At 40.5% G+C, this 262,225-nt stretch overlaps 58 protein-coding genes across 58 annotated transcripts; 27 read left to right on the top strand and 31 right to left on the bottom strand.

The window, feature by feature from the left end:
- Positions 1-27,634: 27,634 nt before the first annotated feature.
- On the top strand, positions 27,635-29,039 carry KVR01_001123 (uncharacterized protein; the record flags this gene model as incomplete). Its single annotated transcript, XM_044781263.1, has 4 exons — positions 27,635-27,747; positions 27,812-28,382; positions 28,472-28,844; positions 28,982-29,039. Exons 1-4 carry the CDS (start codon positions 27,721-27,723, stop codon positions 29,037-29,039), a joined length of 1,029 nt encoding a protein of 342 aa, XP_044649078.1. The 5' UTR covers positions 27,635-27,720.
- A 540-nt stretch (positions 29,040-29,579) lies between these two features.
- KVR01_001807 (uncharacterized protein) lies at positions 29,580-33,704 on the bottom strand (the record flags this gene model as incomplete). The annotated part of the gene is made up of 2 exons (XM_044793917.1): positions 29,580-32,431; positions 33,620-33,704. The coding sequence occupies 2 exons, from the start codon at positions 33,702-33,704 to the stop codon at positions 29,580-29,582; spliced, it is 2,937 nt and encodes a 978-aa protein (XP_044649762.1).
- A 1,214-nt stretch (positions 33,705-34,918) lies between these two features.
- Positions 34,919-36,772, top strand: KVR01_001130 (uncharacterized protein). Its single transcript, XM_044790170.1, has 2 exons — positions 34,919-35,221; positions 35,293-36,772. The coding sequence occupies exons 1-2, from the start codon at positions 34,991-34,993 to the stop codon at positions 36,622-36,624; spliced, it is 1,563 nt and encodes a 520-aa protein (XP_044649085.1). The 5' UTR covers positions 34,919-34,990; the 3' UTR covers positions 36,625-36,772.
- A 21,071-nt stretch (positions 36,773-57,843) lies between these two features.
- On the top strand, positions 57,844-59,217 carry KVR01_001320 (uncharacterized protein; the record flags this gene model as incomplete). The annotated part of the gene is made up of 2 exons (XM_044790853.1): positions 57,844-58,318; positions 58,427-59,217. The coding sequence occupies 2 exons, from the start codon at positions 57,844-57,846 to the stop codon at positions 59,215-59,217; spliced, it is 1,266 nt and encodes a 421-aa protein (XP_044649275.1).
- A 3,652-nt stretch (positions 59,218-62,869) lies between these two features.
- KVR01_001742 (uncharacterized protein) lies at positions 62,870-63,757 on the top strand (the record flags this gene model as incomplete). Its single annotated transcript, XM_044783936.1, has 2 exons — positions 62,870-63,345; positions 63,404-63,757. Exons 1-2 carry the CDS (start codon positions 62,917-62,919, stop codon positions 63,755-63,757), a joined length of 783 nt encoding a protein of 260 aa, XP_044649697.1. The 5' UTR covers positions 62,870-62,916.
- A 449-nt stretch (positions 63,758-64,206) lies between these two features.
- Positions 64,207-65,150, bottom strand: KVR01_001237 (uncharacterized protein; the record flags this gene model as incomplete). Its single annotated transcript, XM_044793376.1, has 4 exons — positions 64,207-64,445; positions 64,519-64,590; positions 64,659-64,933; positions 64,990-65,150. The coding sequence occupies 4 exons, from the start codon at positions 65,148-65,150 to the stop codon at positions 64,207-64,209; spliced, it is 747 nt and encodes a 248-aa protein (XP_044649192.1).
- A 3,100-nt stretch (positions 65,151-68,250) lies between these two features.
- On the top strand, positions 68,251-70,137 carry KVR01_001388 (uncharacterized protein; the record flags this gene model as incomplete). Its single annotated transcript, XM_044788911.1, has 6 exons — positions 68,251-68,325; positions 68,394-68,634; positions 68,827-68,893; positions 68,959-69,338; positions 69,446-69,590; positions 69,693-70,137. 6 exons carry the CDS (start codon positions 68,251-68,253, stop codon positions 70,135-70,137), a joined length of 1,353 nt encoding a protein of 450 aa, XP_044649343.1.
- A 91-nt stretch (positions 70,138-70,228) lies between these two features.
- Positions 70,229-71,944, bottom strand: KVR01_001294 (uncharacterized protein; the record flags this gene model as incomplete). The annotated part of the gene is made up of 4 exons (XM_044786869.1): positions 71,113-71,944; positions 70,874-71,055; positions 70,680-70,790; positions 70,229-70,615 (listed from the first exon to the last, which is right to left on the bottom strand). Exons 1-4 carry the CDS (start codon positions 71,876-71,878, stop codon positions 70,229-70,231), a joined length of 1,446 nt encoding a protein of 481 aa, XP_044649249.1. The 5' UTR covers positions 71,879-71,944.
- Positions 71,945-73,043: 1,099 nt separating this feature from the next.
- Positions 73,044-74,246, top strand: KVR01_001397 (uncharacterized protein). Its single transcript, XM_044785598.1, has 3 exons — positions 73,044-73,327; positions 73,392-73,628; positions 73,701-74,246. Exons 1-3 carry the CDS (start codon positions 73,156-73,158, stop codon positions 74,204-74,206), a joined length of 915 nt encoding a protein of 304 aa, XP_044649352.1. The 5' UTR covers positions 73,044-73,155; the 3' UTR covers positions 74,207-74,246.
- A 1,481-nt stretch (positions 74,247-75,727) lies between these two features.
- Positions 75,728-76,954, top strand: KVR01_001971 (uncharacterized protein; the record flags this gene model as incomplete). Its single annotated transcript, XM_044791070.1, has 3 exons — positions 75,728-76,048; positions 76,099-76,431; positions 76,511-76,954. The coding sequence occupies 3 exons, from the start codon at positions 75,728-75,730 to the stop codon at positions 76,952-76,954; spliced, it is 1,098 nt and encodes a 365-aa protein (XP_044649926.1).
- Positions 76,955-77,358: 404 nt separating this feature from the next.
- On the bottom strand, positions 77,359-78,984 carry KVR01_001364 (uncharacterized protein). Its single transcript, XM_044792114.1, has 2 exons — positions 78,389-78,984; positions 77,359-78,292 (listed from the first exon to the last, which is right to left on the bottom strand). The coding sequence occupies exons 1-2, from the start codon at positions 78,587-78,589 to the stop codon at positions 77,621-77,623; spliced, it is 873 nt and encodes a 290-aa protein (XP_044649319.1). The 5' UTR covers positions 78,590-78,984; the 3' UTR covers positions 77,359-77,620.
- A 1,586-nt stretch (positions 78,985-80,570) lies between these two features.
- Positions 80,571-82,896, bottom strand: KVR01_001882 (uncharacterized protein). The gene has a single exon (XM_044793598.1). The coding sequence runs from the start codon at positions 82,512-82,514 to the stop codon at positions 80,793-80,795; it is 1,722 nt and encodes a 573-aa protein (XP_044649837.1). The 5' UTR covers positions 82,515-82,896; the 3' UTR covers positions 80,571-80,792.
- Positions 82,897-83,362: 466 nt separating this feature from the next.
- On the bottom strand, positions 83,363-84,563 carry KVR01_001865 (uncharacterized protein; the record flags this gene model as incomplete). The annotated part of the gene is made up of 2 exons (XM_044784424.1): positions 83,363-84,231; positions 84,317-84,563. 2 exons carry the CDS (start codon positions 84,561-84,563, stop codon positions 83,363-83,365), a joined length of 1,116 nt encoding a protein of 371 aa, XP_044649820.1.
- Positions 84,564-86,384: 1,821 nt separating this feature from the next.
- Positions 86,385-87,534, bottom strand: KVR01_001225 (uncharacterized protein; the record flags this gene model as incomplete). Its single annotated transcript, XM_044786838.1, has 4 exons — positions 86,385-86,444; positions 86,566-86,589; positions 86,691-87,340; positions 87,426-87,534. The coding sequence occupies 4 exons, from the start codon at positions 87,532-87,534 to the stop codon at positions 86,385-86,387; spliced, it is 843 nt and encodes a 280-aa protein (XP_044649180.1).
- A 1,876-nt stretch (positions 87,535-89,410) lies between these two features.
- Positions 89,411-93,316, bottom strand: KVR01_001640 (uncharacterized protein). Its single transcript, XM_044791610.1, has 4 exons — positions 92,959-93,316; positions 90,504-92,895; positions 90,097-90,447; positions 89,411-90,022 (listed from the first exon to the last, which is right to left on the bottom strand). The coding sequence occupies exons 1-4, from the start codon at positions 93,076-93,078 to the stop codon at positions 89,733-89,735; spliced, it is 3,153 nt and encodes a 1,050-aa protein (XP_044649595.1). The 5' UTR covers positions 93,079-93,316; the 3' UTR covers positions 89,411-89,732.
- Positions 93,317-93,857: 541 nt separating this feature from the next.
- KVR01_001652 (uncharacterized protein) lies at positions 93,858-97,635 on the bottom strand. Its single transcript, XM_044787729.1, has 3 exons — positions 97,178-97,635; positions 95,896-96,177; positions 93,858-95,837 (listed from the first exon to the last, which is right to left on the bottom strand). The coding sequence occupies exons 2-3, from the start codon at positions 96,160-96,162 to the stop codon at positions 95,436-95,438; spliced, it is 669 nt and encodes a 222-aa protein (XP_044649607.1). The 5' UTR covers positions 96,163-96,177; positions 97,178-97,635; the 3' UTR covers positions 93,858-95,435.
- Positions 97,636-99,408: 1,773 nt separating this feature from the next.
- On the bottom strand, positions 99,409-103,518 carry KVR01_001735 (uncharacterized protein). The gene is made up of 3 exons (XM_044789115.1): positions 100,987-103,518; positions 100,585-100,895; positions 99,409-100,503 (listed from the first exon to the last, which is right to left on the bottom strand). The coding sequence occupies exons 1-3, from the start codon at positions 102,062-102,064 to the stop codon at positions 100,177-100,179; spliced, it is 1,716 nt and encodes a 571-aa protein (XP_044649690.1). The 5' UTR covers positions 102,065-103,518; the 3' UTR covers positions 99,409-100,176.
- Positions 103,519-103,876: 358 nt separating this feature from the next.
- KVR01_001651 (uncharacterized protein) lies at positions 103,877-106,819 on the bottom strand. Its single transcript, XM_044793715.1, has 3 exons — positions 106,550-106,819; positions 106,361-106,487; positions 103,877-106,306 (listed from the first exon to the last, which is right to left on the bottom strand). The coding sequence occupies exons 1-3, from the start codon at positions 106,673-106,675 to the stop codon at positions 105,501-105,503; spliced, it is 1,059 nt and encodes a 352-aa protein (XP_044649606.1). The 5' UTR covers positions 106,676-106,819; the 3' UTR covers positions 103,877-105,500.
- Positions 106,820-111,024: 4,205 nt separating this feature from the next.
- Positions 111,025-115,997, top strand: KVR01_001840 (uncharacterized protein; the record flags this gene model as incomplete). Its single annotated transcript, XM_044794608.1, has 6 exons — positions 111,025-113,678; positions 113,742-113,923; positions 113,991-114,231; positions 114,337-115,425; positions 115,490-115,771; positions 115,845-115,997. Exons 1-6 carry the CDS (start codon positions 113,148-113,150, stop codon positions 115,995-115,997), a joined length of 2,478 nt encoding a protein of 825 aa, XP_044649795.1. The 5' UTR covers positions 111,025-113,147.
- A 3,222-nt stretch (positions 115,998-119,219) lies between these two features.
- On the bottom strand, positions 119,220-126,805 carry KVR01_001917 (uncharacterized protein). The gene is made up of 3 exons (XM_044789194.1): positions 125,370-126,805; positions 121,274-125,320; positions 119,220-121,217 (listed from the first exon to the last, which is right to left on the bottom strand). Exons 1-3 carry the CDS (start codon positions 126,668-126,670, stop codon positions 119,966-119,968), a joined length of 6,600 nt encoding a protein of 2,199 aa, XP_044649872.1. The 5' UTR covers positions 126,671-126,805; the 3' UTR covers positions 119,220-119,965.
- Positions 126,806-128,654: 1,849 nt separating this feature from the next.
- KVR01_001668 (uncharacterized protein) lies at positions 128,655-130,684 on the top strand. The gene is made up of 2 exons (XM_044781432.1): positions 128,655-129,133; positions 129,187-130,684. The coding sequence occupies exon 2, from the start codon at positions 129,245-129,247 to the stop codon at positions 130,568-130,570; it is 1,326 nt and encodes a 441-aa protein (XP_044649623.1). The 5' UTR covers positions 128,655-129,133; positions 129,187-129,244; the 3' UTR covers positions 130,571-130,684.
- Positions 130,661-132,677, bottom strand: KVR01_001425 (uncharacterized protein). Its single transcript, XM_044784917.1, has 3 exons — positions 132,371-132,677; positions 131,300-132,285; positions 130,661-131,243 (listed from the first exon to the last, which is right to left on the bottom strand). Exons 1-3 carry the CDS (start codon positions 132,590-132,592, stop codon positions 130,778-130,780), a joined length of 1,674 nt encoding a protein of 557 aa, XP_044649380.1. The 5' UTR covers positions 132,593-132,677; the 3' UTR covers positions 130,661-130,777.
- Positions 132,678-133,189: 512 nt separating this feature from the next.
- On the bottom strand, positions 133,190-134,273 carry KVR01_001681 (uncharacterized protein; the record flags this gene model as incomplete). The annotated part of the gene is made up of 2 exons (XM_044782189.1): positions 134,050-134,273; positions 133,190-133,986 (listed from the first exon to the last, which is right to left on the bottom strand). The coding sequence occupies exons 1-2, from the start codon at positions 134,222-134,224 to the stop codon at positions 133,190-133,192; spliced, it is 972 nt and encodes a 323-aa protein (XP_044649636.1). The 5' UTR covers positions 134,225-134,273.
- A 1,654-nt stretch (positions 134,274-135,927) lies between these two features.
- Positions 135,928-136,782, bottom strand: KVR01_001540 (uncharacterized protein; the record flags this gene model as incomplete). Its single annotated transcript, XM_044791948.1, has 2 exons — positions 135,928-136,151; positions 136,173-136,782. The coding sequence occupies 2 exons, from the start codon at positions 136,780-136,782 to the stop codon at positions 135,928-135,930; spliced, it is 834 nt and encodes a 277-aa protein (XP_044649495.1).
- Positions 136,783-140,576: 3,794 nt separating this feature from the next.
- Positions 140,577-141,648, top strand: KVR01_001152 (uncharacterized protein; the record flags this gene model as incomplete). The annotated part of the gene is made up of 2 exons (XM_044793868.1): positions 140,577-140,995; positions 141,057-141,648. The coding sequence occupies 2 exons, from the start codon at positions 140,577-140,579 to the stop codon at positions 141,646-141,648; spliced, it is 1,011 nt and encodes a 336-aa protein (XP_044649107.1).
- Positions 141,649-148,566: 6,918 nt separating this feature from the next.
- KVR01_001822 (uncharacterized protein) lies at positions 148,567-149,799 on the bottom strand. The gene is made up of 2 exons (XM_044787701.1): positions 149,489-149,799; positions 148,567-149,435 (listed from the first exon to the last, which is right to left on the bottom strand). The coding sequence occupies exons 1-2, from the start codon at positions 149,541-149,543 to the stop codon at positions 148,744-148,746; spliced, it is 747 nt and encodes a 248-aa protein (XP_044649777.1). The 5' UTR covers positions 149,544-149,799; the 3' UTR covers positions 148,567-148,743.
- A 14-nt stretch (positions 149,800-149,813) lies between these two features.
- Positions 149,814-151,913, top strand: KVR01_001274 (uncharacterized protein; the record flags this gene model as incomplete). Its single annotated transcript, XM_044782800.1, has 3 exons — positions 149,814-149,996; positions 150,056-150,098; positions 150,190-151,913. 3 exons carry the CDS (start codon positions 149,814-149,816, stop codon positions 151,911-151,913), a joined length of 1,950 nt encoding a protein of 649 aa, XP_044649229.1.
- A 242-nt stretch (positions 151,914-152,155) lies between these two features.
- Positions 152,156-152,811, bottom strand: KVR01_001881 (uncharacterized protein; the record flags this gene model as incomplete). Its single annotated transcript, XM_044789998.1, has 5 exons — positions 152,156-152,317; positions 152,413-152,522; positions 152,609-152,642; positions 152,699-152,737; positions 152,809-152,811. 5 exons carry the CDS (start codon positions 152,809-152,811, stop codon positions 152,156-152,158), a joined length of 348 nt encoding a protein of 115 aa, XP_044649836.1.
- Positions 152,812-153,269: 458 nt separating this feature from the next.
- KVR01_001143 (uncharacterized protein) lies at positions 153,270-153,628 on the top strand (the record flags this gene model as incomplete). The annotated part of the gene is made up of 2 exons (XM_044786243.1): positions 153,270-153,368; positions 153,461-153,628. The coding sequence occupies 2 exons, from the start codon at positions 153,270-153,272 to the stop codon at positions 153,626-153,628; spliced, it is 267 nt and encodes an 88-aa protein (XP_044649098.1).
- A 960-nt stretch (positions 153,629-154,588) lies between these two features.
- KVR01_001079 (DNA-directed RNA polymerase II subunit RPB2) lies at positions 154,589-158,534 on the bottom strand (the record flags this gene model as incomplete). Its single annotated transcript, XM_044791300.1, has 3 exons — positions 154,589-154,751; positions 154,809-156,037; positions 156,090-158,534. 3 exons carry the CDS (start codon positions 158,532-158,534, stop codon positions 154,589-154,591), a joined length of 3,837 nt encoding a protein of 1,278 aa, XP_044649034.1.
- An 858-nt stretch (positions 158,535-159,392) lies between these two features.
- KVR01_001724 (uncharacterized protein) lies at positions 159,393-161,908 on the top strand (the record flags this gene model as incomplete). The annotated part of the gene is made up of 13 exons (XM_044792337.1): positions 159,393-159,471; positions 159,562-159,587; positions 159,646-159,718; positions 159,825-160,150; positions 160,244-160,398; positions 160,456-160,496; positions 160,798-160,838; positions 160,913-160,976; positions 161,030-161,094; positions 161,150-161,237; positions 161,293-161,333; positions 161,393-161,495; positions 161,562-161,908. The coding sequence occupies 13 exons, from the start codon at positions 159,393-159,395 to the stop codon at positions 161,906-161,908; spliced, it is 1,449 nt and encodes a 482-aa protein (XP_044649679.1).
- An 830-nt stretch (positions 161,909-162,738) lies between these two features.
- On the top strand, positions 162,739-163,844 carry KVR01_001176 (uncharacterized protein; the record flags this gene model as incomplete). The annotated part of the gene is made up of 3 exons (XM_044794042.1): positions 162,739-162,824; positions 162,890-163,598; positions 163,764-163,844. The coding sequence occupies 3 exons, from the start codon at positions 162,739-162,741 to the stop codon at positions 163,842-163,844; spliced, it is 876 nt and encodes a 291-aa protein (XP_044649131.1).
- A 1,321-nt stretch (positions 163,845-165,165) lies between these two features.
- Positions 165,166-166,612, bottom strand: KVR01_001727 (uncharacterized protein). The gene is made up of 5 exons (XM_044790394.1): positions 166,255-166,612; positions 166,079-166,183; positions 165,797-166,024; positions 165,598-165,740; positions 165,166-165,538 (listed from the first exon to the last, which is right to left on the bottom strand). The coding sequence occupies exons 1-5, from the start codon at positions 166,426-166,428 to the stop codon at positions 165,205-165,207; spliced, it is 984 nt and encodes a 327-aa protein (XP_044649682.1). The 5' UTR covers positions 166,429-166,612; the 3' UTR covers positions 165,166-165,204.
- Positions 166,613-167,599: 987 nt separating this feature from the next.
- KVR01_001785 (uncharacterized protein) lies at positions 167,600-169,463 on the top strand. The gene is made up of 3 exons (XM_044789643.1): positions 167,600-167,896; positions 168,121-168,528; positions 168,646-169,463. The coding sequence occupies exons 1-3, from the start codon at positions 167,809-167,811 to the stop codon at positions 169,101-169,103; spliced, it is 954 nt and encodes a 317-aa protein (XP_044649740.1). The 5' UTR covers positions 167,600-167,808; the 3' UTR covers positions 169,104-169,463.
- A 7-nt stretch (positions 169,464-169,470) lies between these two features.
- On the top strand, positions 169,471-171,921 carry KVR01_001963 (uncharacterized protein). Its single transcript, XM_044790824.1, has 4 exons — positions 169,471-170,124; positions 170,192-170,215; positions 170,269-170,848; positions 170,907-171,921. Exons 1-4 carry the CDS (start codon positions 169,925-169,927, stop codon positions 171,717-171,719), a joined length of 1,617 nt encoding a protein of 538 aa, XP_044649918.1. The 5' UTR covers positions 169,471-169,924; the 3' UTR covers positions 171,720-171,921.
- An 84-nt stretch (positions 171,922-172,005) lies between these two features.
- KVR01_001698 (uncharacterized protein) lies at positions 172,006-174,117 on the bottom strand (the record flags this gene model as incomplete). The annotated part of the gene is made up of 3 exons (XM_044784877.1): positions 172,006-172,614; positions 172,752-173,475; positions 173,564-174,117. The coding sequence occupies 3 exons, from the start codon at positions 174,115-174,117 to the stop codon at positions 172,006-172,008; spliced, it is 1,887 nt and encodes a 628-aa protein (XP_044649653.1).
- A 1,789-nt stretch (positions 174,118-175,906) lies between these two features.
- Positions 175,907-176,721, top strand: KVR01_001125 (uncharacterized protein; the record flags this gene model as incomplete). Its single annotated transcript, XM_044792040.1, has 2 exons — positions 175,907-176,082; positions 176,157-176,721. 2 exons carry the CDS (start codon positions 175,907-175,909, stop codon positions 176,719-176,721), a joined length of 741 nt encoding a protein of 246 aa, XP_044649080.1.
- Positions 176,722-176,982: 261 nt separating this feature from the next.
- KVR01_001202 (uncharacterized protein) lies at positions 176,983-178,317 on the top strand. Its single transcript, XM_044792936.1, has 2 exons — positions 176,983-177,197; positions 177,277-178,317. The coding sequence occupies exons 1-2, from the start codon at positions 177,019-177,021 to the stop codon at positions 178,121-178,123; spliced, it is 1,026 nt and encodes a 341-aa protein (XP_044649157.1). The 5' UTR covers positions 176,983-177,018; the 3' UTR covers positions 178,124-178,317.
- A 590-nt stretch (positions 178,318-178,907) lies between these two features.
- Positions 178,908-179,255, top strand: KVR01_001595 (uncharacterized protein; the record flags this gene model as incomplete). Its single annotated transcript, XM_044794580.1, has 1 exon — positions 178,908-179,255. One exon carries the CDS (start codon positions 178,908-178,910, stop codon positions 179,253-179,255), a length of 348 nt encoding a protein of 115 aa, XP_044649550.1.
- A 534-nt stretch (positions 179,256-179,789) lies between these two features.
- KVR01_001180 (uncharacterized protein) lies at positions 179,790-181,835 on the bottom strand (the record flags this gene model as incomplete). Its single annotated transcript, XM_044786603.1, has 2 exons — positions 179,790-179,978; positions 180,087-181,835. The coding sequence occupies 2 exons, from the start codon at positions 181,833-181,835 to the stop codon at positions 179,790-179,792; spliced, it is 1,938 nt and encodes a 645-aa protein (XP_044649135.1).
- A 1,505-nt stretch (positions 181,836-183,340) lies between these two features.
- Positions 183,341-184,784, top strand: KVR01_001206 (uncharacterized protein; the record flags this gene model as incomplete). Its single annotated transcript, XM_044789206.1, has 3 exons — positions 183,341-183,527; positions 183,581-184,034; positions 184,133-184,784. The coding sequence occupies 3 exons, from the start codon at positions 183,341-183,343 to the stop codon at positions 184,782-184,784; spliced, it is 1,293 nt and encodes a 430-aa protein (XP_044649161.1).
- A 570-nt stretch (positions 184,785-185,354) lies between these two features.
- KVR01_001802 (uncharacterized protein) lies at positions 185,355-186,838 on the bottom strand (the record flags this gene model as incomplete). Its single annotated transcript, XM_044783122.1, has 2 exons — positions 185,355-186,247; positions 186,322-186,838. 2 exons carry the CDS (start codon positions 186,836-186,838, stop codon positions 185,355-185,357), a joined length of 1,410 nt encoding a protein of 469 aa, XP_044649757.1.
- A 1,229-nt stretch (positions 186,839-188,067) lies between these two features.
- On the bottom strand, positions 188,068-190,809 carry KVR01_001317 (uncharacterized protein). Its single transcript, XM_044788034.1, has one exon. It carries the CDS (start codon positions 189,753-189,755, stop codon positions 188,202-188,204), a length of 1,554 nt encoding a protein of 517 aa, XP_044649272.1. The 5' UTR covers positions 189,756-190,809; the 3' UTR covers positions 188,068-188,201.
- A 269-nt stretch (positions 190,810-191,078) lies between these two features.
- KVR01_001740 (ubiquitin-binding ESCRT-I subunit protein STP22) lies at positions 191,079-193,953 on the top strand. Its single transcript, XM_044786732.1, has 4 exons — positions 191,079-191,247; positions 191,336-191,423; positions 191,493-191,731; positions 191,806-193,953. Exons 1-4 carry the CDS (start codon positions 191,197-191,199, stop codon positions 193,051-193,053), a joined length of 1,626 nt encoding a protein of 541 aa, XP_044649695.1. The 5' UTR covers positions 191,079-191,196; the 3' UTR covers positions 193,054-193,953.
- Positions 193,954-195,238: 1,285 nt separating this feature from the next.
- KVR01_001373 (uncharacterized protein) lies at positions 195,239-197,993 on the top strand (the record flags this gene model as incomplete). The annotated part of the gene is made up of 4 exons (XM_044793293.1): positions 195,239-195,678; positions 195,767-196,557; positions 196,649-197,485; positions 197,590-197,993. The coding sequence occupies 4 exons, from the start codon at positions 195,239-195,241 to the stop codon at positions 197,991-197,993; spliced, it is 2,472 nt and encodes an 823-aa protein (XP_044649328.1).
- A 568-nt stretch (positions 197,994-198,561) lies between these two features.
- KVR01_001650 (uncharacterized protein) lies at positions 198,562-199,053 on the top strand (the record flags this gene model as incomplete). Its single annotated transcript, XM_044782767.1, has 1 exon — positions 198,562-199,053. One exon carries the CDS (start codon positions 198,562-198,564, stop codon positions 199,051-199,053), a length of 492 nt encoding a protein of 163 aa, XP_044649605.1.
- A 1,065-nt stretch (positions 199,054-200,118) lies between these two features.
- KVR01_001268 (uncharacterized protein) lies at positions 200,119-201,744 on the bottom strand (the record flags this gene model as incomplete). Its single annotated transcript, XM_044792060.1, has 1 exon — positions 200,119-201,744. One exon carries the CDS (start codon positions 201,742-201,744, stop codon positions 200,119-200,121), a length of 1,626 nt encoding a protein of 541 aa, XP_044649223.1.
- Positions 201,745-202,987: 1,243 nt separating this feature from the next.
- On the bottom strand, positions 202,988-203,565 carry KVR01_001308 (uncharacterized protein; the record flags this gene model as incomplete). Its single annotated transcript, XM_044787916.1, has 2 exons — positions 202,988-203,135; positions 203,210-203,565. 2 exons carry the CDS (start codon positions 203,563-203,565, stop codon positions 202,988-202,990), a joined length of 504 nt encoding a protein of 167 aa, XP_044649263.1.
- Positions 203,566-218,876: 15,311 nt separating this feature from the next.
- KVR01_001684 (uncharacterized protein) lies at positions 218,877-219,516 on the bottom strand (the record flags this gene model as incomplete). The annotated part of the gene is made up of 3 exons (XM_044785774.1): positions 218,877-219,039; positions 219,137-219,321; positions 219,355-219,516. 3 exons carry the CDS (start codon positions 219,514-219,516, stop codon positions 218,877-218,879), a joined length of 510 nt encoding a protein of 169 aa, XP_044649639.1.
- A 664-nt stretch (positions 219,517-220,180) lies between these two features.
- KVR01_001686 (uncharacterized protein) lies at positions 220,181-221,485 on the bottom strand (the record flags this gene model as incomplete). Its single annotated transcript, XM_044784461.1, has 3 exons — positions 220,181-220,343; positions 220,419-220,605; positions 220,666-221,485. The coding sequence occupies 3 exons, from the start codon at positions 221,483-221,485 to the stop codon at positions 220,181-220,183; spliced, it is 1,170 nt and encodes a 389-aa protein (XP_044649641.1).
- Positions 221,486-223,478: 1,993 nt separating this feature from the next.
- KVR01_001768 (uncharacterized protein) lies at positions 223,479-224,141 on the top strand. The gene is made up of 2 exons (XM_044786595.1): positions 223,479-223,708; positions 223,782-224,141. Exons 1-2 carry the CDS (start codon positions 223,523-223,525, stop codon positions 224,049-224,051), a joined length of 456 nt encoding a protein of 151 aa, XP_044649723.1. The 5' UTR covers positions 223,479-223,522; the 3' UTR covers positions 224,052-224,141.
- A 93-nt stretch (positions 224,142-224,234) lies between these two features.
- On the bottom strand, positions 224,235-225,212 carry KVR01_001361 (uncharacterized protein; the record flags this gene model as incomplete). The annotated part of the gene is made up of 7 exons (XM_044790531.1): positions 224,235-224,286; positions 224,366-224,479; positions 224,546-224,659; positions 224,730-224,851; positions 224,909-224,926; positions 224,986-225,048; positions 225,105-225,212. The coding sequence occupies 7 exons, from the start codon at positions 225,210-225,212 to the stop codon at positions 224,235-224,237; spliced, it is 591 nt and encodes a 196-aa protein (XP_044649316.1).
- Positions 225,213-226,837: 1,625 nt separating this feature from the next.
- Positions 226,838-227,201, top strand: KVR01_001223 (uncharacterized protein; the record flags this gene model as incomplete). Its single annotated transcript, XM_044786658.1, has 2 exons — positions 226,838-226,925; positions 227,023-227,201. The coding sequence occupies 2 exons, from the start codon at positions 226,838-226,840 to the stop codon at positions 227,199-227,201; spliced, it is 267 nt and encodes an 88-aa protein (XP_044649178.1).
- Positions 227,202-227,935: 734 nt separating this feature from the next.
- KVR01_001750 (exosome non-catalytic core subunit RRP4) lies at positions 227,936-229,030 on the top strand (the record flags this gene model as incomplete). The annotated part of the gene is made up of 1 exon (XM_044793049.1): positions 227,936-229,030. One exon carries the CDS (start codon positions 227,936-227,938, stop codon positions 229,028-229,030), a length of 1,095 nt encoding a protein of 364 aa, XP_044649705.1.
- Positions 229,031-229,199: 169 nt separating this feature from the next.
- KVR01_001664 (metalloendopeptidase) lies at positions 229,200-230,408 on the bottom strand (the record flags this gene model as incomplete). The annotated part of the gene is made up of 1 exon (XM_044781787.1): positions 229,200-230,408. The coding sequence occupies one exon, from the start codon at positions 230,406-230,408 to the stop codon at positions 229,200-229,202; it is 1,209 nt and encodes a 402-aa protein (XP_044649619.1).
- An 846-nt stretch (positions 230,409-231,254) lies between these two features.
- KVR01_001599 (uncharacterized protein) lies at positions 231,255-237,613 on the top strand (the record flags this gene model as incomplete). Its single annotated transcript, XM_044784536.1, has 3 exons — positions 231,255-231,351; positions 231,426-231,579; positions 236,650-237,613. The coding sequence occupies 3 exons, from the start codon at positions 231,255-231,257 to the stop codon at positions 237,611-237,613; spliced, it is 1,215 nt and encodes a 404-aa protein (XP_044649554.1).
- A 583-nt stretch (positions 237,614-238,196) lies between these two features.
- Positions 238,197-239,717, bottom strand: KVR01_001679 (uncharacterized protein; the record flags this gene model as incomplete). The annotated part of the gene is made up of 1 exon (XM_044784559.1): positions 238,197-239,717. The coding sequence occupies one exon, from the start codon at positions 239,715-239,717 to the stop codon at positions 238,197-238,199; it is 1,521 nt and encodes a 506-aa protein (XP_044649634.1).
- A 1,047-nt stretch (positions 239,718-240,764) lies between these two features.
- On the bottom strand, positions 240,765-242,374 carry KVR01_001703 (uncharacterized protein). The gene is made up of 3 exons (XM_044785570.1): positions 242,208-242,374; positions 242,064-242,126; positions 240,765-241,979 (listed from the first exon to the last, which is right to left on the bottom strand). The coding sequence occupies exons 1-3, from the start codon at positions 242,315-242,317 to the stop codon at positions 241,541-241,543; spliced, it is 612 nt and encodes a 203-aa protein (XP_044649658.1). The 5' UTR covers positions 242,318-242,374; the 3' UTR covers positions 240,765-241,540.
- Positions 242,375-262,225: the final 19,851 nt, after the last annotated feature.

Genomic DNA, 262,225 nt, shown 5'->3' with positions numbered 1-262,225 from the left:
TATTATAAAAAAAAGCATAGTGTATTACTAAAGACTATAGCAACTACATTCTATGTTAGACGTATACCGGCACCTTATATTACTAGAATAAAAATAGTATTAATTATCAGAGTCTATACTACTAGTACCCTGCGTTACAAAACATTGTACCACCTATACTAGCATTATTATAGGCTGTAGCACCGGTACCTTGCATTACCACACAACGTGGCACCCGCGACCTCCGTTACTAGTATCCGGACAAATAGGTCCTTAGGTTTCCAGGAACCCGGAATGCAGTTATTATATTCTCTAGGAATACGGAATGCGAGTAATATAATCTCCAGGAACCCGGAAATCCCGGCATTTACATTACTAGAGAATATAGCACCGCGTTTTACGTTATTAAAAACTATAATAATTATACTTTAGGTTTTTAAAATAATATTATTAAAAACTATAATACTTATAATATATATTAATAAGCTTATTAATAATTTATATTATATTTTAAAATTAAAAATAATATATTATTTAATAATATAAAGTTTTTATTTATTTAATTTTATTATATTTAATATATTAAATATATAAATTTATTTTTAATTATTTTAATAAATAACTTTTAATAATATTAATAAATTAAAATTAAAGTATTTTAATTTATAAAAATATAATATTATATATATATAAGTATTATTTATTCTTTTTATCGGAAAGTTTTATAATATATATATAATATAGCGATATTTTTTTATATTTTTCAATTTATCTTTTAAAAAAGCTAAGAATAAAAAATCCCTAATTTACTTATTATAAGTTAACAGACAATCTTCAATTTAAAATAATAGGGTTTTAAGAATATAAGCCCAGCTTATATATCCTGCTAGCACTATTTGCTTGCTAAATTCCTAGCTTTTAACTAGACCCTAAAAGCTTATATATTTATGCTAAGCTATTAAACTTAAAAGCTTTAGCAGCATATTTAATTAAATATTAAAAATAGCTATTACAATTCCATTTAACTAAATAATTAAAGATATAATAGAATTCGCTTCAAAGTTTTATAAGACTAATATATACTATTATGCCCCTACTAGTTCTAACCACTTTAGTAAATTTCTTAACTAATTATTTTAGCCTATTAACTTAAAAACTTATTTCTAAAACCAAAAGAAAATTAAAATATATACGTTTATTTTTTATATTAATGTTAAAAATCTCCTCCTTATAAGGGTAATATTACTAGCCAAGCCATATAATATTAGGAAAAAGTTTTCTAATTGGTGTCCATTACTTCCTAGCTACCTTATAATTATTAAAATAGGTTTTACAAGTAGGGCATAATAGGTTTTATTTAGCAATAATATGAGTTTTAAAAATTTCCCAACCAAATAAATGCTAATATAAATTGTACCATAAATAATAATAAGAACTATAAAGCTTCACACATATTTTGTTATTTAATTTAAAAGCACTAAGTAGGCCGGCTTTTTGTTTAAGCATATTAATATTCTACATATAGTATTAAAAAAGAGACCTAGCATTATATATTACTATAAGAGCTTTATATATATATATTAGAATATTATTGCTAGCAAGCTAGTGTAGTAGTAAGCTTTATTAGTAAAGTTATGCCCTACTATTAGTATTATAAAGCGCAGCTTTGTGAAAGATTGCTTTTTTTGAATAAAGCCCGCTTTTTAATTTAAAGTCCTATATATTATATTAGTTTTATAAGCTAAAGTAAAAAAAGAGGCTTTACTAATTAGAATACTAGCAGCTATGCTTATTTTTGCTCTAGCCATAATAATAATCCTTTTTGTGGAATTAAGCGCTTTTATAATATTTTCTAGCTCCTATAAAGAGCTGGGGCAGGTTTTTTTTATAAGATCCATTATGAAGGTTGCTATGTTCCTGGTTGAAGCTTAGGAGTCGGATGCAGTGGATGGTGCCGACCGGTGAGGACTTAAGTGTAAGAAGGAAGAGAAAGAAGGAGCAATCCTTAGGGGAAGCTGGGGGAACATAGCTTATATAGCTGCGCGGCGACGTGGCTGCCTTCCTTGCACCTTAGAGGGGAGGGCAAGGGGCTTTGGCTCAGTCAGCATGAACAATATTGTCTCATATACTGTTGGTAGTCTATTCGCTGGCCAGAAGATTGGATCTAGTTACCTCATTTGTAGGCTTAAGCAGTAATAGTATAAGCTAGGTGCCACTAACTAGACGAGCTTGTTTCTAAATATATTATCGGGCCATATAGTTATGTATTCTAATAGCTAGCTTATGGGAGCATAGGCAGAGATAAAAACTGAGAAGATTTTAAATATTATTTAAATAATAGTGGTAGGCGCGGATAGGAAATTAAGCGCCTCAGCCAGTGATTCGAAGGTAGGCTATGGCGTGTAAGCGAGTAACACCTTGCTAACTACTACGGTTATCCCGAAGACGCTGTGCTATAACTAAAAGTTAATGTACTTAATGCAAGCTTATCATTAGATTGGTAAGATATAGATTAACACTAATCATCTATGTCACGGCCAGGGCTAGAGAGTATCTTGTCCGGGAAAGGGCCGCTTAGCAAAGCGTTTCCTTCTTTGTTAAAAACTAAGCCCCTAAGTCCTCTTCTTTATATCTCAAGCTTTACTCCCAGAGCCAGTTTACTTATACTAATAATAAGTAAGTGTTTTAACAATACTGCTACCTGGCCTTAGCGTTAGCATTTTCTTTTAAATTTTTAAAAAAGGCATATAGGGAATAAACAAAGAAGGCGGTGAATTAAGAAAGACTAGGTATAGTAAAAGTTGGAAACTATAAGCTAAAAAGGCAGGCGGTAAATAGAGGCAGGTGAATGGCGGTCAGACACTCTGGCAGGCGGTGACCTAGTTTGGAAGGCGGTAACCTAGTTTGGAAGGCGGTAAGCCATTTTGGAAGGCGGTGAGTAGCTTTAGAAAGCGGTGAGTCTTTATAGTAAGCGGTGAAAATAAGTAACATTTGTCATCCCCAGGTCGCTCTACACTTTTAATTATTTAACTTCCCCTTTGTTATTATAAGAGCGATTAGAGATATAGCAGCTATACTTAAATATGTTAATTTAAGTTAAAAGGTGCGTTATTTTAAAAGAGAGAGGGGCTTTGAAAAAAGTCCTCGCTAGAAGGTTTTATATAGTGGAGGTTATTATAGTAAATGCAGTAGGGCTTGCCTAGGGTCGGCACTGCAGCCTTGCTACGGCACTAACTTTTTATTTATTAAGGTTTATTATAAAGCTATTATTATATTTTTATTTAAAAATAAAAATATTAGATTTTTAATTATTTATAATTATTTAAAGAAATTAATTATAGCTTTTTTAAAAAAAGAAATTAAATTAAAAAAAACTATAACTTTTACCTTTTTTTATTAATAATATTAATAAATATAACTTTTATTTTATATTATATTTTCTATTATATAAGCTTTTAGCTTAATAAAATTTAAAAGTTTATTATAAATTTTAATTTTATATAGTTTCTTAAAGTATTTATATTAATTTTATTAAATCTTTATATACTTTTTTTAAAAAAAAGTTTAATTGCGAAAAATAGTTATAAATATTTGCTTAATAAATAAATTATAATGCTTTAATAAAATCTATTTTACTAACTTGCTTTAATATTACCTTTAAAGTTTATATATAATTAGCTTATTAAGAAAGCTTAAAAGCTGCAGTTATAAGAAAGAGATATTATTATTTAATATATTTTACATTGTAAAAGAAAGAGTAAGTATACGCTAAGTGCTACATATATACATATATTATAACGGGCCAAGTAGTCTGCCTTAGCGCAGCAAAATTTAAATAGAATAGCAACTTATTTCCTCGCCTCTTACTTTTAATGTTCCATAGTGCACTATAAGAGAGTTATAGCTAACACCTTTTAACGCAACTCGCTTAGGCCATATTTATTAGGAAGAAAACCAAGATTAGCGTAGCTTAAATTTTCAAGTCCGCCTTTATTATACTTATTTTAATATCTTAAATTTAACTTTATAAATAATATAAACATAATTTTAAAAGTGGTCCACATTTTGCAAGGATATTATTTATTTCTTGCATTTAGAATATATATAGTTAATAAGCTTACCATTCTTTTTAGTATGTTTTATTTCCTTTAAGTATTAATTATTAAAGTAGTTATTTCTTTTTATTAATTAATAATAAAGAAAAATTTGCTTTTATTTTATTTGTTATTTATTTCTAATATAGCCGGGGTACTAGGTCGGGCCTATGAGAAGTAGGAAGAAATCTAGACTAGGCTCCTTTTTAGGTTTAAGCTTTATGGATTTTAATGTTAAGAAGGGTTTAATATATATTGGCGGCTATACTTTTTTACGCTTAAAGGTCTTTCTCTTACCACACAAAGCTATATATAATTTAATAACCTTTAGGCGTAATTGACGTTTTTTTTTATTGCTTAGATTCTTAGGCTGGTAATATAGAATTTTAGCCAACTTTTGCCTCTCGGGAATTATAAGCTGAATAGGGGGCTTTTTAAATTGCTTAATAACACCCCTATTAGCTTATTCCTTAAGATTTTAGGTTGGGCGGTTATAGAAGTAGTATTTGCGGTACTCCTTTATAATCTATTTTTTGCGCTATACCTATTTTAATTAAATTTTGGCTATAAGCTCGCGAATTTTTAACTTATTTTTATGGCTATTAAATTAGTATTAGCCGTCTTTTAATATTACTTGCCTCTCTTCTAGTTTATTAATATATTAATTAAGCTTTAGGCCAGCCTATATTTTAAGGGGGACTATGTTTTTTATAGCGCGAGGGTTTTAAGTTAGGCTAATATATGTAAGCATTTAAAATAGCTTAGTTTTTTTTTCCTCCTTTAGGAAAGCATTTTAAATATTAAAGTTAATAGTTATATTTAAATAGGCATTTTAGAATATAAAGAACTTTGGGTTATGCCATATAATTTAATCGCAAATAGCATTTAGCGTATTACCTATAGAATATTAGTAATAGGTCCTCGCCTTAGGAAAACCATTAATATACTATTAGCGGCATTACCAGCACCTTGGCGCCCGGCCTTAAGTATTAGTTTCTTTTTAAACCCTGCATTAAGGCTCTAAGCGCCCATATATTTTTTAAAAGTAGAATATAATATTGCTTTATTCTTTAAAATAGTACTATCTTGGAATATTTAATGAAAAAATGAGATTTTTAGCTTTAATTATTTCCAGCAAAGCTGCAAATAATCCTAGCCGGCTGGGATCTTTGCGCCTAGTATAGAGCTTACATTTTTTAAAAGCTCTAAGTTAAAGGTATTATTAAATAATGTAATTACCAAATAAAGTAATACCAGGTAGAAAATTAACTTTCTAGTAGGTTTTATAAAAAATATTATTCTAAATTACATTAATATAATATAAGCAAGAATTAACGAATTTTAGCCAATATATAGCTTTAGCCTATTATTATATTCTTTATAAAAAATAAACTTAAGCAATATAATTAGAATAGATTTCCTGGTAATAAAATGCCGGACTAGTATTATAAGGATGTCTTTATAATAGAGAGCTTTTATTTGGCCTTTTTTAACAACCCCTCTAAGGAGAAGGTCGTGCAGCTTCTTAGAATCTTTGTCCCACGCATCTTCGCCGTCCTTGGCCTCTACGTTTGCGTTGGCTAACATCACGACCTTTATGCCAAAAAGCTTTTTTTAGAACCCATCTTTCAAAGCCTTTCTTTTACTTTTCATAAACTTGGCAAGGCGGACTCTAATATAATAAATGGTTATATAGCAGCTAGCATTATTAAAATATTATAATTTAAGAAAACAAATACTTGCATTATATATAATATTATAAGTAATAAGGACCTTTAAATTATTATAGCCCACAACTAGCTTGCCATAAATATTAGGGGCTTATAGGTTAAATAAAAGTTTTAATATGTTGTTATAATATTAGATTATATATTAGCAGGGCGTTTAAGGGCTGAAGTAGCGCCATATAGGAGGCCGGCTATTACGCACTTTATATAACTTCTTTTTATTATTTTAGTTAAAATAGCAGCTAGTAATTATAATATAAAGCTACCTAAATTGGTGGATATACCCTTTTAAAGTACCCTAGCTCTTAATATTGTAGTTATTAAGGACCTAGAAGAAGAAGTCCTATATTATTGACCGGGTAATATTACTAATTGTAACTTTCTAGTTCCTAACCTTTATATCCTTGCAATACTTAACTCACCCTAAAAAAAAAGTAGTTAAAAAAGTGAAGGGTAAATTAGACTTAATAGAGCAAGGGGACCAATTAATGCCATTTTATGAGCATGCTGCTGATATTAATCTTAGTTTTATGCGCATATTTTGGTTTAATAAAGCGGATACTATTCAATATTTGTCTTATCCTTGCGTATACCTTAATGAATATTAGTTGTTGCTTGCTTGCTTAATTCTTGACATTTTAAGCGTGAACTTCCTTAAAGAAATTAGCGGCCCAAGCAAGGTTGCCATTTTTAACGGGCATATAATTAGAGCGCATTATGCAAATAATTGATTGGGTGATATAATAATTAAATAAAAGAAGTAACTACTATAATAGAGGTAGGTAGTGGGTTTTAGTGCATTTAAAGTTATTTAACTGGTAAGAGCACTCTTAAAGAAGATAATTTGAATAACTTAGGGGTAATTTTAAAAAGTGTTGAATTAAATAATATAAAATAAGCGTGGCGCGAGCCCATTTTATAGTAGAATTAATGGGCCAAAACTACCTCTTAGAAAGTTGGCAGCTATTACTTATAGGTTATTATATAGCAGGAGGTGTAAACCCAAAAAAGGGATATAGGCCATATAGCCGGCTAGAGGTATATAGTACTTACTAGGGACTTATATTCATGGTGTTAAGGCCGCCGAAAATAGCGGGGCATGCTAGCCAAATCTGGCAGCTAAAATACTGTAACTTATATTTTCTATGTAATAAATATAAAATAATTTAATTAACTTAATATATAATTATTAAATATAATTATATTTAATTTATTTTATTATAATATTAAGATTTTTAATTTATTATATAATAAACTATTTAATAATAAAAATAAATTAATTATATTTATTTATAATATATACTTTAATAATATTAAGTTTATTATAAGTATATTTTAAAAATATTTAAATAAAGAGTATAATATTTAAATAATTAAGTATTATATTTATAAATTAAAGTTTTTAATAAAATATAAAGTAGTATATTATAATATAAATATTTACTTTAAATAAAAATAAGTTAAATAAAGTTATTAATATTATCTCTTTTATTTATATTATTTATATTATAATTATTTTAAAATATAGCTTTACTTTAAATAAGTTATTTAAAAATTAAAATAACCTTTAAAGTTATTTTAATTATATTTATATTTTAATTAATAATAAAAGTTTTTAATTATAATTTATAAATATAAATATTATTTTATAAAATTTAAATAATTTTTAAAATATTTAAATATAAATATTTATAAAATATATATAAAGGTTAATAAAAAATAAAAATATATTAAATTTTATTATTTTAAATATAATTAAATTATATAAATATAAAAGTAATAAAATACTTATTAAATTATTAATATTTATAAAATAATAAATTAATATTAAAATTAAAAAGTTAAAGTATTTTATTATATAATAGTTATTAAAATTAATATACTTAAAGTAGAAATAAAATAGATTATTAATTATATAATAATATATAAAATTATAAAGGTTAAGGTTATTAAATATAATAATAATTAAAAAAGAAATATTAATATTTATTTTATAAAGTTAAATTTAATAATAAAATTAATTTTATTAAATATAAAAAAGTATTTTATATTACTTTATAATTAATTTAAATTATATTATAATATTTAAAAATTAATCTTTAAAAAATTACTATTTTATATATAGTTATAAAATAAATTATAAGAATTATTAAAATAAATATATTAAAATAAATTTTATAAAAATTAAATTATTTAATTTAATATTATTATTAATAATAATATTAATATAAAGTTATTAATCTTTATTAATATTAAAGTTATAAAATTATTTAATTATATAAAAATATAATTTTAATAAAAGTAATACCTTTTAATTTAAAATAAAAGATATATTATATATATTATATTTAATAAATAAAAGTTTAAATAAAATTATTATAATAATATTTTTAATTATAAAAATAAAAAAGTATTAATAAAATTAATTTAAATTTAAAATAAATATACCTTTAAATTTAATAAATATTATAAATAAAAAAGTTTTAATAAATATTAATATTAAACTTATAATATTTAAAAAAGTTACTAAATAAAAAATTTCTATAATTATTAAAAATAATATTAATATTAATAAAGTTTAAAATAATAATAATAAAACTATATAAATAAAAATAAAAGTAATAAAGATTATAAAGAGTAAAATAATAATAAGGCTTTTTTTATTAGGAATAAAAAAGATTTATATATAATATCTTTTTAAAGATAATTAAATATTCTTTCTTAAAGTTATATTTTAATAATTATAAAATAATTTTCTTTCTTATTAAAGATAATAAGGTATTATTTTAAATAAAACTTTTTTTAAAAATAGGAAAATATTAGCCCTTAAAGCTATATTTTAATACTTATAAAATAATCTTTTCCCTTATTAAGAATAATAAAGTATTATTTAAGGTAAAAGGTCTTATAAAAATGGGAAAAAATTAGCTCCTAAAGCTGGACTGCGAGGAGGGCCTTCGCCTTGCTGGCACTGCGAAAGGAAATCTCCGCCAGGCAGTGGTCGATACTGAGATACTTGGGTACCCTGTCCCAAAGGGCACGGAGGTATTCTTCAACCTGCACATTAATCGCCAGCCTGCGCCCGTCGACGAGGCTAAGCGCAGCCACAGCAGCCAAGAGGCCGCAATCAAGCGCGGAGACGGGTTCCAGGGGCCCGCTGGCTGCGACCTCGATCGCTTCGAACCGGAGAGATGGCTCATCAAGGATGAGTCCGGCCGGGAAGTGTTTAATCCATATGCGCTTACCAGTCTCGCGTTCAGGGGCGGGTATAGAGGCTGCTTTGGTGAGTCCTCTTTGTTAATCTCTTCCACTCTTGTTCAACACCTTACTAATTAACGCCTCACTAGGTCGCCGTCTGGCCATGATGGAGTTCCGCATACTAGTTGTGCTCTTGATTTTAAATTTTAAATTTTTGCCTCTTCTGGAGGGCCTTAGCGGCTGGAGCGCATAGGAGAAGATCTTTAGGGATCCTGACTTTCCTTACGCCCGGATCAAGATCCTATGAGTTCAATGTTAAAATTGGAGGTTGATGGAGAAATTTTTGTCTTAAAGCATATTCTCTACCCGGTTTTCGCTACACAACTATGGTGATACATAGTGAATTTATCGTGAATTCATGGATTTACAGTAAATTTACTAGGAAATAGTGATTTTACTATAAATTTATAGTAAATTTACTATAAATTTATTAGATAGTTACTTATATAATCTTTCCTTATATATTTACTAGAAATTTATAAGCTATTAATTTTATATTTTCTAATATATAGTAATTATAATTATATATTTTAGTTATATACTTATTATTTTACTTTATTTTAAAGATTAAATTAATAAAATTAATTATTATTATTATTAGTTAACTTTTTATATATATATATAAGAGGAATAGAGGTTATTTATAATATAGTTATATTAGTTTTAATTATATATATATTACCTCTTTAGAAGGTATAGTGAAGTTATACTTAATAAGGTGACCTACTTAGTGTATTTATTTATATAAGTAAGTATAGCCTATTTATTACTATTAACCTATTAAATTAATTTAATCTATATTAATAGTCTTTAAAATTATAATATTAATCTATTTAAAATTTATAAAGAAAAAATATAAGAAAAGAAATTCCTTTAAAATTAAATTAAACCTTAAACCTTTTATACTTTAATTTAGAATTTTATAACTTTCTACTCTACTATATTTCTATTAAATAAAGGTACACTCTAAATATTATTACTATTATTAAAGGGTTTTAATTTATATATTTTAATTCTAATTAATGCTTTTAAGAGTTAGAATAAATATATTAATTCTTCTATATAAAGTTCTTAATTTTAATAAGATTTTTAATTAAAAATTATTAATTTAAGTATTTAAACTTTTACTTTTAAATATATATATAGGTTTAATTTCTATTATTTATAAGGTAAGTAGATAAATTAAAATTTAAAAACTCTAATATATAATACTTTTAATAATATTAATAACTTTAAATTAAATTAGCTCTTTCTTTTTTATTATTATAAGTATTATAATTATAAAACCTAATTAAGGATACTTATAAAAATATAAACTAATAACTTAAGTATCTATATAATAGTAGATAATATATATACTTTTAACCCTATTAGTATAAATTATTAGTTTAAACTTTAATTATAAAATATTACCCTTAAAAGGATTTAAAGTTAATTATAAACACTATATAGTCTATAAATTATTAAATATAAATAATTTATAAAATATAAATTTAAACTTTTATTAATTTTTTACTATAATCCTATATTTTTATCTTCTTATTAATTTTTTAATTATTATTTTCTATTTTTAATTTATAAACTTAATTATCTTTATTATTCTATTTATAAATTCTAGTAATCTCTAGTTTTATTAAATTAAGTACTTTAATATATTAAATATAGTTAATATTTAAAGTTTATTAAAATTAATACCTTTTAATTAATATATCTTTATACTTTAAGATAAAGTTTATTAATAAAAATAAGCTTTTTAAGGCTTTATTTAATATTAACTTTATTATTATATTAATAGAGTTATTATTATTATAAATCTAATAGATTTTATTAATCTCTTTTATTTATATAATTAATAAAGTATTATAATATTAATTATTAAGTGTTTCTTTTATAATTCTAATTTAATAAAATATTTATATAATAAGAATAAATCTATATAGATAATAAAGGAAATATAGTTTATCTTTAAATAGTTAGTAACCTTATAGAGTATAATAAAAATAACTATAATTATATTAAATCTATTAACTATTTTATAAATCTTAAATATTAATACACTCTTTATAATATATTTATACTTAATAAAGAACTAATAAATAATATTACTAATTATATCTAATATATCTTATTATTATTTATTTTCTTAATTATTAAGATAATTATAAATCTAATCTATAAACTAAAATTAATATTATTAATAAATAATCTATCTATAAAGACTATTAATTTAGCCTTTACTAAATTAATTAGTATATATTAAAGTCCTTAATTTAAATTCTTTATCTACTACTTTAAACACTTATTTAACTTTATATAGTTATCTTCTATTAGTTTCTAAAATTATATTATAACTAATAAATTAAATAAGACCTCTAATTAATATATTAATACTAAATATACTCTTATACTCTTTATTTAATATAATAATATACTTAATTTAATATTTTATATTAATTAACTTAATCTTTATACTTTAACTCTTCTAATAGATATATATTTAATTACCCTCCTTTATTATATAAACTCTATTAAAGTTAAGTAAGTTATTTATAGTTAGCTTCTTTTTAACTTATATAAAATCTTCTCCTCCTTTACCTTCTTATTATAAAGTTTAAAGAAGACCTTAATAGTTAGAGTTAAAGTATTATTAATCTATAAAGCTATTATCCTAAATATATTTAATAAATACTATAAATTTATTATTAATAAATATAAATTAAATATTAATATTTCTATCCTTAATATATTAATATAATAACTTTACTATATTTTATACTAATAAACTTTAAACTTAATAAAGCTATAAAGTAATCTAATTACTTATATTATAGTCCTAAAGGATATTTAAATTAAAGTTTAATAGAGATAAATAAAATAATACTTAAAGTTAAACTTTAACTATAAGTATATCTAAATAATATCCTAACCTTCCACTACTATCTTATAAAACTCTATTAATAAAGTTAAAATAACTAATATAAGTTATTAACTAGCTTATTAAATTATAAATAATTCTATAAAAATACCTTCTTTTCTATATTATTATTCCTTTATATAATTATATAGAATTTCTTATAAAGCTTAAAGTCTTTACTTTTAATTTTATATACTATATAGGCTTTAAATATATAAATTCTACTATACTTTTATTTATTATATATCTTAAATATAAAGATATTATTTTTAATTAAGTTTATAATTTTAATAATATTAAATTCCTTAAATAGTTCTTTAATAATATTTATTATACTATCCCTTTAAAGTTTTAATATTAATATATAGTTATCTTTCTCCTTCTATATTATATAGATATAAATAATAAATACCTTAAGCTTATTCTTAAATTTTAAAGGATATCCTTATTATTTATATTTTAATAGTATTAATATAATTATTTATAATATTATATAAAACTATAGATTATTAGAAACTAATCTATCCTTATTATAACTAATTTTTATATCTTTATTATAAAAGTATAGTTATATAATTATAAATTAAAACTTAATAAATCTATTTAATAAATTTAATATTATATTATACTTATTAATTATAATTACCTTATATAGTTTTACTATCCTTCCTTCTTATATTATATATATACCTTACTTTAAATAAATAGTATTAAAGTCTCTATTATTTTAATTTATTTTATATATTTATTATATTTTATACTTATTACTCTATAATATATTAATATACTATCTTTATTACCTTTTAAATTAATTTTATTTAATAAAATATAAATAATATAAAAGAAAAGTTTATATAAACTTAAAATATACTTTAAATATTAATAATATTAATATTAATTCATTTAAACCTACTATATTATTAATAACTTTTATTACTATTTATAAAATAATATCTAACTTATTAATTCTATTATTTCTATATATAATATATTAAAAGTATACTTTAATAATCTATAATATTATTCTACTTTCTTATAAACTAATAAACTTTTATAAAACTTATTTATATATAATTTCTATAATTTTTACCTTAAATTTAAACTTTATAAAATAAAGTTTATTCTAATATTATAAACTAATATATCTAATAGTTCTAAGTATATATTAATTTATATTATATATAATACTTTTATATATCTTTTATAAATAAAAATTAAAGGAAGTATATAACTTAAAAAGGTTATTATATCTATTATATAAAGAGCTAATTTATTATTAAAATATATTATATTAATAATTAGTTTATAATTAAAATTATAATTATCCTTTAAAAATTTAAATTATTTTAAAACTAAATTATAAAGTTAATAATAATAATAAAACTTAATAATTATATTTAATATATTAATATTTATATCTTTATAATTAGTTTATTTAAATAATTAATATAATTAATTTATTAATAAATATTTAAAATAATAATAAAATTATTATAGTTTTATTTTAATAAAGAAGACTATAATATCTTATTTAAATATATAAAATTATAGATATTCTACTTATATATAATTAAAAGAAATTATCTTTACTACTATAATTCCTTTAAATAATTTAATTTATAATATTATTAAAATATATAATTTATTTATATCCTTTAAATATAATAGAAAAAATAGTATATTAATAATATAAAAAATAATTCTAATAAAAGCTTAATATAAATAATTTTAAATAAAAATCTTTATAATCTTATTAAACTTAATAATAATTTATTCTATTTACTTTATATTTAATAATATATTTAAATCTTTATATTATAATATTAAATATTAATTATAACCTATTATAAAATACTTAATAATACTTATATTTAAAATAATACTTTAAAACTTTTACCTAAAATATTATCCTTCTAATAGAAATTATAATAAAAATTAATATTATTTAATATAATAAATCCTTTATTTTATTTAAAAATATAGTATAAAAATAAAATATTTATAATATACTATATAATTATTATATTATATAAAATATTAATAAAATAATAATTATATATTTTCTTAATTTTTAATCTTTATCTTTTAATTATTTTAATTTAAGTTAATTCCTTTAAAGTTAATTAAAAGTAGTATATATATTATTTAAATTATTATTACTATAATATTAAATATATATATTAAAACTATTTTAAGTTTATTTTCTTACTTTAAATAAATAATAAATAAACTAATAATCTTCTTTATTATATATATAATAATATTTATTCTACTATTTTTATTACTATAATTATTATATTAATAGAATTTTTATATTTATAATATTTATTTCTATTACTATATTAATTATAAAAGGTCTACCTTTATTTTAATATAAATTATATAAGGTTAACTATTTCTACTATTATAATTATATCTACTTCTTTTATATAAATAATATTTATTATTATTATACTTATAGTTAATATAATATACTTTAACTTTTAAATTAATATTCTTTTATTTTTATACTTATAACTTTAAAGTTATTATATTTAAAAGTTATTAATTTATTATTAATATAGAATTATTAATTTAATAAATTTTAAATTAAGAGGTTAAAAGAATAAAGGTTTTAAAATAGATATTTATATAAACTTATTAAAGTAAATAATATATAATTAAACTTAAATATATTAAAGTATATTTAAATAACTATAATATATAAGATTTATAGCTCTTAAAATTTAAGTTTAAGTACTTATTAGTATAATTATAGTTTATTAAATAGAACTTAAAAATTTCTTATAATTCTTTATTAATATATATTAAATTACTTTATATATTTATATATATTAAATTACTTTAATTAGAAAAGTACTATATATAATTAGAATTAATTTTAAAGTAGTTTTTAATATAAAGTATATATTTTAAAATATAAAATTATATTTAATAAAGTAAATATAATATATTTTAACCTTTTATTAAAATAAAAGAGTATAATATAAAATTAATTTAATATAATACTATATATTATATATATATAAAATAATAAGTATATTTTATTATTTAATAAGTTATAAGGTTTATTAATTTACTTAATATAGTTAGTTTAAGCTTTAATAAACTTTATTATTTTATTTAAATTTATAATATTATTAAATATCTCTTTAAGTAGTAAAATAGTATAGTTATTATCTTTTAAAACTAATAGTTATTTTTAAGTGTAAAATATAATAGTAATATATTTAAATATTTTAGTATTTTACGTTTAAAGGCACTAGGAGGGATACTTATAGTTAAATATTAATTATTATATTATAAGTTTAAAATCCTTATACTATTTTTATTTTAATAAAATTATTATTATTAGAGTTATTAATACTTTTAAAGTATATAAAGTTTATATATATATAAATTTATTATAGGCTTTAAGGATAAATATTTAAACTTATTATATTTTTATAAATAAAAGTATTTTATTTTTTAATATATATTAATATTATTTTCTATTATCTAATATTAAGGTTAGGAGTTATAATTAAATAATAATTAATATAATATTAACTTTTTATTTTAAAAGGTTTAGTAATTACTTTTATCTTTTAATTTATTAAATTAAGTTTAAGTTATTTAATAAATATATATTATAGGAAGAGATTTAAACTATAAAAGATAGTTAATTTTAACTTTATTTTATATTTAAAGTTAATAACTTTAATAGTTTTAATACCTTTTTTTAATATTAATAAAAATATTTATTAAGTTTTAAAAATTAAGGAGATTATAAAGTAGAAGAGTAATCTCTATTTTAAAGGCTTTTATTATATATATATTTTTAACTTAACTTTAATTTTTATATTTTAAATTCTATTAAAGCTATTAAAAAAGCTTTTAATAGTTAGTAACTAATATAATTAAATATAAATATTATTATTATATTTTAATTTAATATAAATATTATATTTTTATATAAATTTTTAATATATATAATATATATATATAATTTTAAATATATATTTTATTTATTTAATAAAAGTTATTTTAAATTTATATAAAAGTTTATTATTTATTATTATTAAAGAATAATTATTATTTATAAATTTTAAAATATATATATTAAATTATTTAAATAAGTTAATAGTACTATTAAACTTATAGTAATTAATATTATTATATTTTAAGTGTTTTAGATTTATCTTAATTATATTTTTAATAATATTAAACTTTATATAAATATTATCTACTATTATAAAGTTATTTATAATAAAATAAGTTATACCCTTTTATATAAGTAAATATATTACTTTTAAGTTATACCTTTCTTTTAAAAGTTATTATTCCTACTATAATAAGTAATATAATATTTAGTTAACTCTTCTATTTTTATTATATAAATATATTAATTATTAAATTTATAATATATTAAAAAAGGTATAAATAAGTTAATTAAATAAATAGGTTAGTTATTAATTCTATTTAAGTAAGTAATTAAAAGAAGAAACCTATTTTAATATAAAGTTTAAGTAACTTTTATATTTAAATAAATAAGTATTATTATATATAATTTTAGTAAATAATATAATATATTTAATTATATTTTATTTAATTATATTTATATTATATTTTATATTTATACTTAAATAAATAATTAATTATACTATATTTATATAATTATAATATATTTTATAAATTTTATATAGTTTATATAATAGATTATTTAGTTTATTAAATTATAAATATAAATAAAGTATAAATATAGTTTTACTATTATTAAAAGTAGTAATAAGAATATAATTATAATTTATAATATACTATTAATTATAAAAGGGAGGACTAATAATTTAATATAAAAGTTATAAAAGTAAAAAGTATAAAAGTTATAAAAATAAAAATAGTTATTATAATTATTATAAAAATCTAATTAATATATTTATAATTAAATTATTTAATAAAAGGTTTATATATAGTCTATATAATAAATATAATTATAACTATATAATTTTAAATATCTTAAAGATTATATAATTATAACTTAATTTCCTTTAATAAAGTTTTAAATATTTTAGGGACTTTATTATAATTAATTATAATATAAATATCACTTATAAAAGAGTTTTAAATATTCTAAAAACTCTTCTTATAATAATAATAATAACCTACCTTTTAACCTTACTATTCTATAATTACTAAACAATTATTAATTAATATTAATTAGCTTTATATATATATATATAAAAGGAATAAAAGTTATTTATAATATAGTTATATTAGTCTTAATTATATATATATTACCTTTTAAAAGATATAATAAAGCCACACCTAATAAAATAACCTATTTAATATACTTACTTATATAAGTAAGCACAACCTACTTATTACTATCAACCTATTAAATTAGCTTAACTTATAATTATATAGTTATTTATATAAATTAAACTATTTTTATTAATAGTTAATAAATTATTTTAAAATAGTAAATAATTAAACTTATTGTAATAATAAATTTATTTAATTAAAAGATATTTATATTATTATAACTTTATAAACTTATTATAATAATATAATAAGGAGTAAATTCCCCCTTAATTTATAGTTCCCTCCTACCTTTTTACTAAAGCCTTATAACTTTTACCCTACTAAAAACATATAAACACTTTTCTATATTAATTAAACTATTTAATAGAAATTAAGTTTATTTTAAATTAAAATAAATAAAAAAAATAAAAATCTTTTTACTTTAATTTATAACTTTACCTATTAATAAGAATTATATAAATAATATTAAATAATTTATAACCTTTATAACTTAAAATAATAACTTTTAATTATAAACTATTAGATTATTAATAAGAAATTAAAGCTATTTTATTAAATTAAATTTAAAATAGTAAACCTTTTAAAAATTTATAAAAATACTTTAAATTTAAAAGAAAGTAATAATAAATTAATAAAATATATAAAATATATTATTATCTTTATTTCCTAATTACTATTAATAATTTAAATAATAAAATATTTTACTAAATAAAATATAATTATAATAATTTACTTTTATTATAATAAGTTTAAATAAAACTTAATATTATAATAATATTTATAAATTAAAATATTTTAATAAAATAATATTTTAAACTTAATAATCCTATTAAATTTAATCCTTAATTTATAATATATATAACCTTAATAAAGTTATATTATAACTTATAATTATATAAAAAAGGTTTTAAAATTTAAATAATATAAAATTTAATAAAACCTTTAATTATTTTAGAAATTAATAATCTTTTAAAAAATTAAAAAATTTATTCTATTAACTTAATAAAAAAGTGATTAAATTTAAAAGAATATTAAAACTTAATTACCCTATTTTTATAATTTAAATTAAAAAAATAATATTTATTAACTCTTTATATAAAATAATTAATAAATACCTTTACTTTTAAAAATAAAAATAACTTTATATATTACCCTTAAATTAATAAATTAACTTAAAAGAATACTTTTATATATATATTAAGTAGGCTAATTATAAACTTCTATACTCCTTATTATATATATATAATTACTATTAAGTTATTTTAACCCCTACTTTAAGATAAATAAGCTTTATAGGTAAGGGGATACTATTTATATTAGTAAAGTATTTATATAATAAGAGTAATTAATAGATAAGTATTATTTAACCTTATTAGATTAATATTTAATATTAATAACTATATTTATAATATTAACTTAAATAATTTAAGCAAATTTAAAAGTATATAACTAATAAACTTTAATATTTTTAATTTTTAAGTAATAATAAATTTTTATATAAAATTCTAATTTTATATAAATAAAAATAAAAGGATACTCTCTTTAACTACTTTAAACTATATAAAGATTAAAATAATTTTAAAAACCTTTTAAATATCTCTTATATAAATAATAAAGTTATAATATAAAAGAATCTTTAAGAATTTATTAATAAATATAATATTTATATTATTAATAATAATTAATAAAATAAATAGTTTTATTAAAACTTATCTATTAACCTCTTTAAAATTATTTACTTATAATTTTAAATTATATTATTAATAATAAATAATAAAAACTTATTATAAATTATTTAAATAAATAAAACTTTTAAAAAACTATTTATTAAATAACTTTTAAATCCTTTAAAATATTATTAAAACCCTTTTAATTAATAGTATTATTTATAAATAAATATATATAATAATTATAATATTTAAAAGTATATTTAATAAGTTAAAAGGTTTATTTTTTTAATAAAGTAATTAAATTTTTTATTTTTATAATATTTAAAATAAAATAAATAAAGCTTTAATTATTTTATACTTTAATTACTTTAAAATAAACTATAATTTTTAATAATTAAAAATAAAACTTATAATAAATAAAAATATAATATTTTTAAAAGAAATTAAATAAATATTTATTTATTATTAACTTAATATAAAGGTATATAATTATTAATTATTAAAATAGAATATTATTTAAACTACCCTCTATTTATATTTACTTACTTTAAAACTATTTTTTTTATTAATAAATAGAATTATTTACTAATTAAAAGTATAAATATTTAATAAATATTTAAACTAACTATTAACTTTAATTATTAAACTTAATAACTTTATTTTAAATAAAGTTTATTAAAATTTAATTTTAAGTAATATTAAAAACTTTATAATATAAAATAAATATTTTAATAATAAAGCCTTACTTTATACTTTAATCTAAAATATTTACTAATATTATAAATAAATAAACTATATTAATTAATAATTAAAAATAAATTAATATTAATTACTCTAATATATATACAATTTTAATTAATAAAATAAATATAATAATATACTATACTATATAGAATAATATTTTAATATAAATAATAAAAACTTTTAATATAATTTTAATTATAAAAAAGCTAGAATATAATAGATACTATTTAATTAATAAGAACTTAAAGGTATAAAATAATAATAAAACTATAAACTTTAATAAAATATTACCTATTAATATAAAAGTTTTAAAACTAAATAATAATATTAATATTATAAAATATAATTACCTTTTATTAAACTTATAAACTTTTATACTTTTAATTAAATACCTTTAAAGTTTATTATAATAAATATTAAGCTTTATATAAATAAATATATATACTATATTTCTAGCTTAATCTATTATAAATATAAAACTAATTACCTTTTAAAAGGATTATTATTACTACTTTATAACTTATATATTTATAGTTTATTAAATAAAAACTAAAATAAAGTTTAAATTAAATCGCTTTTTTAATTTACTTTTTATTTTAAATATTATTAATTAAAGAGTAAATATACCTATATTTATATTTAAACTAAAGGTAATATAAATAAATCTATTTTTACTATTTATTATAATATAAATACCTTATAATATACTATATTTAAATTTATATTAAACCTTATCCTTTAAGTAAAAATTAATTAAAAGCTACTATAATAATTTATAATATAAAAGTATTTAAACCTTAAAATAAATAAAATTTAATATCTATTATTAAATATTAAAAATAACTAATTTATAATTATTATTACTTATATTAATATATAGGTTTTAAAAAATTAAAAATAAGTCTTTTTATTAGTTAAGAATTTATAATTTTAATAAAATAAATATTTTTAACTTTATTAAATATATAACCTTTAATAACCTTAAAAATATTATAATAAAGGTTATTATTTTTATTAAAACTATAAATTAAAAATATATAATAAAATTTATATTTAATATAATTATTTTTAATATTTTATTATATTATATTTATTAAAGTACTAATATAGAAAAATATTACCTTTCTATTCTAACTTTAATAAAAGTTAAATTAACTATTTAATAAATTATAACTTTCTAATATATTTATTATAAATTAATTTTAATTTCTAATTTAAATTTATATAATTAAATATTAGAAATATTAAAGCTATACTTTTAAGTTTATTTATTATTATTTATAAAAATAATTTTATAACTTTTTAATTATAAATACTTATAAAAATAATATTAACTTTTAAATATATTAACTTTTTTAATTTAACTAATTTAATTAATTTATTAAAATATTATAATCCTTTTTATTTAATAATTCCTTATTAAATACTTTAAGCTATATATTAAATTTATTATTATTCCTAAATAAATTAAAACTTTAAAATTACTTTATTTTTAAAAGTAAATTTAAAATCTTTAAAATTAAAAACTATTAAAAACTAAATTTAATAATAAAGTTTATATTTATAATAACTTTTTATTATTTATAATAAATATAAAAGTTTTATTTAAAAGTTTTAATATATTTTAAAACTTAAAATTAATAAAGGTTTTAAGTACTTATAAATAAAGATTTTATTAATTAATAGCTAATAAAACTAAAAATTAATAAATAATTATACTATTTTAATAAAAAGGATTCAAAGTTAATAAATAAAATTATAATTAAACTTTATAATAAAAAAGTAAAATAAATATAAAATATTATATTATTTAATTTATTTATATTTATAATTTAATAAATAGTTAATAATTAAAAAAAGTAAATAATAATAGATTTATATACTTTTAATAAGGTAATTATTTTAAATACCTACCCTTTTATTATAATTTAAAATAATTTAAAAATTTTAAAAAGGTATTTATTTATTATAAATATAAGTCTTTTTTATTAATTTCTAATATATTTACTATATTATAATAAATTTATAATAAGAAGCTATTATAATTAAAAATTTAATATTATAATTATAAAATTTTATAATTCCCTAACCTATATATAATAATATATAAACTACTTATTATAATTATTTAACTTTTTATTATAACCTTTATTAATAATATAATTATTTTTTAAATATTACTATTAAGTATTTTAAATATTTTAAAAAGTATTTAAACTTTTTATAAAAAAGAATTTTACTATTAATTAAAATTATTTTTAAACTATCTATTTATTAACCTATTAAAGTTTTAAATAAATAATTTAAAACTATATAATATTATTAATTAAGTTTAAACCCTTTAATAACTTAAGTTTTTAAAAATACTTTAATAATTTAAAAGGTTTATTAGGTTTATTAAATAATTTTAACACTTTATTTCATAATATAATTAGTAAATTAACCCCTTTTAATATTAGAAAACTATTATAATAATTTATATATATAAAAGGAGGTTACTTAAAGGAAATATAAAAATAATATATTATAAAGATAAACTTTAACCTTATTAAAAGGAATTTACTATATTTACTAACTTAATTATAGCGTTAATTAGCCTTAATATATTATTTTATTATAACCTAAATTAATAGTTATTTATTTAATTAAATACCTTTAAAAAATAAACTTTTTAAAATACTTTTAATTATATAATAATAAAATTTAAAATAATAAATCACTAATTTCTTATATTTAAATCTACTTAATTAACTATTTAAATAAAATAATTAATATTATAAAATAAAAATACTAACCTATTAAACTTAAAGTTACTTACCTTATTTAATTAATAAAAAATTTAAAATAATAATTAACTCTACTTAAATTTATTTAGTTTATATTTTATAAATTACTTTACTATTATTAATATTATTAACTAAACTTTTATAAAATTATAAATAAAATTAAAATAAACTTAAAACTTATTTTAACTTTAAAATTTTAACTAATATTAATTAAGTATTTATTATATTTTAAAATAATAAATATTATAATAAATATATTTCTTTACCTTTCTATTTATTAAAAACTAATAAAAATAAAAGTATTAATAAAGCTATTTAATTAAACTCTATATATAATAATAAGTTAAAATTAATAATAAATTCCTTAAACTTATAATAAATAGTTATAAAATATATAAATATTAATTATAAATAATTAAATAATTATAAAACCTTAATTTTAAAATAAAAATATTATTTATATTAAATAATAAAAACTACTTTATTTTAAAAGTATAATAATAAAATATAATTATATATATTAATAAAAGTTACTATAATATTAATTATTAACTCCTATAACTTAAAATATTACTTTAAAAAACTTAAATATATAAAAACTTTATTAAATAATATATACTTAATAAGTATTATTAATAAATTTAAAAATATATTTAAAATTATTCTATTTATTAAAAATAAAAATAATAATTAATTATTATTAAATAAATTCTAATTAATTCTATCCTTACTATTAACTTTTATATTATTATTATAAACTTTATTATAAAATTATTAAATATACTAGCTACTTAAATAACTTAAAAACTAACTACTATACTATTTTTAACTCCTTTTATTATAATTAATAAATTTTAAAAACTAACTTTATTATTTTAAATAATATAGTTTACTTTACTAATAATTAGACTATTATACTTTTATATATTTTATATTTTAGAAATTAAAGTATCTTAAAGTATATAATTAATAATTATAATTATAAATTTTATTAAAGCTTTAATAAGGATTATAAATATTTATAAATATAAAATTTTTATTTTTATAATATAATACCTTTAAATAAATAAATAATTAAAAGTTAAAATTAAATAATTAAAATTATAATTTATATATAAATAGCTATTAATTTAAATTAAAAATAAATAAATATACTTCTAATACTATAATTTAACTTTAATAATATTTATAATAAAATAATAAATTACTTTATAAATTAAATCTTATATAATTTTAACTTATTTAAAATTATAATAATAAATAATATTATCCTTATTTTACTTAAATAAATTTATTAAAAGGAAATTAATCTTTTATAATCTAAGCTTAAATATTTACTAAATAATATTATAATAAAAGTTATTACTAATTATAATTAAAACTAAATAATTAAATATATTTAAACCTTAACTATAAATATAACTTTTAAATAAGTTATTTTATAAATTTTAAAATAATATATAAAATTCTTTAAAATTAAAAATAAGGTAAATAAATTAATTTATTAATTAAAATTACTACCTAATATAAATATCTATTTTATAATATCTATAATATAATTAATATTAATTATACTTTTACTATTTAATTTATATAAATATAACTAACTATTTAATAAAAATAAAAGTTAAGAATAATATAAAAGCTTAAAAGCTTTTAAATATTATAAAATTAACTATATAATTTAAAGTAAAATTATAAAATAAAGTAAAAAAATAATTATTAAATATTTAATTAAATAAAAATTATTTTAATTATTATAATATATAAATACTTAAAAATATTTAAATATAAACTACTTAATTAAAAATTTAAAAATAAATAATAATAAATAAAACTTTATATAGTTATTTATTAATAAGGAATAAAACTATATCCTTTTAAATTAAATAAGTATTAAAACTACTTTATAAAAGTAGTTTAAAATAATACTATAATAAAAATAAAATATAGTTATATTATTATTAATATAACTATTAAAATAGTTAATATAATATAACTTAATAATAAATTAAATAGTTTAAATAAATTTATTAAAATAAATAATATAAATTTTATATAAAATAAACTATTAATACTTTAATATAATTAAACTTTAAAATAAATATAATATATAAATTTATTATAAAAGCTTTATTTATTAATACTATAATAATAACTATTATTTACTTTTATAAAATATTATATACTTATAAATTTAATTATACTTTTATTACTATTTATTTATTTATTAATTATCTATACTTTTATAATTATATTTATAACTATTTTAACTATATTTATTTTTTATTATTTAAAGAGTATTATTAATAAATACTTTAATTATACTTAATTTATATATAATTTTATATCTAATAAGTTAAAACTTAAATTAATTCTTTCTATAATAAAGTAAAATTATTAAATATTATTATTAAATAGTTAATTTATATAAAATAAAAACTCTTACTTTTAAAATATTATTAAACTATCTATTTATATAATAAAAGATAGTTATTACTAACTATATTTATACTATTTTATTAAATATAATATACTACTTTTTATTATAATAATAATTATATAACTTTTTAATAAACCTTTTATAATAAAAATATAATAACTTATTAACTTATAAAGTTAAATATAATATTTATATTTTTATAATCTTTTACTATTCTACTCTATTAATAAACTTATTTTATAAATAAATATTTAAACCTATTTTATTTATTTCTCTATCCTAATTTAAATTAATTATAATAATTTATTATATTATAATTAATTATTAAATAAAATATTTAAATAAAAGAATAAAATTTATAAATTTTAAACTAATTATATTTAATATTTAAAAATATATATATATAAATAAAATAAACTTTAATCTATTAAGCCCTTACTTTTATAACCTACTTTTAAACCCTTTTATAAAGTATATTATATTTATACTTTTATATATTAACTTTTAATAAAATAATATTCTAAGTTTATAATATTTATAAATAATTTATTAATAATTAAAGTTAAGTTTTTATAATTATTAAAAAACTATTATTATTTAGTTTTTATTATAATTTTATTTATATTACTAAAATTAATAAAGATTTTATTAATAATTAGGTTATAAATATTAAAATTAATAAATAAATTATAATTAATTTTATTAAAAAGGTTAATATTATAATTATTTTATTTTTAATATAAAATTTTAATTTAAATAATAAATTATTTTAAACTTATTTTAATTAATTATAAATATTATATATAAAATATTATTAACTTTATAAAAATAATAATTATAATTACTTTATATATAATACTTTATTTAAGTTTAAGTTTAAGAGTAATTTTTTATAATTTAAATTTAATAAACTACTATCTTTATTATATTTAATAAAAGTAATCTAATTACCCTACTATTACTATAAAAGTAAAACTATTATTAAAATATAATAAACTTTTATAATTAATTTATTAATAAAAACTAAATAAATATTTTAAATTTAATATAATTTAATAAGCTACTAACTACTATAAACCTATTATTATTAAAACTATTTTAACTATATAAAATTAATATATTTTATAATTATATTTTATATTTATAATAACCTAACTATATATATATACTAACTAACTATATTATTAACCTTTATAAAACTATTAATTAAATCTATAAACTTAATTAAAACTACCTTACTAACTTTTATCTATTAGCTTTATTTTTATTATATTACTTTATATAAACTATTATTTTAATATTATTAATAAAATATTTACCTCTAATAATATACTTAATAATTAAACTACCTTTAAAACCTAGCACACTAAATATATTTTACTATTATTATTAATTATACTAATACTCTTTATTACTATATTATTAAACTAATTAAATATTTTAAGAATTATAATATAGTTAAATACTATATACTTTATAAAGTAAAAATTAACTAAATTACTATCACTACTATTAATAAAGTAATTAATAATTTTTAAGGAAACATTATTAGCCTAACTAATTTCTATAACTAAGTTTAAACTATAACTATAGTATAATACTTTATTACTATATATAATAAGCTAATATTACTCTATTATTATTAAAATTAAATATACCCTTAACTTCTTATTATACTACTTATTATAACCTTTAATTAACTTTATTTTATACCCTTTATTTAATTAAAAGCTAAAAGCTACTCATACTTATAATAATTTTATAAATAAAGTTATTACTATAAACTACCTAATTAACTTATAAATATAATTATATAAATTACCTTACCCTATTATAATAATATATAATAAATTAAAAATTACTACTATAGCTAGATAATAGGTATTTAAATAGAACCTTTTATTTATAATTAGTACTATTTAGCTTATTATTTATATAAAATAAACCTTATTTTTAAAAGAAAGTAATTAATATATAATAAATTTATTATAAATTTATAAATTTATAATAAATTTATTAAAAAATAATAATTTTACTATAAATTTATAGTAAATTTACTATATTATAGTAAATTTATTATAAATTTACTAGGTAGTTATTTATATAGCCTTTTTTTATGTATTTACTAGGAATTTATAGGCTATTAATTTTATATTTTCCAATACATAGGGTCTCCCCTTAGCCTCCTCTTCCGGGATAGCCTCTTATATCCTAGCATTTCTCCAAGTTCCACACTAAGATAATACTATATATTAGCATATCCTCATCTAAAACTACCCTAGGGAGTCCCTTCTAAAGGGGACTCTTTCTCAGAATACCTTTATATAAAACACCATGAAGAAACCCTTACTGTGAGAGAATTTAATTGCATTAATATAAAGAATTGCAGCCAGTAGGAATTTGTTCTAAACTAGAGGGGCTCTGCAGCGTAACAGTCACCATTTGTAAAGCCCACAACAATAACGAGCTGTCGGGTCCGTGTTAGAAGATGCCAAATCTCGGCACGTAGCGGACACCAGAGCGAAGCCCATGCGCTTCAATACCTGGGATTCCATTTGGAATTATTATCGTGGCTCAGGCGTGACTTATCATTCCAAAAGTCTTACAATGTCACCCAGGTCCCGTGACATGGCGTCAATATCGCGAAGGGGCATCCCTGTCGCGCCAAGGGTCGAGCCGCGACAAACCATCGCCTCTGCGACGACATCCCCTCCAGCCGCGACATTACAGCTGAGAACTGCAGTAATGTGAGACTCAATTTCCCGTGTGACGGAAATAAATTTGAAGACTGCATACAAGTAAAAATGTGTGGAAGATACGCTCTCGCGCTGGTATGACCTCATCGAACCCCCGCTCAACCTACAGACATGCGGCAGACTGACCCGGCAACCGCAGCGGCCGTCGCAGGTGCGCCGAATGCTCCAGGACGACGACATGCCAGTCTGGGACGCCCCGGCCGACGAGGGCGACGACGCCCCTCGTCAGAGCTACAACTTCGCCCCCGGGTACCACGGCATCGTCTACCGCGCAGACGTGCCCGACTGGGGCGCCGGTCCGCGCCGCGAGGCCAAGTCCAGCAAGGGCGCCACGGCCACAGCAGCCGAGACCACCACCGCCGCGCAGGAGGATGAGCCTGCCGGGGCCCAGGCCGAGGGCGAGGGCGAGGGGGAGGGGGAGGAGACGCACTACAAGCTCCAGTCGATGAAGTGGGGCCTCATCCCCTTCTGGACGAGGCGGAACCCGGACTATGGCTCGGTGATGAAGACGATCAACTGCCGCGACGACTCGCTCGCGCAGGCGGGCGGGATGTGGGGCTCCATGAAGGGCCGCAAGAGGTGTGTCGTCGTCGCGCAGGGGTTCTACGAGTGGCTCAAGAGCGGCAGGGACAAGATGCCGCACTTTGTGAGGCGCAAGGACGGGCGGCTGATGTGCTTCGCTGGGCTCTGGGACTGTGTTCAGTATGAAGGCAAGCAATTACCCTCCTCTTCTGTGACCGCGTTGGAGGGGGCCGAGCCCTCCCTTGAAGCTTGGGAGGTGGGACTGACGAAAGTGCAGATGATGACCAGAAGCACTACACATACACCATCATCACGACCGACTCGAACAAGCAGCTCAAGTTCCTTCACGACCGCATGCCGGTCATCCTGGATCCTGCCTCGGACAACATGAAGACGTGGCTCGACCCCCAGCGTTACGAATGGTCAAAGGGCCTCCAGGACTGTCTCAAGCCGTTCGACGGGGAGCTGGAATGCTACCCGGTCAGCAAGGAGGTGGGCAAAGTCGGCAACAATTCTCCCACGTTCATCATCCCCATCGCGAGTAGGGAGAACAAGAACAACATCGCAAACTTCTTCGCCAATGCCAAGCCGAAGAAGGGGGCATCCACAGCCGACGTGGAGGTTAAGAAGGAGGAGGGGCGGCGAGGGGGGTCGGTCGAGGCAAAGACGGTAGACGAAGTCGCCAAGACAGCAGATGACGGCGGCATGGGGATCTCACCAGCCTCGGGAAGGAAGAGGAAAGCAGGCTCGGAACCAGAGGAGGAGGAGAAACAGCCCAGTAAAAAAGGCCCCGTCACTGCCTCGCCGACAAAGGTCAAAACATCTCCCTCGCCGTCCCCGGGTAAATTGGCGCCGAAAAGTGCCAGAGCAATCAGTTCTACGAGCAACGGCACCAAGAGCCCAGCCAAGGGGAAGTCGAGCGGGACGCAGAAAATAACAAAGTTCTTTGGGAACAGTGCTTGATGACTTGCTTGGTTTGCGTATCTTGGCCGATGTTTGGTCATTGCTCTTTTCCTTGGTGCCTGGCGTTTAGGAGTAAGGGAAGACAGCTCACAGTGAGAAGGATGCTGCACATTCTGTGCTGTAGCTTACGAATAAGCACGATCAAAATCAAGTGTGATGTATCGGACATAGCGTGAAGAAGCAATGCAACCATGTCCTGCCATAGGAGGGTTCCACGGAGAGCTTACTCCCCGGCAGGGTATCTTGTAGATGGACATGCGAAGAGCAACATGCACAACATGATTCGAAGCAATCCCAACCCTAATGAAGTGCAGGCATCAAAGCAGAGTAGAGTGTGAATGGTGTTATTTTTCTATGGAGGGTATCTTCTATCAAGTATACAACGCCGCAATACCTGTGTAGGTACACATATTCAGTACGATCTAAGCCGCCGACTCCCCCGGCTCGTCCTGCTCCTCGGACTCCGGCTCCGCGGCGTGGTCCCACAAGAAGGCATCCCATGCACCCAGGTCTGGCTTCGGCGGGGCGGGTGCCTTGGCAAGAGGCTTCTGGGTTTCTGGGAGCTGCGGCGCCTGTGGCGCCTGGCCAGACCTGGCCTGCGACTCTTCTGCAGACCTTCCAGGGGCCTCGGCCTCGGCCTCGGCCTCTGTGAGTTCCTCCTCGCCCGTTGAAGGGGGATTTCCAGGGGCCGGCCACTCGTCTGCTTCCTGTCTGGTTTCCAGCGCGCCTTCATAATGAAGGGCCATTCCGTTCTCCTCCGCTTCACTTTGATGCTGCACGATCTCATCGAATTCATCCTCGTCCACCTGTTGCTGTCCCGACTCATCCTCCTCAATCGCCGCCTTGTTTTCTTCCACCTTCTGCTCCATCAGCCTGATCGCCTTGTCCTTGTCGCCGATATATGAGAAAGCGCGCATGGTCCAGTCGTCGCTGGTGAAGCCCGCACCTTCGAGGCGGCGCATGGCATCCACGGCTTGTTTGGTGTGCCCCAGCTTGGCATACCCTGCAGCGAGTGTGTTCCACGTCACAATGTTGGGTTTCACACCGTTGAGCTGCATGAGCTTGAGGACGTGTTCGGCCTCGTTTGTCATGCCATTTGAAAAGTAAGCCTTGAGGAGGATGCTCCACGTATAGATGCTGGGGCGAGGGTGGCGGATGGGAGACCTTGGAATGTTGGCGTTAACATTGGGATCTTCAGTGTTTGTAGCCAAGTTTGATCCTGGGTCACTGGTTTGCGGTCCAAAAGTCTGCCGTGACGAGGGCGGTGCGACAGCCGCGGCTGGCTGGATATCAGTCATCATATCTCTGATGATGCTGAGCATGATTCTCAGCGTGCCTTTCCACTTGATCAAGGACCTTAAAACGACGTCGTGAACAATTGACCCCTGTTCCTGAACAATACTTTGTGCCACGGGATCGCCTTCTCTGAGCAAACTCTTGAAGTGATCATAGAAGAGAACGACGTCGTTAGGCCGCGGGAGATGCCGGAGGAAACCCAGGATCATGAGACTCAGTGTTGAAGAGGTGGGTTGGATGAGCTCTAGGGGTGGTAGCTGTTGGATGTTATGGAAAGCACCTTGCATCCTGCTTGGCATGAAACCCTGCTTTTCCATGAAACTGCGCACATCACTGAATTCCGCTGTTATGAATGTTCGCAGGGGCTCAGGCCTGAAGAAACGAGAGAAGATGGCGTTCATCGGGCCCCATACGGCACATCGAGCCCTACGCACTCCTCCTGGCTGGCGAGGTTCCTTCAAGCATGCCAGAAATACTGCGTGTATCAGGTCATTCCAGACTACTGCATCTTGAAAACCTTCAGCGCGAGCGTCGGATGCGTATTGGAGCATTGTCGCAAAGTCCCCACACGACTTGAAGCCGTTCATCATGACTGAGTATGTGAAACGGTCTGGCTGAATACCATGTTGCTTCATGACCCCAAAGACTTCCATAGCTGTGTGCAAATCCTTCTTCACGCAGAGGCTGTGGATGATTGTAGTATAGGTGATGACATTTGGTACCAAACCACAGTCAAGGAGAGCTTGAAAGATTTCGGCAGGTGTCGGCAGGTTCTCGTCAAGCGCAAATAGATCATCATCCGTGAAGCTCAATAATGAGGTGCAGAGACTGGTGCCGAGTGGTGTGTTGATATCTGGCGACCTGGTTCCAAACAGATCTTGCGCGATATCGAGCGACAAGTCTTTGGTCGCAGGCATCTTCGCGAAGCGACTTGCAAAATGCAGCAAAGTGTACTTGTGGAGCCGAGTCTTGTGGGCGACAAGTTGGTAATACCAATCTTCGAGCTGAGTCGGTGGAATGGCATCGAGGATATAGTAGATGGTGCTCTGCGATAGGCGGACATAACGTTTCCCTTCATACTGGGCAATTTCAATTGCCAAATCAGCCAACATCTGGGCACAGTTCTGCTTCGCGGCTGGTGGCATCTGACGAAGATGATAGGCTAGAAACCCAAGGCTATCCTCAATCATGTAGAAGGGCAGGCGAGAGACAGACAATAATGCCTTGAGCACAATGGCACCCTTCTCAGGAGCATGCCGAAGGGTAGTGTACAGGAGAATTCTGTTTCTGGCCTTCTGCTTGTGGTCCGGGGACGAGTAACTCAGGAAAGTCGCCATGGAATCGGCGCTGTCGAGCGCCAGGACGCCACGGTGCATTCGGAGTTCGACGGACGAAGGGCTTTGGCTTTCAGGGTTGGATATTTCTTTCAGGAGTCTTTTCCAGGAGATGAAATCGGCAAATGCTTCGGAAAACCTAACCCCCTCCCTTTTGGTCATAGATCTCAGAATTTCCCGCTGGTCTTGGTCCCTTCGACCAAGAAGCACAGGAGGCAGTCGTTGTCTAGAAAGCACGTCGGCTTGCTTCGCCTGGGGTGGCTCGTCCCGTCTGTTGGGCTCTTGGTGCTCGACTTTTTGGGCCCTGTCGAGTGCTTCATCGAAAGCAACAGCATCCGGGTCCTCTTCCATTGACTGCGAAGGGCTGGGCGAGGGTAGCGTTTCCGGCGCTGGACGCGACTTTGATGGGCGAGACTCTCGAGAGTCTCGGGGGCTCAGTCGGATGTTCCTGAGTCTGGGCGAACGTGGGATGGCAAGTTCGAGGATTCGATCGATATCCTTGGAGTCTGAGAGCCCGCGGAGGTTGGCAGGGGCCCAGTCACCGTCAGTAGCCCAAAATCGCTCAGCCTCGTGGTAGTCTTGACCCAGACTGTCATCGTGGCTGTCGCGCTTGAAGCCATCGTTGCTGAAGCTGCCTCTGTCCCCTGCAACGGTCGAGGTGTGGTTCATTCGCCAGGGTAGCCGGGCCCATGGCTGGGGCCATCGACGTGTGGGTGCAGGAGTTCGCCATGGTTGCCCGAGACGCAGGATGCAGGAGCGGCAGACGTACTGCATACTCCTCGGCCGGTCTCTGTCGTTGAACGCCGTCTCCTCAACGGCAGTATCCCTTTCATATCGTTTCCCTTGTTCGCAGCATTGTTTTTGAGCAGGCTGGCTCCGTACGTGGTGGGGCTTTCGCGGAGGGTTGGTGGGAGTAAAGATGCTGGATGTCAAACTAGAAAACGGATGCGAGTCGCAAAGCTCCAAACTTTTTCCCTTGGTGTTGTCATCCCAGGCGTTAGCTCGGACGCTCGGACCACCACCCTCCTCCGGGGGCTTGGATGCAACGGCTAGGGACACCTACTAGGTACCTAGGTACCTGGGTAACTAGGTGCCTCGATACGTACCTACATAATCCTTGGGCTGGCACCGTCCATCGCTGCCCGACATCTGAATTGCAGATCACATCAATTGATTGAATGTTGAGGGAGATGGGGACAATCATGGGAGGCTCCATCTTCAGTACCTTTAGAAATCCCCCTTATCTATGAACCTCCATACATGCATCATCTATTCAGCGGCTCTCATCCGGGAACCTGAAACAGGCCTTGGGTGTTTCTGTCTTGAGCAAGCGAATATGACCCATCACATTCACCGCGCAATTATCCTAGGACTCGGGGTCCAGCAAACTTCACATGTCCATACTTTTGATGACTCTGGCCACTCGCACTGAGTCTATATATTTTCCTTAAAAGACTTGGGACGTACTCAACTATAATGCCTCAAAGTCACGACAGCGACAGGTGTTTTGCGACAGGCCTCATGGTCTCTGGACACGCACATAATTATGCCATGTCGTACAATTTTCCTTCTAATTTAAACTTACTCAAAGACGAATCTCCTACAGAATACCATGACCTCCTGTAACATTTTGTTGGTCAGTACGTACACAAGGCAACCTTAGTCTGGCATTCGAGCTAACCTGCCATCCATGGATTACAAGTTTCCTAAACGAAAGCAAAACCACATTATTGGTGCTTACCATTTCTGTCCGCCAGTCTCATTGCTGCCGTAAACATGTGTTCTGCTCCTAGCACAACAATAACTCAAAGGCTGTGCCTAGACTCCTACACTCTGAAGTGTGTTGATGAGCCTTCGACCTTTCGGAGTCTCCAGATGGACGAAGCTGTCAGCTGTGTCCTGTGCAATGCATGTCATCCGTCACATTAGTATTGAATGAATTGGTTTGAACAACATGTATCAATGCATTTGCATTACAGCCCAAGCTTAATAAATTTTAGATACAATTCGATTCATTTCGCAACGAAATTTCCCTAGGTATTCAATTGAGGTACCGAATAGATCTTGGTTTTGGCTTTGTCACATGGCATGAGGCTGTTGTGGACAGCGGTGACGAATGGACTAACTAACCGTGACACGTCGCGCTGACGGTGTCCTGATGGCACAATTATAGATTATTTCACTTTGAGGGGCAACATCTACGATGTCCCATTGTGTTGTGAGCGGAATAGGGCAATTGCTGTCTGGACGTGCAGCGACGTGGTCCTGCCGGAACCGAAATGTTGGATCGACTTGGATGTAGCCGGGAAAACAAGATTATTCATTTCATTTTTGCCCAAGAGAGTCTGCTAGTTCAAAAGGCCGAGGTCAGAATAATATCCAAACACGTTCAAGAAGGATTGCTTCAGCCTCAGATCTTCGTGACTCTCAACGACAAGTTCGTTACAACAGATGCCTAAACAAGATCCTCGGCGGCATATCCGGGTGAAGAAGACAGAACATGATAACTAGTGGATTGACGCAAGTAAGTCGCTCCAGTTGCATTCTTTGAAGTACCCTCGTGTACCTAAGTAGGTATGCAGTTCACCTACGAAGGATGACGACGCAGACCTTCTGCAGGGCAACCATTCTGCCGCACAACCAACACTTGCGTGCAATTTCCAGGGTCTTTACTGTGTGACACTGCATCGTCTTTCAGCCTAGAGACACTGACAGGGTACGTCGGTCGTTTTATTTCTCCATACATACCAACAGTTAGACGTCGTCTGCAAATCAAAAGGGGGTCCCCACAGTGGTCTGATACTGTGCACATGTGTCGAACGACCAGTAAAAACTTTGATAGGTCGGCAACGAATAAGCTACCTGGGTCTCGGCTCATATCCCCCGCTATGGATCAAATGAAGCAACGCGGCAACAACGATGGGCATTGAATATCATCTGACTTGCCGTTTCTGGTGCATCCTTCGACATGAACATGGGTAAGACAACTGACGAACGCGCATGTAAGTGGTTTAGCGTGATCAAAATCCGAACACTGGGGACCCGAACACGAATACGACCCGCATCTGTCTGGGCAGTATTGACATCAGTCCGTACTTTCTATAACTCCCGTCACTTGCCTGCATATTGGTCTTCTACTTCTCTGTTTTCCTGAGAGGACAGCTACTTTATCAGAATCGGTTGAGATCATTTGGGCATCAAACATGGGCTCCAAACTCCTCGCCCTCGAGTTGCCGCAAACAATAACTCTGAGCGCTGTTCCGTGGCTTGCTCTGTATGGCCTGCTGCTAGCCATCGCGATCAATGTTCTGCGCCAACAACTCCCTCGAAATAAATCGGAACCCCCTGTTATTTTTCACTGGATTCCTTTCGTTGGCAACGCCGTGTCTTACGGAACAGATCCATGCAAATTCTACAAGGAGTGTAGGAAACAGGTGCGTTGCATGCGCTGTAGTGTACGGGGCGGTTGGTCATTTGACGCTGACTTGTGCATCGCGATCTGCAGCATGGCGACATCTTTACTTTTATCCTCTTCGGGAAGAAGATGACTGTATATCTCGGACTGGAAGGCAACGAATTCATCCTCAATGGCAAGCTCGAAAACCTCAACGCCGAGGAGGTCTACTCTCCACTCACCACCCCTGTCTTCGGCCGGGACATCATCTACGACTGCCCAAACGCGAAACTAATGGAGCAGAAGAAATTCGTCAAGTTCGGCCTTACTCAACACGCTTTGGAGACCTACTGTCCGCTGATCGAGAATGAGGTCCTGGGATATATCAAAGGCTCTGCTGCGTTCAAAGGCCGCTCGGGAACCATGGACGTCCCGTCCGCGATGGCCCAAATCACCATCTTCACAGCCAGCCGAACCCTCCAAGGAGCAGATGTGCGCAAGATGTTGACGGGAGAGTTTGCAGAGCTCTACGATGAGCTGGACCTCGGCTTCAGGCCCATCAATTTCATCTTGCCATGGGCGCCACTACCGAACAACAAACGACGAGATGTTGCACGCACCAAAATAGAGTCTGTCTACAGGAAGATCATCAAGGAGCGCAGAGTTTCTGGGCAGAGGGCCGAGGACAAGGAACCCGACATGATTTGGCACCTGATGAGCTGCGCCTACAAGAACGGCCAGCCAGTTCCCGACGACGAGATTGCCGGCATGATGATCACACTCCTGATGGCGGGCCAGCACTCGTCCTCGTCCAGCAGCTCCTGGATCATGCTCCGCCTGGCTTCGAGGCCTGACATCGTCGAAGAGCTCTACCAGGAGCAAGTTCGGAACCTCGGCTACGACGGTACCCAGCCATTCCAATACTCCGATATCGACAAGCTCCCCCTGTTGCAGAACGTCATCAAGGAGACGCTCCGTGTTCACAGTTCCATCCACTCGATTATGCGGAAGGTCATGAAGCCATTGCCGGTGCCCAACACAGAATATGTTCTCACCCCAGACCACGTCATGGTTGCATCACCGATTGTCACGCATCTGAGCGAGGAGTTCTTCCCCAAGGCTGGCGTCTGGGACCCTCACCGCTGGGAAACCCGGGTCGAGGTTGAGGCAGACGAGGGAACGGTAGACTACGGGTACGGAGAGGTCAGCAAGGGAGTCAAAAGCCCATACTTGCCCTTCGGTGTTGGTCGTCACCGATGCATAGGCGAGAAATTCGCGTACGTCAACCTCTGCACCATCATCAGTACCTTCGTCAGGAACTTCAAGTTGAACACTCTTGATGGGAAATCACATGTTCCAAAAACGGACTACGCGTCCCTTTTCTCCAGGCCTGAGGCTCCCGCCTTGATTCGCTGGGAGCGCCGGTTCCCCGACTCCTCGTAGCGCTGAGGTGCGGGAGGGGCGTCGAGGCTTGATGGCAATTATGCAGTGAGATAACGGGAGACGAGATAGATCATAATTCTGATAGATAGGCTTCAGTATTAGACCGAGCGACTTTGAGCTCCAGTAGTTAAAATAATGTTTTGTGAGCATGTTTCAATCACTGAGCAGCGTGGAATTATTACAGGTAGAAATACCGTTCATCAACCGAAACCCTTCTCCTTTCCCTCATGGCCGACAGTACCTCCGCCTCCATTTTCTCGACATTGACGCCCTGTTGTTTCAGAGCCTCCGTTACCTCATGAGTTCTCCGATTCCTCTGAATCTCCCAGAAATACCACGGCGTAATCACACACGCCGTTAAGGGAACCACTATAGCCTAATAGAGCCAGAATTTTAGTGAGATGACTGCCGAAAAGCTTGCCGAGTCGTGAAAATCGAAGAACGTAGTAGACATAATAGACTACACACACAGTAATTAGTACTAAAGCCTATATCTACCTATATATCACAGCTAGCTACTTTAATTTACTCATTATAACGTAAGCCCTAGGGAAGAATATTACTTTAAGTATTAATAACACCTTTATTATTATTAAATTAATTTTAATGATATATATAAATACTTCTCTCTTTAATATAAAGTTAAAAAACTTATAATTATAATTTTTTAACTAATTCTTATTTAACTATTTTATTATATTATAATTTAATCTAACTTAATTTAAACCTCCTTTTAAGATTTATAAAAGTTTTTATTTTTATAAGTATAAACTTTAAATTAAAACTTTTAAACTTAAATTTAAAATTCTTATAAATTTTAATATACTTTAAATTAAGTTTATAATTCCTATAATAGATATAAAAGAGTATAACTAGATTTTAACTTAGTTATTAAATTAATTAATAAATTTTAAACTTAAGGTTAGAGCTTTCACTCTAACTATTTATAATTTAATTAAATAATAATTAAACTATACTTTAATTTTAACTCTTCCTTTTTTATTTATTATAAATAATAGCTACTTCTTAAAATTTATTAACTATTAGAATACCTTTATTATAAATATTCGAACTATATTTATTTTAATAATTTTTAATTAAAATATATTAATTTATAAATATTATAATTAACTACCTTTATTTATAACTATATTTATAACTAAATTACTTTTATAACTACTTATTAACCTATTAAAACTATACTTTTATAACTATTAAACTAAATTAAAAGAAATACTTTAATTAATCTAATTTCTCTCTTCTTCTCTCTCTTTTCTTCTCTCTCTTATAATAATAATATATAAAGCCCACCTAATAACCTTTATTACTTATAACTAAAAATATATTTACTTAAGAACTACTATAATACTATTAAAAGCTTATTAAATATAACTTTTATTTATATAAAAAATTTTAAAAGAATTTAAATAGCTTCTTTAAAGCTATTTATATTAAATACTCCTATTATTATATTAATAATAATAAGAAGCATTATATTCTCTACTATAAAATAAATTACTCCTTCTATTAAATAGCTCTTTAAAAGGATTCCTTTATAAAGAAAGTAATACTTTAAAACTATCTCTATAAATAAAATTATATAATTACTAAATAAAAGAAGTAACTTACAGCCAAACCCTTACTAACTAAACCCTTAAACTAAGCTTTAATTACTAACCTTTAATAGTAGAATTAAACCCTCTAATAATAAGTTAATACTCTTAAACTATAAAACATTATTTTAAATAATTAAAAGATTACCCTTAAAAATAACTATAAAACCCTCTAATAATAAGTTAATAACTTTAAATAATATAATTAAACCCTTAAAAGTAAATATAATACCTTTTAAAAGTAAGTTAAAAAGTATACTTTAGTTAAAACTACCCTTTAAATTACTTTTAACTCTCTATAATAACTAAGCTTTTAATAGTAATAAAACCTTTAATAAATAACTTTTAAGCTTATAAAAAGTATAATTAAATTTATTTATTAAAGTTTATTTTATTTAATTATATTTATTTAAATATTTATAATTATTAATAATTATTAATATTTCTATCTTTATTTAAAAATAAGCTAATAAAAATATCTCTCTTTTTTATATACTTATTAATACTTTTAAACTTATTAAATCCTTTAAATTTATTAATTAAATAACTATTAATTTAATAACTTATATAATAAATAAGTTTTATATTAATTAAATAATAAACTTATTAATTATATAACTTTATAATAAACTTTTAAAATATACTATTTATATATTTTAAAAAAGAACTATATAAAGTTAGAGTATATAAGTAATTAAAGTAAGACTAACTATTAAATTAAATATTAGAGCGACCGCTAGAGTAATTATTAGAGTAATTAATCGGACTATTAGTTAGATTATTAGTTAGTCTATTAGAGTGATTATTAAACTAACTTTTATTAAATTAACTATTTAAGTAATTAATTAAGTAAGTAAAGTAATAGTTTTATAGCCTTAATTACTTAAAAGATAATAACTTATATATATTTATAAGTAGTTAATAACTATTTATTAACTAGTAAAATTATATAATAATTAATTAATAATTAATAAATTAAAGTTTAATTTTATTTATTAAAGAAATTAAAATTTAAATAAATTAAATAATTTATAAAATATTAATTTAAGGTGTTTCTATAGTATTTAAATTAATTAAATTATAATTATATATTTAATAGTAATTTTAAATAAATTAATAATTTAATTAAAAATAGCTTTATTAATAAATAAAGCTTTCTAATTAATTAGAAGTAATAAAGATATTATACTTTCTTTTATTACTTAATACTTATAATAGGTATAAAGAGGTGTAAATAAATTTCTAGCTTAGTTATTAGATTAGTTAATAAGTTTAAACCTAAGGTTAAAGCCTTTACTTTAACTACCTATAACCTAACTAAATAATAACTAAACTATACTTTAATTTTAACTCTTCTCTCTCTTTATTTATTATAATTCCTTAACTTTTAAAAATATATTAATTATTTTAAATATTAATAACTTATTTTTAAAATAAAAGTTTATTTTATATAGTTATAAACTTAATTATTAATAGTTATTTTTTTATTTATAAATTATTAAAACTATAAACTTAAATAATAAAGTATAATTCTCTTATTTAATTATCTTTTAATTTAATAGATTATATAATAAATTAAATAACTACTTTTAAGTAATTTTACTTATTTTTAAGTTTATTAAATAAATATTTACTTAAGTAGAGTTAGAACTTTTAAAGGAATAATAGCTTTATCTTTATATATTTTAATTAATTTATATTTACTTAAATTATATAATAACTTTATATATAATATTTAATAATATTAAAACTAAATAACTTATAATTTATAATAACTTTAAACTTTAATAAATTAATAATATTAGTTTAAATTAATTAATTATAATTTAATATATTAGTATAAAGAGGTATTTTTATAATAAATAGTATTATAAATAATTATTAAAGCTAAGTAAGGTTTTATATTTAAAGCTAGGGGTTCTTTACTTTTAACTTTTATAGTTAACTATTTATTTATAATAAGTAAGAAGAGAATAGAATAGTTGCTTTTAAATATTAATTAAATAAAAATAACGAGGAATGAATTATTAATAAAGTTCTTTAAGGAAAGATATTTATTTATATAGTCTATATTTAAATTATTATTAATAGTTATTAAAATATACCTTCTTTAATAATAAAGATTATTAATTATAAATTAAACTATTTAAAAGAAATATTAAAAGTAAATATATATTAAAATATTTAATATATTATAAACTACTTTTTAAAAAAATAATCTTTTATTAATTATTTATATAATAAAAATCTTTTATTATTAATTAATATATTATATTTTAAATTTTATATTACTTTTTATTTTTTAATTATTTAAAAGTTTTAATTAATATTATATTAATAAATAAGGTTTTAATTTCTTTTATTTTTCTTTTAATTTTATAAATTTAAACTTTTATTAATTTATAATATAGATTAATATATATATAGAGTTTAAAATAATAAAATCTTATAAATACTTATAGTTAAATATAAGTTATAATAATATTAACTTTAACTAAAAGTTTTAAATTAATAAATATATATATAGTTTAGTTTTATAAATTTAATAATACATTAATATTAATTTATTTAAATAATATAATAAAGATAGTATTTTTAATTATTTATTATTTTATTTTTATTAATATAGAGTTAGATTAATATAAAATAATAAATAAGCTTATAAATTTTAAAATATATATCTTTTAAAATCTTTATAAAGGGTTATTTAATATTTTATATTATATTAAATACTTTTTATAGTTTATAATTTTTATTTAATTTATTATAAGTTTAATTTTATTAATATTACTCCTTTTAATATTTAATATATATAGTCTATAAATAAGATTTTATATATATTTTATTAAATTATTTAAGTTTTAAAATTATAAAAGCTTTATATAAAAGTCTTTTATTAATAAATTTAAGTTTATTAATTAGAAAATAGTTAGATTTTTAATATATTTTTACTCTTTAAAAGTAATTTAATAGATTAATTAAATTAATATAATAATCTTTTAATATATTTAGTTTAATTAAAAGATATAATAATATTTATTAAAGAAGTATTTATATATATTAAAGTTAGGTTTATCTTTATAAAAGATATATATATAAATTTTATTTAATTCTTTAATTTAAAAGGTAGTTTCTTTTTTATTTTATTTAAATAATTTTAATACCTTTATATAAAATTTTTAAATATATAAAAAGGAGTTATTTTATTTTTATAAATATTATATATATTTTAATATATTTATAAACTAACTTTTATATTCTATATTTATAGTTATTTTTAATTATTATAATAAATATTTACTTAATTTCTTATTAAATTTAATATTTTTATATAACTATTTATAAGCTATATAATATTTTTTAAAATTAAATTAAGTTAATATTAATTAATTTTATAACAAATTATAAAATTAATAATATTTATTAATTTAAAAGTTATAAATTTATTTAAAGTATTATAAGTTTAAATTTATTAATTTTTAATTTTTATAATAATAACTTTACTTTTATAAATTTAAATTATTTACTTTATATATTAAATATAATAAAGTATTTTTATTAAAAAGTAAAGTAAATTATTTATTATTATATAAATAATTATAAAGATTAAAGATTATATAAATATACTTTTTATTTTATAAGTTTATTAAAAGGTTTTATAATATATTTAATTATATAATTTTAAAAAATTTATTTATTATAAATTAACTTTACTTTTAATAAAAGTTTTAATATAAATATAAAGGATAGTTTATAATAAGTTTAAAGGTTTATAATTAATTTAAATAAATTATATAAAGTATTTTATATTTATATTATAATATTTTATTATTTAAATATAATATTATAAATAAATAATATTAATAATTTTTATTTTAAGTAAAAAAGAAAAACTATTTTTAAAAATTATTAATTTTAAAAGTATTTATTTATAAAGTTTATAATTAATAAAGTTTTATTTTTAAAGTTTATTATATAAGTATAAAGTATTAAAAGAGTATAAAAATTATTAAAAGGAAGAGTATAATAAAAAGTATTTAAGTTAAGAAATATTTTTATATAAATAAAAGTAGGTTTTCTACTTAATAGTAATAATTTATTAATTAAGGTAATAAAGTAGTTAAAAGAAGGATTAAACTTTTATAATTAAAAGAAAAGTATTTTATATTTATTTTAATTAATTAATTAATATTAATTTATTATATTTTTTATTTTTATTAATTATTTATAAAAATAATTATTTATTAAATTATTTATTAATTAACTTTTTTATAAGTTAAATAATAAATTCATTTTTATAATTTTAATTTTAAAACTATTTAATTAATAAATTTTATAAATTATATTATCTTTTTTATTTCTTTTTTATTAAGGAAAGATTTTATTTTTATTAATATTTATATTTTTCTTCCTTCCTTTATTATAACTTTTCTTTTATTTTTTATATATTTATTTTATTAATTAATTATATTTTCTTTTATAAACTTTTATTATTTAATATACTATTTTAAGATATTTATAATTTTTAATTCTTTTAAAATTAAAATATTTTATAAAACTATTTATTATATTTAAGTAATTTTATATTATTTTAATAATTTAATTAAATTAATAATTATAATTATTATATTATAAAGAAGTTTATAAATATTATTAAGTTTTTATATTTTAATTTTAATAATAAAATATATATATTAGAAATTTAAGGAATATTTTAAACTTTATAATATATTATTTAAGTTAATTAGTATTAATAGTATTTTTTTATTAAATAAATAAAGTAGGAAAAGTTTATATTTAATCTATTTTTATTAAATATTATTTAAAAGGGTCTTTTAATAAAGTTATAATTAATATTATTTTATTTTTTTAAATAATTAGTTTTATTATTATATTTTTAATTATTATAATAAAATTTTTATAATTATTATATTTATTATTTTATTTAATATTATTATTATAAAAATAATTATAATTTATTTTTATATTTTATATTAATTAGTTTTTAAATATATTTTTATTTAATATTATATATAAAAGTATATAAACTATATTTTTATATAAAGTTAAGTTATAATTATAATCTTTATTTAAAAATATTAAATATTAATATATTTATAATAATATTATTAAAATAAATTAGTTATTATTTTATTTCTTTTATAAGTTATTTAATAACTTTAATATATTTTTAAATAAATAGTTTCTTTATTCTTTCTTTTAAAAGTTTATTAATTTAAATATAATTTATATTATTAATATTAAAAATATTTTTAAAAGTATTAAATAATATAATTAAATTTTAAAGAGGTAGTTAATTTATAATAAAAATAGTTAATAAATAGGTTTAAGAAAGTTTTTTATATAATTATAAAAGCTTTTATAGAAATAGTAATACTATTTAATAGTAAATATATAAAATTTATAGTATTTAGTTTTAATAATTAAATTTAAATTTTAATATTTTTAATAATTATTTAATTATTTTTATTTACTTTTATATTATATTTAAGTTATTTCTTTAAGTATAAATTATATTATAAATTTAGGTATAGTTAGTATTTTTCCTTTTTAAATTAAAAGATAAAATCTTTTAATTTTAAGTTTAAAGTAAAAAATTAAAATAGTAAGAAAATAGTATTTTTAAATAATTAAATAGTATTATATAATTAAAGAAAATTAAAGTATTTTTATAAGGTTTAATAATTATAAATTTTAAATATAGTTTTATTAAAATTTTAATAAATTAATTATTTTAATTTATATATTATTATTTAATAAGTTTTTAATTTAAACTTTTATAAAATAAATAAATTTTAAGGTTTTATTTAAATAATATATTTTTATTATTTTTTTATTAAGTTAATTAATATTATATTTTTATTATAATATTATTTTATTTTTAAATATTTTATAATATTTAATATTTAAAAACTTTAATAATATTAATTTAATTAATATATAATTTTAATAGTTTATTATTATTTAATATTAATATAATAAAATCTAATTTATTCTTTATATATAATAAAATATTTTAAAATAAATATTTTATAATATTAATATTTTAAGTTTTATATATTATTTAAATTATATATAAATTTTTAAGTTTCTATTAATAAAGGTTCTCTTTAAAAAGCTTTTTAATAATTTAAGTTTATTAATATTCTTTAAAAGCTCCTTTTATAAAGAATAATCCTTTTATTTATATAAGATTTTTATAGTTTTTAAATAATTTATTTATTAAATATAATTATATATTAAAATAAAGTTTTTATATATAAGTTTTAATTTTAAAAGTTAAAATTCTTTATATAAACTATAATATTCTTTTAATATAATATAATAACTTTAATTATTTTAATTATATTATTTAATTTAATATATAATATTTAGATTTTTATTTTAAAATTTTAATTATAAATTAATTAAGCTTTTAAAATATAATTTTTATATTAAAATTTTAATTTTTAAAGAAATTATAGGATTTTATTTATAAATTAAATAAAAAGGGTATATTTATAAAAGGTTTAATATATAATTTAATTTATAAATAAAGTAAGGTTAAAATATTTTTTATTTATTATTTTATATATATAAGTTTTATAAATATATTAATAATTATAAAGTATTTAATTTTAATAAAACTTTATATTTTTAAATTATAAAATAAAATTATTATTTATAAAATATTTAATTTTTAAATATTTTAATAAACTTAACCTTATTTTTAATTTATAATTAATTAATACTTTAAATAAATAATTAAAAATTAAAAGAATATTTTATATAAAACAGTTTTAAATATTAAAAGATTATTACTTTTAAGGTTTATATTAAAATATATTTACTTAAATTATATTATACTTTAATAAAATATTAATATTTTATATTATTTAATATATATTAAATATTAATTCTTATTATTTTAAATAATTATTTTAATTTTATAAATATTATATTTTATCTTTAAATATATATATAAATTTTATATATAAAAGTATAAAATATTATTATAATAATATATTTTTATATATAATTTTAATAATATATATATTTAATTTAAATAATAATTAAATTATATTTTTATATTTAAATTAAATATAATATTTATATATAATCTTTTATATAAATTGTTATTATTAATTATTTATTATTAAAAACTCTTTTTATATAATATTAAAGGGTTTTATTAATTACTTAAAATTTTAAAGCTTTTTTTTAAATATAATAATTTAATATTTAATTAACTTCTTAAAAAATTATATATATAAAAAGTCTACTATTTATAATAACTTTTATATTATTTTAATTTTAAGTTTAAAATTAATTAAATATATTAAATAATTATTAAATTTAATTAAAAATTATATTAATTATTTAAGTTTTTTAAATTTTATTAAAATTATAAAATTAAATAGTTAAAAAAATATTTATAATTAAGTTTTAATTTTAAGAATATATTTTAATTAAAAATTAAATAACTTAATTACTATAATTTAATAATTAATTAATACTTTTAGAATATTAAATATACCTTTATTAATTTAATTAATTAAAATATATATATTTATTTTAAAATAAAATAATATTTAAATAAATATATATATAATTTTTAAATATATAAAGTATAATTTAATACTTTTATTTTATAATATTATATTATTATTTAATAATTATTTATATTTTATTATTAAATTTAATTAACTTTTAATATTTATTAATAACTATATATTATAATATTTCTTTTATTTTATAAAGTTAATATTTATTATAAAAATAATTTTTTTATTAAAGTATAGTTAATTATTATAATAATTAGTTTTATAATAATATATATAATAAATTTATTAAAGGTATTTTATTTAATTATTTTTATTTAAATATAATATTTTTTAAAAGGTTATAAAGAGGATAGATTATATTTATAAAGTTTTAAATTTAATAATTATAATAAACTATTATTTAAAAAATAAATAGATTTTTAATATTTTTATAATTTAATTTACTTTAAATTTTATAATTATTTTATTTTAAAGTTATTAACTATTTATTTTATAAATATATTTTATAATTTTAATTTATTTTTATATTATTTAAATTTAAAGGTTAAAATAGTTATTTTTATAAATTTTATATTTAAGAACTTTATTTAAATTTTAAATATATTTTAATATATAATATTTTACTTTAAATAATTTAAAAACCTTTTATTATAAATAATATATAACTTTTTAATTATAATATTATTAAAAAAAGTTTAATATATATAAAGTATTAAATTATAAAATAATTAAATAATTACTTTTATAAATTAAATAATTAAATTTATAATTTTTATTAAAAGTATATATATTTTAAATAAATTAATAAATATAATAAAAGTTATTATATTGTTGGTTAGCTTAGCTTATATGTAAGAAGTGGTTAATTAAAGTGATGTGTATTAGTGATAGTTAGAGGTCTGTCTAGCTAGGCGGCGAAGCGCCTAGTTGGGTTAGCTAGATCTTGCTAATTAAGCTAGGTGGTCCGTGCGTATGCACGGGCCCACTAGCCTTGCAGTGGCTAATCTACTATAGCCTACTATTCCCACACTAGCAACTTTTTAGTCTTTTAAAATCTTCCTTCCTTCCAGCCAATTAGAGAGCTCCATTTACTAATAAAGTAGTTTCCAACTAAATTACCAAATCACTCAAAATTACCACCAAACGTACAATTGCAATTCGCTTAATTTAAGCGCCTAAAAACGCTTCAAATCGACGTTTTACGAATCGCCTAAATCACTTGAATTCGAATTGCTTTAGTAGGTGAAATTAAGTCTAAATTGCTAATTACTTACCGGGCCGTCTACTAGGTGCTTGCCAACTATAACTAATTGTCGATTAATCCACAACTATTAGTCGGTTTAATTGGTCCTTTTAATAGTTTCTTCTTTTTCTATAGCTTAATTAGCTTAATAGATGTAGTTTCTTTTTAATAAATATATTGCCACCTTGTTTATATGGGCTATTACTTGCTTTGTTGGTCCTTTATTTTATTTAAGGGTTTTGTTTTGGTTGGCTATATAGGTAGTTATAGTATTTTTTCCTTATTGAGGTATGGGATTTAAATGAGGTTAAGTAGGGTCTAAAGTGTTGGCTTGGTACTAGTGTAGATACCGTTTAAGTGGAGGTTATTATAAAGGTTTTTAAGAAGTTTTAACTTAATTTACCTAAAGCGCTCCTTAATTTAGTTCTTAAAGGACTTATAGAAGTACTAAAAGTTCTTATTAAGGTAGTAGTTAAGGTTACTAGTAAACTATTAAACTTTATTATTATTAACCTTAATAGCTATATATTCCTCCTTATAAGTATTACTAATATACTTCTTTATCTTATTTTTTAACTTAAACTTCCTTTTATAATATAGGTAGGAGTATTAATGCATATTTATAGCAGTTATAAATGATTTTATCTTTAGATTTAGGACTATAGGTAGCTATAATGCTAGAGTGATTCTGCTTAGGTATTGTAAAAGAGAGAGAGAGAGAGAGAAGTTGATAGAGTGTATAAAAGTCGCTTACTTAATTAATTACTTAAATAATGTAAGGGTAGGTAGGCAAATAGATTAACTAGTAGGTAGCTAAACAGGTTAACTGGTAGGTAGTTAAATGCTAGCTTAAGGGTTTAGTGGGTAGGCTCGAATTGTTAATTTGCAAGAGAGAGGATTATTGTAAAAAAGAGTTGTAAAACTTACTTAATAAAGGGGTCCTGCTTAGTTAATTAAATTTACGCCTAGGTAGCTTAGATGACTTACCTTCTAAAAAGGTTATAATAGTGATAGTAGTATTACTAATTTATTTTCTTCTTTAGATTATAATAGTAAAGTAGCCTTATTAATTTATCCCCTAAGAGGACTTAATACCTAAATAGCTTAAATGATTTACCTTACTATTAGAAGCTAGTTAGTAATTGATTAGTGTTGGTTGGCTTAGCTTACACGTAAGAAGTGGTTGATTGAAGTGATGTGCATTAGTAATAGTTAGAGGTCTGCCTAGCTGGGTGGTGAAGCGCTTAGTTAAATTGGCTAGACCTTACTAACTAAGCTAGGTGGTCCGTGCGTATGCACGGGCCCACTAGCCTTATAGTAGCTAATCCACTACAGCCTACTATTCCTATATATATTTTAATTAATATCTATTAATATAATTTAATTATATTTAAAAAAAAAGTTAAATAATAATAAAATTTTATATATAGTAAATTCCTTTAAAAATTAATTTATAATTAAAAATATAAATATATTTTTAATTATAAAAGTATTATATTTTTATATATTATTAATTAACTATAAATTACTATCTTTTTTTAATATAAAAATTATTTATTTTATATAATATATAGCTTTTTTTTAATAGTTCTTTATTTAATTTAATCTTTAAATAAAATAATAACTTTATTTTAAAGTATATAAAAATTAAAATACTTTATAATTAAAAGTTTATATAAAATAATTTTAATATTTTATAATAGTATTATTTTAAAATAATCTAACTTATTTTATTAAATTTTTATATTAAAGTCTTCTTTTTATTTAAAATATATATTTAAAAATATTAATTTTTATTTTAAAAACTTTTATAATTTATTTTATATTTTTATTTAATATTTTTTATAAGGTAGAATTTAGTTAAAATATTTAAAATTTAAGTTAAATTTATTTATTATATTAAATAGTTAATATATTAATTTAAATAGTATATATTTATTTAATTTTTATTAATTTTATTTAATTATATTTTATAATATTAAATTATTTAAATATAAATTTAAAATAAGTTTTATTTTTTAATTATTAATTTATATAATATATTAATAATATTAAATACTTTTTCCTTTATTTATATATATTAATTAAACTTAATAATAATAAGATTTTTAATTTTATAAAATAATAATTATAAAAATAAATTATTAAGTTTTAAATAATACTTTTATATATCTTTATTAAATAATATATAATAAAGGTAATTAGTTTATATATAAAGTTAAGTATTTTAATATTTAATATAAATAGAATTAATTTATTTTTTTATTAAGGTAAGGTTTAAGTTAATTAAAATTAATTTATTATTAATAGTTTTTATTTTTTTAAAATTATTAATATTTATTTTTCTATTTTAAATATAAGGGTATCTTTTAAATTATTTAAATTATTTTATTATTATAATTAATTATATTTTTTTAAAAAGTTAATTTTTAATTTATTATTAGTTATATATTAGAATATTATTTTTATTTAAATAAAAAAGTATATTAAAAGTATTTTATAATTTAGTTTTAATTACTAATTATTAATTATATAGAATATAATTTAATCTTTATAATTATTAATTTATATATTAATAATAAAAATATTTATTATATTAATTATTATTTTATTATATATTTTAAAAATAAAAAGTTATTTAAAAGTAAAAGTAAACTTTATATAAAGGTTTAAATTAATAATATTAAATTTTATTTTAATATTTAATATTATAAATAAAGGTTAATTTTATAACTTTTATTTTAAAGGTAAAATAATTAATTAATATATAATTATATTTAATAATTAAAATAATATTAAAATTTTAAAATAATATTTTATAGTTTAATTAATAGCTTTATATATTTTAATTATTAATACTTTAAAATAGTATAAATTTTAATATTATTAATTTATACTTTTTTAATTAATTAATAATTAAATTAATATAATTATTATATATTTTATATTAATAATTAATTTTAATATAAAAACTTAAATAATATATTTTATTTAACTTTATATTATATTATAATATTAAAATATTTAATTTTTAATTATAAAATTTTAAGTTATAAAGTATTTAATAAATATTTTATAATCTATATATATAACTTTTTTATTTTATTTTAAATTAATTAAATATAATTAATAAATTTATTTTTAAATTAAATTATATATAGAGAATTTTATTTTAAATATATTCTTTTAATATTTAAAAGTATTTATTTAAGAGAAGCTATTTAAAGTTATTTAAGTTTATTATTTATACTTATTTTATTTTTACTTTAAAAGTTTTAATCTTTTAATTATTATTTAAAGTTATTTTAATAGTTAATTCTTTTCTTAATAAACCTTTTATTATTTTAATATTTAATTATTTATTTTAAAGTTTTTAATATTTAATATATAGGTTTATTTTAATAATAAATATATATTCTTTAAGTTTAAAGTCTTTATATAAAGGTTTAATATAGTTAAATCTACTTTTAATATATTAATTATAAAAATTAATTAATATTAAGTTAGTTATATTTTTAAACTTTAATAATTTTTTTAATTTATATAGTATTTTATTAATTATAAAGAATATATTATTTATAAAATATATATTTTATTCTTTAAGGTTTTATATTAAAAATTTATAGTTTTAAATTTTATTTTAAAACTTTTTTAAAAACTTATAGGTATATTAATAAAACTTAACTTTAAATATTAACTTATATATTTATATTAAATAAGTATTTATAAGGTATATTAAATTATTTTTTATTTTTAATTTTTAATTAATATTTTATTTTAGTTTTATTTTTAATAAAAGTATTTTTATTTATTATAATTTTTAAAATTCTATAATTTTAAGTAATATATTTAATAGTTTTATATATATAATAGAGTTACTAACTATTATTTTAAAATTTATTAATTTATAAATAATTAAAGTTTTTAATTACTTTTATAAATATAATTAAAATATTTTTATTTTTAATTTTAAGTTAATTTTATAAATATAAATAATATTATTTAATATAATAATTTATTTATTAATAAACTTTATAACTATAATTTTAAATTATAATTATTTTAATATAACTTTTCTTATATTAATAAATAAATTATTTACTTTATATTATTAATTTTTTAATAGTTTTAATTAATAATCTTTAAGTTTTTATTTTTAAATTAGTTTATTAATTATAAAATTAATATCTTTTAAAAGTTAAAATTTTAAAATAATATTTTTATTAAAGTAATTATTAGATTTATTACTTTAATTATTATATTTAATTTAAATTAAATAGTTATATATATATTTATTTAAAATTAATAAAAGTATTATAAAGTTTATTATAATTAATAATATAAATTAAGTTAATTAATATTTAATAGTAATTTATTAATATTTATTAATTATAAAACCTATTTAAATATATTTAATTATATAAAATTAAACTATTTAATTATAAAGTAATACTTTAATATAATATTATATAAAAGAGATATTATTAATCTATTTAATAATAGAGCTTAGTTAACTAATTAAGTTTATTATTATAATTATTATATATTTTATATAACTATTTTCTAAAAGTTCCTTCTCTAAGTTTTAAAATTTTATTCCTCTTCCTTCTATACTTTTATATATATTTTAAAAGTATTATTATAAGTTTAAATTATTTTTTATTTTATATTTTTTTAATTTTTAATAATTAATATAAAGGTAGTATATTTAAATTAATAAGTTTTTTTAAAAGTTTTATATTTTATACTTTTTTATTAATTTATTAATTTAAGGATTTAATTAAACTTTAAAATTATATAATAAAAATCTATAATTAACTTAATATATATATTTTTAAATAGGTATTATAGTTATTATTTAAGTATATATATTTATTAAATATTTAGATTTTAATATACTTTTAAATTATTATTTTTATTTTTTAAATATTAGTATTTATTATAAAAGTTAAATATTTATAAAAATTTAAAATATATTTATAAAGTTTTTAAATATTTTTAATATTTATTTATTAAAATATTAAAATATTTTTAATAAATTTATATTTTATTAAATAATCTATTATATTATAATTATTAAATAAGTTAATTAGATTTATAAATTTATCCTTTATAAGTATTTATATTTAGTTCTTATAATAGTTTTTATTATTTTTATATATTATATTTTAACTCCTTTAAAAGCTTATAAACTTTTATTTTAAGTTACTATTTAATAGTTATATTTTCTTTAAAAACCTTAAAATATTTATTTTTAATAAATAAATAAATAAAATATTAATATTATAACTTTTAATATTTATATTTATATAGTTAGTTTTAAAGTAATAATAATATTATTATTAAGGTAATTTATTAAATAATAAATAATATTATTTTATTATTCTTTATTAATGTTTTTACTTATTAAAATATTTTTATATTTAAATTATATAATACTATTATTAAATAAATATATTTTTATTTTATAAATTATTTTAAAGTATAATAAATTATATTTTTATATTAGTTAGTTAAAAGTTAGTAATTCTTATTTTTAGTTATTTTTATTTAATAATTATTTATATAAATTATTAAATTAATATATAAATAATTTAAGTTATTATTTAAATTATTTTAACCTTTTAGGTAATATAGAGTAAGGTTAGATTTATTTAATATTATTATTATTTAAATAATTTTTAATTAAAAATAGATATAAAAGTTATTTTTAATAGTTTTTAAACTTTAAAGTTTTTATATTTATTTAAAGGTAGAATAAAATTTTAAATATTAATTTATTTTTTTATTTATTTAAAGTAAAATATTTTAAATTATTAAGATTTATAATTATTTTATTTTTAATTAGTTATTATAACTTTAACTTTTAATTAAATTATTATAAATCTTATAGTTATTTATTATATAAAGTTAAAGGTAAGGTTTTTATATTTAAAGTTAAAGGTTTTTATTTTTAACTTTTATAGTTAATTATTTTATTTATAATAAATAAAAGAGGATAGAATAGTTACTTTTAAGTATTAATTAAATAAGAATAAAAGGGATGAATTATTAGTAAAGTTTTTAAGGAGAGATATTTATTTATATAATCTATATTTAGAGTTATTATTAATAGTTATTAAGATATTATAAAGTTATTATAAAAGTTTTATATAATAAACTTAATTAAATTAATTTTAAAAGATATATTATATTTTATTTCTTTAAAACTTTTATTATTTACTTTTAATTTAATAATAGAATTAAAAAATATAAATAGTTTATATATAAATATTCTTTATTTATTAATAAGTTTTATAATAAGTTAATTATTTTATTTATTAATAAAATTATTTAATTTTAAATAAATATTAATAAATTTAAATTTTATATATATAATTATATTATATTTATTATATAATTATAATTTAATTAATTTAAATAGTTTAAAAATACTTTAAATTAATCTTTTATAAATTATTAAATTACTTAAATTTAAATTATTAATTAATTAATTATTTATTAAATTATTATTAATCAATTACTAACTATTAATATTTAATTAATTAATTTTTAATAATTAATTCTTTTTTCTTTTATAACTTAATTAATTATAACATTTTAATATATATTAAGTAAGCTTCTTTTAATTAAATTAATAATTATTAAAATTATAAAAGTTATAATTATAACTATATTTAAAATTATTATTTAGAATATAACTATTTAAAAGTTATTATTTAAATTAAAATTTTTATTTAAAGTAAAGTTTAATTTACTTTTATTTAAATTATAATCTTTCTTTTCCTTATACTTTTATTTCTATTAATAGTATAATTCTCTTAAAATCTAATAAAATAAATTAAAATAAAGCTATTAAAACTATTACTATTATTAAAATTAATAAAGCTACTATTTATAAAAGTTTAAGTTTAACTTTAAATAACTTAAAGGTTATTAATTTTAACTTTAATTTAAAAGAAAGTAACTACTTTTATTACTTCTTTTCTTATAAACTAATAAAAATAAATAAAATATTACTTTTTAAATTTATTTTAAAACTATTTAAATAAATTTAACTAACTTTTACTTATTTAATAAATTTTAATAAAGTTAATAAAAACTTTAAGTAATTCTTTTTTAATATAAATATTATTATAATAAAAATATTTTAAAACTTTTAAAAACTTTATACTTAATTTTAATAAAGTTTAATTAATTTATAAAATACTTTTAAAAATTATAATAAAAGTTAATTTTATTATATTAAAGAATTTATAAAGTTTTATTAGTTATAAATTCCTTTTAAATATTATATTAAATAATCTTTATAATAATTATTTATATAATTAAAGATTTAAATTAATAAGTCTTAATAAATATTATTAATATATTTTTAAAAGTTATATATAACTTTTATTTATAGTTTCTATTATATTATAAATAAGTAATAAATTAATTAATAACTATTATAATCTTTATAAGTTACTTTAATAAGTTATTTAATAAAAAAGAAAAACTTATTATAAATATTTATAGTTTAATAATTCTTTTAATATATTATAAAAGAGAGAAAGAAAGAGAGAGAGTTATTATAAAAGAGTTTTATTTACTTAATTACTTATTTTAATAATATAAAGTAATTTAGAAAGATAATTTATTAAATAAGTTAATAAGTAGTTAAATATTAAATTAAAGGTTTAATAAATAGGTTTAAATTATTAATTATAAGAAAATAATTATTTAATTTATAAAAAAGTTATTATAATTATTAATTATTTAATATTTTTATAAATTATTATAAAAAGTTTTATTATAAAATTTATAAAATTTATTTAATAAAAAGTTCTATTTAATAATTAATTATATTTATAAATATTTATAAATAACTTTATTTTCTTTAAATTATAATATATAGATTATTTATATTTTTTAGTTTTACTATTAAATTAAAAATAAATAATTAGAGTTTTAAAGGGATAAAATATAATATATCTTTTAAAGATTAATTTAACTAAGTTTACTATATAGGACTTTTTATAGTAACTTTATAATTTATATTTATAATACTATTTATTATTAGAAAATACCTTTTTATATTAGTATGCTAGACTGTACTAGTTTAGGCTAGTATATTAAAGGTTAAAGTTATTATAGATTATAGGTTGTTTAGTCTTAACGCTATTAAGTATTATATGTGATATTGTTGTGTGACTTAGGCCTTCTAAGTTGGCTGAAATGGGTGAAGATAAAAGCTGCCATTCCCCTAACTGGAGTTCTGGCTCTACTTAAGTAAACACCTATCTATCAGCTCCGCTACATTATAAATAAAACCACTTAAAAGCAGTCACTTAGCCTACTATACCACTAAACTAAGAGATAATTAGGTAAGGTAACTACACTCCATTATCTAAATTTATAATTCTAATAGCTCTACTATAAATAGAAAAAGAAATAACTATTAATAACTAAATTTATAACTATATAAAGGTAGACTTTTACTTTAAAAAAAAGTTATTATTATTTAAAATAGTTAATATATTTCTAAAAAAATTAAGGAATTATAAGTTTAATTTAAAATATATTAAGATCTATAAGAATCTTAAACTTAAATTTAAGGGTTTTAAATTAAAATTTATATCTATAAAAATAAAAACTTTTATAGAGCTTAAAAAGGCTTAAATAAAGTTAAATTAAGTTATAATATAATAAAATAATTAAATAAAAATTAATTAGAAAATTATAATTATAAATTTTTAACTTTATATTTAAAAGAAATTATAATATATATAAATATTAATAAATAGTTTTAATAATAATTTTATATATATTATATATAATAATTTAAAAAAATTAAACTTATAAACTATTAAAATAACTAATTATTAAATTAATTATTATAATTTTTAACTAAATAATTTATTATATTAATATTTATAAAAAGTTTTATAAATTTATTTTAATAACTAATTTTAAAATTATAAGTTTAAACCTTTATATAAGAATAGAAATTCGCGTACCTAAAATTAGAAGGTGTGCACCTATATATTCATTAAAAGGTATAAAATATAAAAAATCTTCTATAAAAGGGTTAATTAAGGTAAAGAGAGTGAGCCTTAAAGTGTAAAGTATAGTAAAGAGTTATAAGTAAAGCTAATAGGTATAATTTAAATTTCTAAAAGATTAACCCACTTTATTTATAACCTTTAAAGTTATAAAAATACTTATTTATTAAAGTTATAAAGACTTTAAGGTTCTATACTTTAATTAGTTAAATATTAAAAAGAGTATATATCTTTTAATTCTAAGTATATAAATTTCTATTCTTTTTATAATTTAAAAATTTTTATTTAAAGTATTAGTAAGTAAGTAAATATAGTATTTATAGTTTATAATTATAGTATTAAGATAGGTTATTTACTTTAGTAAAGTAATTTAAATATATTATAAATATCTATTTTATTTAAAAGATTTTAAGTTTTTATAAATATTTAATTTATTTTTAAGCTATTTAAATACTTTATAAAACCTTAAAAAGAATTATAATAATTTAAAAACTAAGTTTATATATTATTAAAATAACTAATTATTAAAATAATTATTATAATCTTTTCATTAAATAATTTATTATATTAATAGTTAATAAAATTTCTATAAATCTATCTTATTATATTTTATTATTAAAAGTTAATTAATAATTAATTAATATTAATTAATTTATAAATAAATAAATATTATATTTTATTTTTAAAGACATTAATTATTTATTTTTAATTTAATAATAAAAGTTAAAAATAATAATTTATAATATATAATTATATATTTTTATATTTTTATTATTTTATTATTTTATAGTTTTATATTTTTATATTTTTATAATTTCTTTTATAAAAAAGAGTAATTTAAAATATAATATTTTTAAAACTTTTATAATAAAATATTAAAATCTTTATAAAAAGTCTTAAAAGTAATTTATATTTCTAGAATTATCTTAATATTAATTACTATAAGAGTAATAAAAACCGTTTTTCCACATTACATCAACCTATTCAATATCGCTTGCTACTTGTGCAGCTGCAGGTTGGTTCCAACCAAGGCGCAGCAACGCAACAAACAGGATGGGGCTTGGACGTAAGAACCAACCAACAAGCAATACTGCACCTTGGCAGCCTAAGTACACAGTATCTGTCTATTACGGCATTCCTTTCCTCCTCCTCGGTAAAAGCATAATCTAGTCCCTTGTCCCAGGATCTTTGCGGGTCCGGCATACTTCCTGTGTGCTGTTGGGACTAGTCGCCAACCCTGCCGATTAATGGTGCCCACCACAGTACCCACCTAGGGTGCTGCACTCGCGTATTGCTCCTTGTCACCGGTGGTCGGTACTCGGGACCACCAACAACACTGTACGTACTTTGATATACATTGATTTGTCCATTCGATGACTCGGCTGTGCCTTACTGCAAGCTTGGCCGTGGTTCTGGGCACGGTGACATGCTCCCACTTCCGAAGGTCGACGTGCCTGTCCGCTGTCCACCATCGGAAACACCCTCACCACCCTAGCCCGGAAATTACCAATTCACAAGCACGGAGTGATTGGAATTTTAGGTAGTACCCCGTCGTGGATTTTCTCCTCGGGACCCGGATTGCCAGTAGAGAATTCCCCATGTTTGCCTCTATTTCTTATAAATTTCAAACCTTCACCTTCACCAAGCAATGTATTACACGACTTTTCAATCATTCAGTGTCTTCTCATTTTAATATACTTTTGCTTACGATTAATTTTTACTCAATCATCCCTCTTGTCTCGCTACCTTCCACAATGTCTGCTGCCAGGCTTGGATGTATAAGCTCCAGGATTCATGCATGCATTCGGGTCGTGAGGAGCCTTTTCATTTTGGAGCCAGCCAGTGTCGCGACTGAGAAGTTCGAACATGGTCACGATGGTGACCATTTCATTGATTCCTCCGCATGGAGTCGAGTTGATTCAGAGCTCACTGGACCCAAAAGTGCCCATCATCGCTTCTGGTGGAACAAAAACACCGGCCATGTTCTAGCCGTCCTGCTTGATAAAGCTGGCTACTCCCCGGACTTGCAGTACCGACACCTGAAGTTCTTCGCTGGGGTCATTGCTCCTCACCTTGGTGCCTCGCTTGAACCGTCTGTGGAGGATCGTTCACAATGGCACAGCTTCATGACTGACGATGGCACCCCGGTCGAGCTCAGTTGGGACTGGGGTACTTCTGGTGGGCCGCCAATGATTCGCTATTCGGTTGAACCAGTCGGCCTACATGCAGGTCAGTATTGGCATGAGATGACATTCAACTCAGTCCAGAGTTATGATACCTCAACAGTCTCTTGCTACTGTCCCCATTGCCTGTGCGATAGTAGCTAAATTTAATCAGGTAGCGCATTGGATCCGAGCAATAACGCGGAGGCCTCTGTCCTGGACAATCAGCTGATCCACGCCCTGCCAGATATGCGACTGGAATGGTTCAATCACTTTAACCAGTTCTTCAATGGCTTGGGCAATGATCAGGCAAAGATCCTCAGCGCTGACGACCACGAGACGCGTATATTCTATGCTTTTGATCTATCAGCAGACTGTATCACGGCCAAAACATACTTTTTCCCAAAGTTCAGAGCCAAAGCTGACGGCATATCCAATCTGGATGTCCTCTCTAAGGCCATTGACGCTGCGCCTCTTGTCACCAAACTGAATTCGAAAGCCTGGTCATTGTATCACCAATTCAGCACAGAATCAAGCGATAAGCTGGAACAGGAAATGCTGGCTATCGACCATATTGACCCTCTTCAATCCAGAATCAAAATCTACTTTCGTAGTCGCAAGACTGACTTCGATTCGGTGGCTAGTACCATGACTCTCAATGGTCGAAACAACAATCCAAAGCTAAGGGAAGGACTCCAGGATCTCAAACGGCTTTGGAAAATACTCTTTGAAGTCGATACACCTGGTCAGTCGCTACCCGAAGTTGGCCATCGTACGGCTGGGATACTCTACAACGTCGAATTCAAACTCGGAGATTCTTTCCCTGTTGCCAAAGTCTACCTCCCCGTCAGGCATTATGCCAAGAGTGACGAGGGTATTATCCAGGCACTTGGAAAATACCTTGATCATCATGGACGAGGCAAGTACTTGCCTCAGTATGTCGATGCCATGCATACACTCTTGTAAGTAACCCCTCGGCCGCTTTCTGAAGCTGAATGAATTCTGAAACTACCGTCTCCAGCAGTTCAAAGTCATTGCGATTTCAGACAGGAGTACAAACTTATGTCGGTTGCACTATTCGTCCAGATGGAACATTGAGGCTTGTTTCGTACATTAACCCACAAGTGCCAGCACTGCTTCGTACCTGTACCTAGGTAAATAGAAACAATGGCAGAGCGAGGGATGGGTCTTTTATCTGTCTAAAATACATATCATTGTTCAATGTTTCTTGCTGCCGTTGTTCTCTGGGCCACATACAGTAGACCATTCTAATCAAAGTCCCCTCTTATTGGAATTTGGTCCTTTTGATTTTCCCCAAGCCCTCCATGTTTCTTTCTTCTTCAGAACGGAGTTTGTTTTAGCATTTACCGGTACCGTTGCGCAAAATCACATGGGAAATTCAGCTTAACAAGCGTACGTATATAGATTGCAAATAAGAACACTCCAACAGCTTTCAAGAGGGCTTCGATCGGACATCGGAAAATATTCTGCTAGCCCTAGAGATATGTGCGGAACAAGCAGTTGCACTCTCTGTCTCGTGAACGTTGAAATAGTTATCTCCATGCCAATTGAATTATGCTGAAATTGTTTACAATACTTCGGGTTAATATGTATCACAGTATGTAGGTCGTGGTGTGAGACTTGAACAACACGTGCACGTCGGACGCAGCAATGATTCGTAATTCAATTGAAGATTCAGCATGTACCGAGGCATTTGGATCTACAGTGGCTGACCAGGACAATTTTTGAAAGTATCTCTACTATTATCTTTAAGGCTCAGGTATTACCAGGCCATGTTTGAAGGTGCCACTGTGACATAATCCTGCGAACAAGTACGTAGAGCAAAGGAATGATGAGCGAAAACACACGTTTGAAATATCGTGATCTTCCAACTGGAATCGGTTCTAGGTTCTTGTTTAATACTCAAGTCCATAAGTAAAAAAGACAGAAAGGAAGGGGTTACAAGACATGTTAAGAGTGGTGGGTCATGGCAATTCAACTAGCTGAGATCTGTGAGCTCAACACTCCTTTCCTCCTCAGCCAGCTCTTCCGAAGGGCGAGATCCCCAATGTGGGTGACAAGATTCTCATACCCCATTTCTCAGGTTAGCCGGATCGCTATACTGGACGTCCCAGACGTTTTGAACATGAATAGTACGTGATCCTGGCGGTACTCGAGGCTGTATAGAAGGTACAGGCACTGCAACGGGTGTGCCGATGATGCCGGAGTTGTCTTGAGATCCCTGTGCCGCGTAGCCAGTTCGGGAACTGGGCATGGCAGACAGAGGCTCGCAAAACTCGCCATCTTCTTGGGACCTAGCAATTTCCGTGGTCCAATACGCGGGCGTCTTCTGTGCGTTGTTGCCAAGATGCTGGTGGGAATCTCCTTCCGCAAGCTTTGTACGGTGGCTCTTCTGGCGAAGAGCCAGCCAGACAGGGCGTAGAGTCGGAAGGCATGCTGCAAATTGTTAGTGAATCCACTTGGTGGGCTGAACAAAGAAGTTGTTACGGGTTGGACTCACCAGAGATGATCGCGAAGTTTACCTCAACCACAGCCCAGGTGGCCTGATTGATAAGATTCCATGTCATGTCAGGATCTGATTTCTGATTGATGACAGCAATGAGTCGCATGATCGAAGCAATGCAAACACTTGGCGGTCAGCACTAGGCATCAGAACAAGGATTTAGTGATATTGGGGACTTACAAGCCTCCAAGGGCAAATATAGAGACCAGTGCTCTCTTCTGGCTGGTTGAAATATGGAGCTGAATCACATATGGAACAGGTAGTACCAGTAGTGAGACATCCAGAAGTATGTTTGGGATTGAGATAGCAAAAAGAAACTTCTGGCTGTCGACGTTGCAGGAGGCAGTGATAGATTTGTCCCAAAAACCTCGAGTTGGAATGCATTGTAGGACAGTCAGTAGAAACTAGAAGTAGTAAATAGTTTAGCAGTTGCACTGCTCAGTGATGATTCTGACGTGAAACTTACCACAGCGGTACCCCACATGAAGACGAAGCTTGAAAGAATAGCGATGGGAATCTTGATGTTTGTTTTGCTGAAGATTCTCCAGTAAAATGCCAGGATAGAGAATTTGACAAAGACAATGACTCCGGTATATGTCAATTCACAGCTGAAAAGACCAATGAACATATCTTCAACGACATGGGGCCCAAAAGTCTGTATGTGTTTTCCAAGCGCACGAGGTACCCCTGACACTGTTAGCTTGCGAGTATAGTTGGCGGAGCATCATTATTTCTTTATCATACACCAGAAAGCAGTGGCCCAGAGCCCAATGGCACACACCTAGAAATAAATTATTAAATGTTCCAATTAATATCCCCCTCCTGCAACTTACAAGGGCACACAAGATGAGCCAATCGTCAACCCAGAAGCCTGCTCTGTTGGTCCAACGACTCCAGAATCGAAGACACACACAAATAAGGGCAAAAACTCCCGGGACAATCGTGGCTGCATAAAGGTCCGGCTGGCGTGACTCTGAGAGGTCAACGGAGCGAAGGGAAAGATGATGCATGTTTGCGGGAGATGATGATGTTCTAGCTGCGTGAATAATTGTTGAAACGTATGGTTGAGAAGTCTCAAGGCCAACAAGTCAGGTCAGGCAAATTGGGTGAAGGATTGGGGGCCCGTTCAAGTATTCATCTTTCTTCACCGAGGCACATGCGTTCCCGTTCTGAGTTGCATGCCACTGAGGAGCCTTGGACCGAGTTCCACTTCCTCCTGCACAGCATCCTTGTCACTTTTGGCTGCCCAAGTTGGCATAGATCGCATGCTCACAGGATGTTGGAGTCGATCCCCTGGGTAAGATTGAAAAGAAAATTGACAAGGGGCTGTGTAACATGATGAGACGCTTTGTGGGGGTCATCTGCTTTAGTGAATATTCACTTAGTGTGATGCAGTGCAGCAGGTCCTTTTGAATCTAAAAATAACACTAGATTGGGGCCCAGTCTGCTCGGAGACTGCAAATGGCAAGTGCAAAGTGAATAATTGCCTCCACACCTTGCTGTCTTCCTTGATCAACGTTCTGCGGCTGCATGCAGGGTTGTTGCTCGAAACGGGAGTGTGGTACGCCAAGACCCACTGCCATGACCAAGACGGTGACATCGTAGATGCTGCTCAAAGGGTGACAAGATTGGGCAAATGCGAGTTCCGGGATCGCTCTCGGTTCCTGGAGCCCGATCTGCCTATGTCCACACTGTTGGTAGACATTCAGCTAATCACGTTGTGAGTTGTCGGCGCTGTTGGTTCTTAGACTCGGTCCACGGGGCTGGCTGATTTGAAATGTGGAAACATATCCCTGCCATGTTTGTTGTTGGCGCTTGGGTGGACAGTAACATCTCAGCTGCCTGGGTACTCCGTACTCTGCATTGACTGTGCGGGTCTATCTTCACCGGCATCCTTCGGCCTTACGGGCCCTTCGTCCTCCGCGCTTGGGTCACATTGGCAGATGAATGGCCTCGATGATAGAATGAAATGATTCCGCCGGCTGGGAAACCAGCACCAGTCACCGCCTATATTTTCCTTCAACAGCCCTTATAGTACAATTCAAGTTTCAGTTCCATACATCCTAATTTTCCGCTGTGGCCCAACCATTCATCATCAATACCTCCAAGGTCGACTGCTTCTCCCAACACTTTCTTTCGCCATGTCCTCCAAATCCACTCCTGTTATCCTTCTTGTCCCTGGCGCATTTGGTTCCCCTGATGTGTATGGCCCTCTGCTGCCGTTCCTAAAGGATGCCGGGTTCGCCACTCATCCTGGCCCCTATCCGAGCTCAAACCCCGCGGACCCTTCTGCAGCAACATGTACAGGTGATATCACATCTTTACGTGACGGCATTCTTCGTCCCCTTGTTGAAGAGCAGCAAAAGGATGTCGTCATCCTCGCACATTCATATGGTGCGATTGTTGCCAGTGGCGCTGCGAAGGGCCTCGACAAGAAGACTCGCAGCAGCCGGGGCCAGGTCGGCGGTGTAATTGGGCTCATATACGTTGCCGGAAACATTGTTCTGGACAACGAATCTCTTGGCGAGTCTCTAGGGGGAGCCAGTCCCCCCTTCATCAAGCTTGATAAGGTGCGTTTCTACCAAGCCCTACTCACTGGGGCAAAGTAAACTAATAGTGGATTTGCAGCCATCCGATGGCCTCGCTTTGATCGAACCGGCCACGGATATCTTGTACAACGACTGCGACCCAGGACGTGCAGCGGAATTGAGCAACACACTCATCCCTCATGCGTACTCTGCCTTCCAAACCAGATCCACTGCCCCAGCATGGGCAGATACTGCATTTGATGGGAGAAGAGCATACGTGCGTACTCTGGACGATTGTTGCAACCCTGTCTTCGTGCAGGACTTATGGCTTGAGAAGACAAAGGTACACTGGGATGTAGTCGATCTGAAAACCGGCCACATGCCGTTTGTCAGTCAACCTGAGGCGCTTGCTACCGAGGTAATCAAGTTTGCCAAAGGCTTTGTGTCGCTCTGAGAATATTATCAATGATAGCTGAGGCCCCTCCAAAGTGCTCATTGAGTACAAAAGTTTCTTTCAATTCTGTTGTGGGAGGAGAGAATTTTAGAATTGCAACATTTGAATGGACTTACATTTTGTTCCGCTACATCTGCCCGTGTCAGGTTCAACCGTGACACCAAACGCACCTGGGCATAGAATTCCAAGGAATGCATTCCAAATGACAATCAAACTAAAGCCTCTGATCCTTCTACATTGAGACTGGGTGAGATATGCCTACTGATCGAGTCATGTTGCCCGCGGAGGATCCCCTTGGTGATATTTGGGGATTCGGTTTGCACCAGCATCATGGACAATCGGTAGTCAGACAGACCTCAGATACGAACTGCAGATGCGCAAAGACAACCACATACGGCCATATATTCAAAAAAAAAAATAACAACGGGATACCGTCCGCTCTCCCATAGTCAAGCCCGTGATCGATCCCCTATTGCACTCCCCAAACCATCACCTACAATGAGTACTATATATTGCCCATTCAATTCGCGAACGTCCGTAGCTCTGATGGTCTTTCTAGACAAACTGAGGGCCTGATTTTCTAGTGCAGTAAATTTCTCTGTTGAGTTAGCATCGAGACGTCGCCTGGCAACAACCAACTGTTCTGGGTTTCGATTTGGTGCCTTGGCAGCAAGAATGTCGAGATTGACTGGAAGAGAACTCTGAGTCAGTTGTATCTCTCGATTGGCGGTTCCTACTCTAATCATAGCTTGTTAACCCACCTGGGAAGGCAACGTCGGCTGCTAAACCAGTGGACAAGGTCTCTGTAGTGTTGATCGTCCAAGAGAACGAATCTATTGCCACAGTGTTATTTCACATATCCTTTTCGATAAATGGCTAGCACCCCCAGGGCAAAACTCACTCAGTGGAATGGTGTTCTCTGGTAACGCAGCCTGTTCAACTCCATTGGGAATGTCGACATTCATGGTGAACGGTGATGTGGCAGCTAGAGTAAATCGAAGGCCATCCACAAATTCTGCTTCTTCAATGCCAGGACCTCCAGTGACATTAACTGTCCTGGTTGCTCCTTGCCCATACTGGACAAATATGTTAGATGTATCCAGTGACTTGCGTCCCAGCAACATGTATTCGCCATCTAAAGACGTCAATTTGATAATGCGCGTCTTATTTTCCGACCTTTTCTCGCCAATTTAGTATCACAAAAAACACACTGAAGTTTGAATATCACGTACATGTGAACATTTCTTTGTCCCTCTATGATGACCCATGCTTTCCCGTCGGGGGCTAGTTTTCCGACAAAGGTATTGGCCACATCGAAGCCCTGCTGCTGAAGGGTAACAGGGTCGTAAGGCAATTCGATCTTGGCAATAAGGTCCTGCGCCGTCTCGTTCATTTTGATGACCCCTGGTGGTGACCAGTTGACGTTAGTCCTGCTACAGATCCTAAAGTGTTGTATTCCAGAACATCCCAAAGATGAAAGATTGTAACGGGTGAAGGTGATATTTACAACTGTACTTGGACAGGTTGGCGAACCCTTCTCCAGTAGATCCCTTGACAAAGTTTCCTGGGAGAGGTGAGGTATTATTGGTCACAACAAGAGTGCGGTTCAATGGGGAGAACAGGTCAAGGGCAAGACCGTCCGTGAAGTCTTGGTCCGTTCGAGCCATCTGTGTCCCAATGTATCAGCATGTCTAATAGTCATCTACCACGAGAGAAATTAAGCAATTGAGATACGCAACTATGGATGCAGAGACTGACCTGGCCAAGAACTTGAATCTGGTCCCCGAAAGTTGCGAGGGGGTCATCTTGGGCCCAGACGAAATGCACATAAATGCCTAGAATAAGGCAGAAGCCAAAGCTCACACAGCAGGGTGGTAATTGTGCCATGGAATATACGGGGACGAATAAGCCCGTCTAGAATTCTGAAGATGTTGATGTTTTACTCTCCCTATTTTGAACAAGCTTTTTCCATTGGGTCAGGCACATATTTAATAGCCTGTTCAGCAACCACGTTTCACTGCTTTTTGGTCTACTCGAGCACACAAGTGGTAATAGGATAGCTTCAAGGCAGATGATGGGTAACCGATTGAGCCAGATCGAATGTGCTAAGGAGACAGGCTAACGGCAAGACTCGTTTGAAGTTCTTGTTCCGTTCCCCAGAAGGGGTGGTGCACAGACGGTTTGAGAATTGACAGATCTGGTCGACGTTACTAGTAGCCCGGCATCTGATGACCTGGACTCTGGGGTACTGGGGTCTCCACGGAAATCCTGATGCACTGGCATGTTACCTTAGTCGCCCGAACTTTCTAAATATAGGTTCTCAAGTTGGGTTGAGATGCAACTCGGATCACGGAAGATTGATATATCCCAGTCAGAGATGAGCCATGTAGATCCCGAGTATTTTAGAAACATTCTTGGAAAAAGCTTAAGCTCAAGTGCTGACCTATGCCGCATTGTTCCAAACCAGGGATCCTTGTCTCAGCATGGCATCAATTGATGGAAGTAGTCGACCCATCGCACGGCCTGGCACAAGAGGATGGAACAAGAATTCGGAGTATCAGGTCGTCAATATCCTAGACTTTGATTGTTTCATTATTTGACAAAAGAATTCCGAACATTTCGTAAGCGTTTTCTGGCACATCCACATCAATCTCTGTCCTTCTCTTCAACCCGTCCAGGCAGACCACTGCCTTCGATCTCATGCTGCATTACCTACGATGAAGCCATTCCCTGGACGCAAGGGCCGTCCTCCTCCGCTTCAGCTTAAAGGCTCTAATAAGAGGGACAATATCGAACAATACAACCGACTGACGCCAGCTTTACGGACACCTACGCCGGTCCGTGCAAGCGTGAGACCCTTACAGATAACACCAACAAGAACACCAACCTTTACGACCTCCACGACTTCCATAGCCCCAACCAGTTCCACAAGTCCCACGAGTACAAAGGCGATCACTACAAATCGGTATGCGGCTCATGGATATCGTGAGAATTTCGCAGTTCGCTAAAGCTGAATGAATACTCCAGTGTCAGTTCAATTACGGTACCAACCAGCCCAACTGTGACAGCAACAGCTTTTATCCCGGCGCAAACAGTCACAGTCACGGCAGGGCCAGAGTCCCAGACTCTATCCAGAAGCAGTTCAACATCAACTAGCACGGCAGCAGGTGCACCGTCCGCCACCACCGGAGCAGTACAAAATGGCATCGTGCTCTCATCCGCGGCGGTCGGAGTCCTCGCTGGATTTGGGGCTGTAGCAGCGACCTCGGTTATCTTGACGATGGGGATTGTGTTGATGAAGCAGCGGAAAGGATTGCATACAAAAGAGAGTAGTTAGATCCTGAACTTATCAGTATGGCCCGAACCTTAGAATTAGATGCGTGTATCTCTCAGAGAAGGCCCCAGTCGGATAAATTGCGAGAAGCTGTTCATCGATAGATTCTGTGGCGCCACAAGAAAAGGCATGAATTTCCGGAAGGCAGCGTACGCGTGTTAGTCTGTTGCTACGAACGGACCGTTGGCAAGATTCAACGAAATGATTCGTCCGTGCTGCATATAGAGTGAAACAAACTAGATGTTGTTCGGGCTCTTATTCGTGGCGGCTGTCTCTTAAAACCTGGAAAGTTAGCTCCTAATCGTAGCTAGACAAAGCGTTTATCTCAAACTGGGAAGCGGTTGAGCACCTCGGCGGGAGCGGCGATGTCTCGTACTTCCGAGCTCTCGGAGCCGTGATGAAATTCCCAGATTAGCCACAGCCACACCAGCTGGACAGGGCTTCCAGCTTTGATGCACAATAGGTCAACACTGCCGGGGTGTGGAACGAGTCGCGTTTGGTTTCACACTCCACTTCGTGCGGTCTTGATGAAACGGCACTGGATGAAGCTATGATTTGTGCGAAGTTCTAATTATAATGTTACCTGCTAGACAGTGTTATAGGGTATTGTTGCTGGTAATGGGATCGCGAATTCCATCATCCATCGTAATGGCCATGGCCTTAAGTGCCCTTAAGTCAGTGATGGTCAGCTAATGTACAACGTTGCTGCCCTACTGCTACCAAACCTGCCGATCCTAATCCAGTCATGGACATCACCGAAGCAAAACCTACTGACCGCCGCCGTTTTACGACTCTCGAAGGGTATCGTGAAATTCGTCGCGGTGTGTATCTCGCCCCAGGACCGACTGTTTTGTCCGTCGCTTTCGACTCGACATGGACCTCACGATTTGATCCAGAATGGGATCGATTCGATGACAATGATTCCACCAGGACAAGGCTCTCCAAGGCCGAAGAGCAAAGGCGAACCTTCTACCAGGATCTGAGATTCCCACGGCCTACTCTGAACCCTTTTCTCTCTGCCGAAGAAGCGGAAACGGAAGCGCAGCCAAGAAATCCCAACTCCGACTTAAATGACGGTGGCCACGATGTAAATCCGCGCCCACGTTCAGAACAGCCTTTTCATATACTTGAAAAGAGACAGAAGTGGTTCCTTGTTGGCATGATTGGTATGGCGGGCCTCTTTTCAGGACTGTCTTCAAATATCTACTTCCCATCGTTAGATTCGATCGCTAGAGTACGGTTTTCATTCCTGTTCAAGCCTTTAAGCTTCTGCGTCATATTGCAGTTAACACTGATCTCTAGGACCTTAATGTTAGCCTTGGAGCTGTCTCGTTAACCATAACTTCCTACCTCATCATTCAAGGCATTTCACCGCTCTTCTGGGGGCCATTATCCGATACAATAGGACGAAGACCAATCTACATCGCCTCGTTTTCGGTCTACATCGTCGCAAACGTCATCCTTAGTTTCTCCCCCAACTTCCCTGTTCTACTCATTGCCCGGGGCCTACAATCAGCTGGAAGCGCGAGCACAGTTAGCATCGGTACGTTTTGGACATTAATACAGGGGCTGAATTTCTTGGCTGATAGACAATGGATAACAGGCAACGGGGTGATTCAGGACATAGCTACACCTCTGGAACGAGGCAGCTTCATCAGCTTCTATCAGGCCAGTGAGTCTTTTACCTGGTTTTCTAGGCCGCACTTGAATTGGCTCGTATAATTAACTGGTACAGTCCGCAACTTTAGCATCGCTGTCGGACCAGTTCTCGGAGGACTCCTGTCCAACTTCCTTGGATTTCGGTGAGGTCCCCTCAACAATTGTTTCCATGTATGCAAGATGTCGACTGATTCTGTGCGCTTTCCAGCTCCATTTTCGTCTTCCTGGCCATCTTGTCCGGACTTGGCCTTATAATGCTACTTGTTTATTTGCCCGAGACCCTCCGCAGGATCGCCGGCAATGGTACGCTAAGACTTTCGGGCGTCTATCAGCCCTTCATTCGCAGGCTGACCAAGGAGCCGGAATACATGGAAGACGCTGGTGAAAAGCCAGATATTTCGAAGGTCACTTTCAACACATTTGCAAGCCCTATAAAGCTGCTGGCTGAGAAAGATATTATCGCTCTCTTGGTCATGGGAGGTATGGTCTATACAGTTTGGAGCATGGTGGTAGCAAGCACAACCGGGATCTTCAAGGACCGGTTTAATTTGAACGAATTAATGCTTGGTTTAGTTTTCTTGCCTAATGGTGAGTAGAGGAACTTCCAGATGTTCCATACCCACAACACCCTTTGCTTTCCATTCTCTACACTACCGAAAAGCACACAACAGATATGTACTGACATGTATCACTAGGTTTCGGCACCATTGTGGGATCCTCGATCGCTGGAAAGATTATGACTCGGGACTTCGTCCGTTTCGAACAGCTGTACCTTGAAACCCACCCGGGTGCCCCTGCTCCCTCGAAATCGAGGAAGGCATTTGCCTCGGATTTTCCCATGTACGTTCTCAGCTTCCCTGATTCATTCGCCGAGTACCACTGCAATCAGTTTGATCATTTTGCTATATACGGCAAGCATTACTAACTACGGCGTTCCAACAGTGAGCATGCCCGCCTCCGTTCCATCCCCGTGATCACATTCATATTTGTAGTCTCCACCGCGATTTATGGCTTCACAGTCCTGCCCACCGACCTCCTTCCACCACAAGCAGCCAATCCAGCTTGGATCGCTCTCCCGCTTTTCCTCCAATTTCTTATAGCTGCGACGTCCAATGCGGTCTTTGCCATCAATACAACGCTTGTGTCCGACCTGTGCCCGGGAAAAGGGGCGAGTTCCACAGCCATAAACAACCTTGTGAGGTGCAGCATGGCAGCCGTGGGCGTCGGTGTGGTAGAGTCGATGCTGGCACTTGTGGGCCGCGCGGGAACGTTTGTCGCGCTGGCGTTGCTTGTGGTGGCTATGTCTGTGGTATACGTGATGGAGTGGTATTGGGGATCGCAATGGAGGCAGAAAAGGGGGATGAGGAATGAATCAGAGAAAGTATAAATCATATGTGACCAGCTCGTGGATCCGGTCTACTCTAAGTCTGGATGTCCTGAATGTGGACTGTTAACTAGAAGTCTCGCCGTCTCCACCTTTAGAGATTTCCTTTCTCTGAGCCAACGCCATTCTCCTGCACCACACTCCCATCTCTCTCCGCAGCCTCCTGCGCACTTGACCCATCTACAAGATGCATGTCTTCCAAAATGTGATTAGGTACTACCGCGCCTTCCTCCCTGTGGTCATAATTCGTATCCTTGATATGGTAAATTCCAAGGTAGTAAAAGCTGGCAATTCCCATCACATAGAACAGCAGAATGCCCCCTGCCTCGGCAATAAATGGAATCTTGATCGAGTCAAGGCCAAAGCAAATCGCTTCACCAGCACCGAGAACACCACGAAACACGCCAACGTAGTGCGTAAGCTTTTGCGGTGAGTTTGTTATGGCGCCAATCCAGTAGTAAACAATGTTATGCCAAAGTTGCTAAGGACACGACTATGAGCTTCTGATGGTTCAGTCCAGCTTTGGGAATACCTAGGTAACTCACAGAAAATACCCAGTTGAGCATGAACAAGATGAAAATCCAGCCAAACCTCGGCTCATCCCAGTCGGTTGGGTCCGCAGGGGGCGCGTTCCTGCTGTAGTCACGAGTACGGATCTGAGATCAGGTGAGCAGGTGTGTGATCAGAAACTGAATACAAAAAAGAGAAGGGAAAGGGAATAATTCATGAAAAGTCTTACCATCTCCCAGATCCAGGCAGCCACAAGAGGCACGGAAACAGCTGTCAATCCGACCAACCCACGCTTTCGCCGGCCCCAGGCCTCATGATCCAGAATAGATCTTAAAGCCCAACCAGCTGGGATCTGAAAGCAAACAGCCACGAAAGATAGTAAAGACCGCGTCCTGAGGTTGTTCAGGTGTGCTATATCAGGAAAAGTCAGAAGAGGCATGTATGTAGCGAACGAGTGAGACTACAAACCATTGACCGAGCCGCTGTAAACCAGGAACCCCTCGGATGGGAAGAAAGCTGGAACCATGATCAGCAGCACCGGATCCGTGAAGACCATCACATTGGACTTCAACTCCTCCCAAGCACCCCGGGCAGGGTGGACGGCAACCACTGACCCGTCATCTCGTCTGAGTTCCTGAGGCCGAAGCAGCAATAGGCCGCAGAGTCCACCGAGGATCATGATCACGATAAAGGCGATGTAGACCGACCGAGGGACGCCGGCGACAGTGGCGGAGTTCCTATTGATAATGACAGGGATGATGCCCCCAATCACAGAACCCAGCGCCTGCATGTTCATTAGATTGGTAGCAAAGGAGCCTTTTTCTCGCTCCTCAGGATACGCAGTTGAGATGTAGCCTGCGGTGATGAAGACCATTCCGGCCCCGATTCCGATTATAGGTCCGGCCGCGTACGGGTACCCCTTCTGGCCTGTCTCGTCGTAGTACCAGAGCGATCCGACGTAGACGACGTACGTTTGGACGCCAATGCACATCGTGATACCGGGACCGAGCTTGTTCAGGATGCTGCCCCCAAAAGAAGACGAGAAGAACCATACTGAGCAGAGCGTGGCGTTGACGACTTGGACGACCTGGGCCGAGTCGGGTCGTCCGCCGCCAGCACCCAGCAGGTTGAGGGCGATGTACATGCCAGCTGATGCGCCGACGCAGACGCCACTGATCATATTCTGGACCCATGGGCTGCGGTAACGTAGCTGTGGGAGATTGAAAAACCCCATGGTGATTAAAAACCTAGGAATCGTAGAAGCAATAGGTTAACTGGTGTGCGTGCCAACAAGCAGCAGAGAAGGCAGGTCACAGAAGATAAGAAGCGCTTCGACAAGCATTATCAATGGTAAAAGAATTTCCAGCTACGGAGAATCACTAATTGAGAGCGGGCAACCGTACGCCGATCAATATGCATATCATTTACACTGCACTTGTCTCTATCGGGGTAGGCAAAGCAATTCAGGATATGCATTGCATCCTCTCAACTTTCAATGAATCTTCCACAGCACTGTGAGCTTGCTCAGAGCTGTCGTCTTTCTCCAAGCTCGATTCCATACATACTCGTCGCTCTCATCATTCTCAGCACTCTCATCCTTCTCAATGGTCTTCGTGATTAACCCAAATACTATGGTCATTGCCGCCATGTTTCCAGACAGCCTAACTTAACGGCCCTTGCCGACAGGCGCGAAAGCGACAACAGCCTGCTCCAAAAGTTTGGTGTTTCTAAGAAGAAGTCCACTCTTTGAATTCCAGGCTCTAGTTTCGAGCCGCTTCGGCTCAGGCCTTCACCCAGCCATATTTGAGGACGGAGGGGGTGGAGAAGATTAGGTTCGCCACTGTGGGCTGATTTTGCTTTCTCATTTTGGGCTTGTTGCAGGCAATATGGTGGCTCTAGCTAGTGATGGATGGTAATGGTTTGCAATTCTACGCCTCATCAGAAATCTTCTAATTATTTTCCTTGTTAAATGTTCCTTTGGACCCGTATGAAACACAGGAATGCGCTCCTTGCCGGACGCTTCACAACGCCGTACTTCACCAACCACGTTCTGATTTGTCTAGGCCACATTGCCGTACGCTATAATTCACAGTATCATTTATGAAATTAAACATAGTCTTGTATTGGTGCATAGCCCCTCATGATGGTGGCATCCCGGGCGATTTGCACTGTCTTTCTCTTGTTTAGGGGTAGCACTTATAGTGGGGGCTTTCGGGTTGGGCGGCCATAAGCGGAGTTTCGTCTATATTACTGGTCTCCTCGGTCTTCAGGTGTCAATATTGCGGGTGTTTGCCCTGCACGTGTGCATGAGGGGGTGGTAGCGAGTCTACCTCAGCTCCTCAATTGGCCGTCAGCATGATACGACCGGGCGAAACTCTGCTCTTGGCAATGCTGTCAGACGCCGATCGATGACAAAGTTCATGGCAACAATCGACTACTCAAAAAGCTACCACGTCTCGAGATGGGTGTAAACACCCTTTTTCAGCCCCTCATTCCCTTTATTCATTGCTTATGGGTGGATTCTCACGCCGGACAGAATACGGAATCATGGCGCCTAATTTGACAGACGAGGAAAGGTACCCGGAGCTTTTTCTGCCTGACGCGAACATCGACAGACGAACATGCCACCGAACTCTGCCAATGGAGGTATTGAGTCTGGGGCTTTCCAGGACCGGTACTACATGTGAGTGTCTTATCATGTGATATGAATAAATTCACAATGACTAAAGGCTCACTGTGCATTGCAGCACTCCGGCAGGCCTTGATGATCCTCGGCCACAATGAAGTGTACCATGGCTTTCGGCAGTTCAACAACCTTAGTGAATGTGCATTTTGGATCGAGGGGTTCAAGGCGAAATACGATCCAGCGCCGGATCAGAAACCATTTGGCCGTGAGGAGTTTGATCAGCTCCTAGGGCATTGTTCAGCGGCTTGTGACACACCTGCCAACGCTTTCGGCCCAGAATTGATTGCTGCTTACCCAGGTAAGTTGGTGGATGGAAATGGAGACTGCTATTCTTGCGTAATGTTACTTGTTTCTGATGTTTCCATCCTAGACGCAAAGGTTGTGCTTGTGGACAGAGACATCTCGAGGTGGATGAAGAGCTTTGACGAGACCATCATCGAATGGTTCTTTGAGAACAAATTCATCCGTATCCTTTCTCTCCTCAGGGCTCCACAGGTCGCAGAGATTGATGATGTCATGCTGGTATGGCTCAAATACGTCTTCAGATGCACCAACAGGGAAGAGTTCCGGGCAAACGCGCGACAAGTCTATGTGGACCATTACAAGACGATACAGGAAGTGACGCCTCCTGAGAGGTTGCTCAACTACAGACTTGACCAGGGCTGGGAGCCACTGTGTGAGTTCCTGGGCAAAACGGTGCCGGATGTTCCTTTTCCGCATAGCAACGATACGCAGGCGTATCACGAACAACTTGAAGTCGTGACATGGAGGGCCGCCCGCATTATGGTGCGGAAAGCAGCCCCATATGTCGTGGGGGCAGTCATTACTATTGGAGTGGCGGTGATCAAATTCAGGAGGCACAGGGTAACTATCTAAGTTGATATGGCAATGTGGAGTCGAATGCAACACGTCTACCTACGTAGGCTACGTACCAATGAATCTGGTGTAACAAGTGACTGCATAATTGTCTTTTGTTCCAAAGCAATCGATACTTGACCCAGGCAGGGCCCCCGAGGCTTGCATCACTCTGCTCAATCATCCTCCGGAAGTTATCCCGAAGGGAACATTTCGAACAGAGGATCTTCCTCGGGATAATTTCCTCTAGTACTCTGGGCTATGCAAGCTCATCATTCAGAAGACTGTCCTGTGGAAGAACATCATGCCATCCGATGGGAGGCATTGCCAGATAGCAAACATGCCATCTTGCTCGTAACCGATCATGATGTTGAGTAGCAAGGGGGCATCAAAACTAACGGATCTTTCTACGTGTACTTATGATCAACCCATCATCAAAGGACTCGAGTAATGACTGACAATGCTGACGTAGGCTGCCATTATCTGCAAGTATTGGTTGCTTTAATGGCTTTAGCTATATTATATTTTTTATTTAACTATATATTTATCTATTTATTATCTTCTTAACTTTTAGACTAATTATTAGCTTATACTTTAAGTATAAAGTTAATAATTATTTAATATATACCCTTAAATTTATCTATATATAAAATTATTAACTTCCTTTATAAAGCTCTTTTTTTTATTATATTCCTTATATATTATATAAAAGTAAATAAATTTTTAATAATAAAGTAATATATTTAAAGGAGGAAAATTTAGTTTTTAAGTATTTAAATTTCTACTTTTCTTATATAATATTTATTTAATATATAGTAAATAAACTCTATTTAACTTTTAAAAGAGTTTTAATTTTTTATAAAATTTATATAGAAAGGCTTTCTTAAATAAGTTTATTATTATAATATTATTATTCTATTAATAGTTATATATTTAAAATAGGGATTATAATATATTTAATTTACTTAATAAGGGTAGATTTAAGTAGCTATTAAGTATATTAATAGAGAAAAGTTAGTTTATTAAGTTTTATATTATAGAATTCTTTTTTTATAGGGGTTATTTTAAGACTATTTTAGTCTTATTATATAACTACTTTACTAACTTTCTAATATAATATTATTAAGAGTAATACCTTCTAGCTTTATCTATATAATATAAGGCTTAACTATATATCTATATATTATATTCTCTTTCTACTATTATTAATACTATATTTCTTTAAATGTTAAGTCTTAAATATTTACTACTATATAAAGGTACTATATATATTTTATATATATAGGGATTAAAAATGAAACTACTTGGTTGCTTTAATGTTCTGTAGGCAGCAAGCGGATTACCAGTGGGCCCTAGGTCCAAGTTGCGGCTGTGACTCAGGTGCTCCCAGCGGCCGCAGTGCTTGGAGCCAACAGTTATAAAGGTGGCCCCTGAACGGATCCGGCAGTGCTGCTACCATTCTTTTTCTTCACTTGAAACACCCACGCAAAGATTTCATGGTAAGTACGAATATCAGGTATTCCAAGACCGATAAGAAACACGATGGACGATCCCCGATGGACCGCCACTGCCCCTCCTGAACAGTTGGAGGCATGCCGCGCGAGCGACATTCTCGACGTCAATCATCAAGATGTCTTCGCCACTGCGATGTCAAACTTGCTGTCCACAGACATTGCAGAGCAGACGTTCGCACAAATAATAGATGGTCTCCCTCTCAAAGACGTCGCTTTCAACCTGGAGGCTACCCAGTACACACGTCGCGATCCCGTCTTTACCCACGTTGAATTATGCCCTGGTGTCTTGGAAAAAGCGAGGATGTTCCGAGACAGCTTCGATCCGAGAGCTATGGAGCTGAGGACAGATGTATGCATCACTCGAACCAACGTATTACGAGTGTGCTAACGGTGCCATAGGTCCTGCAGAGATATCAAGACGTCCCAGCGAGGTCGAGGGCGTCGAAGCTCCCTTTACTGGAGCTTGTAGCTGTAGCCGTCCACACTATCGCAGCGGAGCTCTTTGATCTCGATGGAGCTCTTCACAAGCGAGATACCCCATGTACTCGCTACACAGGTAACGAGAGCGACGCAGTCTCTCGACTCCCACCTTGGCCGACTGTTTTTGCCGTGTATTCGTACACGGATCCAGCACGGTTTCCCAGGGGAATTTCTGATATAGCGGGCTACTGGGCTGAAGACATCATCTTTGGAGGAGTTGTCCTGTTCGGCAGAGGAGAGAGTGGGACTGGAGTGAGTAAACTTTCATCGAGAAAGGTCTATCGGCATCAGAAGACATTGGTTTGACTGACTGAGTCGAATTTCCCTCCAGTACGACGGAATCTGGTTTGACTCCCATCGCGAAGGAGTCACGTTCCGAATCTACGCCTTGACTGAAGAGCAAATTGAGTCGCTGTTGCATTTTCTAGAATGGGAGCCCAAGTCTCAGCCCAGTCAGCAAGAACAACGACCAGAATGCCCCCTGCCGATCTTAGGAAATGATACCAACCTGACTCGGGTAGACCCGGACGTTGCGATCCCCTTGCACAATGTTTACAGAGACCGTTGGGAAAAGCCGGCATTTTGGGGAAGCTATGGTGCATACTCATTCCGCAAATCCGGACCCCGGGATGAGCTGAACTGGCCAGAGATTAAACTAAGAAAGATACATACTAGGCCCACAAGAAGTCAAGGTGGCACACATGAGACATTCGGTGAGTTGCTGGCTAAGGTTCAGGAAAAGAACAAGAAGCCTGGGTCCGGGTCCGGTACTTGATCCATGATCAGTCTGCATCTGCTTTGAGCCGCCAGCACCCCTCGAAGCCCGTTGTTGCCAAATTGTCAAATTGGGATACGGTTTACTAGTATTGATTTGGACGGAACAAAGCGGGCGATGAAGCACTTTATTTGTTGGGACATTTATCCCATCAAGAGCTCTTCAACAAGTTAAATGGTCGCATGCGTAGTGATGGTGCGATCATACTAGCATCTCCCTAGCAACGCAACCCCTCGACAAGTTCCTCTTAGAAGCAAATCAAACTGGTGAATGCGGCAATTCAAGTTCCAGGGTTCTTTTGTTCACTTGCAAGTTCCGGTTCACATGATGAAGCAACTTGCTAAGTGCAGTCTCATCAATTGTTCACGTCCAATGATTGACATGATGGCTTAGTTAGGTAATCTTTTATTCGTAATGGGGGTATGTACCAAGGCTTTTGATTTTTCGGAAAACAATATAGACACGTGCGACATATATAGACATGAAACGCAATTGCAACCAGTGATAGCTGATTCCAAGCTCCCAACAGCTCCATTGGGAAACAGTAACACTTCTCTCACCCCCTAGAAATCTCTGCCTACTGCTTGCCTACTGCCCGAGCACCAACTCTTGATGCTTCAACTGTCGCAGACAGTAACCACAACGCCCACGGCCGACATCCACGGCTTAAATGAGGAGGTAAGAGACGAAAGCAGAAGCCGCACCAAAGACACTGAAGCCCACGGACGCAGCCGCACCGGTGACAACAGGCGTCGACGAGGTGGAGTTGCCGCCCTCGCCGCCAGCAGCAGCCGTGGGGCTCGCCACGGCGCTGGTGGCCATGCCGGAGGCGGCATCGGCGGTGGCGGTGGCGGTGGCGGCGTCGAGGCCGGCGGACAGCGAGGCGCAGCGCTCGCGGGTGCTGGGCTCGTCCTCGCCGGTGCACACGGCCAGGTCGCAGCTGCACAGCTCCTCGCTGCGGCCGCCGGCCACGCACTTGCGCCAGGCGCCCTGGCAGTCGTCGGTGCCGGCGGCGGCGGTGGAGGTCGGGGCGGGCGCGCCGCCCGAGGCGGAGGCCGACACGGCCGCGCAGTAGTCGGCCGTGCGCGCGTTGTCCTCGCCCGTGCAGGTCGCCAGGTCGCAGCCGCAGAGCTCCTCGCTCTTGCCGCCGGCGACGCAGGCCTTGTACGTCGTCTGGCAGTCGTTGCTCGCGGCGGTGGCTGAGGCGGAGGCGGAGGAGGAGGAGGAGACGGCGGATGATGAGGAGGAGCTGCTGGTCTCGGCGAGGCTCAGGCCGGGGAATGCGGATCCGACGCAGGCGGCGACCTGGGCGGCGCAACCGGCCTGGTTTCCGGAGACCTGGATGGCGAGGAGGAGATGTTAGCATCTTTCACTCGCTTTGTAGTGATCCGAAGCCGGATATTGTGAGACTGTGTTCAGAGAACAACCACTTACACCGTTGCCAGGGGACCGGCACTGCTGGTAGTCAGTCTGGCACTGCTCGCACTGCATCTTGTTGGAGGAACACTGCGCCTGGTTGGCGCCGGGGCCGCTGCGGCACTCGTTGCTGAGGGCGCTGCAGTCGGTGACCTTGGCCATGTCGATCTGAGCGTAGGAGACGGCGGAAAGGGCCGCGGCAACAAGGAGGAGCTTCATCTTGACGGTAGTATTAAGACGATCGAATTAAACGACTGGACACAGAAGCTGGAAAGAGCTTCAAGTGGAATATTAATAAGCAATAGAACTTGTAGTTGCGTTGGTGAATTCGACTAAAGGAGGCAGGGTGTCGGTGTCAGTCGGAGCCGTTGACCTTATACCCACGACTAGGCCTGATTACAGTGGAGAGCCGATTGAAAAGGTCCGCGGTGCTGGGGACAACATCGTAATTGGAATAAACTCATAAGCTTGTACTTCCCTGCCAAGAACGGGGCTCGAGAGTCTCGACATCCACAAGGCTCTCTACAGGGGAGTGATCGCCCAAAACGGGAGATTTGTTTTGGTCGTCCTCACGCTCACACTTGTCCCGAACAGTCCGCCTGAAGGAACGGGTCACATCGCGGTCCACTTTTGTCCGTGTTGGGTTATGTCTAAGAGGATCTACGATCCCCACGAAGTTTATATTTTTAGGACCGTAACCCACGAAACCATGTGTCAGTCAAAGCCAACGCCTCCACGGCGATGCCCGATTCGCCCCTTGTCGGCAACGGACCGAGCCCGTGATACGGGGGGGGGGACAAAGATGACATGTCAGAACGTTATGTGTCCGTTCAGCTCAGGCTTGAGTGTCGCGTCAACACCATTTATGGCATCGCAATTTGCTCCACACACGTAACCAGCCGTAAATCTTTATTCGCTTTCGCTAGTCCCTAGACCTCAAACCCGGACCCACCCCCCAAGGTTCATGCCAGATCCCGAGAGCATTGATCCACAAGCATCAAGCTTGAGCTCGTAAACGCTTCTCAAGTTTGGTAGAACTGGTCCAAGTGCCACAGCTTCTTGGGGTCGCCTCTGATAATACTCCAGACTTAGCCCGAGGCCGACATCCGAACAATTCTCAGCTCTACCTGTCGGACTGCTGCCACGACGGGACCCCACAAACACCACGGCACGCTTCTCGATGACAGCCGACGGCGCGAGTCAGTAAAACAACCCGGATCCATCCGGCCAAATTGGGACAGCTGCGATGGCCTCCTTTTTGGGGGATGAATTAAGCCAGCCGAGTTTCACCCCCGATTGAGGTCATGGGTTCGACAGCACCCTGTCGGGCATCATCGTTACGATTAGCCGACGCACTTGGTTTGTGATATTTTCTTCCGTCACTTACACAGTAGTCCTCTGTAGTAGACATGGTGACTTCTGCCAATTTGGGGCACGAGGTTAACCACTATTCCCGTTTTTATGATGGGGTTGGATGTTGACGATCTCCAAGTGTCCGAGGCGAACGAAAATCGTCGGGACCTCGGGTGACACAGGGCCGATTCGTGAGTGATATACGAGAAGCAGATGATCAACGCATCGGATACTCCATACCTGAAAATTAGAATTCAACCACTTACCATTCACACTTGGTTGTCATTCTTTGCAGCTGAGAACATTTCCCAAAACAGACCTCCCTCTTCACCCGCCAATGGGACGGGACGCCCGATAAGTGGAGTTTAAGGCCTTCCTCCTTGCCCAATGCGAACCACGAGTGAGCTGAAACCCCTTGGATGGAGGGGTTGACTAGTTACATGGCTTCCATATTCCTGTTGCGGGTATCTGTCAAGTGCGTTACCCGGTTTCGCTTCTATTCCGTATACGTCCGAGGACATCCATGTCGCCTTCATACAATGGTAAACGCCCGAGACCGCGTGCTTTAAAAAAGGCATACAGTGTCGAAAACAGTGGTAAAAAAAATACGATAGGTGCCAAGTGCGCTACTCACTGGATGTTGTCTCCCTGTGCTGAGAGGTCAGGTCAAGTTCAATAATCGAACCTGATTTGTTCAGCGGATCCAGTCACTCCGAGTCCTTCACCGAGGTTCAGCCACAACTTGCTATGTCGTGCCTGCCTCAGACTGTTGACTCACAGGAGAGGGTGGGCAGTTTTAGCATCAATGGTAGCAGATATCCGAGTTCCATGCGAGCGTGGAGGGTTTCTTTTCACACGTCTGTCACCGGCATGGAGAGAGCACGGCAAAGAAAGTCCAAGCAGACGCGCACAGCCTCACAAAATTTAACTACATACCCAGGGTATGTACATAGGTGATTTGATCCTGCCCAACGCCTTACAGTCCCAAATAGCATACCCAAGCGACTTTTTGTCTCGCAGCAGAGCAAACAGCACACAAAGACCACCACCCCACCCCCCTCCCACCTCTTCACTCCCTCATGAGCGAAACAACATACGTCCGCTCCTCCCCAACCATCTCAATCCCCACCTTGGCCGTCACAGTCCGCAGGTACCTCCCCCTGAGCCTCAGCTGCGCCGTGTGCGGCCTCACCGAGTCCTGGTTCGTAAGGTGGCACCGCTCCAGGTCCCTCGTCTGGGCCTTGCCCGCCCTCCGCCACGCCACGAGCCCGACGTCGGGGAACCCCCAGCGGCTGGACGGGTCGACCCGCAGCAGCAGCACGAAGTACTCCTTGGCGCCGCCGGGCTGCCGGGGGCCCTTGCCGTTGAGCCTGTCCATGCTAATGAGCGCCGTGGCGGTGAGCCGCCCGCGCCGCCGCAGCGTCAGCGTCCCGTCCTTGGTGTCCCAGAGCTCCTCGGGCGCCGCGGAGACGATGTCGTAGCCGCTGTTGTGCGCGGCCGTGACCGAGATGCTGGAGATGCTGGGCATGGTCTCGATGCTCTCGTGCTTGAGGGTCGTCTTCTTGAGGAGGAAGACGAGCTTCGTCTCGGCCATCTGTGCCACGTTGTCCGACACGCAGGCCAGGGCCATCTTGCCCGAGGAGCGGCAGTGCACCCCGGGCCTGTCCTCGCAGTCCTCGATGTATATCCCCATGAAGCCCCCGTGCGGCTCACCCGTATGGCACCGGATGATTGCGATCTTGGTCTTGTTGTCGATCTCCACTATCGGCAGGAGGATCCTGATGCCCTTGTTGGTGACCGTGTATGGCTCCTCCTCCTCGCCCGGGTAGGTCTGGAGGTTGTCCAGGCCTAGGAACTGTGACGGGTGCGATGCCAATGCGCCGATGTGCACGTTGGGGGACTCGTTCCAGGGGCCGTCCTTGGCCTGGTTCCGCCTGCCCCAGGCAAATATGGAGTGGTCGTCAAACTCCTTGATGATCTCTTCCTGCAGCCTGACAAAGGCGCTCTGGCCGCCCTCGCCATATAGGAGCGGCATGTGGACGTCAAAAATCCCCAGCAGGCAGTAGGCCAGATCCTCGGGCCGGGTGGTCTCCCTCTTGGCGGCCCACGACAACCTCTTGGCGATATTGGCCCTCCGCCAGAGCCCGTTCATTAAGAACTCGGTGTGGATCCCGGAAGCAGCTTCTATCAAATCACTAAGGCCGGATTTGGCACCAAGATAGACCCAGTTCTTGTCGACAAAGTACAAGTGCGCCGGGGCAAGCAGCTCCTGCAGCGTCCAGCCCCTCGTAAACCACCTGCGGCGCTTGAAAGCGTCCCTGTCGAGATCAACCTGGCTGGGGGGTGCGTCGCTGGGATGGTCGTAGTCGTCGAGGAAGGCGACGCAGAAGGTGGCCTCCTCGTACCAGGCGAACATGGAGTTGATGGCCTCGGAGAGCTCTGAGCTGCTGGACTTGTCGATGCAGCACGTGTCGACCCAGATGTGGGTGGGCCTCTGGGTGGCGGGCCGCACGGGGGAGGCATTGTACTTGCGGCCGCTCCTGCGGTCTCCGTCATACCGAGGATCCCTCCCGGCCGGCTTTGAGTAGTCGGCGTCCCTGACGAACTGGCCGAACTTGAGGATCTTCTGGTAGCCGGCCCTCTGCTCCAGCTCCTCCCGGGGCTTGGTGGTAATGTCGGCATAGCTGACTTCGTCTGGGCCCCAGGTGTGGGACAGGATGGCGTATGGGGGGATCTTGCCATAGCCGATGAAACTCTCGAGGGCGAGAGTGTCGAGGTTGATGAGCCTCATGCCGGGCCGATGTGGAGATTGCCTGCTTACCTGCTTGACTACTTGACTAGTGAGCCGGAGAGACCAAGCACCGCCCAATTGATGTTGAGTGCATGGTCATGGCTCCCCATCCAGGTCAATGGCGCGGTCAGTATGGCAGCAGAGCCAGACTGGTGATGTGAGGTCGTTGAGCCGGGGTGGGGGGTTGTGACGGGAGGTTGAAAGACGGGCGATTCGGGACGAGTAAAATGTGAAATGGGCAGAGACTAACGGGTAAGAATTAGCACAGCCACGGAACGCAGTACTCGGTACCCCACACTGCCCCCCAACACAGAAGCCACTAGTCCCGGCAGTTTGGGACCTGGGCTGCTGGGCTGCTGGGCTGCTTGGAGGGGCATTTTGGACAGCACGCTACTGTAGACATGCCATAGTATTACACGGTTTCATCATTAAGTAAGTACCTAGGTACCTAGGTACTTATGTACCCTCCCTGCATGCTGCATCCTGCCTGTGTGCGGTCCAAAATAGGGCAGTCTTAGCCATGTGGTTTAAAGACCACTGCTAAGCTGCATCAAGATGCCCCCAAATTTTAGAGGGACGCGCCCTAGCCACGGCTCCGCATCGGAGGCTCAAGTGCCTCTTTGCAGCTCAGCCTCTTTGCAGCTCAGCCTCTTTGCAGCTCAGCCGTCGGACCACAAAGACCCAAGACCTCTTCCCGTTGGCTCCCGCAGTCTAGTGCAGAAGATATCAGCATGTCTCCCCCCTAATCGTCCCTTTCCAAGTGCTTCCCTGTATCCAAATTGCGCAAAGAAACAACCTTGAAAATGGCCAGATGAATCAATCTCCTGTTCCCTCCCTCCCCCTCAATATCATCCAGGCAACTCAGCAATGGGATGCGCAGCCAACTCGCTCGGCGCACGCCTCGCCGCCTCACCATGAGACCCACCAGCTGTGCTGGACGAGCCCCGCGATGAGGCGTGGTTGTTGTTGTTGTTGTTGTTGTTCCCCAGCTCCGAGCGCAGTGACCACGGCCGCGCGGCCCTCGAGTCGAGCTCAGACACCGCCGACGTGTCGACGCTGCTCGGCGACGGCGACAATCCCCCGTGTGCGATGCCGATCCCCAGGTTGAGCGGGTCGGGGTCCGGGTCCGTGGCCGAGCCGCCCTTCATGGTGACGCCCTCGTTCATGAAGTTCTCCACGCGGCGGTCCTCCTCCTGCTGCTGTAGGCGCTTCTTGGTCCGGCGGCGGCGGAGGCACATGATGCCCACAAGGAGGAGCAGCAGTACGAGGGCACCGGCCACTCCTCCTGCGATGGCGCCTATCTTTGCGCTCGGGCTGGGGCTGGGGCCCGTCTCGTTGGCTTGGTCGGGAGGTGCGGCGAGGTCGGTTGCGGTGGTTTGTGCTGTGGGTGTGGCTGGGGAGTTGGTCAGGGCAGAGGAGGATTGACCTGTTGCTGCATCGCTTGCCGTGGTCGGGGTCGTCTCTTGGCCTGGGTTCAGTGTTGGGTAATGACCCACGCTGAATTGGATGCTTCCCAGTATCTTGGTCGGCAGCGATGCGGTACCAGGGATGACGGAGGACTGGGACAGCGTGGCTGTTCGGTCGTCTTCGTCCTTGGGACACCAGCATGCATCGGGCTCGGTCAGGGTAATCGGGTGCTGCGCCTGATCACAGAGCACCCACTCGTCGCTTGTGCCGTTGCAGTAAGAAAGACCCAGCCAGGGCGTCGCTGGTATCACTGGCCGATGGGAGGGGCAATGTCAGCGGTGGGGAACGTAGAAGCTTGTTGACGTTGACTGTTTTCCACTCTGGTGTTTACTTACTCTGGTAGAGGAACTTGGGAGGGCAGCTGGGGTGCTTGTAGGCAGGATCGGTGCACCCAGAAACATATGTGACGCCAAAGTCGATGTTGAAGCAGACGCTGCTCTCGAGACAGTTGTCTCCAGCCTGGCAACATGCAGCATGCTCGTTGGCAGCGTTGCCGCAGGGGATCATGGCCTTGTCAGCCTGCTCGTTCTGTCCAATATAACATGTGCCATTGGACACATAAAGGTTGATATCGCCAGGCATCTCGTCTTCTTGGCCGTCAAAGGGTTGCTGTGCTGGTGGGGGTGTTGTGCTGCACAATCTCTGCAGTGTTGCGACCGAGCTTGGTGAAGCTGTGTTGTCTGCTGTGATAGTGTTTGCCAACAAACGGGTGGCTGGCTTGGTTTGAATGTGCAGGAAGTCGAGAACGTTATCCACCTTGAGGTGCTTGACACAGCTCTCAAGACCACCTCGGCAGTTCTGTGTCGTGTTGAGTTGTGCGACCGAACAATCTCCAAGGAGGCAAAACTGTCACGGCAACTGGGGACAACCAGAGGGCAGTTCTGACTCCAGGCACTTGGGCACTTTGGCCTCCTGCCTGCGCCACGATAACAACCAACAAGTGCACCCACTGTTTGGAGATAAGGGGCAGGTGAAGACACCAAGCAGGATGGGCACCCAGGATTTGATCTTGTTGACTGTCTTGGGGTTGCTTCCCGACGCAAGTTTGCTGGTGGCTTCCAAAGTGACAGGTTACACAATTTCGTCTGATGTACAGCGCCCACGGGTCTGCCCCATCACTCGACCAACCTTCCAATCACCATTCACTGCGGCCACCTGGGGCCAGTACAACTTGGGTCTCACAACACGTGTAGGTGCATGTCACAACATGGGCATGGCAGCCATCTTCATTGCTTCTTTTGGCCCTCCGCCCTGCCCGAGATCATGGCAGACAAAGAAACCAGGAGATGAAGGACATCACGGAGCATCGGCTTCTAAAGCCCACCATACCAACCTCAGCGCCATCCCCCTCTCATCTGGAACAACAGCAACTGCTTCTATCAACATAGGAGACATCCAGGGTCTCAGCTTGACCACCATGTTCCAAATCACCAGCTTGCGGTTCATGCTGTGTCACCTGGAGCCGACTGCCGGCCGTTGAGAATGACTTCAGCACTGGTTGCCCCTGGGTGCTTCCAGCTTGGGGCTCATTTCCACATTCATGTTCGTCTGGGGTGTGCTGGAAGCATTTAAGAAAAACCTCATCTTAAGCAGTACCCTGCTCGCACCTCAAAATATCCCTAGAATAATACACGACATGTAATAAGGTGATTGAGTATATTTGGTGCCTTACCACATGCAGACCTGCTGGATGATTTCTTTCTTGGCCTACTGTTTCAGTGCCTGGAGAAGAGCCTACTCAAACGTTAGAGATCAGAGATTAGCAGCTACAAAAATAGAGGGCACACCCAAGGCCCGTAGGATACAACTTGCTGGGAGTAACTAGCCACATATTAACCTCAAAACTTTAATCTTTAAGTTATCTTATATCTTCTTTATGTATTATTAATTATGCATACTTAATTATGTACCTAGGTAGGTATCTACCCTTATACAGATGTACCCTCTATTATTATAAGTGTAAATCTTCATTTCAACCTTTTTACACCATTTGTAGCCCAGGAGGAACTTCTTATGCCAAACAACATTAGATGATTGTTATTTCTATCTCCATCATAGTCAGATATGTGCTTTGGGTTGTGCGTTTCAATAGTGAAGAGAGCATCTTAGATCTAATCTACTATCAGAGGCTAACTATATCTCGCAAGCATTTCAGCGATTTAGCCACTCAGTTTCAGCAACCAAGTTCACAACTCTTATCAGAAGTCAAGAACACCTAGTGGCCAGACCCAAATATATATTTCGAACAACCGAGCACCTGAGAAGTTCCACGGGGTAACATGCACTCAGTAAGCGAAGAATATCTTGGTCTCACTGCCATTCTCCCGCAACCTCTTATTTTCTCTCTTCAGATCCCACCTCACAAACCAGCATAGAGCAATGGTAGCGAAGCACATGCAGGCACTAGTGGCCATTGGCAGGACGTATCGAGGCGCTGACGAGTCCGGCCATAGATACTGCCCACTCAGGTTAGTCAGGAGGTCTACGCTGCCTTGGGTGAAGGGCCCAAGCCAAGGCTGGGGAACTGATGATATCAAGCCCGCCAAGACGAAAACAACAACAACAACAACAACCAGGAATAAACCAACGTACCGGCGTCCATATCAAACTGAGACTCGACAGCGTATTAACAGCCGCCAGCGACGCAGCCCTCTTCTCACTGGTCTGCCCACACGTGATGCCCGTCCACGAAAGGATGAGCGAGCTGACGGGGTACGTGGCCGCGACAAACACGAAGGCGGCAAAGTACCGCGCGCCCGTGTTGAGCGTCGCGCACGCCAGCACGAACCCGGCGACGGACACGAGCTTGCCCACGGTGACGTGCCACGTGCGCTCGTTGCGGCGGCCCGACGACAGCCCCACGAGGACCGAGGCCGCGCCGGCGAGGATGTAGGGCGGGCACGTCAGCACGAGCGTGACGGTGCGCGAGAAGCCCAGCGTGCCGATCAGCGTCGGCAGGAAGATGCGGAAGCTGCTCGTCGCCGTCTGCAGGTGCTGCGCCGCCATGAAGGCCCACACGCGGCGGTCGGCCAGGCATTCGCGCAGCCCCCGAAGCAGGTCCACGTCCTCCCTGCGGCCCACCGTGTCGGCGGCGATGCGGCCCCCCGCGAGCCGCTTCTGCGCCGGGGTCAGCCACCACGTCGTCGCGGGCTTGTTGGGGAAGAAGAAGACGCCCGTGATGCTGAAGAGGAGGCTCCACGCGCCCATGATCAGGTACATCCAGCGCCAGCCCGAGAGCCCGCGGGCGCCGCCCAGCTCGCTGTAGATCGGGGCTGCGATCAGCCCCTGGAAGGCTGTGGCTAGGATGTTGGCGCTGAAGAGGATGCTGATGCGGGTTGCTATCTCCTTGCGCTTGTAGACTGTGCCAGTGGGTGATGACTTGCTGTCAGTGCTTGATGGGATACTCAGGTACGTAGTGGCTCGTCATGTTATCTGGGAACATACACATGCTAATCATATACATGGCCCCTGGGTAATACGGAGCAGCTATGATACCCAGGAAGACCCGCTGCAGGATAAGGCCGGTATAGTTCACGACGAACACGTTCATCATGGTGGCGATGCTGGTTAGGGCCATGGCCCCGCAGATGTACCACGCCGGCCGCACCCGCGTGAGGATGAGGTTCGAAGGGACCTGGCCGAGAATGTAAGAGACGTAGTGGATCGATACGGCCGTGCTGAACTGCGTGTCGTTGATTCCTAGGTCCTTCTCGAAGCTGTCCAGTCTGGCTACGGATATGGCCTGTCGGACGAATATGCTCATAAAGCATAGTATCCAGAGAAAGGGCTACCAGTAATTAGAGACCATGAGTAAGTAAACAGGGCCGTAATGCGCTCAATGATATCAGCGAAGCAACTGAGACGTCAGATGCGTACCATCATGCATAGATCGAGCTTCTTGACCAGCGCGATCTCCGCCGGGTCCGTCTTCCTGGAAGCCCCGGCATAGTCAACTGATACTTCACTCTGAACATCCGCCGCCTCCAGTGACTGGCACGTTGGAGAGGATTGCTTCTCGGGAGTAGATTCGTTTGTTTCTGTCTTGACCGTGGTGTCCATCGTGGCTTCAATGCAGTAGTAGTCCGGTTGCTGAAGTCGTTGCTCTCACTTATGATTCCGATGAATGTTCAGCAGGGTTGGGAAAGGGTTCGTGGGACGTAGATGGAGCTGATGCTTTAAATTTGTAGATGCTACCGGTTCATATCTAATTGAATTATAGGAATGGGTTGAGTCCCCAATCATACACTGCCATGAAGACCTCCCAATGCAGTGTCGCTGGCGGTGTCGAGGCAGTACAGCAGTGATATGCTTTTGCCCCGTGGCCGCCAAGAAACTCACTGCTTATATTGCCTTCCTTGACCTCGCGGTTCTCCGATTACTACTATGTTCCGGTAGGCTTCGGCCCGCGAGATACCAACGCACGTCGAGTCAGATGGTGCGAGGGGCTCGGGTGGTCATGCCACATCGAGAGATCTTGTCCCAGCCGGTATGTGAAAACCATAACCGGGACAACCGCCCATTACTACCAACCAGTACGGGTAACATGGCATATGTTTCAATGCGGATGGCGGGCTCGGGGCATGGATCGGAACTTGCCCTTCGAGAAAAGTAAACAACATGGCTCATGCCCATGCGCCATGTGGCAAGAAGATGCCAAGATAGGCATTATCCTCAGAAAAGGCATAACCCCGGACAAAAAGTGTACTGGGCCGTTCCGAGCCATTAGCGCGATCGGGAGTGTCTCCTTGCCGGTGTAGATCACGTCTCCCGACAATGTTTCCAATGCTAGCTCGAGTTAGGTCGAGATATTGATAGCGTTGTAAACCAAATGCCTGACACATGTAATCACATCAGACGAGGCCGCAACCGCACGGCTGTTCTCAGATGAACTGGACTGACCAAGCTGAGAGCCCTAATAAAAGTAGACAGACACCAGTTGACCTCACGGCGCCTGTGTGGCCAAGTAGCTAGGATAGTTAGCCAATTACTTTGAGCTATATACAAAAACCGTCTCCAGCCTCCGCTTCAAATGACATCAGCCAGGCTGACGCATATCGATCGAGATACTTACCCACTCAACTCAGCCTTTAGCTTAGAGCTTGCCAGGCAACTTACCGGGAAAGGCCACCTGGCCAGACAGACCGGCCCCCCTTGGTTCGAAATCCTCATGTGTCACTCAGTCAAGGCACAATTTGACATGGTGAATGAGCATCCGATCAGAGCGCCGCTTGTTGTTTGCTACGCTCAAATGTTCAAATAACCTTCCTCTTTAAGGTTATGGTCTCGGTGTGACGAGAACCTTGATTTGTCCAGTCAAATTGGATGGCCAGTGGATGTCAGGCCAAGAGCGGGGCAGAGCAAAGTTAGAAGCAACATTGTTCGGCCGGCAATTCCTGAGCAATTGCACCGCCAGCCTGAGCCATGGACAAAGACTTCGGGACCCGAACAAACAGGAACTTAGAAGCACAGACCCGCGACAAGACGTAATGGCGCACATTGAGACGCAGATTCGCGATACATGCGCGTACAGAGTGTTCATATTCGCGGTTCCTATGTGTCATTATCATAACCTGCGATGCCATGAAAACGTCATTCGCTCGAGCGATGAAGCAACCGATCCGTCATATAATAGCATCAAGTAAAAACAGCATATACGCCCGCTTAGAAATCCATATAGAAAGGGTGCACCGTTCCTCTTCCAGGACTTTTAGAACATTCACCGTCGTTCACTAGATCACTACCGCCCCGCTCTTATTGTGTCGATGATGACGGCGCCGCCCTCTGACTCTCGAACTGTTTAAACAGCCGCAGCTGCAATTTTTGCACCATATCCACCACTTTTCGCGTCTGCGCCGCGTCTCCAACAAAGCCAAACTCGCGCTGGACCTCCCTTTCTAGCTCACGCTGGACTCGCGGTGGCAGGCTCTGACTCAGGTATGTCTCATACTCCGAGGCGGTGCAAAGCCACGGATCGGATGTATCCACTTGCTTGCCAGTAGAGCTTTCGGGAAGACGTGTCTCAGTTTGCTCGTCCTCGTAGACTGAATGGCGCCATGTTAGTATGATGCTGTTGCGTCCCAGGCTCCGGGCCGGTATAAGGTGGAGGCAAACTTACAAGGCGAAGGCAAGGCACCAGTCCCCTCAGGGAACAGTGTGAGGTACACCTCATTCCACCTCTGTTCTTCCGTTGTGTTTGGAGGTACCCGTTTCTTGATCCTCAAGGCTTCTTCTTGGGATGGCATCATGGTCCCCTCCGGAAACGCGTCTGTCTTGGTCTCACACGGAACCGAAGTCCGCTGATGCGCCAGAAGCTCTGATGCACTCTTGCATTTCTTGAGACACCGGCTGCAGGTATGTTTTCCAATAGTGTGGCACCGGTACAGGTGCTCTTTCACTCTGTGTACGGTTGGCCACCCTGGGCCGCAGCATGTTCTCTTTTGTCGAAATTTGCCTGGGTTACTCTTGTCTGTTTTCTCTCAATTAGCTGTTGCCTGACAGTGACAAAACCGCGTGGAGACCTACAATATGGACAGGCAAATCTCTTTTCGCCTGCTTTCAGGCTGCTTGCCGCGGGCGACTCCTCAGCCGTCGAAGAGCCACTCTCCTGCGGGCTGGTGCTGGTCTTCGGCGAGACTCGCCTCTCAAAACTCTCGGTCTCTTCGCTCACCTTCCTCTTGCGCTTATTCTCAACCGAAGCGCTTGGCTGGCTGAAGACTTCGTTGTTCCACATCACTGGTGCCGTATAATTCCATGTGCCAAGCACATCAGCACAGTTGAGGCTGTCGTAGGGCGCGAGCCCATTCGCTGGGAGAATTGGAGCCGTATTCCACTGAAGAGGGCTGAGATCCATCGAGAAGTTCCAGGCGCTGTTTGAAGCCCCAGGGATATTCTCGGTGGTCGTGAAGTCAAGGGTGAAGTCATCAGGGCTGGTTGATGACATTGTTGTGACACTGCTGACACTGCTCTCTACCTCCCATAGGGACGAAGCAAGCGGGCTTGGTGCGCAGTATGAATCGTCCTGACGACACTTCTCGTTCAGGGTATTCATGTGATGGGCAACTTCGTCACCAGATGCACGGTCGGCAGTGGCGCCTTCGATAATGAACATTCGGTGGGTGATGAAGTTCAAGAAGTCCCGGATGAAGGGAGACGCGTTCTTGTGGCGAGAGAGATCGTTGATCCAGGCAAGGACTGATCCCTTGAGGATGGCGCCAACTCCTCCCGTCTGGCTGGGGTCCACGAATGTATCGAAGTACTCGTCGGACAGCTTGCCAGAGGCAGTCCTTGTGGTACGGCGCTTCGCGAATTCCTTGAGGCCCGCACGACCCAGAAGGAACCAGGTCACGAATTCAAGATAGGTACAACCCAGACCCCAGACATCCCAAGATCGGGAGACGGGCTTGAGTTTAGTATCATACTCCGGCGGTCTGTATGTGACTGTCATTTGGCGAAGGGGATCGGGGTTCTTGGATGCGTCGTAGAAGTCACCACCTCCGAAGTCACCAATAACAAAGTCTCTGTCGTCTGTGACACTCGAGGGGCTTTCGCTCCTCGAGCTTCTATCCGAGGGTGTGCTGCTGCTGCCTTTGCCGGTGGTGGGCGGGCCCATGGCAAGTTCCTTGGCCTTCTGGCCCTTTGAGAAGATGAAAATGTTTTCAGGTTTGATATCACCGTGAATTCCAATCTTGTTCATCAGTCTCTGTTGGCCGGCAGGGTCGTCGGTGGTTTTCAGCCAGGATTCGGCACCAGCATGTACAGACTTGAGGGCGTCAGCAATACTAGCACACTGGTTCGCCAGCCACCGCATGTCCTCCTTTCCGGGTTGCTGCGGGTTATCCGTGGACTGCCAAAGTCTTCGAAGATCGCTCTCGGCCCAAGGGAACACCAAATGGTAGCTGCCCTTGTACTTGTACGTTGCCAGAAGGGACAGCAGGTTTGGATGATCTGCGTTGTGCAGGCGTTGCAAGTTGCGAACTTCTCGGTGGAAGGCCTCCTCATCCTTGGACTTGAGCCTCTTGATGGCAAAGTACGGATTATTAGGCATGGCTGTTTGTAGGTTCTTGAAGTTATGATGGGCCTCGTGGATCTTGACCTTCCAGACCTCGGAGTTACCACCCTTGTAGTGGTTCTGCTTCTTGTCCTCCCACGATTCGATGTACGGAAGAATTATCTTGTCCTCAAGATCGACGTAATCATCCTGTTCTTTGGTCACGTTGGTGAAGACCGGAGAGAAGAAGCGCCACTGTGTGCTCTCGAAGGCTTCAATGTCTGCCTGGGTCCAGTTGCTCAGGCAGGGATCTGTGAAATCCACCAGCGGCAGCGCCAGGTGTTCCTTTGCTAGGAAGACGGTAATGCTATCAACCTTGGCCAAGAGCACAAGAAGCCCAAAGACACGGAGTAGCCTAAGATCTTGTCCACTGGCTGTGATGCTAGTAGCCATCTTCTGGACGTCTTGGGCCGGCAAATGGGGGAACTGGCTGATCAGCTCAGCATGGACTGCTTGCTGTGACAGAACAGTTTGAAGTGCATCTTCCGGGATGAAGAGGCGCCCACCATCTCCCCGGACAAGGGCGTTGTTGATCTTGTCTTTGAGGGACTGGCCTGACCCGTCTTCCAGGCCCATCATTGTCCACGAAAGGTCCATAGACTCTCCCTCCGTCACTGCGCTGTCAAGATCCGTCCCAGAAGGTAGGAGCTCTTGAGGGAAACCCAAGTCTAGCTGTGGGTGGTTGGCAAAGTCGATGGAGTCGACGCCAGCAGTGGACGTTTGTGTCGCATGACCGATGGGTTGATCCCGGCTGGGAGTCAGAGAATTGCTGCAGGAATCGAATGGTCCAAAGAAGAGGCTGTCATCATTGAAGTTGAAAGTGTCTAGTGTGGTATCCTGTGTGGTGTAAAAATGGTTCGACAAGGACTGCGAAGGGCATTAGCAAGGTGTGATAATCCATTGATGCGGAATACAAGGCTCTGAACCTACTGAGTCGTGCCAGAAGTTGTCTAACTCCGTCTCCGCGGACGAAGTCGACGACCATGTCGACCTGGACTCCATCGTGGTGGCCTCGGCTCCGGTGACCGGGGCTCCGTCGAGATCCGACATCTCAGAGAGTAGGCCTCGCACAGACTAGGTAGCCACGGTCTGACTGCTGCTGCTGCTGTACGTCTCGCCCAACGCTGAATGCTTATTGCCCTGCTTAACAAGAGGATGTTGGTAATCACAAGCTCAGGCACAATTGAGCATTAACAAGTCTGAGCAAGAGCAGGGACTTTGTCATAAAACATCGAGTGGACCCTTGGCCAAAAGAAAGACGAGCACACGTCTTTTGCTCTCAGTCAAGTAGGAAGGAAGGACACAACAGTCATACACACACGGAGCCACCGACCCACCACCACATCTACCCGGGCCAGTTAGAACCTTCCAGAGTGGGGCTCCCGCGCGAATGCGCACGCACGAAACGGGGCGCCCCAGAAACGGAGTCTTGGGGCATCCGTTTCGTGAACCTGAGGCAAACGGTCATCTATTACATCGAAAAGTGTACTGTGTAAGCACTTGAGTTGAAGTTTTACGGCGCATTGGCACGAACACGGCTGGTTTTTTGGCTACATGCGCGGACATCTTGAAAATACCAGTACAGATTTCAACTCATGAGATCGAAAAGGCATTCATGCCTAGGTACTTTGCAACGAAGCCTGTAAAGTTGCACAGCGTCCACCAGACGGCGGCCTCCAACGGAGCCCTCAACGGCATCCCACCACGCCAAACCGTCCCACGCCCTAGTGCTGACACCACCACCACCGTTCAAGTTCGTGCTCAAATGCGCAGAGACAAAGCCGCCCGCCACCTTCAGACCAGACCACACCTTCAAAGTTGTGCCCGAGGCGCGAGGCAGGCCAATATGCAGAAAAAAGGTAGACACACACATGCACACCTTGTCACTCGGCAGTTGTGTCTGCGTTACCCCAGACTTTCCGTACGTACCCCAGAAAGACATGTATTCTTGGGATATCTTGCCCGAACCCGATCTTGCGGTTCCTTAAGAGACCAATACACGGATACTGTTAGTGCGACACCCGCGAGGACCTAGGTCCCTCCACCCGGACGCGCCAAAGCCCGGGCACCAGCCCAAGAGGTCCCAGCAATCCAAGAGTTCCCCGATCGCTCAAGCTAGATACCTAGGTACTTTTGTTTCTTTGTCCTCGTTCGCTTACTCAGCAACGGCAACGACTTGGCTTCAGAACACATGTGCGCACACACACGGATCCTGACAGCAAAGCTGTGTGGGTGGGTATCATAGAACCTGAGGATGACTTCAAGTCCACATGACATCTGGACGACATCTCAACAACATCCACGCCGAATGTTGTTGAACTACAAAATCTCGCAACACCAGTCTCACCAACACCTTCAAATGCAGTAAGTAAAGAAGCCACATCGCGGTAGTGTGCGCAAGCGATAGAAGACGTTCTTCGTTCGACGTTATAAAGCGTCCTCGGGTCCGGACCTTGCCAAACCAACGGCGTCCTAACCTCCTCTCACAATCTGCAGGCCCGCCCGCGCTCTCCACGTTCCTTCCACCTGGACCAAGGGTAAATCAGGTGACGACGAGAGGTTCTACACTCAAGCCTCTCGTTTACCAACATATCCTGGCACACATTTTTTTCTCGTTTCCCACCAGCCAAAAACTTCCCACAATCGATTAAGAAGCATATAAGCACCCATCAATCAAACCCAAACCGCAACAAACCCGGGAATGACTGTTGTGTTGTTTCTGCCCGCCACACAGGCTCGAGGAGCTGCATTCGAGCCTCTCTCGGCCTTGCGCAGCGTCTGCGCCTCCCCCTCTTTTCTCTTCCCATCGGCCAAGAAAATGGTTCGATGGAAGCTCTCCTACACCATGTTATTTTTCTTTTCTTTTTCTTTTGCTGTCTCATCGTTGGCGAGATCAGATGAGGCCGGGTACAAAGGTGATTGAAAACCCTTTCTCACTTCACTCCCTGTGGGTATCAAAGTGTTTTGTATTTTCCAGAAATTCGTCCTTGCCCATCGCCCGATATTCTCGAGCTTTCGTCATAGGATATTAGGTCCATGCTCAACGTTGTCCTGACTCGGGCTTGGTAGCCGAGGATTGGAACTTCGACCACTTTCAAGCAGTGTCCACCCGAGTCTTGGAATAAACACACCTGGACTTTAAAAGGTTGTTGTAGTAAAGCAAAGCCGATTCTTGGTAGAGATGTGAAAGTCATACTAATGCGTTGAAATTCGTTGCTGTTGGGGCTCATTGGATGCGATGGGGATTTGTCGACAGAAGTAGGTGTCAAGACCGAGAAACGAACGCCATGTAAAAAGCAAGTCGTTAGGTTAGGGCATCAAGGTATGGAGGCCTAGTTCCGAGGCCGGGAAGAAAAAGTAGAAGATAATACTGGGTTGTATCATATTCATGGTTTCAAAGCACTCGTTCAAGCTGCCGGGGCGATGGGAGCAGGGACAGGGGCCGGGATACCAGCAGCGGCCAAGTCGACCTCGGTGTTGTTCACCTCCCCGTTGGTCTGCTTGGTTGGGCAGTCCCTCGAGATGTGACCGGCCTCGCCGCACTGGTAGCATGTTTTGCCAGCGGTGCTGAGCGGGCCGCCGTTGGGAGCAGGACAGTCCCGGGAGATGTGGCCAAGCTTCCCACAAGCGTAGCACTTCATTGCCTGCGCCTGACAGTCACGAGCAAAGTGGTTGGGACCACCGCACTTGTAGCATGTGGCCGGGCGAGGACCACCACCGTATCCGCCGCGGCCGTAACCACCAAAACCACCACGGCCAACGGGACCTCCACGACCCATACCAACGCCGGCGGGGTTGGGACAAGCACGCTGTCGAGGAATGTCAGCAGATGTTGTGGGAGATGCGATTGGAAGGGCGTTTACTCACAGCCAAGTGGCCAGGCTGCCCACAGTTGTAGCACCGACCGGCACCGGCACCGCTCAACCTCAGGGTTGGGCAGTCGGCCTGTACGTGACCCAGTCCTTGACAGTGGTAGCACTGCTTGGCCTCGGTGGTCCGAGGGAGGGGGCACTGGTTTGACTCATGACCTGGCTGCTTGCAGTTGTAGCAAAGGCGTTCGGCCGAGGAGCACACTTCGGCGTAGTGCCCGACGTTGCCACATTTGTAGCAGGCACGGCGAGAGAGCGACGACATCTTGAGGATGTAGGTCTATTGAGCAATAGGTCATTAGCCTCACGTTGCATTACTTCTGTAAAGCGCAAAATTCACAGCCTCAACGCTCAGCACCCGGCGGCGTCTCGAGAATAAGCACATCCAGATTATTTGGGAGGCCCCCATCAGAGCCACGCAGCGAGCTCGGGAAGATGGATCCTTATATATTCACGAGCGTGTCCAGGTAAAGGCCGATGGCGCAAAAGAGGTCTCGCTTCGGCGCAGTTGCAATTGCGTGTCCTTACAGCCCGTATGCACTAGATAAGGGTCGTAGGCTGGTGGCTTGACGTGTGTCTGACATTGAGTTCCCTGCAGCATGCACGGCGCCCTATGAAACACGCGATCGGGCGCAGTGTTCGCGTCCTTTGAGCTCGACTCGTGAACTCGTTGGTGCCACCAAGCGAAAGCGGTCCAGTCTCGGTTATCAGCTCTGACAAGCAGAGGCGAGCGCGATGTAGGTCTCCTAGGCCAGAGTTTATATAAGACGTAGGCAGCTATTTCGTGGCCCGGATCGCACGAGTTCCGGTCCATCTTGGAACGATTCCCCGCGGTTCTGGGACGGGCCGGCGCCGGCGCGGCGTGGTGTAGCGACACAGCCTATCATAAGACAGACTTAAAACCAACCTCGGCCAACAGTGAGCTCGATGCATGTGTTCCATGTTGATTGTTGAAGGCTCAACCTGGACGACAAGACTGGTGGGGTCGAAGGAGGTGTTGGTGACAATGCGCGCTTTTCGACAAGACGGATTTGGCGGGGTGCTCGGCAGATCCGGGAGCTGGCGCAAACAGATGTTGTCGGCACCCGCGGCCGGAGCTCTGGGGTCGAGGTGGACAGTGACGGCCCGGTTGTCGCTGTCGGTTTTCGTGGATGGACATACTCATGTTGGATGGGAGCGCGAACGGGGGAGTCGAGGCCAAGACACCTCGAGGCGGGCAGAACGAGCAAGGCAGCAAAGCAAGAAGAGGGAGAGTAAGAAAGAAGCTCGAGTGTACTCACAAAGATGAAGATCAGGACGGCGAGGTGCGTCAAAAAATTCTGTCTGTCCTTGCACCAAAAAAAAAAAAAACACCAGCTGAGTAACGGCCTTCTTCGTCACGATGTTCAACCTTGATCCTGACCAACAGCGACGACCACTTCCAGCTCCTCAACTCGCACCAAAAAAAACCTAAAAGAGCTTCCTTCGGGACGGGGTGCGTGAAGGACGGGTTCTTGCTGAGGGAGGGGAGGAGAGGGAGGAGATGGGAAGGACAAGGGAAGGTGCGACAAGATGGATACCTATACGCAAGAACAATGGGGCCCCTGTGGGCTAGCTGGCAGCAGGCTGGCAGGCTGGCTAGGACATCTGGGACCCGGCGCAGGCATCTGGACCTGCCTACCTGCCAGCACGGTGGAGCGCAAGGCAGGAAGGCACTGTCCAGTGTCCACTGCCCACTCCCTGCTCCCACTGCCCGGCCCTGCTTGCCCAGAAGAGGGAAGACTTGTGTGCAGTGGTATTGACCTGGGCCTAGCGCATGAACGGGGACTGGTTGGATGCGCCTACACTACAGCCGTATCCGTACCTTTTTCCCAAGGTTGCTGGGTTCCTTGCTGGGTTCCTGACCTGCCATCCATTTTTCGAGTCTTGGCCCCCTGCACCCCGTCCTTGCAGATGCACTACATCTGGGAAAACCCAATATACCTGCCTGCAGATATTGTGCAGAACCAGATGCAGAGGGGGGTTGCACCGGCTGGCCTGCGGCTGAGAAAGAAGCTGACGTCGTCGGCAGTGTGTGTTCTTTGTGTTCCTCGAGGCGAGACTTGGACAGCGCAATGCAAGGGGCGCACAAACAATATCCGTCCGCCCTTGAGATGGGCAGGCATACCGCAGTATCATCTATCTGATATCTAGCGTCTGGTTGGCGCTGACTGTGGACAATCAACCTTGAAATCTCCACCGAGAAATCCCGATATTGCACCCGTCGACCTGAAGGGTTCCAAGGCTCGCAAGGTTCCGTCCCGCCGTCGGAACGAGACGACGGCTCGGAATTTCACTCTCTATATTGGAGAGGCGTCCCGAGGCGCGCACCCCGGGAATGGGGCTGGATTCCTTACCAATGCCTTCATTAGCCAACCAACCCAAGGGATACGTGGGATTCATTCCTGGCATATCTCGCTGTTGTTGTTGTTGGCTGATGGCCGATGGCTGATGGCTGTTGGCTGTCGGCAGGATCCAAAAAGTCAAAATGCCATGCACCTTCACGAATCGAGGGCATAAGCCGCTCGAGCGCCCCAGCGTCTCCTCGGGCTGGCTTCCTCCTCCTCAGACTTGGTCAATTCTGTTTCATTGGGCCTCTTCGCGCACGGCGCGTCCGCACTTCTCGCCGATATGCAGGTCCATTATAGACTACACGCCCTAGTACTGCAGTCCCGGCCGTACCTTGGTATATATTTGGCCAATATAAGAGGCCATAGAATAACGCGACAACCGGCAGTTCTCCGCCGGCGCCTACAGAAGCGCGCCCCGGACCGACGTGACGGGCCATCTATCACCAACATCGCCGGCGATCCTCCCTTATCCGTTTACCGAACCGCCGGGACCAGCCTCGAAGCAGCTCGCTCTCGGCGGCGGCAGCATCAACAGCAGTACTTGATCCAAGGCCCGCCGAGGTCAAGGCAAGGCTAGCCAGCCACAACTCCAAGGCGCCTGGCCCTGCACGTAGCTTTCACTCCCTGACTCGAGCTGCAGGATCGTCACCAGTGCGCGTGTCTCGACGCGCCGCCCAAGGACAAGGCCGCAGGAGCATCAATGCCACCCCCGAGCCTCTCACTCTAATCCCTCCCCCCCATCTTTTGCAGGGATCGCACGTGCCCGGTTGCTTGTTGGCAGCTGTTGGATCTATAGATCCGGCTGCTCTTTTGGCCCCCAACGAGCCCGAGCGGGTTTCGTCGTCGCCGTCGTGCTCTGCTCTGCGTACATACACGGCTTTTTTTACTTGTTCGGCAACAGTTGTGTTGCCCTGTGCAACGTGACGAATGCCTCCATCAGCGATCGATCTCGCGATATGTCGTCGTCGTCTTGACGCCGCTACGGGCTTCTCCGCGCATGAGCTACGCAGCCAGCCAACCACTGGGCCGCCGGATCCAAGTAGCCGCCGTTGCGGGTCGCCTCGCAACGAGAGGGGAGGCCGTTATTACCTAGGTAGTTGGCGCCGACTAGATCCACGAGAACGCGGGGGGAGTTTGTCAAGCGCCACATGGCGAATGAATTAAGTAGTAGTCTAGTCGATACGAGAACGCATGACCGAGGCTTCTTTTCTAGGAGGCGGCGGGGCGAAGACTCGCGCAAGTCCTGGGCACAATGTCGCCCGGACCGGATCTCGGTGTAGCCTCGGTGGCCAGATCTACTGGCGGGATCTGATAGGTGAGGCGATATCCTCACCGAGGCAGAGCTGCAACCAGCAGCCGACTGAGTGCTTCGATCCAGCCGTGGAGGAGATGTGCACTATGTGATTACCAAGGGCACACGAGAAAATTGACATGTTTCCGAGACGCACTATTCGTGTGCCATTGTCTTGTATTAGCTTCATTCCCATATGATCCAACTGAAGCTTTTCTCCCAACCACACGCCTCCGCCGTGCAACCAACCCCCACTGCCAAGGCAATGAATGTGTGTGTATAATGCCCACCTCCCATGATAAAAAACAAAAAAACAAAAACTGGCCGCGACCAATGTGACCCATTTCGCTCCAGACACCAATGCTAGAAATAATAATGTAGGCGCAGGCAGACGAAAGGTCTGCCAAAAGCAGTGAGCATATCCACCACCACCGACAACAACCAACCACCCACCACGATCTGCAAAAGATTTTCGAGACGCGACGCAAATTCACCACCGTACTCTTACATATACACATGCAGCAGCAGAAGCAGCAGTATGATCTAGAAAGACACAACAACGGCCTCCTTAAAAGACCAGTGACACGGGTGATCTATATCCCCTCCCCGGATCACAAAATCAGAAAATCGGCGCGGCGGCGATCCTCCCCGCCTCGGAAGGGTGCACCGGCAGCGGGACCTCGGTCGTGGGCGCGATGGACCGCGGCTGCGCCTCGATGACATACGCGACGCCGTCCTCGGACGCGTACGACGGGGGCCGGCGCTGCTGGGCGCGGGACGACGAGCCCGCCTCGTCGCCAGAGGAGGCGTCGTCGGAAGAGTCCTCGCTGCTGCCGCTGCCGCCCGCGCGGGACATGTCGTGCTGCTGCTGCTCCCCCGCCTCCTCCTCGGGGACGGCGGGCACCTCGGTGTTTCGCTCCCAGTAGATGCGGTTGGGGTCGACGCGCTGATTTAAACAAACATAGGCTTGGTTAACAAAGAACATAAACGTCCAGGGGTGGTTCAGACTCTTGCAGAAACTACTCACCACGCTCTCCCTCCACAGCCCGTACGCGGGCGGGCTCATCTTGGTCGTCTCGCTCTCGATGCCCGCGGCCTCCTCGTCGCGCGCCAGGACCACCCGGATCGGCTGCCGCGGGATCGCGTAGCCCCCGGGGCCGTACATGCCCCGCAGCGCGTTGCGCCGGGCCTCGTCCGACGAGCGCTTCGGGCGCAGGACGAGCAGGCACAGGCGGATGAGGCCCTGGCAGAAGAAGATGGTGGCGAAGAGGATGATGAGGATGAGGAGGACCGTGAACTCGCTGTTGTTGATGTTCTTGGTGAGGGAGAGGGCCAGGTCTGGGGCGGATGGCACTGGGTTAGCTTGGGGATGTGCTGGTGTTGTGGGTGAGGTGGGGGTGGTGAGTTCAATGTTGGGTGATGTACTCACAGACTGCGAGCAAGGACACCAGGAATGTCCCTGAGATAAAGCACTGCAGTATCTGCGACCGGACCTTGCGGCTCTTGATCCACGGGAAGCAGAAGAGGAAGTGTTTCGGGTGGGGCCTGTCGCTGTCACCATCCCCGTCGCCGTCCTCGACATCCCGGATCCTCCTCCTCCTCCTCCTCTGACGGTCCCCGCTGCCGCCGTCGGAACTCCCACCCTGGGAGCTGCTGCCGGGGACCTCGAGGCGGTCCCGGTGCCGGCGGTGCCGGTGTCTTCGGCTCCGGTCGCTCCCGCTGCGGTCCCTGTGGTGGCGCCGCCTGCGCCGCCCCTCGTCCACCAGGTCAGCCAGGCTCGACTCCGCCGGGTCTGGGCCGTGGAACCCATCGCCGTCGCCGCCGCCGCCGCCGCCGCGTTGCCGACCGACCTCGCCGAACAGCCGGCCCGAACCGTCGCTTCCGGCCCGGCTGCCGGGGCCGGTTGGCCGCGCGACGGGCGCGGGCTCGGTCACCGTGACCGTGGGCACGGGTGGTGGCGCGGTCGGCCTGCACGGCTCGTCCAGGGACGGCCGCAGGGCGGGGTGTATCTCGTGCAGGGGCGGCCTCGACGTCGGGGGCCCGTTGGATCCCTGCGTCCATGTGCGCTGGAGCATCGGGAGGTGCAGCCTCGTGCTCGGCAGGTCCACGATGATGCTGTACCTCGAGGGCAAGGTCGAGTCCCTGGGTCCGGGCTGCCTCTCGAGGTCCTCGTCATCCTCCTCCTCGGGGTAGTGGCTGCTGCTCGGCCTCGGGGCTGGGTGGGTGTTGGATCGCGAGGCACGGGTCGTGGTGGAGCGGGCGCCTGGCCATTCTGTCCCGTTGGCACTTGTCGCCTGCGTGCTGCTGGAGAACCTGAACCTCGAGGGTATGCTCGGCCGTCTTATACCCATCCGCGAGAAGCCGCCCTGCTGGCCCCGCTCAGCCATCTCCGGCTCGGGTGAGTCAGATGGGTCGCCCCGTGGTGAGAGAGGCTGGTTCTCGATGTCGTCGAGTGAAGACCGGCCGCTGGCCGGGTCGTTCCGGCGCAGGATGACGCGGCTGAACATGTTGTCGGTTTGTTTCTCTCTGCTGTGATCAGTCTGGCTTGGTCAATACTGCGAGGTCGACTAGATCCAGGTCGTGGGGTTATTGTGGCTTGGTTCCAGTCATGACTTTGTCCTCCAATCGTCTGAGGGTGCAGGGATCTTTGAGTTCACGGTGATGTCGCACTCGCTTCTGCGATTCCGTGTTGATCGTGAACCCGAAAGACAAAGACCCGAATCTCGGACGACGCCTCGAGCTGACAGTTGCGACCGTTACACCTTTCGGTTTCACTGATCCCAACTGAGTGAAAACTTGCTCGACGGGCCAGCCACACGGGCTCAATAATCTCAGCTCGGGAGGTTATTCAAAGACCAATGTCTCAGAGGAAAAGCGTTGTCGGTTGGTCGTGGTGGGCTCGGCGCCACTTGCCAGTCCCAAAGGGGCCCGTCCGTTCGGGTCGGAATATGTATGTATATCGATTGGGTATCGAATGGGTGAAGAGGGCCAGCCGTTTTCTTTGGTGGGGATCCAGTAGTGAGTTTCTCAGATATGGAGACCAGATCTGTATATCCGAGTAAAATGAAGGGTTGTTGTGATCGGCTATGACGATCGTTGCTGAATCGACGGTGTTTCTCGACGACGTTTGTACAAGTCCCCCACGAGTCTGGCAGAAAACAAGAAACAAAAAGGATGCAAGAATTGAAGGTCGATCCGAGGCTCACAGAGCCAACCGCAAGTAAAATTACTGTCGTGGTAGGATTTAGGGGAATTGGGGGAAAATAAAGACCTGGGTAGGAGGGAGGTCGGTCGAGGGCAAAGAAGGTAGCCTGGCGAGCGGCAGACCAACAGGAATTATCCGTATAGACAAGATGTCCCGGGGAAAGGATCGACAAGGAATTGCAATGCAATGCCCTTCAGTGCAGCGTGTAGACGCCGATATGCAGTCCACGCAGGTCGGTGGTAGCTGGCATGGCTGGATGGGCCAGTCAGTGGGAAAATTGTGGACGACGTTGTCGTGTGGATGTCGAGGAAGACGGTGGTGAGGGAGAAATGGTTCGTGGACAGGAGCCCGTCTGGCGCCGCACCAATCCAAGCCAGGAGCATGCCATGCATACGGAGTAGGGCCTGCAGGTGTGCGGGTGCCCGTCTGTCTTGTCTCTCGGCCTGTTGCTTGTCAGGCTTGCCCAGCTTGCCCAGGTGCCCAGGTGCCCAGCCCATGCATGCCTGGTGTGGATCAGAATGGATGGGTCCCGGCAAGATGCGTTCACCACCTGCTGCAGGTCCCCAGGAATTCATCTCCCAAGATTGGATTCGACCGGGACACTGCCAAGGTCCAGGGGTCGAGCAAGGCTGGCAGGCTGGCAGCCTGGGCAGCCAAGCAGCCTGGCAGGATCAACAAGAGCCCCAGACAGACACACAGACACAAGAGAGATAGTACATATTCCGTACCTAGACTAGACACAGCAACAGTAGATCGAACCTGCGAAGCCGAAGCCGAGGTAGGGTGTCAGTGAGTGCAGGGGCCGCCTCTCTTTCACGTCCTGCTTCAAACCACCCTCCCAAGCCCCCCTCGCCCTCACAAAACCCGCCAAAATGCCTCCCTCCATCTATCTGGACCCTGGTGCGGCCGCGGAGGCTCCCCCAATTCCGCTAAGCGAACACGGACTGACTGGCAGGCACATCATCAAACAAGTATCATCCTCGTGACCTGGACCATGCCGCGCCGCAACGTCGCTTTTGTTTATAATTAACAATCTCTCCAGCTCACCAAAGTCCCGGGACTAGGGCCTGGCCCCTCGACCAGGCCGGCTGCACGGGATATATGATATCGCATTGGTCCGCTTCAGATGCCGTGGCGTTCTCAGGTCCATCCCATCTATGGTGTGTCTGCGTGTGCAAGCTTATTTCACCTCGAATCCGCCGGCCCGTGGGCTCGCTGTCTCTCAGTCTCTGTCTCTCTACGCAATCTTCCTCCCGCCGCCCATCGTCTTTGCATGCAACATGGCTAACAGGCGGTAATTTCCTCTGCCACTGATCTATATGTCCCTTGCATGCATGTACTGCAACCCCATACGCGCCGTTTGGCACCCCCCTGAGGCTACTCCACAGTGTACCAAGTTGGTAGTACGACCGACCCCAGCCAGGTCTAGAGGACCGGCAAAAAAAAAAACGATGAACTGATGAGAGCCGTCAACGGCGCTCGACGCTCCCCCAAGTCCCGTAGGGGTTCGACGAGGGCAAAGGTCGAGATTGGCTAGGGCCCCACACCATCCGTTACAGCTTTCCCAGCTTTGGGTGGAAAATAAGCTGCATCTGTTTTACATGAATCAGGGGGGCCCCCATTTGCGCGGATGCAGGGGGGGATCCGAAATCTTGGGATGCTGTTTCACCTTGGCCCTCCGTGGCGGCCTCTGGCCAATCGTCCGGGCCTCGCTACCGCCAAGCTCTTGTCTTGGTGTGACGTTGTCGTCGTTGGTGGGCGGGCGGGCGGCCGGGCTGCGAAATATTACCTCGTGAAGCAACATTTTGAGTTGTGAGCTGAGAGACACTCCAGCCCAATCGTTGGGCCCGTTGTTTCTCACTTTATTGAGGTTATTTCAAAAGACAGGTGCCGCCGGCAGCCACAACGTCACCACCTCCATCTCGGCGTCTTGTGGACAAGTCAGTTGCATGAACCGACGCGGGTAGACGAGAGACAAGGCTGAAAGGCATGATCGCTCTCATTATTTTGGCTTTCACTGATGCAAAGTCCGACAACTGGACCGAGGCGAGCCCAGGGAACTATTTCCCCCTCGCGATTGATTGCCGCCTGCGATTGTGCCTATCAAGTTTCACAAGGCGTAAGGCGTAACGAGTTCCGATCGACTCCACGAATGCGTCATCAGATGAATGGTGAGATCGCGGGGGATTCTGATACAAAGGGCGATGCACGTGGTTGTACGCCAGCACGCATCAAACATTCTCCTCACCGTCCCAAGTCCAGAGCCCCTACGAGGCGGACGGCACAGCCACAGTCGCATGTGCCTGACTTCCTGACTGCTAGAACTGCCTGGCTGCCTGCCGAGGTCTCGCGAGACGGCCGGCCGGGTCTCATTGTCCACCGCGCCCTGCTTTTATGCCGCTCGCCCAGTCTCCTACGACGTCCCCGTCACGACCTTGAGCCGCATGCTGCGGCATCCGGCTCGGCGAGTGCGGACTGTCCCCGGGTCCCGAACTGGGCCAGGACTCGCGTGTCATCAGCACATGACAATTTCTCAATGTGCCAGACTCACTCCACGACCGACCCACACAAGGGCCCGCCGAAACGTCTCCATACATATTGAGACGAACACCCGCAATTTTTCTCGCGGTCTGTGAAAGACCGTGCCATCGGATCACTTGGTCTGTGCTGTAGAGTCGCCATATTGTCGTCCCTTCTCCTGGTAAAACACAAGTCGGTTCCCTCCTGATGTCACAATCTCACCTCAGTTCGCCGAGCAGCATTGTCCGGTCTGCTGAAGCCGACAGGATAATGGGGTCTTTGCCGGGGGCAAACTCCGCAACATTCACAGTGCCCTTGTGGCCCGGCAGCTTGTAGAGTAGCTTGCCGTTGTCGCTCGACCAAATGACAACAGTGCCGTCGCCGGCGCCAACGCCAATCTTCTTCCCATCTTTGTCCCAGCTGGCCTGCACCAGGTTCTTCTCGATGCCCACCTGCGCGCCATCAAAGGTGCGGATGTGCCTCTCGGTCGGTGCGAACGGCCGAATGTCCCAGGTCCGTGCCGTCGAGTCCATCGAGTATGACAACAAGCTCTGCGAGTCTGGCGAGACCCTGAGGGTGGTGATGGTGTCCTGGTGTCCCAGCATGGAGTAAACCACACCCTTCTTCCGTATGTCCCACACCTTGATGTCGTTGTCGATGCCGCCCGAATAGATCTCGTTGCCAGCCTCGGAGATGGCGACCGCTGTGATGGGGAACTGTGTCTCGATGTAGTCTGCCGCGTTCTTGGTCCTCGGGTCCCATATGCCTATCGTGCCGTCGTCGCTGCCGCTGATCAACGTCTCCTCGCCGCGCTTGCTGATGTCCAACGTGTTGATAACCTCCTCGTGGCCAACATAGCGCCGTATCCTCTGCCCGGAGGTCAGGTCCCAACTGGCAAGGTGCATGTCGGCCGAGGCAGAGAAGAGAATCTCGGAGTCGCGGGACCACTGGAGGTCTAGGACGGCGCCGCGGTGGCCGGTCAACAGGCCGTAGTTCTCGCAATCGCCGTAGGTCCGCCAGAGCACTGTGTGGCTGTCAGCAGCGGTCGCAAACGGGAGTGGCGTCAGAGGAAGCTTACTGATACTGCGGTCCATTGAACCGGAGGCGATCAGGTTTCCGCTGGGGTCAAATTTCGCGGTGAAGATCTCCCCCGAATGCCCAGACAGCTCCATCACCGGAGCTTGAAGGCCGCTCGTCCGTGGTGTCTGCTCACATGTCAGCTTTCCTCAGGCTCAAGCCAACTGGATTGTTTCACCCAAGAACGTACCGACTGTATCAGGGCACTGCTGCCAGAGGCATTGGCTCTTGCGAGAGCCCTCTCGCCCAGGTTCTGGCGCTTGACCACCAGTTGACCCGAGGGGTCGTCGGACGCGGGTCTCTTCTCGGCAGACATGGTGTCTTGTGAGGTGGGTCTTTGCGCGGAATGCCAGAGAACAGCGCTGAGGGCTTCGAGGGCGGTACCGGGTCGCTTAGTTGTAACTTGAGCTTGAGCTTGGTTCGACAGGCTTGTTTACATTGTGACGCTGCGATCCTGGAGTCGCAGCTTGCTAGCTGAGATTTTGGACGAGAAAGCGGCAAGGCTGGTCTGTGCTCGCGGCAGCTGCCACCTGCCTGCCGCGGCACAGCCTCCCTGTAACCACCATCAGCGACCCTCGCGGGAACATCGCATTGACAGACCAACACATTTCCAGGGCAAAACACAGCAGTGATCTTGGCTTCGTTGTTTCTCTGACCAAGTCCTTCCTTGAGCGTCTCTAGGTCCTGACTTGGATGGTTTCATGATTTGGCGTTGATCGCAGCCAAGCTCGATACGAGCTGCTGACCCCCTCGTTGCCATCTTCGCGCCATGTCTGCAAGCAAAGCTGCCCGGGTGGGCGAAGAGTACGTGCGGTGCCTCACTTGTCCATCATATCGTGGGCTTGATAAGCTAACATGTAATAGAATATGGAAGTAAGCATGTCGTGCGATCTCGATAATACACCGGATCCGAACATATCCCCCAATCGAAACTAACCCGGATACAAGGACACGAATTGACAAGGTCAACTCTGAGCTTGTCGTGCTCACCTACGGCACCATTGTCGCACAACTGTGCAAGGACTTCGACAGTGACTACGTGGAGGTCAACAAGCAGCTGGATAAGATGGGATACAACATCGGGGTGCGGCTGATCGAGGACTACCTGGCCAAGTCGAACACGATGAAGCGCTGCACAAACTTCCGGGAGACGGCCGAGATGATTTCCAAGGTATGTAAGCAGGTGCTGCCGGCTAGATGCCGGCCGAACGCTGTCGAAGGGTGGTGGTGGCGGTGAACAGCGGGCAAGGGCTGACACCAAATGTGCTTGCTACACTCAGGTCGGCTTCAAGATATTCCTGAACATAACACCCACCATCACGAACTGGACGAGCGACAGTAAGCAGTTCTCGCTGGTCTTCGAGGAGAACCCCCTCGCCGACTTTGTCGAGCTGCCCGACGACGGCCGCGCGCAGGACGAGCTGTGGTACTCGAACATCTTCTGCGGGGTGCTGAGGGGTGCGCTGGAGATGGTGCAGATGCAGGTCGAGGCCCACTTCATCAGCGATGTCCTGAGGGGGAACGACACCACCGAGATGCGGATAAGCCTGATTCGGTATATTGATGATGAGCTGCCGCCTGAGGACGACTGATTGGGCGGCCAGGCTGGTGACAACTGGGACACCAGGGGCGTCTTGCGCAAGTTCCCGACAAGTTACCTAAAAACCTGCGATACTATTTTTTTATGCGGCACGGGCAATTCCGTTCCGACGTCTGGGGCCGATGTGCTGCGAGAAGCCATCCGTACACAGATGCATTATCTACAAGATCACTCGTGGTTGGACTGAGAAGGCGGCCGTCACAAGGATGAGTGAGTGGCTGAGCCAGAGCTTCAATAGACAGGCGGGATTTGTTGCGGTCTACGAGATACGTGTCCGGATTTCAGAGCATTTGAAAACTCTCGCACGCACCGTCAAGGCGGTGAGAGACCGCTGTCTGTGACTATACATCTAACTGTCGACGACTTCTCTGACAAGCGCCACCGCCTGGCCACAGCATGAGACCCCTCCGCAGTGCCCGTGCAGCAGACGCTATCCCTGTCGCACACCACCCTGACCCCCTCGGAAGCAGGTAAACATGCGGAGGGTACAGGATAAAGTGCTGACCCGAGACCTGTCACCAGTAGCCGGGCCTGGGTGAAATGGCAGGCAAGACATCCAAGGGTCTGGCCGTGTTACACACAGGCATGTATGTGGGCCATAGTTGGCTTGCGTTGTTTGTATGCACAGTTCGCCCCTAGAGAAGAGTGGGTTCTCCAGCGGTTTGCCCAATGTCTCGGGTCACCTTTTGTCTTTGATTGATAGTTATCATCCAGATGTCGTTTCCCTTTTGCGGCTCTCTAGAACAATGCATCGCGCGTACCCGCGTTGCCGTTTGTTTTTATATATAGAATGTGTCTGCGACATACGGATATATCGGTTGACCCCACAGCGCAAGCTGCCGTGTGGTTGAGCGGGCCGCGCCGAGAGCAGAGACGAACAAAAAAGAATAAAGAGGGCCCAAAGAGGCAAGAGCGTAGAAAAAGGGGATGGAAGAGCCGCAAGAAGAATGTAGGTAATAAACGCGGTATCCACCAGAATCGTGGCTCAGCCAGGCCTGGCGTGCGCCGTCCTGTCCCGGCCCGTATTAAGCTTCGCCATGTGGGATCTCCTGTTGATGATCCCTGGCCTCGCCTGTTTTCTGTGCTGGGTCCCTGAGATGGGAAAAAAGGACCCGTTGGTGGTTGTCCCCCATCCCCCCCCCCCCCCGGCCCGTAGATAGATAGATCGGCACTTCCCTTGGGAGCAGTAGGGTATATGACAGGTGGTGGAGGATCAGCTTACCGTGGCATTGCCGTAAGGCTGAACTGGGATGTTGGTGTAATATCGGGGGCGGATCAATCGATGGTGGACGGCGCAGCAGCGCAGCATTGCAGGCGGCGATCAAAAAGGGCCCGTCAGATTCCGCGCCTCGGTGCCGCAGGCAGGCAGGACTAACTAACTGGCAGAATGTCGGCGGGTTGGGAGCCCTTCCTGCAACATGCATCTAGTGCATTCTTTTTTTGACTTTCGTGTTGCGGATTACACAATGTGCTACACTGGAACAAGCGCGGCGGGCGCGGCCTAATGCAAGGGACAAGCCGAGGTTTCCCTCTCAAGCCTGGCCATTTCAGGGATGGATGTGCAGGGCCAGGGCCCGGCGCAGAGAGAGTAGCGAGCTGCATCTGTCCCATCGTCGTCATGGAGGCGAGAAAAAAAAAGGCTGGACCTGGACCCTTGGCCCTGCTTCCTTGCTTCCCTGCTTCGGCCGGCGGCCCACGGGGGGTTTGGCCAAGGGGGAAGACGAGATGGAGGCAGGAGGATGGATGGGGCCGATGGGTTTAAATTCTGGGGCATACTGCGACCTCAAATCACTCGCTTCGGCTGAGGATGAGCCGCAACGTGGCGTATGCATGACAGGCAGGCCTTGAATGTAACCACAGCAGCAGCAATGGAAGTCTGGTAGAACAGACAGCCAGCCAGAGTGATGAAGTGACAGGTCAAGTTGCGACCGGCTGTCGACGCCTCGCAGTGCCGTCATTTCGACCAGGCCTGGTCGGCCGGCCGGCGTTCGCCCACATCACCTCAACATCTGCTGCTGCCATTGACGTGGTCTGCACCTGGAGGCCAGGATCACGCCACAAGTCTGGTGGTCAAGCGGTGGACGACACCACGGTGGGTGTGTTTGTGCATTGGACTGCGCTGCAGATCAGCTGCGCATTTATTTTCTCCGGCCTGGGCGTCAAACTCGCAGTCTTGGATGCGCAGATGAGTCTGGCAGCTTTGTGGCTGGCTCACCTTGCTTGCTTGCCCCTTTGAGTCTTTGACCAAGGCCGGTCAGCCAGGCCGGTGGAGAGCAGCAGCAGGGAGAAGAGCTCTGGTGGGGCTGGCCCCCTTGTGCCTCCCACTCCCGCCGGTGGTTTTGTGGATATTTGCATATCGAGATGGGCGGGCACCACGTCTCCAATTTAACCCGCAAATGGATGGCATCATTTGGCATGAAAGCTTAGAAGATCCCGGCTGGCAAGGGTCCTGGACCCTGCCAACAAATTGCCCTGTCCTGCCCTGTCCTGTCCTGCCACGCCCTGCCCAGATGACTCCCGACGTTGCAATCCATGACCCATGGCCAGCCAAAAGACGGGGAAGCGGCTGAAGACCACATGGCATCTACAAGCCACAGTGAAGGGGGGGTAAAGGAAAGAGGAAATATGATTTAGAATGGAAACTGGCAAGCAGGCACCTGGGCAGTAAGATAGGCAGTAGTACGGAGTAGGTGTGTATTACCTGCAGGTGCGGTCCTGGAAATCCCCAATGCAAAAGAGCTTGATGGATGGGATGTTACACGGTGGCCGGACGAAAGACGACGGTCTTGTTCGTAGTAACTGAATACCGGCCGAGGGTTACGCATAAGACACTCCGTTAAGGCGGTGCCAAGCCCTGGAGGACAGGGGTCGGGGTGGGGTATTATATGGGCCGTAGCCTACTGTCAACTCGTATCTCCGTCTATGCTGTGGACAGCAATATCCCGACGTGAAATGGCCAATTTGGGTTTTTATGGCCATAGAGACCAGTAAGGTGGTAGCTTAGGGCCCTCGAGAGCATTCCAGCGCATTTTCGGAATTCAAATCGGATTTTGACCCCGACATGTCCCAAGTCGCCCCGACTGAGCGCTGGCAGCAGAACACGTTCTACGGTTTTATACGCGGAAGGCTGTCAGGGCTGGGCAGCCCAATCCCTGGCCAGCCGCCCGCTTAGATGCCTAGTGGCTGCATTGATGCCTCAAAGGCGAGGCACCCGGTCCAGAAACGTGCCGTGATCAGATGTACGCAGGCTTGGCCGCCCCCAGTCTTGGACACGGCCAGGGAGCTTCACCCAATCTGCAACATCCATCTAGGTCTCCTTGTCCCTCTCGCTCTGAAGTTGTTCAGTTCCAGCGCGGCCTCATCGAACACACAAAAATCAGGCCGGGCCAGACCCAGATCCCCCTTCTCCTTTCCCTCACCTCACCTGTTCCCCCCTCCCATAACTCATACCTTTTTCCCTCTCCTCCTCGACGCTTCTCCTCCTCCTCAAACCTCGCCTCGCCCCCCCAAAGCTGCCTGCCCTGCACGCCCACGGCTGGCCTCGCATATCAATCTGCCCGTGCGTGTACAGTGCGTGTGTGTGCGTGTGTGTTGTGTGTGTGTGTATGTGTGTGTGTCTTTTCCTGTGCGTGTGTCAGACTGCACCAGCTACAACAGCACCCAGGCGTGTCAGGTTGGATGTTTCCTCATTTGCGCATCAGCTCCCCGTCTGTTGTCAACCCGTCTGCACAGAGCAGCTGAAAGAGAGTTGGAGGTGCAGCGAGCCAGGTGCCAGGGAGACGGGAAGACGTGACGGCTCCACGCCCACCGCTGCGCAACGCACGCCAGCCACAGCCAGCCTGCCTGCCAGCCTGCCTGCCAGCCATCCAAGCAGCACCAGCACCCGCAGCACCAAGCAGCAAGAGACAGACCGGCCCTCTGCTGCATATCGGGACGCTACTCTCGGCCTGACCACCTGCAACCCCCCAGAAAACGCCTAATCAGGCCAACGTACGGCTTTTCCCCCAGCTCTTGGTCCTCAGCTAGCTCGCCACTGCTACCAACCTAGGTGTTGCTCCAGTCCCACCCGCCCACAGGCTCGCAGGGCTCTGCTTGCCGGCCATCTGCACTCCTGGCAGCGCTTCCTTCCACAGTGGAACCCCCACAGAACCGCAGAACCGCAGAAACCACCTGCAATTCCAGCACTGGTCCTGCCCGGATCGCCCAGCACCACCACCCATCCGCCACCAGGGGACCTCTTGACCCCCGACACATCGACCCTCGGAGGCTCACAGGGCTGTCTGCAAATCTCCAGCCCTCTAAAACTCAGTTTCCGGCTGCCCACCCACACTGTGCCCCCCGCCGCCCGCCTGCAGCCACAGCACAGTGTCCCGGCAGGCCCAACCCCCCCTGTTTTGGCCGTGCTGCATCTCTGCGCGACCAGCACCAGCGAACAGAGGTTGGCCCTCTCTGCCCTCTCTCCCATCATTACTCAACTCAAACCCAACTCGACCTCTCCCGTTCCAGATCAATCTCCTCCTGACGGACCGGACCTCTCTCTGAACTCTCCCTCTCTCTTTCTCTCGCCTCGCCTCGCCTCGCCCTCGCCCCCCGTTATCTGGTTGATGCCAAATCAATCCATCGACTCATTTGGCCACTCCAAACCAGACCCACGACCACATTCCGTCCCGTCCTGGACCACAACCACGACGCCGACCGCACACTCCCGCAGCTGCCTTAGGTCGCATCTCCACCCTGCAGTGATCCATCTGTCACTCTGTCCCTCAACCTTCCACTTCCATCACGCGTTTCAGACCAGCATCCTCTCTGCGCCCTGCGTGTTGCGTGCATCCCTACCCTGTCCTCTTTCTCTTCTAGCCTCGACAATCCATCCCTCTTTTTTTTTTCTTATCATCCCGCCCACACATGCACCTTTCCGTCCAGGACAGTAGCAGCATCAGCAGCAGCAGCCTCTTCAAGAGCTGGCTCGGAAATTAGCACCAACTACCGAGCACCTCTATCCGCTGGACCAGGGCCACGAGTCCCGCGACAAAGTCCGCCCCCGTCCACAATAACCTCGTCTCGCTGAGACTCAATTGTCAAAGCGTTTCCGCCCGCCCATCCGACTTTCTCCGCCTCTCCTGACTCCGACCCAGCCCTTCGCTGCGGCAGACTCGTTCTGCGATCGCAGACGCGCCGCCCCGTAAGGATGAACAACGTCAATATGGCCAACATGCCCATGGGTGGCGGGCCCGTCGGTCCTGCCATGCCCATGATGAATAACGGCGCCGTCGCCGGCCCATCTGCGCCGCGACCGCAGCAGCAGCAGCAGCAGCAGCAACATCAGCAGCAGCAGCAACAACAACAACATCAGCAGGAGAACAACAGGCATCTGCTCAACACATACATCTACGAATATTTCCTGCGCAATGAGATGTACGACTGCGCGCGCACCCTACTGAGCGAGGACCCGCAGATTAAGACCACGGACGGTCCAAACTCTCGGCGCGACGAGAACGGGAACCTACTCGGCAACGGCGTTGGCGACTCCATGGACGTCGATAGCAAAGACGGTGTCGATTCGAAGAGACCCGACGATCTGCCGCAGCCTATGATTGCTAACCTCTCAATCGACCAACCGTTCCTCTTCGAGTGGTTCTGTCTCTTCTGGGACATGTTCAACGCCCAGAAGGGCAAGAGCGGGAATGGCCAAGTCAACTCATACATGAACCACACTCAGGTATGTGTAGCTAGCTCGCATCTTGGTCCCTCCCGCGTTCGCAGTTGCTAACATTCCCCCTAGAACCAGACTCGACTGCGTCACAGCCAGCAGCAGGAACTCATGCGCCAGATGAGGCCAGACCTGACGCCCGCCCAGCAGCAGCAGCAGATGATGCAGATGCAGATGCAGCGCAATGGCGCCATGGGCTTGGTGAAGCCGGGCAACAACCTGCCTCGCACAGCCATGGCTAACAGCCAGAACAAGTGAGTGCGGCCCAAGAACCCCGCTTCGAAATAGTCGCACGCTTGCTAACAACAGCGTTCCTCCCAGCCCCAACATGATGCAACATATGCTCCAGCAGCAACAGAAACAAGGCCAGATGCAGCGAGAACCCTCGGACATGGATGGAAACCGACCACGGCCCTCTTCCCCAGGCTCCGCCGACAACGCACCATCTCCCTCCAAGCGCATGCGTCTCTCCGAGGGCGGTCCTTTCAACCCTGCCCAGAACGGCATGATGCCCAACGGCCGACCAGCGGGACAGGGGATGCCAGGCCAGCAGCAGCAGCAGGTAGGAACCGGCCCTTCTTCGCAGCACGCTGAGCAACTGCTTCTTCAAAGTGGTATAAATCCATCAACGCTGAACCCTGAACAGTTCGCAACCTTTCAAAATCAGTCTCCAGCGGTGCAGCAGAAGACAATCCAGACTTACGCCGCGAACCTCCAGCAACAGCAAAGCCAGCAGATGGGCAAGCCAATGCCCAATGCGAACGGCCCTCCTGGACAGGGTTCGCCCATGGTTGGCCAGGCTCCCGACGGGGCTACCATAGGCTCCTTCTACAATGCCGACGGGGGCATGGCTTCTGCACCTCCAGGTGCGATGAGGGGCCCCGGCGGTCCCAACGCCACCCAACAGGGCGGCAGCAACCACGCTCTCCAGGACTACCAGATGCAGTTGATGCTTCTCGAGCAGCAGAACAAGAAGAGGCTGATGATGGCGAGACAGGAGCAGGATGGTGGCAACAATATGCCCATGGCCAGGGACGGCGGGCCTGGCGGCCCCGGGGGTCCCGGAGGTCCTGGTGCGCCTCCCGGCGCCGCTGCCCCATTCCAAGGCGCGTCGCCACAGGGAGCCCGACCTGGGGCGTCTCCAAACCCCACCGACATGAAGCGTGGTCCCCAACAGATGAACCCAGCCGGCATGGGCTCACCACTCCCCGAAGGTGCGCAGTCTCGCGGCTCGCCCAACACCATGAACTTCATGGGCAACCAGATGGACCCGTCTCAGGCACCCCACTTCATGGGTGGCGGTGGCGGCGGCAACATGGCCGGCGGGCCGCAGATGAACGGCATGCGACCACCAAGCTCGCACCCAGGACAGCCACCGTTCAACGGCCCGATGAACCCCCAGCAACAGCAGCAGATGATTGCCCGTCAGCAAGGCCAGATGGCTGGTCAGCCGGGCCAGCAGATGCAGTGGCAGCAGCAGCAGCAGCAGCAGCAGCAGCAGGGCCAGCAGGGAGGGCCAGGAGCTCCAAATGGTGCTCAGATGGTCCCACAGGGCCAGACGCCCCAGCAGGTGCAGGGAACTCCGCAACAGCGTCATGCTGCGATGCCCCCACCGGCCCAGCCCGCCGCTGCTGCAGCCGCCGCAAACGCGCGGAACACGTCGTCGCCACAGGTCAGCAACGCCGCGCCACCGACACCCTCCCAGTCGGCCAAGGCCGCGCCTAAGAAGAAGGAGACGAAGAGTGCGAAAGAAAAGGTGAGAAGTCATTTTGCCCCCTTTTGCGTGCATATCAGTGTGTAGTAACGATTTCTAAACAAAGCGCACTGCGGCTCAGAAGAAGTCAAACACAAATCTCAATGCCGCTGGAGCAACCCCTGTTGCAGAGCCCGCCGCCTCGGAACCGGAAGCCCCTACGCCAGCGACGCCCATCACGCCGGTCAACCCGCAGCAGCAGAACGTCAACAGGCCAGGAGGCCCGAACGCAGGACCACCTCAGCCCATGCCAAATGGCCAAGGTCCAGCGCCCGTGCCTCAGCAAGCCGCGCCCATGGTGCCTCCCGCCGATCCCAACCAGAACCAAGGGTTCAACATGGACATGCAGGTGAGTGTCCCCCTCCGGTGGCTTGCTCGTCCCTACTGTGCCTTCATGCTTGCTGACCTCGGACGTGCTCTAGGAGTTCGGCCTCGATTTTGCCAACCCGCTTGCAACAAATGATGTGCTGAATGACTTTGACTTTGACTCCTTCCTCCACGACAACGAAGGTGACGCAGGCGGTTTCGACTTCACTGGGGCTACAAACTTCATGGATCCAGAAATCGAGACCTAGGGGCTCGTCCCAGATCCTGGTAAACAGAATTTTGACCCGTCCGATAGAGGAACCGGGCCGGGATCCTGATCCCACATCGTCATCCGGGGCAGGCGTTTACAACTTTTTGTCGATACCCAAAACAACCATGTATTCTTACGATCTTTTTGGAGCCAACCAGGCCCGTGGACACCCTTTGGCGACATCCGAGGTTGGGTTTCTCCCCGATCAACCACACCAGATGTCAGAAGTGCTCAGCCCTGGGGCAACAACCACGAAATGCTCGACCCGTCAACATCTCGCGCCGTCTGATCAATGGTCGCGCTATCATCCACCTTGCTACAAATTTCCTTTGGGTTGGGCTCGTTTTGGTTTTGTTTTAACCGGTGCACATGGGTTCTCATGGGGTTTTTTAGTATAATATGTGCCTGTGACGGGAAAATTCCACGGCACTCCTGTCTCACTTTTTGTGGGCTTGGTTCATACATGGGGTTTTCGAGATAGTCTAATGTTTTTGTCGTCGCGCCTCTGTTTATTTTCATCTGCGCTGCCATCCATCTCACTCACGCCAGGCATCCATACTCGGCTATTCTCTTTTCTTTTCTCCAACAGGAACGCAAACGCAACACCTAACCTGACCCGACACCTGTCTTCCAATTTTCCTTACACTTGTTTAACGAGCGCAGGGCATACCTGGGCTCTGCATCCGACGAAACGAACCACTGTTGAAAAAAAGGCGAGCGAGAAGCGGGGGAGGGGAGCTGAGCTGAGCATAAGTGATGTGATCGAGAGGGCGAGGGAGAAACTTTTGACCATCATCTAGCCCGCTGGGATGAAGAGAGGCGGGTCTGATGCACGCTGGAGAACCTTGGGAAGGTGTTCGGTCCGGGTGGACGGGCAGGTCCGGCAGTGTGGAAGGGGGCGTGCGTGCGTGTGAATCGATGGAATGGCGAATCCGCGTTCGAGGAGTCGGTGTACTTTTCTACTTGTATTGGCGGTTGATAGTAGTCAAGAAAGAAGTGATGTCCAAGTCCACTGCTTTGTTCCTTGTCCCGCCGTGTGTGGCAACTTCCGCGTGTGATGTACGGAAAGCCCTGTCTGTGGTGTGGTGATTGATGACTTGACCGCGCTGAGCAGACCGAGTCGCCGGTGTTGTTTGTGGCCAAGCACACGCGGAGATCGCCCCGGTCTCACCAGCGTATAGGACTTCCGTCCCTTTTGCTGCCTTTTTTGGCAGTCCTTATCAAGCCAAGCCTAAGCGGAACCAGAGGGGAAATCCGGGAAAGGAACTTGAAGGACCTGCCTGGCTTGAGACGGGTGAATGCTTGTGGAAATGCTCGAGTTGGTGTGGTAGACCCTTGAATTCAACACTACTGGTGAATAGCAAAAGTTAAGTCTATAAATTATTATCCTCCTCTAGCAGCCTTCCTAGAGCTTGTAAGCGGCCTCCTAGTATAGGCAGGAGGAGTTGAGTCCCCGCCTAAGTTTTGAGGTACGCTTATTAGAATTGTCCTTCTCGTTAGAATTTCTAGGAGGGGGGTGAACCCCATAGAAGAAGAGCCTTGGAACCTTTGGCGTGATATCTGCCGACGAACGAGTACCCACCCATGTGCAAGGTATCTATCTGGACGTACATCTGTGTAACTAGCCGTACCATTTCCCCCTACCGGACACACCATGCTCGCTGCTTGGCAGGGCTGAAACAGAACAGAGGTGGTGATGGAATCCATACGATCAGCTCCCCACTGTTCATGAACAGTAGTAAGCATCATGTGCATCCAGATAAATCGGCTGATTTCGTTTCTATTCCGCATATGTCTGAAGACATACATGGCGCCTTCATGCAGTGGTCAAGTATTATATATTTAGATACTAAGCGCTTTAACTACAATATAATTTCTCACCTACGTAAACAGGTGCAAAGACTGTGGGCGGCTGGGGCGTGCGCAGATTCCTCTCAACAAGCTCGCAAGGCCGGCAAGCAAACAGACAGAGCCTCCATTATATATTCCTACCGGATGGTTGAATGAGCAAGCTATTTTCCCAACATTCGAGAAACTGTCACAGCTCTCCCCAGTGGTTAAGCCGGAACCCAATCCTAACTAGTTTCGACCTAATCACCCTAGCTGACATGCTTCAAATGTTGTCAATTGGAGCTTACGAGATACCACACGAAATATCGAAATGATCAGACTGTCACAATTTCCATCGTATCCGTCTTCTATATATAGTACAGTAGTACCGAGTGTTCAGCCTCCCAAGTCACCGTCGGCCCTGGTACAGGCCCCAGAGAGGAAAGGCTTTGAAGCACGAGTGACGATGGAGTGCTTTTCAGAAACTTTCCAGTTTACTATGTGATTGTTCATCTCAATCCGAAGACAGGTGGTGATTCGGAGGTCGTGAAAATCTACGCTAGAGTTCAAGATGATCGAAGATCCAAGGCTACGGGGCTTAAGCAATGCCGAACTAGAGAGTGAGTAGGCCGACCGCGTAACGCTGAGAATTTCGGGGTGTCCACAAAGCGAGGGCTATTGGTGGTGCTACAGCTGCGCTGGACTCGAGTGTTTTTCTGGTCGTTGACGACGGTGTTGTGGGTTCGTTTTCTGACGATTATCCATGCCCAGCTGTCTCCGAGGGCAGGCGAGCCGTATCTATTTATGGTAGATGTGGCCGAACTACCTTCAGCCGAGGTCGCGGAAGGGTACTCGGGCTGTTATTGAGTGACTGTCGATGCGGTGCTCTCAGAGCTGTATTATCCCAGAATGGTGTGGGTATGTCCGCTTAAAGACTACGGGACATGCTTAGGAACGAGCAGGAAATATAAACTGGCGACAAAGGATGAAATCGTTTCAAATTTTACTAGGCACAGAACTGCTGTCGTTGTAAGGTGACATCTGGAGTGTTGGAACCGCAACCAGGGGCAAAAAGGACCAAGTCGCTATATATAGATTTCAAGAGCTACCACACCCTAGAAACACTGCTTCACTCGGCTACAAGAGTGTAAGTTGGGCCTAAGAAGGCTAGGTATAACTAGGTAAGCCCCAGATGATTCAAACAGTAAAATATAGGGCTACAGGTGGCTATCCAACTTAATATTGGAAGTCGGATATTCGCACAACCCCCTTTGGATCCTTGTACAACCAATCTGACTAATCATGCCGCCTTATGTGTATGAATTTATTTTAACTAGGGTCCACTATATGATTTATTAAGACTAATGTATAGACTAAAATTTCCCACTATGTTGACCTATATCCTCTTTACCTGGAATAGTTAGGGACTAGCACTATTGCTATAATGTCAATAAAATGTTATTTAATTAGATAGAGATAGTTTTTAGTACTGGATTGATTGATTCTGTTAATGATTTAATTGTAATCGGGATATGTGGGTGGTGGGTGTGTAGTTAATGTATGTGAAAAGAGGTGGTTACTAGGTGTGTCGTGGAGAGAGTAAAAAACACTGATTTGGGCACCGGGTGAAATAAAGTCCTCTGATTGGCTGCAGCCTTGATTAGTTAGATTGGTTGTGTGAATATCCAAAGGGGGTTGTACAAATATCCGGCTTCTAATATTGGACTGTTAATTGGCTGCATCGGTGTTTTAGGACGGCTTGCGCAAGAAAGACCAAATAATCGAAACCACCGTCAGATCTGTGCCAACAAGATTGAGATATTGGCAAGCCACCGCGACGAGAATTATGGGATAGGCCCCGTTGGTGAGCGGCTACAACCTGTGGGCAGCGAAGCGTCAACGTAGATGCAATGTTGTGTCTCAGGGCCGCTTCGTTACTCTTGACCGAGTCCAAATAGATTGCATATTCATCCAAAAACGAGATACCAGCCAAATTTGTCTCAGGCGCTAGACGCTAGGAGCTCATTTGCAGAGGTTCGGCCCACCATCGACCCGACCTACAGAAAACTCGATCGCATCGTCCAATCGCTTCTGGAAAGGCAGCGCTTTAATGAGAAATTGGCAGAAAACTCTTCTTCAATTTTGTTCCTCAGACACCCCATAATATCCCGGACAGATTCGGACTGGTTCCTCGGGAATCAGTCGTGATAGCCTGTGCGTCTGCCCTGTGTCTTGGCGGACGACTCTCCCACGCATACTTCTTTTCAATCCCATAAGACGTATCCAGTAATCCCTAGACGACTCATTCACCTGCCTCTCGAACGTTCCCGTGATAACCATCTCTGCTTTCACGCTCCCGCCCCAAGGTTTCACCATGTGAGCGACGTGGGGCGATGAGCTGCCCTCCTCCGAATCTGAAATCTTTCTCTGTCCCGTGAATCGTTCAACCAGCAACCAAGCCAGTATAGCCTTGTGTCCTTTGGCCGCATCAACAGCTGAACGGTTCCCGCTCCCTCCAATATAAGAAATGGAGGCTCCATGACGAATCAGGGCCTTGACAGAATCCAGACTACCCGAGGAGCACGCTACCATCAAAGCTGAGCCGCATGGGCATCCTTCGAAGTCTACTTCAGCACCCAGCCGAAGAATGTTCATCACTGCAAGTGTCTGATTCATTGAAGCTGACATGCAAAGCGGGCTCCACGAATCTGTGGGCTCGAAATTAGCCCATGCACGGAGCCTATCCAGTCCAAGTCGTCGCAGAAACAACTCGAAGTGCTCGTTGAGGAATGCTGGAGGCGCACGCATAAAGTTTCCCGGGTTTGCATAAGTTACCGCCTCCCCCGCCTCCAATACGCAACCAGAGTTGAGAATAAAGGAGCTGAATACCCTGTTCCATGACGCATACTGGATGGCCGACCACCCGAGGGAGTTTTTGGCGTTAAGGTCTAGACCATGATTCACAAGCCACACGAACAGGTCCAGTCGGCCAGTAGAAGCTGCGTGGTGGAGACAAGTCTGCGAATGGAAATCCGCGGCTCTTAAATCAGCGCCAGCATCGTGAAGGGAGCGAGCCAAATATCCATTTCCTCGCTTTGTTGCTATCATTAGAGCCGTTTCACCGACCTCATTTCGATGCTCAAGTGCTGTTCCACAGCGAAGCAATAACCTCGCCGCTGGAGATTCCATGGACGGTTCAAATGCAATAGCTCGTTGCAGCGGCGTCATCCGCTGCCCGTCAGTTGTATTGACGTCCGCGTCGTAATTCAGCAGCAATTTGACTGCTTCTGCATTGCCTCGACTGGCAGCCAGATGCAACGGTCTTTCACCCTGCAGCGTGGGTTGGTTCACCCATGAAGCACTCTGATAAGCAGGAACTCGGTTGCCACTGCGTGACGAGTCAGCCTTCGCTTATTATGCTGCCAGGAATTCGGCGAGACTCACAATTCGGTTCTGTGCCTTGCGAAATGGTCAAGAACGAGCTCAAGTCCAAGATTGTTGTTATTCTGAATTGCAAGGAAGATCAGATTCGATATGTCGAAAAAGACTGAGCCGTTCTCGCTCTGGCCTTGGTGAAGCAAAAGGGGTAGCACCGTGTTGAGTTGGGGCCGCATGATCATGGCCTGGAGAGGGGACATCCAAATCCCAGTCATTGTACGAACTAGCCCGGCAGCCTTTGCGCCATTGGCTAGAAGCCACTTGATGAGCTCTTGATGCAAATTCTCAATCGCTAACATCAAAGCAGAGCGGCCATATTGATGCGGTAAGTCGATATTGACTGGGCAGCCTTGGCTGCGTAAGAGCTCACATCCATTGACATCCCCTCGCAACAATGCTTGCTCATATGCGTAGGAAAGTTTGTGTTCGCGTTTCCTGACCTCAGCCTGGTAGGCTAGATATTGCTTTGTCTTGCTGAGACAATCAATAATTGATTGGTCCTGTAGCTGTATGGCGTATTCGATGGGGCTTAGTCCGCGTGTATCAGCACCCATATCACTTCCATTCTCAACAAGAAACCGGACAGCTTGGGTGCGACGCATGCGCACAGCTGCGTGGAGAGGTAAGCTTCCGTCAGCGGACTTCAAATTAATATCGCCACCTCGGGAATACAGGAGTTTGATAGCATCCATGTGCCCGTTGAGGGCTGCCACATAAATTGGGGTCATCAGCTCGAGGGACATAGCGTTGACGTCCGTAAGAAGACCGTTGTCCATGTAGAACCTCAACGCATCGCATTCACCAGTCCAGGCGGCCAAATGAAGAGCGTTGAGTTGCTTCACACCGAAATTAACATCTCCGAGGCCCGAGACCGGCAGATTAGATGAGAAGGTTCGCTGCCAGTCAATTTGCCAATTGTGACCGTCGCCTCTTTGCAGGCGACGAAGGAAGGAAAGATCGCCTCGCCAAGCAGCAGCCAAGGCAGCATCTATACCAGATATACTTGCGGCTGTCGGGTCGGCTCCACTGTCCAGCAGTGTCATCGCAGACTGTGATGACCCTTCAAGCAAGTGCAAGACGACAGCTGGCCACCCTTGAACATGAACGTTGGTGCAAAGATTGACATTGACGCCTCGTTTCAGAAGCTCTTCGAGTTGCCACACCTTCCCAGGCCCAGTCAAGTAGTGGATCAACCCCTTTCCCTGGCTTTGTTCGGGATTCACCTCGTCAAGGCGGGACGAGTCGGCGTGGTCGAGAAGAAGGGTGAATATGCCTGTCCTGCAGCCATCCAGGCAGGCTTTTTCCAGAGCGGATAGTGCTGAGTCTCGACGCTCGTGCACGCTGACTCCCTTTTGAAGCAGAAGCTCCAACAACTTGGCATCATGAGAGGAGACTGCTGCTTTCAATAATCTTTGCATAGCTTTAGACTCGCGAAAAAAGTTCCTAATGGTCGTGTGCTCCAATATTTTGCAGAGCGTCTCGCTTGAGACGGGCCATAACCCGTCGAGCGTTGCATGTGCATTCCTGATCAAAGGCAGTATCGCGGCCGAGTTGGTGACCGCCTCATAAGACTGAATGAATTCGAGTTGCGTCAGGCCGCCAAGCGTTTTCGCAATGAAGGTTTCCAACTTCCATTTTTTCATGTCTTGGTAGGTCTCCTTTTTGAGTCTCATATCTCGTATGATCCTCGAGATATTCTTCCACACCACTTGCTTTTCTTGCCGGCTGAGTCCCTTAGGTTCAGGTGCGGCCAATAATTGGAACACATCGGTGTTAAGAGCAAGAGTCCGAGAGCTGCCGAGAATGCAAGCCTCAAGATAGGCGTCCAGTGGAAGTTTGCTGTCAATTTGGAATTTCTCGCCATCAGAAAGCAGGCCAACCAGTTCAAGAACAAGCTCTTTGCTTGTCTTCGGCCCCACGTGATGCAGCAGCGGTGCCATATCGGCCTCTGAGCCAATTCCTGCACGACGAAGAACATTGAATGCGTCGCGTGCGTTCTGCGCCACACACAAGCCGAGAATGCCGGCTGCGTCTCCCAAGGACTCAGGGTCGCAATAGCATGTCTCCAGAAGGAGCAGAGTAGCCTTTTGATGTCCGCAAGAAATAGCGAATTCTATCGGCCTGTCTTTGTTCTCGTCTGGTGTTCTCAGAGCCTCCAGGATGTTATGTTGTGTCTCCGTTCGCAAGACTGCTCTGATGAAATTGAGAGATTGACAGCCGAGATGAAAGATGTTCTGCTTTGCAAAAGTTTGTGCTGTACAATCTGTTCCTCTTGAAATGAAAACGCTGAGAATGTCGAGAAGAGAATTACACCAGCTATCATCATCGTCCCAATCGTCCCATTGAAGTCGGGCAAACGAATGTATTGGCAGCAGTCCGTCACGATTCGGTTCATTGACTTCTATCCCAGAAGAGACTAGCAGTTTTATTATCTGGAGCGCGTCGAAAGGATCATCCCAATCCTTCAAGTTGTCAAAAGCGTATTCGAAGATGGTCTTGTTGCTGTCGTCAGTCAAACTCGCTATGTTGGCTCGAGAATCTTTCACGGCCTCAGCGAGTGTGTCCAGGTCGCCATTCCGGACCGCCTTGAAAATTGTCTTCGCAAGAGCATCCCGTGAGGTGGATATTCTTGTGTCAACAATGCCGGTAAAAGGTTGTCGGGTAAACTCGCATCCCATCTCAATAGCAAGCCACCATGCCGCCTGGCATAGACGGAAATGAAGAGTGGACTCGTCGGATCTGCGTACTATCGGCGTTAGAGAGCGAATCAGACCCTCAAGCCGGTATTCATCAGAGCCACCGCAGAAGGGATCCTCCAATGCAGACTTGCTGAAATCGGCGAATTCGCTCAGGTCAGCTTCTCTCAGTTTGTAGCCAGCCGCTAGAAGGATGCCGACAACACTCATGTTATAGATCATTCGTCCCACTTTCACTGCGACCGTGATCAATGTCTGGCCTGCAAAAGGACTCGAGCAGGCAATGACATGCTCTGCACCCGAATTTATGAGGCGGTTGATAGTGCTTTTCCGTCCAAAACCAGATATGTCCATTTGTCCGTCCCAATAATCGCACTGTTGATATTCGTCGGGGTAGTAGCCACGCTCCTTGAAAACAAGGCTTTGTACAGCACATTGTAGCGGACAACCAAAGCTACTCCTCTGATCTATGCTCAGCTTGGATACATCGATCAAATTGGCGCAGACTGCCTCAAGCGATAACGCTGCCGCCATGTGAAGGGTCGTGAAGTTTCTATCAGCCAGTTGAGGAAGAAGCCAGACCATAGTGTCTTGATCAGGACGTATTTCGGTGTCCATGAAGATGCTCCTATACGGTGACTCGTATCCACTTGAAACAGTGTAGGCGAGCTCAAGAGTCCACGTAGTAAAGTTTCCGGTTTTCTCTGGCTGGAAGAGGACTTTGGCGGATTGCAGCAGTCCATCATCCCCCCAGTGGTTCCTCGCCAGGATTGGCCAAAACAGCGCAGCGTACGTGTAAAATGGATGTTTAATGTCTCTTTCCTCAATATAGTCCAGCAATTCCTGTCGTTCAGTGGGAAGGGATGTAAAGTTCCGGCAGAGAAGGTAGTTCAAGCATTGCTTTGCCAACAGAAGCTGACAAATGCTTTCAGATACCTGAAAGGCCTCAAGCTCAGGTATTGTTTTCATCTCGCCCTTGAGAAATTCAAGAACAGAGAAGTGCGCGAACTCGTAGTAGCCGCCACCGTTGGACTTGCGGATCAAGGACCGGCAGACTTTCGAGATTATCTCCTCGCGTATGACGGAATTTGAGTTCAATTCCAGAGTGTGAACCTCGCTTAGATTCTCGGGAACCGAAAGTACTTCCCTAAGAACCCGTGTATCCATCCGAGGCTTGGGGAATGCGATGAAGTTGAGTACCATCTGCGCGAGACGTTTTCTTTCTTCTGGCACACGTTCCAATATTCGCTGGTAGGATCCATACAAGCTTGGAGGCAATTTTCCGAGACTCTCCCGACATTCCTTGTCACTGGCGCAGTCACCTAAAATATCCAATTGGCAGGCGACCCAGCGAAACCTGTGCGTGGTCAGCGGTGGATCACCGATACGGAATTACGCACACTCACATTCCCTTGGCACCGTCGACAAGGCGGTCAATAATCTCACCCTTGAGGCTCAAATTGTCAATGCGTAGGCTTTTGTTCGAGATTCGCTTCTCAATCTCCGAAGTGACATACTCCGTGATATCTGCGGTATGGGCTGCGATTTCCACTTGAGTGAAATTCTCGAGGCGACTTGCAATGTTGTGTTCGTCTCTACTGAGCAATGCGGTCGAGACTGGGAGGTTGTCACGACACTCCAGGATGTCAAGAACACCTCTCATGACATTGTCAGTGTTTTCGCCACACTCATCCAGGCCGTCAACAATGAGGTGAACATGTTTAAACAAGTCAATCATATTTATTAGGACAGTTTGCAAACCCGGAACATCGGGCCGCCTCTCCAAGGCGTTTGGAGGGTGTAGCTCCCGATAGTAGTCACCGAGGCAAGCATAGGCTTCTTCTTTCTGTATCGCAAGCTGCGATGCTAGAGCGGACAGTATGTTTTCCGTGGTCTGGGTTGTGGTATCTTTGTAGTCACAGAAGAAGAAGACGGTCGCAACATCTTCAGAACTTTTCTTCAGGGCTTCTCTGATAATGATGCCGGCAAGAACAGTTTTACCGGCCCCAGGAATTCCGCTGAGCCACAGGGCTGAGCCAGGACGTTGCAACCAGGTTTGGAGTTGAGGCGACTGAGCAAGCCAAAGACCGGTCCTCGGGTGACGAAGGGAGCAGCTCATTTCGTAGTTCTGCTGAGGGTTGTACCGGAGGAAGTATTTGATAACCTTCTCGCGTTCGGAATCTTGGTGGATTCGAGTGACTATCTCCCGGGTTTTTTTGGTATCCTCGAGCAATTTTTCTGTGTTCTTCTGTAACTCCTTGCCTATAGACAAAGCTTGGAGTAACCCTCCCATGGAGTCTGCTGTGAGAGCGAGGTTGATATTCTCCTTGTGACGGGAGATTTTGGCCAACACCTCTTTCATTTTGTTGGACTTGAACGGCCAGGCGAGCTTTTTTATGACTTTACAGTCCTGAAACCTTTTCAATTGCTTTGCGACTTCGTCAAGAGTGTTATTGCATTCTTGGATATAATGCATCTGAGGATCGTCGGTGCTCTGATGTGTGATTCCTCCTGCATCAAGGCCTTGCGCCAACTTGGACAGACTGTGCAAGGCACCACCGAGCAGGAGGACCTCCCGAGCAAAATCCTTGACCTCGTCGTCGGCGTCCTTGACGGAATTCAAGTACTTTCTCGTCCGAATGAACACCACGTCTGCCAGGCTGATGACTCCGGCGATGCTGGCAGCGATTGATAATGGATCCGCCATTGTTGGAATTTAGTTAGGCTTGGAGGTGAGATTGGTATGCAATCTTTCTAGTCAACTTAGCCCTCAGATCTGGTTGATTGGAAAGTGACCTTGAGCGGTGGAAATATACGAGCGCAGTGAAAACCGAGGTCCGACACAAGCCGGGAGTTTTGAGGTATTCGTAAATGTGCGGGTCAGGGGAAACGTTGAGGCTCAGCTTTGAAGTGTTGTCTCGGCTTCGACACATGCACGAACTGGGCCTGACGTGGCTATGCATGCCCCCGACGGGGCCAAGTATGCGCTGTACACAGGTGTTGCTGTGCATTCTGTTACCTTGAGCGGCTCTGAGCCTGGACTCGTAGCCCTTATTCGAGGTCGCTATCAGCCCGCAGGGTCAGTGTCGGCGCGCTACACGTGTAGATCGCAAGGATTCAAATTTCTTCAGAGGTCCACCCAGCCTTGAATACGCGCCCCGCAAGAGTCTTTTCTCACGAGATTCTCTACGCCACGGACAGTCAACTTAATGTGGAATTGCATCAACACATACACCAATCCGCTTCCCTTTTTCGTAACTACCCGCATCGAATGATAATGGATATACAATCGCATTTTCGGCCGAGCGTACTGGTCGTGTTGGTCGCCACGCTCAGTAATCTCGCGTCCATGTCAGTCCACCGTTACTCGTTACTGGCCCCCGCCGTCAATTCGCAGCCCACTATCGGTACCAGCTGGTGGCTAGATCCATCAACAGAGAGCTTTTCTTTACGATTCGACATGATACCCGACTTGCCCCATGCTATTAGACAGCACACCCTGCTAGAAAGCATTTGCGGGCACTTCTGTGCTTGCGGCAACATGTTCAAGTTCTGAAGGAGCTGCATACTATTAGTAGTAGGCGTGCAATCTTGACCACCGAGTCGGACAATATAAAGATAGTTCTGTCGCTCAACTTGAAATTTGAGGACTACGGGGTCAGCTATCGACTGAACGCATTCAGGCCGCTCCTGGAAGAGGGCTTCTTTGATAAGGACGGCGACTACTGGGCTTCTTTGCGAGCCCTGATCCAGCTTAGCTTCGCGCGTGACCAGGTCGCTGACTTGACGGCGTTGGAGGACTTGATCAGAGACCTATTCTTGTTTCTCCTGCATAATGGAGAGACCACCGTGGACTTGATGGACCTCTTCTTCCGCTACGCGATCGAATCTGCCACCCAGGAGTTCCTGTTCGGAAAGTCCGCGGGCACGCTGAAGCAGCTGGTAGCGTTGATGGAGGACCCCGACTGCGCCCAGCATTTGAGGTATTTCACTTCACCCAGAAGGCCATCCTGACATGCGGAATGCTGGGCTTATTGAATGTGTTCCTTTGTTTCTCATAGAGAAATCATACCTGAAACGCTGGGTATTCTGTCTCGGATCTCATTGTTCCCGTCTGACTGTCTTTGCTTCTTGTCAACGTCATTTGCAGACGTCTTCCTCCCACCCCGGATTCTTGCCTGTGGGCCCCAGGGGCGGAGCAGAGGGAGGCCAAGCATGGGAAGGATGTGTGGGTTCGTAATCCAAGCCACTTCAGCTCTTGTCTCAAATTCCGGTGCATACCCTCGGGTTCTACTCTTACTTCTACTTTCAGTAAGACCAGCACCCTCATGCCTCGAGGTTAAGGATGTACTGCTATAAGGTTGTTGGATGCCCATGTGATGCGATCTGGCAGAGAAGTGGTTGGCGTCCTCGCAAAAAGTTGGGCATTTCGACAATGATCGCCGAAGTCGGTGGGCGGCCAGGGCTGCCAGGCAGCCAGGCAGTGCAGACTCTTCATCGATAGACTGCTTACTGCAGTGCTCAAGTACACATACGTAATTAGACCTCAACCCCTGCAGGCCAATGTTGCTCACGCATCAAATGTGGGGCTGTTTTCAATACTAGTCGCCCTTGTACACACATGTGCAGCCCTGGAGTACTGTAGACCCGGCCGCATGGCCCCCGGCCGGGCGCGTTCTTGGTTCGGCTGTTTTGCTGCCTGACTGCGTGATACAGAAAATTCCCTGCTGACAGCATAAACGAGACGAAAAGGGTGAGGATGTGCGAAGGATTCGGCCAAGGCCCGCTCAGTCGCTTCTCGGCTCGCTATATGAGTTCCCTGCCAGCCAAATTCTGGCAGGGCGGGCCGGGAACGAGGGTCGCAAGCCACTTGACTCTCTTTTTTCTTTCAACAATCCCACGCTCATTCCCTTTCCTCGAGGAATTCAGAGGTTCAGTGTGGAGCTACTGCTCCTACTATGCTGCTCCATCAAAGTACAGCACACGCGGCGCGTATACCTTCACATGCCAAATACGTTGCGCCCAGAGGAGAATTTGTGCCTTTCTCTTAGTCTATCGACACTGCATCATTTAGACACTGGCTGTGCTGGGTATTTGCTCAGCAGAAAGCCGCAGGGGGTGTTTTCCAACAACTCAATAGTGTGAAGCTGCTGTTACGACCGAGCGAGACGTATGGCTCCCAGGATTCCTCGGTGAAGTTCCGCTAACAAAACTGGATTGAAGAAAGGTCCATCGTATCATCACGCAAGCATTGGAGGCGAACCTCCATCCCGTCCTGATCATGACTGCCGCGGGCTGGCCCCTGGGGTCCCTGAAGGCTCTCTCACATATGGTTCAGAGTACTCCAAGGCGATTCTTACGACTTTCTGTACTCGTGACAGTCACCTTGCTGTTCCTAGTCTTCCTCCTGAAACCACGAGCCTCCACTTCCCATCATCCGCCCTTTGAGCCTCCCGCTACCAATATCATTGTTCATGGAGATCCTGTCGACGGCATCCCGGAGCCATCGTACAGTTTGATACCTTTCCCTGATTCTCCAAGGCAGTCATCTACGAGCTCTCCCGATGCATTTGACAGTGTCCTCGAGTCCTTTGTGCCACGCCCGTGGCTCGCTGCCGTCATTTGCTCAGTGGGAGATTTCGCGCGCCGCAGGCTGATACGTTCGACTTGGATGTCCTTGTATCGCAATATTCCATTCGACGGCCGCTTCGTGGTGGCCAATCCAGGATCGCAATGGACCGAAGCCGTCGCAGAGGAGAATAGGACATATGGCGACATGATTGTGCTGGAGAACATTGCGGAAGACGATATAACGGCAAACACAGTCAAGACTTTGGAGTTCTACAAATGGCTGGTTAGCCGAAGTCCACGCCGATATGAGTTCGTGTCCAAGATGGACACGGATGTTTGGCTCAATGCCCATGGCTTCTGGAACCGGTTCCTCCTACCACAAATGGGCAGGAAGGCAGAGACTTTGGGGTATTCGAGAAAATCAAATCGCACAGTTATCGGCGAGCTTTACTGGTCAGAGACATACGACCTCGTTTTCCCCCACGGCGCAATGTACACCGCTAGCTGGGACATGGTGGAACTACTCGCATCATTGCAAGAGCAATTCAACGTCCTGACCGGAGAGGACATGGCAGTTGCAGTCCTGCTGCTTAAAAGCAAGACACTGGTCAATTTCATCAATTTCAGAGGGAGTGAGAAGTTCGACTTCGACGAGGGGGATACTCGGGGAGACGGGACGGCTTGGGCAAGACCTGAGACCCACCCCGATGCCACTTACCATGCCCTTGTAGCGGGCAGTAATCCCATTGCCGTCCACCAGCTCAAAAGTGAGGAAAGCTTCCTCAAGGTGGCCGAGTGCTTCGATGAACAAGGGGCGAAGTCGGGGCCTGGGCTGGAGGAATCTACTGGTATTTCGAGACAATTGTCGTGGTCAACAAGCTGGCATGACTTCTGGACTTCCATTGGCCTTTCTGGTCAGTATGACTCAAGATTTGACAGAATACCAGACTCACTTTGGTCTCAGGAGGACGGAAATTGGATATGTGATGGCATTTGGGACTTGGGCAAAACTAAAGAGGGCCATGTTGAAGGCTAACCTGATTTAAGCGTCGAGCAGGACCACCTTACTACTAGTATCTCAGTCGCGATATTTAAAATCAAACCATGACTAATTAACCTAATTTCTATAAAGAACCAGAGTCAATCTTCGGGTCCTTGGGAGCAACATTTGAACTCTGTCCTAATGCAGCAGCCAGATTTGTCGATATTCATCATAAGATAGTCGCGCTTTGCCCCTGGGTCCTCACTGGAATCTCTCAAACTCCACCAGTGGCCCATCCTCTCCCTCCAAGCGGACATCGACTGCTATATGCGACACAACACCGCGTGAGTCCACATGGAATTGGGCTCGGAGACAGAAGAATATCAGATCAGGTACTTCTTCGAAGACCGCATATAAAAGCCAAAAGTCACTCGTCTGGTGCTCCAGGTTGCCGGTCAGCTTCACTTGGGCCTGTGGACTTCTGGATAACCGGAGTTTGCAGTGTCCAGACTCTGAGCCTTGGTCAGGCGCCAGACTCGAAGGCACTGCGGCATCATCGTTGCAAACTAGGCTGACAAAGATATCGCCGTAAGCCACATGGCGAAAATGGCCGGTGTGGTTCGCTAGCGGAACTGATGCCGGTATGGGGGGCTTAGGTATGTCAGGGTAGATGCGGTCCGAGCAGGTGGCGATGTTGTGTGCTTCGAGTGCGTCCGCTTCTTCGAATCTGGGATGGATTAGTGTGATGCTTGATTCTGATACGGTTTTGTGATGTCTTAGTACTTAGACTCAAAGTCCTGTCTTCGACTCTCCTCGACGCCAAAAAGGTCGTAGAGTATGCGATATGTAACCAGCTCTCTTGCGTGTGAGTACCCATTACCCATAACGACTATCCCAAAGCTTTTGGACGGTACCATCATCATGAAGGTCACAAACGGGGTAACAGTGCCGGTGTGAAAGAAGACCTCATGTCCTTCGAACACACCGGACATCCAGCCCAACCCGTATGTGACTGGTCCCACAAACAGGTCCTGATGCATATGATGGAACGACCTCGGACTCTTCAGTTCCCGATGGCCTGCTTTGGAAAGCGGCCCGTCATCGTTCATCATCACACGAAGGTACTTTGTGTAGTCCATGACGTTTGATACCACGGCCCCACCGCCCTCATCTGCTCGAACTGAATAGCTGGTAGTCCCTTCAGGCTGCTTGAGGTACTTCTGGGAACTGTTAATCCACCAGTACCCATCAGCCAGCCTCAAGCCACTCGAGTTGAAACTCGGGTCCCAGTTCCCAAGGAACGTCTCGTTCATTCCCATGGGGCCCCAAAGGTACTGCCTAAAGAAAGCGCCCAGACGGCAGCCCGACAGCGTCGAGACAAGGTAGCCCGCTGTTCCCCACATTATGTTGGTATACTGGAATGTGGTCCGAGGTTCCTTTGATATGGGAAGATGGCGCAGGCTGCGGATCATACTGCGCGTGCCGCCGTCGCCGGTGGAGCCGACGGAGAAGTCATGCGCTGCGTATCCTGTGCGATGGCTTAGTGCGTCTTCAAGGGTGATATGCGCCGTGGCCCAGTCATCTGAGAGCACGAAGTCCTCTCGCAGTAGTTGCGACACAGGCGTCTTCCAGCTGATCGACTGGTAGTCCGACGCGTTGTCAACTAGCAGCGAGAGGGCAGCTGCTGTAAAGGACTTGGTGGTGCTGCCTGTCCAAAACAGTGTATGCGGTGTCACTGGAGTCGACGGGAGGGAGGCATAGCCGAAGCCCTGGTTGAAGTCAGCTTCAATTTGCTCTCCTCATTCTCCTGCGACTTCCTCAAGCCCGTAATTTTGTGCAGTAGTAGAGACTCACTTTGGCCCAAGTCGCATTGCCGTTGATAACAGCGACTGCCATGCCAGGCGCGTGCCACTTCTTCATCGTGCCCTCGATGTACTCCTCGAGGTCTGCTGTCGAGAACGGCAGCGCATTATCGGAAGTGTACCCATCGTCATGACTGAGTGGATGCTGCGATGATGTTTCTAAGGCAGCACAGATCAATGCAGAGCCGAAGACGGCACCGATTGCGCACCTCATGTCGTCTTATTTGCTAAGCTTCTAGATCAGAATAAATGTGGATATATCAAGACAGAGAAGTTGCAAAGTGGAGATGCCACGGCGGGCTGGGATGGGAATTGACGTGGTGCTTACTTCGTTCAACCTTGGAAGCCTTGCCACGGACGCTAGCGCTATGCAAGTTATAGCCAAGGAGGGAAGGTCTCCAGGGTTCTCACCGACGTCGCAAATGACGACACAAAGATAAGAAACGAGTTCCATACAGTCGGTATTGTTGGCTGGGTCAGTCACGTCCCGAAATTGCCAGAGGATGGAATCCACCCGTCAGAAACCATTCAGTATCAATGATAGCAGATATTTTGGGAACACACCTTCATTAGTAACGACTCCTTTGCTACACGCTGGCGAATTAATATGCAGTGTCACCCTTTTTTAGGTGGAGGGATGAGTTACGGCGGTGAATTCGTAGTCCATGATGCCTAAATACATACAAAACATTGCCATTTTCTCCCAGATCTGGCATTGTGTGCTTTCTTTTTTGGGAAAAAAAAAAAAAAAAAAAAAGGCTGGGCGTTGAGGAGCCACATACATTTTATATGAATGGGGATTAGAAACCACCTACAGCTCATCCTCCCTCAGGCCATCGACATGATCGTCCAGATCAGAAAACAGCTTCACACCCCACGCCTTGCTCGGGTTGCTGAAACGGGCTTTCTTGTCCTGCTTCGCAATCTCCTTCATCTCCTTGTCGCTAAACTTGATGTCAAGAGCGCCGAGGTTGTCTGTCAGGTGCTTCTCAGATGTGCTCTTGGGGATGACGGTCGTTCCTCGCTGGATGCCCCAGGCCAACACCGCCCGCGCGGGAGTCACGTTTTTCTTCTCGGCGATATCCGTCCAGAATGAGTCCTTGAGAAGCGGCTCAAGATCGCCGTGCCTCCTATCGTAGGTTGGATTCGTGTTGCCTAGAGGCGAGTACGCAATGACCTTGATGCCGACCTCCTTGTGGTAGTCGACAAAGTCCTGCTGCTGCAGGTAAGGGTGCGTTTCGAACTGGTGGGCGTAGGGGCAGATGTCGCAGACTTCAAGGATGGCTTCAACGTCCTTCTTTGCGAAGTTGGAGATGCCGATGTGCCGGGTGAGGTTCGCGCGGACGAGATTCTCCAGCGTCCGCCAGGTGTCCACAATGCTCGTCTCCTCGTCGAGCTTGTTCCCGTCCGTGTCGGGGACGAATGCAACCGGCCAATGGATGAGATAAAGATCTAAATAGTCAAGCCCCAGGTGTGCAAGGGTCTCATGGATTTGCTTCCATGCCTCGGGTGTGCGGTGGGCGCTGTTCCACAGCTTGCTGGTTACCCAGATGTCATCACGGGGGAGATCTGCTGCGGCAAGCCCTTTGCCGGTCTTGTCCTCATTCCCTGGAATGGGGCGTTTAGCTCACTCAGATACTCATGGGTCAGTGGGAAGGATACGAGGCATACTGTAAATCCAGGCGGCATCGATATGATCGTAACCGTTCTTCAGACCGAATTCGACGGCATGGGGGACAAGGTCCCTGTCGGAAAGCCATGTACCCAATCCGAGCGCCGGGATCTCGTCTAGGGCTGCCGCAACAGCTGCAAGCATTGCGGCGCCGAGAAAAGGCCTAGATAACATGTTGTATTACGAGTAGGAGAAAAAAAGTCTCTCGTGAAGGATAGATACAGATAATAGATGAATCACTGGTATGTGATCGGAGGAAATGCTGAAAGACAAGACGTCCTTAGAGTCGATGGCATCATCGCGGTATCATGGTCCCAGCCCCGCAGTCCAGGGGGTCGTTCAACCAGATCGGCGATACGCAGCCGGTGTAGCCCCACAGGTGAGACGCCAGGGACTGGTTGCCAACGGGGACGGGACCCCGGTGTAAAATATTGAATAGAACTACTCACAAATTTAAATTTCATCGATCTTGCATACATTATCAGTGCAGTACCCCGTCCTCCTCTTGGGACGCCTAATTGAGCAGTAGAAGACTATCAGTAGCCACAAACTCAGGAGCACATCAACCCCATACACTACATCGTGCTAGTGATTGGTCACGGGGTCCTTGATGCATACTGGTCCGATAGAAGAAGTAAATGGAACCTATCTGTATGAATTGTAAAATCCTATTAGAGCCTTGCCTGTTCTCGGTCTGCGCCTTGTGCTAGTTTCGGGCGACTCACCGCAGTGTTTTGCTTCCCAGATTTACGCATCGGCGCCACTCCTAGAACCTTTTGGTTGCAAATTTTTGTGCGTCTCCTTTCCAGCCCGTTCTCATGTTTAGTAGGGAGCGAGGAGCGCACACCAATCTTCGAGGACACTATCATGCTTCAATATTCTAAGTTTACTTGATCAAATCATTTGAGAGAGTGCCTGGTCAACTAAATATTGAAGTACAGTGCTCATTACATGTGAGACATGAGGCTCAGGGGAGTAAGTATACAAAGAGGTCGGCATGTGGTCAGATATGACATCAAATTGTACCCCGCTCTTTCCCAGGTTGTGCCAGACGCTGACCTAGAGCAGGGACATGTAAAAAGGCAGGCGTCCCATGAGTGCCCAAGGGTGAGAACAGGGCCTGATCCTACTAAGTGAGCCGTGTTGGCGTGCTCATGGTCAGGACAAGTCAGAATTAGGATGGCACAGAGATCAGTGTTTTGACCTTCAGGAACGACTGCCCACGTAGGTACCTAGGTATTAACACGTGATTGAGTAATTCTCAAGTGACTTGACTGGAAAGTTCAATCTGGAAGTTAATTAGAGTCCTCCTCGCCATTTCCTAAGAAGAATTGGCCGTGTCCTGTTGGCCCAAACTGTCGCTCGATAATCTCTCTCTGAGGCCCAACTGTACGGGGCGAGGCGCTTCTCCTTACCACCGACTTTTCATCACAAAAATCTCGAAGGTAAATTGGATCAAAAGAGGACCGATTTTCGCAGATTAACAAACCAACAGAAAACACCTGCCACTTGTGGACAACGCACAATCCGAAGCGACATCATCATCCTATTTGCTTCCCGTCAACTCACTTGAAGCGGAAGGGCTCACCAGTCAATACCTCGTATTGATAGAATCACTGAATGAAAGGACGAATTGTGCTTGCAAGTACTCCTCCATAGCAGAGTGTCAAGAATAGCGAACATTTTAGAAAAGGCTGTTCAAAAATTGACAATTTTTGGTTTCCTTTTTACCCTTTGTTTCTTCTTTAGTGGTTGCAGAGAGTGACTGCCAAAGTGCTATATTGGAGGTGGCCCAGATGAACAACAACTCAAGGGCTAGCAACTACACACTTCAGCATGTCCACAGCACCCATCATCACGTTCCACTCCACGATCGACTACTCTTCTTTACGAACAATGACGATCTGAGCAGTGCCTGTGAGGGCGATATTGCCATCTTGATCCACCTGGTAGCCAGGTTCCTTGGTCAGAATCTCCTTATACGTAGTGATAGCCTCATCCCATTTCTCCTCATCATCCTCAGCCCATCCACCCTGAGGCTGGCCGATAACGCTCCAGATAGCGGTGGCAAGCTCGTCAATGTCCTTGACCGGCAGTACAGCTGAGTGCTCATATAACTGACAGTCTTCAGACTTGAACCCGCCCTTGACCAGGAGGCTCTTTAGGTACCCCTTGTCGCTATGTTCTGGGTGTGGTTCGATATTGAGCCGTGCATCAGGACCCCAGATTGCTCGGCGCACCTTCTGAGCACACTCTCCCTGTGGCATGTGTAGCCAGAAAGCTGTAATAGCTGTACCACCGGGCTTAAGGGTACGGTACATCTCCCTAGCAGCAGCTATAGGGTCATCGATTATAGGCAAACCGAAAGACAGGAAGACGTGGGAAAAAGTTGCGTCCGGGAAAGAGAGGTGTTGGACATCCATAACTTCGGCTCGGGAAGGCCAATTCTTTGCCTCGGCGATGCTGTTGTATATGGCAGTCATGGGTGGGGCGAAGTCTGTGGCGAAGATTTTGATGCTGGACGGTGGCGAGGTGGCTAGAATGCTCTCGGTGACTGGGCCAAGACCGCAGGCGGAATCGTGGATGACAGCATCTGCAGGAAACGCAAGGCTTGGCAGGAGTGTCATCAGGTGTTTGGCAATGGTGAGGGTTTCGTCGGCACCGATGATCTCGAAGAGTTTGCCATCGAAGGGCATCACCTTCTTCGGAACGAAACCAGTTGGTGCAGACATGTTGTTGTGAGCTCTAAGAAGCTTGGAATCCGGTGCGTGTTGTCTTGTTGCTGCCGGTGTAGTCAAATGCTGAGTGTTGGGGAGAGGGGGTTGGTTTAGAACAGCGATTCCTAAGCTCTGAGCCTTTGAAGGTGGAGCACGAGGACGACGGCACGAACCAACGGACAGAAGGCCCTCAATCGGCCCCTAGTTAGTTAGGCACTCGCAGGTGACGTAAGATAGCTGGCTGTTGCTGGCGTGTTCACCTGGGCAGATTTATAAGTTAAATGCCCAGAGCCTGTTTTGAAGGATTCCCTGTGCCGCACTCGCACACGCTCCTCCTCCTTCGTGACAAGTCCCAACACAACTAGCATCCAAATTTGAGGTCTCACAGGACAGTCACTGGTCGACCTTCACGTACTCATGCGGCCATGGGCCTTGGCTTAAGTCGGTGACCGGGGATGGCATCCGAATACCAATGTATGGGCCTCCCTTCGCATCAAGACAGCTGAGATGCAATACCCGAGTGAGGTGTATTTCCCGGCCCCCTCTATGTGTGCCTCCTGACTGCTTCCTCAGGTGTACAAGAGCCAACAGCATAGGCCCCTGCTTGTCTTTGTGGTGATGTATCACACGGTAAAGCAGGTATTTTCATTGAATCTTTGTATTATGTAGAATACGCTAGGTATTACTACGTATCCAGTGCAGCCTGCTTGTCCATTGGGTTCAGGTGGCATACCTCCATTACACAGTTGGGTCCTTTGGCTAAAGTGCGGAAGGACCCTGCTGTAAGTGTGAACTTTTTACGATGTCAAGTCTCAGCCCGCATTTGATAACCTAGATGGCTTTGTTTGGAAGCCTTGGTTGGCGTATTTGGTTGGTGGGTTCTATATGTGGACACCAACGTCCAGCCCAGCGCACCGGGAACTTCCCGAGGTCTCTATTCTGACACTGGTTTAAACAGCAGGCAGGAACCAGCAGGCGACAGTGAGATGAAGAACTCTCAGGAACAGTCAACAAGAGCTTGCGATGCAAAAAGGGGAGGGGGACGCGAGGCTGCCAAATGTCAAGCTGTGATCCATTATACACGAAAAGAACAACTCCAGCTGGGACTATTTATCAACTGGGTCGCAAATAGACCCCGCGGTATCTTCTTCAACGAACCATCATATATCGGCTGTATCTTAGGGACCTGAGCCTGGGTCTGGACAAAAAACCACATTGTCAGCGTTTTGAGCTTGGTGGACGACGTGGACGTCCGAGACCAGTTATCTGGTGGCGGAGCCTACCAGTTTGCCGCATACAGTGGCCTGCTGTCCCTGCCGGATGGAGTCCGTCAACAGGTAACCGCTCTCTACGCCGGTACACTTAGCACTACATGGTTGGCGGGGGCTCGGCTTTTCTCTTCTTGGCTTTCTCTTGGTATTTCTAGAGAAGCACGTTGAGGATGAGAAAAGAGCTGGAGACTGAATCCGGTATTGAGGAGAAGACTGACAAAATTGAGAATGGCGGAAAAGTCGCGGATGAGCCGAAGAAATGACGCACTCAGGCTGTCCACTCGGAGTTCGAGAAGATGCTTCCTATGATCTGTCTTTAATGAAATTGTATGACATTTAAACCCTCCGTTTTTTCGGTGCGACTATCCGCTCCGAGTCTCTTTCTGTTTCGCTAGACGGTCTGCTTGATGTCGAGCCACTCTCCTTGTTGACTCACACGCAATACAGTCTGCGGCATTGGGACCTTCAAAGATGCCGCTCGGAATCATCTTGAATAGCCTCCCGCAATCGCCAGCACCGAATTCACCGGAGACATTGGTGGTAGAAGGGCATCTTTGTCAGTACGTCGTTGCGCTCCTTATTTTCCAGGCCTAGTTGCTTTACGACGTTCTGAATAGACCGTGTTTTTGGCTGGTGTACTAGGAGGCTTTTAGTCAGGCTTCTTAAGTCATTAATTTTGACTATAATTCCTGGGGTCTTTGGGTCTCGGGTCAAGTGTATGGTCTTGCGTTTGTCGAACCTCTTCTTTCCCTCCGGCTAATCCTCTCAACTAGGAAGTCCCGTATATTTTACCTGAGCTTGTGGCTCCCATATTTGTAGAGAGTTGTTTCTTCTGGGAAATTCTGAGCGCCTTTCTCAAGCATTCCAGTTATGGTGTGGTACGGTGTTCTTGCATGCCCCATCTCGAGGAGGTTGGACAAGCGGCTGCCCTTGTACTCCAGACCACAAGTTAAGAGGCAGTAGGATTTAGGACGTGCGTCACACCAGCGGAGATCTAAGGAAAAACATTAACTAGGCGAAATTCAACGAGAAATGTGATAAAGAAGGTAGAGGAAAATAAAATGGCAAATTTGTTTCACACACATCAAGTCCAAGCCATTGACGGGCACAGGCTGCAGCGGGTAGGAGAGGTCTGAGAGACGCCCCGGTAGCTCGAATATAGACCACAGTAGCAATACTACCATCGAGGTAGCGAGAGATCGGACGATGAATGCCATGGGAAAGGCATACACTTTGTTGGACCTTCTCAGACCGCCGAACATTTTGAATTGTCGGCTGTGAAATGATACAAGGTCAAAGACCACCCCGGCAGGTATGAAGACGGAAGCCTGTCTTCATGAAATATATCCATTTATTGAGTACATGCACATATGTAGATATGGACTTGTGGCCAGACACCGGTATTCACTACCCAGGTACTATGACAACGCTGATGGCAAACAGTACATCCAACTAGGTACAGAAACAAGTGACCTGTCATCTGCTTAGGCACCCCAGTGTACGTTGGGCACTGGTCGGGCCCGGAAAGAGATGTACATGCGTAAAATACCCTTCCAGATGTGTCTCAGGGGTCGCGGACCCTAGCCAGTGCCCATGTGTAAGATCGTTACAACCAACCAACCAAGAGCCAGCGTCCACACACCCAGCGTTTCCGTCCACGCACCCAGCATTTTCCATTTACGTACCCAGCATTTTCCATTTACGTACCCAGTACCTATTTTTCTTAATAACTCCCGTATATTTACAAGTACTTTCTGAGTCAGCGCCAAGAGTATTCCATGCTAGCTTTTTCTCTAAATTTTCGATACTTCGGGTACAAGCCTCTTCTGGCACCCCTTCGCCTTCGCCTTCTAGTACCTCTTCTGGTACCCATTCTGGCACTCCTTCTGGGCCTATTGGCCTATACGCATTTAGGTACTAACTGAGTATTCAGATGCTAACTGAACGCTAGAAGGCCAGAAGGTAAGAAGGTAAAGGTGAAGACCACGCTCTTTCTGGCCTTCTGGTACCCCTTCTGGCCTTCTGGCCCTCTATACTTCTAGCCTTCTGGCATTTAGTTGGCATCTAAACGCTTGGTGCAGGCTAGCAGGCCTAGAAGGGGTGCTAGAAGGGGTCTAGAAGGGGCTTATACCTTAAGTATTAAAGATTTAGAGAATCCTAGTTAGGTACCTAGTTTTATATGGGCCCTATATGTAAAAATAGGTACTGGGTGTGTGAATGGAAAATATTTGGTGTGTGGACGGAAACGCTGGGTGCGTGGACGCTGGCTCACCAACCAACCAACCGAGCGACATCGACTCCTTCGCGCCCAACGTCCAAGGAGAGCTCGTACTGTCTTCGCTCCTTCTTGCTTCCCATATGGGCAGAACAATGAAAAGTTAGGTCACTCGCAGTCTTTCCCGGACACCTCGGTGTCTAGACAAACACTTAAATCTCTCAACTGCTCTTGCTTCTTCACATACATCTCTCATCGCAACGTTCCACGCTTGTACCAAATTCTTCCGGAGACCTTGCAAAACATCTCCCCTAAGCCTCAAAATGGCCCCCCAAAACAAGACTCCGACCCCTGAACTCGTCGACGTCCTCATCGTTGGCGGAGGACCTGCGGGCCTGACCTCAGCCATAGCCATAGCTCGCAACCTGCACACGGCTATCGTGTTCGACTCACAATCGTACCGCAACGAGCGCGCCAGTCACTTCCACATGCTTCCCACCTGGGACGGCAAGAACCCATTTGCCTTCCGCGATGCGGCCAGGGAGAACACTCTCGAGAATTATGACACTATCTTCTACGAAAATGTGAAGATCGAGAAGGCCAAAAAGAACGGTGACGGGGTCTTCGAGCTCACTGACGAGAGCGGAAAGATCTGGAAGGGGCACAGCTTGGTTCTGGCGACCAGGATCATTGACGAGCCACTTGACATTCCTGGGTTTGAGGAATGCTGGGCTCATAGCATGTGAGATAAGACCCCCCTTTAGACTTGGCCCAGTTCTTGCTTCTAATGCCAATCTGTACAGCTTCCACTGCTTGTTCTGCCACGGCTATGAGCAGCGTGGCAGCGCCTCGGCCGGTGTATTGGCCATCAATGACGTTGCCCCGCTGCCAATCGCCCTCCATGTCTCCCGCAGCGCTGCCCAGCTCGTCAAGTCCGTTACTATCTACACAAATGGAGACACCTCGAACGTAGAGGTGTTCCAGACTGCCATCGGCCCGTCAGCACCTATGACGGTCGACACCCGCCGCATCACCAGATTCGTTCTCGGCCCTGACAAAATCGGCCTTACACTTCACTTTGAGGATGGGACCACGAAATATGAGGCCTTTCTCAGCCACAAACCCAAGAGTAAGCTCAAAAGCTCAGAGTTGGCCGAGCAGCTCGGCCTCGAAATCACGCCTCAGGGAGATATCAAGGCGAACCCTCCCTTTGGTGAGTCCAGCCTAAGCGGATGCTTCGCTGCCGGTGACAATTCTTCCTTTCTGAAAACAACCCCAAATGCGCTCAACGCCGGTGCGAACAGTGCCGCAGGCACCGCCAGCCATGTCCAGAGTAGGAAGTATGGCCAGAAGAGTTTGAGCGATTTCTTGCAGAGCCAGAAGTCTGCTGCGTAGAGTTGACCAGTAAGGTTAAAAGGATAAGTGAAGTAAGCCTCCGGCTAGCACCATGTTAGGTTTGGACTTGGAGAGAATGGGGGGGGGGGGGTTCTGTGTAGGTACTTAGCGAAGCAATGGGTCCCTCATTCGTGACCGTTTCAACCACCAAAGCACAAAACAAGCGTAGACTGTGGAATACGATGTTTTTCTACAGCCGGGGACCAGATAGGCGACATCACGTGTGTTTGGAGTCGTCCAGCCCGAATGAGGGGAGACTAGGTGAGATGGACAGGACGAGCATCTCACCGCGGGCGTACTTGAGACTCAGGTCTTCGATGTCATATCCGTCCTCGGTTGCGTGGCTGCTTCTCGGGGTCCGTTTAGGCCGTTTCTCGGGGCGCGCGTGGGAGTGTCGTGTGCGTCTTGTAGTCGATTCTGAGGTAACGGGAAATTTGGCTGTGAGGCTTAGCCTCGGTATCATAAATGACGCGGATGGCCATGATAATTACAAAAACGCTATAGTCGTCATTAGTTTGCTCCGGGGCCTCGCCCCGGGTGTCCAATGATTCGACTTCGTCTGACCATGAATGCTTTTCAATTTGCCGCCCTCAAAGAGGCACAAAGACAGGAGGATCTGCTCTGCTCCTTGCCAGTAAGGTGAGTTCAAGTGGTGGCCCGAGGCTTGGTAGAGGGTCAACCGCGAGGTGTTCGGGTCGATGGCACCTGGGCTTGCTGCCCACGTCCGGAAGACGTAGATGGTAGTAGTATCGTCTGTCCAGCCAGCCTTACCGTAGGCAAGGATGCAGTTACGACTGTCGTCGTTGAGAGCGAAGATATCGGTACTCAAGCTCTCGGATTCTTGTCCGTAGTACTGCTGGAGAACCGGAGTGGTTGGAGGATGACGGAAAAGAACGACAGCTCTGTGCTGTAATAGGGCTTGGCGTCATCTCGAGCCCAAGGCGGAGTGTAAGGCACGAACGGGTCGGCGAAAAGCATCCATACTAGAATGCGAAAGCTCACCTGGAGGGATAGCTTGCAGATGGCCTTTATCCATGAGCTGTGACAGCTCGGGTTCGTGGCCACGGTGGTTCTCTGGTGTTGTCTTGGGATTAAAGGCAGCTGACGACCCATCGTCAGGATCATGCTCATCGACATTTTGCCCTAGTATTTAGTTGTGTGTTGACGGTTTCCACGTCACTCGGCTGTAAATGGAGCGAGCAGGTCAGAGTAGACGGAGCACTGATGGGAGCCGGGGATATTTTGTCTTCTCCCTTCTGCGTGTTGACGGTCATTTTCATAGTCCTCGCCAAACCAGCTTCGAGTATTAGCGGGCACAATCGCATTTTCGGATCCAGAGCGGATTTCTTCGACGTCACCAGCCGTCATTCGGTTGACAGCACCATGACCATCAGCGCCAGAGTCATGGGGCTCCTTTGAGCCTGGAGTTTCCTTGATTCTGGTCCAGAACATCCTAGACTTGGTCATGTCTGAACCGAAGAAGAGACGCGAGATATTCCACAACTCCGGCTCCTCGTATATAGGAACGTTTCTTTTGTTGTTGCCATCCCTCACAAAAAAAAAAAAAAAAAAAACATCACATAGTTGTTATATAATAACCTTGGTTTTCTTTACACCAGTTAAAGGCCGTGCCGTCCTCTATTCATCTGAGAATTCGCTCTTGATATAGTGTCGTAAGACCTTCCGTGGTAGTACAGACATGGCCCAGGGCGCGTAAATCTCAAGCTGGTCAGCAGCTGATGTCGCAGACCTCGTTCTCATTGTGGTCCTCACTGTCCTGGTCATGAGTCGACGCCTTCTGAGCAGCCTTTCGAGTAACTGCTTCCTGTTCAAGTTGTCTGGTGCAGAAGGCTCGAGTCAAGGCACGCCAAGCAGATCGCAGCGCCTTATCGTGATCTTTCTGGGAGTTTTCGAAGACAGCAATCGCGTTTGTGACTGCTTCTTCCATGTTCATTTCGATGTTCGTCTCCGTCTCCGTCTCTGTTGGCCTCATCCTGCTTGTATACTCTGCCGCCATCTCCTTGCCATAGTCGTCGTTGTACTCGATCTGATCCCTTCTCTTCCTCCGTCTGCTCTTCGCTTCTTTAAAAAGCAACGTTGTCTTCTTGGTCTGTTTGCCGGTCCGAATCTCCATCCTCAATAGCGCTCGTACTGGAAGAAGTCTAAATAGCCAGCCGCTCAGGTCCGTGGTAGCTGCTGAATCGGCGGCGCCTGGTGTTTCTTCTTCGCGTAGTACTCGACATCGGATTCGTCAGCACATTTGCGGTTTGTATTGGCACGCGGCTTTGCGATCACAAGCATGGCTGTTTTTGGGGTCGCAGGTCTCGAGATTTGGTGATGAAGAAGGTCACACATAATAATTTTGTGTCAACAATGTCGACGTGAACGATCATCGAGGCTGAAGGGTACGGATGGTGAAAAGCAGCAACAGAAAACAAAGCTGCAGTAGTCGAGGTGAGTGGTCTACACGCCGCCAGCAGTACCAGGCAGGCAGTAGGGGGAGTAATGCAGGCTGTCTGGCTGTATCGAGAAAAACAACAGGGAAGATGGGTGAGACGCGGTAGGAACACATGTCTGGTCCCGGCGGCCATCCTCCCGTGGATGCTCCACCTAACCTGCCACACTGGCCACGGTGACGTCGATTTGTCCTCAGGAGGAGGTGGCAGGGTGGCAGGTGGCCGCCCTAGACCGCGTGAGAAAGCAGGAAAGAGAAAAGGAGGGGGGCTGGCTCGGAGGTGTCACAGGTAGGTACGACTATTGCGAATATAGTCCAACCGAGGCGGAACGAGCGACCATGTCCTCCATGTCCGAGTATTCATTGCAATTGTCGAGCACTAGTAACAGGGGGAGGACTCCTATCCGCCGTCTTCCTCGAATTCTTCTTCCTCTTCCATAACTCTCTCTAGGTGTTTATTTATTCTTAGTAAGCCTTACCTCTATCCTAGGTAGGTAGAACTCAAGCTTCTTGTTAGTTGCTATCTACTGGTAACTATGTAGGTATGTCATTTGATTACTTAAGTAATATAAAATATAGATATTTCCAGTTAAAATGTTTATAGCTCGCTTAAGATAATCGCATAACCTAAGAGCATGGATATACATTGCCTGGAAGCCTAGTACCATACCGTATGTTAGGGGGTATTAGAGATAGTTACTATAACTAATCTATAAATAGGAAATCCTTTTTTTATAAAATTAATTTTAAATATATTTAAAAAGGAAAGAATATTAACTTTTAAGTACCTAGACCGGTCTGCGCACATCCCCACCAACGCACACACATTTCCCACTAAAAAGGTTAATTTTCACTATACTTTATTTAATTCTATAAAAATACTATATAAATAAATTTAATATAATTAAAAACTAGATTTTTTATTTATAATAGAAAAAATTAAAATTATAAATAAATATTATTATAAATTAGAAATAAATTATTAAAGTTTAATATTTTCTATCTTAACTAAATTACTAATAATTAATATAGAAATTAGTTAAGATATTAAAATTGAATTTTTAATTTAATTTAATTAAATAATAATATAAGTTTTATTATAAAAATATATATTATTATAATATTTATATATATTTTAAAAGTTTCTATTTATAGAAATTTATTAGAATTAATTATTAAAGATTTAAGAAAAGTGGAGTAAAATAAGTAGGGATTTACTCTACTTTTCTTAAATCTTTAATAATTAATTCTATTAATTTTCTATAAATAGAAACTCTTTAATTTTAATTTCAATATTTTAATAGATATTATTTATATAATAAATAATAAATATTATTAAAACTTACTTTTATAATAATTTAAAGTTTTAAAAATACTTCTTATATTAAGTATAGAAACTTTAAAAAAGGAATTTCTAACTTTAAATAATTCTTTTAAAAATACCTACTTATTCTTTCTTTTTTAAAAAAGTACTTATATATATAAATAATAAATAAAGATTTTAACAAAGTAATTTATTTATTTTAAATATTTAAATAGATTTATTTATTAATAAAAATATATATTTTATATATTTTAATTTATTACTTTAAAGAATATTATTTATATAAAAAAAACTATATTATTATATAAATTTGAAATATATTTATAATATATATTTAATTTAGAATTATAAAACCTATATAGAATTAATAATAATATATTATATAGTTAAGAAAAAATATGCGTTAGTGGGGATGTGCGCAGACCGGTCTAGGTACTTAAATAGTTAAATAGTATTTTAATATATTTTTAATAATAAAAAACTTAAAAAGGAAAAGTAGTTATAGAAAAAAGAAGTAGTTATAAAGAGAAGAAATAAAGTTATAAAAGGACTTATAAAAGGGAAAAGGGTTATAAAGGTACCTTCCTTTATAAAAAGGGAGGAGGAGTACTTCCCCCTTTCTACTTCCTTCCTTCCTTCCTTCCTTTCTTTCTTTCTTCCTTCCTTTAACTTTAATATTAACTCCTCTACCTTCCTCCTTTAAGTTAATTAATTAAAATTAACTATATTTAAAGATTTAAAAGTAGAGCTATTAAAAATAGAGTTATTAAAAATAAAGCTATTAAAAGTAAGTTAATAAAAGTTAAAATTAAAAACATAAGAAAATTTAATAAAAAAAGAAAGAAAGGGAATCTTTTTTAATTAATTAATATATTTAAATAAAAAACCTACCTTTAATAAATAAAAAGAAAGATATTTAAAAGAAAGTAACCTCTTAAATAAGTTTATTTTTATATTTATAATTAAGCTAATATCTACTCACCTAGTAATTATATTCACTCACTTAGTTTTTTTTAATTATTAACTTAATATAAGAATTTACATATAGAGCCTATATAAAACTATATACCTAACTAGGATTCTTTAAATTTTTAATACTTTTAATATAAACCCCTTTTAATATACCTTCTAACACCCTTTTTAATACACCTTTTAACACCCCTTCTAGCGCCCCTTTACCTTTACCTTTACCTTTACCTTCACTATTTAGTCTATATATATTTAGATATTAACTAAGTATTTAGATACTAATTAAATGTTAAAAGGTTAAAAGTTAAGAAGGTAAAAGTAAAGACTATACTCTTTTTAGTTTTTTAATACCTTTTTTAACCCTTTAATACTCTAAACTTCTAACTTTTTACCGTTTAATTAGCATTTAAATACTTAATTAATACCTAAATATATATAGGCTAGAAGGCCTAGAAGGCATACTAGAAGGCATACTAAAAGGTATACTAGAAGGTATATTAAAAGGTATACTAGAAGGGGTTTATATTAAAAGTATTGAAAATTAGAGAAAGAAATTATATTATAAGGTCTTTTAATACTAACTTAAAAGGTATTTATAAACATAAGGGAGTTACTTAGAAAAATTAATACTAGGTAAGCGGTTAATAGGAACTAAGTAAGTAGATATAATTACTAAGTAAGTAAATGTTAACTTTTTATAATCTCTTTTTTTTATAATTATTTTTAACTTTTAAAATACCCTTAAAATTTAAAAAAGAATTATTTTAATTTAATAATATATATTATTATAATTATTAAATTAAAATAAATATTATAATAATAACCTTAAAGGAAAAAAAGTAGTATAATAATTAAAAAGTTATTAGAAAGGTATAGGTATTTATAGTAACTATCTCTAATATATATTAATGCACGGTGTGGTATAGTTAGATACACCACAGATGGTTCCACGGCAAGATATCACATCCGCCGCTTTTTAAACTCCCTATAATTAGTGCAAAATGAAAACTTGAAATCTTGCATTACTACATAAAGTACTAGTAGCTGGGCACTCTTTACCACTATATGACGACTTCAACATGAGCTCACAGGAAAACCTCTTGATCTCGAGGGTGAAGCTTGAGTCGAGGTAGCCTGTTGTGAGTTCCATGTACAATATTTGTCACGAATACTAGAAGGGGACATTGAATAGAGCAAATTGACTTCAAATGTTGTTTCCTAACTACGAATAGTGAGCGGGGGAAGCCCGTGATAGACAATGGAGCGGCACAATAGTGGAGCCCCCAGCTCTCGATAACATCAATATTAAAATCTCCCGGTTCTCCTCCAGCGTCTGCTTACCATTGCGTGGAACTCGCCATCTTCAAGCAAAATCAAAGTCTCTCCCTGGGGCGTTGTGACAGTGATTGTAGGAGGCCTCTGGCAGAAGGGGTTGATGCTGGACATGTACTGCGGCAAACGTAGCAAAATAGACTGCTCTTGGTGAGGAAGACCAAGAGAGTGCATCTTCCTTGACCAGCGCCTGAACAGCTTTCGGAACTGTTCGTGGTCCCTTACCAGCAGGTTAAAAGGCCTCGTAACGTCGAGAGGAGTTGGCGAGGACATGGCGAGTCGACAAACGATGGGCGGAGATGTTGGGGATTACCTTGGTGTACTCGGACCAGTCAGGAGATGGACTTACCCTTTTATAATAATACAAGGCATGAGCTTTGAATTGGTCATCTCAAAGATTACCTCATCATTGTTCAATTGACAGCCGGGTTCTTTGACATAATGCTCTTTATTGTTCTGTTTGAAAAGAGATGACTTGCTTTATGTGGCAGAACTGGTACAATATTATTCTGATTATTCCTTGTTATTACCGGCCGAGCCGCCGTTTGTATCTAAAAATCGAGTGAACAATCACTGGAGGCTGGATAACCTAACGGGTATACACCAGAGACAGCAGATCAAGCCGGCTAGTTCTGACCAGGTGGTATTACATGCACTGATTACCTCTTCGTTTCTAATTCGATGCTCCTGAGTTCATTGAATGTCCATTAACTCACTCTTATCCTGTTGTTACAATTCATGAGAGAGTATCATGCCAGATAAACTTGAACGTCTCACGAGTCCATTCCAGATGACAAGGTGGCAACAACCTGAAGTCGACAATTAGGAAGTCGTTACGTTGGAACAATCAAAACTCAATTACTTAACTGGGTGGAGCCCGCGTGCTATTTCGGAAGACGTCTATAACATCTATTTCTCAAGTCTAAAACTGTCCCAAGCAGGCGAGCCCCAGCTGAGATGACCAAGGTCCGAGTTGGCCATGAGGGAGACAACGTGGTAAACTTCCTGTTAACACTCAGTTGGGCCTGAGCCCAGCAGGCAGCGGCTCCTCCTCACCAGGCGGTAGCGCATGCTCAGGGAGGCCGGAGCCGAGCTCGCAGACCTCGTCGAAGCTCCAGCCCATGCCGCCATGGCCGGCCCTGGTGAGGTCCCACTGCTTCAGAGCAAGCTTGCCCGTGCCCGCGCCGCCCTCCTCCTCAGCAAATTCGTAGATGCGGTAGTCGGCGTTGAAGTACCAGTCGCCCGTCAGCGCCAGGCGCATGAAGCCCGAGTGGGAGACGACGACGACGGCCTTCTCGGGGCGGGCGCGCAGGTCGCGCAGGCACGACTGGGCGCGCTCGAGGAGGTGCTGCCTGGTGTACCAATACCTCTCCCCCGCGGGCGATGTCTTGTCCGGGTAGGCCGGGTCGACCCTGCTGAAGTCGATGGCGGGGAACTCGGCGGCCACGGCGGCGACGGGCGAGCCCGTGTCGCAGGGCTTGGCCGAGTTCTCCTGCCAGTCGGCGTTTGCCTCGATGGGGATGCCCCTCTCGGCGGCCCAGTCGCCCAGGGCCAGCATCGCCGTCTCGCAGGTGCGGCGCATGGGGCTGACCAGGATGAGGCCCACGTCGAGGTCCTTGGGGAGCTTCTCGCGCAGGTTCTCCTTCAGCTGCTGGCACTGCTGACGGCCGAGCTCTGAGAGCTCCGGGTCAGGGATCTCGTAGTTTTGTGAGGGGCTGTCAGCTGGGGTTCTCTTCTTTGTAGGGGTTGGGGTGACTTATTGTCGACATTGTGCAAGGCTTGGGCGTGCCTGATGAGGATGATGGTCGGAGGCATTTTGGGTGTAAGTTGAGCGTGCCTTTGTCGTAGGTCGGTCGTGTGGTTTACGGACGTAATAATTCTCAGCAAAGTATAGACTTTTATAACCACAAAGCGTGTGACTCAGTGCTCTAGTTTGCTCTATGTTGCTCTAGGGTGAAATTTTGAAAGACTCTATTTCCCTTGATAACTTGAGAAGGAGAGGCTGTCACTTCCGGAGCGTGTGTTGCCTAGAGTGACCGACCGATCGATGCGGGTCGGGCCGGGGACTGCTGCGCATGCAAACGAATGTCACAGTTCGGTGCCGCAGCGGACAGTGTCAGCCCCGACTCAATTGCACCGTTGCACATGCGAAAAGTTGGAGCTTCCAATCCAAGCAACCTGAACTTGGCACTCACCCACTACTGCCAGGAGGCCCGGCCAGGAACGCTAGACCATTCCACCATGACCAGCATCGACGAGTTGTTCAAGGTGAGCTCCCAAACAGCAGCGCAATTGGCCCTGTGGAAGCTTTTCTGACCTGTCTCCAGGGGCTGCCCAGCAAACGAAAGGCAGAGCCACTCCGCGACCCTAGTACGTGCTTACACTTTCTGCAACCAAGCCTACTTCTGTTTTCTATTCTCTCTCTCGTATGAAGTACTGACCAGACGTCCCTGCCCCGCAGATCAAGTCTACAAGTCCGCCAAGCTCGCCCGGGTCGAGGACGAGGCCGACGACGACGACACCGAGGCCGGCCCGGCCCTGCCCCCACCAGACGGCGAGGATGACGACGGCGACTACGGCCCAGCCATGCCCCCAGGCGGGGAGGGAGAAGACGACGGCGACGACGAGGAGGGCCGCTTCTTCGGCGGCGGCGTGACGGCGGGGGAGTCGCGGGCGCTGGACTACATCAACGAGGCGGGCGACGACCTCCCCGAGGAGAAGATCGACGCGTCGTGGCTCAAGAAGACGGCCCTCAAGTTCGAGCAGCGCATCAACAAGAACGCGGCCCAGCGCGCAAAGTACGAGGACGACCCGGCAAGGTTCATCCAGAGCGAGGCCGACCTCGACGCCGACATCCGCGCCCTGAGCATCCTGGGCGAGCACCCGGAGCTGTACCCGGACCTGGCGCGCCTGGGCACCGTCGCGAGCCTCGTGGGCCTGCTGGCGCACGAGAACGCCGACATCGCCATCGGCGCCATCGAGATCATCGGCGAGCTGACGGACGAGGACGTCGCCGCCGAGGAGGACCAGTGGGACGCCCTCGTCGGCGCCCTGCTCGAGGCGGACCTGGTCGGCCTGCTGGTGAGCAACCTGCGGCGGCTGAACGAGGACTCGGACGACGAGGCGGACCGCACGGGCGTTTACCACGCGCTCAGCGTGGTGGAGAACCTGTGCTCCAACGCCGCCACGGCGGAGAGGATCGCCAAGGACGACGGGCTGCTGGGGTGGCTGCTGGCGAGGATACAGAAGAAGGAGAAGGCCACGACGCAGAACAAGCAGTACGCGGCCGAGATCCTGGCCATCCTCGTGCAGACGTCGCCGGCGAACCGGCGGAGGCTGGCGGGCAACGACGCCGTGGACGCCATGCTGCAGCTGCTGGCCGCGTACCGCAAGCTGGACCCGGACAAGGGCCACGAGGAGGAGTACATGGAGAACCTGTTCGAGGCCCTGGCGTGCGTCGTCGACGAGCCCGAGGGCAAGGCCAGGTTCGTCGAGGCCGAGGGCGTCGAGCTGTGCCTGATCATGCTCAAGGAGGGCAAGAAGAGCAGGCCCGCCGCGCTGCGGGTCCTCGACCACGCGGCGGGCGGGACGGCGGGCACCGAGGTGTGCCAGAAGCTCGTCGAGGCGGGCGGCCTCAAGACGCTGTTCACGGCCTTCATGAAGAAGGGCCGCGACCACCACCACCACCACAACAACACCACGACGACGGAGCACCTCGTGAGCATCTTCTCGTGGATGCTGCGGCTCCTGCCGGCCGACTCGGCGGAGCGCGTGCGGCTGCTGGTCAAGTTCGTCGAGAAGGACTTTGAGAAGACGGGGCGGCTCGTCGCGCTGCGGCGGGACGTGGCGGCGCGGCTGCGGCGGGTCGACGAGGAGATGGGCAGGGAGAACCGCGCGCGGGGGGACATGGCCCTGACCGAGGGGGAGATGGAGGAGGAGCGCTTCCTCCGGCGGCTCGAGGAGGGCCTGTTCCTGCTGCAGAGCATCGACCTCGTGCTGGCGTGGCTCATCGCCGAGGACGACGGCACCAGGGACAAGATCCGGGCGCTGCTGGCCGACCGCGACGAGACGTTCGAGGTCGTCAGGGCCTCGCTGCGGGAGCGGCTGGACGCCATCGGCGACAAGACGTCGCAGGCCGGGAGGGACACGTCCGAGATGCTGGCCACGCTGATGGAGTTTTTGTAAGATTGTTGATTGCTTCATGATGATACCACAGATTGCTTGAACAAATGCATCACAGGTCGGCTGCACGCGCGTGCAGCCTGCTACAGTAGCCAGTGTGCCCTGGGCCTCCTTCTTCCTCTAATGAGTAATGCCGGCCTGAGCGCCCATCATACACCGAGACCCCAATGGACATCCCAGCTCCTCACTTGGGTGCTTACAGCCTCCACCCGGTCCCCGAGCCATAGTCCCGCCGGCTTGCTCGTCTATCCCTTGGTGGGCGGTACGGGCTTGACGTCGAACACGGCGCTCAGCAGGTCCTTGACGACCTTGTCCTGGTTCTTCTTGCCAGCCTCCTGGATCTCCTTGATCTTGGCCTCGGCCTCCTTGTTGGCCTCCTCCTCGGCCTTCTTGTTTCCTTGGGAGTGCTAGAATGATTCCAACGGACCGTCAGTCATGGGCTCCAGCCGTATGATGGGTGGACAACGCGCTGTCGCCGTTGGCGGTGGGTTGCGTTCCGTACCTCGGCCTCGAACTTCTTGTACTCCTCCTCCTTGGACGACCGGTACTGCTCTATCTCCTTCTTGGCTTCGTCACGGGCCTCCTTGACGCGCTTCGTCCTGTACTCTCGGGCTGTATGTCGAAGGCTCTCGGTCAGCTCAGCTCAGCTCACGCCGTACGTGGTCCTGTCGAGTGGGCCGATCGCTCGGGGTGCGTACACTTCTGGACGATCTTGGAGGCATCTTTCTCGGCCTGTAGGTTCTGTTAGCCACAGATGTAATGAACCAGTCCGATATCATCAGCCGTACTTCGAGAAGGGTCTGGATACCCGCAGAGTTCTGGGCAGACTGCCGTGTTACTATTGTTAGCATCCCGCCGTTCAGGCACTCTAGCCGGGGCCAGGTCGGGGCAGGCGAACCATGGTGTGAGGTGCTTGAGGGTATCGTGGAACGGGAAAGGGACGCCGAACTGATGTGGTGGAGAGAGAGTCTGTCGCAGGGTCGTCGTGGAGAGGAGAGGGTGGTGTCAAACGGGCTGGTTAACTGGGCGGATTGCGGCGATTACGACTTGGAGGTCGAAGCAGCCACCGCCAAGCGATGATGGATGGGCCTTGTGGGACGGACAGCTCCCCCCCAGCGGGTAGCTCCCACCTGCCGGGGTCTGCTCTTGGGTACTGGCCCGGCAACATGCCTGCCGGCGCAGCTTGGATGACGGAGTGCGATTTTATTGTATCTACGAAATCGGTCCATCTTCCATCTTCACACATGATCCAGCATGCTCGTGTCGTCGATACCCGCCAATCGTCCAGGATGATATTATAGGACCCCAGAGCTCACGCCCCAACTCCATCACACCCAACCAGCCACTGCCCCAGCCACAATGGCCTCCCGCGGCTCAAAGATCGCCCTCGCGAGCACGTCCCTCTTCGCCGTCTCGACCATCATCCTCGTCCACTTCCAGCAAAAGGCCGAGCAATCCGTACGTCCCTTTTGCAACCCCCTTGCCCCGGCCGCTCTCTCGCACGTACAAAAAATTCAGCTGCTAACATAAAATTGCCCCCCACCACACAGGCAATGCACCAGGGCGTCGTCCGCGACATGGAGCAGCAGCGCATCAAGCGCGAGAGGCAGCTCGACTTCGACCTCCAGAAACAGCTCGAGGCCGAGTACAGGCAGGAGCAGAACGTGCGCAGCTCCGTCGAGAACATCCCGCCGGCGCAGGGTGGTCTGAAGAGGTAGATGGATGGGTCCTGTAGCAGCAGCAGCAGTTAGCAGTCAGTCAGTCCACCCGCCACCTGCGTCGACGTCTCTCTCGCGCTGCCATTTCGCCCCTGCGCGAACAGGATGATCTGTCGCATGATACCACCCCTCCTCCGAGATAGACAAATGGCACGCAGCTCTCGGGGAAGCTAGCGCTGCCTCGCGTCCCGCTGGGACGGCTTTTTTGCCGTATTATGACTCGCCCGGTCGTCCGGTCGCCCAGTTAGGAACGAGAAGAAAGTGTTTCTGGGAGAAGCCCTAGGCGCTCAGAGCACCATGCATCCGGTGAAGAAATGACCAGCAGACCGATTACGAGGGTCCTTTTGAAGAGTCGGCACCCGTCTATTCCCCACTCTCGGGTTTGTAGTCTAGGAATGGGAATGCAGAAGCTCCAGATGCCCTGCGCCATGTACATATAAAATAAGGCTTGTAAACTTCTTGTCCACTCAAACCCGCTTTGCCGTCGCTTTGAATCTATAGGTCCATGCCATTTGGTATCACTTTTATTGTATCTTTGGCATTCATGCCTTTTATCGAGGACTAAAGATCATGGCCCCGGCGTTGTTCTCAAACCCCAAATCGGTCATATCTTATCCGTCTGCGATCTCTGTCGGCCTCTGCTCAAAGGCAGCCAGCCTTGCCACCTGCCGGCCTGTTGCTTCCAAAACTCTATCTACCCATGTGCGCTCTTTTAACAACGCAACGCTGGGCAGGATGGAGTGGCTGCTGCCTCGATTATAACGGTAGCTCCCACCCAAAGCCTGAACGCCGTTGTTCATGCAATTTAACCGCCCCATATACGTACCCTTCGTGGCAATCTGATGTTAAAAGTGTGGTCAATGAAGGTTAAACCTATCCATGACAGCTCAGCGGGGGCGGACCCACTCTGGCGAGCGGACAGCCCCGACTAGTCTCACACCCAGACATGTCTCATCAGTTCTACCTGATCGACACGCCCGACCGGTCGGTGAACATGCGCGAGGCAATGTTCATGGCTGCCAGCTCCTGGAAGAGCAGCTTGGCGGCATATGGAATGTGCACCTGGGCGATCTTTGTCTTGTTCTTGCAGGGCCGGCATTCGAAGGACTGCTTGGTGAGGTTGCTGCATGCATGTTAGCTCTACGCTCTCGTGCCTGAGTTTTCGAGGGCCGGGACTTACGCAATAGGCGTCATGAGTCCACAAATCTCACAGATGTGGACTCTGAACGCATCTGACACCTCGAACAAACGCTCCTTCAGGAAGGCAGCCGCTCCGTGGGCAATCATACAATCACGTTCCATTTCTCCGAAACGCAGTCCACCATCCCTAGCACGACCCTCGACTGGTTGCCGCGTCATGATTTGCACGGGGCCACGGGCCCGGGCGTGAATCTTGTCGTCCACCATGTGACGGAGACGCTGGTAGTATGTCGGCCCGAAGAAGACCTGGGCCCTGAGCTTGCGCCCGGTGTGCCCGTGGTACAGGACTTCGAAACCACGCGATTGGTATCCATGCGCGTGAAGCAGATCGGAGACGGAGTCAACGGTGACGTCGGTGAAAGGTGTCGCATCGCCCTCCATACCCTTCAAGGTAGACACCTTGGACAACAGACACTCGATCAAGTGAGCAATTGTCATACGCGACGGAATGGCGTGAGGGTTGATGATAATGTCGGGTGTAACACCTTCACGACTGAATGGCATGTCTTCCTGACGGTAAGTGACACCAATAGTGCCCTTTTGACCGTGACGAGAAGCAAACTTGTCACCAATCTGAGGGATCTTGGTCGTGCGAACTCGAACCTTGACGTAACGCAAGCCGTCCTGGTTCGTGGTGACCACGACGGAGTCAATGATGCCGCTCTCGGTGCTTCGAAGCGGAGTGGATGCGTCTCGCTTGACGTGCTGAGCAGTGCGTTGTCCGAGTTCCTGGTTGTCAGGGTTGATGGGGGAGGTCTTTCCAATGATGATATCTTCGCCAGAAACCCTGACACCAGGCGCGATGATTCCATCGTCGTCAAGCTTGTCGTATGTGCCGTGCTTCAACCGGAGCGTGTCGGAGCGGAACGGCTTCTCGAAAGACTCAACGACGTTGATACCCACCCGCTTCTCCGAATCGGTATACGAACGGAAGAAGAGACTCCGGAACAGACCGCGATCGATACTGCTCTGGTTCATGATGACGGAATCTTCCTGGTTGTATCCAGAGTAGCAAGCAATGGCCACGATCGCATTCTGGCCGGCGGGCAGCTCTCGGAACTTCAGGAATTCCATAGAGCGTGTTGTCGCCAGAGGCTTCTGTGGGTAGTACAGAATGTTTGCCATTGTGTCCATGCGCCGCGAGTAGTTGGTAAGGAAGAAGCCCATTGCTTGTTTACCCATAGCCGACTGGTACGTGTTTCGTGGAGACTACCGCCTTCGTTAGCAGCGAGCAGATTTGAGACACTGGGGACCGACTTACCTGGTTGTGGTCAGGGAAGGGGATAATGCTGGCGCAAATCCCCAGAAGCATGCTAGGGTGGATCTCACAATGCGTGTACATGTTGATGTCGGTGTTGATCTTAGTCTTGACACGAGCGTTCAGGTCCGTAGAGTCATCGTTCAGGCGATCCAGTTTCTCCTGATGGTGTTCTTCTTCGGTCTGCTTTGGCCTCTTCTTCGCCTCCCGGTACTCATCGAGATCCTCGGGACTCATGCAAATCATCGCCGTTTCCTCTTCCTCGGCATCCAGATACTCGATGACACCACTGTGCTGCAGACTGTCCCAGCCGAAGTAGTCCTCGTCCGCCGGGTTCAAGTTCTGGTCGGCCTCTAGACGCCGGATGTGTTCCTTGTTAAGCACCAAGGTACCCTTCATCGCGCCAGTGTCAGGGTTGTCTTCTTGTTCCACTACGAACAAGGGTCGCATCACGCGACCAGCGTCAGAGAAGATCTTGAACTCCCGGTCACGGATATCTCGGACAAGAGAAACTTCGTGGGAGATGATGCTCTTGCGTCGCAGGTCTTGCACCAGACCAACGAGATGCTTTGGATCCTGATGGACACCAACCCATGTGCCGTTGATAAAGATCTTGGTTGCGTATGGGTTTGAAGCAGGGTCGTACTCTTCAAGCACTTCCATGTTTCGCTGAATCATGAAATCCCTGATAGGGTCTGCCGGTGTTCCCACACTCACGTAGCACATTAGAGACAAGTTCTTGACGAGACCACAAGCCTGGCCCTCAGGGGTTTCTGCTGGACAGACAAGACCCCAATGCGTGTTGTGTAGTTGACGAGGCTTCGCCAATTTTCCGTCACGGCCGATGGGTGTATTTGTTCGTCGCAAATGGGAAAGTGTGGAAGAGAATGTGTATCGGTTCAGCACTTGGGAGACACCGGCGGTAGAACTCATTGCCTTCTTCTGATCGCCCCAGTTTCCAGTTGCCAAAGAGTACTTGAGGCCATTGGTCAAGGTTCCATGACGAATGCCCAGGGTGAGGTCGAACCCCTTCTCTTCCTGGATGCATCGCTTCATGTAGGCCATGAGGTCTCCTGTAAGCTTCTTGACGATGTTTCGGAAGAGCTTCGCCAGAAGAGGACCCGCAAGATCGAGTCGCTTCTTGCCAAAATGGTCACGGTCATCGGTATCACGACGGCCGAGAGCGCACTGCAGCAGCTTGTGTGTCATGTAACCGAGGAAGAAGGCCTTCCTGGTCTCGCATCCCTCAGTTTGAGCAATGTGCGGCAGCATCTCCTTTTGCAGCACATCCTTTGCGTTTTTGATACGGATATACTTGGCGACCTGGTGACCATTATTCCCACGCCTGCCAATGTAGTCCAGTGCGACGTCTCGATCCTGCACAGCAAAGGCTTCCTCGATACATGGCCGTAGCATCTCCAGCATCTGGGTGTCGTTGTGGTCATAGCAGACCGCGTTGAGAATGTCTTCGTCACTGACCATGCCGAGTGCTCGGAACACTATGGCGATTGGAATGTCTGCCTTAATGTAGGGCAAGGTTGTGGAAATTGTCTGGCCGAAGCCGCCTCGTCCAGTCTCACCCTTGGCCTTGAGCTTCAGGGTAAGGGAGCTGATGAGACGCGAGCCCTTCTCCAACGCACTCCGAATCTCGGCATGGTACAGGTCGGGGCTGGGCTGGGCCTTCTTAAAGACTTGGACGATATTTGCTGCTGACCGCTCCTGTGCGATAAGAACCTTTTCACTGCCGTTGATGATAAAGTAACCACCTTGGTCGTAGGGGCACTCGTTCAACAAGAACAAGCCGGCATCGTCTTCGTTTCGCAGGTGGCAAATCTGTGACTTGACCATGATGGGCATCTTGCCAATGTACACCATGTCTCGTAGGTGCTCGGGGCCTGACTTCTTCTTGTCGCCGGCTTTCTCTGACTCCTCCATCTCCCATACTATGGTCGTTGGGCGTTCCTGAGTCTCCTCGTAGTGCTGGCGCTGATCGGGGTCCATGTCTTCATAAGGCACCTCCTTTTCTCTCGCGATCTTGACCTCCTTTGTTATGCGAACGTAGATGGGGCAAGAGTAGGTTAGGTTTCGGTCGCGACATTCGTAGGGAAGAAGGTTCTTGACGGCACCGTCGCCTTCGGTGACGTTGGGTCGGGTCACAAGAACATGACCAAACTTGATCTCGTATCGACGCATGCGCGCAGGTTCGGGGTCGTCGCTCGGTGGGAGCTTCTGGTCGAGACTGACGGTGGAGTATTCGTCCATGAGGCTCTGGACGGTGGTAGTGACAAACTCGTCGAACGAGTCGATCTGTTGCGATACGAGGCCCTTCTTGGCGAAGAAAGATGAAATCACCGTCCAGCAGTCTTCGGCCGTAATGGACTCATCTTCCATTTCTTCCTCATTCTCATCATACTCGTTCTCCCAGACATCTTCGCCGTAGTCCGCCATCTCGAGGCTGTGGATGCGATTCGGTAACGGATTCGGCTCGGTTGAAGATGTTTGCCAGGTGTTTGTCGAGGACGGCAATCTTTGACGGCAAGGTCGAGGGGGGTGGGTCGAGAGATGACGAGGTGGTCGTGCTTGTGCTTGTGCTTAGAAATGGCTGCCCACCACCAGACAGCTCGAGCGCATCAACTCCCAAGATGCGCAGAGAGTCACCTCATCAAATGAAACCCACAAAAGTACCCTGTCGAAGTTAAAGAGAGTGTACGATGATGGATCACAGAGGTAACCCTGTCACAACGGGGTTGGTGGAAGCTGAGGGGCTGATGGGAGTCGAGAATGGGCAGGCGGTGGATTCGCGGTCTCAGGCACGTCGCCTTTGTGAAGATTTGCTGGTGGTCAAGGCTAGGAGCTGTCTCTTGCCGTCCGTGCCTGCCTGCCTGCCTGCCTGCGACCGGCAAGGCGCTAGTGAATTCTGGGACTAGCGCATTCTCAGGTTGCCACTACCACAGTTGGAACCGTCACAGACCCACGGCCAACGAGGCTGCTGCGAGGTCAGCAGTACATGCAGGGGTTGTACAGGACCCCTGTCAAGAATTTTGGCTGCAGCTCCCGGAGTTGCAATCCTCGCAGTCGATTTCGCGGGGCGCCCCACTATGGTGCCTGCTAGCATGCCTGCTTTCCCCCTAAAATGAACTTTTTTTCGTCATTGCCTTTGACCTGTTTGGGTGACTCAGAAGACCTGGGGAAGTACATAATTACATGTGCCTCCGATCCAGACTACTCTAGTCGAATCTTTCCCTCTGTCACCATCTAGCAAACACAGATCAACAGACCCTTTGATCTCACCAATCCGCCCCAACAATGTGCCCTACTCCAGACGAAGCCCCGGCTACCGCCAGCCGTACCAATGGCGCCAATGGCACAAATGGCAGTGACAATTGTATGTCAAATCTCTGCTGCTCCCGCCGGGACTGTTGGGCTCGTCATTGTGGCAGCAGAACCGTTTACTGATGACCACCTTGCTTCCTAGCCCACCCTGGTTACACTGCTATTCCAGTAAGTCCTGTGCTTCGAGCCAGATGGGAAGGCCTACGTCTAATTGCCGTCTCGACAGACCAAGCCTACACACCGTGCGCCCTATGCGCCTGTTGGCGACTTCCTGAGCAATGTCTCCAGGTTCAAGATCAGTGAGTCAAGAGAGCCCCAAGCTCTTCATCCGGGCCTCCCGCATCTATGCGATGCCCTGTCGGTCGCAGCAGGGCAAACCACTGACTCAATTGCCCCACGCAACAGTCGAGTCTACCCTCCGTGAGGGCGAGCAGTTCGCGAACGCCTTCTTCGACACCGAGACCAAGATCAAGATTGCCAAGGCCCTCGACGATTTCGGCGTCGACTACATCGAGCTCACCTCGCCCGCCGCCTCGGAGCAATCGCGAAAGGATTGCGAGACCATCTGCAAGCTCGGCCTCAAGGCCAAGATCCTGACCCACGTCCGCTGCCACATGGACGATGCCCGTCTGGCTGTGGAGACTGGTGTCGATGGACTCGATGTCGTCATTGGCACATCCGCGTACCTCCGTGAGCATTCGCATGGCAAGGACATGACCTACATCATCAACGTGAGTTGTGCTGCGTGCGCCCGGTGGTCCTAGCGGCCAAGCATTTTGGCAGACCTTGGGCCGATATCGGACACCGTATTGACAAACAGACAGACTGCCATTGAGGTCATCGAATTCGTCAAGTCCAAGGGCCTCGAGGTCCGATTCTCCAGCGAGGACTCTTTCCGTTCCGACCTGGTCGATCTTCTCTCCGTGTACAGTGCCGTTGACAAGGTTGGCGTTCACCGAGTGGGAATCGCAGACACAGTGTAAGCCTGCGCCATGCGCTTCAATGTGCCCAGGAGGCCTTGCTGACCTTTCTGCAGCGGCTGCGCTTCCCCAAGACAGGTCTACGACCTGGTGAGGAGTAAGTACTGCGCAATTTTCTTGTTGTCAATTTCCACGATTTGTCCTGCTGCCCAGGTGTCTGGACGTCCCGGAGACCCAGCGATTCTTCCATTGTCTAAGCACCGCATGGCTAGCGCTTGAAGGCATTGCTGTTCCACGACAGTTTGGGAGTCTGGGAAGATGCAGGCACATGAGGACGACTCCATTATTCCCATTCCGCCTCCCCCTCTTCGTGCCAGTGCTGCTGTCTCGGAATGGCGCATCTGTCGCCTATTAATTATGGAGGCATCCCAGAACTGTGGCTGACCAATTACCTCCAGCTCTGCGTGGTGTTGTCAAGTGTGACATCGAGACTCATTTCGTAAGTGGAAGCCTTAGCATTACCTCTATCTGCACCTCCTCATCATGGACGTTTGTGCTAACTCGTCCACACAGCATGACGATACCGGCTGTGCCGTTGCCAACGCATACTGCGCTCTCGAAGCCGGTGCCACACACGGTAAGTCGATCCGCAAAAAGTGTCATGCGGAATGGTTCTAACAAAAGTCACAGTTGACACCTCGGTTCTTGGTATCGGTGAGCGCAATGGCATCACCACCCTTGGCGGTCTGATGGCGGTAAGTCTTGGATTACGACACGATGGGCGGAAACGCATGGCTGACCCCATCAAAGAGAATGATTGTCGCCGACCGCGAGTACGTGACCAGCAAGTACAAGCTCGAGAAGCTCAAGGACCTTGAGAACTTGGTGGCCGACGCTGGTATGTCACTGTCGCCTTGATGTTCTGATTGATGCAACACAGCTAACGGCAGCAGTGCAAATCAACGTGCCATTCAACAACCCAATCACTGGATTCGTACGAACTCCCGATCTACCTCTATCTCTGCCATGTTCTTTCAGCTGACATAGGATTAGTGTGCTTTCACTCACAAGGCTGGTATCCACGCCAAGGCCATCCTGAACAACCCGGCCACGTATGAGATTCTGAAGCCCGAAGACTTCGGTCTCAACCGCTACGGTAAGTGTGCCGTCCACATAAGTTGGCAATGATGATTGCATGCTAATCACTGTTCTGCCGCTCTAGTCCACTTTGCTTCAAGGCTGACAGGCTGGAATGCCATCAAGAGCCGTATTGAGCAGCTCGGCCTCTCCATGACTGACGACGAGGTCAAGCTCTGCACACAGAAGGTCAAGGCCATGGCTGATGTCAGGCCGCTGGCCATCGACGACGCCGACTCTGTGATCCGTACTTTCCACAAGAACCTCACGTCGGACGAGGAGAAGCCTCTGCTTCCCGACTTGACATCCGAGGAGCATGCCAAGTTCAAGAAGGCCGAGAAGGAGATTGCCGGTGAGACCGAGAAGAGATCAGCGGATGAGATTAGTGCCGAGGGTACAAACGGCAGCGCTGCCAAGAAGGTCAAGGTATAGACTTGTCTTCGGAACTCGGAAAAGAAAATGACTACCACTACGAGTCGATGCGTTCCATAGATGGTGGGCGGTGCAAAAAGAATTGGTGAGTGTTGGGTGTATTATAATGCGAGGTTAGGGGACCCCGGATGAAAGTCCTCGCTGTACCGGGGCAAAAGCGATCATCACAGCTCGGTGCTCTCTCATGATGGAATTTGAACAGCTCCGGAACCATGGGTTCGACGAAGAGCAAATTTAGGCACGCCTTGAGTGCCATTTGGCCAGGGAATTTCTCTTATTTTCGTACCAGGTTGGGAAAATCAAAAATGAATATTTCAAATTATCACAAACACTCAGGAGGAGAACCACGAGTGAAGTTCAAGGACAGCAAAAGCCGGGTCCGGAGAAGCAGTGAAGCGGTTCCAGTCCCACACTCTCGATGCCACGTAACTGAAGTGTGGTATTTGGTTCCGCTCAACACCTAATCGGCCACCCTCTCACACAACCTGCGGGCTAGAGGGCCGAAGTCATCGCAAATGGTCGAGGTATGTGTCACTTGCTCCACTAATACAACTACAATCAAGATTTTGTGGCCTGTTTCTTCTGGGCCTGACGGCTTGTCGTTCCCGTGGCACCTTACCGGAGGCTAGGCCCCCGTCATTACCGCTTTCGACCTGGAAGGGGGGTGGTGCAAGCACCTTAGACGTCCCGATTCGGCATGCATCGAAGCTCTGTCATGTGGTCCGTGATACTCAGACCATGTAAACACGATCGTGTAACATAAAAGCCTCAGGCATGGCCAGTGGAAATGTGTGCAGTCCGACATTCGACTCCAAGCTGGTGTTGAAAAGATGCATCAGTCCGTCTACATTTCAGCGGTGACAGCCGTCTTGGCTGGGATCACCCATGCCGCCTCTGGAGCCGGGTCTACCACGAGGTAATAACCATACATTTTCAACGCATTATCTCGTTTCACGGTACTAACTAATCATCACCGTCTAGATACTGGGACTGTTGCAAACCCTCATGTGCCTGGCCTGGAAAAGCCGCTGTCTCCCACCCGGCTTATACGTGCGACATCAACGACAAGCCACTCTCCAACTACGAGGCAGTCTCAGGATGCCAGAGCGGCGGCAGCGCCTACACATGTACTGACCAAGCCCCATGGGCAGCCAACGACCTCGTCTCCTACGGCTTCGCAGCAACGGCCATCAGCGGCGGCACAGAGGCCAGCTGGTGCTGCGCCTGCTACGCCCTGACCTTCACGTCCGGGAAGGCAAAGGGGAAGCAGATGATCGTGCAGTCCGTCAACACGGGCGGCGACCTCGGCGCGAACCACTTCGACCTCCAGATCCCCGGCGGCGGCACGGGCATCTTCGACGGGTGCACGGCGCAGTTCGGGAGCACGTGGGGCGCCCAGTACGGCGGCATCTCGGACAGGTCTCAGTGCGCGACGCTGCCGGCCAAGCTGCAGGCCGGCTGCGAGTGGCGGTTCGACTGGTTCCGGAACGCGGACAACCCGACGCACACCTTCACTCAGGTCGCGTGCCCTGCCGAGCTCACCAGCATCAGCGGCTGCGTCAGGGACGACGACGGCAGCTTTCCGAAGTTCGTCATGCCTTCGCCCGCTACGTGGACGCCTCCGACTCCTACGGTGACTGCTGCGGCTTATGGGCAGTGTGATAGCATGACTTGGGATGTGGCTATGCTGGTAGGTCTTTCTTGAGCGCCCGTTGTCACAAGAGTCCTAGGAGCATGTGCTACAGAAGGGCAAATCTTTCATAGTTTTCTTTTGGCGCGTTGCGATTTGAAATCTCATCCCCCTCACGATTGAATCAAACACATCCGGACTTCGGACCTACGCTGACCCATACAGTGCCCTTCCGGATACTACTGTAGCCGCATAACTGATTGTGAGTCGAAGTTCATCTCCCTCATACTTCACGATGTATGCTAATTGTGCATCGAGACTACTGGCAATGCGTTCAAGGTACCGCGCCTTCTTAGTCGTCGCTCACATAAATATAGAAGAATAGTAGGACAAACCAAAGGTCGGCCAGGGTCGGATAATTTGTAAATGATTTTTATAAAGCGGCACACTTTGAATTGAAATTCAATTGATATTCATTCCAGGTAGTCAAATACATGATGAAATATGAAGTATCTTTTGCCAATTTTAATGCTCGAGCTTCTCACGGCCTGGCCCTGTGGTGGAAGCGAGCCACATTCCCGACGCCACTTTTTGCCATGCCAATGAGTCCGCCATCCACGTTTCACTTAGGGTACTGATATGAGTGGTGTTGTTTCGCGCACAGAAGCGTCTCGAGCACCGATCATACTTTACTTACTCCCTTTTTATCTATCTTACCCTTTCGTTGAAGCCATCCTACCCTTTAACGCTTCGTGGCCAGTGCTGGGATAACAGCGGCCTCACACTGATAGTTGAGCACGAACCTCAAAGATCTGTGTTTATAGTACGATGCGGGAGTCCAGGGTACGGTAGAAAAGATTTGTGGAGCTTACAGGTAACTATATCTTTGATACACCATGGCAATATCTCTTGGAGACGTTGAAGGACAGACCTCGGAAGAGTTGTCGCCATTCGTGGCTGTTGAGTCTCCTCGACCACTACAACGGGTGTCCTTGAGAAAAACTGTAACCCCTGAGGCTCCCCTGGATTAAGTCACAGGACATCTCTCGGTTTATTCTGGGCATTACTGGCAATCTTAGAGGACTCCGGACTGGACCAAGCGGGCAATTAGTTGCAGGATGTTCCGAATATCTCGGTAACGAGCAAATTCCGGTAGCTGGTTTTCCTTGGCGATGAAGGGGAATGGATTAAACGCCGTGAAGATTCGGAGCATTCAAATCCAGCAATAACCCATTTGACTTTTTATACGGCACCTGGGGAGCGTGTCCTCTGACGTACGCCACTTAACGCTTCTCACGACGATAAAATTGCAGAGGTGACATTGCTCTCTATGTGGATGGTCTTCGACCTCCATGGAGTCTCAAGGAAAATTAAGGACTCGGGATTGTCGGCCTCTTCGAACTTTTAATTGAAAGGGCTTTGTGTCATTGGAACCGAAGGCGCGGACAGTTATCCAATCATCGTCACAATAATTGCTGAGAAAATGGCAGGATTTCGAGAAAATGCATCTTGGGGTTACACGACCCACTTGACGATGCTTGTTTGATGTCAACTAGACCGCACGTGGCGGCTGTTGCAATGTTCCACGAGTGAACTGAACCAAAACTCAGAGTTACGAAATAAGACGTCAAATAAGAGAGCTGTATTGTAACTTCATATGCTTCGCTCATGGATAACTTGGATCTAATTGTCTCGTGCTCGGCTGCCTCGCACTGGTCCTGCTTCCCGAATGACCCGTTCCGGACTGTCCAGACTGCTCGGAATATTTACCTCTTGAACTCCCCATGAACGTCAGTTCTTGTGGTTCGTCCGGGACGCGTGCGATGCCCGACTCCAGACTAAGCATTAAGGGCTTGAGGAATGGAACACAAGACGTGATGACACTAGTAGTGACCACCACTTGGTTCAAAATTGTAGGCAGCCAGATGTTGGAATTAATATCGGCGGTGGCGTATGCGCGCCAGTACGTGATCAATTGTGCTACTGCAGCCGCGACGACCCTGGGAAGATCAAAGTTAGCTAGAGTCTGACCTCAGACGCATGGTAAGTCAACCCTTACAAGATTCGTGCCACGAAAACAACCAGTATCAAGACGCGTTGAGGCCTTGACATATGGAGCATGCCGATGATCCAAACGAGAAGGCCGACGTATCCGATTTCTATCACAATGTTCATCACCACGAAATATGTCCACCAAGCTCTCTTTTGAACGTCAATATGTATTCTCTGAACTTCTGTTCCCACAGGCAGCAACATACCTGATCAATACAATGGTCACGATTGACCCAATCCCACACCCTCGGTACTGAGCACTGGAACAGTGATATCAGTGTTGCAGACAGCCACCATAAACCGTTCAGTATTCGCAGGGCGGTATCGACCATGAGATGCGCCTCGTCCGGGGTAAGTCGAGTGATGAATATGGAGATCGACCATTTGATGAGAGCGAGCGTTAGGATGAGCAGTGGTAGGCTGGCGTACAGAAACTTGAAAAAGCTGTCAGCATAAAAGGAGACATAAAGGACAAGATTGGGAATTACCTTGGCGACAATCTCCAGGTCGTCCTGTGCCAGAGAATCGGTAGGCTTTCCGAAGCCATGTTCGGCAGCGATCGTAATGCAGATGCATTGGCCGAGTGTAGTCACCTGTGCAGACAAGTGCTCAGTGAGACTTCCAGGTCATGGGAAAGGAAAGCCACAATATGGTGATGATGCACCTGAGCCAAAACTTGGAGACCGTCATCCCACTCCAGCTCCTTCGAGACATAGTATCGGGTGCCCAGGCGGGCGGAGACGCTGAGGATATTGGTGATGAATAGGAACCAGACCAGAACGTTCGTCACTGCGTTGACGATGTCTTCCCCTACAACGACACTCCGCAGCTGTTCCATAACAGACTCACGGGATCATGAGAAAGCTGGGGACTAATGCAGGTTTGGCGACAAACCCACTGCAGTGGGTCATTTCTCCCTTTTGTAGATTACCCAGGTACAAATGCAACCTTGGAACTGAGACGGCAGTGCACCCCAGGACCACTTCTTTTGACCTCCTGGCAAGGAAATCTCTTGAACCGAAGGGCCCTTATGCAGGTGAGAGATAGAACTATCAGACTTGTTTTTTTTTCTGTTCCCCCGAATCTCGCTTCCTGGCCCTATCTAATCATGGCTCGCAGAATCGGATTGCAGAACTCGGCAAGTTGTGCCTTCTTCTGCATGTGTCTGCACAAGAATCACCCGTTCCTTCTGACCATTAGGCACCCAGCAGCAATGAGACAAATGCGGCGCTGCTGAAATCCGGCTGCGGTGTAGGGAGGTGGCATGTTGGCTGAGTTACACAGCAGCTCAGGTGGCTCGGACGGCTCGGACTGTGCCTCTCTAATAGGAGACGACTGATCACCGGTACCCAGGTGGCCCTGCTCGCACGGAGGACTCAATGCCCAGGTGTCGGCAGTTAAAGCACCACAAGGTCATCCCAACGCTCCCATGTCGCCCTGGGAGGCTCCCGTTCTTTTCATACTGGGCTTAGATTAGAATATTTCATCGTGGGGATTTATTACCGATGTCCACAATGCCTTGGAATCTTCAGCTCGCCAGCAGAAAGGGGTGTGTTCCCCTGCGACCGGCAGCCCGGTTGGTGGCCGAGACCATAGGCAGCTAGTCAGACAGTCAGGCTTGTCGTGTCCTACCCTACCATCCAGGTGTTTTGCATATGCATACCTACTGTGGAACTATGCATGCATGGCACTCGTTTTACCGCCACCTTATTAGAATATACCGAGGTTGCGAGGGCACCTACCCTACGGTCATGCAGCCCTCCCCTTCTGTGTAAGAGCCGCAGGTCGCACTCGTACCGGGGAATCTATGAGGGCATGATCGGCCGATGGCAGCTGCAAGTCGTTATCAGCAAGGTAGCGAGGGTGCTCCAAGCCGCGTTGGAAGCTTGGTATGTCACACCGGTGAACCGTAAATTGCGTCAGGGTCGCTTTCACATGTTCGTATACTATATATAAGTACCCTAGGGTAGCCTTGATCTGCCTTCAAGAACGGGAAGATGCTTCACGGATGGGGTTTCTGTTTCAATGGAAGTACAGAACATTTGAAGAAACATTGAACCAACGGTAAGGTTGGGGAACATTTCCCCCTGCACTAATTGTCCATGTCTTGATGTGGCTAGCTCATGAGCTGTTGTCTGACCATTTCAGGTGCTTGACATCTTGATCGGATCCGGATTTTTCTTTCGATTGTTGGTGCACTTGTGATTGGCAGTGATGGATGAGACCGGCAGACGTGGCCGTGACTCTCGGTCCTGAGTGTGTTATTGGGCCCTGTGCACGGACCATCTACCGACCAAATGCCCCCAGTATGTAGGCCCATCAGGGTGAGTTTGTTCGAGGCTTCCAGGTTAATTCCGAGTCCGAGTCCTTCCTTCCCGAGGTCCTCCTCCCCCGAGCTAGACGACCTCGGGAGGTTCCATTCGAAATTCCACAACTTTATGCAAGATTTTGACAGAATCAACTCTGTTTTCCTCCTGAATTTGACTGCTGCTCTCTATCCTCCAAAATTCTGACTCGGCCCCCATCACAGAAATGGTTCTCGATCTCCAAGAGGTCGACGTGGAGACCGATTTCCCTGCTATTTCCAGGTGCCTCTTCGAGGCGCATGAGGATCCGATTCAGAAATTTTTCCACCTGTGGTTCCCGATTTTCGGTAACAACAAGCAGGCCAGGGAGGATGCCATCGCAGAAGGAGCTGCGAGGTTGAAGCTCTGGCACTCGGAGGATCCGTCCAGCAACTGGAGGAAGGTGGTTGACACGGAATCTGGAAGGATTGTGGGGGCCGCTTTGTGGAACATTCACCTCGAGAATCCCTTTGCAACCCCCGACAGCATGGAGGTGACCTGGTTCCCTCCAGGGGGCGCCAGGGAGTTTGTCGAGGAGATGATCACCGAATATGACGCACCAAGGGCACAGGCCGCCCAGAAGCCGCATGTTTGTAAGCACGTTTGAGATTTGGGTTTTCTCTATTCTCTCGACCCCTTCTCGTTTCCCTTTATGCAAAATATTCATGTGTATCATGCGGGTGTCCGTCACTAAACTTTGAGATTTCTAGACCTTTTTGTATTGTTCACGCACCCCGATTCTCGACGCAAAGGTGTGGGACAGCAGCTCCTCAACTGGGGCTTAGACCAGGCGGACAAGCTCAAGCTTGAAGTTTATCTAGATTCGACTGGCCCAGGAAGGCCATTATATGAGGTCAACGGCTTCTCATACCTACAGGAGCACCATATACGCCCAAGAAAAGAGAACCCGGATCGTGAGTGGCAAGAATTGGAGGAAAAGGTTGGGCCAATTGTCTTTTGGCCGATGAAGAGACCCGCCAACGAGAGGGGGAATTGGACACGGCTGGATGCTTCTACGGGTACTTCGACGCAGGAACTCACGACGGATATTGATCTCTCGATTGGAGCGGGACGGGACGGCAGGGCGGCAGGGCGGCAGGTTTCACACACCGGTAGGCCGTCTGACACACCGGTCAGCCGTCTGGGCGACAAGGACGCGTGCGAATGAGGAAGCTCGACAACTATTGGAGCCTGCAGGACCTGTTGGTTGCAGGTCTAGGCTAGGCACTCAAGAAACATGGCGAACCAGGCGACAATTCATGCGACCCCAATCCATCGCATGTGATATCTTCCAGAAATTTCTGATGAATCGTTCGACTCGGACTCTTCGGTACTTTCTAGCGTTTCTAGAGTGATGAGATACATTTGAAACTCGGGTTGGGAAGGTCGCACCCTTTTCACTGGTCTGTAGTCGTGGTTGCACAACGTTGAATCCGTCTCACGAGTCCAACAGATGACTAGTCGCAAAAGACATGACATGGCTTGCAATGGCTGGAACAAGAAAGCGGCATCTGCTCCTTCATACCCACATAATCTTTCAGTCCCCTGATCAGTAGAATTAGTGTTCGGGTTTCACCTCTGTGCTCACGCGTAGGAACCTCTCGGCCAACTTCACTTCGCATCACCCACAAATTTCCGAGCACCTCTGAGACTCGAGTCAATTCACTCTCAGGAACACCTGATCACGTGTGTTATATTTCCTTGTGGCGGCCTTAAGTTACTCGAGCATCTCTGCTCACTGGGATCAGTGACCTGAACATTTCGCCCACGGGCTCCTCTTGGGGCGGCCCGGAGCCTCACATATTTTCACGTTTCTTGACAGCTTGACTTAGATCCTAAAATTTAAACCCGTGTGATTTCCCATAATTTTGGGATTCGAAAGAACCAACAGACCCGTGGTACTCGTCACCGCTACTGGGGCACCTGCTCCACAACTGCATCGACAAATTTCTTGCTTCTCAGTCTGGCCTTGGAGCAAATACGGTCGCGATGTCTCCGAAGAACTTGGCCCACCAGCAGAACATGGAGCTGGGTTCCTATGGTCCACCGAGGCGCGGAACACACGGTTCTAGGGACGCCGCTGTCTTAGCGCGATTGGGAAAGAAGCCAGTACTCAAGCGGAACTTTGGGTTCATGACAATTCTGGGCTTCAGCTGCGCCGTGTTAATCACTTGGGAAGCTACCGTCACGTATGAGATCCCCACCACCTGTCGGTCTCGTCACTCGTCGGGACATTAGCGGCTAATTCTGCCATAGTGTGTTCCTCCAGGGATTTCAAAAGTGAGCCTGTTCCAGTCCTGGCTACACGTTCGCCCTTACTGACTGATAGGAAGTGGTGGTCCTGCTGGCCTGGTCTATGGCTACCTCGTCGTGTGGGCTGGCACGATATCGACCTTTGCGACCATGTCCGAGTTAGCGTCCATGATGCCTACATCCGGCGGGCAGTATTTCTGGGTCTCTGTCTTGGCCCCGAAGTCAAGTCGGAAATTCGCAGGATATCTAATCGGCTGGCTCACCATCACCGGCTGGCAGTCCCTTGTTGCCTCGGGTGGATTTGTAACGGGGACTATGATACAAGGATTGATCCTCCTCAACCACCCCGAGTATCTCTCGAACATGCAGAATTGGCACGGCACGATGCTGTTCTGGGGAGTCGTGCTTGCGGCCTTCAGCATCAATACGATCTTTGGGAAGCTCCTCTCCAGGTTCGAGGGTTTTATCCTAATCCTGCACATCCTCGGTTTCTTTGCTATCCTCCTGCCGCTGGTGTTCATGTCGAAGGAAAGGTCAGACGCACAGGCAGTTTTCCTCACCTGGTTAAATTTGGGTGAATGGCAGACTCAAGGACTCTCCTTCTGCATCGGGAGTCTCGGGACGGTCTTCGCATTCCTTGGTGCAGACGGTGCTATCCATGTGAGTTCTATCCAGCTAATGATGCTCTGGGTAGCAAAGGCTAATAGACCTGGAACAGATGGCAGAGGAAATCCGAAATGCGTCTGTCGTCATACCAAGATCCATCCTGACTGGTATAACGATCAACGGATCCCTAGGTCTGGCCATGCTCATCGCCATGCTATTTTGTATGGGCGATATCGATGCGGCATTGGAGGAGAATCCCTTATATCCATTCATGGCTATTTTCAAAAATGTTACGGGCTCGACCGCTGGGGCGACAGTCATGGCTGCTATTGTGGTAATTATGTCCGTCAGTGCCACAACAGGTATTCTGGCCTCGACGTCTCGGCTGTACTGGTCCTTCGCCCGTGACCATGGACTGCCCGCATCGTCATTCCTCTCCAAAACTAGCGCCCGTACCAACGTCCCTACCCGAGCCGTGATCACTACTACAGTTATCGCTATCATCCTCTCACTCGTCAACATAGGCAACGCCACCGCATTCAACGGCGTGATATCAATTTCGATCGCTGGTCTCTTCGGATCCTACCTCATAGTCACCGCCTTATTGCTCTACAGGCGAATAACCGGGGCCATCCGCTTGCCGAGTCCAGACGACGATGACCTCGATCTCGCCAACGCCCTCGACTCCCCCCTCGTGTGGGGACCGTGGCGTCTACCCGGCGTCTTGGGAATTGTCAATAACATGTTTGCCTGTGCCTACCTGATATTTATATTCTTCTTTGCGTTCTGGCCGGCCGTCAATAACCCGGATGTGGCCACTATGAACTGGGCAGTTCTGGTCTTTGGGGTTGTTATTATCTTCAGCGTAGTCTATTACCTTGTATGGGCAAGAAAGATTTACACCGGTCCGATTGTGGAGGTATGAAAAATGTGACAACGGGCTATGAGCTTGAGGAGTGCAAATGGTTTAAGACTTGGGGATAGAAATTTTGTAAAAGAACTTTGGACATTTCACATCGGTGGCTTAAACAAATATGTGAGTGATGACAAAAGATTCCGACAGCAGTGAAAAGAAGCTGGAGCATTCAATTGGTGCTAGATTCCTTCAATTCAAATATTACCTCCTACTCCGATCCCCAATTGATGAGCAAGAAGAGATACGTGCTGGTCCTTGATCACATACCGATGTCATCGTATTCTTCTACCGAAGCTTATGATCTTGGTTTTTCGAGGCCCATAGATGCTTCACATGCAGGCCGTCGAGGATTCGCTTTCATATCAGGGACAGCCGGCGGTTGAAAGCTGTCATCTCCCGGCACATTTGCGGGGGAAACGATCGCCGCCGTCTGCCTCTCTCCCACACCAGGCATGTCCGCTTGGGGATTGTCATCGCACGGTATCGTAGAACCCGCGTCCGATTCGACAAGCGTTGAAGTCGATACCTCCACTGTGATAACTGTCGTGCCATCCGGCTTCTCAGTCGAATATCCCTGCTCGACGTCGGGCTTCTTGTTCCTCTCTTCCAATGGGTAGCTTCGAGCCAGATCGGCCAGAGTCTCGCCCGCTTCCGTCAGTGGAATTTGGTCTGTATAACGAGACCAATGGCCAGATTTGAGGCCTTGGTAAGCCATTCTCTGCAGTTGAAGAGTCTCGTCGGCTATCCATTCGAGGTAGGCGTCCTCCTTTAGGTTGTGTCGACGATACAGCCAGGCCTGAATAGGCTCTAGCAGGTATGAAATTAAGACTATCAGAAATCCAATGACATAAATAATGCATAGACCAAACACACTGAATGAGGTGTAGATGCTGCTGAGTATTTTCTGTTAGTTGAGGAGAAGATGTGTTAGTTGTGCTTTCAAAAACAATCAGGCTTTAGGTTGCGTTCAAGCGATGTATGTGTATTATGGTGTTCAAAAACGAGTATGGAATCCTCAGACAAAGCTCCAGTGTCACTTACTTGGCTTTCACACAGCTTCTGCATGTGGGAATTGGATGGCGGGATTTCGTACGGCTTCAGCGCCGGGCTGTGTGTACCATAGGCAATGTTGACTGTGCCTGCCTGCAGAGAGGCCATGTAAATAGCCCACAAATTCTGAATGTCGAGTTGCCACTGGTAACTTGGTATCATGCCGATAATGCCCGAGGATCGAGTCAAACTTTGCTGGGAGGTCAGCGTGTTCGGCCCGAGTATATCGACCAGGGTAGCCGGTGAAGGGACCTGCAGCGCCAGGAACATCAAAAGCCAAGCATATCGCGCAGCAGCAGGCGTCTGCGGGAAATCGTTGGTCGCCATCTGTTCAACTGTCATGTTAACCATCTGATCGTATGTAATGTCGAATAACGGCGCGGCCTGGAACTGTGCGTCGAGAAAGCCTCTCAGCGGACCGCAGCGGCCTTCTTCTGGAAGAGCAGGATTGCAGAATTGGTACTGTCGAAGGCAAGCCAAGGGCGAGGCGGGTTCATCCATCTTATAGGTCATGAATTCAACTTTGGTGGTAATATTTGGTCCGGGTGTATTCACCCGGTACCATGGGTCGTCAGCCTTCTCCAGAAACTTGATTCCGTCCCCAAGTAGGAACGTGAGCACCAGGTCGCCTTCTGGTGACGAGAGGCCAGTATTAGGTGTAAAATTGTCTCCCGAAGGAAAGATAGTACCATTGACGACATAGGTCAAAAGAGAACTGTAATTGGTATGGTACTGTTAGCTGAGTCACAAAAGTTGCCCCTGGGCAAGACAAATGCGGCGCGATGCATATTAGATTATCGTACACTAATTTGAACTCGTTTCCACTTGTCGTGTACTGGGCATCAGAGCTTCTTGCTCTCAATGTGTAATTATTTCCCTTGTGACGGCCGTAATTGTATACTGTGTAGTTCCCGTCCGATGTGGTGTAACCTTCAGTCACAAGAGGTGCACACTTGAGCACACTGCGGAACATGACCCTCTCGTTGGAAGGAGTATTCAAGCCGAGTGTTTCGTGAATATCAATGTACCCAGTATCGAGCTGCAGGTTCGCATCGCTTTGACACATGCCTTCGGCAAAGGGACAGGCCGTTTGGTTGTCCACATAGCTAGAGATCCGTGGCTTGACAAAGGTTCCACAATCAAACATTCCCGACATGTTAGCTGAATAGCACTGCTGAGCATAGTTGTTGGCAGTGTTTGCCTGCCGTGTTTGGTATGGTCCCAGTATGGACTGAGCGCGAAGATCAGGGTCTTGAACGTTGATGAAAGCGCAATTAGATCCATCAAGAAGGACTTCGTTTCCGACGCCCGTGGATATGGTTGAAGAGAAACCTCCGGCAATCGTGAAAGCGACCATGAAGAAGGACGCTGTTAAGATTATAGGAAACACCCGTGTGAATACTCGCCTGGAGGTCTTGCGCCATGCCCAGGCCAGCTGAAAAAACACAAAGAGGCCTGAGTCCGGCGAAGCAGAGTTGCGCAGTATCACTTGTTGCTGATGATAGAGTGCGTCGCGAGGTGTCGATGTTGAGAGCCAATTGTGGAGAATGAAACAGAGTATACGCCAGAAACGCGTTGAAACGAGACCAATGAAGAATGCTGTGAAAGAGAGAAGATAGTTCCCATCCACGCGAGACATTGTTAATGTTGAGCCCATAACTCGCCCACGGGACCAATTTGTCCACACGCCGAGGTAAACGTTGTATTTGACGGTCTCGGCAGCGCCGTCCCAGGCTGTACTGTTTACCATTTTGAAGACGTCAGTGCCTTGAACTGATGTTGATGAGGTATGGAAATCGGTAACATTTAATTTGCTGGGGAAACCCAGATGCATAAAATATGGCATTTGCAAAGCAACGACGCAAGAGCCAAAGGCAGGTACTGCTTGAACTGCTGCGCGTTTTTAAATGAATTTCTCAGCTCTGTGTGCACATCACCCCCTCCGCCCCCACGAAATGCAGAGTTGACAGCCCATGCAAGTATCATCCTGCAGGCACTTTCATATGCGAGGTCTCGTCTAGCACTCTTTTGTAGACGGTGGCTTGGATCGCTGCCAAGCCCTGAAGCCCAGCTTCCTTCTGCCGCTGCATCAGACTCGGTTACCAATCAAGACTGGTAGCATTGCCATTTGTAGCGGAAAATGTACCGGTGAAGCAAGGTGAGACGGAAGGATCTTTTTCCTGGTACGACGCCATCGTAGATTCCCTGGCGCCTGTACGCAAAGACAAACAAGAGATGCCGTGTGCGAGCATGGCACACCTGTACAGGGCACCTGGGCGAGCCTCCTCACCGCTTCTGAAGCTAATTGATCTCAGGCGATGGGCATTCCGAGTTGAAATATATGGAGACATGACTTCGGAGGTGAGCAGGGGTGCATGCCCAGGGTGGCCACCGGCATGGATTTTGTAAGCCCTGGAGGTAACTACCCTCTAAAGTTTTGCATGGTAAAGGTGCGTTACTTGATCTCTTAAGCTACAGGACTATTTGTATTTTTGAGTTCCTCTATTGAGCCGGAAGAACAGTAAGTATCTTATAAATACAGTTTGTAGTACTTTTCAAGGTAAATGCTCTAGGTTTCCCTGTGTGGGGATTTTCGCAATGACGTTCCAGAAGTCCATTTTGCCTTCCTAAAATCTCCTAGGCTACTACAGTAAGTACTACCTACTTAAGTACTATAGGCACAGATGAATAGATTTTCGCGGACCCTTGCAGATCCAGGCTTCTGTTGTATTGAACGGCTCGATCAAGGATATATCAAGGTGCGGATGAAAGTTATGAGAGAGGTCGGGGCTCTTTATACCGGAGCCCGGGGAGTAGATAGGAGCCATATCCTCTCTATGTGGTCCATAGATGTGCATCTGTTGTTTCATTCGAAGAAGTCCAGTTGCTGGCTTACACACGCATATAGGTGATTATGTACCTATGTAGGTAGTGGCTCCTTGGTGCCATCCTGGTAACATGGGGCACTAGCAGCCTTCCAAGGTTGTGTGCTGTTGCGACGGGCAAACATTGTAGCTTGCTTACGCGAAGCGGGGATTGTCTAATTCATCCGAGTCCTTCTCACTCAATACGTTCACCATTGGCCTTTGTACTCATCACCATTCAATAAATTGGAACTAAATATCAATCAGTATCAAGACAGCATCATGGTCTCCACTACAGCACCAGACCCGGAGATTATCCTGTACGATCTGGCTTGCACCAAGAATGTCTGCTTCTCTCCTGTCGTCTGGCGCATTCGCCTGATGCTCAACTACAAGAAGGTCTCTTACAGGACCGTCTTCCTCGAGTTTCCGGACATCAAGCCCACCCTTGAGGAGTTGTAAGTCGATCCTCACACGTCAATTGCCATTCTTTTGCCGGCATTCCTTGTTTGCTGACAATTGACAACAACAGCGGCTTGGTCCCAGGCGACCAGGCTAGGGGCAGATACACAGTCCCAACGATTCAGCATGTGGCAAGCAAGAAGTACATCATGGACTCGGCGCCAATCTCCCGCTTCATAGAGGAAACCTACCCGGACCCGCCCATTCCGCTGGAGTCCGAGCTGGGCCGGGAGATTGAGGTTCGCGCCCGCGCCGTGGTTGGCGCCGTCATGTCCAAGTCGCTATGGCCGGACGAGATCAGAATCTTGGCCCCGCCCGCGGCCGAGTACTTCCGGCACACGCGCGAGGCGATGCTGGGGCATCCGCTTGAGGACCTACTCGACCCTGTCGCAGATACGGACAGATGGGCTGCGGTGGAAGGGGATATAGACGAGGTGGGCGCGCTGATGCGGACGAACGCGGCTGAGGGCCCGTTCGTGTTGGGTTCTCGGCCTAGCTATACTGATTTCTTCATCGCGGGCGCTCTGCAGAGTGCTAAGGTGATCGATGGAAGTGTCTTTGAGAGGCTGGTAAAGAGGCCTGGGTATAGGGATATTTACTCGGCCTGTCTGCCGTACATGGCTAGGAACGATTGAGCTGCCAGTACCACTGCGGTCTGTGTGCTGTCTTTTACGGCTTTATTGCATATAGGTATGCTCTCATGGACCTGTGGACATGACCAACGTGACATCTGGAACAGCTCTAGGCAGCAGAGTGCCACAGGCCGGTTGGTGTGGCCAAGCAAAAGCAGAGTGGGGATGGCTGCCTGGCAAGGGAGTCGGAGTCCACGGGTGCACTTCCCGTGACGATGTACATAAATTGAGTCTGTATTTTCCAATGCAATACTTTCGTAGCTCGATGAAATCAATTCAGATACGCAAAGTCTTGCAAAAATGGGCCAGTACTGGAAATTCGTCAACATCGACAGGAAAGAGCGATTGCGCAACACAGGGGGACTCAAGTTGTGGGAAATGCTCATGAACGGCTGTTTTGAGCAGTTGGTCGACCTCTTGCAGAAGCCGAAATGGATTGCTCTCAGTAGCGGGACCCAAGTACAGGCCAAATCAAGGAGGTGAGTAGCATCTCACGAGAATGCATCCATTCAATGTCCACAGGTGCTCCAGTGGCTAAAGCAGGTCCGTCTCTTTTAGTGATGCATCCACACTGCTCACACTTCCCCGGGAAGTAATCGATATGATTGTTCACGAACTTTGCAGTGACTCGCCAGAGAGTCTTATCTGCCTCTCCCTGACATGCGCCTGGTTCTTTCGACTTCTCGGCCTGGAATTTCAGAAGATCTTGGCAGCTGACAGCGCGCCGTGGGCGGGCCACCGCCTAATATTTGTTGGCGATTATGCTGATGGCCTGGACCTTGGAGATATTTGCACAAGCGAAGAGCTCCAGCATTTTGAGAAGTGCCAGGAGAAGTGGGGTGACAACCCGCTATATTGCATGCCCGAAGGCATCATGCGTACAAGGAACGAGCACACCGATGCAGGTGGAGGATGGTACGAAGACGGTACAGGCGCCAATACACGCCGGCCAGGGGATTTGGAAGAGCTCGTAAAGGAAAGGCTCATGCTCAACGACTTGTCACTGTTCAATCGACTTGCGAACCTCGCGAGGAGGCCACACCTGACCACTGGCCATGGTGCTGCAGTCCTTCGCAATCTTACAGCCAAACAGTATGTCCGGGACAAAGCTATCGCTGAGTCTGACTATGCGTACAGTCTCGGCGAGGTCGTTGCAGTCTTCACAACGTGGACCGATGATCCTTCCGGTTTGGGGGGTCTGGATGCCCAAGGCTTGTGGGCAGGCCACCGTTTCGACATCGCGACCATAGCCGATGTATCGGAGGACGGGTGGACTGACGTTAGTGAGCTGGCTGTCGAAAACCTGATGAAATCTACGGAGAGGGAGAAGAAAGATGGGAAACGGGCTGGTGACACGCTTGTCAAGGATACGTCCGATGACAGCTCCGACGATGACAGCTCTTGACTCGAGGAGAGGAATTTGGACTCACAGGTCCCCGCCGGATCAAGACAGCGTGTAGTATTTCTGACACGGTGCTTTTATATGGCGTAGTGACTCCTGGAAACAGTTTCAATGATTATTAGGTGCAAGCTTCTTGGGATGAGCAATGTGGTTTCGCTTCTATTCCTTATACGTCCGAGGACATATATAGGGCCTTTATACGGTGGTAAGCACTCAAGACCTAGCGCTTAGAAAGAATACGATATCGATAACAATAGTTATAATATGATAGGTGCTTGTGGCCTCAGCCTTGGGATGTACAGACAAGGCTAAGGGGCACCGTCTTGACGACGTGGGATAAGCAATGTAGTTCGTTCTAGCTACTAGTGCAGTTCGTCGCGTACTTCCCAAGACCCGGAGGGTATCTTTATGCCTGGGCTTATACCGCAGCCTTTAGCGCTGAGATCGCGGGAGAAATGATTTCGAATGCCACATAGTCAATAGCATAGTCATATTAAAGTTTGCGCGAGATAATGAACTACCTAGGTAATGCTGCTGCTAGTTGGTAACGTGACAGGATCGAAACAGTTTCGGCGAAGAATCCTGTTGCTCTAGTGTGTACATAGCTCGACGCCGGTTGCGAGAGTCAATTTTTAAACAAGTGTCATGTTCTCGATGGCTCGTATATTGCCCATGTTCTTCAAGTCTTCACCCAAACAAAATTATATATCATTCATCGAACTCTCACGCCCGTCTCAAACATTAAAGATCTGGAAAACGGGAACACAAAACCTTCTAATTCTTCAAAATGGGTCAGAAGCTAGTCAACGAATTCTTCAAAACACTGGCAGATGGACAGCTCATGTGGGACAGGATCATCCGACCCGACCACAAGCGTCATGATCAGCGCCCGCCAGTCCAGGCAGGACAGAAGAAGTACAGCGAAAAGCAGACAGCAGCTCTGAGGTATTTCGCATGCAAACCGAAAGACGAGAAGAAGAACCAGGGAGAGGACAAAAGCAAGGGGAAGGAGATAGAACAGCCGGCGATCGAGCTGAATCAGATTGCTCGAAAACCCGACTCTAACCCCAGTGCAACGCCATCCAGTTCATCGGCAGTGTCCAAAAGCACTCGCCGGCGGCCGAGACGTGATTAAACAACCAAAAAGCAGAGAAAGTGTGGAGGAATCCTGCTGGAAATTCGATCTAGTCAGAGCCAGATCGATCCCCTACCTAGGTACCAGAAGTCTATGATACATCAAGTCGGTCCACTGGAAGCGATGAGGTCGAGAGCAGCCCGCAACCATTACAGTACGCAGATGGTCGAAAAGAGGTGGAGGGACTGCCACGAGGAAGGCAGCTTCAGCGAGGAAGGCTAGAACTTCAAGCGCTTCCTCCAGGAAATGGTTGGCTCCAGGATCCGCTCACTTTCAGGCATACTCCTGGACCCCTCATCTCTACTATATCAACAAATCAGATGACAGTCTTGTCCGCCTTAGACGTGGCCCGCCTCTCAAACGCATTCGCTGCCACAGATGGAGATACCAGGAGAAAGAAGAACCAAGTAATGGGCCTCAAATATGTACATTTCCGACTACAACGGCCACCCGTGCCGAACATTCCGACGGATGTGCCAGCGGCCGGCCAAGAATATTTACAAGAAATTGACCTTGAAAGACAACCCACACACCTCAAACCCTACAGAGCTTGCCATTTTGCGTCGGCAAGCCAGTCTCTGTCTCGACCTTCCAAGTTTCGCTGCCGACGGCGTTGCGGGCGTAAAATAGGTCACTGGGATCATATTTCTGCTTGATGGACAGCAGCTGGTCATAGTTGGACCCCCAGAAGGATTGTTGCCAGTTTGGTTCGGCGGAGTCAGACTGCATTGAGAATGTCAGCAACGAACACCGGATGAGGATGGGGATACGAATGGGATGATCGTGCAACAGAAGGTATACCGCAGAAAAGAAGACTAGTGAAAAGCGTACCTCTCCAAGATATGATCCAGAGTTTGGGGTCACGGCCCGCCACTGGTCCAGGCACCCGTACGTCATGCTGTTCGAGAGCTCGAGAATCCCCTCCGGCGAGGTTGGCTCCATCCACGCTACAGCCGTGATTGCGTGCAAAAGTGAAGTCCTCCATGCCGGGTTCACCGAGCTCTCGGTGTTCCCGGGATGGAGCTCATTCTTCATGTTGAACCCAGTGAAGTAGAAACCGTTCTCGGTCGTGTTCTTCACAGCGGTCCAGGTTTCGTTCATCAAAGTGGCGTTCTCCCAGTTCTCGCGCGGGAACAGCCTCGAGGCAATCCTGCCAGCGGCGAGGCCAACTGTCTCCAAGGGGAATGCTTGTTCCCAGGCGTCGTAGAAGTCGTCATAGTATGTCGGCTCAGATACCCACGTCAGTGACACGTTGAGGGCAGACAGCTCGTCGATCCAGGGCTGCAGCAGGGCTTTGTGTTCATCGACAGTCATATTTGGTGTGAAGAATGGGGTCATGCCAAAGTAATAGGCATCCGGGCCAGTCGCGTAGATCCGGAAATATGAATAAGCCCCGGCGTCTGCAAGATCCGGAAAGTGGTTCCAAAATAGACGCATGCTCTGCCAGAAAGTCGCAGAGTCCAGGCCGTCACCCGTCGTCAGCGTAAAGTTGGAGATAGTGACGCCGATCTTCGCGTACGCCTTCACAGTGACGCTGGTCACAACGCCAAAGGTGCCGCCACCGCCGCCGCGAAGGGCCCAGAAGAGGTCTGTGTTCTCCTCGTCTGACGCGGTCAGGAACCGCCCGTCGGCAGTGACGACCTGGAATGCGAGAGCCTGGTCGGAGCCAAGCCCGTAGACGCTGGCAAGTGGCGAGTGTCCACCTCCTTGGATGAAGCCCCCGGCAACGCCTACGGTCTCACCCTCGCCGCCTATGACAGTGACACCGTGTTCCTTGGCTGCAGCATACAGCTCAAAAGTCTGAATTCCGGACCCCATTTTGAACGCTGGGCCGGTGTAGCCGCTGCTGGAGTAGTCGGGCATGTATTCGAGGCCCTTCAGATTGTGCGTCCAGATGCTCAGAGCGCCTTCGCCTGCTGACTTGCCCGCGAAATCATGCCCAGTGTTCTTTATGACGAGGCGGAGGTCCAGGTTGCGGGCTAGGTTGATGGCGAGCTGGATTTGCGCAACATTGGTCGCATTGACAACATAGTAGGGATATCCTCCCGAGGTACAATTTCCTGGACCGCCTTCGATGGGCATGCAGGTCGCACCTTGGTAGAAGGGGCTCATAATGGAGGATGGATGGTCCATATGGAGGCGACTGTCGGTGAAGCCTTCCGAGATTGACGCACAGAGAGCTTCATCGTAGTTGTCCCAATTTGAGTAGCATGGCGATGCGATAGGTGGCACCTCGAGCAAGGCACTGCCAAGGAGGAAGTCGAAAGCATACCACACGAGCTCATCCGGCCATGAGTAGTCACCAGCATAGGTCTTGCAGTCCCCTGATGTCCTCTTGGTCACAAAAGCGTCCTTTGAGAACCCGAAAACTTTATCGAAGGCGTCGTGGTCTAGACCGATGGATTGTCCGTACAGGACGGAGCCCAGCTCGCTTAGAGACTCATCTGTCAGCTGGATAGTCTCTTCAGAAAAGAGCTTATTGGTATTCATTGAGCGGGTTGCGGCTGAGGACAGCGACAGGGATGACACCCTGGCAGCAGATGCCAGCAGCAGGCCCAGAAAGCCCAAGTGCTTCGTCATGTCGATCCGGCGACTCTTTGACGAGAGTTTGGATGCACCGTTTGCTCAAATTATGCAAACTGTTTCACGTGCGCCAACCGATGTGACCTTGTCTATACGCGTGTCAGCACTGAGTGGCCCACTGGCCCTTTTGAAGGACGGTCTTGGATCCACGCCCAACCTACAGGCGACTCGTCGTTAGTTGGACTGCCAGCTGACTGGCTTCTGCTGAGGGCACTGAGCACTTGAATTGCGCTGGAAATGAGGGACGGAGGTTTGGAAAGAAGCAACTCAAGGAGTGAAGATCGTTCCAGGAACGCCGGTCGAAGAGGAGTCAAGACATCGCCTCCATCCACGATCCGGCCGCCTCAACCTCGGGAGAAATCTCCAAGGACGCTCATCTCTTGCAGTCATTGGCCTCAAGACATCCCCCGGACCCCATCAGCCAAACTCATCCTCCTGACTGCCTTCTCCACTGCAATTTACAAATCAGGTGAGATGCGCAGAAGTGGGTATCTGCAGGTTTTGTAACCGCCAGGAACGCGGGTTTTCGGACGACGTCGGGCCAAGGGGGCGAGGTGCGAGGGCCGGGATGATCGTGGATACCGGCGGGAAAACATTACACTCCCCGGGCCAAGATGGGCCCCAGCGGACCGCCTCCCGGGAAGTGCGACTTGTCAGATGCACCTCGTCATTCTTTTTCACTAGCACAACTTAGAGACCTTCTCGATTGCGGTGGGCTCACTGAAGGAACGGTTCTACAAGAATGCCTACTTTCGTGAGTTTGGAGCTGGGATCGAAATCGCTTGGGACCAAGAGTTCGTCTACAGCCAGATCCGGAATAAATCAACTGCCGCCGACATGCAAATCGTCCTAAAGTTCTCCCAGACAGCTGCAACGCAATCTTCCAAGGTTTAAAGCCCCCCAAACTTCGGATGTGGCGTCTATTCCCTGCAAAGCCTGAGCTGCCTGCCTGGCCTGGCTACCTAGGTATGTTCATGAGTGCACCGCGCATGTACCTGCGTCGTCAGCAAAATTTCAGTGGGAATTTGTTGCAGGCGTGGCAGGCCGTCCATTCAACATCAAACGCCCCGATGTGGCGCCGGTTGGCTTATGGCCCCTGATATGTGCACCCGCGGGACTGAATCATGGGCCCACCCCGGGGACAGGTTCTCAGGTCCTCTAGATAGCCGGGAGATCTAGGTGGATGATCCCTCAAATATTTTTGGATCCGGGTCAGAATCAGACCAGGGTCTGAAAGTTTCCGACGCAGCCCTGTCTCCACGGCCCGGGATGTCATCGGTAGCAATAGGCGCATACTCGTGGGCTGCGGCCAGGTCTGCCAGCCAGTCCAATATGCAGTAAAGCCACCCCTATTCCCATTTTCGTTTTCCTCTTTTTCTCTCGAATTTCTGGGACTCTGAGGTCACATCTATTTTCCACGTCTTTTTTTTCAATGGCATTGCGGCTCTGCGGCCACTCACCGAACCCAGCCGCGGATCCTCTCCTGTCCTGTGGTTGCCGAAATGGCTGACACTGGGCTCCAGCCACTTGCGATAGGGATATCGATTGCAGCACCGTGTTTTGCGTTCGTCTTCGTCTTACTACGCCTTTACAGTCGTTACTTCATCACCAAAAATTTAGGCTGGGACGATGGCCTCATCGTATTGCCTATGGTCCTAGCCATTGCCCAGGCATATACAACAGTAATGGGTATGAGCTAGGTGTCCTAGATCTGTCACATCTCCATTACTAACGACTCGCAGGAATCAAGTTGAATTTCATTGGTTACCATACAAAAGACATTCCCTGGGATCAAATGGATACCGTCCTTGGAGCCAAATATAATTATGCCACCCAGCTATTATACAACCCCATCCTGGCTCTTGTCAAGAACGGGATGCTTCTTTTCTTCCTGCGTGTCGGCGGCAGTATCGACAACTTACGGCTTTTTATAATTTTCATCATAGTTTTGAACACTTTGATGATGGTTTCAATCTTCTTGATCGACCTGCTCCAGTGCATACCCATCCAGAAGACTTTCTATCTCAACACCACGGGGACTTGCATTAATGTCGGCGACTTCTTCATTAGTACCGCGGCGGCAACAATTCTCACAGACATCCTGGTTATAATCATTCCAGTCTGGATAACGTGGAATTTGAAAATGAAGTTGAGGAAAAAGTTGGCGGTCATTTTCCTGCTGTCAATGGGGTTATTGTGAGTGGTTTTCCCGTAATGTGTACTGTGGTAGTCGCATGGAATTTCAATTGTCATGGCTAACCCTGTTCAACTTTCAAAAGTGTTACCGCAATCAGCATATACCGCATGTATTATCTCATCAATGCTTACTATGGGGAGCCGAACCCGGATTCGACGTATGGTGTAGGGGGCACAGCTTCGAGTATCGAGGTGAACTTGGCCATCGCATCAGCCTGCGGTCCTTTCCTCAAGCCTTTGATTTTGCACTTCTTCCCCAGCTTCTTTGAACGCGATTCGACAAATCGGTATTACAAATACTACGAAGACAATCGCCGAGATGTCATGTATCGAGGGAATGTGGCAAATTACTCAGCATCCGCATCCGCAGCCGCGTCAGTTAGCCGATCGAAACCACCGAGGAGGCTTTCTATAAGACGGAAGGATGAAACCGGTTGTTACGACCCTGAAATCGAGCTCCGCAGCCCATCAGCGAAGACTTCCAAAAGCCTGAGACGCGGCAAGTCTACTAGGGAGTCAGTGCTGCCAGAGGACGAAGAGGACGACTCGTCACAGAGGCGGATGGTGGCAACTATGGAATTTATGGACATGTTCCCTGAGCGCAAACAAGAGCCCGAGAACAGTGGAGAAGGGCAATGGCTGAAGAGCGGCATCATGAGAGAGACCAGCGTAAACATCACGTACTCGCCCAAGTACAGCGACGAAAATCTACCCAGTACAAGGCCCACTGCGCCTGGGTCGCCAGTCTAGAGTATGAAAGCTTAAATCAATTGCTCTTGCATCCAAATACTCAATTTCAAGGTCATGCTTGTGATAAGGTGCATTTGAAAAGCATTTGCTTTGTCTGGGGCCTGGAGACTCGAGGGCCGATTGGTCCACGTGTAGAAGGATGTTTACGAAAGGACTTGTAATGTGATGAGGCTTTACTAAAGTAAATAATCCAAAATCTCTTGAGTAGATTGAACGTAGAGTCAGGAGGTTTTGCTAGATTTGTTGAGGCATCTATTATCAGTCAATAAAGATTCCGAAGACATGTTCAACCATGTAAAGGACGCCACTGCTCTAATTATTTATTCTTAGGTTCGATTGCAGCCTTGTAATACTGTTGCTTCAGAGTAGACGGTTTAATGGAGACCCGGATGACCTCACTTCATTTTAAATTGCCTGCAGTACAGTCGGAGCTATTGTAAAGAATAATGGGCGATTTTCCACAAATCATCCTGGCATCATCAACTTTTCGGAGCCTCGAGAATCAAATTAACACCTAAACAGGTAGCTGGTGCGTTGTCATAATTACTAATTATCAAAAGGATTTACCCCCTAAACCCAGGAATAACACTCTTCCGCGATAGGCACCTTGACGTCGTAGATGACCTGGTTATACCATTGCGTCACAAAGGCAGTCAGGCTGAACTCAAAGTCACTCACGACCGCCGCCCCATTCGCGCACTCAGCCGCACCGCCACCGGGCTGCGTCACCGCGGTATCCCCCCCGCTGCCGGCGCCAACCACCTGGCCAGCATCAAGCGTGACGCTGGTAGGGAAGCTGGCCTTGGGCGTCAAGCCACCGCTGAGGTCCAGCGCCCCGCCGAGCAGCTCAAACTCGACGCCCACGGTGAACGAGACGAACGGGCTGACGGCGACCTCGGCCTTCTCGGAGAGGCTGACGTTGGCGTGGTACGTGGGCTCCCACCCGGCCGCGCTGGTGGCGTCAAAGTCCACAAAGTCGATGTGGACGGTGCCGTTGCCGATCTCGGCGCCCACGTCGAGGACGACGTCGACCGCGGCCGCGACGCCCAGGTCCGCGCCGACGCTGAACAGCAGCTCCGGGCCGAAGGTGATGATCCCGGGGACGTTGACGATGTAGTACACGAGCCCGGCGGGCGCGTAGGCGAAGGTCGTGTTGTACGGCGCCGTCACCGCCAGGTCGAGGACGAGGTCTGATGCGATGGAGGTCTCGAAGTCGACGTGCAGCGCGTCGAGGTGGAGCGCGCCCACGTCGAACTCGAGGTAGCCGCTGAGCCCGACCGAGAGGTCTAGCTGGCCCGACTGCGCGGTCACGGTCAGGTAGGGGTCGTACTCGTACAGCACCTGCGAGGGGAGGGACCAGGTGTTGGCGTAGGTCAGCTTGGACGGGTCGATGATGATGTCGCGCCTTGTTGGGTCTGTGGTGCTTGCTGCTGGCAGGCCGTGAAATTGGGTCTTCATGTAGGCTGGTTTGGGTGTCAGTCAGTCTGTAATATTCACAAAAAGAGAAAAAGATGGCATGTTCGGGTGAGATTCTTACAGCTGGCGGAGTTGATGTCTGTCTTCTCCGTCGTGGCGGTCAGCGTGAGGCTGGCCGTGTCTGCGGTGTAAGTGCCCGCCACGAAGAAGCCACGCTCAAACTCCGTGTCACAGTCACCCATGTGGTTTGTGATGAGCAACAGCTTGCCGTGAGATGACCACTGCGTGTATGCATCATCGAGATCCTGCGCATTGTCGAAGGTTAACGCGACCGAGTCCGGCGAGCAGTCAACAGTTGCGAGATGAGAGATGGTCTCCAGCAGGATGGTAGGGTAGTTGGTCGACAAGGAGACGTTGACGGCAGCGAGGTCGCCATTGTCGAGGCCGTAGTCCAGAGTGACATTGGATTGCGGGACGAGGGCGTCTGGCTTTTCCGGTGCGGGAATCGGCGAGAGAGTGACATTGCTCACGGCCGTAGCATTGACCGTGTCGTCCGCCTGGCGGGCGGCCTTGAAGCTGGGGGCAGCAGAAGCCGAGCCTGCGAGGGCCAGCACGGCAATGGAGACGAGACAAGACATATCGCCGGGCCTTTGAAATTGATGCTCGAGCTGCCTGGCTTGTGTTTACCTACACCGAAGCGTACCCTGGTGGAGTAACAAGCTACCGCCTTACCAGCCAAGGAGAAAAGTAAAGACGACACTATGCTCCTCAGCACATATTCCCATTACCGCGCAAGTGAGTAGATGGCTCTATATATGTGCCTGTCTATCTAGTCGTGGCAGTTGACCTGTCACGATCGTTGACTCGAGCACATGCCCGGACTTCCAAGGAGGGGCAACTCCCGGGCCCGCAGTCCAGATGAGGTTATCTCGATCCAAGCGGAGATGCAGTCGAACCCCACCTCCAACATACTCGCCCACGGGACGTGCGGTTACATAGACGGGAATGATTCCCTTCCCGGCGGAACCACGTGCGTCTTTGACTTTTGCTCAGAATGACAAGTCTGACACTCTTATCGCGGTTCTGCGAAGAGACTGACTGCTCACTCAGTGTGCTATCCGAGAGCCTTCCAGGTCCGCCGGTCACTCATTCTCACGTTTAGCCCTGATATAGAGGGGATGATATCTGTCGTTGCGGCGATGCTTATTGGTAGCATTCCTACTCACGATAACGCCATAATATCCCCGATAGCGGGCGGGCACCGAAGAATAATAAGCCTGATCTGCTTTCGGTAATCCTGAACCGAGGAGTTTAAATCACGTTGGAGCTCCAGCGAATGCCAATGGCTAAAAAGCCTCGCGCCCAGAAAGTTAGATACATCATCTTTGGCAGTAGCAACCGAGCGGGCGATATCATACGGCGTGCTCCTTTTCATAATCGGGTCTAACGTTAGAAAGTGCGGGACGTTGGTTGTTGTCGCCGGGGATGGCGTCCGCGGGGCCCATCGCCAAAAGCACATATTCCCGAGGCGGAAACATCCGAATCAGGGTTGCTGCTCCGGCTCTATTGACGGGACCAATGAGTCGGCAGCAGACTTCTTGGCGGGATTCGAAGCATACAAGGGGAGGAATTTGGGTTGGAGGGGGGGCACATGCGGGTAGACTGTGTAGGTAACAAGACGATTTTGGACACTGAGGGCAGAATAGACGCGCGTCTTGAGGGTCCTCGCTGAAATCCATTTTGTGACGGGAGAGGAGTTTAGTATCTGGGTTCGGATGAACCTAGCGGGAATCACGGGATGTGGGCCCGGGGCAGCAAGTTGCTATTGGAAGCATGGTCAAAAGCTCAAGACGGTCAGATAAAGAGATGCGGCCACACAACCAGCTTGATTATTGTCGCTATATGAAAGTTTGTAGGTGCCGACGTCTTCCTCCTTGGAGTAGATTGGAGATGAATGCTTGCTATATCGGTTGTTTCGAATTGCCGCATGAGCTAGCACCATCAAACCGCACAGAGCCCACCGAAATCATCGTCCATGGTCCAAGTCCCGGCCAGACCGGCAATCTCAACCTCCTCGACAGGGAGCTCATCCTTGCCCATGAAGAAGTCGTTCCTCCCTTCCTTGCGCGGCTTCCGGCTCATGAACCTCCTGGCCCAGTCGTCGACGGCCGGCTCGCCCGTCTCGTCGCGCGCCTGCTTGAGGAAGGACATGAGCTGCGTGCCACCCGTGCCCGTGAGATCCTTCTTCCCGCCACCAGACGTGTCGAGCGCGATGCCCTGTGGTCCACGGGAGGGCTTGGCAGGCTGCTGCTGCTGCTGCTGGGCCTTGCGGGTGGCGGTGGCCAGGTTGACGCGGTGCCTCACGGCTTCGGGGCTGCGGCTGCGGCTCCTGGCGCGGACCTCCCGGCTGGGGGTGACGATGTAGCGCGTGACGATGGCGATGTGTTTGTCGCGAAGTGCGCTCAGCATCGACAGACACGCGTCGTACGCAACGCGCAATGCCTTGTCGGATGACCCGCGCAACTCGACAAAGTCACGAATGTTGGCCACGGCCGACACATCGTTTAGGAAGCGCGCGTGAGGGCCCGGCATGTACTTCCTCATCTCCATGAGGAAGTTATGCCTCGGCGCGGGGGCCCTGCCCCGGCTGGCGTCAGACTCATAGGCAGACGTGTCGCCGGACTGGGCCTTCTCGCCGGTCGGGCGGTGCTCGATGCCGAGCGCAATGTCGAAGAACTGGATGATAGAGCTCTGGGCGTTGCTCCCGCCGCTGTACTGGCGCCACTCGCCGCGTCCAGACTCGTCGAGCTCGTAGAGCACGCCGTTGGGCAGGCCGGCCTCAGCCATGTTCTTGCTCCCCGCAAGGAACGGCCGGATGCGGTGGTAGAAGATGGTCGGGTCGCAGCCCTCGTGCATGCGCTGCAGCAGAGTGCCCAGATCGTCGAGGCGCTCAGCGAATGCGCGCAAGCAGCGAGTGACGGCAGCCGCGTCACCATCGCGGGCAGCGGCCATAGCCGTCAGCATGAGCGGTATGATGGGCGCACCGCGTGCTTCAATGGCGACAGAGACAAGGTAAAACCAAGACTCGTCGATGGCGCCGGTGAAGGTTGTCAGGGTGGCGAGGTTCTCGAGCGAGTCGATGCCCTCGTCGATGAACAAGGGCTTGAAGTTCCAAAGACAGACCCCGGCGTAGGTAGCGACAGGGAGAACCTCGAGCCTCTCGGAGATGGTCAGGAGAGGCACGGCAATGGAGGGCGGCAGGCGGTCGCTGGGGCTGTCACCACCCCAGATGTAACCGTGCGCCATGAAGACCAGCAGGCTGTAAGCCCTCCGCCATTCCGCATCGTGTTCCAGACCGACGGTGGAGAGCACAGGGAGGCGGTCGATGACGCCTCGGAGGCGCCTGCTGAGGATCAAGGCCTGCAGGTTCGCCACGATGGCCTCCCACTTGTTGTAGTACGGATCCGGGAGCCTCGTCAGGGGGAGGGCTTCGGGCAGGAAGCCATGGCTAGGCGAGATTCCATAGTCGGAGAGTACTGGAATGGGAGGGAACATGACTTTGTTGGGTGGTTCTCTGTTTCAAGAGATCCTGGGGGTTTTGGCAGAGATTTCTGACGCTTGGCGTTGGTGGCCGGCGCGACGGTTCTTTGCCGAGTGCCCAAGTGGTGAGAGGCTTTGGGATGGGATATGAGAGTCCTGACGCAAGGAGTATACAGAATGTTCTGATATACTCCTCAGCCGTGCGAGATCACCGTTGTTTCGCGTGCATGCGTGTCTAGAATGAAGACAGAGGACTGTTTGTTGTCAGAGTAAGGCTGAACTGTAGTCGTTGATGCAAGGAAGGGAAATAGGTGGTACAAGGCCGAGGATGGTGTGGTTTATAAGAGACGTGAAACAGACGGCTGGCCGAGCGGCTTGACTAATCCAATCAGGCAATGGGTTGTTTACAAACCAGCGCCGTCTGTCTTCCAAGGTTGTTAGGAGGGAATGTGACCGCACCCGACGGATCCGCGAGGCCCTCAGGGTGCTTCTTATTTGTACTTGAAGTACTAGGCGCGCTTAAGGTTTTTTATGCCTTTGTGCTATGCCTGAATCGTGACAGAAGCTGAGAAGTGATTCCTCTTGTTTCAACAATTCCTTTCAGTCATGCATGTCGCGTGGGCTGTCTGTGTGTGCGTGGTCGCCGTTAAGCCGACCCAATCCATCCATAATCCCTCAGCACACCCTCAGCAGTCGGAATTCTGTAGGCGGGTGTATTTTGGGATGGCGGGCTGGCCTTGAAAATGGCACGATTACTGCATTTTCCTGCTCCGATCGCGCCCGGGTGGAAGGCATGGCATGGGGCCGGTGGACAAACGGGCGGGAGAAAAAACCGCACTTCCACACTGCCAATTGTCGCCTCAGCCCTGCCACTGTTCGCATGGAGTCTAGTCAGTCGTTCAGCCACTTGTCAGTGCGAGCATCGATCGAATTTGTTTAGCTTTGCCGCCCGGGAGTCGAGCTGCAATGCTGGCCCAGGTGTCCAAGTAAAATGGCAGACGAGGCAGATCGAGAAGACAAACTCGATGCATGCCTGGCTGCTATGACGTGGGTGATGGCCTTGAAGACGAGAAACATCGATCAAGTAGAATGTTGCAAGGTTGATGCAACTCATCAGAGAGAGGTCCCTGAGGCCAAGCCACCCCGGCTAGAACGGAGGCCCCGTTTGTCGGCCGTCTGCACACGGCGCACGTGCCATAGTTGGAGGTACGTACTCCGTACAGTAGGTACCTGGGTACCTAGGTACCTACCGACTACAGGTGGTGGGCAGCCTGGGGTCAAGCTCCAAGCAGCTCTTGGTGCCCGCCTCGACCAACTGCCAAGGCTGGTGGAGTATGAGGATGATGCGCCGTCCAAGGTACCAACCAGGCCGCCAGGACGAGACACCTCTGACTACCACAACCACCTGCCATGAAGCTGCTTGGCGACAGCTGCTGACGATCCCGCGCAATCGACAATGGTTGTCCAGCGCCATGTCCTCAACTGGCTGTACAGCGTCCTGACAAGTGTGCGTCCTCCGTGCGCCTGTCCCTGCCATCTCGTCTGGTCTTGGTCGTCTTCGTCATGTCGCTGACCCCTCTCCTCCACCGCTGTAGGAATACCACGATGTCAACCGCACATACAACGACGTAGCACAGGCCCTGTCGCAGTATCCCTCGCTGCTGCCGAGGACAGACGTGCACAGTACGCAATCGTCCCCGACTTTCTGCATTGAAACTTTGCGCTGACTGCTTCACTCGCCCACGACTGCAGCGTTTCCCAACGGCACCTCTGCCCTCCTCCTCCACATCTCCGGTACAATACCCGTCAACTTTCGCGGCACCACATACCGTTTCCCCATATCGATATGGGTTCCTCACGCATACCCGCGAGAGCCACCTCTCGTATACGTTACACCGACCGAGACAATGGTCGTGAGGCCAGGCCAGCACGTCGACCCTCAAGGCCAAGTCTACCATCCCTACCTCGTCGGCTGGGCTGACTTCTGGGATGTATGTGCTATGGCTTGCTACAAGATGTGCTCTCCCTGATTATGACTGCAGTGGCTGACTAGATTGATGCGCAGAAATCGAACCTGTTTGACTTCCTCGGCGTATTACGAGATATCTTCGCAAAGGAGCCACCCGTTGTCGCAAGAGGCCAGGCGCAACAACGACCACCCTCCGTCCAACCACAAGCCACGCCGACCCCTCCTCCCGTCCCTCCTCTGCCACAGGAGCTGGCTGCTCGACCGCCGAGCTCCATACAGTCGCCTCCGATAGCGAACGGGGGGCCCCAACCACCACCTCCACCTCCCAAACCAGGCCAGCAAGCTTCGAGAGCAGATGGTCCTCCTCTCCCTCCACTACCGCCGGGTGTGGAGCACCATTCGAGCCGATACGGTTCTCCCGCATTGCAGCAGTCGCCATCCGCGCAGCCGCCCCAGAACAACCGCATGTCCAGATATGACAGCGCGCCTCCACTGCCCCCGGCTCCTCAACAGCAGCAGGGGCCACCCCAAGGCTTCGGCTTTCCTCACGCGGCTCCTCATCTACCCCCTTACCAGGGACAACCGCTGCAGGCTCAGTATCAAGGCGGCGCACCGCCCGTGCCAGTTTCTCCCGCCGATACGCGTCGAATGTCAAGCCTGCCTCCGCAAAATCATCAACACTACGCTAGTCCTCCACCATTACAGCAGCCATGGCAACAAGGACCGCCGCAGGCTATACCTCCTCCGCCTCAGCAGAAGCCTCCGCCGCCACCAGATCTGATGGACGATCTGACCCTAGACATTCCTTCGCCCTCTTCCGTGCCAGCACCACCAATCCCACCTAACCCGGAGAAAGATGCTCTCCTCCAGCAGCTCGCAGGCACTCTGCATCAGATGAGGAACAGGACTCGGGAGCAGAATGACTCGAGTATGCAAGGCCTCCAGGCGCAACGGACAGCCATGCTAAATGCCATGAGCACGATGCAGTCCGAGATCGGTGCCCTGGCGCAGCTCTCCAATTTGTTACAAAACAACACAAACATCCTGCGAGACACCATACGCCGCGCGGATGAGACGATCGAGAGCAGCAAGGCCCTTCCTGAGCCGGACATCGACCAGCTGCTTGTCGCACCAACAGTCGTCGGCAACCAGCTGTATGAACTGGTAGCTGAAGAGCGCGCCCTGGCCGATGCCATATTTGTGCTTGGCCGGGCGGTCGAGCGAGGTCGGGTCGCCCCAGCTGTGTTCGCTAAGACGACAAGGAGCTTGGCCAGGGAGTGGTATTTGAAGAAGGCACTCGTCAAGAAGATCGGACTCGGGATGGGGCTTCACCCGGCTGTTTAGCGGGCAGCGGGTGATACCCTGGCCGGCGTCGATGGCACTTGTGACGAGCTTGTGGGGATCACGGAGAGGCATTGGCCTGACACAGGAGGGGAGGCAACTGCGCCATCGGACGGGCTGGGGATCCTCGACATTAGCGGGGCGGCCGATTTCCACAGGCGACGGAAGCTGGAGGAGCGCGGCGCTTCGAACGGGGGGCTGCATAGGGAGCGGCTGAGGGCTGCGTCGCTATCTGTGCCGATATCTCGCCGCATAGGCACGCGACGTATCAGGCTGCATTCTTCGGGCAGCGAAGACTAGCTGAGGGATGTAAGTGCATGGATATTAGAAGCGAATGATTCAGTCCATTTTGGCATTTGCATCCCGAGGTCCTCGTGGAAGTGTCTATGTACGTGCTGCGCGTGCCGTGTCTGAGGCAAAATGAAGAGACACGGTGACATTTTCCGTAGTCTATCCTTATGATGGAGGGAGGCTATTGGTAGGTCTTACGACACGGACACCTCCCAGAGGGCACCGGCGAGCTCTTTCCTACCACCGGGTTTCTGGGTCGGCATGGTGGAGCCTCTCTGTGCCCTTGATGGGACAGTAGCCACAGCTGGTACAAGGACTTCGACCTCGAGGTGGTCAAGAAGGTGGACGCGCCGCGGTACTCGACCGCGGTACGCGGGCCAATCGATATCTTAATGGAGAGTTTAGACTCGTGGCCTTACTCTGTAGTTCGAGCCCGGGGGTACCGTCGTACTTCCGATGCGTGGACATCAAAAGGCCTCAATAGTTCTGGCCTCCGTGGAAGCCGGTCCGTCATTTTTCGCCGCCTCTCCTGGCCTCTGAAGAACCAGGTCATGGACGGTTCTTCTTTTTCACCTGTCTTGGATGACTGCTAGATGAGCTGCTGAGTTTATGCGTGAGGTGTGATCTGAAATATGAATATGTAGTTGACGGTGCAACAGTCGTTCTCGCCTGATCTGTGCCACCAACCAACCACGGCACCTACAGTATGCAGTTTGCTATTATGTGTGCATATCATGCAGGGCCTAACGTGGGGCGGCGGTGCGGCTGAAGCTGTCAGACGTTCCTTGCTGCAATCCTTTTTGGAGCTAGATGCAATAGTAGAGCCCTCGTGGCGTTTTGCAGCGCGTACGACTTGACCTGAAGGAAACCCATAATCCTCCCGTCACACCGATTTGCTGTCTTTGCGAGCATCTGGTCTAATTATGATTTTTGCCAAGGCTGCCATGCCACCCTTGCTGACGTGTGGTGTCTACTCCTATGCTCACCCAACCGAGTCAACCGGTGACCTTCTTGGTAACTTCACCTTTGTCCAGTCACCGGTTGGAATGGATGCGATTGACATGTCATTTGTAAATATTCAAATGTTGTTGAACCAGATTTCACATGCATAACTGGGTTCGTTTGTGATCCTCATACATATATGACGTAGCGCCTTGATCCAGCGGTAAACGCTCCCAAGACCCAGCGTTTAAGAGAAAAAAAGCAGTGCCAATATTATGTCTACAAAAGACGAAGTCTGATGGGCGTCAGACCTTGGTTGGCTATTATGTTGGTGGTTGCAAAAAGGGTATTAGCAATGACTTACAAATTCACTCATATTTGGCCACATTTGGAGAAACGACGATAGGTGAAAGGGTTACCAAGTTCACCTGAAAAGAACAGTCACTACTAGGAAACTCATGGAGCGATCTTTTAAGACAATCATAATGGTAGGCCACAGCTCAGTATTCACTCATCAATCATGACGATAGAAGCATTTGAGGCGGGGCATGTTGTTTGCATGTCGATCTTGCCATGTGTGTGCTTCGATGGCAGCGTACTATAATGGATCCGGAATGTGTATATGCGTCCCGACCAGCCGCAGATAACACTGTTGCCTGCTCAATAGCTGTTGCCTACCTCGCATTGGGTGTCTTTAATTAGCATCCTCGGCTGTGACGCTACGTAGCTTTCCAGTGTCAGCATCCCCCTGCCCGCGCTGTCCCGCTATCGTAGAGCGTACCATCTTGGCACCCATGGCGCCGGGAGGGGCAAGTTCTAGACGTGCGAGTGTCCATTTCTTCATATGATTGAGTTTCGCGTTTCCCTTCGTTTTTTGCACCGGTCCTTTTGATGCGGCCTCCCGGCCTCTTCACCGAACCACCAGGAGTCAAGTCACCGACAACAATGACGAGCCATGGACGACGCGCTTCACGATGTAGAGCGCGTGGCTGGCGACGCCCTACACACCATTATAGACCTCAAAAGGCGGGTGTCCGCGCACCTGGATGGCTCGGATCTATATCTGGTCCACGATGAGCTTGTCGAACTGTCGGGGCTGTTGGAAGATATCCACCAGCTTCGTAATGGAACATTTTCCGGGACACCCAAAGAAAACCTCGACATCCTCAAAGCCATCCATCAGGATATTTGTGTGGTCCTGAAGACATTCGAGGATGTACGAGAAGTTTACCCTAACATTGAGGACGACAATCGTAACGATCCGCAGCACCATTTTAAGCCGGAACTGAGTGCCGAGAGGCGGTCAAGGCCTGTCAAGGAGCGAATAACCTTAATTCACCGGCATCTCAAGGAACGCCGCCTCTCATTATTGTCCAAGCTCGTCGTGCTTAATACGTGAGTGACGTTCGGCAGTGCTCCTGCTATTGGCACTATTTTTTAAAGGTCTAAAGGACTCTGACAGGTTGACTTGGGATAGTGTCAGGTTAATAGAAACCTACCCGGAAGATGATGTGTTCAGTCAACATACCAAGCCGAAATATGGCTCGCAGCGATTTACCGACTTAACGCTGGAGTCTAATGCAAGACACACTGTCGATGCAAGTGTTACGAGTGGTCAGGACTGGTCCGAACAGAAGACTGTTCCGCATCATTTCGAGAACGAAAAGTATTTGTCATCCGAGATGTTCCCTATGTTCAAGCACATGCGCCAGGAAACACTGCGAACTCCACCTTTGAAAAGTGGCGTCGTGAATAGTTCTTTACAGTCACCACGGTCTCCGGGAATGCACCAGCTTGCGCTTCCCGATATGCACTACGAGCGTTCCATAAAAAACGAGGTGCATTTCCAGCACCTTGAGCAGGCCTTCTCAAAGATCACTCATAGCCCGCCCATCAACGGCCGAGGGAAACGCCCATTTTCAGTACAAGGACAGCCCAGGGTCGGCATCTCAATGTGCAGCCCGCGATGCCGGTGCCATTGCCACTCTAAACGGAGTGTCGTCCACCTTAGTCTGGCTGCCTTCAGAAGTACCCTCGGAGCCTTCGCGTTTTCCTTTACCGGTCCTAATTCCGGTACTGCGGCCTGTACGGATTTGTCGTGTAGATCACACCGCGCAAGATGGCTCCGGATAACCTATGTCTTCCCTTCTTGGTTGTTCTCGACAGCGATAACGGCATCGTTCTCAGACGGCATCGGCTCACCAGAGCTCCTCATTAGAGTCTGCAGGGTCCTCTCAACGAAAACCCCAGAGGGATACCATAACATTTTCGGGTGTATGTATAACATCTTTGGATGTATGTCAAGAATCTTCTAGCCAATTGGAACTCCCTTGCTTTCGACGATTGTCCCACTGACAATTCATAGATATCAGCAGAAAGGATGTCGACAGTCTCAAGCAAGCCATTCAAAGAAAACACGTTGCAATCACAGATGTCCTCGACACTGGCATGACGGCGATCGCCTTCGCCCTCCGTCATTACAGTCTTCCAATGGTCCAGTTTCTGCTCCAAGAAGGTGCAGATCTATTTCAGGAGGGTCTACCTGGGGTCACACCGCCTGGGTTCATGATGGCCCTCGAGAAGTTGTACACCGACCCAAACATGCCGAGAGGCGAGCGTACAGTCCTAGAAGAAATGTTACCTTTGGACACCATAGTCGAGATGGCTGGACTCTCGCCTCTTCACAAAGTGGTCCTCGGAATCCGATGCCTCGACCTGGGCGAATTACTGCGCCTAGACGTCTGCCCCGTCGACCAGATGGACGATTCCGGCCGGACAGCCCTCCAGTGGGCGGCTGCCAAAGGGGACGCAACCGCGATCTCGGAGCTGCTAGAGGCAGGCGCCCAGCTGGAGTACAAGACGCGCATGCGGTCGGAGACGCCGCTGCTGATCGCGTGCCGGACCGGCGCGAACCCAGAAGCAGTCAGGACGCTCTTAGCCGCCGGGGCAGACATAAACGCCACGGATTGCTACCGCCAGACGCCCCTGGTACTCGGCGTGGCCGCACCCGGGGGCCGCGACAGGATCGAGATAGTTGGTGCGCTGCTGGATGCCGGGGCCGACGTTAACAGTGAGCAGGGTTTCGCGCGCGCCGCGCCGTTGGCTTTTGCTTGTGCGGCCAGCAATATGGAGATGGTGCAGTTCTTGATCAAAGCCGGTGCGGATGTGAATCACCGCGACCGCGATGGCTCTACGATACTCAGTAAGATACTCCCCCTTGAGATTCACACCTATAATACCTAGGTACTTTGGCCTTTGTCGGGATATTTGTCGGATTTTGAGTGTGCTAACTTGTTGTGTCTGCAGTGAATGCAGTTATATATCATGCGTGTGAGACAGCAACGGTCCTTTTGAAGCATGGGGTCGATATTCGTGCCACAGATAACAAAGGGAAAACTGTCTTGCATTGTATTGCTGAAGTCTCCAATGAAGACATGATCAGGGTATTTGCCTCAACGAGTCCTTGGTATGTGGTCGACCCAGAGCAAAGGGACGACAATGGTCTATCCCCTCTAGACACCCTTGATCAGAGAACGATCAGTGCAGCTCCCGGACTGAGGGAAAAGTTCTTCGAGCTTTTGCAAATAATGGCTCAAAGACATAGACATAGTCTCAGTACAGAAGAAGCCGAAGCGCATGAGGAACTGTTCTTTGATGCATTAGACAGCTTGGGCGATGAAGACGACACGAAGGCTCAGGGGAATTCATGACACCCACCTGGAAATTTCAATGAAATTTCAAATTCAAAGAAGTGAAGATATAACACCTTGTTGCAGTGTTTAAGATATTGCTTGCAACCAAGGGCATCATCAGGGTCGACATATGCGTCCACGGGTGTCATATATTGGCCGCCCATATTATTTACCACATACGAACTTCAAGTTCACTTTTGATACAGGGGGCAACAGTGTGTCCTTCTCGATGTTTGTGTGATCTCAAGCCGTCTGTTTTGAACACGAGAACAAGACTGCGTTCGCTCCCAACAAGGTCGTTGTTTGTCATCTGTACAACGGAGAGCCGTTTGCCCAAGTACGCAACCGATCGGGCAACAGCAACAGGAGAAGCTGACGCACCGTCACACACGCGGCTTCAGAGAAATTGACTGGACCAGGGGGGGTTCCTTGTGCTATCGCAATAGTTGGCACCTGACCACTTAACTAAGACCGCGAGACTCGGACGAAGTGCGATGCGCGAAGCATCTTCCATCCGCCGTTTTCCTTGATTCGAGTCCTCCAGGGCTATTATCAGCAATTCTCCATTGATCAGAGCACGCCCATCATGAATCCAATAAATCGATGTCTGGGTCTGCTCGCCTCGATCGTGTGTCTTCTGGCCAGCATAGCGACAGCTGCTCCACTCTCGACACTCACAACCTGCAGGACGACCACCATCACCCCGCCGACTTCCGTGGGTTGCACGACGACCGTGGCCCTTACTCTGACAACTACCACGATCACCATGCCATCGTCGACCACTACATCTTACACAACCATAACAGCCCCCGTCCCCACTGGCAGCACGGTGCCCGAGTACGGACAGTGCGGCGGTTTGGGATACGCCGGGCCGACGGCCTGCGAAGACCCGTGTTCTTGTGTCTGCGGGAGCGACTGGTGGTGCCAGTGCCAATCTTCCTCATTCGACAAGTTCGAGCTCCAAGGCAAAGTGGACAACATTGCGAAAGTCGAGACGACATCCTCAGAATTGGATTCAAACTATACCACTGCGACTTACTGGCTCCCGGATTTGCGAACAACTGTGGTCGGTGTCTGAGGCTGTCCGGTTATTTCAGCTTGGTATAGATGCCATGGGCTTTGTTACTTCATTCCAAAATTACACCAATTATCTCCACGGGCACAAGATCATAATAGATATGGCCTTATTCCACAATCCATAGTGATGGGCTATAGCTACAGGGACCCATAGCTAAAGACTTTTAAGGAAGATACGATCGAGAGGATATGAAGGCTGATGAATCGACAATTTGGTCATAGATAGGGTCAGAAGCTTTTGAATTTACCTGAACGATATAGTGACAATCTCAAGCTTTCCCAAATCCCGGTCATTCAATACGCCCCAAAGAGAAATGCGTAGCAGGAACTTCCGTTTCCGCTCTGTCTCGCGGAGTATGTACCATTTTGCACCGACAATAGTATACACAGGGTCACTCACACGCGTATCAAACAGCACTGGTGCAAGGCCGTAGTACCCTCGATCAGCAACAATGAGCTTCCGGTCCCGGGTGCATGATAGGCAAATTTCATGCACCTGTCTTACATCCGCCAGGGCTTTAGCCTCGGTTCCGTCTTGAGCTCGGAAAAGAAATCAGATAAACGCTGTACCTTTTAACTCAAGCTTGGCTTTCGGGCGCCTGACATTGTATGGAACCTTGGAAAATAGTAATCCAACCTTGCGCGTTGTCACTGAAAATAGGTGGAGTGTACTTGATATTCCAGCGTCAAATTTGTCCTACATGTAGAATTCTCCTTAACGGAAGAGCTTCATTTTTTTGTAGAAATGATGCTGAAATTGAATGCTCGTGTTCCTATCTAGTACTCCTAAAAGGGTTGCTCTCGGTCCCTAATCCTTCAAACACAGTCATAAACCTGCAACCCGAGTTCTAGCCATGCGTCTAATCAATGATACCAGGCCAAAGCATTCGTGACAACTTGGGTGACTGAACCCCATCCAAACCCTAACGCCTCATTTCGTTCTCGCAAAATGGAAACAGTAAAAGAACAGTCTATCAAACCCAAACCGTGTGTCCGAATCTCGCCCGGAGCGGCCCGAAACTCCACAAACCATAAGGATACTCGCAGCTTCCCACCAACTCCATATTTAAGAAACCTCTGTGCCAAGAGGTGCCGTATGAAAGCTGGAGGTACTTCCCTCACTGACACTACCCGTGCTATGCTGACCCCTGCTGCCCTTCTCAAGTGGCTCAGGACCGCCCTTGCAAAGAACCTTGATCATAGTCTGTTCTCTCGATCTCGACGGCATCGGGTGCGTCAACTCGCATTGGGCGTTGGCCACAACCATAAAGCCACTGCTATCACTATCCTCCGTCTGCGTCACTGCGCTGGAGGACTCGCGTGCTGGGCTTTCGCTTCCTGATTCAGGCTGCTCGATTGGCTGAGTATATCGAGAGGTTGTTGCTTTCTGGCCCGGGATGGCCTGGCAAAATGACAAGTCGTGCCTCTTTGTGAGCCCAGCAAGTCTGTCGCCTGTTGCTTCTGATTTGCTCCGCTCCTTGGCCTTCGGCACGTCGAAGGGATTTTCAATATCCCAAAGAGTTGTTTTGCGCCGCGTATAGATGCTTGGGGGGGTCCTATTGGAGGCAGCCTGAACGTCTTCGTGGCCATTCGCGTCCGGCCCACTGGCAAAACGCAAGTCCGACTCCAATCGCTTCCGCAATGAGTCTGCCGCTAGCACCTGTCTTTGCTTGGTGTGACTAACCTCTTGGCTCTTGGATGTCGACTGGGATACGGCGGAATGATTTCGAGCTTTCTCCTTCTCGACACCGCCGGACACCCTTGAGCTCCTTGAACTTGTGGGTTGTTGCTGTGAGGTCCTTTGCCCATGCTTCAAAGTCGATGAGACCCTTTTGAAGAACCTCGGTGAGTCGGTTTCATCGATCCGCTGCATGCTGCTAGGACCGGAATCTCGTCGCACTGGATTTAGCTGTTCCAAGGAGTCCCTGGCCACCGCGCCTATTTCTGGGACAAGCTTGTGCGAGCTGGCCATTTTAGGGGCCTTCCTCAAAGTCCCCTTTTCCTTTCCGACGTGCCTATGAGAACTTCTCCTGGCCGCACCACCTCGGAACCTACTTGGCAGGCGAGACATTGGTTCATGAGGTGCGCCCTCCAGGACCATTCCGCCATTGCTGATCGAACCCTTGTTCAATTCGACGTTACAATCATCTGGCCTGAAGCCTGTACCAGATGGCGGAAATGAGCCGGGCTTCACTAGGCCCTCGAAAATACTGATCCTGTCCTTGATGGGGCTGGGGGGACCGTTTGGTTCACGACGACGCTTCGAGAGTGGTGAGCAGAATACGGAAGCTCTTGACAGACTGTCCTCTGGGGAGCTAGTGTCCAATGCTGCCACTGGATGGCTTGAATGCTGCTGTAGATGCTTCGCACCTGGCCGGGGGGCTGGAGGGCTGTCGCTAGGTTTTGTAACATGCCGTCTTCGCACGAGATCGGAAAGACCTCGTTCGAAAGCCTTCTTCAATTCCGCCACCTTGCCTTTCCGCGGCTGCAGCGCCGGAGCGGCATCTGGAGGGGTGGGTGGATTCGGAGTCCCATCTAGATCCTGCGCCAACATGGGAATGCAACCATCGTACCTGTTCTCGGAGTATTTGATCTTTGGGGGCACTTCCAACAACTGAGTAGGAGTCGCTTTCTTGGCGACACTCGGATACACATCAACCGCATTCCGGCCTGAATTACTCAATGCCGTCATGTCGAGGGCCACTAGGCGTGGCGCCGGATTGCTATGGACCTCGTCAATCAGCGGTAGGTGCAGCGTCCTATTTCCTGCCTCAACGGGCCCCGGTACTGTCGTTACAGATGTACGGCCGGTAATGCCTTCGAGCGACGATGGTGGAATCGAAAATGGGGTCGACTGGACAACTGATGATACTCGACTAGGACGGGACTCGGTGGGACAACCGTGGTCATCTCTCGAGACTCGCTGGATGGTCGAAGTGACGCTCCATGTATTCGACTTTGGAAAACGCGAGGTAGTTCGACCGGAACTCGAGGCATTGGAACCAGCGACGGAGACGCTGGTCTGGTAGAATGCTGGGAGTGAAAGACGATGGTTAGCAAGACAGAGAAAAGGTGAGCACGCAGACAATGCGATTACCTCGTGGTTCTATACTATTCCCCAACTGGAAGGGCCTAGAGAACCTGGTCTGTTGGCCAATGGTGTTGTTGGGTACTGATGCAGCCCAATCGTGAATTGCTGAACTGTATTGCATTGTGCCTTGTTCTAGAATTCTGTGACCGTAAGAGGCAATGATAATTTCGCCGAAAGGAGCTGCCAAGTCCGGGGCAGGGCCGACCAGTTTAGGTTGAACGAGATCCTATTCGAACTGGAGGTCACTCGTGTCATTACTCCCCTGGCACGGGTGGGATAATATTGCTTGGTCGGTGGCGTGGTCGAGATGACACGCCGTTGATTCGACGCTATTGCATGGTGGAAGAGTGTCGAATTAGTGACCAGCAAACACAGAACAGCCTGCGTGGTGAATGCATGCATTTCTTGATAACTGAGGCAGGAACGGGGCCCGGTGGAGCCTCAAGGGCGTTGGCATCATTTTGAGAAAGGAAGGTTCAACCGCAGTAGTCCAACAAGTTGCAACAATCCATTGCAGGGCCAATCTGGCTCGGCTTAGCTTGTATCACGGTATCTCAAATGGCTTGTTCTACTAGCCGGGTTTCCCGTGCACCATTTCCGTAGGAATTTGTTCAGGCCACGGCAATTATTCAGGTGATTTATCAATTCATGCTGTGGCCGCGTACTTAGGTACTGTGACCTTAGCTATGCTCATATCGTGAATGAGGAGAGTCCTCGACCATCGGCCTTACTCCCCTTCTCACCACCCCCAAAAATGGACTAGAGTCGCCTTTCATGCTCAGCCCTGTGAGACCGCCTTCGTGACGATCTCAAGTCTCACTACCAAAGTGCCCAATCGCTGCGATCACAGTGCCACAACCCAGTCCGCTGCCAAGTGCTGACAACCAAACGAAGTACTGATTGCCACGATACTCGAGTTGTCGGACTGCCCAGAGCCTTGGAGCCCGTCGATGGCCATCTTGATAATGTCGGCAACATCGCCATAGCCCATCCTACCACGTGCCTTGGCATCAGTCTGCGCACACTTGATGTCGTATTCGTACAGAATCAGAGTTAAAATACTCACGTAACCGCATTCCCCTCAGTTGTCTTGTAACACATGAGGAACAGCGTACAGTCGCCCTCCTTGCCGAATTGCTTATACCCAGCTGGGACCCCACACGCCTCGGTGAAGTTTCCATGCCGGTCGGCTTGGGTCTTGAGCTCTTGTGAGAGTTTCTCACAGTCTGCCCTAACCCTCTCCGGGTAGCTTTGGTTGCCGTACTGATAGAATGGACTCGTTGGCGTGGTGCAGAGATGGTGGTCGTCGGCAAGGCTCGGGGAACGGGGCGCCTGCGGCGCCAGCGCCACCATGAAAGTGGGAGAGGCTGTGGTCAAGCCGAATATGACCGAGAAGAACAAAAGGTATTTGGCACTAATCATTTTGTCCCGAGTATAGACTTTCCTTGTAATAAAATATGAAAAAGACCAACAAAAAAGCAAGTATCTTTGTGGTCGTGTCGTCCACGGCACCTGGGGCGGGTCTGTGATTGTTGCTGGTGATAGCTGTTCCTCAAGTGCTCGATGGGAATACCAGAATGGGGGAACTAGTGGTGTGGTGTTCTGAGGCCGAGCTTTATACAAGGGACGACCTCGTGTGACCGAGGCCTGGTCTTGTTTGCGTATCAAGCATGGCTCACTTTGAGACTCAGTGACTCGTCGGGTAAATCATCAGCTTGTCTAGCTAGGTACTTAATTAGGCAACTTTGGGCCGTTTGTTCTCATCTAATGTGTCTTCGAAAAACGCCGCCAGAAGTAGTTCCCGCTAGCCAGGGCTTGTCTATGCAGCTATTATAAGTTCTTGGGTTGTTGTGGGATTCTTCTTCTTATAGGGGCTATGTTGAGAGACTATTCTAGTCTCGCCGTATGACTGCTTTGCCGGCTTATCGTGGTAGATTAGCCTTTGGGCTACTTATGTTGATGATTCTAGTGTGGTGCCGTTGGGAGTGATGCCTTCCAGCCTTGTCTGTGCGGTACGAGGCTTAGCTACGTGCCTATAGATGTACTGTATTTTCTTTCTACTATTATTGGTACTGTATTTCTTTAAACGTTGGGTCTTGAGCGTTTACTACTGTATGAAGGCGCTATATATATTTTATATGTATGGGGATTAAAAACGAAACCACTTGGGCCATGTACTACTAATTTTGTTCTTTTACTCGCTCTTCTTTTATGCTGTTAAAATTCTGGGTATGTGAGTGTTTACTACTGTATAAATGGATGGTCTACACCCGGACTGATGTATTAAGAACAAAACGACGTTTGCATACAAAGTTTTATGTAGGCCTGTAAATCCGTAGTTAGTTATGTAAGTAGGCCCTATAGGTAGTTAAAACCATGCTTCTATAGGTACCCTTTAATAGCTAATTCTTTTAATTAATAGCTTAACTACTTATACCTTTAAATATTACATTCCTTATAAATTTTAATATTTTAATATATAGGTATAAAATAAGATATATAAAAATAATTATTTTTATTAAAAAAACCTTATTTTACTTTTATACTTAATAAAAATAATTATAATTAATCTTAATATTACTAAACGTACTTTTAAGTAACTATTAACTTAATTAATACTTAACTTAAAATAAATATTTATACCTTAATTATATAAAGTTAAATTACTTTTAATAATAATAATAATTATAAAAGAGAACTTTATTTATTAAATTAAATAATAATAATATTTATTTATTAATAATTATTATTTATAAGTAAATAGTTTTAAATTAGTTAAAAGTTTTAATAATAAGTATTATATTTTTCTTTTATATTATTATTATTAATATAATTAATTTATAATTAAACTAAAAATATATTAATAAATATTAATTTTATTATTTTATATTAATTTTTTATTTTTAATTAATTTTTTATTTAATACTTTATAATATTTAATAAAGTTAATTTATAAAAGGACTTTTTTAAAGTATTTATTAATTATAAATATTATATTAATAAATTTATAATTAAAAGAATACTTTAAAAGTTTATTAATTAATATATTAAGTTTATAAGTTTTTAATACTTTAAATATTTATTTCTTTTAATTTAATAAAAGTATAAATAATAATTTAAAAATTAAATAAAAGTATAATATTAAATTTAAAGCTATTAAAATAACCTATATTATTTAAAATAATTATATTAATTAAAGGTTTAACTTATTTATTATATATTTTAATAAAGTATAGTTTTTATTATATTAAATAAAGTAGATAAAATTATTATTTTAATTAATTTATACCTTTTTAATAATAGACTTTTAATAACTTTAAACTTTTAAAGTTAATATAAGGATAGTATAATTAACTTTTAATATTAACTATATAATTCTTTATAGAGACTTATTATATTAATAAAGGTTTATTTATAAAAATCTTTTATAATAATTTTATTTAATAAATTTAATTTTTAAAGTTTTTAATATAAAAGGTTTTTTTAAAGGATTTTTAATTTAATATTATAAATATTTTTATTTTTAATAAGCTTAAAAATATAAATTTAACTTTATACTTTTATAATCCTTTATAAATTATAATTAAATAGAATCCTTATAGAATTATTAAATAACTTTAATAATTTTATTAAATAGGTATTTATTAATAAATTAAGTTAATTTATTTTTATAAAAGTAATTATATAAATTTTAGGTTAATATAATACCCTTTATTTTTAAATTATATTTTTAATCCTTTTATTTTATAAGAATAAATTATATATTAACTTTATTTAATACCTTTAAAATACTTTTTAAGCTTTTACTTTTATAATAGTAATTTATAATAATTTATATTATTTTATTTAAAAGATTTTTATTAATTAATTAAATATTTATATTAAAATTATTAATAAGTTACTTTAGTTAGTAACTATAATAGTTATAAAAGATTTATTAAATATATTAAGGTTTATATTAATAAAGTAATTAAATAAAAGATTTTATTATTTTAAAATAATAATTTAACTTTATAATATAATTACCTCTTTCTATTATATAAAGGTTAGTTAAAATATTATTAAAAAGTTAAAAGTTATATAATTTAAGTTAGTTAATATTACTTTAATATAATTAATAATTTTTAACTTATAAACTAATAAATAAACTATTTACTTTACTTTTAAAAACCTAACTTATAATATACTAGTAGTAAATATTAAACTTTATATTATTATAACTTAAAAAAATAATATTTACTTTAATTATAATAAATAAGATTATTAAATAAAAATTATAAAGTTAAATTTATTTTTAAAAAATATTTATAATTTATTAATTAATTAGAATATTACTTTTAAGAAAGTCCTTTATAATAATAAGTAATTTAATTTATTTAATTAATTATATAATATAATTATAAATTAATGTAATAAAATAATTAATTAGGTTGCTTTAAAGTAAATTTTTAAAAGAAATATTTAAGTTTATTTTATTAAAAATAACTTTAAATAAAAGGAGGAATATTATAACCTTACTTTTTATATAAAAGATAATAATAAGGTTAAAAACCTTTTAAAAGAATTTTAATAATATTTATTTAAAAATTAAGGCTATTAAAGTGTTTTTATATAAAAGTAAATATTAATAATTTCTTACTTTTTTATAATAAATTATTTTATAAAGGTATAAAAGTACTTTATAATTTTTTATATTTAGTTTATTAATAATTATAACTTTTATATTTTTTAATTATAACTCTTAAATCTATTACTACTTTAAATTTTTAGTAGTATAATTATAACTATATTTATTTATAAATTTTATATAAATAAATAATATTAGTAGTATTAATTTTTAATTATAAAAACGTTTTTATTATTATAAAATTTATTATAATTAATAAACTTTTAAGGATTTTATAGTTTCTTATAAAGTAATTTTTAATAATATATTTTTAAATAAATTTATTTTTAAAAAATAATCTTTTATTAATGGATAATATATTATATATAAAATAAAACCCTTTATTTATTTATTTTCTTTAATTAGTTTAAATTAATACTTTTAAAATATATAAATTAAAACTTTTAATTATAAAAATTATATTTTAAATATTAAAACTTTCCTTTTATTCTTAAAATAATATTTAAATACTCTTATAAATAACCTTTAAATTACTATTTATATTAAGAAATATACTTTAAAGTTTTTAGTTTATTTAATAAAAATAATGTTATATAAATATCTTATTAAAAACTACTTATTATATTAATATAAGTAATTATAAGCCTTTTACCTCCTTTTAAATAATTTAATTCCTTATAAAAGTAAACTATATATAATTTTATTAAAGTTTATAAAAATATATTTATTTATAAAAGTAAAAGTTTTAGTTTTTACCTTTTACTTTATATTTAAAAATTTATAACTATATATAAAAAAAAGTTTAACTTAAATAAATTATTTAATATTTTTATTATAATTATTATTAATTAAATAATTATATTAAAAGTATATATATTTTATATTTAATATTATAAATTAAATTTAATATATAGTAAATTATAGATAATATATTTTTATAAACTTAAAAATAGCTTTTATATATTTAATTAGATTTTAAAATTATAAAAAAACTACTTTTATTATATTATTTAGTTTATATAAGTAGTTAGTAATACTATTTAATTTTTATAATATCTTAACTATATTTTAAAAGTTTATTAAAAAGTTTTTATAAACTTTATAAATTTATATATAATTTAATAAATAATATTATTATTTAAATAAATATTATAAAATAATTTTATAAATATATATTAATTATATTTACTTAATTAATAGTTTATAACTTTATTTTAAATATATTTAAAATTAGTTTATTTATTAAGTAAAAGTTTTTTAATTTTTATTTTAAAAGATAGTATTACTATTAATTTAATAAAAGTTACTATTATTTATAACTACTTTATATTAATAACTATAATTAAAATTTATAACTTTATTAATATTATTAGGTATTTTTATAATTTAATAAATAATTATTTTAAATAAATTAGTACCCTTATAAACTATATTAGTAACCTTAAAGGTTAAATTATTATATTTTAAAAATATAAAAATAATAATATAAAATTAAAAATATTATTATTAACCTTTTAATTATAAAAACTTTTAATTAATAACTATTTTTATAATTAAGTTTAATATAAATAAATATTATATTAATATTATTCTTTTATAACTTTATTTTTATAGTTAAAACTTTATTTTATATTTAATTTTATACTTTTTAAAGAAGTTTATTAATATATAAATATAATATTTTATTTAAAAATAAAAACTATTTAAAATTTTATTAGCTTTATAATATTAATTCTATTAAATTTAAGGTATTAAAATTATAATTTTAATAAATTATAAGTTTTAACAACTATTAATATTAAAATAAACTAACCCTTTTAAATTATATACTTTTAAATATTATAAAATACTATAAAATTTATATTATATATTATATTAAAAGACTAATATTTTATAAACTATTTATTTTACTTACCTAAAAATATAATTTTTAAAATATTACTTTCTACTTTTAAATAAAAAAGGAGAAATTTACTAAAATAAATCTATAAATTATATTAACTTAATAAAATAAATTTATAAGTAGTTTATAAGTACCTTTATAAAAAAGTTAACCTTCCTAAAGCTATTTAATTTAAATAGATAAAAAAGTACTTTATTCTTTTAAATAACTATTTATATAAAATTTAACTTTACTAGTACTCCCTAGAGGACCCTCTTTATAAAGTAAAAGTTACTCTTTTAGTGATTTTTTTTCTTCTAGTTTTTAAGTTTAATAATTTATTAATAGTTATTAAAAACTCTATTTTAATTATAGTTATATTATAGTTAAAAATATTTTTATAAAGTATTTAAAGAATATTAATATTTAAAGATTATTTTCATAATGTAGTAGGTAATTATAAAGTATAAAGAGTATTAATTAATAAAGTTTTTTATTTAATACTTTTTAATTTTAATTTAATTATATTATTAATATTTTTAATTTATTAAATAATTAACTTTATATTTATAAATAAAGTTTTATTTTTATAATAATTAAATATATTATTAATTAGATTAAGGTTAAAGTTATATTTAATATAATTTATAAAGTTATATTTATATTAATAAAAAGATTATTAATATTTTTAAAGTTTTAAAAATAAAATTTTAAATAATATAAGTTACTTTATAGGTAAAGTTATTATAAGTTAGTATTATTATTATAGTTTTTATTTATATTTAATTATACTTAATAGGTTAAAAGGAAATAATAAATTTAAAAGGTAAATAATAATTTAAAAAAGTAATTTTTATAAATAATTAATTAACTTTAATTATAATATTTAAGCTTTAATTTAGTAAGTAATTATATTATATAATTATATATTAAAGTTTTATAATTATAACTTTTACTTTTTTAAAAATAATATTTTTTAATTTATAAATTATATATTATTTATATAAAAACTTATAAAATAAAAAAGAAAACTTTTATAAAATAATTAATAGTTAGTTATAAGGTATTAATTATAAGAAATTATATAATTAGGTTTAAGATGTTAAAAACTAAATTTATATTTTTAAAAAATAAGGTTTTTATATTTTTATTTTAAGTAATTAGGTATTATAAGTATATTAATAAGTATATAAGTATAAACTTTTTTATAATAGTTTATAAGTAATTATTATTTATTATATTAGGAATATTTATATTTTTAAAGTTTTAGTAAAATTTTTTTAAAATAAGTATAATAATATAAACTTCTTTTAATATATATTAATAATAAGTATTTTATAAAAGTTTATAATATATTAATAAAATAATATTTAAAAGATAAAATAAATTATTAAATTAATATAATTAAAAGTAAGTTAAATAACTATTTTAATTAATAAGTTTTATTAGTTATTATTAGTTATTATTATTTATTTATTAATATTTTATTAATTATATAAAACTTTTTAAATTTAAGTAATTTAGTTAAATTTAATAGTTAAGTTTTAAATTAAAATAAAAATAATTTAAAAATAAAAAAATTATTTAAATTAAAATTTAAATTTAAAACTTTTATTATAATAAAGTTAAACCTTTATTAAAATATAAATATTTTATATTTTTTTATTTTAATAACCTTTTAGGTTAGTTTAAATTAAAATTTAAATTTTAAAGTATATTACTATTATATTATTTTAATTTAATTAATAAAAGTAAATTTAATAAATTAAAGGGAAAAATAAAATTTTAAAAGTATTTTAATTAGTATTATTAAAGAATATAATTTATATAAATAAATTAAAGATAGTTTATTTAAGAAAGGGAATAATATAAATTTATAATTAGTTATATAAATAAGCTTTATAGGTAGTTAAAACTATACTTTTATAGGTACTCTTTAATAGTTAATTCTTTTAATTAATAGCCTAACTACTTATACCTTTAAATATTAAATTCCTTATAAATTCTAGTGTTTTAATATGTAGGTATAAAGTAAGATATACAAGCCTATTATATAGTAGAAAGGTTATTAGGGACTCAACGTTTAATAAAACACCCTATCGATAGAATAAATCCTAGAATTCAAGAGCGGATCTAAGTTAATGCCTCACGTTTTTTTTTTCCAAAAAATACATTTACTAGCAAACCTCTACTAATAGACTAAAGCCCCGTATTATACTTAAAAACTACCCTCACTTGCGGGGCCTATCCTAGGTGCCCACTTGCTGCCATCAAGGTTATAAATTTATTCCTTAGTTTCTTAGTCTAACTAAGTTAGTCTTTAATCTTTTAGTTTTTAATTAAACTATAATTAAAATAAATTAATCTTTAATTACTTAATTATAATAGGTAACTAAAATTAAAAGACTAAAACTAAACTAAAAAAAAACTAAAAAATTAAAAAAAAAGTAGGGTTTTTCTATAATAAGTAAGTCTTTTTCTTAATTTAGTAATTTATAAGTTTTAATAAAAATTAAACTTAAATTTATAATTTATATAATTATAGAAATTATTTATAAAATTTATATAAGATTTATTTAATTATACTATATATACTAATTAATTAATAATTATATATATTTTTAACCCTTTATAAAAATAAATTAAAAATAACTTATAATTTATTTAAGCTTATACCCTCTCTTACCCCTACTTTTAACTTAACTATTTATATTAACTACTTTATAATTAAATTTATATAAATTTAAAAATATAATAAAAATATATTTAAATACTTTTATTTTATATTTTATTAATAAAATTATTAAAAATATATTAAATAGTATAAAAGTTATATTATTAAATAATATATAATAACCTATTAATATATTAAAATTATTACTTTTAAAAACTTAAAAACTTTTAAATTTTATATATATCAAAAAACTTTATAAATATATATTATATTTAAAGAGTAAAATTTATTTTAAAAATAATAACTTAAATAAAATATTTTAATAAATTAAATTAATATAATATATTCTTTAAGTAAAGAAAATAGGTTATAAATATTTAAAATTAAATATAATAAAAGACTATTTATATATAAAAATATATTTTAAAGTTAGTAAAAATATTTTTAAAATTATATAAAATACTTTAATACCTAATACTTAAAAATATTTTATTTTTAACCTTAACTACCTAGTTTAAATCTCTAACTTTCTAGTTTAGGCCCCTAACTACCTAATTTAGGCCTATAACTACCTAATTTAAGCCCCTAACTATTTAATTTAGGCCTTTAACTATTTAATTTAAGTCTATAATTACCTAATTTAAGCCTTTATATTTTTAAATTAAAGTTTTAACTATTTAATTTAATCTTTTAATTATATAATAAAATAATTTAAATATTTTTAAAACATATAAAAAAATATAATAATATATAAAGAATTATTAAAAATTAATATAAATATTTATAAAATACTTTATTATAGTTTTAAAATAATAAAACTATATAATTATAAAAAAATTTATTTAAATATAAAATCTTTCTATATTAAATATTTAATATTATAAAATATATTATTATACTATAATATTATAATATAATATCTTTAAAATTATATATAATATATTTATAAATATTATTTTTAAATTTTATTAAAAATAAAATTAAATTAATAAATTATTTACTATAAAAGTAGTTTAATAAACTATTTATAATAGATAAATTTTAATTATTAAAATATTAAATAAAGAGTTTAATTATTTAAATATTTTTTTTTATATATATAGCTTTTTCCTCCCTTTAAAACTTTTTTCTTCTTTTTCTTTTATTTTTACCTCTTTATATAAACCTTCTACTATTTCTACTACTATATAAAACCTCTACCTACTAAAAGATTTATTTATTTATTTTAAATAAATATATCTTTATCTTTTACTCTCTCTTCTTCTATTATAAAGTCCTTAATATTATCTTTTTAAAAGATAATTTATAATTTATTTTAAAAGATAAATATAATAGTATTAATTATATACTCCCCTTCTAAAAAATATATATTTATATTTTTAAAATAATTTATTTATTTACACTCTTCTACCTATTAAAAAAATATAAATTAGTAAATTTTAATATCTTATATTTAGTAAGTTATTTTCTTTTAATAAAATAAGATTATATATAAATATTACTTTATAAGTTTTATTTATATATAACTATATTTATATTAAATTATAATTAATTAGAAATAATAAAAGCTATCTCTTAAATTAATATCTATAATAAAATTTATTTAATTATATTCTTTAAAAATACTCTAACTATATAATTAATATATAAAATAGTTTTTAATTTTTTTAAAAATTAAATTTTTATTTAATTTTTAACTAATTAATTTTATAGGTACTTTTATAAAAAAGAGATACTTTTAAAGGGTTTTAAGTTTTAAACTATACTTATTACTATAAAAGTTTATTTAAAAATTCCTTTTAATAAAGAAAGTAAGAAAATAAGAATAAAAGTAAGTAAAATATTTAAGAATATTTTTATTAATATATTAATATTTTTTTAAGAGTTATACTTTATAATTTTTAATATTCTAACTAAATAAACTAAGGCTAATTTTATAAATATAAATACTTATAATAAGATTTTAAATTTTATTATTAAAATAATTTACCTTTTAGTATATTAAATTTAAAGTTTTTAAGATTTATTATTTTATTTAAATTTATATATATAAATATTTTTTTAATATTTTAATTAATTAAACTTTTATTAATATAATATATATAAAACTATACCTATTATTAACTATTTAAAGATTAAAAATATTTTAATAAATACTTTTAATAAAAACTTTATAAATTTAAATTTAAACTTAAAAAATATTATTAGTTATAATAAATTTTCTTTTATTTTTAATATTTAAACTTTTAAAGTAAATATAGTTTATATAGAAATAATTATTTTATATATTAACTTAGAATTTTAATTAATTTATAAATTAATTAAATTTTTAAGTTAAAAATAAATATATTAGCTTTATTCTTTTAAAGAATTTTAAAAGTTTATTTAAAGTTATTTAAGTATAACTTTAAATAATATTTTTAGGTATTTAATATTATATATATATATATATATTATATTTAATAATTAATTTTATTATAATTTTATTTAAGACAATATAATAAATAATAATATTTTTATTAAAATTTAAAAGAAATATAATTTTAATTTAAATTTTAAATTTAAAATAATATTTATTATATAGTATATATTATTAATTTAATAGTATAAAATATTTTAAAATTATTTATTAAATAAAGAAATTAATAAATATATTTTTAAATATTCTATAAATCTTTAAACTATTATATTAAAGTTTATTAAAATAATAAATAATTTTATTAATATTATTAATATTTAATATTACTTTTTAATAAATATTATTATTTAAGTTTAATAAATAATAATATTAACTTAATATAATATTAAGATTAATAGACTTTTAATAAAAGGTATTAAAAGTATATATAAGATAGATTTTTAGAAAGAAACTTTAAAAAATTTATATACCTTTAAATAAATAAAATTATTTTTAAATATTATTTTATATTAACTTTAATTTAAATACCTTTATAAGATAGAATTTTATATATTTTATATTAAAAACTTTTATAATTAAAAGAGCCTTTAATATATATATAAAGAAATATATTTAATATTAAGTTTAGAAATATATTTCTAAATTAGAAATATATATTTTAATTTAAATTAATAAAATATTTAAGATATTTTTAAAACCTTTTATTAAACTTTAAAAGCAGTTATATATAACTATCCTTAAAGGATTATTATATATTTATATAATATATAATAATTTAAAAGCTTTAATAAAAGAATTTAAAAAAGTTAAAAAGATTCTTTTTAATAAGTAATTTTATTTAATTTATATTATAATTATATATTAATTTATTTAGAAATATTATTTCTCTAAACTTATAAAAACTATTAAAGTTAGCTTAAATAAATTAAAGAAATACTTTTATATTAATTAATTAAAGTTAATATAAAAGTTATAAACCTTTTATATTAATTTTAGTTTTAAACTTAAAATATAAAATATTTTATTTTTAAAAGAATAAGTTATTAAACTTCTATCTTTATATAAAAGTTAATATATAGTTTATTTTAAAGGATAAGTTTAATAAATAAGTTTAAAATTAATTTATATTTATATATTTATTAATATTTTATAGAGTTAAAATAGAATTATATTCTTTTAATAAAGATATATATAATACTTTACTTATAAATTTACCTTAAAATACTCTTAATTCTAATAATAAATTTTATATTAAATTTTTAATAAATATTAAAAATAAATATAATATTTATCTTTAAAAATATACTTTAACTTTAAGGTATTTTTAATTATTTTATTTTATATATTTTATTTACTAATAATTAATAGTTAAATTTATTTAAATATTAGAAAAATAATAAATTTTAATATCTTATATTAAATATATTAATTTAAAAATATTTTATTATTTTAACTACTTTTATTATTATAAAAAATATTTTCTATTATTAGTTATATTATAATTAAATTAAAGGTTAATTTTAATATAAAATAGTAGGAAATTAATATTATTAAAAATTAAAGGTTTAATAGTATTTAAGAGTTAGAGGTAGAAATTTAGAATTTAGAGAAATTAGTAGAGAAGAAGTAGAAAAATAATTTAAAATAATTTATTTTATTATTTCTTTTTAATTTAAATTATATTTAAATAATTTATTTTAAAAAATAATAATTTATTTTATTTTAAATTATTTAATTAAATAAATTATAAATTAAATTAAAATAATTATATATTTTATACTTTTAAAATTAATAAAAGTTATTTTATTATTATTTTTTTAATAAAGTTTTTTAAAGATTTATAAATTACTCTAAACTTCCTTATTTTCTAGTTAGAAACTAAAAGTTACCCTAAATTTCCTTATTTACTAGTTAGAAATTAAGAGTTACTTTAAACTTCCTTATTTACTAATTAGAAACTAAAAGTTACTTTAAACTTTTTTATTTACTAATTAAAAACTAAAAGTTACCCTAAACTTCTTTATTAATTATAGAAAATAATTATTAAATTAAATACTTTTATAAATTTTTAATATTCCTTTAATATTTAATAAATATAAAATAAAATTAATAATATTTAAATTATTTAAATATCTTTTATTATATATTTTATTTAACTTTTATTTAACTTTTATTTAACTTTTTATTTAACTTTTTATTTAATTTTCTCTTTAACTTTTTATTTAACCTTCTATTTAACCTTCTATTTAACTTTTTATTTAACCTCCTATTTAACTTTTTATTTAACCTTCTATTTAACCTCTTATTTAACCTCCTATTTAACCTTCTATTTAACCTTCTATTTAACCTCCTATTTAACCTCCTATTTAACCTCCTATCTAACTAATAATAAGTTAATTAATAAAAATAAAAAAAATAAAAGAAAAAAAGATAAAACATACTATAAGGGACTTACTAGAAATTAAACCTAAATCTTTCCTCTACTTAAAAAGATTTTAACCACTAAACTATAAATCTAAATATAATATACCCTATATTCTTTTAAAAATTCTATTAACTAAAAGATATATATATTAAATTAAAATTTAAATAAATTAAAAATCTAATAAATAAATTATTTAAATATTAAAAATATATAAATTTTAATTTTAATATTATAATATTAATAATATTTATTATAAATAATATATATATTTATTATAAATAATATATATACTAAAAGTTACTTTAAACTTCCTTATTTATTAGTTAGAAACTAAAAGTTACCTTAAACTTCTTTATTAATTATATAAAAATAATTATTAAATTAAATACTTTTAAAAAAACTTTAATATTCCTTTAATATTTAATAAATATAAAATAAACTTAATAATATTTAAATTATTTAAATATTTTTATTATATACTTTATTTAACTTTTATTTAACTTTTATTTAACCTTTTATTTAACCTTTTATTTAACCTTTTATTTAACCTCTTATTTAACCTTCTATTTAACCTTTTATTTAACTTTCTATTTAACCTTTTATTTAACCTTTTATTTAACCTCCTATTTAACCTCCTATCTAACTAATAATAAGTTAATTAATAAAAATAAAAAAATAAAAGAAAAAAAGATAAAACATACTATAAGGGACTTACTAGAAATTAAACCTAAATCTTTCCTCTACTTAAAAGATTTTAACCACTAAACTATAAATCTAAATATAATATACCCTATATTCTTTTAAAAATTCTATTAACTAAAAGATATATATATTAAATTAAAATTTAAATAAATTAAAAATCTAATAAATAAATTATTTAAATATTAAAAATATATAAATTTTAATTTTAATATTATAATATTAATAATATTTATTATAAATAATATATATATTTATTATAAATAATATATATACTAAAAGTTACTTTAAACTTCCTTATTTATTAGTTAGAAACTAAAAGTTACCTTAAACTTCTTTATTAATTATATAAAAATAATTATTAAATTAAATACTTTTAAAAAAACTTTAATATTCCTTTAATATTTAATAAATATAAAATAAACTTAATAATATTTAAATTATTTAAATATTTTTATTATATACTTTATTTAACTTTTATTTAACTTTTATTTAACCTTTTATTTAACCTTTTATTTAACCTTTTATTTAACCTCTTATTTAACCTTCTATTTAACCTTTTATTTAACTTTCTATTTAACCTTTTATTTAACCTTTTATTTAACTTTCTATTTAATCTTTTATCTAACTAATAATAAGTTAATTAATAAAAATAAAAAAAAATAAAAGAAGAAGAAATAGAATATATAAGGGACTTACTAGGAATTAAACCTAGATTTCTTTTTCTATTTAAGAAGATTTTAACTACTAAACTATAAATCTAAGTATAACACCCCATTTACTTTTTAAAAATTCTATTTACTAAAAGGTATATATATTTAATAGAAATTTAAATAAATTAAAAATCTAATAAATAAAATATTAAAATATTAAAGAAGTATATAAATTTTAATTTTAATATTATATTATTAATAATATTTATTATAAATAATATATATATTTAATTTAATTATATAAAATAAAATCTTTTAATTAAACTTTTAAATTAAATATATAAATTTAATATAATATATTTATTAAATAAAATTATTATATATATTATAAAAGAAGGAATTTTAACAACACTATAATTAATATTATAATAAAGTTTTACTAAAATATTTAAAGAGTAAATAAATAGTATTATAATTTTATAATATAAAAGGAGTATTATAAACTTAAATAAATAACTAAACAACCCTACTTCTTTAATATTTAACTAATATAAATTTAAAATATAAAATTTAATACTAATATAATTAAAGACCCTTAATAATTATAAAAGAACTTTATAATATTAATTATTAACTTAATACCTTTAAACCTATAATAACCTTTTACTACCTTAAATACTATTTTAGGAATATAGACTAATAGATTATACTATTATACTATATAGTTACTTTTAAATTATTACTTATAAAAAACTTTTCATATATAAAGTTAACTCCAACCTTATATAAAATTTTATATTTATTTAAATAAATTATTAAAAATAATTAAACTTAATTTAATTATAATTTTTATTATTTATTTAAATAATTATATAAAGGAATATATATATTTAAAGTTAAGTAGCTTTTAAAAAATGAGTTATAGAACTCTACTTTTTTAATACATAAAGGTTTAAAGTTTAAATTATAATAAAATAAAATTATATTTTAATTTTTATATTTTATTTAATATTTATTATTTAAATTAAATTAAATTAAAGTATAATATTTTAATAAATATTTTAAATATTTAAAATTTTTAAAAATTAATTAAAAATAATAATTAATTTTAAAAATTTTAAAAATATTTCTTTTATACTTAAACTATATTATATAATTTAATATTTAATAAAATAAAATTTAATAAAAATAGACCTATTTTTTCTTTAGTTAAACTAAAAACTAAAGACTAATTTATAGATTAGTTTAGTTTTTAATCATAATTACTAACTAAAAAAAGATTTAGTTACTATTTCCTTAACTAAAAGTCTTTAATTTTAGTTAAGGCCTATAACTAAACTAATTTAGATTAATTTCAACCCTGGCTGCCATTGAACGCTACAAGCCAGTTCATTTGGTGAGACTGGCAACTCATTGAGGCACTTGATGATGTAATGCTTGTGTTTGTAGATGCACCTGAGTACTCCAGTGCGCTGGTCGCCAGATTGAGTATGTCGGCGACATCTCCATATCCAAAGCTGTGACACAATTTGATTTGGTCAGCCCATGGATCCTAATGCAACCCAAATGATCTATGGCTATCAAAAAAAAAAAAAAAAAACGGTCGGGACTTACTTTGCAATTTTGTCGATTGAACTCGGACATTCGAACCACATGGTGCAATCACCGTAGCCCGCGAATAGTGTAAACTCGGTCGCGGCGGCGTTGCAAGGCTCGGAGAAATTGCCCTGCGTGTCGGCGAGAATTTTGGTCTCATTTGCGAGCTGTTTACAATCGAAAGAAATTCTACTCTGGTTGCTCTAGTCGCCATACTCGTAACCGGTACCGATCACCCCGGAGCACAGGCGGGCATCAGCTGTTGCGACGACGGGTTCCACGTCAGCCCGGTTGGTTGGGTGTAGACGATGGGCTACGGAAGCGGCCGGAGACACCGGCGATGCCAACGCCAAGCGACTGATGATTGATAGAAACGTGAGGAACCATCTGTTATTCATTTTGTCTTGAGCGAAGAGGTCTGAGGTTCTGTCAAGGGAGCGATGCTGTTGGTGGGGTGATGTGTGAACAGTTCGGTGTTTGGTGATTGTTAGACGATTCATCATAAATTTGGAGGGGAAAGTCGCGTTTTTATACCCCTGGAGCTTTATGGTGTCATGGTGTGTGTGTGTGATGGACAAAATCTTGCGATGGACTGAGTTATCTAAGTCGTGTCAGCCCTCTGCTGGGTCAACTGGTCTCAAGCGCGGCTCAACCAACCCCAGGCTCAGTCACTCACTCACTCAACAACTCAATCCGTTTCCATCCGTCATTCACTACCAACGGATGTTTTCATGGGCTCAAAATGGCGAGGTTATCATGATGAGTGGCTGTGAGTGACCAACTCATTAAGGTTCCTCTACCTAGGTGAACATCTCAATGTTTGAGTGAGGGTCCGTGTCTGAACACTTCCCACTGAAGTCCAATTCGAATCAAATTCTCATTAAATCTCATTTACTTCTCAAACTTGTACCCAAGGAAATAATCGGCGACCTGCCCTCTTTGGTTGTAGTGCCATTCTCTTCAACCCTCACGTTATTTCAGCCTGCTGGTCCCCCCCTTCCATCTCCAGTGCCTCATTCACCATTTAAGTGAGAATTCTTGAACTACCAAGGGTTCACTCGACTAGAGCATCTCCTCCGACTGTTGCAGCTCACGATTCACCCTCACCCTCCCCGTCTCGAGGTCGCCGTCAATCCGCGCCAGCTCCATGTCCACCACATCGGCCCCCTTTGGGAACCGCTCCGACGAAACGGTAGATGTGACTCCTGTCTTTCCTTCATTGCCCCTGTACGCTGAGCGCATGTTGGTATTGTTGTCGTGCCGGTTCCATGTGGGGACGAGGGGCCTCTTTCCAGAAGACGTGTAGTCCATATTCCCAGTCCTGGTGACGCCGGTCCTGCCTCCGCCGTGGCTGTTGAAAGCGCCGGGGTCCGCCAGGCGCTGGGCAATGAGTGTGCCTAGCGGCAGCACAATGATTAGGGATGTGTAGACCAAGGACCCCGTCTCGATGATGAACTTTTGAGAAACCTGCATCGAGATCAAGACCACTGTTTTTTGTGTCCGCGTCAGCCATACTCTCGAATTGCTGTTAGAATGGTCAGGCTTACCAGGGATCAACATCAGCACGCCATTGGTCATTACCAGCATATCCATCGCCGCGACGCCCTTGGTGCTCGGCAAGAAGCTGCGGTTCTGCACCATGTGCATGCCAAGCCGGAGCATAAATATGAAGCAGAACCAGCAGATGCACGTGAGCTCCAGCGCGAGATACACGTACCGCAGGAACAGACGCCTGGGCAGGTAGACGGCAGGATTGTAGCCCGGGTAGTAGGAGCGGATCTGGTCCGACTGCACCGCAAGCATGAATGAGACCTCAGCAAGCGACAGCAGGGCCGACACGACCAAGATACCCCATTTATAGGTGCGAGACCACAGCGTGACCATGGCCCACGCCTGCAGCATGAGTGCTGCCATCATTAGGAGATTCTGCGGGATGACTAGGGCAACTGAGGCCACGCTGTTGCGGAAGTCGGAGTCGCTGACGAAGCGCTGGTCCCCGCCATACAGCACGTAGAACTGTGTCCACGACGATTCAAAGTAGATTGCGAGGAGGATCGTCCGTGGGAGGTTGTTGATGAGCGCGACCATGTTGATGATCGAGGCCGCCCGCCAGAGCTTGCTCTTTGGCGTCAGGGCCAGTAGGACGAATAGCATTATCAGGCTCGCGCCGAACTCCACGGCGTAGTCAATCGTCTTGCCGACGATGTATGATTGGTTGAAATCGATCTCTGCAAGTGAGATCAACATCCCGGAGCCGTCTGGCATTGTCAAGGTGATGTTCTGGTGGAGAGGATCTTCCATCGCCAAAGCCGTGTAGTTCAGGCTGGGATCAGGCATCCTGGCATCGTTGATGTCTCCTCGCGACATCTGTACTCACTCAAGATCAGTAAAACGGCATTCAAATAATGAGATCGATTGATTCTGCGTCAACTGGGGCGATACAACTTGCCTTGGATCTGTTGAACGTCAAAATCTTGGTCTCACGATAGATACTGAAGTGTGCAGTGAGCTTGAAAGCTCCTCGCCAATGCGCGTCAAGACCGGTGTCGGCGAAAACCAAGTATGTGTTAATTCGACTTTTGTAAGCTGCTTATTGGGAATTTTCTATGGGAGAGTGTATCGACGGTAAGGAAGCACTTGGATCCTGATTCAACCTCTGTTCGAGATTCTTGGCTTGCGTTGGGGTGTGAGAACACCAGGTTGAGGGCTCCAAAACAACTCAGGGAGGTGCCCAAGGGTTCAAAAAGCCGCAAAGAATCCAGTCGAAAATGATTCTGGTCTTCAGTGGAAATGCAGTCTCATAAATCATCAAAAGCCGTCGTCTGGTGGCTTCTGGGCCAAGCCGGCACCAAGATCAGGAGGCACCGTGTTGACGTCGTGGTTGCGGACAAAGAGAATGGTGCGTCTGCTGGAGCACAATACTAAGGAGTTTCAAGTAAAATATGAAAACAACCTTTCTATAACGGAAGGATCATATTTTTTTGTGGCAAAACGCCCAAATGTAGACGTGTTACTCTGCTGTGGCGGCCGAATGGCATGTGGCTTCATATTGTGCTGGGGACGCGTTAATATTGTACTCTCAGCTCCGATTTGGGAAGCCCGGCAACCCGCTCCTGAAACCCCTCAACTATACCACTTTGACTGCACTGCAGTCTTGGACAAGCTATTTATGGAAAGCATTCTCGGCAGTTGTTTTCAGCCCAGGCGGTGCGTCAGTTTCCCACCTGGCCGACTTACACAGAGGCAACGTTGAAGAACTTTGCAGTCTTGATGTATCAAATTGTCTTGAAGAACTCTTGCTATTCTACATTTTATGGACCGTAGCCGAATTACCAAGGTCCTTGCACTTCTTTCCAGTCAGCAAGCCAGCAGGCGGAAACGGAGCGATCAGCCGTATCCACTGGCAGACCACGATTTCGTGCGACCCGGTTATCACAGGTGTCCTAAGGTAGAATCGCCCAGAACGATCTGTGCTTGATATTCACATGTGATGGCTAGTGATTATCGTTGTCTCTAGGCATCTCATTGCAGGCTTTGGAAGGTATTCGGGGCCCAAATTTGCTGTGTGGACCTGCCTACCCAGGTATCGCATACACGAAGCACCACCACCAAACCTGTCCGCTTCGGACTAACGGTACATCCTGGAGAAGTTTGAAGTAGTTTCGCGTCTTTCTCACCAACGCTGATGACTTGCCCTTAATTTGGAAGACTTCCTACATATTGCTGATAGGGTCGAGAGACTTCCAATCGGAATGCATGATAGGGCATATCTAAGCGAGATCATAATCGCTGGTGGTCGTTTGTCCAAGCCTTTTATTTTAGAGTGGTCAAGCTTTGCCGACCAAAGCATTCTCATGGAGCATTCTTAGAATAAGTCTCACACCCAAGTGACTTCAGTCCTTGTAATTGACCGAGCCATGCAAATCTGTCATGCATCGTCACAGCCCCTCTTGCGCTATTCTTCTCGCGGGCCGCAGTCTTCTGCAGACCTCGGGAACCTGCATAATGATGGTCGTATGTGCGATATTTTTAGCGGGCGTCTTGCACAATCACCGTTCTGGAGACACAGCCACCGAGATTTGACGGAAACCGGAAGTGCTCATAGGTGTCGTAGGTTACAATATGCATCAGTTGGCTGCACAACAGAGTGTTGGCATTGTGCGCGGGGGCGGCGCATTATCGTACCACTTTGTACGGTGACCAACAGAATTCGCACCAACATGTGCCCAAGTCAAGCGCTCAAGGCAGAGCTGAAACCAGAGCCAACAAGCAGACCAGCCTTTGGAGTGAGAGGGGGGCTTGGCGAACATCGTGACATATAAAACCGCCGCCGACGGATCATCTGGCATGAACTTTCCATGCAACACAACCCTAACAATCGAGCTGCCAAGAACTACTTCCGCAATGGCTGAACCACAAGAAACCTCTCCTTCAGCCCCCACCACTTCAGGGCGGCTCATCAAGTACACTGCAGGCCACTACAGGAAAGCCGGGATCTCCCACGAAGATTTTATCCACTGGTTCACCCACGAGCACCTTCCTGCAGCGATGCCCCTTTTCAAGAAACACAACATTGTCAAGTACACGCTGGTATGCTCACACCCCCTTCCAATCTCACACTCCCGGCGTGATCATGATTTCTTATGCAAAACGCCGTGTATAGTTTGTCACACCTCCCGAAATTGGCGCCGCATTCGGGCAGGAGCTATCGAAGGTTTACCCCGGCTGGGAGATCAGTGACTTTGATTGCGTTCTCGAGTACTGGATGTACGACCTCAATGCGCTCAAGGACATGGTTGCCGACCCTGACTGGGCAGCGAAGGCCGTGAAGGATCAGGATCAGTGGTGTGACTTGTCGAGATCAACTGTACACATAGGGTTTGACACGCCGTACCTTTTGGAGAGCGGCGAGGTCGTCAATCTGCCCAAGTGACAAAACACTTCAGGTTGACTGTTATCATCATAGATTCAAGCCAAGCCACGGTATATCGACAAGACAAAGATCATTTGCAAAGAAAGTATTAGAGGACACAAATTCAATTATAGACCCAGCTTAAAAGCTGTAGATCCCTATGTCCACCACACTGGCAGCGCTCCCGATGCCGCTGTCTTAGCTCTAGTTGGCCGCCTTCGCCTTCTTGCCCTTCTTGCCCTTCTTCTTAGCGGGGCTGTATTAATGATGTATCAGCCCTTCAGCTCGAGACGGGACAGATTCACAAGACACGGATTCGCGCCATCCAAACTTACCTTCGCTTCGTGATGTCTCCGTCATCCTCGACATCATCGTCATCGACATCGCGGGCAGCAGCTGCTGCTCCCTTGGCTTTCTTGCCTTTCTTGCCCTTCTTCCCTTTGGCCGGACTTGTGAAAGTAGGCTCAGCTTCAGAGTTGATTCAAGATCCAATGTCATGAGGTGTTGGTACTCACAGGCGCTTCTCGAGCTCAGCGTCATCGTCAGCTTCGTCGTCATCATCGGCGACGTCACGAGCGGCGGCAGCAGCACCGGTTTTCCCCTTCTTGCCCTTCTTCTTCTTGGCCGGTCTTGTATATATCGTCAGTGGGTGTACTATGAAGAGTAACTGAATATCTGGACTTTGGTGGCAGTGCTCACTCGCGGCTCTCGAGGGTCGTCACATCGTCTTCATCTTCATCTTCCTCATCGACTGCACGGGCGGCGGCGGCGGCACCCTTGGCCTTCTTCCCCTTCTTGCCTTTCTTTCCTTTGGCGGGCTCCTGCTCCAGCAATCAGTTATTCGGTTCTTGAAGGCCACGGGATACAGTTCGACGTACGCGTGCGGCAAGTTCAACCTATAAGAATATAAATATCAATATAAGTCAACCTCGCTATTAGAGATACAGGTACTGACTATGTTTGCTCCCTCATCAAGAGGAGCCGCCATGGCAGGAACAGCAAGAGCGGCAGCTGCGGCCTAGGTACATCATATTAGCATGTTGGTATTACAAAAGAAATGGGGGGCAGCCTCACAACAGCCCTACGAGCGACTGAATTGGTGCTTGGGGCCTGGAAGCCCGAGACAGCCGTCGAGGCTGCCAGGGCAGCAGCGAGGACCTGAATGAGGGAAGGGGTCTGCATCTTGTTGATTTATACTGGCCCACCAGGGGTCGAGATCTAACAGAAAATTATGGATAACAGGAAAAGATGACTCGATTTGAGAACGAAAGCGGTGCACGAGGAGAGGGGCCACGACTGATGCCAAGACGTCCAGCCCGTCCCGACTTTATATGCATGTCCCGAGGAGGGCCCAGGACCACAAGGGAGGGGCTCGTCGGCATCGTCGCTTCGCGTAAGAAACATGTACAGAGTTCGTAATCGTGCTGAACCCGCACCTGGGTGAAACCAACTCATGGAAATATGCTCATCATTCGTGACAACCTGCGTAACCCGGCTAACCAGAGATGCCGAAGTGCATCACTGCTGTGCATTGATCCCAACTACGGGACCTTTGGATAACGAGTCTCGGCCCTGCGGCATTGATGTCTGGCCAGTTGCCTGTTCACGCCAGTCTGTGCGTCGTGCCGTCTGGCGAGCCTTGCGAGCGGTTTCACGAGTTGGCACTTCACGTTGTTAGGTGTTTGAGGCTTGGCATAATTGTTTGAGGCTTGGCGTTTCAATCATCTGATTATATTTCGGATGGTATCCGGGGTGACAATAACTTTATTTCCCGGATGTAGGGAGTCAGGTTTGATCGTCGCGGTGCTAGGTACCGAGCCTAGTTAGGGGATGCTGCAATCACACGTACCGTGACGGCGACAGGATGGTGAGATTCTGGTGCCAAGAGCTTGACACCTTCAAATAATTTGCTCCTACAACGACAAGAAGCAGCCTGAGAAGAAGTACCCACCTACCTATACATGTCGGTACGGGATGTGGTATGAAACGATGCCGCGTGGCGAAGCCTGATGTGCGATTGAGTCGGGGCTTCAATAGTGCCGCAACTCAGCACTGATGGCCATGTATTTACCTGCTCAGTAGATATGTTGACGTGTATATTCCCTGGGTTATCCACAAAGACTAGACTAATTGCGCGTGGCGTCAGTACGCTTAGACTCAATTGACGTATGCATTCGTAAGCCTTTTGGTCGACTAAGGGCTTTGATAAGTCCGGAATGTTAGTGTCAGTATTAAACCCTTAGAACCTGTAGATCATGGAGGTGAGAAATATGCGAGTTGTTTGGAGAAACAGCCTGAGAAGCTGGAAGAGCTCTGTAGACAGCCAAGAAGATTCATACGACCTACCAAGGTAGCTTTGCCCTCCCCCCCCCCCGACAACTGCGTCGAGAAGGCCGAATCTATTCGGAAATGCCTGGGTAGCGAGTGCAGGCTGTCAATAAGATAGAGAAATCAAATCCTAATGAGATAACCAGTAAATAGTGTGATCTAGAATTTGAGTAGATTTTAGCTTGTCAGCCAATGATAGGAACGGTCAACCCGCCGGCCTGCTGCGACTTGCTACATTCTCGAGCAGCAAATTCCCCCGTAGGCCAGTTCCCACTGGGTCAAAGGTAAGTAAGTGGCTTGATGAAGGACGGCGGAAGAATGGTCACAAGATGAGTAGACAAGACCCAGGCGAGTGGTCATTACGTAAGCGGTTCTTGAGCTCTTTGGGGCTTGGGCGGGACCTGTAACTATCTCGCCATTCAAAAATATTACCGTCGGCGGCCGAGAAAGCAGCAACTCGCCCATGCGAAGTGGTCACCATGGCCGGCGAAAAGATCCCGACCAACCAGCCGGAGAAGCTCAATGATCTCCTCAAGCAGGAGAGGCGCGACTATGACTGCACGCCATGCCGCATCGTGGGCAAGTTGCACCCCCCCCCCCCGGACCATTTGACCCTCTCCCGTGCCGACTTTCGCTGACCAGCGCTGTGTCGTTGAAACAGGAGGCGCGACGTTTCTCGGCCTCGCTGGCTACAGCTACATATCGGGCATGAACCAGCTCGACAAGCAGCGCGCTGCCATCCTCAAGAGCAACTCCTGGTTGAGCATGCGCAGCCGGAAGATGGGAATCGGAGGTCTGTCGCTGGGGCTGGCGTATATGGGGCTGTATAGGTTGTTTGGATGATTTAAGAGGGGTATGGGAGAGGACAAGAAGAATCTCTGCTCAACAACTACAATCAAGCCTCGAGAGGTGGCACGGCACTGCAACAAGCGTGCATCCACGCGCCCTGAACAGTGCCCGTATGGGCCAGCTGGGATCCAGAAACGTTCAGTCAGGCTCTTCTCAAGGACCAGGAAGTTAATGACGGGTCTTGGAAGCTATTTACCTACCTGGAAGGCTGCTCCAGCCGCTGCGAGCGACGAGCTCTGGGAGCTGTCGTCCAGGACGGCCCGTTCGCCGGCTGCGCCCAGCTGGACTTGCGATAAGATAAGCCGCATCTGCGACTGAATTCAAGCTCACTCGAGCTGTGAGGCAACGACCGGTGAATAGATCTACAGCTCTAAATCACAGCAGAGGCCTTTTTAATCCCATATCTGAGTGACCTCTTTCCAGTCGGTTTTTCACCTCGTAAAAGCACATACGTATTGTTGTCCCTTCACGTTGTCAAATCTCATCCGAGGCCTTCAGTCCTGAATTGGCAACCTCGAAATTTCAACCTTGACCAAATACAGCAAACGACGATCTCAGAATCATCGATACAAACAATACCCACCAGTCCCCAAAAATCACTTCTAAGCACCAAAGGACATTTCGGAGAATCTGCGATACCAATCAACCGGAGGGAGGGCACGGCAGACTCAACACTTGAGAACCGCACCTGAGCGCAGTCGCCGAGGGCGGCCGCATCAACGCCCAACATGGCCATCACAATCATACAACCCAAACCAGTACCCCAGTACACACGGCGCAGATCATCAGCAGGCTCAGACACAGACTCAGACGATGGCGGCGCCGACATCGAAGGCGACATCAGGATGGCGACAGGGCGCTCGGCAGCCAGCCACAGCGACATCGTCACGCCGGGCGAGGTGATCACGACCAACCCGCAGTGGATGCGCGGCCACGGCACCTATACCAGCACCCCACAGGACGGCGGCGACCACGGAAACGGCGGCGACGACGACAGCACGGCCATCGTGTCGTCCCTGGCGGGCGTCATCACGCGCACCAACAAGCTGCTGTCGGTGCGGCCCCTGCGCGCCCGCTACACCCCCGAGGTGGGCGACCTGGTGGTGGGCCGCATCGTCGAGGTCCAGTCGAAGCGGTGGCGCGTCGACGTCGGGTCCACGCAGCTCGCGGGCCTGCCGCTGTCGGCCATCAACCTGCCCGGCGGCATCCAGCGGCGGCGCACCGAGACGGACGAGCTGGCCATCCGGTCCTTCTTCGCCGAGGGGGACCTGCTCGTCGCCGAGGTGCAGCAGCTCTACGCCGACGGCGGCGCCGTGCTGCACACGCGGTCCCTGCGGTACGGGAAGCTGCGCAACGGCGTGTTCCTCGCCGTCGCGGGCACGGGCGGCGGCGGCGGGGTCGTGCGCAGCCGCAGGCAGGTCTGGACCATGGAGGTTGGCGCGCTGCAGTCCAAGGTCGACGTCGTGCTCGGCGTCAACGGCTACGTCTGGATCAGCAAGCACGTCGAGGACCAGAGCCTGGCGGCTGCCGGCGGGGGCTCTGCCGGTGGTGTCGGCGTGACCAACATGGAGGAGAGCGTCAGCCAGGCCGTCTACAGCAGCCAGAACGACTACATTGAGATCGAGGTCATGAGGGAGATCACGCGGGTCAGGGGCGTCATCACCGCCCTGGTGGAAAATGGCCTGCGGGTGGATGAGGACATGATCGTCAAGGGGTACCATGAGGCCGTGGAGATGGCGAGGCTGGGTGACCTGGGCGAGGAGGATGTCTACCTGGGCGGCGAGAGAGGCGAGCAGCTGGCCGCGGCACTCGTGCGACGGTAGAGGGTGTCAGAAGGCCACGTGCCCCAAGCAAAATAAATGGATCTCAATGTCGACTACATTGCTGTAATGATTCTATATCCAGTCGCCGTCCCAGTTCCTACCACGCCGTGATATCGCAACACCAAAGAACGCCAGATTAGGGTATTGTTCACATTTCCCAGAGACACACCTACATGCCGCCGCTCATTACGTCCCCCCTAGCCATAGCCCGTCTAAACATCTCCGCAAAGCCCTGCGTGCCGTGGCAGTCACTGGCCTCGCGCTTCTCCATGGCCTTGGGCAGCCACCCGGTGATGCGCTCGATACGGTGCTGGTTCGACGGGTGCGTGGACGCCCACTCGGGGACCTCGACCTCGCTCTGCTGGTGCATGCGGTCCATCCTCTGCCAGAAGGTGACAGCCTCGCGCGGGTCATAGCACGCCTCGGCCATCATCATCAGGCCGATGTAATCGGCCTCGCTCTCCTGCATGCGGCCCATGGGCCGCGAGAACAGCAGGCTCAGCAGGTCGCCGCCAAACAGCCAGCCGGCGATGAAGGTGAGCGGGGTGGCGGCCAGCAGCATCAGGGCGGACCCGAGGAAGAAGGACTCCCCGATGGACTGCGACAGGCGCTCGCCAAAGTGCTTGGCCAGGTTGTGGGCGATCTCGTGGCCCAGCACGGCGGCCAGCTGGCTCTCTGTGCGCGCGAGGGCCAGGATGCCGCTGTAGACAAAGACCTTGCCGCCGGGGAGCACGAAGGCGTTGGCCGTGGTGCGGTCGTCGATGACGTGCACCTCCCACTTGGTGCCGTCGTCGACGCCGCTCACGGGGATCAGGCGCGCCATGACGCGGCGCACCATGAGGGTGCGGGGGTCCCAGTCGCCCAGGAAGCGGGCGCCGGACCGCTCCATGTCGTAGATGAGCCGCTTGTACTGCATGTCCGACATGTCCTGCACCGTGGCCTCCGAGTAGCAGTTGAACCGCCTGCGCCCCGACACGGGGACCACCTCGATGTTGTACCAGTAGAAGGCCAGGGCGAGGGCGATGGAGACGACGACGACGGTGTGGGTGCGCGGGGAGCGGATTATGGTCCTGGCGTTGCCCCTGAAGAGGGGCTTTGCGTTGCGCAGGCGGTGGTGGTACCACGGGTCACCCAGGTTTGGGTCATAGTCGACTTGTGGTTGTTTTCGCGGGTCGATCTCACGGGGGCGGATCGATGAGTGGGAGAAGAAGCGGCGCGGGAGGGTCGATGCTGGAGGGATCGGGCGGATCAGAGGGGTTGGTATTCGGGGCGACGAGATCAAAATCGAGGGTGCTATGCGACGGGGCCGTGTGTTTGTGAAGCCTCTTGAGGGCAGGTGGCTGGGCAGAGGCCACTTGAGGCATTGTCGCGATGCCATGACGGCAGCTTCGACGAGCCCAGCGCGCGGGCAGGGCTGTCCTAGGCGTCGCTATATTTCCTCAGGGGGAGTTTCTGCAGATATGTGGTCACCGTGTCCCATCCATGGAAGGATGATAGGGAAATGGCGGTGGTGGCTTCAAAAGCTGGCGACTTGTCCTATAGAATGCGACATGGTTGCTTTTGCTCTGCGGGCGCATCGATGCGGGATGCGACGGCTGGAGGCGGGTGGTGGGGTTCGTCAGCCTAACCCGTGCCTACTCTGTAGCTCTACGGAGTACCCGGGTAAGCAATGGCCTAGCTAGAGGCAACCCCAAGGCAGATCTCACATTCGAAATTCCTAACCAGCAGTACCCTTCTATTCATTCTTGCTGGTCCGAAAAGAGGATACCCTTTTAGCTATTGGTACCGACCATATGTTGAGGAATATCGCACCTATATGCACGTATTAAGCCGCGGCAGCATCTGAACAATCCACCAATTTCGGCGGCTTTGAATCGTACTCGGTACCTGGCTGGCCCAGAGCGTGGCCTTGCATGACGTCTTCTTGGGCCTAAAGTCCGAGTGATGTCTGTCCCCTGAGGCCCTGACCCCTGTCCCTCACGGCAACACCCAACCAGGCCGTGACAGATGAGCCGAGGTCCATCGTCGCTCTACCCCAGATTCGCGGGTCTCGCCTCGTGCCGTCCACCACTTTGCCCATTCAAGTCGGCGACATTTCCAATCATCTTTTCTCGTCACCACCACCTTCAACCACCGTGCTACCGCATTCACCTCACACCACCATCTAAATTCACTTCTCTTCTTTCCATTTCATTCCTAGTCCACCACATCACAGCCTCACAACATGTCGGCCCAGTACTCCGTAGCAGACGTCGCCAAGCACAAGGACGAGAGCAACGGCATGTGGATCATCGTCGACAACGGCGTCTACGACATCACAAGTGAGCATTCATTCCTTTTGATCCTTAGCATCATTACATCAACCATGAAGGTTCCTCCCTCTGACACACCGCAGACTTCCTCGATGAGCACCCGGGCGGCCCCAAGATCCTCAAGAGGATGGCCGGCAAGGACTCGTCCAAGCAGTTCTGGAAGTACCACAACGAGAGGGTCCTCGAGAAGTACGGCGACAAGCTCAAGGTCGGCACCGTCAAGGAGCAGGCCAAGCTGTGAGGCGGTGGTGCCAGGCCAGGAGACTCGTTTTATCTGATAGACCGCGGGGGTGAAGGTGGTACTGGCGCACCGGCAGTGTACAAGTACAGCTAGACGCCGTTCCTTCGGGGTCCGTGGAGCATCGGCGCCACGGCGATTCAGGTGCGGATCCGGGGCTCATTCGGTGGGCGGTTGTTACGTTGATTTAGAAGCGATCTTGAATATATCTACACCTCGTCTGTGAACACGGTTGTGCGTTCCAGTGTGCATCTGGCGTGTCGTCAATCAGCCTAAGCCGCGCTTGGTCTTCACGACATCTGTGGTTTTCTAGCCGCAGGCACGCGTACCTGGGGCCCCGAGCCGGCGGAGCCGAAACAGGCTGGGTCTAAACCTAAATGCCGTCTCCGTTCAGATTGTGATGATGCAACCTGTTTTCTGAGACCGGAAAGGCAAGTGAGATGGTTTGTACCATTGTGAAGTTAGAGGATGTGAGTCGTGGAGGTATGTAGTTGCGGAAACAAAGAGATTTGTGACCTGTTGCAACTAAACTATGAGCTGCGCGTTTGACAACATCACTACTTGCAGGTTGTTGCCTTGGTATTCTACAGAGTTTCAAGATGGTCTCGTAGCTTTTATCCACCGGAAAGACTTAGTTTCGATTTTATGAAATGAGACGGGACAGATTCAGATTGACTCCAGGGCTTCTCTCTTTGCCCTAGGGAAGGGTTTAAGCACTTGGGGTACATATTATAACCGCGGATTCCAGATTGTTTATTTTTCACAATATAGACGCCAGAACGACCAAGAAGTCCCCTCACTATTCGAACACCCATCAGATCCGATCATCATGACCCACAAATTGCCCTTCAAAATCGAGTCCAGCTCAACCGAGGAGCTGGTCTTCCTTCTGGACAGCCTCATCAACTCATCCCTCTGCCCACATACGAAACACTGGATCTGTTATCTATACTTGCGTCGTTACCCGTGGGTTGCTATCGAGCTGCAGCTTTCGGTCCACGATTTCCAAGAAGGCCGACCCGTCGTAGAGTACTGGAACACCTCGAAGCCAACCCCTCTCAACCTCGCCGAGCTGGCATCTCATATCAAAACCCTCAGCAGGCCACACTCCCGGATCACGAGCCTCGAGCAGGCCCAGCTGTGGAAACTCACCACCGACCAGTGGACGTGGCAGCAGGCGTGCGAAGTGGCACGCAAATATCTGCCAAGGAAGTCCACGTGGTTTGCTCTGCAGGGAAAGTTCACAGTGTGGGACTTTGTCACCGGTCGTTCTTTTCCTCTGTTCATCGAGAGGCACTGGAGGAGAATCTTATCGCAGTCCAGGCCAGATTTTGTCAACGCCCACTGGCAGCAGAGCCGCCAGCCCGACGGCCAGGATCGCTGCCAGTGTCCCGGCCACGAACTGGCGCCAATGCTGGCGTCACAGACATACGATACCTTGAACGGCGACATAGCAGAGGCCGTGATGGAGGAAACCCTATCCCATGTCGATCTGAGAATTATAATGGCCATGGGGCCCGATCTCTACCGGATACAGGAATTCGGAAGCCGCCAGGCCAGCAAGAAGGGGCTTGAGGATTGGTACGCACCGCAGAGCCCTGTGGGGAGATGGGGGAGTCTCTCTAAGTTCAAGGCCCTGGCCGCCGTCGCAGACCGCGTCGTGGGGGCGTTCGAGCGCATCCGGAATGATCCTGAGGTCATGTCTCTGGCTAGGGCGGATCTGGCTGAGGAGCGTGAGTGCTTGGCAAGAAAACTCAAGACGCGGTGATCTTTTATTGGCAAATATGGACAACACGCGGGCATAGGTGTTTTCAGCGTCCAAGTGTTTCCTGATAGCCTCCACCATGGCTTGAACTTTGAGGACGGCACGCCATCCACGGACACGTATCGAACTTCGTAATGGGAAGTTAAACTGAGAAGGCTTTGAGATAGATATCACGCAGGAAGAGGCTGAGAGTGACTTGGAAGCTGTGACCGCGGAGGAAATTGAGAGAGACCAAGACGAAATCAAGTTGGATAGTGGAGGGCGTGACCTTTTCATAGATATGCGCCGGGCACCTTTTCAAAAGCCGGACTAATAACTTGTCGTTCCTTCGATTGATACACTGTGTAGTCCCTAACAGAGCTACTTTGCAACTCGTGGGTAAGCATTCGAGTCTGATCTGACCTCGAGGGTCCTTCTACTAGCACCGTAGCTCCTACACCAGAGCCTCGTTCAAAGACTTCTCCGTGGTTATTACCTTTAGAGGCAATGAGAAAGTAATACTAAGAGTATATCTATCTTTAACTATATTAAAAGCTTAGTAGTTTTTACTTTAAAAATATAAGTATAAAAAATGTACTAATATAAACTAAATAGTATATACATATAAGTAATTCAATACTTAAATGAGGATTATTATTAATGTGATACTTAATATCGTATCATTCTTTGAAATACTACTTATTTATTTGAATTTTTTTATTTCAAGCCAAGTATACTTTGCTGTCGGTGCTCCGTCTCCCGTTGTGCATCGCCTCGCACGTCTGGTCCCAACCAACTTGCATCCGGCCACCAATCAAGGCGTACCGAGTCGTGCCGCGCCACCGTGTAAATTGAGGCCCCAGGAGCCATGCTGTGCCGCCTCTGCCACACCTCGACGCGCTGAGAAGCATTTTGGCAGCCATGCCGCACTGTGTCGCATAACCTGTCGAGCATCTACCTGCCCGCCTCCTCGCCTGAATAGGCAGACTCCCGTCTGCTGTTCTTTCCAGTTGGGCCCGCACCCAAGACCTCCTTTTGTTGCTCCATTTAGGACAAATTGCCGTCTCTGAATACCTTACCAAACAACAATACCGCTGAGCTCCAATAGTATGTCAGCTCCAAAGCAGACTCCAGTTCCAGGTACGGGCGCAAGTCGCCGCAATTCGAGAACTCAGGAGCAGGCGCCGCCAACTTCAATCGAGACGTCGCCAACCAAGCGGCTGCCCCTCCCCAGATGTCCTGGCCCGAAGCTTGAGCCGTTTCGAGGAACGGCCAGCGCCAATATCGAATTCATAGCCTTTATCGGTAACAATAACGACATGGATTCCAAGGTCTGGAAAGTTCGCATTGGGGGTGTTTTATATGTTCTCAAGATTGTAAGTACAACTACTACTACGCTGGGCAGCCCGCAAACTTGGGAGTTGCCTGGTGAACTGAGCACCCAAGGCTTTTTCCACTTGCGATTGTGTCTTTTAGCCAGCCGGCTAGTTCTAACCATAATTTCACACCGTTAGTTCCCCTATCAGAATTGGAAATATCTGGCCATGACCGAAGGTTCAAGAATCATGTTACCACACCAGGATCCCCTGAATCGGCCATTACCTACACCACAGGACTATATAGACTACCTTGACCCTTTCAACTGTGAGTTTCGAGCCTATGGACGCCTCAAGCAGGAGAAACGCGAGGACCTTGCTATTCAAGCTCATGGCTATGTCCTTCTGTCCAAGGACCAGGAGCGCCACGTCACTGAAACCATGACTGGTGATTTTGTGGACTGGGAGACCCATCCGGAGCCTCTTGATTGCGATGGGCTCTTCTGGCGCTGGGAAGCCCACCGGCATGAGCCGCTGAGGGCCATCGTGAAAGAATTCGACACATGCTCAATATCCTTTCTCCCATCGCAAGTTCCGCAGATGTACCGTGATCTCGAGGAGTTGCATAGACTTGGCATTCTGGTCAGGGATCTGCACGCGGCTAATTACCTGGGGGCAAAGCTCATCGACTTCAGCATGGCCTGGACCATGTACCACATTTGTATTGACCGGACGAGCTCTTTGGAAGTCAAGAGGATACGGTCGCTAGAGTGTGAAAGATTTGAGGCAACGGTGTATCAGGTGGCAGCTGAAGACCATTGGGAAGAAGATGATATCAAGTTGTTGCCGGAAGAACTGTTGAAATGGCATAGCAACAAGGTTGAGGATCTAGGATACGACATGCGATTGTACGATTGGCAGAAATGGGAAAAGACGGGATAATCAGCGGTTGGCATCATCCACTCCTGGAGCCTATTATAGCCGCCATTACATGCAATTCCAATCACACATCTACCTACCACTTATTCCAGTCCATCTGTCACTTCCACCCTTTTCTGCTCGCTGACCACGAATTTCAAGTCAACGTCACCATCGTAGCAAACATTCAAGCTGTCTCATCCCCGCGGTCTAGGACCCTAGCTTGAGCATTAAGCGTCTATGAAAAAGTCGTGTCGTTGAGTGTCGTGGGAAGGATACCGGTGGTCTGTCTATATGCATGGAGCAGAGCCCTGGAGAGCTGTTGCCTTGGCAGATCGCGCTGACGCCCGAACTAAATTCTTAAGGTCTATCTCCTCGGATTCATATGCTGATCTCGGGGACCTACCTGTGTAAGTAGTGACGCGCCCCCCACCCCCAAGGGATGCCAGGATTAGTATCTGAGGCACCGTCTATCTAGTGCCTCTGCAGCCCATCATTATGACCTCGGCGAATATACTGCGAGTTGGCTGGCAGTGGCTTCCAGTGACCCCTCGTCACGCAGCAAACGAAGTTAATCAACGTAACAACCCTCGTCTGTGTGTAGTGGCCAGCATATAGTAGGACATACTAGTATTGCATCTTTCATTAGTGGCGGTTGACACCCGGGCAGAGCTCACAAATCGAGATCTAGGTAAATCTAAGTGGTACCTCTGAGTTGGACTGCGACAAAAACACCAGAGTTTCCAATTGTCAGAATTCACTCCACAACGGTGACAATGATATATGCAAACTTTCGCTTTTGATTATAGTCGATATAATCACGGCATGCGGGACCGAACTTCTCCGCCCTCCTGACCAACCCTGCACCCTGCTGCGGCTGGCTTTCTGCCCACCTGCACTTGAGACCCAGGGCCCGCCCACTCTGGAGCGCTGCTGCCTGTGAGGTAGCCATCCAACTGGTTTGCCCACAACCCATTACCTCTGTTACCTACCTAGGTATCTACTAGGTACGCAATTCAATAACCAGCACGCTCTGTATCTTCTCACGCCACCGACTACCAAGCTATGGCAGACAAGGACACTTCTTTTAGCAAGGAAGTTTTCCGTCTTCGTGCCGAGTATGAGGAACGTCTCTTGGCCACGAATCTTGGCCCTCCCCGTGGCAAATCACTTCTCGACGTCGACGTCCATCTTGGCGACAAGTCTTGTATGACTCGCTGGTACGACGACGGCACAGAGCGTGGTCAGTGTGTTCGCATCTTCGATGTGCCGGATACTCTTTCGGGTGACATTTTACGTCTCTATCACGACTTGCCTAGCCTGTCAGGCCACTTTGAGATTGATGGGGATGATATACGTCCGCTGAACTCCTTTTTGGAGCCCCCGGAGCCCATAGATGACGACTCCGAGGACGTGAGTGATGCTGTGTCCAAGCTACCCTTCGTCTCTGTCGACCCAGCGAAGCACTTTGTCAAGAAGTGCAAGTACCGAAGCGAAATAGAGAATCTCATCAAGTGCCAGGGCGGCTCTGTACCAGGCCATCCACTATCTCCGAACATCATCCAGCTTCTTGGCAGGTCCGCTGATGGTGAGCTGGTCTTCGAGAAGCTGTCGTCTTGTGCGCACATTCTCCATCGCTTCTCCTCGCTGGCCGTCTACAAGAGCTGGGTGCTACAGCTGATCGATGCCTTGGACTGCCTGCACTCCCTCGGCATCGTTCATCGGGACTTACGAATCGCCAATCTTCTCTTCTCAGATGACGGAGTGCGCCTGATTGTCTGCGATCTCGAAAGCCGCTTGGGAGAGCGGAGGGCCCCCGAGGTTGCCTTCCAGGGTGGCCTCGAGGACTCGGGGTGGACCCCCAAATCCGACATCTTCGACATTGGGAATTGCATCAAGAGCATGGTCTACGCAAATCACCCATACACAGAGTTTGTTGAATGGCCTGTCCCATCTCCGCTCCAGGCTATAGTTGAAGCGTGCATGCGTCCCACGCCGGAGGAGCGTCCGACCCTGAGCGACCTGCGTCTCATGGTGGGAGAAATTCAGGCGTGAAGGAATCGCGGCACATTAGGCTCGGAGTTTTAGGCATATTTCGATGTTTTGGAACTCAAAGTTTTGTACGGCTTGCCTTGGAGGGATCGAACGCTGATAGCTCCTTATACTTTCGGCACGCCCAAATAGCCATTCCTTCTGCGTATTAATCTTGCTGACGTGTTTTGTGCGAACAAAGGCAGTTACCGTTGGTCGTCTTGTTCTTATTTGGGTTTCGACTTGTCTGTAACACATTTGCAGAATCTAAGTAAAGTACCGCCTGGATGCCCGGACATGAGATGCCACGGACTGCAAAATATGCATTCCTGAAAGCCAGCCAGAGGTCAACTGTTGCTTCCTGCCTAGATCGCCTTGCGTCCTCGATTTGGGCTGATCAGCCTTGACGATCAACATTGACGGGCGACGCAACAGCACTCCTCATTTGGCTTACGTAGTAGCCCGTAGTCTCGCAGGCCGACCGGGACAGCATCACAAATAGTAGACTGCATGAGTTCAGCCACGCTTCCAGAAGGCTCAGCTTGGTTTTGACATTGGTTAATTATAAGTTTATTAATCGAGACACTCTCTCACTTAACTAGGCATCCTATAAGACCTCAATGAGCACGCGGCCATACCGCGTCAACGGGAATTGCCCATCATCAGTGGCCTGCGCAATGACTGATATAGTCTGCCCGCTCTTCGTGTCCGCAGGCACCCTGACAGTCACACTGTCGTCAGCCGCCCCAGTAATCTCCACCTTGCTTGGATACGTCCCTTCTTCTAGGTACTGCCACCACGAAACCGTCACCTCGTCCCCGTCCGGGTCGGTGGTCTGCGCAGATAGCTTCACAGCCGACCCTGCGGCCGCCTTGAAAGTCTTCGGCCCGGCGATATTGATAGACGGCGCGTGGTTTCCTTCGGCATACTCGGAAGTAAGCGTCCACTGCATGCGCGCCGCAAAGTCATTCTGCGCAGCAGCAGCCCAGCGGTCCGTCGTCCAGTTCTCGACCTCGCTCCCGTTCCGGCCCACCTCCTTGTCGACCAGCACCCACAGGTCCGGGCTCGTGCTGTTCTGCTTCCTCCTTCCGCCCCAGCCGCCGATGGTCAGGTCGCTTGGGTCCTGGAGACCCGTGTTGAGGAGGTTGTTGAAGACTACGTTGTCGCCTTCGGAAAGGAAGTCGTACTTCTCCATGGGCTTGCACCAGCCATCTGGGGCCTTTTCTGGGTCGCCGAAAATATCAAGCTGGTCGCCTCCCCCGAACGTCGTCTGGCCGTCCAGCCATGAGCGGTACAAGCTACCGAGAGGCCCGGTCTGAATATTTTCTTTGATCCACGCGCCCTTGTAGTAGACATTGTTGTCCGGCAGCCCGCGGATGTTGCCTTGACCCTGGTTGCAATTAAAGCCCCAGGTGGCGTAAGCTGCCGAGAGTTCTTCGACGCGGATTGCGGGCCAGTTCGGTGCGAGGTACTCCGCATACGTGTTGTCCTGGAAGCCGCTGGCGAGAATGACAACCTTGCTGGAGATTTTGGCCTTAGTAGCGTTCCAGGAGGGCGAGCTGGACTGCTCGTCGGAGATGGACTTTAGCGCGCGGGCGATGGTATTTGTGCCACCCCAAGCTTGGAGGTAGAGCGTCCGCGGGTCCTCGTCGAAGATGAGCTGCTTAATCAAGTCCGAGCCCTCTGTGTCCTTGGCCATCTCGCCGTCGAAATCAACGTTGCCGACTTTGGTGATCGAGGCTAGTGCTTCGGGCGTCGGGTAGGTTGGGTCATGCACGCGCAGGTTTGGATAAACTTCTGCATATGCTTTCAGGAGATAATCCTGGATGGTCGTTATTCCGGTCGGACGCCATGATGTCTGCGGAGTGTCGTACTCGCGGTCCGGCAGGAAGAAGGATGTGTTCTTGCCGTCTCCCTCCCAGTGGAACTTGCTGGATGTGTAAATCAGGCCTTGGTTCTCGAGGTCGTTGGTGTACAGGATGTATCTGACGAGCGAGGCCAGGTCATCAGATTCCATGTCCGTTGTCACGACAGTGCGAATCTTGTTGGTCGTGGAGATGGCACGGCCGAGAGCGCCTGGTAGCACTGAGGCCGCGAGGCCATGCGCCATCAGTTGTTGGAAGCGCATCTTGACCAACTGCGACGGCTCAGTTGTATGACTTCACCAGGATCAGATTTGTAGGCCAAGTGTGCTTGCGACCAAGGCCAGTATGTCTCAAGGTCTATAGCCTCAGGTCTTTGACCAAATGCGGTTGCCCTTTATGCAGGCAGTACAAATATAAGGGGCAAGTCTAGGTTGAAAAGTCCTCGCCAGGACATGACAGACTCTGCACTCTACGTAAAAGATCCGTTGATCGGTGCCATGCGGACTTCCCGAGCCATCGGTATCCAACCCAGGGGGGCCCAAGACCATCGCGGCGGCCATCATTCCGAATTGGGACAGGCACAAACAAAAAACATGCACTTGCGGTGGACCGGTCGACAGATGAATGTCCACCTCCTCGGCCAGCTTTCCCTGCCCACGTGCCCGGTTGCATGCACATTGCGGGGCCAAATGCGGGGAGCACTCGTGATAATCAGTCCCGGATTGTGGGAATCTGGGGAGACTGTGGGGATGACGGTGCTCACGGCTTCGAGCAGCAGGGGTGGTGAGGGTTCCTCTCGGCCCTTTTGCGGGCTCCCAAAAACCACCGGATCATCACGCTGCCCGTACTATCGGAAACAATTTTATATTCAGACTGTTTTCCCAGCTTGACGAACACCTGATCCGAATGAGTCGATATTGTGCAAGTAATTGACTGCTGCTGAGGCTAATTGTGCTACGGCAGCATTGCTCTTAGAACTCCCAATGACTCGGGTCATTACGACATGGCGAGCACCAACGGACTGCTCTGGATACCTAGCTTGTGAAAAGAATTTCGGATCACCTCGTACACAGGTTGGGGGGGGGGGGGTAATTCTGTGCGCCCAACTACAAGCCATACTTGACCCGGATTACAATGGTCTGGTGCGGGCACTGAAAGCATTCCCATATTGTCTCATACGGTCCAATCACCTCGCAACCACTTGAGTCAACGGGACTTACCTTAACTGAACAAGGCATGAAGAGTGCAATGTCGATTGTCTCCATTGTAAGACATGAGCATCACTTTAGACTTGGAATCCCAATCTATCATTTATTGAGCGTATAATCAATGTGGTTTCGCTTCTATTCCGTACACGTCCGAGGACATACATGGCGCCTTCATACGGTGGTAAGCACTCAAGACCTCCGGATATCTAAGTAGTGATCAGGCGGGCAGTGTCCACAACTGCTGAAGTGCATCGGTAATGCGAGGACAAGCTGACCACTCGTCTTCTTCGTATAGAGGACTTTGTGAGAATAGGACGCTTTCGCGCCCGTGCGTCTGGACAGTGATAGATCTTGTACCTGTTTTAAGGACTGTGGTTGAAAGTAGTCTAACTCTTGGTTTCTCATCGCCGGCATGGCGCCGTATCGTGATCTGTAGTTCTGGAGGCCATGCAAGGGAGTGCAACACCGTAAATATTGCGGATCCTTCAGTACTACCAAGGACAAGTTTTAAACGTGGTTCATATGCCGTGATATGCTTGCTTGGTGTATAGGGACCTGGGCATGTATGACCCCCATTGAGATGTCGCTCTGAACACCTACATTAGAGATTTCCGGGCTCCTGCTTCATGCACACGCGAATGGCGCGAGCAACAGTACTGCCCTGCAAACTTAGACCTTTGAGCGTGAGACAGATGTGGTCACGCTCGCTGCTTGGTACAGGTACAGTTAGGTGACCCCAATTATTTATTTGTATGACCGGCCTTGGGGTAAAAACTAAGGACATGTCCGTGAGGGCGAGTGCCGAGTATCACGGGGGTCTGAAGGACCGCTCCCGCAAGTTGACCGATACCTAGCCTGTGCTGTAAACTCGACGTTCATCAGGGCCAAGGTGTTACAGGCACCGCCTTGATCGTCTGCACGGCATGCGCGTTTGCCCTCGGAGAATCATCCGTCCTCAATGTTATGAGTGGTGTGCCATTTCCCTCAGCCGGGAAGTGCAGGTATTGCTGCTGTCCCCCAAAACTCAGGGTCACCTCGCAGGTCGCTGCATCAATAGTCGTGACAACGAAGTCCTGAGTGTTCTCTGCGCGATCTGGGTTCTCCTCAAAGTAACTTTCCATAACGAAGTACATCCCGAGGCCGCCGTTGCTAAGAGTAAGAGCGTATGCATGGCGTGGAGGGCGCTCAATCGTGCCAGGGGGTAGATTGATCTTGACAACTTCAAGAATTGTGTCATTGGTCAAGGCGTAGGCATCACTCGAGTCGTAGGGGAATATACGACCCCGACCACCGCTGATGGTATACCTCGTTCGATACCTTTAGAGATTTTCTTAAGTGAGTGTCTCTTACGCTGAGCGTCGATGCCAGTTTTGGCCAGGGCATGAAGCCGAGAATACTTACGGTGCAAGCCAGTATGTTGAATTGTCCTCGATTGTGAGCTGCAATGAGAATGGATTTGGGCAGCTGAATGAACAAGGCTATTAGTACCAGTTGACGCCAGGTTGAAAAGAGACTTTGGCTGTGAGTGAGCCATGAACCGCATACTCTCGCTTGATAAGGCCATGGGCTCCTTCACTTGGCGCAGCAATCGCTGCCGTAGGCAGCAGACAAGCTGCGATAATGCTGGCGGTGGTGCTCAAAATGGAGGTTTTCATGGTCTTTGTATGTCTGTCTGTCCTTTCAAGTGCCTTGAGTTGCAAGTTTGGGTCAATATTGGTGATGAGCAACGAAGGCGGGCTATTATTGTGGCTATTTCACCACTTTATATACTAATGAGTTTGTTCTGCCTTGGACACCTGAGCCTATCGGATGTTTGAAGTGGTCCTGGATCAACATCATTACGCGATGGATTCGTATATGCAAGCCCTCTTTCCTCCGCCAAGAATCTGTGGACACTGCCTAAATGTACCATTCTATTCTCAAATGCTTCGCTAATATCAAGTGATGCGCCAAGTTCCAAGCATCGGGATAAGCTGACCATGCTTAAGCGAATCCCTCGCCATTCCCCGTTCCACCTGCAAGGACTCCGAATCTTTTTGGGAATAAGCTCAACTCCGACTTGTTAAAGTGTTTTTCATTGCAATCGCAAAAGTATAGAACTGATAATAACGCGGTGGCGGTTGAGTTGTCCACACGATGTCCATTGACATGCCTAGCACTGTTAGACAGTCCGGTAACTCAGTATGTTTCGAACCTTATAGCAATCTTGGTCACAGTGTCTCCTGTTTGAAAAAGCAATATCTACTTTGTCAGTTTCATATTCGCCAGCAACAGGGGCAAAGCAGAGGACCGGAACAGGCCAAAAAAGACACATGCGACAGACATCGACGGCAGAGTGTGAACTAGTGCACAGTGCGGGAATGGAAGGCCGAGGTTTGGTAGGAAGCTTGAGAGACTGAGATAGGTACACCCTTTTTCTGAAATCTTCGAGTGACTGTGGCGAAGTGAGTAAAGGTGGACTGTCTATACCCTAAGACCCATGGACGGTCTAATATTCTAAATGTAGACATACTATACTCTTATATATATATAAGTGTGATAATATAAGTTAATAACTATTAGATTCTAAGTTTAAGTAACTTATAATTATAATTTTATAATTAAAGTATCTATTATATAATAGTTAATAGATTTATTTTAATTTTAAGTTATAAATTTATAAGTTTAAATCTTTATAATTTAAAAATCTTAATTAATTCTAATTAATTTAATATAAGGTTTTATAATATTAAAAGTAAAAGTAAGCTTTAATTTAATAAATAATTAAAAATAAATATTTATAAATCTTAAAAATTAATATTATATTATAAATTTTTAAAGTTTTTATTAATTATATATTAAATAAACTCTTTTAATATAAAGTTTAAAGATTTATAATTATAATTTTTAATTAATATTTATTTAATTATCTTATTTTATTATAATTTAATTTAATTTTTAACTTTATTTAAACTTTTCTTTAAATCTCTTCTATATTTTCTTCTTTAATAAAATTAAAAGTTTAAGTTTTTAAAATTAAATTTAAAATTTTATAAATTTTAATTTATTTTTAATTAAACTTATAATTCCTTAACTTTAAATATATATTAACTATTTTAAATAATTATAACTTTTTTAAAATAAAAGTTTATCTTTATATAATTATAAACTTAATTATTAATAATTATTTTTTTATTTATAAGTTATTAAAATTATAAACTTAAAGTAATATTATATATAATAATAAAGTATAATTATATTATTTAATTATATCTTAATTTAATAAATTAAAGTATAATAAATTAAGTAACTATTTTTAATACTTTTACTTATAATATAATAAAATAATAAATAAATATTTATTTAAATAAAGTTAGAATTTATATATATTCTATAATAATATAAGTTTATTAATTATTAGAATAATTAATAAAATAAATTAATTATTATAATCTTTTAATTAAGTAGTTTATTGTATTAATAGTTAATAGAATTTCTATAAATTTATTTTAATAATTAATTTTAAAGGTATAAGTTTAAGTAAACTAATATCTACTTATATATTTAATAAGTTAGTTTATATACTTAAAATTTTCTATTAATATACTTAATACTTAGTTTGAAATATAGAGTCTATATAAAACTATATATTTAATTAAGATTCTTTAAACTTTTAATACTTTAAATATAAACCCCTTTTAATACCCTTTTTAAACCCCTTTATTTTTACTTTTTAAAACCTTTTACCTTTATCTTTTAAAACCTTTTACCTTTATCTTTTAATACTCTTTTTAACTTATATATCTTTAAGTATATTTAAGTATTAATTAAGTATTTAAATATTAACTAAATATTAAAAGGTTAAAAGATAAGAAAGTAAAAATAAAAATTATACTCTTTTTAACCTTTTAATATCCTTTTTAACCTTCTAATTTTTTAAACTTTTAACTCTTTAATATTTAAATATATTTAAAGGTATATAGATTAAAAGGGGTGTTAGAGGGTTAGAAGGTATATTAAAAGGTATATTAAAAAGTATATTAAAAAAGGTGCTAAAAGGGGTGTTAAAAAAGTTATTAGAAGGGGTTTATATTTTAAGTATTAAAAGTTAAAGAAGAAAATTATTCTATAGGGTCTTTTAGTGCTAACTTAGAAAGTACTTATAAATATATAGGAGTTATTAAGAAAAGTAGGTATTAGGTAAGTGGAAAGAAAATGCTAGGTGTGTGGACTGACTTGCTGAGTGTGTGGACGCTAGCTCGGTTTAAGCCCCTATAATTTAAAAATCTTAGGTAACGGTAGAAGGATTAATTTAAGGAGTGCCTACTTATAGTAAGTAATTTAGGGTAGGTTATATATAGTTTATAAAGAATTAATTAGTTATAATATTATAAAGGTTTATTTAAAAAACTTAATTAAATTAATAGAAAGTAAATTATATTAAACTTTTATTTTATTTAAGTTTTTAAACCTTTTATTTACTATATATTAATTTAATAATAAGTAATTTAACTACTTTTAATTAATTATAACTTTATATTTTATTATTTTAAAATTACTTTTCTATTTAAATAGTTTTAATAAACTTTAATAAACTTTAAATAAAAATATAATAGTAGAGATTTATAAATTATTAGAATAATTAATAAAATAAATTAATTATTATAATCTTTTAATTAAATAGTTTATTATACTAATAGTTAATAGAATTTCTATAGATTTATTTAATATTCTTTAAAGGAATAATATTTTATTTTTATTTATTTTAATTAACTTATATTTATATTTAAATTATATAATAAATTTAATATATAATATTTAATAATATTAAAATTAAGTAATTTATAATTTATAATAATTTTAACTTTTAATATATTAATTTATATTAAAGCTAATAATAATAACTTAAATTAATATACTTTAATATATTAATATAAAATAATATCTTTTAATAATAAATAATATTATAAATATAAATTATAAAGTTATTATAAAGAATTTTATATAATAAATTTAATTAATTTAATTTTAAAAGATATATTTTATTTTAATTTTAAACTTTTATTATTTATTTTTAATTTAATAATAAAATTAAAAATATAAATAGTTTATATATTAAATATAAATAAATATAATTAGTTTTTATTTATTTAAAACTTTAAAAAAATTAAAAAAGTATAATAATATAAACTAATAATTATTAACTTTTAAATTTAAGTAATTTAAAATTATAATCTTTTATTTAAAATATTTATTATATAATAATTATAAAATCAAGCTAATATCCACTTACCTAGTAATTATATCCACTTACTTAATTCCTACTATCTACTTACTTAATATCTCTTTTAATATATATAGCTTATATAATACTATATATCTATTAAATCTACCTTATAATAACCTTAAAAATTATATATTAAATACTTTCTTACTATTATATCTCTATAATAAATATATTATTTAATAAAATAAAAAATTAATTTATATAAATTAAGTTAAACACTTATATATTTATTTTTAAACTAAATAAGAAATAAGAAAATTCTCCTTTTTAACTAAATATAATAATCTCTTTTATTTTAATATCTAATTATTATTTATTTTATTATTTTACTATTTTAATAATAATTATATTAATAACTATATAATTATAATTATATTAAATTTATAATTATATTAATAAAAATTAAAAAGATAATAATAGTTTATTAATTAATTCTACTTTTTAACCCTTATTATACTTATTAGTTATCTATACTCTATATATTAACCCTTAATAATAAAAGGATTAAATAATTTAAAATTAAAAGCTTAAATAAAGCTACTATATTAAATATTAAAGCTATATTTTATTAACTTATTAATAAATAAATAAAGATTTTATATAACTAATATTTTTATAATTTTAATTTATAAAATAATTATATTAAAGTATTAAATTATAATTTAAATCTTTTAAAAATTATTATATTAACTATACTTAATAAATATTTCTATATTTTAAATTAATAATATTATATAATAATATTTTTATAATAGATATTAAAGTTATAAATATTTATAAAGTAAAAGGATATTATCTATAAACCTAATTAATTAAAGTATATAAATTAATAATCTTTTAATATTATATTATTATAATTAATATTAAATACTTTACTATTAATTAATTAATTTACTTTTATTATAAATATTATATTAGCTAATAAAAAAGGCTTTAAAATCTATATATAAAATATTATTATAATTCTAAATTAACTCTTTTAATACTTATAATAAATATTAAATAATTTATTAAAAATATTATTAAGGTATTATTAATAAAAAATTTATTAAAAATAGTAATTATAATATAATTAAAATAATATAGCTAGCTATATATTTATATTATAATAAATATTATATTAATAAATAGATAATAAAAAGCCTTTAATAAAATAATATAGTATAATAAATATAATAAAAGCTTTAAAAACTATTATTAATCTTTATAAATAAAATAAAATTAATATAGTTATAATAAGAATTTTATACTTATTTTAAAATAAATAATAATAAGTTAAATTAAGCTATTTAAAAATTTATTAATATAAAATAAAAGGTAAATAAAGAACTACTTATTATTTTTAAATAATTAATTTATAAAAAAGTTTATAAATTTAATAATATAATTTTAAAATAAAATTAAAATTAAAGGTTATATATAAAAGGTAACTATTTATATAAAAATTATATATAACTTAGATATTATAACTTTTATAATTAAAAGCTAATTAGTAAAATATATATTAATATATATTATAATTAAGTTATATAATAAAAGCTATAAAAAGGTATAATTATTAAGCCTTTTAATATAATACTATCTCTTAAAATTAAAATTCTATTAATTTAATAAAATATAAGTTATAAAAAAGTATAGAGAATTATATAAAGAATTATAAAATTAATTATAAAGTATAGTTAAAAAGAAAAAATTAATATAAATAAAATTAAAATCTAAGTAAAAAGATTCTATATATATTAATATAATAATAGTAAATAAAGAATAATTATTATATATATATAAAATAAATATATATATAAAAGTATTTATTTTTAAAATAAAAAAATTTAATATAACTTATATTAATTAAATTTTATATAATATTTTTATAAAAATAATTAAAACTATTTTAATAATATAAATATAAATTATTTATATTTTTTTAATTCTACTATTAAGTTAGAAGTAAATAGTTAAGGTTTTAAAGAGATAAAATATAATATATTTTTAAAAAATTAGCTTAGCTAAATTTACTATATAGGACTTTTTATAGTAACTTTATAATTGTTTATAACGCTATCTATTATTAGAAGATGCCTTTCTGCGCTAGTACGCTGGGCTGTACCGGTTTGGGCCGGCGCTGTTAGCCTATTAAAGGTTGAAGCTATCGCAAACCATAGGCTACCTAGTTTGATACTGGTGAGCACTATGTGTAAGTGCTAAATTCGCCGTGTAACTTAGGCCATATATGAATATAAGTTGGCTAAAATAGGTGAAGATAAAGCTGCCATTCCCCTAAGGGTTCTAGCTCTACTCAAGTAAACACCTATCTAGCAAACCTAAGAGACTATTAACTCCACTACATTACAAGTAAAACCACTTAAAAGCAGTCACTTAGCCTACCACACCACCAAACTAAAAGACAACTAAGTAAGGTAACCACACTCTATTACTATATATCTAGGTTTATAGTTCTAATAGCTCTATAAAAGAAGAAATAGCTATTAATAACTAAATCTATAACTATATAAAGATAAATCTTTACTTTAAAGAGAAGTTATTAATATTTAAAATAGTTAATATATTTTTAGAAAAGCTAAAAGATTATAAGTTTAATTTAAAGGAAATTAAGATCTATAAAAATTTTAAACTTAAATTTAAAAGTTTTAATTTAATATTTATATTTATAAAATAAGAGTATTTATATAGTTTAAAAAGGTTTAAATTAGATTAAATTAAGTTATAATAAAAAAAACTAATTAAATAAAAATTAATTAGAAAATTATAATTATAGATTTTTAGCTTTATATTAAGGAGGGTATAATATAAATATAAGCTTATTATTATATATATATTAAGTTTATTTTATTAAAATTTATATTATATAAAAATATTTTTATTATATATAAATATAATATTTTATATTATTATTTAAAAGTTAAATAAAGGTAAGTTATTTAATATATTACCTTTAAAACTATTTAAGTAATCTAAAAGAATTAAAAATATACTAAGTTTTTCTATACTTATATATACCCTTATTATTATTAAAAGGCTAAATAAAAATAACTATTTAATATATTACCTTTAAAACTACTATATATTATAATTTAAATAAATTAAAATATATAACTAATTTACTTAAATAAATATATAATTATAAAATAAATTATAATTAATATATATAAATATAATATAAATCTTATAAATATATATAATAAAGACCTATATAGCTTCTATTATAATAAAATAAAACTATTTATTTAATATATAATAAAGTATAATAAATAGGTTAGTAGTTTAATACTAGTTATAGTAAGTAAAATTAGTATTAAAAGTATTATAAAACTTAAAGTATATTTTCTTTAATTAAAGCTTAAAAATTAAATATTTATAAATATATTATATATTAATTAATATTTAAGGTATATAACTTAATAGTTACTAACTTAATATTTAATTAAAATTTAAATAACCTTATAATAAAGTCTTTAATAGTTTAATAATTATTAACTTAACATTTAATTAAAATTTAAATAACCTTATAGTAAGGTTTACAGCTTAATAACCACTAACTTAACGTTTAATTAGGGTTTGAATAGCCCTATAATAAGGTCTATAGCTTAATAGCTATTAACTTAACATTTAATTAAAGTCTAAATAGCTCCACAATAAGGTCTTTAATAGTTTAATAACTATTAACTTAACGTTCAACCTATAGTCCCTTATAGTCCCTCTAACTACCTCTTACTTACTAGCACGCTCTAATAGGCTCTAATATAAATTTAAGGCTACTAGAAAATTTATTTATATAGGGAATTAAAAAAATTAACTTATAGGTTTTAATTAGTACTATATATTATTAGAGGCTCTTAATAAAAATAAAACCTATATTAATAAAAAAATTTTATTATAATAAATATAATAATACTACCTTTTTTTTAAAAAGTTTTTATTTAAATAAAAAGTTATAATAAGTTAATATAATATAATATAATACTAACTTATTATATAAATATTTAATAATAAAAGTTATTTTAAACTTTAAAAGTATATTTATATAATATAAATTTATTAAAATAATTATATAATATACTATAAATTTTCTATAATTATAAAAGCTATACTATTTAATAAATCTTTTAAAATATATATTTAAATATATATTATATATAATATATTACTTATTATTATAGTACTATTTATATAGAGCTATTTTAATTTATAAAATTATATTATATTTATAAAACACTAAATATAAAAGTAGCTATATAGTATATTATAAATTTTCTATAATTATAAAACTATATTATTTAATAGATCTTTTAAGATATATATTTTAATATATATTATATTTAATATATTATTTATTATAGTAATATTTACTTATATAAAGCTATCTTAACCTATAAAACTATATTATATTTATAGAATACTAAATATAAAATAGCTATATAGCTTATTATAGATTTTTATAATTATAAAATTATACTATTTAATAAATCTCTTTAAGGCATATATTTTAATATATATTATATCTAGTATATTACTAATTAATAAGGTATATTAATCTATAAGATATTAGTAATAGTATAGATAAATATAGTTAATAATAATAAGGTTAGAGATACTTTTATTATCCTTATAATAATTACTTTAATATAAAGGATTTAAAATTTTATTTAAGTTTAAATAGTATATATATATTAAAAGATAAATTTAATAGTTATAAGTTAATTTTTAGATTTACTATATAAATAAATTTTTAAGTAGAGTGTTTTATATAGAAGCCTATTAGAGTATGTTAATAGGTAATATAATATTAGAGGGATTATAAGAGGAGAAAAAAAGTTAAAATAGCTATAACTTTAATAAAACTAGAGGCTTAAAATATTTTTAATATTTATAATAATTACTATATATTATTTAATTAATAACTAAATATACTAAGAGATTTTAAACTATTTATTAAATATACTAAAGGATTTTAAACTATTTAATAAATATATTAAAGAATTATTTAATTAATAACTAAACACACTAAAAACTATTTAATTAATACTAAACATATTAAGGGATTTTAAACTATTTATTAAATATATTAAGGATTCTAAACTATTTACTAAACACACTAAACAATTATTTAATTAATAATTAAATATATTAAAGGATTATTTAATTAATAACTAAATGTATTAAAAGATTCTAAACTATTTACTAAATATATTAAGGATTATTTAATTAATAACTAAACCTATTAAGGAATTATTTAACTAATAACTAAATATACTAAAGGATTTTAAACTAGCTACTATATATATTAAATAACTATTTAACTAATAATTAAATCTATTAAGATATTTTAAGGTAATATCTAAATATATTATAGGATTATTTAACTAATAATTAAATCTATTAAAATATTTTAGGGTAGTACCTAGATGTATTATAAGATTATTTAATTAATAATTAAATATACTATAGATAACTAAGTGTTTTATAATAATATTAAGTTTATTAAAGTAATTACTAAAAGTTATATATATAATTCTATTTAAAATTTTAATATATCTTTTATTATTTACTACTTTAATTTATATTTAAGTAGGGATATTTAACTTACTAAATACTTTATTTTTAAGTATATATCTATAATAGCTTTTATATAAAAGTATAACCTTTAAAAATAATAAAGTTAAAAACAATAAAATTAAAAATAATAAAGTTAAAAATAATAAAGTTAATTTAATATATATATATTAAAAGATAAATTTAATAGTTATAAGTTGATTTTTAAAATTTTTATATTATTTAATTTTTAATATAATTAAAATTATAATAAAACCTATTAAAGTATTTTAATAAGTAAGATAAAGTTAAAAGGATTATAAAAGGGTTAATAAAAAATAAAGTAGATACTTATAATAGACTTTTAATAATAATTTTACTAAATAGCTACTATAAATACTATAAAAGTTAAAATTAACTAAAATAATAAAGTTTAAATAGTATATATATACTAAAAATAAATTTAATAGTTATAAATTAATTTTTAAAATTTTTATACTATTTAATTTTTAATATAATTAAATTTATAATAAAATCTATTAAAGTATTCTAATAAATAAAATAAAGTTAAAAGATTATAAAAGGGTATATAAAATTATAAAAAGTTAAAGCTTACTCTAACCTTTAATAATAATATATTTTATAATATTTAAAAGAAATATTTAGTTTATTAAATATCTTATTTTTAAATATAAACTTTTATTAAAAAGTAATTCTTTTTTACTTTATTTTAAACTCTAAGTTTAATTTATCTTTATATAGTATATTTTATAACTATTAATAAACTCTTTATTAAAATAGTTAATAATTTTTTAAAATATAAAGTAATTAATATAAACTTAATTTTCTTTATAAAGTTAAAGAGTTTTTAAAGGGTTTATTTAATAAATAATAAATAATAAGTTAAGTTTAAAGATTTTAATAATTATTTAAAACTTTTATTAATTCTATTTTTAAAGAGAGAAAGTTTAACCTTTTAATTTTTATTTTTAAATATAAATTTCTATATAAAATTAATCTTTTTCTACTTTATTTTAAATCCTTAATAACTAACTATATTTAAATTTATCTTTATATAAAGTATTCTATAATTATTAATAAACTCTTTATTAAAATAGTTAATAATCCTTTTAAAGTATAAAATAATTAATATTAATTAACCCTTTTATAAAATTAAATATATTTAATTAAGTATATTTAATAATAAAAGTTTTTAAAAATTAATAAATAATAGTTAATAATAAATTAAATTTAAAATATTAATAATTTAATAACCTTAAAACTTAAAATATATAACCTTATATTATAATAATTTAAAATCTATTTTATATTTTTTTATTCTTAATTATATATCCTTTAAATAATTTAATAGATCTAATAGTTTTAATTATAAGAGTTTATAATTAAAATAATATTATAAATAAGTTTATTTTAATAGTTTTTATTAATAATATATATATAATTTAATTATATATAGGTTTTTATAAATACTTTAATATTCTTATTAAAATTATATAAATAAATAATAAAAATATTATTTATTTAATAAATATTAAATAATTATAATTATTAAATATAACTTTTTTAAAGTATTTATATAATAATTTTATTTATTTATAGTATTTTAGAAATAGTTAATAAAAATAGAGAGTTTAACTTTTAAATTATATTATAAAGTATTTAATTATTAACTAATTATTTTATTATTTATAAATTAGGGTTAAATAAGGTTTAAAAGAGTTATTTTACTTATAAGGTATCTTTATTTAACTTAACTTTATATAAATTTAAACTTTTATATATTAAGTTATTTTTATTATAAATAGTATTAAACTTATATAATATTAAATACTTATTAACTTATTAAAATATAAGAGAGTTTATATATATTTATATTTAGGTTAATACTTTTATTATAAATATATAATCTATTATAAAAGCTTTTATCTATTATATTTTTAAGGTTATATATATTTAATATAAATATTAAGGTATTAATATTTAAATATTATTATTTATACTATATATTATCTATTATTAATTTAATATAATTTATTAATTTTAAAATAGAGATATTAAAGATATTATTACTTAAATATTAATATCTTTATTAACTTTTATAAACTTATATTTTAAATATTTATTAATTTCTATTATTAATATTTATTATTTAAAGTTTAAATTAAAATAAAAACTATAACTATATTATAAATTTATATTATTAAAATTATTTAAAATATTATTATAACCCTACTTTAAAATTATATAAAGCTACTCTATCTTAAATATTAAATAAAGTTACCTTATCTTAAATATAAAATAAAACTACCCTACTTTAAATATTAAATAAAACTATTTTATTTTAAATATAAAATAAAATTTTAAAATATATTTTAAAGGTTATTTAAATAAAAACTAATAAATAAACCTTAATCCCTTCTTTTTAATAAAACTTTTAAAGTATAAACTAACTTTTAATTTTCTTTTATATACTTATATATAGTGGATTTAATAGGCTTTAACTTAAAGAAGAGAATACTATTTAGTTAAACCTTTAAACTTTAAACTATAGAAGAAATACCTCTACCCCTATAAACTTATATTTAAGATACCCTTTAACTTTTATTAATTAATATCTATTATTAAAAGTTTAAATTAAAATAAAAATCTAAAACTATTTAATAAATCTATATTATTAAAAACTATTTAAAATATTATTATAACTTTACTTTAAGGATTATTTAAGGATACTCTCTTTTTCTTTTTACTTAAGGATATTATATCTAAGCTTAAAAAAAAAAAGTAAAAAAATAAAAAAATTAAAATAAAATTAAAAATATACCTTATAATAATAATATTTATTATAAAAGTAATATTAAATTATACTATAAGTAGTATTATACTATCTATTAATAATTAAATAATTTATAAAGTAAATAAAGGAAACTCTTTATATTATAAATTAAGTTATTTATTATAAATAAGTTTAATATATTTATTAAGTTTATTATATATAATTTAATTTTTATAAAGCTTTTATAATATTATAAATACTAACTTAACTTTTTTTTAAACTTTATATTTTTTAAATATATAATTTACTATATACTTTTTTTATTAATAGTTAACTCTATTTATAAAGTTATTATAAATAAAATATAAAAATATATTATAATACTATTTTTATTATTTTATAACTCTTAAAAGGGAATATTTAACTTATTAGATACTTTATTTTAAAAAGAAGTTCTTTAATAATAAATTAATTTTAAAACTCTATATACTTATTATAATAATACTAAAAGTAATATTATATAATAATAGATTATATTATTATTTTTAACCTATTTATATAAATTAAAAGTAACAACCTAAAAGTTATATAAAGTACCTTATAAAGGTATAAATATTATACTTACTTACACCACTAGCTACATTCTAATACTACACTATTATATATATAATTAAAAATAATATTAAATATTTTATATTAATACTAACTATTATTTATAAAAATTAAAAACTTAAAAATAATAATAAAAATAATAATAATAAGAAAGATAATAATAAAGAAAATAATAATAAGAAAAATAATAATAAAAAGATAATAATAAAAAAGATAATAATAAAAAAGATAATAATAAAGAAAATAATAATAAGAAAGATAATAATAAGGAAAATAATAGTGTAAATAGGTATTATAAAACACCTTTAATAAATATAAATAAGGGTAAGTAGCTCGCACTAATTAAGTATATAGAGTGTATATCTTTAAAAGCTAGGTAAAAAAAGCACTTAAATCCATAATCTTAAAATGCGACACTAAGCACTCCACTATTACACAAGTAATTAAGGACACTATAAAGAGGTAATACCTTCAGCAGATATAAACAAGGGTAAGCAGCTCGCACTAATTAAGTACATAGAGTATATATCTCTAAGAGCTAGATAAAAAAAGCACTTAAGTCTATAATCTTAAAATATAATATTAAATATTTTACTATTATATAAATAATTAAGGATATTATAAAGAGATATATATTAATTTTAATAATTATTTATAAGGATTAAAAACTTAAAGATAATAATAAAATAACTACTATATTATCTTATTAAAAGTTTATAATAAAAAAACTAAAATAATAATAAAAATAAAATAATATTATTATTAGTTACTTTAAACACTATTAAAACAATTATTATAAAAATAAAAACTAAAAGTAAACTATAAGAAAAAGTAAGGAGAGAGTAAATATAATATAAACTATAAAATTCTTTAAAAATAAAAATAAAAAAGAAATATAATTATTCTCCTAAAAGAATAAAGTATTACTTAAAAAGAAAAAGGTAATAAAAAAAAGAAAAAAAGAAAAAAAAATAAAAATAAAAAAATAAAAAAAATTAAAATAAAAAGACTCTTAATAACTATATACTAAAGTTAAAAGTATAATAAAAATAATAAAAATATAATAGCTATCTATAAAGATAAATAATCTTTTAAATATATTTAAAGTTTAAATAAACTACCTAACTTAAAAAAAGTTAAAACTTAAAAGATTATTAATATTTTAATAGTTTATATTAACTCTATATAAATAAATAAACTATTAAAATAAATTTATCCTAATTAAAAATAAGCTTTAAAAAAGTTAAAACTTAACTTTTATTATTACTACTTTTATATAATAATAATAGAAAGTATATTATACTTTTAAAGAGTTTATATAACTTTTATAATCTAAAAAAGGAATTATATAAACTTTTAAAAATATAATATAAAAAGTAATATTTATATTTAAAGTTTATTAAAAATTAAAAACTATTAAAAATTAAATATCCTAACTTAAACTTAAAACCTTATTTAACTTTAAAAACTTTAACTTAATTATTTATAAAATAGAATATCCTAATAATTAATAATCTAATAAATATAAATACTTTAAATCTTATTAATAGATATATTAGTCTTAAAAAGAAATAACTTAAATAACTAAAATTTATTAAAAACTAAAAACTATTAATAAATTAAGCTTCTAATTATAAAATAATTAATATTAAATAAGGTTTTAACTATTAGTATTAAAGTTAAAATATAATATTAAGTATAAATATAAAAGATTTTAAATTAACTTATATAATTTATTTAAGAAATATATATATAAATATAATTAAAAGTCTAACTATAATAATATTAAATTAAATATAAAACTATTAAATATATTATTAATAAAAATAAAAGTAATATAAAGTAAGTAATATAATTATAACTTTAAAAGTAGGTTAATATTTAAAATATAAAGCTATTTACTATTAATAAACTTAAGATATCTATAAGTTAACTCTAAAAGGTTAAAAAGAAATAATATCTATATCTATATAACTTATTTTTACTCTTATAGTTAGAAAATAATTTTAATAAAAATAAAATAAATCTTAAATATCCTTATTATAAAAATTAAAACTAAAAATATTATATAAAGGGATATAAATAATCTTAAAAGTAGAAATAATATAATAATAAAGTCTTAAAGAATAAAATAGAAAATATATTTATAGAATTATAAAAATAAAAAGTTATTAATTAAAATTATAATACTAAATATTTATACTTTAAAGTTTCTAACTTTTATAAAACTATAATAAATATAATAAAATAATAAAATATTATACTTTATTTATTATATTTTAATATAATAATATTAATATAATCTTTTTTATTAACTTTAAAAATACCCCTTTATAATATAATACTTTTATTATATTATATTAAAGTAAAGAATTTTATATTTATATAAATCCTTTTAATATAATTATTAATCTTATAAAGAAACTAATTATTAAAATTTATAATAAAAGTATTTACTAATATATTTTCTATATTTTAATTATATAATTAAATATTCTATCCTTATAATTCTTTTAATTTTTATTACTTAATTATTATCCTTTTATTAAATAATTTAAATTTAAAGTCCCTAATTTATAATAATACTTATCCTTTTATAATTAACTAAATAAATATAATAATTTACTTAAATCCACTATTATTTCTTTATTTATTTAATTAAATTATAATTAATAATCTCTTTAATTTTAAAATTTTATTTATATTTTAATATATTATTTAGTTAAATATAACTTATTATATATATTTCCTTTAATTTTAAAATTTTATTAAATTAATTTATACTTTCTTTTATTAAATTTATTAATTAATATCTTTATATTTCAATCTTTATACTATTTTTAATATTCTTATTTATATATTTTAATAAATAATTTAATTTAACTTTATATATATTTTAATTTAAAAGGTATTTTATAACTTATTTATAAAAGAAATAGATAATAATAAGAGTATTTCTAGTTATAATATATTAAAAATAATAATATAAAATATACTAAATTATAAATAGTTATAAAATATATAATAAATAAATAAATATATTAAATAGGTTTAATAAAATATTAAAAGAGAGGAAATATAAATTATATTTTAATTAATATATATATTTTTATATTTAGTTAAAAATTAACTTTTAATTAGATAAATAGTAAGATAATATTAGCTTTAAAAGCTTCTTAATTAATAAAATAAGATTTAAATTTAAATTTAAATAATTTAAAAGATAATATTAAATCTATTATAAAGATATTAAAAGGGTTTAATAATAAATTTATTATTAAATTAATTAAAGAAGGTAGTATAATTAAATATATTTATTAATTATATTTAAATTAATAAAAAATCTATATCTCCTATAGTTAATTTTAAATAACTCTTTAATTAATAAAATAGAATTTAAAGTTAATTAATTTAAAGGAGATAATATTAGGTTTATTATAAAAAGTTAAAAAGTTTAATAATAAATTTATTATTAAGTAAATTAAAAAAGTAATATAGTTAAATATATTTATTAATTATACTTAAGCTAATTATAAAACTTATATTTTTATAATTAACTATCTTTTTTATAACTTTATTCTTATTTAATATCTACTAATAATAGTAAATAAAGTATTAGATTTATATATATAATAGTTTATTTTTACTTTTTAAATCTATCCTTTAACTATCTAACTTTTACTTTATAAAAATATAATTAAAATATTAGATAAATTTTATTTAATTATAATAAGTTCTTTATTAAAGTAGTTTTAAGAAACTTAGTTAATAATAAACTTTAATAATAATATTAATATATACAATAATTAAATATTATTTATTAAATAAAAATATAGTAATAAAAGATTTCTATTTAAAGGATATATTTCTAATAGAAACTCTTTTAGAACCTTTAACTCCTTAAATAGTTAGTTTATTAAAGTAAGAGTAAATTATAACTTTTAATAAATAAAAGTTTAAAAGTAATTTACTCTTATTTAATAAATATTATTATATATTTAATTATAAATAATAATAATTAAGTATATAAAGGGGATTTAGAATAATTTATTATAGTTAATAGTTTTATAAGAATATAAAATATTAAATTATTAGATTTAATTAATATTAATATAAGTAGAAGTTAATTATTAAGAATATATTATTAATTTTATTATAATATAAGTTTTATAAGTATATAAATAATTTATAATATATTAAAAGCTTTTATATAAAGGAGGTAAGTTAATTTTTAGTTTTATATTATAATAGTTTTTATAATAACTTTTATTATAAATTAGAAAATTATTAATAATAAATAGTAAAAATATTAATAAATTATATTAACCTTTTAATAGTTATTATAATCTTTTAATTAAAATATTTTTAAATTTTAAAATAATATAATTAAAAGTAAAAAATATTTATTATTATTATATATATATATTTTTAATAATTAAGTTATATCTTTAAGTAATAATAAAGACTTTTATAGTTAATATATAAAGTATATTAAAATATATTATATTTAGAAAGAATATCTAGTAGATATTCTAATAATAGAGTTATTAAGTTATTATATTTAAATATAATTAATTATCTTTTATCCTTTAAGTATTATTACCTATTTTTATTAGAAGTTATTTTATAAATAAAATATATCTATTATATATATAATATTAATAATTTTAAGGAACTCCTTTTAATTTTTTTAAATATTTTATTATTAGAATATACCTATATTTATAAATATTTTTTAAATATCTCTATTAAATATTATTAATATATAATAATTTAGGTATTTAAATATACTTTATATATAGTATTACTTTTAATAAGTTTTATATTTATTAATTAAAGATTATAAATAATATTAAGTTTTTAAATTATAAAGGATTTAAATATAGTTATTAATTTTTAACTTATTAATAAGAGTTAAAGAGTAAGTATAAAGGTAATATTTAAGTATTATATTAATAATATAAATAAGTAAAAGTTATATTAATTAGTATTAAATATAAAATTTATAAAAGGAATAATAGGTTATTAAAGTTATAAAATTTAATTATTTTAATTAGAGAGAATATAATATACTAAATATAATATTTATTATTTATATAAAGATTAATAGAATAATAATTCTTAATTAGAGTATTAAGAAGGTATCTAATAGATAGTTAATTTTTAAAACTTAATTATTAAAGAATCTTTATTAATTATTAATATTTTTAAATATAATTTATTTATAAGAAATAATATATAGTAAATTAATAACTTTTAGTTTATTTAAAATTAGTTTATAAGAATATTATATTACTTTTAGTAGTATAGTAGAAGTACTATTTTTATAGATATATATTTATTAAGTAATTTAAATAGTAAATAATTATATAGATTATTTATTTTAATAATTTAAAAGATTTAAATATATTAAATATAAAATAAATAATTAAAGTATAAATTAGAATATTTATTTAGTATTTATTTATTTTTTAATTATAAATTAAAAGAATAATTTATTTTATATAAAATAAATAATCTTTTAGGCTTCCTTATACTTATTTTAATTATATTTTTAAGCTACTTTTAGTATTTTCTTTTAATATTTTTAAGTATAAACTTAACCCTTTTAAAATAGTATTTTTATTACTATTTAAAATATATTAAATAATAATTTTATATTATAATAGATTATTTTAAGAGTAATTAATAGATATTATATATTTATAATATTTAATTTAAAGGTTAAATTTAATTTAAAATAATAACTATTAGAGTTTCTATAAATACTTTTATAAAAATTATAATTATTAAATTAAATTTTAAATAGTGGATATTATAGTTGCTTAATAAGAATTAGTTAATATATTATAATATTAAATAGTAGAGTAAAGTCTTTTAAAATTAGTAATTATATATTATAAATATAATTTAATATATTAACTTATTAAATCTTAAAGTATTTATAATATATTAATATTTATTATCTATAATATAATAGAATAAGGAGGTAGAGAGTAAGAGGAGATTTAGAAATTATTAAGATTAAATTAAGTTATATTATTATAAAAGGTAAGTATTAATACCTAAATAGAATAGATAGGTAGATAGTAAGTAAGGTTCTTATAATAAAGTAATAATAAAGTTAAAATAATATAAAATAATATATAATAATTAAGTAAGTAGATAGTAATTATTTTAAATTTTTATTTAATATTTATTATTAGTTTAGAAAATATAAATTAAATATATTATATATTAAATATTAGAGTTAATGTAGGTAGATTTAGTAGCTATATAGGATTATATAAGTTTTATATATAAAACCTTATATTAGGTGAGTAGATAGTAGGAACTAGGTGAGTGGATATAATTACTAGGTGAGTAGATATTAGTTTTATAAAATCTATTTTATTAAAAGTAAAATTTTATAAACTTTTAAATTTAAAAGTTTTAAATAATATTATTTTTAATAAAGATTTATTATTATATTAATTTAAATATAATAAAAGAATATATATTATAAATATTATATAAAAGTATTATATATTTATATATATATATATATATATAATAAAATTAAAATTAAATAAAGTTTTTTAAAATAAAAGCTTTATATATTATTTTAAAAGAAATATAATATTAATATTTATTATAATATTTTATAAAATTCTAAATAATTTTATAATTTATATTAATATTTATATTATTTATTAATATTTATATTATATTAATTATAATATTTAAATTATAATTTTTATTTATTTATTTATTTATTTATTTATTTATTTATTTATTTATTTATTTATTTATTTATTTATTTATTTATTTATTTTTATTTATTTATTTATTTATTTATTTATTTATTTATTTATTTATTTATTTATTTATTTATTTATTTATTTATTTATTTATTTATTTATTTATTTATTATTTATTTATTTATTTATTTATTTATTTATTTATTTATTTATTTATTTATTTATTGATTTATTTATTGATTTATTTATTTATTTATTTATTTAAAAATTAAAAAAATTAAAAAATATAGAAAATTTAAAGTTTTATAAAAGTAGTAAGTTTTATTAAAAGTAAAGTAACTTTTATATCTTTAAAAATAAGGGTATATATCTTTATAGTAAGGGTAGTTATAAAGTAAATATTAGGAGTATAGGTACTTATATTCTAGGGAGTAGAGGTGGATGCCTCTATAGTAGGGGTGGTTATAGGCTAAGAGGTAGAAGAGGTAGAAGAGGTAGAAGAGGCTGAAGAGGCTGAAGAGGCTGAAGAGGCTGTAGTTCGATTCTTCGAGCAGCGCCGAAAGATGGAGTTCTGCTTCACGGGAGTGCCCCTATATGATGC

This window comes from Diaporthe batatas (genome assembly GCF_019321695.1).
Source record: "Diaporthe batatas strain CRI 302-4 chromosome Unknown Contig00002, whole genome shotgun sequence".
NCBI classification, from domain to species: Eukaryota; Fungi; Ascomycota; class Sordariomycetes; order Diaporthales; family Diaporthaceae; genus Diaporthe; species Diaporthe batatas.
This window is presented reverse-complemented; position numbering and strand designations above follow the sequence as displayed.

Coding starts and splice junctions, on each gene's coding strand:
- KVR01_001652 (XM_044787729.1), bottom strand. CDS start 96,162: ATGTCGTCGCTCTCTCGCCGTGCCTGCTACAAATGTGGCAACGTCGGG. Junction 95,838..95,895: donor GGCAGCCTGGCCACTTGGCT/GTGAGTAAACGC, acceptor ATTCCTCGACAG/CGTGCTTGTCCCAACCCCGC.
- KVR01_001727 (XM_044790394.1), bottom strand. CDS start 166,428: ATGGAACAGCTGCGGAGTGTCGTTGTAGGGGAAGACATCGTCAACGCA. Junction 166,025..166,078: donor ACCTGGAGATTGTCGCCAAG/GTAATTCCCAAT, acceptor AGCTTTTTCAAG/TTTCTGTACGCCAGCCTACC. Junction 165,539..165,597: donor GTTTTCGTGGCACGAATCTT/GTAAGGGTTGAC, acceptor TGATCTTCCCAG/GGTCGTCGCGGCTGCAGTAG.
- KVR01_001425 (XM_044784917.1), bottom strand. CDS start 132,592: ATGAGGTGCGCAATCGGTGCCGTCTTCGGCTCTGCATTGATCTGTGCT. Junction 132,286..132,370: donor GCAATGCGACTTGGGCCAAA/GTGAGTCTCTAC, acceptor GACTTCAACCAG/GGCTTCGGCTATGCCTCCCT. Junction 131,244..131,299: donor AGACAGGACTTTGAGTCTAA/GTACTAAGACAT, acceptor AATCCATCCCAG/ATTCGAAGAAGCGGACGCAC.
- KVR01_001130 (XM_044790170.1), top strand. CDS start 34,991: ATGGGCTCCAAACTCCTCGCCCTCGAGTTGCCGCAAACAATAACTCTG. Junction 35,222..35,292: donor ACAAGGAGTGTAGGAAACAG/GTGCGTTGCATG, acceptor CGCGATCTGCAG/CATGGCGACATCTTTACTTT.
- KVR01_001822 (XM_044787701.1), bottom strand. CDS start 149,543: ATGCCTCCGACCATCATCCTCATCAGGCACGCCCAAGCCTTGCACAAT. Junction 149,436..149,488: donor AGCCTTGCACAATGTCGACA/ATAAGTCACCCC, acceptor ACAGCCCCTCAC/AAAACTACGAGATCCCTGAC.
- KVR01_001703 (XM_044785570.1), bottom strand. CDS start 242,317: ATGAAAACCTCCATTTTGAGCACCACCGCCAGCATTATCGCAGCTTGT. Junction 242,127..242,207: donor CATGGCCTTATCAAGCGAGA/GTATGCGGTTCA, acceptor TTGTTCATTCAG/CTGCCCAAATCCATTCTCAT. Junction 241,980..242,063: donor TCAACATACTGGCTTGCACC/GTAAGTATTCTC, acceptor AAATCTCTAAAG/GTATCGAACGAGGTATACCA.
- KVR01_001917 (XM_044789194.1), bottom strand. CDS start 126,670: ATGGCGGATCCATTATCAATCGCTGCCAGCATCGCCGGAGTCATCAGC. Junction 125,321..125,369: donor GTCGACGGTGCCAAGGGAAT/GTGAGTGTGCGT, acceptor GACCACGCACAG/GTTTCGCTGGGTCGCCTGCC. Junction 121,218..121,273: donor GCAAGGCACAGAACCGAATT/GTGAGTCTCGCC, acceptor CTCGTCACGCAG/TGGCAACCGAGTTCCTGCTT.
- KVR01_001740 (XM_044786732.1), top strand. CDS start 191,197: ATGGTTGTCCAGCGCCATGTCCTCAACTGGCTGTACAGCGTCCTGACA. Junction 191,248..191,335: donor TGTACAGCGTCCTGACAAGT/GTGCGTCCTCCG, acceptor CCACCGCTGTAG/GAATACCACGATGTCAACCG. Junction 191,424..191,492: donor GCCGAGGACAGACGTGCACA/GTACGCAATCGT, acceptor CCACGACTGCAG/CGTTTCCCAACGGCACCTCT.
- KVR01_001785 (XM_044789643.1), top strand. CDS start 167,809: ATGAGACCGGCAGACGTGGCCGTGACTCTCGGTCCTGAGTGTGTTATT. Junction 167,897..168,120: donor CTACCGACCAAATGCCCCCA/GTATGTAGGCCC, acceptor CCCCCATCACAG/AAATGGTTCTCGATCTCCAA. Junction 168,529..168,645: donor CGCCCAGAAGCCGCATGTTT/GTAAGCACGTTT, acceptor TGAGATTTCTAG/ACCTTTTTGTATTGTTCACG.
- KVR01_001735 (XM_044789115.1), bottom strand. CDS start 102,064: ATGTTCAGCCGCGTCATCCTGCGCCGGAACGACCCGGCCAGCGGCCGG. Junction 100,896..100,986: donor GGTGTCCTTGCTCGCAGTCT/GTGAGTACATCA, acceptor CATCCGCCCCAG/ACCTGGCCCTCTCCCTCACC. Junction 100,504..100,584: donor GGCTGTGGAGGGAGAGCGTG/GTGAGTAGTTTC, acceptor TGTTTAAATCAG/CGCGTCGACCCCAACCGCAT.
- KVR01_001882 (XM_044793598.1), bottom strand. CDS start 82,514: ATGAGGCTCATCAACCTCGACACTCTCGCCCTCGAGAGTTTCATCGGC.
- KVR01_001963 (XM_044790824.1), top strand. CDS start 169,925: ATGTCTCCGAAGAACTTGGCCCACCAGCAGAACATGGAGCTGGGTTCC. Junction 170,216..170,268: donor TTCCTCCAGGGATTTCAAAA/GTGAGCCTGTTC, acceptor ACTGATAGGAAG/TGGTGGTCCTGCTGGCCTGG. Junction 170,849..170,906: donor GTGCAGACGGTGCTATCCAT/GTGAGTTCTATC, acceptor GACCTGGAACAG/ATGGCAGAGGAAATCCGAAA.
- KVR01_001364 (XM_044792114.1), bottom strand. CDS start 78,589: ATGAAGCTCCTCCTTGTTGCCGCGGCCCTTTCCGCCGTCTCCTACGCT. Junction 78,293..78,388: donor GCCGGTCCCCTGGCAACGGT/GTAAGTGGTTGT, acceptor CTCGCCATCCAG/GTCTCCGGAAACCAGGCCGG.
- KVR01_001397 (XM_044785598.1), top strand. CDS start 73,156: ATGGGTGGATTCTCACGCCGGACAGAATACGGAATCATGGCGCCTAAT. Junction 73,328..73,391: donor TTCCAGGACCGGTACTACAT/GTGAGTGTCTTA, acceptor TGTGCATTGCAG/CACTCCGGCAGGCCTTGATG. Junction 73,629..73,700: donor ATTGATTGCTGCTTACCCAG/GTAAGTTGGTGG, acceptor TTTCCATCCTAG/ACGCAAAGGTTGTGCTTGTG.
- KVR01_001202 (XM_044792936.1), top strand. CDS start 177,019: ATGGGCCAGTACTGGAAATTCGTCAACATCGACAGGAAAGAGCGATTG. Junction 177,198..177,276: donor GTACAGGCCAAATCAAGGAG/GTGAGTAGCATC, acceptor CGTCTCTTTTAG/TGATGCATCCACACTGCTCA.
- KVR01_001651 (XM_044793715.1), bottom strand. CDS start 106,675: ATGTCTGCCGAGAAGAGACCCGCGTCCGACGACCCCTCGGGTCAACTG. Junction 106,488..106,549: donor GCAGTGCCCTGATACAGTCG/GTACGTTCTTGG, acceptor ACATGTGAGCAG/ACACCACGGACGAGCGGCCT. Junction 106,307..106,360: donor TTCAATGGACCGCAGTATCA/GTAAGCTTCCTC, acceptor ACAGCCACACAG/TGCTCTGGCGGACCTACGGC.
- KVR01_001668 (XM_044781432.1), top strand. CDS start 129,245: ATGACTGCCGCGGGCTGGCCCCTGGGGTCCCTGAAGGCTCTCTCACAT.
- KVR01_001768 (XM_044786595.1), top strand. CDS start 223,523: ATGGCTGAACCACAAGAAACCTCTCCTTCAGCCCCCACCACTTCAGGG. Junction 223,709..223,781: donor ACATTGTCAAGTACACGCTG/GTATGCTCACAC, acceptor CGCCGTGTATAG/TTTGTCACACCTCCCGAAAT.
- KVR01_001640 (XM_044791610.1), bottom strand. CDS start 93,078: ATGTCGGATCTCGACGGAGCCCCGGTCACCGGAGCCGAGGCCACCACG. Junction 92,896..92,958: donor ACAACTTCTGGCACGACTCA/GTAGGTTCAGAG, acceptor TGCCCTTCGCAG/TCCTTGTCGAACCATTTTTA. Junction 90,448..90,503: donor GAGATTTGCCTGTCCATATT/GTAGGTCTCCAC, acceptor GAGAGAAAACAG/ACAAGAGTAACCCAGGCAAA.
- KVR01_001317 (XM_044788034.1), bottom strand. CDS start 189,755: ATGTTCCCTCCCATTCCAGTACTCTCCGACTATGGAATCTCGCCTAGC.